The sequence below is a fragment of the Pocillopora damicornis genome, chromosome 9, assembly GCF_964200805.1.
Source record: "Pocillopora damicornis chromosome 9, jaPocDami1.2, whole genome shotgun sequence".
Classification (NCBI taxonomy): Eukaryota; Metazoa; Cnidaria; class Anthozoa; order Scleractinia; family Pocilloporidae; genus Pocillopora; species Pocillopora damicornis.
Genome location: NC_142678.1, coordinates 9,617,716 through 9,906,073, shown reverse-complemented (window position 1 = coordinate 9,906,073; position 288,358 = coordinate 9,617,716). Strand labels below are relative to the sequence as shown.

Genomic DNA, 288,358 nt, shown 5'->3' with positions numbered 1-288,358 from the left:
TTTTAAACGCAAAATGGTCCTCTTTTCGCAACATGAAAGATCCCAATGAAGCCTATAATGATTTTCTTGAAGAATACTCCAGAATCTACAACGCCTGTTTCCCTTAAAAGGTTCTCCAAGGTAAACAGGTGAACAAATTCTCCATGGCTTAGTCCTGGACCTCTGAAATCCGTTGACAAGAAGAACAGACTCTACAGAGAGCTCGTTTCATCACCTTCAACATCTTCTGAGACGAAGTATAAAGCCTACAAAAACAAACTCACCCATCTCGTTCGCATTGACAAACGAAAATACTATAACTATAATATATTATCAATCTATCTCTGCTAAAAGGCATTTTTCCGGACAAACTTAATATCGCTAAAATTATTCCCATCTTCAAAGCAGAGGATCCTAGTTTTTTGGTAAACTACAGACCTATTTTTTCGTGGTCTAATTTTTCCAAATTTTTCGAAAAAGCCATATACAATCGCTTTGTAAGATTTGCCGAAAAACACGATATACTTTACCGCTGTCAGTTTGGATTTCAGAAAAATCACTCGACGTCGCACGCGCTAATTTATTTGGTAAATAATGAAGAAATGTAAAATGGTTTCCTTGTTTACATAGCCTGACGTAAACACGCGGGAGGTTGGGAGAACACGAGATAAGCGTAGGAAACCACGACGCGGAGCTACTTTTCTTGCCGCCAATAATTTGTCCAATTCAATCAAGCCTGCTCTCTGATGCAAACAATCAAGTAAGATGTCCCTCAAGGTTCGATTTTAGGCCCTCTATAGTTTATTCTATACATAAATGACCTCCCTAGTGCCTCTGAATTAACAGACCCTCTGCTTTCCGCTGATGATACCAGCATCTTTTATCCTCACTCAAGCCCAAATTGCTTAGAATTCGAACTTAATGATGAACTCTAAAATATTGATGTTTGGCTAAAATGTAATAAGCTTTCAGTTAATATAAAGAAAACTAACTACGATATTTTTAAACCCAGACAGAATAAATTTAACTCCAAAAATTTTCTCTCCTCTGGAGCTAAACCTCTACAACAATCTAATATGACTAAATTCCTTGGGTTCTATACTGACGATCATCTCACCTGAAAGCACCATATCAGCTGTGTGTAAACAAATCGCTAAATCAGTAGGTATTACATTTAGGTCTCGCTTTTTCCTATCCTCTACAACCAAACTCACTTTGTACTACACCTTAATTTATCCTTATATCGTCTATTGTAACTCCGCCTGGTCGTCCACATACATATCTAACTTGAATAGAATTTACTACTGGCATAAGCGAGCTGTGCAGGCTATCACCAATTCAGACTATCGAGCTCATTCCTCTCGCTTATTCTCCAAACTAGGAATTTTAGATATTTTCCAATACGTTTGAAATCGCCAAATCTATGTTTTATTAAAAAAAATAACTTACTGCCCCAATTGATTCTCAATGTTTTTGTAACGAATAGGCGAATTCACAACTATTGTACCAGAATAGCCAGTAATTATCGAACGCATTTGTGCCGTACAAATCTCGAGCAATTTACAATTCTCTACCAAGGTCCTAGAATTTGGAACTCTCTTCCTGCTTCAGTCACTCGTTCGTCAAATCTTCTTAGCTTTAGGACGAAAATGCAAGAGTTTTTACTTAAATAATCACTGAATTGGCCAAGCCGCATATTCGCAGCACTTTTTTGTTAACTTGATTTATTTTTTAAGTGAGGTGGCTCTCCCATAAGCCCGGTGACTTCCTGTGTCTTCTTGTCTTCTAGCTGTTAACACTGTAAATAAATTTTTGTATTTTTAAAAAAAGTCAAATAAAGATGATAATGATGATGAAAATGGTCAAACTACCTTATATGACAAAATGAAGCTAGCTGCAACGGCTCAACCGGACAAAGCACATAACTAGCTTAATCGGTTGAAATACACCAACTACCTCAGCTCGCTGAAATAGTTGAAATAGTGCAAATCGTAGAAGTAGCTGATAAGGCTCAACTAGGAAAAGAGCAAAACTATCTCAATCGATTTAATTGCAGAACTGAAAAAAATCTAGCTTAATCGGCTCAATTAGTTATGGTAGTCATACTTGTCATTTGGTTCAGCTGGTTATGTAGCCAAATTATAAAATAACAAGTTCAAGAAAAACCCCAAGCTTGGTGAACCAATTTGACTGGTTAAGATGCTTGAACTACCTAGAATGGTAATCCTGCACAAAATGCACAACCAGCTCCAACGGCTAAACTGCACAAAATGCACAAACCACCTTCAACGGTTAAACTGCACAAAATGCACAAACTAGGTAAATTTTTTCAACCGGTGAAAATTATCTCAACTGGTTCAAGTTGTTTCAACTGGTTGAAACGCTCAAGATCACTCACACAGTGATGAAATGTATAAAATGCAGAAACTAGCTCAATTAATCAATAGAATAAGAGAGATAGTAAGTTTTGAGCTCGGTAAAGAAATACAGAAAGATATTTTTCTACCACTGAGCCAAGAAGTTCATACTGAACTCAAAACTTGCTGATCCAAACAGTAAGCAGGACGCGTGTCATATGAACTTTGTGATAGACCTCGCTCACAGTAGAGCCCCTGTGACTCAGTGATAAAGCATCGGAGCGCGGAAATCCGAAGGTATGAGGTTCGATTCCGCGTGAGGACGCTCGTGACAAAACGAGAAACATATTTCAAACTAAACCAGCTTAATCGGTGAAACTCCACAAAAATTACAAACTAGGTGAATTTGCAGAAGGGGTGAAAAATATGACAACTAGCTTAAACGGTTAAACTGTTAAAAATGCGCAAACTGGCTAAATTAATTGAACTGCTCAAAATGCGCAAACTTCCTTAAAGGGTTAAACTAAACAAATGGACTAACTAAACGGATTGCTTAAAATGGTTACATGGTTAAACTGACAACGGTTAAACTGCACACACTGCACAAACTAGGCGAAATTGGTCCAGGGGGTTAAAATGCTCAGCTAAGCTGAAATGGTTAAACTGCGCAAAAAGCTTGTGCTTTTTGCGCAGTTTAACTGCTTAAGATGCTTAAACTACCTGAACAAAATACACAAAATAGGTTAATTGGTTTAACTGGTTAAAATGCTTAATCAAGCTAGAAAGGTTAAACTGTAGAAAACGCACAAACTAAGTGAATTGCTTCAACGGGTTAAAATGGTCAAACTAGCTACGACGATTAAATTTCAAACTGCACAAACTAGCTGAATTAATTCAATGGGTTTAATTGCTCAAACTAGTTACAACTGTTAAATTGCACGAAATGCACAAAGTAGCTAAATTGTTCCAAGTGATGAAAATGCTGAAATTAGCGGCAACGGTTAGATCACACAAAGTACACAAGCTAGCTGAATAAATAATAATAATAATAATAATGACAATAATAAAACATGTCTATGTAGGATGACTATTTCAGTTACAAAGACTGCTATCAAGATGGGTCCTGCGTAAAATGGAAAAATGAGATATTAATAAGATAAAAGATAAAGTAAGCAAAAATTTAGAAAACTATCTAAGGAATCTTAAAATATATAAATAAAAAGAGAAAAAAGATTGGAACTAGATTGATACACAATCATTAAAAAGATCTGCCCCTTTATAAAAGAACGATCTTTTAGTCGATTCTACTTTAACCTTATCAGTAACTAGTTTGTTCTTGTTTCTAATGTCATAATAATGAATATTACGTCTTTTAATTTAAAAATGTTTGGCGAAATAACTTAGGGCCATTCCCTTGAGGTACTTTTCGACCAGTTTAACAATGTGGTTCCTCTTTTTTTAAGAGTGACCCAAACGAGACCTATGACCATTTGTTCGGTGGACAAATGGGCATTATTCAGCACTACTCCACCACCTCATCTTTGTAGGCATTCCAGACCTTCTTCATTGCCTATACAACATCCGCGGAAAACAGTAACCCAATAATCCAAAATTGGAAGAACCATCAATCTTTGAATAAAAAGACTCTATTTTGAAATGTGAGTTTTTAACAAAAGTATTTAACTTTTTTAAATCATGAGTCTCACAGGAGATATTAATTCCCCTAACTCATGATGAAATGAGACAGTAACTTCCGTTTTTCTTTTAGACAGCAAATTTCTGCCTAAACAAGAGCAACATGGTCTCAACAGATATAAGTGGGAGGATATTAAAAGGGCAAACTAAACACACTACGAAACTCTAGCTGAATTGACTCACGCGGTTAAAATGGTCAAACTCACTATAAAGTTAAAACCCAAACGAAAAAAATTGAATGGGTTAAACTGGTGATAATGGTTAAACTAGCTTAAACCTTAAAACTGCCCAAAACGCACAAACTAGCTGAATGAATTCAACTTGTTAGAAAGGTCAAACTAGCTAAAACAGTTAAATTGCACAAGTGTTCAGACTAAATTAGCTTAACTAGGTGAAATGATCAAACTAACCAAAACGGATAAATTGCACAAAATGTGCAAACTACCAGAATTACTTCAACTGGTTAAAATGCTCACACTAACTAAACCAGTTACACTGAATTAAATACTAAAACAGCTCAAATTGGATTGACTAGTTAACATAATCAAATTAGCTGAAATAGTTAAACTGGACAAACTGCACAATTTAGCCGAATTGGTTCATTTGGTTAAGATAGTCATAAATGGTTCACCTGGACGGAATGCACAAATTAGCTCACCATTTCAACCAGTTGAACCAATTATGCTGGTTTGCGCACTTTGTCCAGTTCACCTGTTTTAGCTAGTTTAACCATTTTAAATACTTAATGCAATGTAGCTAGATTTTGAATTTTCTGCAATTTAACTGTTTTCGGTAGTTATACCATTTTAACTCGTTGAACGAAGTCAGGTAGTTTGTCTATTTCTGCACTCACAGTTTATTTTCACCACTGCTTAAGGAGTGTTTATTACTGCAAAGATCGCTACCATATTCATTGCTTTATCCCCAGTTCACATGTACGATTTTCATATATTTACTGTAATCTAAAATAATCAAATCAAACATAATATACAAAAAAGCTGATCTGCTTTAGTAGTCAAGTAGTTAGGGGTGGGAGTGCAGTTTCATAAAAACTGAGTGCCAAACACCTCATAGTACATTTTCTGTCTGAGGTGACCATATTACGCCAAAACAACACGCGCTCATAATTTGGTTTAAGTACATTGAAAAAAGATGTTCGATGTTTCCATTCCACGTCATAACAAAATGGTTATAATATAATAAAAGTATATTTATAGCATGCCAACCGCACAATTACCATTCTACTGGGAAATATGTGTTGTTTCCATGTCACGTCATCATAATATATTGAGGCAAAATGCGCTCATATTGAAAGAATTCCAAGAAAACTAAAGAAAGCTTAATTCTGAGAAATGCGCTTATAATGTGGTTATAGTGTATTGAAAGAGACGGAATTTCGAGAAAATTAAAGACAGTTGGATGCAGAGAAATGCGCCGATAATTTTTTTTTAATATAATATATTACTATACATGGTTCAGAAGAAATATGTTCAGACAGTGATTGATAATGGTAATAGGACCGAGTGGAGTCCAATTTGGCCTGTAATCATACTAGTGATTAACAAAATCTGACGACCGCGAACCAGGAGTCCATTTTGTCGATCACGAGTATGATTACAGACAGAACTGGACTAACTCATGATGATCATAACCATTAGAATTTCTGAAAAAAAAAAACACTTAGGACAAGCATCTCCTGTAGGGACAATGTGTAAAGTAAAAAATTTGGAAATTTCCTAGTTTTTTTTTCAGGGTAAGTGGTTGTTGCTATGGTTGTTGTGATCAGTTCTGTGATTGGCGGATTTAGCTGAGTGAACTTAGTATAATTGACTGCTTCAACTGTCCGATTACAGCTAACTGTTTGATTACAATGTCCGATTACAAATGTACAGAATGAACTTTGGGGAATTGAATGGTTATGATTATTCAGAAAGTAGTTATGAAAGTAGGTTTATAGATGATAGTGAACTAGACGATGACGCCTTTTATTTTGATGATCAAGACAACATGACATTTCAATAATATAATATGGAAGAAGAAAAACAAGAACTTAAAAAATCATAGAATTAAGAAAGCGACGTATTAAAAATATCTCATGTAATATTATTATTATGTATTGTAATAAACTAATTCATCATAAATTGTAGGATGTAATATGTCCCTTCTGTTATAAACAAATAAAGCAACGATCAGTTATGGCTGTAAAATGTTGTGATGATTAAGGCCTAGAGAATAAAGACCTTGTGATTGTTTGCATCAATTGTGGACAAACTGATGGTTATTAGCAACTACAAGAATCATGTAGCTTCCATGACAATAAACAGAAAATAATATCTTGATAAGTTCATCTTCAACTTAACCAAAAAGTATGACATATATATATCCACGAATTATAAAATAAGATAATAGCAATCTTTGAAAAGATAAACAATGCATTACCACAGATCAGTGGTGATAGAAAATGCATGATCAATATCAATTACGTAGTGAAACAGATCTTAAATGATACACAAATAAATACGGATTGCATAGAAATAACCAAAATCAAAGAAAACCCTTGAATACTATCACAACTTTTGGAACAATATATTGAAACTAATTAGTAACGACCACGATACAACAATTAAGCACAAGTAAACTTCTTCCTGTACTGTTGCTCGAAAGCATCAACTAATGGGCGCATGCCTGGGATTATATTATCTACGGTTTTTAATTGGTCCGGATAACTCTCTATCAAATGACACTCCTTTCATAAAGGACCTTACTTCAATGAGTGTCTTTTCATCGTTAGTAAAAGTAAATCGACATAATTCGATCTTCTTTTTAAAATCTATCAATTTACAGTATATTTTTAATATCAACTCATTGTTAGGTACAGACCCAAAATCTCCTTTATCACCTTCGTCACCTTTTGAACCCTGTGACCAGCAAAAATACCCATATAATATATAGTATACCTCTATACTATCTTAAAACATAATTTTAGTAATTTTCGGATAAAAAAATCACTGAAAGTTCCACCATCTAATAAACTTGAACCATGCTGACCGCTAGCAATTTGTGTTAATCTTAAATGAATCATGTCTCCTTTCACTAGATTAACAACATGAAATATATTTATATCCATTCATTTTTAATCTGTCTTTTCAATGTCTATGAAATTATGAAAAGCTCCTTTGATGATCCATTAATTATTAATACGAAAGCATTTGTTCCTCCTTTATAACCATCTTTACAATGCATTTCATAAATACCACCAACTTGAATGACTAATTCTTCTGATGTCGTAGTTATCCCTTTGGTACGCGTCTCCGTTTTTTCAATCGGTTTGTTATGGCTTCTGCTGCTGGAAAACGCCTGAAGAAGCCTCCATCCTTGCCAAGATGCTCTCTTTACGATCTTCCAGCCGTTGAGCGCCCGCCTCTTAGAGCCCCATCCAAAACCTCTGCGCTGCAATAAGAAGACATGCCACTACGTGGATCGCCAATATCAACCGCTCCACACGACAATCAAGAAATTCAATTGCTGGAACGGAATGCTAAAGCCAAGGCCTGTTCTTTTTCATCCCGTGCCAATTCCAAACCCGCATCAACTCCTTCGCTGGATATTGGACAAAAATTTAAGGATCTCTCGACTGATGAATTCGTTATGGCTTCCTGGACATCGCAAATTCCGAAACACCCGACAAACAAGCATTGATGACGTAACCTCTGATGTTTTTAATGTGACTTGCGTTCAACTAACGCTGGAACGCCGTCCTTTCCTTTCATGCCGCCATTCTAGATCGTATTAAAGCCAGTCTTGCTGACTGGAGAGCCGATTTCAGCAAGATAGTGCGATTCAACATCACCGAGTCTCAGCGACTTAGTAACCAACACTCCACCCCCCGCGAACGACACACACACACGCTTACGCCGCACCTGGCCTCAACAACCAGCCACGAAATTATTGCCGCGAATGGAACCGCACCAGCCGGGAGCAGAACACATCTGCGCCTATTGAAAAGTTGCTGATCACACCATTGCCAATTCGTCCACTAGCCTCCTCGATCTGTTCACCACCGTCCGTGCCGCCGCCCAGCTCAGACTGACTAGTCATCTCACCCATCCCCAAAACCCACCAATTACGTCTCCCGTCTCTACTGTCGCACAGCACTCCTCCTCCACTTCGTCGTCCGACACTGTCCTCCCCTTCGGTTTCCGGTCAGCCACTCTCGCTTGCCAGCGCACCACAAACGCCATTTTGTAGATTTTTTGCTCCGCTTATCACCACGAGTGCGTAAACTGCATCGACGACCTTAGCGGCGCTGAGGCGTCCCACGTCAAGATCGTCAAGATCTTGAAGACCTCTTCACCAGCCTGGGTCTGGAATCATCCCCGGTCAAGGATTGTCCTCCTTCCACAAGAATGTCTCTCTTCGGTCTAATTTACGACACTGTAACCATGACTCTTGAGGTTGCGCTTGACAAATTACGTTGAACATGCGAGGTCATTGCATTAGCTCGGGAAGAGTCTTCATGCACCACCTCCTACACCAACTTCGTCAACTTCCCGACAAACCTCATCACTTTTCACCCAACCCAGAACTTCTTGCCGATCTGCGCTGGTGGCAACATTTCCTCTTGGCATACAACGGTGTCTCCTTATTGCGTTCATACCCTCGGATTGATGAAATTTCTCGTTTTTGCACTAACGCAAGCCTTGCTGGTATTGGTGGCTTTTTCGATGGTCGTTTCTTCCACTCCACCTATCCGCCGTTCATTGATGTAGCCTCTCTCACAATCGCTTCGCTCGAAATGCTGACTGTAACTGTCAGCCTCAAATTGTGGTCTCGGGAATTGCAAGGACAGCGAATTTTAGTAAGAAGTGACAATTGGACCACTGAACTCGCCATTAACACTGGTCGTTCTCGCCTTCCATTTATCCTTCAGTCCTGCTTACGTGAAATGTGGTTCTACGCTTCCCTTTGTGACTCAGAGCTACGCGCTCTCCACATCCCAGATCACCAGAACACGTTCGCTGATTCTCTGAGCCGTTGGGAGACTCGACGCCCACATCTTCTATGAGGGAGAATTCCTTCATTACCCCACCTTAACAGAATATTCATGCTCTTTTCATTTGTTCCACTTCGACTGCCAGTGGTAATTCCCTCCTTGTGTCGCCTTTCAGGTTTCCACAAGTGTGATTTACAGTATCATTTCCGACAAATTCAAATCTTCGCATTGTTAGTCGCCACCAAGCGGAACTACCAATCCATTTGGAACACCTACCTGAAGTTCTGCCACTTCTACTGTCTTCCACCATTTCCCGCCGTTCCGGCTACAATCGCCACCTTTGCCACCTTGGTCAGCTTTTCCGTTAAATCTCATCATACCATTAACAATTATCTAAGTGCCTTACGACAGCTAAACGTTTTTTGACATTTTTACACGAAGGCTTTCGACGACATTCACGTCAAACAGACTGTGAAAGGTTTCGTAAAGTCGTTGGTTCACATCACTCATCGCAAAGCTCCACTCACACCATCCATCCCGCTCCAATTCGACGCCCTGGTTATCTTCTTCACATTCTTTCGCACAGCAAATTTGGTTCCTCCTTCACTTATTACCTTCTCCGCCTGGAAAGCGCTTTCCAGAATCAGCATCACACTCAACAGTTCCGGCGCCGTTATTACCATTACAAGAAGAAAACTCGCCAAGCCGGTGATACCACCCTTATTGCTCCCGTCCCACGCATTCCTGGATCCCTACTTTGCTCCACATTCGCTTTCCACTCCTTACTACGGACCGCTCCTGTACCCGACACTAATCCTCTCTTCTCTTTTATTTCCACCTCGAACCAACTTGCCTGCATCACTTCCGAGAGCCTTAACGACAGTATTATACATCTGGCTTCCCTCATCTCTTTGGACCCTTGAGACTACTCAGGGCATAGTCTGCATCGCGGCGGTGCTACATTCGCCTTTCAGCTTGGAATCCTAGCTGAACTCATCAAGCTTCAAGGAGATTGGAGATCGGACGCTTTTTTATTGTATTTATCTTTGCCTTTGGTAGACCGCCTTGTGCTCTCGAACATTACCTGCAAGCATATCCAACTTTTGTAACTAGGCCTACCGGGGCTATTTTAATATACTCCTTTACTTTAGGTCTCTGTTTCACCTTCTAGCACCTCGTCCTCTCTCCTCGCACCTCTCTCCCCTTTACAGCAAATCTTGTTTGGGCCTCTTTGACTTTGCTTGGAGGCTTTCCTCAAGCCCTCAGGGGCTCCTTGTTTCCTCATTAAAGATGCCCAAACAGATTCACCGTCTCTCTTGTTGGTGGTGTTGTGCGAGTGAGGTGTGGCGGGGGGATAATTAAATATTTTAATATCGACCCATTTTTGATCTGTTTTTTCAATGTCTATGAAATTATGAAAAGGCTGTTTTGATGATCCAATAATTATTTTATACGAAATCATCTGGTCTCCCCTTATAACCATCTTTATTATGCATTTCATGAATACCACTAACTTGAATAACTAATGTTTCTGATGCAACATTAAAGTGTGAATTACTAGATACAAATGTATTACCGCTTGAAGTTGTTAGAAATAAAACAACAGTCTCATTATCATGTCCAAGGTTATAGCAGTAATAGAAAACGGATTCTGTCTTCTCAACAAACACTGTCTTAGTAATAGGATTATCATCTTTAACTGCATCTTTTATTTTCAACTCTTTGGTCATTTTAACAGGTGTGATGAAATTAAAGTACAACCAGTCATTTCATATTTTTTATCCCGCACGCTCAATGGAATATCATTGACACCGTGAGATGCCATAAACTGTAACATGTAGGAGCAAGTCCTATGCATAGGCCACACCTGACTTATTTTTCAAAATAATTGGGAGTTGTGTTATTACGTTGCTCTCACTGATAGTTGTATTGACAAAATTAACATTTGCAGCATGTGCACTTTCATGTCATTGCGCCCGTTGGACATTGATTATACTTCTGCTATTCATATTCAAATTACCAGTCATTACTCCTGTACCATCGCTTTTCAAGGAATTGCTTGTTTTTGTATCAAAATACCTTTTATTGCTTCCATCTGTTGCACTTGTTGGGTCTGCTACATTAATGTCCTTACTGCCATTCATATCAGGACCTTTTGTTACACCCAAAGTAAATATTTTACTGTCAACATATTTCTTATTAACCACATCCTTATCACTATCATCACCGCTGTCACTCTGCTGTCATAATCTCGTATTAATAATGTGCTTTTCAATATTTGTGGTAATAAGTTATCGATATCTATTTTCTTATCTGTGATGTCTTTGTCATCATATTGTGCTCTTCTTAGGTCATAAATGGTCTTATCATCGGCATCCCATCTGTTACCACTTCCCAATTTTAACAACTGGTTATCATCACTTTTTTTCTGTATGCTGTCTCTTAAAATGCCTAATTAACAGCATCATTATTGGAACTGGAGTGTCTGCATTTTTAGTCGATGATTATCAAAGTCATCATCACCTTGAAAATCTTCAGATCCATTAAGAACAGCATTTGCAATACAGTAAATTGGTTTTTCAACTATTCTGATATCGACCTCGATGGCTTTCTTGATTTCATTCATACACTCATCTAAAAGCTCATCTAGTCTTCCTTCAACGTCGTTCTTATATAGCATGAGACCATCAAAAACAAGGCGTGCTATCTCGGCGCTCTCTGTCTTTCATTGACGATTGCCAACAATTCTTTTTGCTTGATCTCTTGTAAACTGAAAAGTCTCCATTAGTGACTTCAGCATCTCTTTGCGATTCTCAATGTAATCATTCAACATCGGAGTTTCAGTATTATTTTGTTTGCAATAATGAGCCAACAATCTTGGGTGTGTATTCTCCATGTCAATGTCCATCATTATTTCATTTGCAATTGTCTCACCTTCTTACCGACTGCTTGAAATGAATCTGCCTCAGAAATTACATTCTCGGGCGTGCAAGGGCGAGAAATTAACAGGGTACCGATCCTTGACGTACAAACGCTTTTCAAGGAGAGGGAGACCTTCCAATACACAAATTTTTACTCGCGTCATCCTCCAAGCGTAAAGAGAGGATACGTAAAAGGAGAACGCTACGCTTCCTGAGAACAACTTTCTGACGCTTTACGTTAAATAAAAATGTACAGATTTTTAAATTATGCTTGAAGAAAAGAGGATACCAAGATGAAATTTTTGAAAAATATATCTCTGAAGTTCATTTTGCTGAGAGAGAAACGTCACTGAAAAACAAAGAAAATATCCTACATAAATAAATGGAGCCTTTTGTAGCACTATATCATTCGGGCTTTACCTAACCTTAAGAACACAGTGACAGAGAAGTGGCATGCTTAAGAGTAATATTTAAGACGCAACCGAAATTGAAATATCGAAAGGGCAAGTCATTAGACGATATCCTGGTCAAGGCTAACCTTAATTTTAAGGCAGAAGAATTAAAATCGCTTGCGAATAACAGGAGTCACGCCACAGGTGTCCCAAGCTCACGTCTTGAAAAAAAAGCAAAAGATAAATTCATGAAAGCGCCACAGGCTGTATGACGCCGTATTAAGGTGTGCAAGGAATCGTTGAGAATTTGAACGCGTTGTAAGGAATAGTTCTGGGAAAAAAATAAGGTCGATTTACCACGCTAAGTATTCCAAAATATGAACATTCCACACGTAAGATTAATAGGACTTACTTATTCTCTGTGTCTGTTACGGTTCTGATGTTCTCCGTCGTTTTGGGCTTGCTTTGTCATCACTGTTATAGACGGAGGAATGACAGTGATGACAAGACTATTCCTTACAACCCGTTGAATTCTCAACAGGCCAAAGTTTGCCATCAAAGAAAACTAAGAACATTTGTGAGAGGTGTCCAGTCGCAAATCACTGGTCATCCAGTCCATCCTCTGAATCTACTAGCAACTTTACTCAAGCAGTATAGTTGTTTTTCTTTTCCACAATCTACTAGCAACTTTACTCAAGCTGTATAGTTGTTTTTCTTTTTCACAGAACATTGTTTTTGCTTTTGCTATACGGACTAACAATAGAGCGCTCTATGCTCTCTCAGATTTATCGATGGTCCACTGAAATATTAGCAATCGTCAAAGTTCAATTTTTTTTAAAAGCCGGTGGAAATCGAAGACATCCCCTGAATCTGCAACCGTTTCTCCCCCCGACCCAGACATTGGCTCGTTTTTCTGCTACCGAACATGGATACATTTCATTTGTAGGCAGAAAAAGCGTCGAGTATTTTCTCGGTTGATCGATCACCCGATCGACCGTCATAGAGACACTGCTTGCCTCAAGTAATCCATGTAGACGATTTCAGAGTACAGATTGTGTCCTTAAATTTTTGAAATAGTTTACTCAATGAAAACGCTTCGAAGCATACTTTGACTGATCTTTTATAGCACTGTTCGAAAGTGGAAATGTTTTCCACTCCAAGTTGTCCTTCCTTATGTAACACCCCGATGGTAGTCCACATATCGATAACGCACTTAACAGTTCCATAGCTTTTATTCCTATTCCTTAAAAATGCGCGTATACGTTTAGGAAGTGGAGTAAGCAATCACGGAAACGTCTAACTATAGTCTTATACGGCAACAAATATAATAATAATAATAATATTTAATACTTATATTGCGCTTTTTCTATAAAAATACTCAAAAGCGCATTACAATATTATTAAAAACTAAATTAAAACCAGTAAAATTACTCGGTAAAATTACAATATTAACATTACAATATTAAAAAAATAATAATAAAAATAATAAAAAAAAAATAATAATAATCTAACTAAAAGCCTTTTTAAATAAATATGTTTTAACAGAGCGTTTAAAAGAGTCGATTGATGTTTCCTGTCTAATTGGCAGAGGAAGACTGTTCCATAAAAAGGGGGCAGCCATCGATAACGCGCGATCTCCCAAGGTCTTCTTCGTTCTTAGCTGAGGTCTTTCTAACAATATACCGTTATTGTTACGGCGTAGTTGGTAACGTGAGACCGGTAAGACAGAGACAAGATCCTTAAGATAGCTAGGTGCAACACCGTGAAGAATCTTAAATGTAACAAGGAGAATCTTAAAATCTACGCGCAAGCGCACTGGTAGCCAGTGGAGTTCTCTTAGCAAAGGAGTAACGTGACAATACTTAGGTGCACAGTAAACCAATCGAGCACTGGCATTCATGACTCTTTGAAGTTTCTTAATTAGATACTCAGGAGCACCGTACAATAAACCATTACAGTAGTCAAGCCTGCTTGCGATGAACGCGTGAACAAGCCTCACGGTGGACTCACGAGACAAATACTTCCCAATGTGCCGGATATTGTACAAATAATAAAACGCGCTAGCACAAGTCTTAGTCACATGAGTCGACATGTTCAGATGAGAATCGAACCAGGTGCCCAAATTGCGCACTGAAGAAACAGGCGATACCTCAGCTTGGCCGATCTTGATCTTGTCAACGGACACCTTTGTTAACTGACGTTCCGTGCCAATGATCAGGAACTCAGTTTTATCGTCATTTAGCATTAACTTATCATCTCTCATCCAAGCGCGAACGTCACGAATACAGTTCTCAATCGCAATCAAAGCATCAGCCTCGCTGGTCTTATCAACGGGATTAAACGATATATATAGCTGTGTATCGTCCGCGTAGGTGTGAACGGATGGCAGATGAGATTTCATGATGTCAAACAGCGAACTCGCGTAGATGGTAAATAAGAGGGAGCCCAAACAAGAACCTTGTGGGACCCCGCAAGACAGATTAAATTTATCAGAGAGCGATCCGTTAACTGAGACCTGCTGCGTTCTTCCCGCCAAATAAGATTTAAACCATGATAAAGCCTTATCCCGAAGGCCAAGCTTGGACTGCAGCCTGTGCAGAAGAATACCGTGATCTACGGTGTCAAACGCAGCGCTGAGATCTAACATAACAAGCAATGTGACGTGACCTTTGTCCATATTTAGCAGAAGATCGTTTTTAACTTTTAATAACGCCGTCTCAGTGCTGTGATTCTGCCGATATGTGCTTTGGAGGACAGGAAATAAGTTGTTGGCTGTCATATGATCTTGTAATTGGATAGCCACGGACTTTTCCGTGATCTTTGATGTAACCTGCAAGTTGCTCACCGGTCGAAAATTCTTGTTAATAGGTTTGAGTCCTGCTTTCTTAAGCAAGGGGTGAACCAAAGCATTCTTCCAGTTCTCTGCAAAGACGCCAGACTCAAGAGACAAGTTGATAATTTTCCTGATAACAGGGAGCAGTTCATCCAAACAGAAGGACAGAATAGACGATGGTAGGGGATCAAAGGCGCACGACTTTGCACATGAGGCAGCAATTCTCCGTACACTCTCCTCAGACAGTGGAGAAATTTTAGAAAACTCACTACACGTTGAGGCTGATGTAGCAAGCGAAGTTGCGCCACTGGCATCCGCATCCAGCGCAGACCGAATAGCCGTGATTTTGTGGACAAAATACTCGCCCATCTCATTTGCTAGCATCCGAGCATCCGAATGAGGCGGCAGAGCCCTATCTACATGAAAATTCAAAAGGCGTTTACTGGCCTGAAAAAGCCTTCCCTGGTCAGAGCTATTCTCATCAATATATTGTTTATAATAGGCCCGTCTAGACTCATTCATGACATGCAATGCAAAATTTCGTTTGGCTTTAAATACAGCGAGATCCGAATTAAGCCGACTAGCCCGCCATTTCCTTTCAGCACGCCGCCTTTCACGTCTCGCCTTCACTATTTCATCATTAAACCATGGAGGACGTGACTGAGACTTCAGGTGGCGAGCCCGGACTGGCGCATGTTTGTCCAATACTGATCTTAGAGTATTATTGTAACAATCCACAAGTTCATCAAGAGTATTAGGAGGGTCACGATATAAACTAGAATTACGAATATCTTCCAAAAACTGTTGCTTATTAATTGCTTTGAGTTTCCGGAACTCAGCGTGCGTGACTTTAGAGGCAGACACAGCTGTCCTAAGATCACATAGGACAACGGCATGATCTGAGAAATATCTCTCTATCTCTGGTTCTCTCGCTACTATGACATCAGACTGCCGGGTGATAAGTAAATCAAGGGTGTGACCATGAGTGTGAGTGGGTTGTTTTACATGTTGTTGCAGGCCCATTGAATCCAAGAGATCTCTAAATTGTATGGCATCCATATCCGTAGGCACGTCAACATGTATGTTAAAGTCGCCCAAGAGGACCAGCGGCTCATTGGTCATAACAACAGATTCAAGGTAGTGAGAAAATTCTGCAAAGAACGTACTGATTGAAACTGGATGAGCAGGTGAAGAAGGCGGCCTATAAATGATTACAATGCGTAGCCGAGTAGATCTAACATCAACAAGCCACTCTGACAACTCAAAAGATGACTTCTCGATACAAGATATTTTGCTAGTGACAAAACCTTTCCTCACAAGCAGTGCAGTTCCGCCACCCCTTCTGCCAGATCGTGGACAGTGATAAAGAGTGTTGTACCCCGTCGGGGTAAGTTCATTAAGAACAGCACAGTCGTTGACGGACAACCAGGTCTCACAAATTGTAAACAAATCGGCTTTCAAATCATTCACCACTATTCAACAAAGGCTGCTGATTTATTCCGTAACGATCTAGCATTCAAACTGCATATTTTCAATGACATGTTGTCACTGAGTGACATTCCACTCCGCTCCACAGCATAGTTAGTAGAGGGGACCCAGTCCCCTCAACTAACTATGTCCACAGTAATAAGATTGTTTGGGTTGCGGGTTAACGGACCATTGGGACCAGGGTTCAGTTTGAAAACAATGTCATAAATCATCACAGCGAAACGCCGCACTGCAATTAGAATAGTACAAACAAGGGCGATGACAGCGCTTGATTCTGGTCATCACCTTGAGCATTGTCGAATTCCAGTGTGGAAAGGATAAGAACATGTTATCTGTAATCCCAAGGGCCAGGCAAAACAACGCACTATTCCAATCAGAACCAAAAATGTTCCTTGATAAATCGCCCCATTCTTGCTTTCTAGGAGATATTTTAAAACGAAGACTAGACGAGCAACCACTTAGAGAAACACTGAGCCCACTTTCACAGTTCCAGACCCAGTATGATAGCAGCAGAAGATGTAAAAAGCGAGAGCAAAGCTCACCGTGTCCGCCCATCACTAACATTCTACCGCGATACGAAGAAATACGAAATATCGAAGAAGTGATCACTTTTTATTGGTAAATACAGAATATTACTTTTCGGCTGACTGGTACGACAGTTAAAATTTACACATAAGACACACTGAAATTAGCATCTCCATAAAATATGATAAGCATGTCAAGATCATTAATTTATTCAAACAACACTTTTGTTCCATCTGAAATACACCGTAATTGCTACTGATTATAATTCTCTACAAGCAGTTCATTGAGCTCAGCTTGGTGATCAATTGAAAAGCGGTCATAGTGGTTGCCATGGTGAAAATCATCTTCACCTTCTTCTGAAGGCGCGAGAAATACGCCAAGCATTTGGTTCTTCGTATCTGTAAAAAAAAACCACGGAACGAAACACAACGTTAATAACAAACACACTCCTACTCTGTTAAAAAAAATCTTAATTTCTTTCCCAATGATGTAAAGTTGCATAACAACAACAACAAACATTCATTTGGAAGCTATGCTTCAAATACCGGTATTCTGATTTGACTAATAAATGAGCTTTCATTGCTAACCGGCTGATAGCCCACGTATATTAAAAAACAACGTGAAGTTACTTTAGTTATTTCAAATGTCAGTCCTCACCTGTTGTACAACGGCTCCAATCTCTCCTGTCTTTTACGCTTGCTCAGTTTGGTGGGATCGCCCATCTTAAAGAACGCGGGCGCAAACTCGACCAGCCATTTTGGATCTACAGTAGTGACCTCTCTCATGTACTCCTTAGTTGTTAAAACGAGCTCATGATACACCACCCACTCCGGCTGCCGGTTGAACAGCGCACTGGATGGATGGATGTACACCACCTGGTTATCCGTCACAGTGCGGTAGCCTTCCTGTGGATCTTTTCTGGCGGCGTTACGGAAGAAACCGCTGGTGATGGCTTTTTGCGCCCGGGATGTCGTCTTGCCACAAGACACCACGTCAAGCTTGTGTCTAAAAATGCAATTGATATGATTAGACCCACACCACTAGAGCTTATCTTAGTAATAGTATAAAGGGCGGATGACGGATAAATCGGATAAGTGATTACAAACCGCACTGCGCTATCCACGGAGTAACGATTTATCCCTTGGATAACGTTATCCAACCCTTGAACAACCGAGGCCAGTACGATCACGCCTATGCTGCTCCGTCTCTCGATATTCAACTGACTACTACGACTGGAAACGAGATCGGGTTTAAGCATAAGATTTCGAGAGCTAGGTGGTTCTGATGCTGGGATTGCATGATGATTGAACAACCGATTCATTTATTTATTACAAGACATTTTTGCAGTTTTTTTCTACACTGCAGAGGAAAAAAAATTGGCAGATTCTTTTCGTACATGTAAGGTTCTCCCATGAATCATTCTAGATACGAACCAGTACCTGTCCATAATACCAAGCATTTGTTTTCTGATGTCTTGAGCGCGTCTCAGTGACCTGGCCTGCACAAAGTTCTCAAAGCACCATGGATTCGAGAACTTGTTGTTCTTCCAAGAGTTGTAAACAGCGAGTAATGTAAGGTGGTCTCCTTCAGCTTGGTGAAATTTAGCTTTCTTTTGATCAGCAAGTGCCTGCTTGTCCTATAAAGAATTAAATATTAGCATGCCATGCACGCAAATTAGTTTTTTTTGAATGGGTGGGTAAGATGGAACACTTTGAGTAACTGTTTGTTTCAATTTTGTAAAGAAAACGAGCCTTTAACTTTCAAAGTTTCCAACAAAAAGATACCCTTCCAATTGATATGTTGTAAAATCAGACACTGATATTTTGTGATCTGTTGTCACTATTATCTGAACAGTTCTAAGCAGAAATCAACTGCACTGGTGCTACGCTTACTGTACTTTCTGAACGCGCCCTCTCAGACCAAACAACGGATGCAAAGGAGACTGCGGAAACTCAGTTGTGTGCGAGATACATAACCTAAAGCGGCGATCTTATTGGTGCGAGATACAAACCCTCATGTGGCGATCTGATTAGTGTGAGATACATACCCAATTGCGGCGATCTGATCTGTACGAGCAACATACCACTAGATACGCTAAGATAGTTGTTTCTTTTTAATACATAAAAAATACTCAAAAAGAACACAGCACGTCAGAATCACAACTGAGTTTAAATCGCGTTGTAAACTTTGAAACGCGATACTTCTTTTCTTAGTTTTGTAACCGACACGATCTTTCTCGATGAGGCTACTCAAGGGTGGAGGAGGGGGTTGCATTACTCACCTTAGGCCTGTAAAAGACGTTTTGTACAGAAAGCATGGAAACAATGGTGAGCACCTCGTCACTGCAACCTAGATGTACCGACTGAATTAACATCTTCGACAATTGTGGCTCCAGAGGAAACTCCGCCATTCGTCTTCCAAGTCTAGTTAACAGGCCCTCATCGTCCAAGGCGCTTAGTGAGTGTAACTGTTCCATAGCTGAAATCATGGTCTGACGATAAAATTTTTATTAAATCGACTGCTATAAAGACTTTCGTCAGACATTTAGCTCAATTTCCGCTACCTCTCTCTCGACCCACGGTCTTCGTTTTCGGCGTGGACCACGAGATCATTTCCCGAACACCAGCTGGTCATTGAGCCTAACTATACATGAGCACAAACTTAAAACAGCAAACACTTTACCTGAGCTTTGATTTTATCAACTGAGTTGATGACGAAAATTGGTCACCGTTAAGAGTTTCAAAGCTGACGTTTCGAGCGTAAGCCGTTCGTCATTCGCTCTGACGAAGGGCTAACGCTTGAAACGTCAGCTTTCAAACTCTCAACGGTGGCCAATTTATGTTATCGACTCAGTTGATAATACCAAATAAACTGTTGTACTCTCCCACTGACGCAGCACCACAGTCTCTTAAGAAACTTACTCCCTCTTTATTCATTTTACTCCTGCCTTTGCTTGTTCTTATTCTACAGCAAAACCCAACCGTTGACGCTTCGAAGCTCGGATTTCGAGGTCAAACAACGTTAGAACTAGAACTTAATTTATGAATACCTGAGAATTCGGGTCGCTCTTATTGGTCGATAGGAATGTTTACAAAAGACTACATTAAATAAAGGAAAGAAAAACACGGTTGTGGCCTTTTAGATCCTCGCGTATTTTTGAAATATCTCTATAGAAGCAAAAGAGGACTTCTTTCCGTTTTTACAGAGCCTCGTCTAAACACTCGAAGGGTTAGAGTTATTCTCGGAAAAATAAGTAAACCCTCTACTGCGTCTAAGGCCTTCGCAAATGTTTCGAATTCTCCTAAACCGCCTTGTAAACACAGAAAAAGTCCTTCGTCGTTTAAACATTCGACGCAATACTTCCTTCCAAATTTATTTTTGCCTATGAACTCTTCAGAGAATAATGAGTTGCAACATTATTCTAACACTTTTACAGATCCACGTTGCCTATGTGGTTGAAACTCAAAGACCCACTAAGCCATCAGATTTCAATCGAGAACATTTCAGTTACGTGCCCCAAAACCAAAACCGAAACCAAAACCAAAATTATAATGACTTTTCGGAAAGAAAATATTATTACTCTAACTATTCAATGAGAATTTCAAGTTGAAGAAACAGCTTCACGCGCTAAAAAACGCAAATGACCGGGCCACTATTGTCTTAATTTTGCTTCAGAATCGGTCGAGAGAGCGGCTCGAGTTTCTAAATCATTTAGCCTAAAGAAGCAAACCCTTTGCCTTCCAATTGAGAATTGATCTGACGGGACTCTCACAGTGAGAAGGGGAACACAATACAATACCTCCATGGGCGGTGGATCCATAAAATCAAAGGAGAGCAAATCATTTACTCCCATAGCCTTGAGTGACAGTATAGTGCTTGCCAAGTTAGTTCTCTGGATTTCAGGTACAGCGGTCGGCAGCATCTCATCTCTGTACGCACGCTCCGTGTACAGTCGATAGCATTTACCAGGACCCGTTCTTCCCGCGCGGCCAGAGCGCTGCTTAGCTTGAGCCTAGAATAGTTGTTTCAATATACTTAATATTGAGTGTACAGTTTGAAATGCTTGGGATACCATGTAATTTCAAAGTCTCTTGATACGAAAAACTAGTACCTCTGAAAGCGAAATACGAAACAGCTCTGAAAAAACAGCCGAACAAGAAAAAACAACAACTGGACGTGAAAAAACAACAGCAAGCAAGATATGAACCTGCGAGATAGGAGTCACGACCAAAGCGTCAATTCCTGACTTGGAGTTGTAGACTTTCTGCTTTACAAATCCCGGATCAACCACATAGTAGATACCGTCAATTGTTAACGATGTTTCAGCAATGTTAGTGGCAATTACCACCTGTGATAAAATAACAACAAAATCAATCCAGAAAGTAGATCTTGTGCACGTTATTTTTTATTGTCTGTTAAAGTAAAAGTGGATTGGTTCTGCACATAGATAAACTAACAAAACATTTAATTTACGCTTGGTCAAAAGCACGTATTTATTAAGGGTGTCAACTACAGACTTTGAGATGTTATTGTGGCTGGTTTTGTACCTTTCTGCTGCCAGGTGGGGCGGGGTCAAATATTCTGGTTTGCATCTCCGATGGCAAAGCACTATAAACTGGCAGAATAATCAACTCAGGAACATCCGGTCCTAAGCTTTTCATACGCTCGTACAAAATCTCACATGCTGTGTCAATTTCTTCTTGACCTGGAAGACAGAAAATAAAAACCGGTTCGAGGTCATTGATAGTCTTCCTCTGAACTTACGCTGAGGGAAATCTAGTTGGCTGTGCCCTGACATGAAGTTTCTTTTAGTTAGGAAATTTGAACAATGCAGGAGAAAATCAGCTAATAAAGTCAATGGAAAACTCACCGCCAAGTGACCTAGAACAAAACTCTTCAATAGTAAACAGTAAATAGCTCTGCTATTGTTAATCGGGGCACGTAGATCAGTAGGTAAATCTGATACAATCAGGGAGTAGGTTTCAACCACCGCGACAAATTTTCGAGAGCTCATAACAGGAAGGCGTTCATGCAATTTTCCTTTTCTCTGGAGTCCTTTTTTCGTGAGTGGAAGGTTCTAATCGGAAAAAGGAACGAAATGCGCCTATACAAAGGTAACCGAGTATAATGGAAACAATGCTAACGGAAACAGACAGCAGTTCTTAAAACAAAGTAACGCAACGGCCAATCAGTCAAAAGGCTAAAAAGAACAAGACAGTGAGAGCTCAAAGTTAAAAGATTGCCATAAGAACAAGAAAATTCACTGAGTTACCCGATGGTGATACGTCTACGTTTTTGAATCTATTTGTTTTAGGGGACGTCGCGCTTGTTTATTTGGACTAGTCACTCATCATAGGCATACCAATGAAGTACCGATTTACTTTCGACATTCGAGTGAAAATTGCCCTTAAAACTGAAAAGAAAACAAGAATCTGTCCAATACCAACCTGTCAAAAACACAAGAATATCTCCTGGCGGCTCAGTCAAATGGATCTGCATGACCGTGATAAGGGATGCATCCAGGTAATCTGTCTCTGCTTCTTTTGTATACAAAATCTCCACAGGAAAAGTCCGTCCTGGGATCGTGAAAATGGGAGCCTCAAAGAAATACGTTGAAAATTTGACTGCGTCCAGCGTGGCCGAGGTGACAATCAACTTCAAATCGGATCGCTTTTCTACAGTTTTCTTCATCAATCCGAAGAGTACATCGGTATTTATCCCGCGCTCGTGTGCTTCGTCGAGGATCACGATGGCGTATTGATTTAAATCCGGGTCGAGAAGACACTCCCGAAGCAGCATACCGTCCGTCATATATTTGATCTTTGTCTCCGAACTCGTACAGTCTTCAAATCGTATGGTGTACCCTACTTCCTGTCCAAGTCGACAGCCGTACTCTTCTGACACTCGTTTGGCGACTGACATAGCTGCCACTCGCCTTGGCTGAGTACAAGCAAGTTTTCCGGCGCTTAGAAGGCCTTCCTCTGCCAGATACTGTGTTATTTGTGTAGTTTTCCCACTCCCAGTTTCACCAATGACGATCAAAACATGGTTTTCAATCACGGCCTTTTAAAACAGAAAAAAGAACTTAAAGAGCTACTTTGTTCGAGCAGGTTGAATCTGCCTATTACGAGCATTGCTGTTTCGGTTTTTACCAACAAACCGCAAAATACTTCATAGGTGAGTATTCCCTTAAATTCCCCTTCCCCTCCCAAAAGGTTAACCGGCCAAGGCAGAAAAAAGAATATCCATGTCAGTATAACCAACCTGTATGATGCCGCCAGAACGGTTAATTACTGTTGCCAGAGCTTAGATGCAAATGCTTTAACAAACCTATCTTTACCATCAACATCTTTTATGCCAAAACAAACCTTTAGCAACTCTTCTCGAAGCTTGTAGATTGGTAATCCTTGCCTCTGTTCCAGTATACTCAAATTTGTTTTCTTCCCGTATGAAGCTTTATTCCCACCAAATGTAGCTCGTTTCCATTCAGGCATATCTTCATTTGTCAATCCAACTCCTCGCATATCTTGAGCGAAGATTGGCTTATCACCATCCACTGAACAGCAACAAACAAGACTATTACCAATGGTTTCATGCATACTGAGTATTCTGATTATTTCTATTTCTACTCCAAGTTATAATTTAGCGTTTGCAATCCAAATCTCTCGGTAGATACCATAAAATAGGATAGTCTTGTCATCGAACAGTCCAAAAGGAGGGCATATAATATACTTTACGTTACCAGAACACAATTCGTGGAAAACTACCCACAGCGTTGGGATATTAGTAACATACATGCATAACACTCTAGCCAGAAGTGCCTTTCAGAGCTCCAGTAAGGGGCAAGCGGAACAGTCAAGGGTAGAGTTAGCTAACACTCACCATCGGGTATAGGATCAATCCACAGTTTTCCAAGATCTTTGGGTATACTGTCTGCCTGTGCTTCTCTTTGGGCTTGTTTAAGTTCTCTTCTCTCCTTCGCCAGAGCACTTTGAGTCATAGCTGCTCTTTGAAGGGAACCATCGGGATTCTGTTGAGAGCATGTGAATTGGTAAGTTAATATAAAACACAAATCCTGTTTCAACTTGCAAGCTTTAAACCATCGCCAATCAAAGCTATCAGCCATTAAGCAGTTTGCTAGAAATTTCATAACAGCATCAGTAAAACGAAACAGACTGGTAAAGATAAAGACTGAAATCCTAGCGGTCATGTACATGCTCTAATACTGTACATACCAAGTAGGCAGGGATGCAATAGAAATTCTGAAATGTGAGAAAATAAACCTGGCCTTTGGATTAGTTATTATACCTTCACAATTTTCACAGGGCTCATAGATACACTCAATTTTGTTTGACCTCTCAGAAAAGCTGGTTCCTCGTCTACGATTTCAATCTCAATGTCTTCATCTGTTAGAAAAAGAGTCATTATAATGAGATGTAACCGTAAACGGAAAAAGGGAAGAGTTGATAAGGAGTGCAGCAATGTTATCACATGAGGCTGATAACACTTAATCCATGTCCCCTTCTCTGAGCAATTACAGTAAATAATTTCAAAATGAATGTTGAATCATTTCATAGTAACACAAAGATTAGGAGGGAATGATTTTCACATTTCTCTCACGGTAAATCCATTTACTAAGGAGTAGAATTTTAATTCTTTTAACATGTAGAAACAAATGTGGCCCAGGTGGCTGACTACATTTGTGACCGATATCCTAATAATAAATACAACTTGGCTCAACATTCCTTGTTCTCTATTCCTTTTTTTTCTCAGTTAACCAAGGAAACCCTTAACATTACTGGCAGTGCAAGCCTTGGGGCAAGTCAACAACACTAGCCTGAATCATCATCCTTGGGAAGGATACCAGTCTCATCATCGAAATCTGGGTAGTCTGCTTTGTCCAATACACCAGCTGAGATAAGCTATAATTAAAACAGAATCAGCCCTGCACTGGTTTAAGGCTGATGCCACCCACTTAAATTTTATATTACAATATTAGGATGCATGCACCCAAAATAATAAAAATAAACCAAGTGTTTTTTAATTCCTGAACAATAATGAGAAATGCTATTCATCTTGTTACCAGTGTGGGCCAAAAAACACCTAATCCCCATAAAGACTGAACCCCTAGAGCTTCAGGTGCCCTGGGCCAGGTTGTTCAAGGCTGGATTACAATAACCCAGGGTTAGTGTGAATTCTGATTGCATATCTGAAAGAAATTTCAGAATAATTCTTTTGTCTTAAATTTCATAATTGGGTGCTCTAAAAAGGAGAGAACTATTATCCCAAGAAGGCTTTTGAGGAAAGGAATAAAGGAACCTGGACATAAAATTTAAACTTATGATTTCCCTAATTGGCCTTTAAACAACTGGGCCCTGACCTACAATGAACTTTAAGGTGAGCTAAGCCATTACTGAGTTCACAAGAGACATGTGCACTTTACATTGTAATGTTGATAGCACTGCAATGAACTCACTGAAAGCCTCACCACAGACTTCCCTGTACCTCAGTGGTTCAGTATGAGAGCGCATAGTCCAAAGGTCAGGGGTTGATTCCATGTGGGAAACTTTGATTAGTTTTTTTCTTTGTCCCATGCTTGTGACAGGACATGTAAAATCTTGCTCTATTTGAGGAACAAGGTCTAAATCTACCATCTCCCTTATTCTACCAACTTTTGCAACATTTTGTATATGATATTTGCCTGCTTTATTTCCCATTTCTCTGGCGATGTTATCCTCTGAACTTTTCGCCTAGAGTTTGGTTCATCTTCTTCATAAACTGGGACTACAGGGATGCCAGATGGCCTATGAAAATAACTTTCAATCAGTACAGTTCAAATGACCAAATATAAACTATATGTATTTATATAATAGACTCAGTTATGCATGCATTCTGATTGGTTCTCACTTATGATCTATTGGAGGACAGATGTATAGATGATGTCATCATTAAAACTTTTTTTCTGTATATTTTAATCCTTTTTTATATAAAACAAATAGATTCCAAGTTGCCGTGCATCTGTTCAGTAATAGATCACAGAGGACGTCAAAATGTGGTAAGAACATCAGTGACACACTCAGCTGTGCCTTGTGTGCCACTTTTTTGTTCTTACCACATTTTGACGTCATCTGTGATCTATTACTGAACAGACGCACGGCAACTTGGAATCTATCTGATACACAACAATTGGGGAATGCTAACCATATTACACAACAACTATAAAAATTGTCTGGTATCCATGGAAAAAATGCTTAAAATCTCTCTAGACACAGGTTATTCAAGACTGGCACAGATGTGATATTTTTTGGGACATACCCAGTATGAAAAAATTCCTTTAAAATCTGATGCGAGGAGATTTTTCAATCAATCAATCAAATGATATGTCTTGTTGGTCCTTAAAAATACTGACTTTTCTTCAAATTGGTGCATCTACATGAAGCAAATTTCTCTTAAATATTTAAATATTATATTTAAAAGTATTAGAGAAAATTATGCATGGGAAATTTTCCAGAAAAATATACCACAAATGATTAGAGGCATCTTTGCATATCATGAGTAGCAACTGACCAATAATTATTAGTGTTCTACTTTTGTGTTTAGGTGTGAAAAGATAATATGCCTTTTGATAAAATTACTTTGAAAGTTTCTAACAAGCAATAAATATGCACATGTTCATTTGCTGTTTACCATCAACTATATTATTTTTTGAATACATCCAAATGATCCACCTTATTTGAAATGCAAAATATTAACAAAGATTTACCAATTATTTGATGACAAAAATTTCTCTGAACTGCTTGTTCATGTAATATCTACTTCAAGTCAATACACAATTATGTAGTATGATAACCAAGTTGTACCTATCTGGGTTCCTGGCCATGTCACTGGCCTCACCTCCCATATTTTGTCTAGACTTGGTGGGATTCAGATCTTCTCCTGACTCTTGATCCACATCCTAAAGGGAGTACTCAATAGTATCAAAAATTAAGAATAAAATATATATTTTTTTAATCAAACTAGGCTTTAAGCACAATTGTTTACCTTCATACTCAGACTTATCTTGCTACCAGCCATGGAGAGAACTTTTACCATAACCTTTTGACCTCTATGCACCACATCACTCACATTAGCCACTCGACCTTCACGGCGCAGCTTTGGAAAAAGTTGACAAAGTAAGTAACCATAATATACACCAATTCAAGTGCAACTGTTTTTATGAATCAAAGCAACAACTTCACCATCCAAAAAGTTACCTGTGACACATGCACTAAGCCTTCATGTCGTCCTCGTAATCCTTCCAGCTGAACAAAGCAACCAAACTGCATAACAGTGGTAACTTTTCCACTGTAAATCTGAAAACAGCAAAAGATACCTAATTATTATTACATTCCTCACACAGGCTAAATGATGATTTCCACATATTAACTTAGGCATACCTGGTTCACAACTGGAATTGCAGGTGGGGCTTTTTCCACATGGCTACTGCCATGTCTGTTTCTTGGGTAATTCCTTCCTTTACTTCTAGATCTACTTCTCCTTCTCCTGCTGAGTAAATCAGTGGTCAGTTTCCACTTGGTCAAGGCTGATTATTTTTCTATTAAGGGTATTTTCAGGGATCTGTACTACATGTACAAGTATTAAGACTAATAAAAGGATTTCTCAGAAATAACAAAAGACAAAGAAATGTGTGGTGCATATCATAACCTTCTCTAATTGCAACAGTAATATTAAAGAGATTTCAAGTAATTAAAATTGGAATGAACTTTATCATCAAAGAGCCCTAAGCAAAGCAATTATACACCATACATAACAAGACTCCAGATTACTAGGGTTCTCGCTTTTGTTTGTGTAATGAAGCCTTGACATATAATCTGAAAAATGCTACCAGGTAAATGCAAGCCATCCATTCCACCGCCTTTCACCAATAATTGTAAACAAAGTTTATGGAATAGGGGGCTGTGTTATGGAATAACCTGCCTAATGAGATAACACAATCCATCTCTCTTGATGATTTCAAAATAAAATTGAAAAACCACACTTCCCAAAGCAAGATTATCTATTACTATCTTATATATATACTGCATCCTTGTAGAACTGGTTTATAGATTTTATAACTAGTGGTTAGCCTTTTCTTGGCAAGTGTAGTTAGCAATTTGTGTCCTTTGAAAAATTGTGTTTAAATGGAAACACCATGTTTAAATACAGTTTCTACTTATGTACTTACTTACTACAGTTGTCATATTTCAAACTCCTGATAAAATACTCAATTAATGCCAGAATTTGGCAAATTTTAATACAACAGATCCAGTGAGTTTAAAGAAAATGGCTGACACTCTCACTCATGTACAACAATCAACTGTGGGTCATCCTATTCCACTATTTAGTTCAGTAGAAGGTCATTGTTCCCATTGCTTTCAATACCTATTCCTTCCTTCTTCATGATCTCTGTCCCTATGTCTGTTTCTGTCACGTCTTGGGCTTAGAGACTGTGACCTTGGCCTTCGTCTATGACAACATACCAACAAATAAAAAATAATTTTCATATTATTTAATCAGCATATACCTTGGAAAAAAGGAAAAAAAACAGTACAAGTACAGTGTACCTTTCTTATGATGGAACCACATAACTACTTACATACTGTATGTAATTTAAAAAAAGGCTGAGCATGAAGTTCTCTGAATGATGTCCATAAAAAAACACAACTGAATCTTAAGACAAAAGAATCTGACATCTTGGATGAAGTTGAAAGTATGTACTATACACTAGAAACCACAGGATTAGAATAAATAAGATCATCAAGGAAACTGATCACTACAAAAAAAGAGAAAAAAAAATTAATTCTAACTTTTCATCTCTCCTTGATGGTTGTTCTCTGCTTCTACTTCTGCTTCTACTTCTGCTTCTACTTTGTTTCCTTCCCTTTTTTTTACTACAATTTGATATGCTACAGTTACTAGTCATGGCAAAATACACACTTGGTGCACTGCACTGTATTTATATGTAAAAAAAGTTTAAGATGACATTTGCTATCAACTTCATGATCTACTGGTTATCAATACATGTATTTTATCAAAACATAGAAACACATTGCTTATTGTAATGGCTACTGAATTCAACAGAATCAATCCATGGACATTTAGCTCTTGTTTCATGTTGAGTTAATGATGTATCAGTAGAAGAAAATAAAGTAAGGACATACATGTGATGGAGTAGCTAATCACACACGCACTTGTCACAACTTCTCACAACATCATTGTTGACCACAAAGGATTACTCATTCATGAACAAAGATGCTCTTGGGAAAAAAATTTTCTGGCTTTGAATACCAAACAACAAATTGACATTGTTTAATCAGAAATTTGGTCTAAAAATATCATTTGTTGATTACAAGTCCAACATTCTATCTTTTAGGAATGCACTCTCCCTTGTCAAATAAAATAAATTAAGTTCATCAAAAGGGTGTAATCACTAATTAACTACCCTTAACAAGATAAGATAAATTATAGACTGTTTGTAGACTGTAATTCACCTGTCAGTTTGTGAGGTTGATTGTTTAGCCTTAGACATCAGAGCTTCTAACTGAAAGTGTAAATAACTCATAAATGTACATGTCATGTAGGAGGTAAAATTATGTCAGATACTTATTTAATATTTCATGACAATACCAACAGTCATCTTACAAATATGCATTTCCACACTAAAGCTTCATCAATCTTTTTCAAATACCAAAAATAACTTTTTATGAGACTTAGCTAACACAGCAAAATATGTTCATTAACTGTGCATAACTTTCCCTCTAACTGATGAACTGGAAGCAATTGCAAAGACACATAATTATCTTTAAATAAATAAGACCTGCTTGAAAACTTAAAGAGACAGGCCTTTTCAGCTGCTTCCCACAGCCAATAGAATGTCTTACAATAGACATTAAATTGAGTCTGTCCCTATCCTGTTTTTTAGAAAAGGTTAAAGATGCTTCTTTTCAAAGCTACTGAGAATTTATTGTGTATTTCTTATTTTCATGTATCAGTTGACTCCTTGTTTATTCATCACTTTCATTTATTTCAGATTAATTTGTCTTTTGTACAGTTTTCAATTGTCATGCCATGTAGAGATTTTTGTCTTTATTCCTAAAAAAAAAAAGTTATTATCATTATCATTACTGTTTTAATCATTGGTGGTGTTACTGTTGTTACTGTTTTGGAGGTCAGAAGTCACTTTAACCTTCAGTCATTTTAAAACATTTTAAAGTAAAACTAATTTGAAGTCATTTACCATAATTTCCATCACAGTAAAAAGAAGTGAAGAGTTTTTTAAAATAATTATTCCATTAGCATCTGTTGGATTTGAAATTGGTCATAGCAACAAGTGCTGTTGGCTATTTATCATTTCAAAACCAGAGCAAGTAATAAATCAAATGTACAGCTATTGCTGATAACTCTCTTTATATTTACCACATTTCAATCAGTCATAGTATTTAAGTATATGTACTTAAGTGAGTAATTGGATTTTATAGCAGATAAAAGGTAGGCTTTTAAATTAAGTCATTAACAAATTATACCTACCTCCCCTAAAGCTGATGATGCCACTTGTTCATCATCCTCGAAGCCCTAACCAAAAGATAACCACACAAGGATAATGAAAAAAAGAAAATTTTAAATAGTCAAAAATGCACAAAATAAACACTTAAAGTAATTCTTTAGTATTGCACTGCACATCCTATAATGCACATAAAAGTTACGTAATCTAGCAAATGAGCCACATGCGTTCCTAGAACATGGTATTGTTTTCTGATGACTGGACCAGGTAAAGAAGTAGCTCTTGAATGAGCACGGTGACTTATCTACTTTTGTGCATAATTTTGGTCTACAAATTATCCCCTTTAAATTGTAGAAATTACAACAAAATTCTTAGAAGGGAAATAAAAGATGAAGCTAGAAGGGTGCAAGAAGCTCCTTACTTGAGGATGCAAATTATGACTATGAAAGGAACTACTCAAGGAATGCTTTGAGTCAATGTTGTTTAAATTTGTGAGATTTTCCCACAAACTACACATTAAATTATTTCATATGCTCCAGACTTTCTACCTATCAATTTTTTTTTCAAGTGTTATTTTAAAAACCCTTACTTCCAGCTGCAGCAAAATGCACTGTGAACTGATAAAATGACGTGTGTCAGTAAAGGCATAGATAGGGTATGGTTGGCCCATCATATATCCTACACAAGCACAGCAACCTATCTCCTAATTGTATTTTTTGAAACAAATATTTGTCAGGAACATTATATATTTTAGAATAAAGAGTAGCGATATAAAAACATGACGTTTTGGCAATGACATGTCACCATTATCAAATGCAAATTATAACAAGATAGTGAACGTTATATATACAATAGTAAGTGACAAATTACATTAGAATAAATGAGGCGGGAATAAACAAAAGAATGGAAAAATATTTAAATAAATAGTTTTGCTGGAATGGAGTCATTTTGAGTGTTCAGAGTTGGTCTCTTTTTCCTTATCAAAAGCATCTCATAAATAAGGCACTCAAATTTTCCGTGGCATTTCTTTAAGATGGTAAACTGCTTGTGAAGATTGGTAGGTCTTTGATTGTGTTTATCCTGTAGGTGTTTACCAATGACAGAATACTTATGCTCCTCAATGTGCAGGTGGAGGTGATGGCTCGTGTAGCCTATATAATTCGAATCACACTAATAACACTGAAATTCATACACAACGCATTGTTGGTTTACAAGTTAGGGCTTTGTTTCCGTAACTTTTATTTTTTGAGATTTTCTTACTTGTGAAAACTGGTTGTATTACATGATCCATTTTCTTTCCAAGGTCGTTTAGTTGCTTGCGAACGGAGTCAGCAGATTTCTGATCTTTGAAAGGCAAGGTTATTAATACAGGGCTGTCAATTGGCTTAATACAGCTTTGGTTCACATCTTGGGAGGCGTGAAATCTCATAAAAATGTAATTAATAAGTTTAACAGGATATTTTAATTTCAGAAACATTTTCCTTAGATCATAGCATTCTTTGGAGAAGAGGTCCAGTGAGGATGACAAGCGTTTAGTGCGATCAAGCATAGTTCTTATTAGTGATCGTTTATACCTGTTGTCTACATGGCTCTGATAATGGAGCAAAAGCCCTTTGTTGGTCTTTTTTCTGTAAACAGAGTTGTTAAGGTGGTTGTCGGTCCTAGTGATTACCATACCTATGAAGGGTAAGCTGTTATTGACAACTGTTTCCATTATAAATTGGATTGCTGGGTGCACATCATTCAGAACTGAAGGGAAATCAGTAGCAGCGGTAAGGTAAGGTACTAGAGCAAAGGTGTCATCAACGTATCTTCTTTAGAAATTGAATGCTCAAAATGACTCCATTCCAGCAAAACTGTTTATTTAAAATATTTTTCCATTCTTTTGTTTATTCCCACCTCATTTATTCTAATGTAATTTGTCACTTACTATTGTATATATAACGTTTATTTGCATTTGATAATGGTGACATGTCGTCACTGGAAGGTGATGTTTTTATATTGCTACTCTTTATTCTAAAATGTTTCTCAAAACCTCTCATCATTACATTACATATTGTAAAGAAAATTTACAAAAAAATTGTTGGATAACTTTTTTTTCCTGAGGAACCACCTTAAGTTAATAGAGTATTCAATACTGTCTGTTTGCTAGCACATTTCACTTACTTTTCTTTCATTTTCAGTCATTTGATCTGGAATGCAAAGTCCTGGGAATGCCTTTCTTTTTATCTCCACTGCACCAGCTGTTACTTTGTTTTCATTAACAGACATATCTGGGGATCATAGAACAAGTAAATTTGCTAATTTCAATTAGCTATCTACAAGTACATATCTATAGAATTGCCAATAACACATAGCTATAGAGTGTACTCTAAACCAGGTATAGAGTGCACTGACACATATTTCTTAAAAATATTGTATTAAAGACATGGTAGACCTTCTAGGACCAATTTTTTGCTTTCATGCCAAACAAAGCATTGCTATTTTATCTACAGCTTCTTTTTAGGCCAAACTATAAACCATATAGTTTATGATGGTTACACTTCAAGTAGTACTTTGAAACATTTCTTAATGAAGGACACATGCAAGGGTCTTGATCACACCGAAGAAAAAGGATGGAAAACTTGGAGAGCAACTAGGACCTGTATATCCATGTACAACATTGTATTACTCAGTGTACACATAAACAAGCTTACTGTGAGTAACTTATGGCCCTCACGTGAATAAATTAATATCTATATTGTTAGCAACAAGGCTTGATTCTGTAGCTAGAATTTGTAAGCCCCACTGGAAGAGCTTGAACCTCAAGAAGTACTGTAACATCATAGGCTTTAGGAATACACTAAAGGATCAATAGCTAGAATTTGTAAGCCCCACTGGAAGAGCTTGAACCTCAAGAAGTACTGTAACATCATAGGCTTTAGGAATACACTAAAGGATCAATAAACATGTAACTTCAAACCTGGTTTATCATCATATGTTTCCAACTTAGGTTTCATTTTTTGAATCAGTCTCAACAAGTTTGATGCAAATGAGTCCTAGAACAGTAAACATGCACAAAATGATTTCCAATATCTGATAGTTATTAATATCAATCCTCCATCTGGTCAGTTATATGCATTGTGAAATATTAAACCATGATTAAGAATTTTGTGTGGGGCACATTAAATAATAAAATAATAAAAATAATATTTTAAGAGGAGGCCTCCAATCACCTGAAGATGGTTTTCAGGAGGGTCCTTATAAAATTTTTAAAAATAAATTATATGAAAAAAAAGACTAGGACTACAAGCTAAAGTTTAAAACTAAGAACTAAGATTAAAAATACTAACTAGAGGTTAAAATAGTTCAATAGAAAAACTTTCAGTTTGTGTTTGAAAATCATTTTTGGCATCAGTCTCTTGAGCTCACTTGGCAGTAAGGTCCAATTATTATTACAGTTAATTGCTTTATAATTTTTTGTTTCTTCCCCATTCAGTTCTTAGCCAGCTGACTTTGGGCATGAAACCATTTCAGGTATTATAACTGTGATCTTGGCTCATTGTAGAACTGAACACATGAAGATGTTCAGGGATCTTACCCTTCAATACATCTTGTACAAGACAATATTAATGAGCTAAATGCCTTGCATGCAGTGGGGCCCACTGCAACAATGTCAGGGCCTCAGCTGACTCACTTTTACCTTTACAATCTTTTTTGCAAAGCGATTTTGAAAAGGTTGCAACTGTTTCATCTGTGTTGTAAGACCTGACTGATCTCCCCAAACAATATGTGCATAATAGAGATGTGGTAGGACAGGGCCACTGAAATACGCAGTGAGACTTCTCTTATCTAACATGTGATAGAAGTGATTGAACACTGAAAGGCGACGCCCTAATTCTGGTAAGAGGCTATTGATATGTGTCTTTCATTTCCATTTCTCATTCAGCACTACCCCTAGATACTTAATAAATGAAACACCATTTACTTACCCTACATCAATTCAGAAAAAAATAAAAAGTTATCAAATTGAGACAACATAGTTTTGCTCTCTGCCAGCATCAAATAAGTCTTCTTTACATTAAGTGTTAATTTGTTGTTGATATACCAGCTGGAGATTAGGTTAAAATCATATTGAAGGGGATCATTAAGTTCTTGGGGTGTTGATGCAGCAACCATAAGAACAGTATTGTCTGCTTACAATATCAATTCACTCCTAATTACAGTAGTTGATAAGCTGTTAATGTGCATGCTGAATAGAAGTAGACCTAAGATATGCCCTTGAGGCATGCCAAGGTTGACATGGAGAGTCTCTGTTACTTCACCATTTATATACATGCATTGCTGTCTGTTTGAGAGATATGATTTGAACCGCCTCAGACTTCTCACTGATAGTCCTATGTGTTCAAGCCTTAACCCAGGAGTATCTTGTGGTTTATAGAGTCGAACGCCTTGGATATATCAAGAAATAGCATACCAGTGACTTTTCTTCTGTCCACGGCATCAAGCACAAAAGTATTATTTGCACTGTTTCATTCATAGGGCTTCATGCATTAAAAGATATGTTAGTATGTTATGGGTATTAGAATGGAATTCAAGTTAAAATGAGTCAAACTGACTTGATAACTTTTTTATCATAAAAACTGTGGTGTTTTACCAGAATTTCTAGCCCCAAGGGAAGAGGTGCCTGCCCACATGCAAAATTACAATAATTATGTTCTTCTAAAAAGAACTCTAACTTATAAAACAAACTAAATGTACAAAAATGACTGTTGATTGTGCAAGAATGGCAAAAACAAGATTCCCTAAGTCTAAGGTGCAGTCTTCCATCTTTGATTTTGATTCAGAGACACCCACCATTTCCATTGATTTATTCATTTATTTATTACTCTATTTATATGCTCCACCATCTTAAGTTTTTTCATAGAAAAAAAGTCTTGAAAAGGCCTCAGTTCTACTATTACAAACTAATTGAAAGTTATGGCTACATGTGCATTGTATAGTTCAGGGTTGTGAGCCAGTTCCATTAATCAAGGGACTTCTTGGTCATTAAGTGGAGAGACTACTCATTTCTGCTTTAATCAATTTAAAGCTTCAAAATCCTTGGCAAACCCCTGGGAACTTGAACTTTTGAAGCTTGGGCCAAAATTGTGTTCAAATGTCCCATTCTAAGATGAATGATACTTTGTGTGATCAACAAATGCTTAAGAATTTTGCAAAGTCTTGTATTAGCTTTTGGTGCTGCTGTTGGGCTGCATCATTCTTAAATGTGAAATTGTTTTTCTACTCCATTCGCTCAAAAAAGCAGGGCCGAGTTGTTTAAAGCTGGGTTAAGATAATCTGTGTTTAGTGTGAAATTTGATTTCAGATCTGGAAGCTTGAAGAACAAATTCAGTTTATTTCTTTTTTACTACAATTTGATGATTGAATGCTCTAAAAACAATGGGTAAAATTATTCCAAAACAGCTTTTGAATAGAGAAATGTAGAAACCTGGATTAAAATTTAACCCTGAGTTAGCACTAATTGGTCTTTGAACAACTGGGCCCAGACTCTTAAACTCCTCCATTTAAACATGTGTATTATGCAAGAAGGATGCCTTTTTTGGTTTGAATCAGAGCCTAACCCCACCTAGAAAAGGTTCAGACTCCCCACTCCCAAGGCATGGATGACAGTCAAATGCCCCTGGGTTGCCCAGGGAGGGAAGGATGTTGAAGCTTTGAATTGTTTTGCGCATTACTGACGAAATATTACAGAAGCTTATATCATAAAAGCAACTTACCAACCCATTAAATACTATTTGAAGTAATGTGCAGTAATGTGTTTGTTTGCATTTGCTAGAGTAATTTTTTGGCACATCAAGGCACTTTTAAAGCCATAACCCTTGCTAATTATGACATCCCTGACAGGTTTCAATTCATGTCAAACATTCCTGTCACAGTGCACTGTCACTTACTGGAAATTCAGCACCATTTTCTGCTAGAGCTGCCTGAAACTTGTCAATAGTGGAGTTCCTTTCTCCCAGCATGATTATAAACTCAGCTAAGTGATCAAAAAGAAAAAAAAACAGGTTGAAAAAATACATCGCATCTATAACTGATAAAAATGGAATCTTTAGATGCACATTTACTCAAAAAGTTTGGAAAGTATAACACTGAATTGTCAGTCTTGTCACAGGATCAGCTACAGTGACAACAATGAATTGTGGTAATATGAGGAAATCTTTTCACCACAGGCTGAGTAATGTTTGGCATACATTCATATTACCAAGCCTAGATCTTTATTTTGTAGCAAATTCCTCCTGCGATACATATGATACCCTAAGGTCCAAGAGATTTTTAGTGCATTGGAAGAAATGGTGAAACACTGATATGGTTGTGTCTATTTACAGTAAAATCTTCTTTGTCAGGTGAAATCATGTGGATGTCATTCATGTGTTTTGCCTGTGAAGCTAGCACTGTGACAAAACTAAACAACATTGTCTTGGATTAATGTTACTTTCAGTATCAAGAATCTGTTAGATTTCTCCACCTTTTTAAAGGTCCCCTGGCCAGTAGAAATATCTGGTTCATTTCAGTTTACATGGATACCAAACATTACAATTTTACCATGAAACACCATATTTAAATCTATAAAAAAAATTGATTTCTCATGGTTGCCATAAAAATACCATTTTAAAATTCCCTGATTTAACCCTGAAAAGTGTTTAATTTCCCTGACAAGCTGAATTAACAATCTCATAAATGAATCCTGATAATGGCATCCAATCGCCACTTATAACCATCCATATTACTTTTTGCTGATTCAAACTACAAAATGCTCTCTCTTCAAAGACCTTTGTTTGTATTTTTCATTATGCACCAGTCATACCTTACAATTTTCTTTCTCCAAAGAAAAATTTTTTTAAACCCATTGGGGAGACACTAATGTTACTTCTGTAGCATCACAGGAAGAACTGAGAAAATAATTCCTCCAACTCTATTTGAAACAATTCACTAATTCACTTTATTCTTCTATAACAAAAATTTAAGTTTTTTTTTTAGCATGTGACACAGGGAGAAGGCCATGGTGAAATGAGTTTGACTGTAACTTCTCAACAAACACTGAGAGAAACTCAACATGATCAATGGAGATTCTGATAAACAAGTATTCAAGTATGCTAGATCTGTCATGTGGTTTACATACATGAAAGAAATTAGTTTGTTTGTAACTTATGCACAGAAAAAATTTTCATGCTTTGCAAAAATATTTGGTCTCAAAATGCTTCTGGTTTGTTTTGCCTTGTTGTTTAATCATAGTTTTTGGGTAGAAAAGGATTACCTGGTACACCCAACACAATTGTAATAAACTATTTTTTCATACACAACTTGTGTCTGCATGCTATGTTATTAAATAATTAGTTCACACTTTTAGTTGTGTATATTATAAGTTATGGATGCACTTACAAAGTTTCGAGAGCATGAGAGAAGCTAGAGTTAATGCGCATAATTTGTTCCCCTTCTCTTTGAGCTGCACTCTACATACAAATTTTAGCTAACTTTTCCCTGAGTTTAGAAGAATATATATTTTTCCTTGACTTTCCTGACTGTGGCAACCATTTTCCATATCTTCATATTTCTATAACAATTCTGTAACAGATCACAGATCACATAAAAACATGACGTGGACAAAAAAGTAACAATTTGTGCAGCTGTATGTGTCAGTGTTGTTCACATTTTGAATTATTTTGTGATCAATTATTGAACAGATGCATGGCAACACGTCAGGTATTTGTTCCATAAAAAAAAGAAGCAAAAAGGTTGTTAACGTACAACTGGTATCTTCCACGTCCTTCAGCTGTAATTGAACATAGGTATAAACCAATCATAATGGCGTATACTTCGTCTTAATTAAGCTCGGCATGTCCAAATCTATGCATCTAAACCACGTAAACTCGCCCACATCCTCTGGTTTATTATAGTTTTAATTTTTTTTAACGTTACTTGAAATCGTAAAAGGAAATTAATAACGTATACAGAGTTATAAAGTAGAAGATAAAATAGCCTCACCAAGATCTTTGTCATTAATACCCAAGTGATTGTCCAACTCAGTACAAATCTTAGATACAAGAGATAATTGTTCGAGCTGTTGAAGTTCTTCCATGGTTAGAAGAAAAACTTAGGCTTGAGTTAATTTTTCTTCACTATAGATAGCTTACGGACGTAATTGCTGCGTTCTTTCCATCATGGTGGTGTCAGGTTCAGCTTTATGTATGGCACGTTAAATGTAGCCACCCTATACATAATTCAAATAATATGAAGCACCTATCACAGAGTGTGACTTCTGCTGACTTCCTGTTAACTAGAGATTTCGAATGATGGTGAAACCGTCAACGAGACTTTGATAAAACTATTAGAGAGACTAGGTGGTAGCGGAAACGCCGAAACTTCGTCGAACTTTTGGTTGCCATTCATTAAGACAGGGGCGATCAGTTAAATTGAAACCATGTGATTCACAAGGGAGACATCTACCCTATGATTAACTGTGATAGGAAGGACACGAGAGGTAACGAATTTTATTTTGTATTGGTCAATGTGGTAGGAAACTGTTAATTGTAGTGTTCGGCTCATTAGTAATTAGTAAAGGTGAAGATTGCCAGGAATGGTCTGGCATTTAGTGTGAAACAGAATTCCTTAAAATTCTTTTCGAGGACTATTGCACTTTCTCTCCGCTAGGGAATGCGACTTTTGGTTAATGTTTCCTTCGAAAACCGTTTGTTTCAAGAGACACCATTTTCTCCTTGGAATTCCCAGTGACCTCCCTCAAGCGGTGTTGTCTCAAACTAGGACCTGAACTATCGATGAAAATTGATAACTATCGATGACAATCGGTAACGATCAATCGATTAAAGCACATGTAGATATAAAAGGGGGATTCTGGCGCATTTTGAACACAACCTTGATTTCAAGTCAACTCATGAATTTTAACCTTGATTTCAAGTCAACCTTGAAATCAAGGCTGGTTTCAAGAGAGCAGTTTTTGCACATTTTGAAAACAACCTTGATTTCAAGGCAACTTAAAATTTCACCAGTGAATAATATTCATCATGTCTCACTTGTGAGTTCTGAAGAGGGTGTGAATATTATAATCTTAAGTGATTCTCTGGAACAGTTAGGGTGTTGATTCATTTTTCTTAGTTTTTTCCAAATCAACGAATTACTTCAGGAGGTAACTCAGTTCCAGGAGGAACAGTCTAAAGCTCTTCTCAGACAGGTCCATCCTTCAGATAGTAGAGAAAAGGCTCACCTTTATTCACAAGTGATTTTTTGATATTGAAGACCTTCAGAGACCACACTGAATCTGTGGTTCACTTCTGACCACCTTCCAGCTCACTAGCTGCATAGAAATATCTCACATTAATGATTGCGTCTGATCCCTTATCTACTGAGATTGTCAGAAATAAGCATGCACTGTGAATAATCTGTTAACTTCAGTAACTGTGACATATTTTTTCCTGAAACTTCTTTCAGTCTTTTTTAAAACTTGCCCCTGCACAATTTAACATGTCTCAAAGAAGCTTCTCATAATAAAGTTGCCTTAAAATCAAGGTTGTTTTCAAAATGTACAAAAATTGTTTTTTTTTAGATCAAGCTTGATTTTGAGGTTGACTTGAAATCAAGGCTGTTTTTCAAAATGTGCTAGAATCCCCCTCTTACATCTTCTATTGATATTGAAAATCGATGAACAATCAAATGTGAAAGTTTCTGTGATTTCTTTTCTCATCGATTATCAATAATCATCGAAAATCAATTAAAACAATTGGTTACACCATGAAAACCCAATTTCAAGTGAACTTTAAGCATACACGTATGTATTTGAAGTCTGGTAATAGCATTTTCATCATGAATAAGAAATCCTTTGAATTTGAAACCTTGCCAGGTTTTAAAGTTTGACTTCTGTTACTAACCATTTTAGCGAAACTGACCAATCTTGTCCCATTATTTCAAACCAAGTTTCCCTTCTGAGTTTCAGGTCCCAACCAATAAGTTGGCTAATGGTGGGAGACATATATTAAACCAAAATATGATTTGATACAAAACAATTATTCAGACATGTATATGTAATAACAACCACATGCTTTCAAAGTTAGTCTCAAGTGCTCTAATCTAATTTGTTTTTTCATATTTCTCTGTGCATATTTATTGGAAAACAGGGTTTTACTTATTATGGCAGAGGATGGTTTAGCTAGGAACTTAGATGATGTAACAGTAGGTACTGGAGGTAATGGAGTGATACAAGGCAGAACACCACAGTCAGCAGCAAGCAGCCACAGTAAAGGAAAAACTGCAAGTAGAGGAAGAATTTATAATAACAGGCTTGCATCTGCACATGGTCAGTACTATCCTAGTGCTGGTAGCTCATCAGGATACTGTCATCCACATGGCAATGACTGGAAACTCACATCAAATGAAGATGACAAGGCCCGATATACAGTGAAGCAAATTGATCATGATGAGATAGGGGAATTGTCAAGAGAGCAAGACACTGTCCTGGAATCACAACGAGGGGCATGCTACCAACCTACCAAGATGGAGACAGAGGCAGTCTGCCAAAAGAAAGAAGACATTGCTAATGACTCTCGAAAAGCTAGGGGGAAAACTGCTAAAATTTCAGTGGACCAGCCAAGGGCAAAAGAAAGCAGAAGAAAGAACTCACAAGGTAAAAGGGGACTTCAAAGACATCATGGTGGCAACAATGAATTTACCCCTTTATCTCGCGATAGTCATGAATTCTGTAATGACCTTACAATGCAAGAAAGAGTCATTCATAAATCCAAGATTTCTACTAAAATGGACTCTTTAAGCTCTATATGGCAACCTAATTTTAACTACAGTAAACATGGACACAGATCCAAGAAACTTGATAAACCAGATGGTAGGCAGAAGGGACAAAAGGGAGAAACTTCTGCAATAAAAACAGGAGAGAGAGGCAATATAAGAGATTACAGAAGACAAAAGGAAGAAGTTCTTCGAACACTCAGTTATCTTAATCCACTGCAGTCATCTCAAGCCAGTGTCTTGATAGAACAGCTAAGGAATGAGACATATGAGTGTATGGTTTGCTGTGAACGGATTCGATGTAGTGCTGCTGTGTGGAACTGTTGCAGTTGTTATCATTTGTTTCACATGGGCTGTGTGAGAAAATGGGCAAAATCCTCTGTGGCTATACCTCCAGAAGGTATATCAAAAATTAAATATGATAGGAATATCAGTTATGAAAGTACATTGTACCACCTACACTGATCTTGTGGCCATCTAAACTTTAACCTTCACTATAAACGTGTTGAAAAATATTGATTGACTCTGGATCATACTGAACCAATACTGATTAAATTTATCAAAGTTCAAGCTTAAGGGAATACTGTAAACACCAGCTGATGAGCCATATGCACAGATAACAAGCACCCCAAGATTAGATACTCAAATTTTTGAATAAGGCTTTTGAAAAGAAATCTTAAGAAATCACAAATAGTATGTCAACAGGTGCATACACATCAGATGTGCCTATGGTACCAGTTTGTGAAGTCCCTCTATCGTTGAGCTGTACCATGTATGTGAGTGTTACACCAACTAAATTTTGGCATGCAGTTTTTGTTTGGTTTTGCTTTTTTTTGTGAGCATAGTTTTGGAACCAATTTATGTTTTTATTAGCTTTCTCGGGTCTTTTCTTGAACCATGTACAAAATGTTGAAACAGTTTGCCTTAATTATCCTTTGAACATTACCATGTTACTGCACTTGAAAATACTGCAGTACTACACCATTCATTACCTATTACATTAAGTCCTTTAGAATTGACTCTATTATTCTATTTAACTTAACTTGAGGTGATGAAATTGGTGGTTGGCGATGTCCAGGCTGTCAACATATTACTCAGGGTATTCCAGCTGTCTACAAATGCTTTTGTGGTATGGAGTTTCTGTCATTTTTTGTTTAGTTTTAACACTGCTGAATTATAACAATGGCCTTTAATGGCCCATTTTTTTCATCATGTATTTGTCTGAGGCATAGATAACATTTAGTTTGGATCATGTCTGTCAATGAATAGGGAAAGTTACTGATCCTGAGTGGAGACGTCATGAAGGGTTGACACCTCACAGTAAGTATTAGTTTAGTTAATTAATTTCATTCAATTTTTTGTACATCAGGTGTCCCAAATTGTTTTCATTTTCAGAATGAATTGAACTGAAGGAGTCATTAGGAGGGTGGTGTGGTAATGTGTGCTAAGCAAAAACTGAAAAACATTATGATAGAGCCAAAATGACAAGTTAACTTGAATGTCACTTTTCATGATGAATGGAGTAACACATTTGGAATTTAACTGCTTATTGTCTTTGTGGTGTACACGCATGAGTGTAATGCTGAAGTAATCCAACAGAAAAGTCATTTATGCCATATTGTAAAATTTATCATTATATAATAGTACTCAGCTGGAAGCTGTGGGGAATAAGCTATCGAAGTTCATTGTGTTTATCACCCAGAGACTGGTTTTCATGTCTATTGTTTCATTCTTGGAGTGAGAAACCAGAGTGACTTGTGATAGTTGGTATTCCAACTAACGTGTGTTTTACAGGTTGTGGAGAACTATGTGGAAAACAGAGAGATTCACTTTGCCAACATCACTGTAACCAGTGAGTATTTTGTTTTCAATGAATGTTTTACTGCAGATGTTCAAAAATGTACAGTCAGATGGTGTATGTGTCTAAGTTGTTTATTCTATGGTTATCAAAATAGTTCAAAGAATTGAAGGGGAAGTCATTACATACCATCCAACAAAGCAGAAATTAACCTAAATATGCTTTAATCAATGCAAACTGAACCATGAGGTTGGTAAGATATTTTGTATCCCCACAAGAAAATATGTTTATTTTCAAGAAAAATAATTATCACATTATGAAAAATATTTTAATGGTGTCACAACCTGACAATAGAAATTTTAGGAAATTGTCAAGAATCAATGGCCAAATTTTTAATATACCTATACAGAAAAATTCTTTAAACTGTGCAAATGTGTATGGCTTTTGGGTGAAAAAAGATGCAGATGCTATGGAATGCACTTTTCATGATATTTCTGTCAGTTTTTATCTTTGCTTTCTGCAACTGGGAGATTCAGGAAGGATATGTGATAGCCCATCAAAGATCTAAAACTGGTAAACAGAAATATTGCTGCCAGCAAAAGCTTACTTGTGTGTTCATATGGAGCAGAGGGGGTTAAAATTTTCTAGTTGAATGCACCTTAGATTTACAGGGTGAGTTGATTTTGATTGACTGAAAGTCATTATGCATATTCTCCATACTGTTCTCTTTACATTTCCTGAGGTGCTAGGGAGAATTTGTTTAACTATCAAGCATACAGCAATCATTTCCTTTATACTTGTGATCCTACTGTGTAATTCAAGAGTGATATTGTAAGGAGAAATTAGATGCTAGTTACTCTCTGGGACCAAAGAGTTAAAGCATGTGATTTTGTTAAGCATCCAATTATTCCTATCTACTAGACAATAAAACATACAACACCAACTGAGGGCTTAGGACTTGTAGGAATGGGCAGATTGAAAATTGCAAAGATTTGTGAACAAAGGAATTGTGATTGGATTCTTAATCACCCATCATTTGCTTAAATTTGAGTAAAGTAACCTAAGTAGTGAGTTACATGGAAATGATAGTCCTTGTTCTTAAAAAAAAAAACACTGATCAGAAAACTTATGAGATTCAAAATTCTCAAGGTGCATTCATGTTCTATTGGATCCTACCTCTGCATGAAGACAAAAAAGAATTTTACTCTCTTGAAAGAAAACCAATACACAAAACAAGCTCATATGACACAGTTAAAGTTATGCAACAAACCAATATGTCAAACATGACAAGACTGGTATGTACCATGGCCTTTAAGGCAATGCTTTTAATAAGATTTGAAGTTGGTGGCTACCTTAGTGAAGCACCTGCTGGAGAATAATATGGAAAACAATCTCTCTCTCATTGACCTGCTAGTTCCATTCAGTATAAACTGGCTTCAAACAGTTTCCCATGTTAAACTTTGGTAAATGATCATTACATATTAGACTCCTTTGAAACAATTACTTTGACTGATTGTTTTAACACCAATCAAAATCTTCCATTTGCTGATATGCAACCCTGCCACAAAGGACATGGGGTCACTGATTACCAAAATTTGAGGAAATTTGTTTTTTGAAACTCAAAAATCTATTTTTGCTGGAAATGTGGTATATGAAGAGACAATATCAATCATTCTTATCAAAACTTGTTTATAAACTTTAATGTAGTAGTTGACTGAAAGAATTCTAAAAGATTTTGAGTTGTTCTCTTGAAAGCTTCCAAAAAGTAACAGCTCCAGAATGTTGGTAACCATCCAACATCACATAATATGAAATACTTACAACAGGAAGTTTACAAAAGCAATACAAGATGATATTCCTGTGTGTATCAAATTTCTGTATGCACATGTTGTCAAATTCTGATGCTATGATCCAAACCTTTCTTTGTCTAGCCAAACTAGATTCTATTGTTTCCACTCATACATCACTCTGACTCATAGTTGCTTAAAGTATTTGCTTAGTAATACCATGATCTTTGTTAACAGAGTCGTCTTCTGCTTGTAAGTTGAAACAAACCTCAGTCTCTGGCTGCTGAAAAACACAGAAGGAATTTTTTGTAATTGCAAGTTATGTGGTTTTTTTTTACTGGGTGAAATAAAAGATATGCAGTGCCCAGTGAATTCCATTAGTTTTATCTGTTGGGAAAAGGCCATGAGTGTTCTCATCTGCAGAGGTGTTTAAGCATTTATGCAGTCAGCCACCAAATGTTTGCATAAGATAACTGAATTAAATCAATAAGGCAGTGAACTCTAACTGTTGCAATGAAAAGTCACATACTTTCATGTTCTGGCTTACCAGTAACCATAAGAACATGGTCTTCTCTGTCTTTAACAGGAAATTCAGCTTGGTTTTTGATAAAAGGTTTAAAGCGTAGGGTTCAAAAGCTGTATTTGTTAAGCCTTGCTTAAGTGTTTTTTATGCAAGCGTAACATCTTTACAAAAAAGTTCCAAATTTGAGGTATGTGTGCTATTAACAAGCACACTATTTTTTTAATTAACAACTTTGGTTTCAAGTTTATTTATTAACTAGTTTACTAACTAGCAGTTGAGAGGAAATGCTGTTGTTTTACTAGTCCAGGACTATTTGATAATTTTAGTTTAGCAAAAGTTGTTTAAAAATTATTCTGATATTCTTCAGATTTTAAAAGATGTCCTGTCAAGTTAGTAGGACTCCCAAGAAACAGGCTTTTAGACTAACTTTGTAACTGTTGATTTGATTGCAGGCTCTGTCATCCTGGGCCCTGCCCTTCTTGCCCTGTGATGATAACAAAAGCCTGTTCCTGTGGAAAAACAAAGTATCCTTATGTTCTTGAATGAATTCATTTTATTAAAATCTCTGTATAATAATTTTTCCACACAATTGTAAGAAGGACACCTCTCCAGCAATATACATTTCTGTGCTAAGTGACCTAGAAGTCTAGTCACTTTGTTGGTTCAGTTAGCTCAGACTAATTTATTCATTGGACATCTACTTGCAAACCAGGTGTGCCTTGTTATGCAGCCACATGAAAATTTGATATCCTGGATTGTTGATGTGGTACCAGAATAATTTTAGAATGTTCCTGTAATTCTTTAACAATACAACAGGAAGCGCATTAGGTGTGGTCAGGCAACTGTCATATTGTGTGACCAAGTTTGCAACAAAATTCTCAACTGTCTCACCCACAAGTGTTCAAGAATTTGTCACCAAGGTAACTGGTCATGGTGGTATTTAGTCAGAGTCAATGTCCATTGAAAGCAGCTCAACACAGCCTTTAAGAAAAACTTTCAGAAAGTATTCTTTACATTCATTTTGAAAGTTTCAGTCTCAGCATATTTTTTATGTCCAGTGCTTTTTAAATATATTTCTAGAAAGTTACATGAAAAAGAGGTATTGAAAATGGTAACCGTTTTAGTACATTATGTTTGTCTTATTAATAAGGAATGCCATTAGTTGAAAGAATTCTACCCCACTCCACAGAGGTTCCCAAAATTTTTGGCCCAAATAGGAGCCCTGATAGCAGCAAGGATAGGATGCAAAGCTTTGAGTGGTGTTAAAGAATAGAAACACTGTGAACTAAGATGAGGCAGTCAAGGGCTTTAAGATATTTTTTTGATGGCCTTAAGAATTGTGTGATTTTATCACACTTAAGAATTGTTAGTATAATGGCAGCCTGTCTCAAATGTATGGTATGTTTAATAATCTTTATTGTAGGTCCCTGTGGAGACTGTAAAATCCTTGTACAACAAGGTAAGTAGTAAAGGTAACATTGAGGAAAGTTACAAAATTTATGCTAAAGGGGATTCCTCAGAAAAAAGTTTTAGAATACATTTTTTTAAACTTTCCTTATGGGTATATGCCTACCAATGTCTGTGTTGAAGAAGACATTTTAAAAGGTAGGTCACCAAGCTTTTTTAAGAGATATGATGGGCCAAACTTACACCATTTATGCCTGTACTGGCACTAATTGTTTGCTTTACTTTATTGGTTCACATCTAACATTTTGCCTAAGCAGGAAGCAAGGGTTTTTAAAGTTACATTGAAGAAAATTGATAGATTGAAAGTCTTGAGTTATGGAAAATTTCGTATATAATTTGTGGTAAAATCACACAATTTTCTACAACCTAATTTGCATCATCAAGAAATTGGCTTGGTGAATACTTTTAGCTGTATCCTTTTTTCCCTTTGATGAATTTTTTTTTATTATTTCTCCAATTCAATGGGGATAATTTGTACACTTGAATTATGCCATAAAAATTATAGGTCACCATGCTCATTTAAGAGCTAAAAACCATTGCACCTCTTTCACTGGTCCATAGATTGAAAAAAAGGACCATGGTCTAGCAAAATTGCATTCTAATACCCTCCCATTATTGAATGATTCTTTCTGTGATCAACAAATGTTGTAAAATTTAGCAGAGCTTCTGGTGCTTCTGTTGGATTTTTCTCTTGCAAGCATCATTCTATGATGCTTGCATCTTCATTAAAATATGTGTACTTCACTGGAAAGACTTAGTGCTTCCAGTTCAAATGCCACACTCCATTATAAGATTATTGGTCAAATGACCTGGGAGAGGGAAGTTGTAGCTTCAAATTGATTGGTGCATAAGTTATGGTTATAATTTGATTATTATTATCTATATTGCTATCATTGTTTTTGTTGTTATCAACAGTGATATCACTATTATTATCTATTCCTGCTCTTTCAATGCTTCTGACATTACCAGTTTTTTTTTGTTCTCCCATAAAAGTTTGTTATTGTGGAAAACAACACCGGGAGGTGTTTTGTGGAGCAGGTAAGGATTGTAGTGAAGACTTCTTTGTTATTACTTTTGCATTACTTTAAAGGGTATGTAAGCTCCAGTCTCAGCCAAATAAATCTACATGATTAAAACCATGGATAAAACTTAAAACTTGTGCATTTTGATGAGTACCCTAGATTAACCTAATGTTGGTAACAACATGTTTTGTTAAATGTGCTGAAATGCAACTATGAATGCTGTCATTCAGAAACATCTCAGCAACCTGACTGGCACTTGTCAAACCACAATGTTTGGTCAATAAATGGCTGCAATAGAATAATTTTTTGGGTCAAGAATGCCTCTTGTGAAGCTCCTACATGTAATTGCTTGAACAGATTGCTTAGAGAAGGTAAAAAGAGGAGAGTGACATAAATTTTTTAGATCACTGGTAAGCAGCCAGGTTGTTCAGCATGATTATAAAATGGTGGAATCTCTAGTTGAATTTCAAATGCATTGGAGAACAATTTTCAAAAGGTTTGGTTTCTCCTTAAAATTTCAATTTCATGCTTTTCCTGTAAGGTTATTTTTTTTCAAAGTTTTTTCAAGAATTGTTGGTATTTTCTTGTACTGATATTTTTATCAACTTCTTAGGTGTATACACACGTGTATTAAGATCTTTTTTATGACCACCCCACCTGTATGATCACACTGACTGATCTTTGAACTGGGTTGTAACTGCGTTACAGTGCTAACTATGTCACTAAATTTTGTAAAGTTTAACTAAAAACAAGTGACAGTTAAGTGCAGTTTCTAAAATGTTCTTGCTGTCTGAAAAAAAAGGTCTTTAATTTACAAAATAAGGTAAACCAAGAAAAAAAATAACATGGGACCACTGTGTAGTAAAAGAAGACTTAAAATTACATTAGTTAGCTCATGCAATCTAAAGTTTGAGAATTTTAAAAGCAACCTGTGATATGTCCCTCCCCTAACTTTTAGTGTTGAGCAAATCTTAAAATTGTAGGCTCAAAGGGTTAAGGAGTAAAAAGTGGAGTATTAAGAAGAAGTGGAGGGTCATAGGGTTGTGTGATATTCATTTTGTTTTCCAAATGCTTGTGGCTGTTATTTTTGCATTCTGAGGCACCTCTTGGGTGGCCATAGACTGTTAAAAACTGTTAGCTGTCTATATATTAGATAGGTGTTCACCTTGCCTTACCCTTTTCAGCTTTGTGGGATGCATTTTGATTTGTTTGTTATTATACAATAGTTGTACCTGGCAATGAGGATCTGGAAGCAAAATCAGGATGTTTCTCTTGCCAAGACAAGTGCTTAAGGTGAAAATTAAATCATTCATTTCATTTACAACTTGATAGTTCTTATGAAAAGAAGGGAAAATGAAACCTTAAGAAAGAGATTCAAGGGTTAAGTAATCTTGCATACCATCAGCAGGGAAGAGAGTGTTGAACACAGCCATGCCTACAGAGCAGGAGTATGAAGCCTTGTGCTGCTGTTTATAAAGCATGGAAAATTAAAAAAATGTTGTATTTCCTCATTCCAAGCTAAAATTTAGTTCAAGGAATGCTCAATATCAGCATACACAAATACAACTTTTATAAATTGTCATGATCATTCTTCAACAAAATTTAAAAAAAGAGAAAATACTTCTCCTACTTATAGTATTGATGATTGTCTGGATTTCAACTACATAATGCTGCATATCACCTGAAGAAAACTTACAGTAAACAGTTGAAACAACATGATCCATATCAGAAGTGATAAACTTGTAAGACAAACGATTTTGCTTCATATACAAGCTTATTCCCACAATGAATAATCACATCCTTTTTAATCAAGTTGTCACCAACTGCTATAGAGGGAATAAGAAAGAAAGCTGTTGTTTTGCATAAGTTAATTTTGAAAAATTAAAGATGTATAAATATTTTTCGTATCAATAACAAAATGAATTATTCTCAGCGTAATTTTCTTAAATAGTTTTGTTCATACTATGCTTATACACTCATACTTGTAGGTGGTTGCAGGTAAGTGAATTGTGTGACTCTTCTTTGGACAATGCATTACAGTAACTTGCATTTATTGTCTTCAGAACCTGTAAGATTTAGGCTTTTGTAATAAGCCACAATAACCATGCTGTTTTGTTGCTGTTTTATGAGCATGCTGTATCCCAGATTTTTAACCCCATTTTATTACAAAAATCAATGGTGCAGCTAATGAATGAGTTGCCAGGAAGCAGATCATTGTATTGGCACAAATATTTCTGGGATTGCTTCAGGGCAAACATTGCAACTCACTCACTGTATGGTGAAAGGTTTTCCCAACATCTCAACTATCAGTTTTTTAGGGAGATCGTTGCTTTTTTAGAAGCATAAGTTTTTTTTTAAACAACCTTGAAATATGAAATAAAATCTACTGATTGACTCTTCTCCATCAACAAGGATTATTGTGAAACTGATTGGGTAATAGTCTCAAAATTTAATAAATGAGCTATAAATGACCAAGAAATAACTCAACAAAGCCTTTAAGTTTTTTTAACATGTGTTAAGTCTACGTTCAGAATTTTTCTTGGTTTGGTTATACAAAAGAGCACTATGGTGATACATAAAAGTAATTAAACACCTTCATTGCTTCTTCACAGCTTCTTCATTGTGATCAATAAGAACAAACCAAATTTGATAGGTGGCCTTGGTTGACATGTCGGCCAATATATCGGTCGACTGTCAAGGTACTTATCGACCGACTATTGGTGGACAGTCGACCGACTATTGGTCGATAGTCGACCGATATTTGACCGATACTTGACCGATACTTGACCAATACTTGACGGACACTTGGTGGATACTTGACTGATACTTGACCGATACTTGACCGATACTTGACTGATACTTCACCGGCAGTTTATTGCTACATATCAGCCGATGCATCGGCTGTCAGTCGGTTGATATATCGGTCGACTACCGATCAACTATCGACTGACAATCGATGGACTATCAACCGACTATCAGTTGATAGTCGACCCAAAGTCGACCGATATATCAGTTGACTGTCAGCCGATATGTTGACCAAGGCCACCTATAGTACACATGATCCACCTTTTCTTGTGCAACAATGAGGAGCTTCAAATGGGTTACTTAGGGGTGATGCACAACTGAATATATGTCCATAATTTCTGCTGGAGTTCTTATGATCTTGCTTTTCCTTTCCTAACTCCAAGGAGTAAGAGGAGAAAAAGTTGCTGCTCAAAAACTTCTGGATTTTTCTCAAACAAACTGTCACTTGACCAAGGGATTTCCTTGTGTTTTTCATCACTTATATTATCCTGCCAGAGAGCAACAGCTGGGTGAAAACAATTTACATCTCCACTGACAATGACTTCTCTCTTTTGAGGAAGTATATTTTCAGACATTGTTATTAGTTTATTTGATATGTTAACAAGTATGAAGACAGGCTTTGCATACTCAAGTACAACTGAAAAGACTCCAATGAGTTACTTTGTAGTGATTTGTGGCTGATTTTGTAATATTCAAGACCATTATGTGTTGGTGATTTTACAATGGACCAACCTTATTCAGGAGAGAAGTTTATATGTATAATTTTTAATATATTTTGTGATAACTGTGACAAAAATAAACTTCCCTCTTATCAACATAATCTTACCTATTTATGATAAAACTGTGGCAAGAAAAAGTTCTCCAAAATATTTATTTGGATGTCCAAATAACATCTTGCCATATATCTAGCAACTTGCAGTTTTTGCTCTGTGGCAATCCCAGAAACTTTGTGCAAACGTAAGGATCTGATTACTGGCAACTCATTCACTTATTGGTGATGTAAATTGTTAGTCTCATGATTGTCTTGTATTATTTAAGGACCCTTGATTGTGGTAACCATAACTGTCAAAATGTTTGTCATATTGGAGTTTGTAAAGAATGTCTGCTGAAGCCATCAATTTTAACAAGTTGTCCATGTGGAAAAACTCCTGTTTTTGATTTGCTTGGTGGTCATGATGTCAGAAAATCCTGCTTAGATCCAGTGCCAACCTGCAAATTGATGTGTGGGAAGGTTCTTCCTTGCAGTCCATCCAAAGGTATTTTGGCAAGACCTTGATTCTTGACAAGATCCATGAGGATTTTCATATTGTGTATTTTAACTAGTTTTGAGTAGTGTTTCATGAAAAAATCTTCAATAGAATTCCTTATTATTTTATTATTTATTAAGTGGCTAAGCTCAAAATGTAGTTTATTTCTTAAGGTGAATGGCTCTATACAGAATTCTTAAAAGTTAACTTGTGCTCTTCACAGTCCTACAACTTTCACATGTGTTGGTACATGGTAAACTGTCACTGCAATAGTTAGCTTTTAACAATTACATCATTAAAGGGAAATTACACCATGAAATTGTATGTAATATACAACTTATTATATAACAATGTTGACTGCTTGTCCTGAATCCCAAGGTACTTGAGAAGACAGTGATACAACAAGAACATAGTTTACAATGTTCTGGTAACATATTAAGATCAACTTGTTTAAAAATTGTTTTCAAATACCCAGTGCTATAAAAGTTTTTCTCCTGTTTCACAGATCTGTCATCTGCGGAAGGCAGAGGAGGCAAAACCACCAAAGAGCACTGCTGTAAAATGCAATGTCATCTAGGTGAGTGTGGTCCTTGTGATGGAAGGACAAAAGTCAAGTGTAGATGTGGTACAAATTCCAAGGTAAGTAACAATCAGCAAAGTAGGTCTTACCTAAACAAACTGAATTATTGCAAATGGTCCTTCCTCTAACAATAGCATGGTATGATTTTGTGAGATATGTCTCTACTGTGGCCACAATGATACTACCTTGAATTAAAATAATAATGTCTCAAATATTTGATTTGGAATTCCTGCAGTATGTTGTAATTATCACAGAATTTAAAATGACCTAATTTCTCCCCTTTTCAAATCTACCAAGTTCTGTTTTCACAAGAGGCTTAAAGGCTTACTAAAGTTCTGTTCAAAGTATCCCTAAATGTTTACATAATGACTGGGATCTCGTACAGATCATTTTCTTGTAATCAGGATAATCAGCAATTGGTGAATGGAGTTTCAAAATGCATGACAGCTTGCTGATGCAGATATAACTCTTGTGACGTTCATTTCATTTGCAAGAAATTTGTCCTCTATACTGAAAGAGAATGTTGTAGAAACTGATGTACTCACTGTGTCTTCTTGACTAAATATATTTTTCCAAATATTTCATCATTAAATTTGTTCATAATTTACAACTTTGTAGAACCATGTTGGATATAATTACTTTGTTTCAGGTCATACTGATAGTGACTGCAAGAAAAACCAAAAAATGAATGATTTGAAAAATTTTTAATCGAGAAAATAATCAATCCACATTTGTTTGTATGTTGCAGAAGGCAATTTTTCTGGCCAAAACTGTTCTTACTAAAAAAAAAACAGGAGTATTATTATCCATGTCCCCCTGAAATAACCACCTCACTGCAACAGACAATTCTTTTTGTCCCAGGGTGAGTGTTGTGGTGAGGTGCAAGTGTATTTCCAGTGTAACATTCTGGATGTGTTCTTTTTCCTTCCACAGGAGATCCCTTGCTCAGAGATAAACTTTGAAGGTAATTTTATTATGAAAACTGCACACTGTAGACATGCTCAAAGGTTCTGTTTAAGGTATTGCTTAGTTGTCAATTTTTTTTCAAGTACTTTTCAAAACTGATTGAACAAGGTGTCTGAAGTTTGCAACTTGGACCTGAATAATGTCTTAAGTTTATTACTACCAGATATCACCTAGATCTAAATGAATTTTTAACAAAACTAGGTCTTACAAGACTTACTTTCTCCCCTCATGTCCAAAAAAAAAGAATATACCTGTGACCAACGCTGTAACAAGAAAAGACAATGTGGACGACACAGGTGTAACAAGAAATGCTGTGGGGTAAGTGCTTGGGATTATTCTAAAGGATAGTGGTTCACTATTGTACTCATTTCAGCAACAAATAGTCAATTTTTCTGTGAGATTTTACTAAGCAACCTGACAAGTTTTTCGCAATTTATGTCTCTAATTAAATTGCTAGCTCAACAGTCTCTGTTATGTATAACACATAATACCCAACTTAAACTGTTCCCCTAGAAAAAGTATTTTGCGCTTAGCTGGTAGTGTTTTTGGGAACTTGATGGACTTGAAGGCAAGAAAGGGAAAAAAAAGGTTCAAGTTTGCAGTTTTCAATTCCTATACCTTTTGTGACTCTACCACTTATTTGTGTAGCCCTTTTGATCAAATGTCCCTCAGCTCTGCAGACTATGGTAAGGAGGATCATATCATTCAGTAAAGTGTTTATTTTATCATAATTTTTGTTTTGTCTTATGACAGACAGACATGATTATTTGGAGTGAATCATTAAATGTATTTCAGTATTTTACAAATGAGTACAAGTGAATGCCATGCACTGTCTCATGTAGGTATGTGTTTTCTTAAACACCATTTGCATTAACTTGGCTGTGTTCTTATTCCTTAAGGATGTGGAACACAAGTGTGAGTTTATTTGTGGTAAAAAGCTGCAATGTGGTCTTCATCAATGCCCAGAACCTTGCCACCCTGCTGGTTATTGTCCACCTTGCTTGATGTCAGGTAGCAGTCTTCTTACCTCATGAGTTTGTGTTACCCCAGCCTTGTTACTGTACAAAAAAAAAAACAACAATCATTTTTGTCAACAGAGGACATCAGTTAGAAAAAATTTGCCATATTTGTAAAACTGGCACATCTGCATATTAAAAAAGACAACTCAATAGACCAATGGGGGATAATGTTATCCAATGGAAAAATCACTATCTACCAGCTAGAGATTTATCCAGAGGATAGCATGCTCCACCCTTCGGACAACTATGGCCAATAGGAAATGCTACTTAAGATCTAAACTGTTGATAGTACAAAGCGATTGTCCAATCAATGACTTACCCAATAGTCAGTGATGTTTCAACAACCTTACCAGAATTCACCTTCAGAGGTAGAACAGGATAACCTGCAATTCAGTAATTCAGCTTGAATGTAGAATTTTGTGATTTTAACAGCTCTTCAGGCAGATATTTAAAGAACTCTACCATTCTTGGTGTGTGCAATCATTGAACATTAGACAGGGAAGTGTAAATAAGCAAGGTTTTGGATTGTCTTATGTGTATTACCTCTTTCACCCTTTGTGTGTAGAAATTGGAATCACATTGAGTAAACTTCACTTTGTTCCAGAGCAAGTGGTGTTCCGACATGCTGAAACAGTGGAGGTCTATTTTTTTGCAAGTAGTTTATCCCTGTCGTGCTCTTTGATTCTCTCTTTTCCAATCTTGTCAATGTAGACCTTGCTGCACTCACAGAGCATCCTTTAAACCAAGTATCCTTTGGTCACCTATTTGGTGTGATAGTAGCATGGTCTTTGACTAAAAAACTGCCTGTTGAAAGTGTTTCTTACTATGTGATGTTGCCATCATTCTGGATTTGTGACTTGTTGGAAGCTTTCAAGCAAACAACTCAATATCTTTTAGAGTTCTTTCAGTTGGAAAACGTAGTTGCTGTAGACAGTTCCAAATTTGTTCGGAAAGACCTTTGACATAGGGCAGGACTGGAGTGGATCTCAACTCAGTGGAAGGTTCAATGCTGTGGTAGGTGTCTTGGCTATGTTACCCTCTGCATGAAAGAGGAAGGATAACCGTTGGAAACAACATATGATGACAGATGTTTCTTCTCCATAAAGATAATGGAGGGTTTTGATTGGAGACATTTAGCATGCTCGTAGATACTTGATAATACTGTGCTTTACTGATTGTGGATGGTATGAGTTATGGGCTTAGTAGTAGTAAGTATGTTATCTTCCTGTTTATGCCAGTGGGTAGCCATCCATCAGGTTCTCTTTTAACTGCATTGTGAAGGAAGGTGGCTCTGTTGCTGTTTTCTTTTTCCATAGTGAAGAAAATGGAAGGCTGTCAGTTTAAAATCTGTAGGAAGCTTTCTATGCTCTCACATGCCAAGATGATAAAGGTGTTGTCTATGTAGTGCTTCCAAATCCTGGGGGGATGATGTTACTGCTTGTTCTTCAAACCTCTTCATATAGAGGATAGCAACAACAGTGGAAACCAGACCCCTATGACTGTGCCTTCTGTCTGTTTATAAATTGATCCATTGTACTGGAAGTACATACATATCAATACAAACTTGAGGAGATCCATGATCTAAGTGTTGTTATGCAGTTGGGTAAAATATAATCATTTTCAAGTTCCTGCAGAGCTGCTTGTACAACTGTGTTGATTGGAATATTTGTAAACAATCATTCTATGTCAAAGGCAGTGTTTTCAATGACCCACCACCCACCAGAGCTCTGGAGGGTATTCTATTGGGAATCCTTGGGTGTACTTTGCCACATCCAAGTCAAATTTACAGAACAGAAAAATAACAAAATAATGTAGAAAGTAATAGTCAATTTAGTATTAGAGCATTCATCTGATTTGTTTTTCAATTTCTGTGGTCTTTGACTTTTAGATTTATTCTTGTACTCGCACTTTTCTTTTTCTGTTTATTTGGCATGTTCTACATAAATCCAGATGTACACATCATCAGTTACGTAAGATAATTTTCAAACGACTTTGTGCTGAACTAAAATCATCAAATATTTTTGAACAATAAAACAACGGCAATTCTTCCTCTTTCCATGTTAGTAAATGAACTTGAAACCAAAGTTGTTAAAATAGCGCGCTTGTTGATAGCACACGCAAATCAACTTGTTTGCAAAGATCTTACATTTGCATAAAAATTGCTTAATTAAAAACAGCTATTGATCCCTTATCATCTAGTGAAGAAAACCATGATCTTATGGTTACTGGTTAGCCAGAACATGAGTGAACAAATGACTTTTCATGATTTTTGTGAAGCAGTTAGCAGCTTGACAGAATTCACTGTCATATATCTTTTATTTCACCCAGTAAAAGGAAAAAAAAACAAAGACAAAACTTGCAATCACAAGAAACGTGTTCTGTGTTTCCAGGTGGGTGGGAGACTGGAGGTTTGTTTCAAATTACAAGCAGAAGACTCTGTTATCAAAGGTCATAGCGTAACTATGCAAATACTTTGAGCAACTGCCACTCAGAGTGATGTACAAGTAGAAAAATAGAAAAGAAGCTGGCATGGCTAGGCAAAGGAGGGTCTGGAACATTGGGTAGAAAATGGAGAACAAGTTTGGACAGAAATTTGATGCACACAGGATATCGTCTTGGGTTGTTTTGATCAACTGCCTGTTGAAAGTGTTTTGTATCATGCGATGTTGGAAGGCTACCACCATTCTGGATATGTGACTTTTTGGAACCTTTCAAGCAAACAACCCAAGATCTTTTAGAGTTCTTTTAGTCAACTTCTACCTTATTACATGAGTTTTGATAAAAATGATTGATATTGTCTCATCGTATACCACATTTGCAGCAGAAAAAGATTTTGAGTTTCCAAGATATTTATACTGACTCAGATTTTGGTAACCAGTAACCATATGTCCTCTTAGAGAGGACTTAAGTGTGCAACTCTGGCAGAAAGTTTGCATGTCAACAAAAAGAAGGTTTTGATTGTCCAATGTTTAATGACCATTTACCAAAGTTTAACACAAAAAATGCCATTTGAAGCCAGTTTTTACTGAATGGAGCTAATGGGTTATTGAGAGGGGAATTTTTTCATATTATTCTCTTGCAAGTGCCTTACTGAGGTAGCCACTGACTTCAAATCTTATTGAAAGCACTGCAAAGGACTCTATGATCTTGCTTTCTTGAGTCGTTTCACCACTGATGATAGGCACAAAGTGGGCTGGGTTGAGCACTGAAAAGTCTGAGTTACCTGTTAGCAGAAATAAGAGGTTAGCTGAATGAGCAGACAAACAGTATACTGCCTTGATTTATCTTTGGTAAACCATCTTGGTCTGATAGGTGTGAACATTTAAGACTACATTAGGAAGACTGCATCATTTCCTTCATGATGTATAGGTCACACATACTTATTTGATGTCATCACCTCAAGAAGAGAGGCAGTATGCAGTCAAACATTGCAATCCACTTCCGTAGTGGCCTCATTTATGAGACAAACAATGACATTTCTCTCTTGAAAGTCTTTGGATGTGTACAGAAGCTGTGGGAATTGGGTCCTTGTTGCAGGAAGTGTGTGTCTAAATGCTGAAAATTGACCAATAACAAACGACTCTATCATTGTGAGCGAAGATAAACAAGTTTACAATACCATGAACACTTTCTTACATTTTCATGATAACAAACCTTTCCAACTCTTTATGGTGGCCAATTTACTTAATCAACTCTATTGATAATGTCAAATTACCCTTTCAATAAGATACATAACTAAAAATTTGCTAGCTGACTTTTATTAAGTTTCTGAAACTCTAAGTCCCTTTTTTCAGGCTTTGACGAATTAAAATGTTATTGTGGAGCTACAGTTTTGTACCCACCAATCCCATGTGGAACTACACCTCCTGAGTGTGACAAGCCTTGCTCAAGGATTCATACTTGTCACCATCCAGGTATGATAGCTATTCACATATATAGTTTGCAGGTTGAAGGTTATTTCACCCGAAAGCGTTCTTTATCTCATTGGCAAAGAATTTTATACACACTTTCCCTTTCCCAGTTTATTTTAGAATCACAAAAGGGCTTAAACACAAGCAATAGTTCAGAGTACTACTGTTGTATATACTCTATGGTATGGTAGACCTTTCAAAACAAATTATTTTGAATACATGCAAATAACAGAGAAGGAGGCAAGCACGACAACAGTTGAATTAAACAAGAAGGAGAGTGGTGATGTTAATTGGAAACTGTAAGCAAAAGGCAAGTACCTAAGTTGCCCAAGTATTGTAGTCATAAATGAAATGAAAATCAAGAGTGTTGTCTGTAATATACTTTTATTTTGATCATTAGTGAATCATACATGCCACAGTGAAGAATCGTGCCCTCCTTGCACAATATTGACCAAGAAAAAATGTATGGGAGACCATGAGGTACTGTTGGCCTGTATGTTCACAATACCAAAGCTTCCTGTTGTGGTTTGTTGGCATAATGCTTGAGAATTACTTGTATAAGACCCAATCTTATTGAGGGTTGATTTCAAAATGACGCAAGTTGTCCAGACTTGTAGCCAGGATGCAACAATTAAATAAACAAAAAATTTATTCAGTGATCATGAGAGTGGGTTAAAGAAAATTTTGGAGTCTCCCTCCTGGTTTAAAACCTCAGACCTTCAAATCGGAGTGCTAATGCTCTTCCACTGAGCAACAGAACTCAGACAGTTAAGCCACATACTAGGAATGGGATGTGAGACAAGTGTCTTACATGCTGCTAGGATCAGGAAGTACAACCAATTTAATCAGTTGGGCCATTTTTACAAGGTAAACCATTTTACCCAGTAAGGTCAGTTTATAACCATTTTATTTAGACCTTGTTAAGCAGTTGGATCATTTTAAGGTGGCGCTGGAGGTTAATTTGGGTTAATTTGGCCATCTTTTGCTCCGTTTTGAAAAATTTCAAGGGGTCTAAGACTAACCAAAATAACCCAAGTAAGTCAGTTTTAACCAGTTAGGATCAATTTAATTTGTTTCACCATGTTAACTGGTTGCATCATTTTAACGAGTTGGACCATTTTCTCTGGTTACACCATTTACTACGAGTTGGACCATTTTATCTTGTTAGATCATTTTCTCTAGTTAGACCATTTAAACCAAATTAAACATTTTAACCAGTTAGACCATATCTTCTGGTTAGGTCGTTTTAACAAGTTGAACCTTTTGAATTGCTCTAACTATTTTCACCAGTGGTATCATTTTAACAAGTTAGACTATTTTCTCTAGTTAGACCATTTTATCCAGTTGGACCATTTTAATCAGCTGGATATTTATAACAAGTTGAACCATTTGTTTTGTAAATCAGACCATTTGAATTGGTTGGACCTTTCTATGTAGTTAGACAATTTTCACTGGTATGACCATTTTATTTAGTAAGACCATTTTAAGTGTTTTGAGTATTTTATTAAGTTGTCATTCTATCCGGATGGACCATTTTCTCTAATTAGGCCATTTTTACCAGTTGAACTATTTTCTCTAATTAGACAATTTTCTCTAATATGACCCTTTTCATATGTTCCACCCTTCTATCTTGTTTCACCATTTTATAAAAATACCCCATTTTATCTTATTACCCTACTTTAACCAACTGGACCATTCTAACAAGTTGAATCTTTTTTCCTAGTCCGGCCAGTGTAAATAGTTCAACCAATTACCCTAGTTAGAGCATTTAAGTGGCTGGACCATTCTATCTAGTAAGACCATTTCTATTGTTTGAACTGATTTATTCTGTTCGACCACTTTAACGGGTTTTCCGTTTCCATTTTCCATAATTGGACCATTTGTGCCAGTTGGACCATTTCACTGGTATGACCATTTTTATTAGTAAGACCATTTAAAGCGGTTTGAATACTTATTTAGTTAGGTCATTTTAACCAGCTGGACCATTTTTTCTATTTCGACAATTTCTACCGGTTGAACCACTTTCTCGCCCTAGACTATTTTCACTAGTTCCACTATTTTTCTAGTTTCACCATTTCAACCCCTTGGATCAATCTATTTAGATGGACCATTTTAAGTACTTAGACCATTTTATCTAGTCAGACGATTATCACCAATTGGACTGTCTTAGGCAATACACCCATTTACCTAGTTAAACCATTGTAAACGGTTGGACCATTTTTAATTTTTTTTATAAAAAAGAAAAATAATCCTTTGTTAGCATGAAGAGTGGTATGTTGCTAGCACCAATCAGATCGCCGCATTTGGGTATTTATCTCTCACCAATCAGATTGCCGCATAAGGGTATGTATCTCGCACCAATCATATCACAGTATTTGGATATCTTGCACCAATCACAACGTTTAGGGCGTGTTTCTCGCATCAATCATATCACAGCTTCCTTGTAAAAGATGTCATGGAATCAGGAGGCTGCACACAAAGAATGACATACACCCCAAATTTGGGCTTATTTTGATAAGTGTAATGGTTTGTGGCCTTCGCGAGAGCCTCGTCGATTAAGGTCGATATTTTTCTGGATATGAAAGGTTCGCATTTAACCTGTTTGTATCATTTTTAGTTAAAACGTGTTTTTTTGCTCCTTTAATCACAGCTCGCGCGCCAAACAACCATTTTATCTAGTACGACGATTTTTAGCAGTTTGACCATTTTATTTACTCAGGTCATTTTAACCATAGTAACCAGGTTGACCAATTTCTCTAGATAGACTACTTCTACCCTGCAACCATTTTCTCTACTTCGACCATTTAAACTAAGAAGTTAGTTTCATTTCAACAGTTGGAGTGTTTTGCCTAGTAAAACCATTTTAACCGGTTGGTCCATTTTAATCACATGTCATTAGTTGGAACATTTAGTTGGACTAGTTAGACCTAGTTAGATCATTGGTGTCAGTTGGACCATTTTATCTGGGTACACCATCTTAATCAATTGCACTAATTTGTCTAATTGACCATTTGAAGTGGTTCGGCCATTTTTTCTAGTTCAACCATTTTAACCAGTTGCACCATTTTATCTTGTTAGTTAGTTCACTAATTTGGTCGACAATGTCAAAAGAGATATGCATTTGTTGATAATTAAGGCATGATGGTAGATTTGGGTAGATCATGCAATTGCTAATGCTGAAGGTCTCAGGTTTGAATCCTCATGGGGGACTGATGAATGAATAACATGTTTCTGCCACTGGCAACCAACCTTCTCCCTGGAAGTTTTCTGCACAATTTCAGAACTAAAACAGTTTGCTGTGGATCGTTACTGTCCATGTCCTTATTATAAAAAAGCAGTAAGAATGAGCAAAATGTTAGAACTACCATCCCTACGCGCTGTCAAATATACAACTGGTGTTAATTGAATATCAAAGTAAAGTGATTTCGGTCTTTACACAGTTGCATTAATTTGCTCGACTTATTGAGTGTTTTTCCCTCTCCGAGTTTGGTTTAGGTTTTTTCATAGCAATGGAAAGATAGTGCATTCACTAATGGAAGCAGATAACATGGAGGAAATCCTTTATCATTCGATGTCATGAATTTGATCTGGTTTCTTTAAGGTTCGACACAACATTCCGTGCCATGTAAATGATGTCTCATGTGGAAAGGAGTGTGGAAAACCACTGAATTGTGGACACAAATGTCTTAAAATTTGTCATAGGGTAATTCAATGAAGAATTTATTTGTTTTCGAGATCAAATTTTCCAAACCAACAACATATCGTCTGTTTGTGTATCAATTTTGTGTGGACAGTTGATATACCTGATATACTTGTACCATGGACTACAGAGAATCTTAATCTGATCGCATGTAACTTAGTGAAGAAATTAATAATAATTATAGGGTTTCCATGGGACTTCTGTTTGGCGCCTTACTATTGCAGAGCCAATTGGTAACGTCGTAACGTGTAGAATTGTCTGATACCAGTTTAACAAAATCGTTTTTATGTATAGATCAACTACTTTTTTTCCAAAGAGGGATAACGGAACATCAATCCCAGGTTGCTTGAAGTTTTTAGTTAAAGATTTGTTGTGTTCATTCAGCTTCCATGTCTGAGTGACGATGAGCCATGTTTACAACCCTGCGAGTTTCCACGTAAGAATTGTGGTCACCCATGTGCAGCAACCTGCCATTCTGGCAAGCAATGCCCAGCAATACCATGCAAAGTCAAGGTATGTTTCGTTAAGTTCCTGTTCAAATTAAAAACTACGTTCCAATGAAGGTTCAAGTGTGATAACGAGCTAAATGGCTCATTCTGTTGGTGTATATCTCGGTTTCTGTAACAGAAGTCAGCTGAAAAATTTGTTAGTCAATCAAAAGCCGACTCCCCCCTTTCCCCCTCAATACCAGCACTCTATCAGGTAGACATTATCATGTTGGATTTCCTGTTTTATTGTTGTTTAATGTAGCTTTTTTTTTGTGGAAGCAACTGAGGATGGTGTTCATACAGGGTTTTTAAGAGGAAAGATTCTTTTCAGGTCACAGTAAAATGCAAATGTGGGAGACGTTCAGAAAAGTTACCCTGTCTTCAAGGGGGCGAAAAGACGGCTGTTACTCAAGCATATCAGCGGTAAGGTTAATTACAGTGCTTGAAGCTAGTGTATCATAAGCAACTACAACGTCAGAGGTACTTTGTATGATCCGTGATTTTCTTTCGATTTACTTTTAAATCTAACTCCTTACTTTGAAATCGCAGTTAAAGTGGAATACAATTTCCATGGTGAAATTGAAAGGAACTTAAGTTGCTGTTCCTCATTATTATTTGCTGATTTTTTTTTTTTTTTTTTTTGTATTAGTAGGTAGCCTGGGGATTGAAAAATTGATATGTATCTAATTTGTTTGTAATTTGAAAGAGGAAAGTAATTTTTTTTAAAATTTTCATAACAATAACTAAATCCTACCACAGTGCTAACCAGGAGAGGGTGGGTGTGTTTGTATTGTAGCCTGGCCACGGAGACACTTGCAACCAAGATGAAAGATTTACAAAGTGGCCAGTGTATAGATATCAGCAGCATGATGAAAGTGGATGATAAGAAGTTACGAGAGTAAGCTCAGTTTCAACAAGTTTCTTCATCTTAAAAATTTTAGCAGTTGGGTTCCTTGTACTCGCCACTATATTTTAGTGGCATTTACAGGTCACTCGGCGTATCGTTTTACAGTCGTTTCGCTTCTATTACATGTGATTCGCGTCAATTCAACAGTATTTTTGAAACAAAAAAAATATATGCTTAAAAATATTTCAAAAAAATTATAAATCATAGGTAAATGCGTCGAAACTTTCTGTCGTGTCTGAACGTATCCAACATTCCATGGTCACAGGCCTCCCAATCTCACGTCTCCAAAAAGTGAAAAAGTGTCTTTTCTTGCATGAAGGCTTCACACTTTGTGTGAGTCCCAACGTGACCGCCCAGATGACGCGGTGTTAGGTTACGGAGATATCGTTGATAATTTATATAGCTAGTAAGACGTTGTAAGGGGAATAAGTCATCGTCGGTTTAGAACGCTAAATTATGCAAATATTGACATTATAATTTAAGCTGAACAAAACTAATTCACATCTAGTGTGTCCCATATAGTCTTACCGATCCTTGGCGTGAAGCAGAGGCTACACACCAGAATTTCGAGCCTTATCCGGTCCGAGGTGGTTTGTGTCCAGACATTTCTCTAGGGTCTATTCTTTTCCTCCTCAGAGAAATTACTTTCTTTGAGAGTACGCTCAATTCCTCAACGGTTCTATGCTTATCCTAACACCGCGAGGGTAACGTTCAGACTCGTTTGAAGCCTTCATTAATGAATAGATCATTATTTTTCGCCTTTCTCGAAACGTGATCTTGGGCCGGCAATGCCGCGATAGGATGAACACGAAAGGTACCCAGCCATCCCCACCTGAGTACCTAGCCACCATCACATACAGTTTATTGATCTTAAGTATATGTGACACGTGTAAAATTAAGGGTATCTCAAATAATTCTGTTAAATAACTGCTGCACCCGAGAGAAGTTCACTTTTCACACACTGAACCTGTTGAAAAAATACTCCCAAAAAAGGCTCCCTTGAGAGCCACCAAGACAAAAGAGTCCTGTAGAAGCAACCTTTGCAATATGTCATAACCAGCCTCAACTGTATTTTAGATTACCTAAATGAGTTCATTTGTTATTGTTAATGACGTTGTCCATTTCCACAAGCAATTTGGAAACAACGTCGATGGTTGTTGTGGGAAAAAATTTTTTTGAAGAAAGATTCAGTTTATTCATTAGAAAACTCGTAAGAATAATTAGTCTTCTCCATAAAGAAAAACAGAAAAAACTCAGGAACACCTTTTTACAATTCAGACTTGAATGAAAACGACTGAATGTTTTGGCGGGGTGACTTCTGAACTTGTGATTTGCTTCGAAACAATCTATTATCTGTAGAAAATCTCTTCGGAAATCCTTTTTATTTTATAGTTGTGGTGCATTAGTGGGTACGTTCCTTGGGAATTTTAATTAACTTAAGAGACTGCAATGTTGTGTCAACATATTCTTAACTTCAGCTGAAAAGAAAAGTTCGAGAAAATACTGGGTAAAGTAAGTTGTGTAAAATGTCCTAGTCCAAATCAGTGTTGATTCGTACACACCAAATTAAAATCAGGGAATGGTTGTTGAGTGTATCAGTTGACTCACAACTGCATGAATTTTTATGAAGTAGTAAGGGAATTAATTATAATAGACATTGACAAGGCCAACGATGGAGGGAAGTCTCCACTGGTACCTAATATTTCCTGCAAGGATTCTAGAGAATTAGTTGTAGATCTCAGTATATTGGCTGTCCCGTTTGTATTTTCCTCAGGCTTGAGTGTAACAGTGATTGTCATGTACACGAACGAAACAGGTATTTCATTGTTTTTCAAGACCCCCTTTGGAAAAGAATTTACTCAGACGTCTTGTCTTAAAGTATTTGCGATTTGTACTGTACTGCGTAACTTGGTGTCATGTCTGGGATTCGACAACACACGAAACGTTCGAGATGTTTTGATGGGCTACAGGTTACACTGCAACTTGAAAACAGATCGTTAGCATTGCGTCAGTGCTGAATGATTGCTGATCACAATCTTTTCAAGTTTGAATGTTTTACAGTTTTTGTCAGTTGTATTATTATTATTATTATTATTATTATTATTATTATTATTATTATTATTATTATTATTGTAAGTAGTAGTAGTAGTAGTCGTAGTAGTAGTAGTAGTAGTAGTAGTATCACATGATTTCCGGACGATTTAGATAATCTGTGATGCAACAAAACGCTTTACAGTCACTCGGCTCTGTCACGCTCAGTAATCCAGCAATTACTTGGTATGGCTTTTTTATCTTTTCAACAGACGGTTGGCCGAAGCACTTAACATTGAAAATGCTGATTTGTCCCAAGAGGTCTCATTTCGCTTTTCACCATTCCTTTGGACGGAAGCCAAGTAAGTGACAATGAATCTTGACAGGAGTTTGCCCTGATATGACTAATTTTAGGTCAATGGGAAATTCTTTTAAAAGAAGAAGCTCTCGACACAATCCTTATTTAGTAAGAGAAATTCGTGATAATCAAAATTGACAATGATCCGCCGTTACCACTTTATATTTCGAAACTAAGGTATACCGAACCAAAGGCATACAAACAAGGGTTTGTGCAACTTTTAGTCCGTATTTTCCGTTACTTTGACCAGAATGAACGTTCAGTTCCTCTTACTAGTCTAGGTAGAGGACCAAACCGAATTTTTCCCTTTATTATGCTATGGCCTTGTTAGGATGTGCGTGGCAATCAATCGGGAGAAAAACAAATGCTTTTTTTCCCTTACATTTCTACTGTGTGTATGACTGTTTATTGGAAACGATTTTATGTCACGCAGAGCACTTTCAGCGACTCTTCTACCTGAAAAACATAACGAGTTTGTCGTTTAGTCCTTAGCTCGTTTTAATAGACTATTTCAGAGGAAAGAAGGGGTTTAGAGAATCGTTTGCTCGAACGTTTAAGAACAATTGGCGATGTATAATGGGAGGCTTTGGCGTCAGACCTGTTTTAGATTTATTGTACGAGCCACGAAACTGACCAATCATACTGTGCGTATTTAAGTATTTGAACATACATTTCAACCCACCCTTTCGACGCCCTTGTTTATATGTAACTAGGTTGGTGGGGTTTTCATAGTGTTTGCAGTTCTCTGTTTGGTGTCAGTGTACTCACATACTACCCACATGTTCCCTACTCGTAACGAGTGATTCAAGTTGTTTTCTTTTCTGCAAATAAAAGGCAAAATCTAAAATTTGCCAAGTCTGTGGAGGAGGCACTGGAAAATCTTGTTCAAGCTACTTTGAAGGTAAGAATTAAGATCAGAAATTTATCTTGTTTAACATTTTTTTACGGCGACCGGATCAGTGAGTTGGAAATTATTTTTATAATTGATGAATTAGAAGTGGGATGTGATTATTTAGTAATGCCGCACTTTAAATGATTCAGGCCGAGAGAGTAAATTGACTCTTTACGTCGAACTCGAAAAACCTCGTAAAATCCACGCAGGAGAAGTAGCAAAAAAAAAAAAAAAAAAGTGGGAACTTATATAGTGGCACGAAACTCTTTGAAAATGGATTAACCGAAAAAATAGGACGCTGAATACTATGTTAGATAAACTACTCCAAAAAGAGGCTAATTATGAAAGGATGCAGATTTAAATCACAAAATAGATAATCTACATACCACTGTATGAAGAGTTACATAAAAACTGTAGAGATCTGGAAACGTGCCGTGAGAAAATTTATTTCGGACTCATTTGTTCCTATGTCTCTCAATTGTAAAAATTACATTTTCAAGTTTGCGGAGTACTGCAATGTTATTATTCAACTTCGGTGAATGATCGTTGAATATTACAGGCCTCTAGTGTCACTACATGGGATAAACGTGAACATTAAAGATGACATTTGTACTTATTACCTTTCAGTCAACAACATCTCAAAGGACACATTCCTTTCCACCGATGAACTCAAATCAAAGACGGCTCGTCCATGAACTTGCTGTGTTTTACAACTGTGCATCCAGAAGTTATGATAAAGAACCAAAAAGAAACACAGTAGTAACTGCCACTAAGTGAGTTCCATATGCCGTAGCCTGATCTGGGAAGGGAGGAGGGGGTGCTCATGAGAACGTTGGGTAGGGGTGTGCTGGAGAAGCCTGACCTAATTTAAGACAAATAGCGATCAATTCGCTACTCAGATGTAGTCATCAAACGGTGTGAATTGTGGCCTGATGACTTTAGATCTTTGTCTAACACCGTAGGGTGACCTGCCAGTGTATCTTAGAAGTTTCCCGAGGTCAGCTACCATTTTGAAAACTGGTCGCCATCTTATGAAACCTGATCGAGAAACTCTTGGTGGCGAGGTTGTTTAGCTCGCACGGTAGGCCTTCTCCATCTAGTTTCCTCGGTGAATCGTTTTCAAACATCGTTTCTGGTCTCCACACTGAATGTCGGTGTGGTCCTTTTGACTTAATCAGCCAGCGCTTTCTACTATTTGAATGATACATCGCTAACTATTCAATTAGTTATAGGGTATGTCATTGTCTTTTTCAGGGAGTCTCGTCTTCCTTCTGCAAGATTATCATCACAGATAGAAAGAGAAATCAACCCGCCTCCTCCTCAGCCCATACCATTCCTACCCTCCTCTCAGGAACCTACAAAAAAGTTAGTATATTGATGACGGACCTAATTACACATTAAATTCGTTTAGTTGTGACGAATATGGAAGCGACCCTAGCAGTTATAAACACCACTTCGGCAGTTGTGAAAATAAGGCCTGAAAAAAAAAAAAAAACAGGCCCGTACGAGATCTGAACCCATTACCTTTGCGATACCGGTGCAGCGCTCTACCAACTGAGCTAACAAGCCAGTTGGGAGCTGATCAAAGTTGAGTCGTGATCAAAGTTGCAGATTTATGGTCGTGGCAGCGAAGAAAAAGTTTGTGTCAAAAACCGTGAGTAAAGAAAACGTTATTTGTTGTAGTAAAGGTTCGACCTTAATATGCGAAACAAAACAGTTCCTCAAACAAGAGTTTTGTGAAAAGACGAGCACGGAAATTTGTGCCTCTTTTGCTGATTGGCGCTTTCAAAAATGGGCCTTTGAGTGCTGAAGCGATTTTCTCTAGTTTTCTAACTCTACATTTGAAGAGTGCCACAAAGCTGCTAAACTTACGTTATTTTTAAAACACCTAAAACTGAGTACTTCAACCCTTCCCTTCATATTTTTGTACGAAATTGACCATTTAAAACACAGTAGAAGAGTTGCAGATTTACGTATTCGTTTTTTATGATAAAAAATGAGAGAGGAAAGGAAGCCCAGGTATTGAAAAGTTGCTCTTGTTAGCCTCGTTTCCATGTCTCAGTGGGGCTCCAAATAGCCGTCAGACGTAATTTCCCACGCAAAATAAATTTCAATCTCAAAATATCCATTTCGGGATTAGAACCTTTAACCAAGTTCACATGCAAAATTTGAGCCAAGTCGGTGAACCTGCCTGTCCCGCCTGATCCGACATTTATGGACTATCGCTTTTTAATGCTCGTCAATTTGTACAAATCAGTGTTTGCACGTCACTGTTATTGACATTGAAATCTATTACGATGCAAAGGAACGAAAAATGTCGAGCTAACGAACCTCAAACTCGCTTCTTAATACCACTGAACGTTACTGCTTATGCTTAAATCGTTGACGTTTTCTTTCTTGTTGGTACGGTAAGAAAGTAACTCTGTTGTAAATGTTAGTAGTTTCGCGATCTCACCGCTCGCCATGGAAATTGCTATTTTTTTTTTCGCTTTTGAGCTGTAAAAGGTTTGTCTTCTTATCAACCTTTTCATTTACAGGTTATTGTCTCAGGAAAGGAAAAAAACCGCATGGGCACAACCTCCTGATTACTTTTCCGATGATTTCGAAGACTGATAACAAGATGCCAACTTGATTTAACTAAATTCATAGGAGAAAGAGACAGAAGTTAGAAGAAGAACTGAAGTGTGATCTTCCTGGCTCTTTAATTATAAAATGAATGAAGTGGAAAGACTTAAACGTCAATTAATTTACTCTTCTAACATTTACTCTAAAAGAATTACAAACCCTTACATAATATTTTCTGATACCTTTAAAATAAGGATTCGAATTACCGCTGCATCCTTATGTCAGACTGCGTTTTTCGGGAAGGGAGTCGAGACTAGCAAATAAACTCTATTACCATGAGCGTCATGTTGATTTGGTTTGTATCTGCTTGGGTTACAAAACAACGTTGGGCTACAAAACAGCAGTCATTATTTTTGAAACTACAAGCATGGTTACGCCGATTAGAAATTTGTAGAAATCGTTATTTTGCCCCCTACCCACTCTACAAGGTCTTTCAAAAGTTCGTGCACTTCCTCTACGACCCTATATCTTACTGCGAATGTCTACGATTCTCCCTTTCCCGCCCTCGTTGTTATATTTAGTTTTCCTGTTTTTTTTAAATTATCTCCAAACAATACCTTTTCTCGGAAGGCGTACGCGCTTATTCGCCTGACTTTTATGCTCAATGGAACACTGAGGAATCGCCTTAACGATAACCAGATCAGACCCCGCATTTTTGTAAGGCCATACATTTGATAATCGCGCGTTAAAATAGACGCTCATAAACAAAACCTATTTGACGCAAATTATATTTATATTTAATGTGTGAAACATAACTTTAAACATACGTAACATGGAAGACAAACTATGTAATTATTGGTACGAAAATCCTCTACACATCCGGTAGGCATGACTTCATGCCTACTTCCTGGCAATATTAAATACGCGTTATTGACCAAGCGTGAGGTCATGATGGTTGTATATTGACCGAGCCCTTTTTTTGCGTTTTATGGACTTCGACTTCGTCTCTTTCCATGAAAAATAAATAAACAATAAAAACAGGCTAATATCCAGCCATCTTGACCATACAAGCATGGTCAATAACGAATTTATTGTAAAGAAAAAAGATTTCGTCAATATTACGGTTATTGTGACCTTTTCTGTGATTGGTGGATTAGCTGAGTGGACTTAGTATAATTGGCTGCTTCAGCTGTCCGATTACAGCCAACTGTCCGATTACAACTGTACAGAATGCCTAATGGAAATTGAAGTTGTGGATGCAACCATAATATTAATAAAATCATACTCGTGATTGACAAATCGGACAAATCCGATTTTGTTAATCACTACTATGGCTACAGACCAGATTGGATTCCACTCGCTCCTATTTCTATTATTTATTTTAGTTGCAGATACGAAATCTTAGGAAAAAAACAGAGGAGTATGTGTATAAATGGCAACATAAAGATAATTTATGGCGCACGTCAGAATACTATTCATTTGCTCAAAGTTATCAAATCGATTTCAACTTTAGGAAATTATATTTGGATCGATGAAAGAGATTTAAGTGAATAGCATCGATTTTCCGGATTGAAAGCCTTGAGAACTCTTTAACTAAGATGGGTGGTAACGATTTTTGGTACAATGAAACTTCAAAAAGTCAGTTTGTTCATGTTGAGAGAAGTAAAGTTTGATTTTGTCATAAAACAACAAACACACTTTAACGTCACGCGGATCATGGTCATTTGAGCCCTAACAAGTCAGTCTAACATGTCAGTCGTAAAATCTGTGGCACGTCCGCTGGAAAGTTAGCCTCGTAAGCAAGTGAAATTTTGGTAAGCGAGTGTCCAACATCTTCCAGATAAAAATTAAAGACCATACAAGCGACTAAATACAGGAATGGCTCCGACCTGTGATTGGATGATAAAAATAGTAAAAGTTCATAAGTTATATCTTAACTCCTTGCACGTGAGTATTGTTAACCGCGTGTACCGAAGCGGAACAATGAAATATCGGTGCGAAAACACCGACGTGTCAAACAAGAAATGGCTACTTACATAAGATAAGGCAGAGTCTATCTTCTTCAGCTAGGTCGTTCAGCGATATTCCGGCGATGAAAAAGTCACCCGCTGCCAATTTCCGCTGACAAAACTAATTTAGTCTGTCTAGGCGGACGATCAGAGACTGGAGCCATTCCTGTATTTCACCGCTGACAGGAATGGCTCCAACTCATGCGTATATTAATTTTTTGGTTCTGGCTAAATAATTTATATACAGATAAAAAGTGAAAGAGCTATTTATTAGGTTCTTCTTATGTTGAAGTCTACAGTGCCTGCAAATGAAGCCCTCTTTTATTTCTACAGGGCCATGTAGTTTCTAAGTTTTAAAGTAATGCAGCAACTGCATACCATGTTTGAAAGATCACGCAAGGTTGCGTGACGCTGCCACCGATGTTTTTAATTTACAGTATGCTCTACTGGAGAAGTATGGCTTGCCCGCAATCGAGGGAATTTTTTTCGTGGAACGGATTTTCTAGGTAATTGTTCACATGAAGGACAAACCCATTCATCGGGTTCTTGATTTATTTTTGCATAACACCCAAAGGAAGAAAGTCGCGGATTAATTTTGCTTGGTAAATTCTAACAACTCCACTAGACCTAAAAAAGGAAAAAAACACAAACAAAAAAACAAAAAAAGTGTCTTACCAGTTAAACCAGTGGCAGTAGCCCTCGCACTGAATCATATCGAAGTACCTTGACTGTTTGCAGTAATAGCACAACCAATCTTCGAACAGTTTTTGGCTATAACAAGAAAGAGTAAAATGATTTTATAAAACATGTTCCAAAATTAATGAAGGCTGTTCATCACATGACATAGTATTGGAACGAGTATATCTCATTAGATATCGTATCACACTACTGTTTTAGACAAGGTATTTATACCACTTAAATTTAAGAAAGAATGAGTGGACCATTAACTACATTTTCTGTACGAGCCATCCTAACCTAATTTGCCAACTGCTTTCCAGGCATCATCTGTAAAAAACCTCTTCAATTTTTCAAATTTGAAAATTTTCAGCTAAAACCGCGGCTCCCAAAAAATATTTCTCATCTTGCCTAATAAATTTTCAAAAGAAATTTTCAAATTTTCACAACTTTGCCTATTCCTGCTCGTAGGTCCAGGTAAGCCCTTATGGTCACTGGTCATAGCTGCTAACGATGGTTTATAACTATACGCGTTTAGTGTTACCTCATAAAACTCCCCGAAGAAGTTACGAGTTAGACGAAACGCGTCAGAGAATAAAGAAGTTTTACAACTACTGTTCGTACAGCACTGCTCACCATTTTAGTTTTAAATTTAAAACATTTTTTTTTTTTTAAATTACTAAAAAGTTATTGAAAAAAAATTAATAAACGTTTGAGTCGGAGCTATTCCTGTCAGCGGTGAAATACAGGAATGGCTCCAGTCTCTGGTCGTCCGCCTGAACTGACCAAATGAGTTTTGTCAGCGGAGCTTGTTAGCCGATGACTTTTTCACCGCTGGAATATCGCTGAACGACCTCGCTGAATAAGAAAGGCTGCCTTCCCTTCGCTACGTAAGTAATCATTTCTTTTTTTACAGATCGGTGTTTTCACTCGCATTGATATTTCATTGTTCCGCTTTGAGACACGCGGTTAACAATACTCACGGGCAAAGAGTTAAGATATAACTTATTAACTTTTACTATTTTTATCATCCAATTACAGGTCGGAGCCATTCCTGTATTTAGTCGCTTGTAAGACCATTAAAGCCGCCATCTTTGATTTTTATAGCAGCGGGAGGCTAGTGAGAAAAAGACAAATGAACGAATGGAGTTAAATATGATCAAAAGGAAGGTAAAGGCAGGGGGTTGTACAATTGAAATTTACCCCCCCGCCTTGACCCTCATTCCACTCTAACTCTAAATCAAACATAGCTGCCCGGATAAAGTTGATAAATTGAGATTAACAATCGCGAGTTTGTAACGTTAACTCGCCCTAACAACACGCCTGCAGAGTAGGCAACAGGGAAACAAAATTAAAACCACCTGATTTGCTTTATCTAGTTCAGGACGATACTATGTGCATATGGCGTTAAGCACGCCATCTGAGCTTGTCTTCCCGTGCAAAGGACTCTGTACAAGGGGGTCAGCATTAGATTCCATCCACCAAAACCACCTCGGTCGAGAGGGACTGAGATAGAATATTTAATAACTTGCAAAACTTAACCGAAGATTCTCGGAAATCCGCAAGTGATGTAGCCGAACATCCGAAGCTGTAAATCCCATGATTCTTGAGGAACAAACAGAAACAGCATAGCGAGAATTTTAAGTCGCGAACCATTGATGGTAGACATGCAGATAATTTAGGATACGTAAATTCTGTTGATGAGGCGCATAAACTTATTGCGGAATTTGAAACAGGATTGACGACGAAGTTTTCTTTCTTTAAAGCTGTCAAAGGTTTCGGGAACACCGGTGTGTATATATATATATATATATATATATATATATATATATATATATATATATATATATATATATATATATATATATATATATTGATATAGCTCTTTGACATTACAAAGCTTTGCTATCGCTATTGTGCATTCTCACTAGTTTATCTAGTTCAAGTTCTACCACAATTGTGGAATCATTCAGATTGATTTAATGCTTACACCTCCTTCCTCGGACAGAAGTCACAAAATACTGGAGGAAGATGCATGAGATATTTAAGGAGCAAAAATTCGTTTTTTACTGGTGTGCCTTTCCTAATTTTGGGAAGGAAAGTGCAATTGCCAGCACGGCATAGATAGAACAGCTGGAGAGAAAAAGAAACGAAAAGATGCAGAAGAAGTACTGTATATAATAATTTCTTTATATCCTCAACCTTTGTGTTTCTGTCAACTATGGCTTGCTAATTCAAAAGGTCAAATACATGAATGGGTCATATGACATTGATCTCAGAATACTTTTATGACAAACGTGATAACAGTTCAATCTTGACTAAATTGAAGATGGTTTAGAAGTTAACAATTATAAGAACTTTTCACTAACATATGCTGCTGACAAAGGAGAAAATATATGCAATTCTGCATTTTTTGCTTTCTATCAAGCAATCATATGTTGGCTCCTTATCACACTATGACACTTCCGTTTTGTCACATTCCAAAAAATAACTTGAGAAATACACCGTCACTCATCTTACACTGTTATATTTACCTATTACAGAAGGCTGGAAACAAAGATTTTGTTTTCAAGAAAATAAGATTTCTTGTCCAAGACACAAGGAAGTTTGACTGCAAAGCACAGATAAAAATGCAAGAAATTTTTTTTTTCAGAGAACAAGGTAGTTCTACTCATGTATAAACAGAACAAATCCAATTTAATAAATCAGATATGCGGTATGACTCCTTTTCTTCCATCCCCACTCAAAACAAGCAAACACACCTATAGAGGTTCCAGTCTGGTCTGCAAATGAAAAGGAGGAAGGTGATCACTGCAAAATTAAGCATTAGGGTTCTTATTTATAACATATTGATTATTGTATACTGATATCTAGAAATTAAGGTTGCAAGTAGCAGCCAGCTAAGTTATAGTTTGAGTTTTATCAAGTCCATTACTTTGTTAAATTTAGAGTAACCTTGTCTTGAGAGAGGAAAATTGAGGAGCTGTAATATACTAATCATCAATTAGGGACCACAAAGAAAAATTTATTTATAGAGACTTTTGAAGGAGAGGGGTAAGACTTGTGACAAGCTGGCAGACATATAGATAAACTTTACTGCTAAATGGGTACAATACAAAGTGCTCAGTATTTGGATCAGCTATGGCTCAACTTAAACTTTGCTTTAGCTTCAAGTTTAATCCTTTGTGGTTTCCTTTCTCTGTGTTTATTTTTCAAGTTATGTACACAGAAGAACACAAAAATGACAAGGAATGCTTTTGAATATCAAGAGGCTGGAATAAGCAAGAAACCAAAACTGAATTTTAAACAGTACAAAGTTAATTTGATCTTCCAATGTTATTTAATTTTAACCATAGAATTTGCTATTTAAATTTATCCCCTCCATTTTTCTGGGTATTGTGAGCTAAAACAAACAATTATCACAAAATGCATGGTATACAATGGTTTGATTCACCAATGTGGCAAAGGCCTTTCACTGTCTATCCATAAAAAGGGAAATAGTTTGTAAACTGTAAGACATTCTGCATGTTGAGTGTATACTTATTCATCCATGTGAAATTAAAGGTTACTTGAAATAAATGTGAAAGATTTATAGGATTTTCAGACCCCTGATAACAATTACTAATGTGCTGATTTGTTGTACTTAAAGGTTATGATTTTAGCGGAAATAGTGGAAGAAATTTCTGGACCTGGAATTTTGTTGCAAATGTTTGTTTAAATCAGTTTAAGTCAGTTAAAAACTCTCCTGTTTCAAGATTACATAATTACCACACCAGAACCTTTTGTATTCTATATTATGCACCATGTTATGATTATGGTTTCAATAATAAAAGGTGCTGACTCAAGAACTTTCCAAAATATCTCTACATACAAAGAAATAGATTGTGGTTATGTACTCCAAATAGCAGGTCACATCAGTCTTCTGTAAGGAAGTAGCAGAAATTTCTGTGGTGGTTTTGGTGGATGGAGAGAAACATCCACCAAAACCACTTTATTCTATGTGTTAAGAGTTATGATAATCATTATGAACGTTTGGTCGGTCAGCAATTGTGCACCATAAAAAATAATTAACCAGAGCACTAGCTGCTAATTAGTGATATAAATCTTTTGTCTCCCTGAACATCTAATAATGGCTATAGATAAAATTTAAAAAATACATTGTTGATGGTTTTGGTCAAAGTTTTGGTGGATGTTCCCTAATAACATCCACCAAAACTACGTAACATCTAAGCACCTTTTAAATACGTGAAATATCTGCATAAAATTGCGTAAAATGTTTTATAATACTACAATCGAACAATAAATTAATACTTACCATTTCTTTAGTAAAAAGTTTTGACGCAATTTCCCAAACAAATAATACACTTGAGTCATCGGAATAAGTCGGCATGTTGTCGTAGCTTCGTAATTTTTTTCCATCATTCCATCTCAGTCCCTCTCGACCAAGGTGGTTTTGGTGGTGGATGGAATCTAATGCTGACCGTACAAGGGTGTCTCGTGCAACATGATCTCGAGACCGAAATTACGATTATCGTTATTTCTAAATTGGCACCAAATTTATGGATATAGTAATTTCGTGGCACTCTTTACCAATCCTCTTTACACGTGTTAAATAAAGAGAAGGACTCGGTTCCACTGTCTTACAACATTCAAGATGGCGGAGGAAAGGGGTAAATGTGCGTTCAGTTGTGATCAGCATGATCTCGACACCAAAATAACGATTACCGTTATTTCTAAATTGGCCCTGAAATAACGAATATCATAATTTCAGTGCATGTCTGAGACCTTCGGGCTCGAAGCTTGGGAACTAGTATTCAGGGAAAGATAAAATGGCGGCTTACGGCGGCGAAGGAAATCTCAGTAGTTTAATATTTAGCGTGAAAAGGCTTGGGTGTGGTGATCTGGTTCTCAAGTAAAAAAAAAATCACGGTCTGCAATGGCCCTACCACCTTTTGAACAACAAGAAAACATTGAAACGGTGGTAAAAAGCAGCAAGTTTCGAAGTCTAAACGAAAGATGGGTAAGCTGAGTTTCAGTCAAATATCATGACATTTGGGATGTAATTTCGATACCGAATAAATAGTTCTACATGGTTATACACGCATAGGATTCTGTTGTGTTCACGTGAAGGCCATTTCAGCCATTCCTGCCACTTGTAAGTGGTAGGAAATAAAAGATATGTATAGTTGTTTCGTATTGAAGCCCTGTGAAATCAAAAATTTGATTTATTTCTTCTTTGTTTTAGGTGGTCATTATCCATTACTTTTGGAAGTCGATGCTGATGAGAAAGAAAAAATGTTTATGATTATTTCTTCTCTCGAACATTTTACTATTTAGGTACCAAATAATCTTGATACTGAAGATCATTGCATCCATTATGAAAAAATTACCCTTGATTGCTTTGTCAACTGGAATGTATAATGTAATATACCTTGTGATTTGTGGGATTTTCACAAGTAAACTAGAAATACTTGAAGAGGGTAATGATGTACTTAATGCAGAGCATTTGGTACAAAGTCTGCTTTGCTGTAATCTACCTGAAGGTGCTTTTTATATGCTAGTAAGACTTGCACAGCCCAGTCAAAATGTTTTTGAGTAGTAGAAAAGCTGGCCAAACCTCTTCCTGAAAAGCAGTCTGAAAAATGTGAAGTTAGCGGAAGGTACTTCATTGTAGGCGGCCAAATTGTAAGCTGCCAGCCCATTTTGAGTGAGCAGTAAAACTCAAGATTGGCTATTTTAGCTAATTTTATTGAGAACCAAATTCCCAGCAACGGGCACAATTTTACTGGGCTATTTGTTATTTAACTACTTAGTAATATTCTTATTAAAATTTACTGCATTCCTTTCTAATAATTTGCTGTTGATTGTATGCTGTATATAGCTTATGATTTGTGTGATTTTCACAAGTAAATTAGAAATACCTGAAGATGGTAATGATGTACTAGATAATGTACTTGATGCAAAGCTATTTTGGTGCAAAGTGTGTGCCTTGTCTGTAGGTGATTTTGCATGCTAATAAGACTTGTAATTCAAATAATACACATCAGCTGGAGTGGGAATATTAAAAGAAAAATAATAATATTTAGCCATACCAAGTTCTGGTTTTATGTCCAAAGTGTGTGCCTTGTCCATAGGTGATTTTGCATGCTAATAAGACTTGTAATTCAAATAATACACATCAGCTGGAGTGGGAATATTAAAAGAAAAATAATAATATTTAGCTATACCAAGTTCTGGTTTTATGTCCAAATTAAGCACTTAGTTGAAGATCACTGCACTGCTCAGGTCCAGAAGGCTGAAAGAGTACTGTCTGCTGTTAGTTTGATTTTTGTCATTTCTATTGATTTATTTTATTTATCAATGTTTCTTTGAATTGTAATTCATTGATCTCTTTCAATAGTGCAGGTTCGCTCATGTAACCTAATCTCCCACTTATGTATGTATGTATGGATGAGCTCAGTCAAAATGTTTTTGAGTGGAAGGCAAGCTGGTGATAGTAATAGGCAGCAGAGGCTGAACCTTGTCTTGAATGGAAGTGTGAAAAGTGTGAAGTTGGCGGCAGCTATATTGTGGCAGGCAGCCAAATTGTCAGCTGTGGCACATTTTGACTGGGCTGATTGTGTGTAGTATATATGTGCACTTCTTTTAGGGTGTTAAACAGGTTAAAGTACCAAGAAATCCTCTGTGATAACTTGATAATTCAAGATGTAAAAATTTTAAATAATAAGGTAAAGCTTGATCATTCTTAAGAGTTTCCATTTGTTCTGGAAATTTGGGGGAGGGTCAGGGGAGCATTATTTATACATAAATAATGTACATAAAAAGTAAAAAAAAAGGCCCAAGGTAAAATCCCAATTTGTTTTAAGAGTTAATTTTATTAAGAGAAAACCCTGGATATAGCTTGGGATTTGTGTGATTTTCAAAAATTGTTAGGAAACTTGTTAATTTTCAGCTTCAAGAACACAAGTACATAATCTTTAGTGCAGCCCTCTTTTCTCCCCGCCATTATTCTAATTTTTTTATCAAGTTTCCTTTTTCTTGTGTTCAATTAATTTATTGTCTTTACAGGTGAAATTTTAATATCTGCTAGCACAATTATCTCTGCTAAGAGTGTCTACCATCACTCTTGCCGGTCTCAAGCCCAAAACGCTGCAAACTAGCTGAAACTACATGTATTTCGTACAATTGCAATGAAATCTATCTAAAAACACCAAAATCCGGCAGAACGCACGAGTTTTTTGCCAAATTTTACGCAAAAGTTGACAAAAGCGCTCAATTCGACCTGAAAAACACTTTTTTTTTTTTTTTTTTTTTTGCAAAAATCAGCCTATTTTACATTCAAAAGCACGATGTCTTTAACAAAATAGGGATACAATCCATGTGAAAACACTTATTCCAGCTAAAACGCAGTGTTCTCAGTAAAATTTGGGGAAAAAACACGTAAAAACCGTCAGAAACACGACAAATTGGGCTGATTTTACCCACTCTTTGTGTAAATAGCTGCCAAAACCCTCTAAACTAGCTGGAACTACATGTTTTTCACAAGATCGCCATAAAATCTTGAAACGTTGCTTTAGGGACCTTTATGCCTCCAAAACGAGTTTTTACTTTAAAAAAAATGTAATGAACAAAGATGTTAAAGGGGAAAAAGCTGTGATAAAGGAGAAGTTTAGTGTTGCTGTTTGATATGCCGCCCAGATATATCAATTTATTAATTTAACGCCTTTAGCCATGGGCAAAAGTTTTTCTCTAGACTAAGAGGACCCTCCCTATGTTGACGAACCTCAATAACTCGTTGATTTTACTGTTTTTACACAGATTTGATTTTAACCATATTCGCCAAAATAACTGCCAAAACACGGCAAACCAGTATCTCGGCCAAGAGCGATATTGGCCATTTCACACATCCTTATTAGATATGAATTTTATTAAAGATTGTCATTCTAGCATATGTTGGCTAGTTACCACAGGTTTCTTGATTTTCATGGGAAAGTGGCATTGGTTGGTACCATGACCAATCTCCTCGACTTTCCCATGATTTTCATAGGATGTTAGCGACCCATACTTCGAACCTCAGTTGTTTTTTTTTTTTTTTTACATTGGCGCGAGTTTCACAACTTTCTTGTGGTTTGGCATTGACTCAGAGTTGGGCTTATTTTTATGGCTAATCCATCGGCGACTTTCTCATGATTTTCTTGGGTTCTCAACAGTGACACGCACTTTGGAACCATAATTTTATAAATATGTCAACACTGGCAAATACTGCTAAAATCTACACTACTAAACTCCATGTACCACAATATCCACACAACTGCGTGTGCCTACTTGAAAATCCTAACCCTAACCCTAAAACTATCCAGTTAGCCTAGTATTGTATTGCTGGTTTGAGTGACTAAACTGGCTCAAATGATCCAGCTGCTTAAAAATCTAAGCAAAGAGTAAGTTTAAAAGATTCAATTTTGTAAGGTTTCGAAACAGTTCCAAAATTAACATGCACATAGCTCAGTGTAAAACATCGAAGCTTCTAGGACTTCTTATGATTCCTACGAACGTACACACCTAATGCACGTCAATTTGCCTTTGTTTTCCTCGAACGATCACGTCTTCATGGTAACGTGGTGTAAGAACTGTACAGCACTTTATAAATATATGTTTTACTTGACGGTAAAAGTTTGAATCCGTACAAGGAAACGTAACGGAAACAGGCGATGATAACATTCCGTTGACAGAAATGCAACGGAAACGTGTCGTCATATTTCCGTTCAGGAATCATAACGGAAACATAACAGGTCCAAGGAAGAAGTGAATGATGTGGAAACATAGAGTTTCATTTTTCCGAATTACGGAATCATGCTATTTCGTCCTGTGCTCACTCTAACTCTGTGCTATCCTAAACCTAACCCTAACCCAAACCCCAAACCAATCCTAAGCTATGGTAAAGGGTTTAAGTCAGGGTTGAGGATAGGGTTAAGGCAGGAGCCCATTACCTGGTTAGGGTTAGAGTTTGGGTTGCTTCGGGTCAGAGGGGTTTAGTGTTACAATCAGGGTTAGGGCTAGGGTAAAATTATGCTTAGAGTTAGCGGGGTTTAGTGTTAGAATTAGGGTTAAGGCTAGGATGAGGCTATGCTTAGGGTTGGCGTTAATATTTTTCTACAAGCATTCAATTGCAGGGTTTTTGGTATTGTGTTTGTAAATTTCAGTAACTACTTGAAAGTTTACTGAAAAACAAACGATAGGCCGACTGGTACACTTACAGGATAGATAGAGAAGGTTGGGGTTAGGGTTAGGGTTAGGGTTAGGGTTAGGTCTAGGTTAAGGGCTATAGGTTAGGGTTTAGGGTTTAGGGTTTAGGGTTAGGTTTTAGGGTTATGGTGTGGGGCTAGGGTTAGGGTTAGGGTTTAGGCTTAGTGTTAGGGTTAGAGGGTCTGCGGTTGAGGTTAGGGCTAGGGTGAAGGTTTGGGGTTAGGGTTTGGGGGTAGGGTTAGTGTTTAGGGTAAGGGTGTAAGCCTCTTCAAAAATATTTTTAAGAAGATTTTGTCACCTTTTTCACTTAAATAACCACCTGAAGAATTTTGACCAGTTAGATTATTTGAAGCGGTTGGATTAATTTTGATTGGGGTTTAATAACTTTTAGTAGTTGGATGATTATTTTTACCAGTTGAACCACTGTAATATGCTGGATCTTTTTAACTAATGTTACCATCCTTACCTGAATTATTTGAACCAATTTCACTGGTTACACATGCATTATCCAGTTAGACCATTTCAACTGGTTGGATTATTTAAACCAGTTTGTCCATTTTAGATATTGGCATCATTTTATCAAGTTGGATCATGTTAACCAGTCGCACCATTTTACTAAGTCAGATCGTTTCTTCCGATTGGACCATGTCACGTATTTAAAATCTTTTCACCGTTTAAACCATTTTATCTTGTTTTGGCTGGTTGGACCATGTTAACCAGTTGCATCATTTTGACTGGAGTGAAAAGTTCCGTTCTTAACCCAAGCCCTAACCCTAACCCCGGGTTAGGGTTAGGGTTAGGATAGCTCGCAGCTAGAGTTAGGGCTTGGGTAGGGTGGGATTATGATTAGGCTGAGGGTCAAAATTTTTTCCGAAAACATCCAATTTTTTTTTGGTATTGTGTTTGGCTCTAAACTTTAACAACTACTTGAAAGTTTGCTTGAAATCAAAATATACCATTTTTTGCCAGAATAACTGCCAAAATGCGCAATTCGGGCCTTTTTATCAATTTACACTTGGTTTAAGCTTGGTTTTTGTGTTTTCCCACAGACTCTTAAACTATTTTGCTGAGAACATTTTTTGCAGCGTTTTTAAAACTGAAATAAGCTTATTTTTGCAAAAAAAACAAACGTGTTTTTCAGTCGAATTTAGTGTTTTTGTCAACTTTAGCGAAAAATTTTGCAAAAATCGTACATTTCTGCCGTATTTTGGAGTTTTTAGACAGATTTCGTCGCGATCTTGTGAAAAACATGTAGTTTCAAGCTAGTTTTCAGTGTTTTGGCAGTTATCTTGGCAAAAAATGGGTAAGTCAGCGCAATTGTTTTTTTTTTGGTTTTTTAAGGTTTTGTTTGCCCAAATTTTACTGAGAACACTGTGTGTTAGCTTGTCTCCATTGTTTTTTCGCAGATTCTATCGCTGTTTTGCTGAAAACATAACGTTTCAGCTTGTTTGCATCGTTTTTGGTCGTGAAATAAGCTAATTTTTGCAAAAGGAAAAAAACCTGTTTTTCAGCCCAAATTGACATAAAGGATACAGAGGAACATTTGCTTATTGCCTTTTTTTTTTGTCCTTACTCATGAAGTTGATTTTGGCATTTCAAACAAAAACTCTGCTAGAGCATTAATTGAATGACATATCATGCACTTACTTTGAAGCAAGAACACTTTTTTTTTAATTCAGAAAAATACCTTTTTATTTTTTTTTAAGGACTGCTGGATATAACCTGTACAACCAAGATGAATTTACATTCATTATTTGTCATAACTTACACTAAATTAGAAATTCAAGTATGAAATGAGGGTACTAGCCCTTTAATAGTGTTCAAAATTTCCATATGCAGGGGTACTTGTGGCTACTGGAGAAGAATCAGTCTTTAACCCTTCACCCCCCCCCCCAAGGGAGATAATAAGTACAGATATCCTCTTCCCTAGGGGCAACTAGCTCAAAAGTGAGTGATCTCAAGGGCCCTCCAAAAACGTTTTCTACAGCAATAACTAAGCTCTACAGAAGCACACTATGCAGACAAAAGGTGTAAGGGAATCAATGAATTCTTTAATTCTTGGTCCCTCCCAGGCCAACCTATTGTACAAATCTCATGACATCTGTTCCAGTTTCATCAGTCAATTTTTCAAGCTTCAAGCTTTTCCTGCAATTATGTACTTGTTCTTGAAGCTGAAAACTAACAAGGTTCCTGTAAATTAAGTTTACATAACAACCTAACAATTTGTGAAAATCACACAAATCCCAAGTTATATCCAGAATTATGCTCTTAATAAAATAAACTTTTAAAGCAAATTGGGATTTTGCCCTAGTTCTTTTTATTTTTTTGTTACTTTTTAAATACATTTGTATAAATAATGCTCCCCTAACTCTCCCCAAAACTTTTAGAACAGATGCAAACTCTTAAGAATGATCAAGCTTTACCTTATTATTAAAAATTTTTACATCTTAGACTACCAAGTTATCACAGAGGTTTTTTTTGGTACTTTGACCTGTTTAACACCTAAAAAGAAGAACACATACATAACACACACACAATCAGCCAGGTCAAAATGTGCTGCAGCCAACAATTTGGCCACCTACAATGAAATAGCTGCCAATTTCACACATGTCAGACTTCTATTCAGGACAAGATTTGGCCTCTGCTGCCTATTACTATTGCCAGCTTGCCTGCCACTCAAAATTTCAACTGAGATTGTACATACATACATGTGGGATTAGGTTACACGAGCGAACCTGCACTATTGAAAGAGGTCAATGAATTATAACTCAAAGAAACATTGATAAATAAAATAAATCAATAGAAATGACAAAAATTAAACTAACAGCAGACAGCTCTTTTTAGGCCTTCGGGGCCTGATCAGTGCAGTGATCTTCAACTAAGTGCTTAATTTGGACATAAAACCAAAACTTGTTATGGTTAAATATTATTATTTTTCTTTCAATATTCCCATTCCAGCTGATGTATATTATTTGAATAACAAATCTTATTAGCATGTTAAAATCACCTGAGGACAAGGCATACACTTTGTGCCAAAATTGCTTTGCATCAAGTACGTTATCTAGTACATCATTACCATCTTCAGGTATTTCTAGTTTACTCTTGAAAATCACACAAATCATAAGCTATATACAGCATACAATTGGCAGCAAATTATTAAAAAGGAATGCAGTAATCTTTAATAATAAGAGTAGCTAAATAACAAATAGCCTAGTCAAAATGTGCCGGTAACCAGGGATTTGGCTTTCCACACAGAACATTTGTTAGGCGTCTAGTCTGGACAAGGTTTGGTCTCTACCTTCTGTTACTATAGCCAGCTTGCCTACTTCTAAAAAACGTTTTGACTAAGCTGAAAAAAATGTTTGAGAGAAAAATGGCCACAACAAGCCCACTTACTGCAAAATAAGAAACATAAAAGTAACACTTCAAATTAATACAGAATCTAAGCCTTGCAGGATTTGGCTCTCAATAAAATTAGTTAAAATAGCCGATCTTGAGTTTAACTACTCACTCAAAATGGGCTGACAGCCTGCAATTTGGCCACCTACAATGAAGTATCTTCCACTGACTTCACACCTTTCAGACTGCTTTTCAGGATGAGGTTTGGCCTCTGCTGCCTATAATTACAACAGCCAGCTTGACTACTACTACAGAACATTTTGACTGGGCTGTGCAAGTGTTACTAGCATATAAAAAGCACCTTCAGGTAGATTACAGCAAAGCAGACTTTGTACCAAAACACTTTGCATTAGTACATCATTACCCTCTACAGGTATTTCTAGTTTACATGTGAAAATCCCACAAATCTCAAGGTATATTACATCATACATGTTGACAAAGCAATCAGGGGTACATTTTTCATAATAGGATGCAATGGTCTTCAGTATCAAGATTATTTGGTACCTAAATAGTAAAATGTTCGAGAGAAGAAATAATCATAAACATTTTTTCTTTCTCATCAGCATCGACTTCCAAAAGTAATGGATAATGACCACCTAAAACAAAGAAGAAATAAATCAAATTTTTGATTTCACAGGGCTTCAATACGAAACAACTATACATATCTTTTATTTCCTACCACTTACAAGTGGCAGGAATGGCTGAAATGGCCTTCACGTGAACACAACAGAATCCTATGCGTGTATAACCATGTAGAACTATTTATTCGGTATCGAAATTACATCCCAAATGTCATGATATTTGACTGAAACTCAGCTTACCCATCTTTCGTTTAGACTTCGAAACTTGCTGCTTTTTACCACCGTTTCAATGTTTTCTTGTTGTTCAAAAGGTGGTAGGGCCATTGCAGACCGTGATTTTTTTTTTACTTGAGAACCAGATCACAACACCCAAGCCTTTTCACGCTAAATATTAAACTACTGAGATTTCCTTCGCCGCCGTAAGCCGCCATTTTATCTTTCCCTGAATACTAGTTCCCAAGCTTCGAGCCCGAAGGTCTCAGACATGCACTGAAATTATGATATTCGTTATTTCAGGGCCAATTTAGAAATAACGGTAATCGTTATTTTGGTGTCGAGATCATGCTGATCACAACTGAACGCACATTTACCCCTTTCCTCCGCCATCTTGAATGTTGTAAGACAGTGGAACCGAGTCCTTCTCTTTATTTAACACGTGTAAAGAGGATTGGTAAAGAGTGCCACGAAATTACTATATCCATAAATTTGGTGCCAATTTAGAAATAACGATAATCGTAATTTCGGTCTCGAGATCATGTTGGTCTCGTGAGACCGCCATCTTAGAAGTAAGACCGACAAACCTCTGGGTACGAGGTTGTATATGAAGACTGAGTCTGCGCAGTAGTTGTGGTGCCGGTGACGAGAGTGTTAGATATGGCGAGCGTGAACTCAGCGACGCTGATGAAGAAAGCTGATCTAGGGTTATTGGAAGAAGATGACGAATTTGAAGAGTTTCCTGCAGAAGGTAACACCTATCCTTTTATCGGTCACTTATCGTAACTCCCATTTCTTGTAGCACGATATTTTTGAGTTTTGTCTAGTGTTTAGTGTCTACGACTATCGAGACAAAAAAGACAAGAAGTAATTCATCTTATTTGAATTTAGAGGATCTTCGTTAAGTTGTTTTGAATCTGATCCCCTGGCCATCGATCTTTCATTTTCTGTAATTTGCATCACCTTGTTTAGACTGAATTCAAGTGATCCAGGTAAATATCCCATAAAACCTCTAATAGCTTTACAACGAAACATGTGGAATCGAGTTTTCAAAACTAGGTCTAGTACCCAAAGCTCAAGGCATTCTTTTATACCTCCCATAAAAGTAATGGAAAAGAAAAATCTTCCCGTCGCACACAGCTGTTTAAACAAGTTTCATCTCACAACTGAAAAAAATATTTCTGATAGGAATTGCCAAAGGAAAGAAAAGCAAAGCGGAACAATGCGAATCACGAAAGAATACTTTATAGATTTCTTTTATTAATTTTCAGAGGAAGATTTCCAGTTAGCCTCAACTTCATGAACTCAACCTAGTTTTTGTGGCTACTGTCCAAAGCTATGATGTTTGTGACCTTTGGCTCTTTTTATCACTCAGACCAGAATTAAAGCCCTTTTGATTACTAATAGATACAGACCAACAAGTTCTTTGATGGTCACCTCATAAGAATAAGAGCAAAACACAAAACATCAGGAATTTTGAATTGCAAGAATACTGTGCAAACTATTTATTTTTTGGCTAATAATATACATGGAAAAACTACTCAGTTCTGACTGGTTGAGATAGATGCAGGTTTCAGGTAATTCAGTGCAGAAGAGAGTTAATTCAGTGCAAAGAAAGTAACAAATCAGACATTCTGATTGGTCAATAATCAAAGAAACTCACAGACAACCAATCAAATGCGAGCCTTGGATATTGCAACAAAATTTGAAAATTTGTGAGAGAAACAATGGCCAGTGTTTTAGGTAGGTTTTCTTTTGCCACTGCGGCTGAAAAACGGCTCAAACAATGAAAAACACAGTAAAAGGCACTGCTTTTTGGTTGTTGGTTTGGAAAAAGTGGTGTTTAGGGAAGGGAATTGCCATTCATTATTAGTATAGGTAATCACATGATTTTGAGTGCAATTTGGAATAAATAAGCAGGAGTAAATTTTTTCAGACTAACAAAATTGTACAAGCCTGTAGGGCGAATTTTCGATTTCCTTGCAAATTGACCTAAGGTGACTTGTGTTATTATTTTAGCTATGCAAACTAATTATAAATGGTATGACTGAGCAATATTACATCTGCCTGGTATGATTTCTAATGTGGTCTTTGCTGAGTAATGGAGCTCTACTTTCTAAGGTTTGGTATTACATGTAAAATATCTTATTTACTATGGAGGGTGTCATCTCATCATTTACTCATGGGTTAACCACCATTATGGTAACTCTTTTACTAGAGTGGACAGCTGTGGATGAAGACCAGGCTGACATACATGTTTGGGAGGATAATTGGGATGATGATACTGTAGAGGATGACTTCTCAAATCAGCTAAGGTACAATGTGGGTACTCACAAATTACCATCTATGACTTATTTGTCTTAGATTGTGTAACATATCAAAGCACAAGGGACATCCCAATTTCTTGTCCCTTCAGTGGAGAAATATTTTGACAGTGAAATAAATGGGGCATCATTGTAAAGAAATTTCTAAGAAATGTGACAAACTACTGAAAAGAGGCAAACTCAGAAGACTCAAAGCTGATCAAGGATATACAAATATGAAGTTAGAAATAACCTTTATCATGGTTCTAGTTGCCTTATTAAAGTTGGTGAGTCAAGTTTGTAACCATGCTATATTTCTTCAATTACTAGTTGCACAAATTTGTGTTTTAATCAGCATTAGTAAATGGTCAGAGAAATAGTTTTGTCTCCCCTTGATTTTAAAATGTGATGGTTGTTTTTCAGTTTCTTTTAGAACAGATATGGAATTTTAAAATGAAAAAAATTCAAAATGAATACCTAAGAGTAACCTTTAGTACCAAAGTGTGCTGACCATTTTGAAGACAAGGATTTCAGACCGCTGAACTAGGAGATTGAAAGATTGCACCTGTCCTTCACTATGTTTATGGTCACCAAGTGGCTATTTCCAAAAGAAATAATGCCACTAAGACCACTGCCAGACATTTAGTTGTTTAAGAACTATGACCAAGGCAATTTCTTGAGTTTCAACATCCATGGCTATCTATTCTGAGAAAGGGTAAACTGAGCATTTGACACGACATTTATAAATCCCCTTTATGGCTTTACAGATCTCAACAAAATATAGTGTCACTTTAATCTTAAGTCACAAAATCACCTAAAAGTGCTTTATGTGATACATTTGCTTCCCTTTTGTGCCCATTTCTTTTTTTTTTTTTTTTCAAAAGTTTGTTTTTCCAGTTCAAGGTTGTTTATAATCTCAAATACAAACTCTATATCTTTTGTTGCTGATTCCTATAAACCACAGTCTTTTGAGCGCTGATTTATCAGTGAATAGGCAAGATAAGAAGCAATATCACCAATTAGATGTTGTCTGCAGCATATACTTTAGCAGCCATTTTGAATTCTTGTTTACCCATTTCAAACCACATTACCACATAGCTAAAAATGTCTCTTCCTGAGCAAACTCAGCTATAATATCTCAAAAACAGTGAATGCCAATAGGCACTTGAACTCTTGATCCCACAAAAAAGTTCAGGTCTAGCTGCAAATTGCATCCACAAGAACAGCTGTAAAATGACGAGTTAATCAATGCTAATATAAGTTATATTTATCCATGTTTTTTAGGGCAGAACTGGAAAAGAATGGTCACCAAGTGGAGCAAGCAGAGCCAATGAAAACTTGAGAAAAGTGAAGACAAATTCTGTTTCACTGCTTCAACGTAATTTTTCAATGTAAATATTGACTATTGTATGAAACCGCAGGAGTAAAGGAAACCTTTTGTTTAAGAAACCTCTTTCATTCTAAGTTGTGGTGACGAGTTAGGAAAAGATGAGATTTAAGGCATAGGTACATTTATTCCAATTACACAGCAAATGAAAGTAATTTAAGGAGCTATTAGTACTATGATCAAAGTTTAATCCCTACAAATTATAGGTGTTACGGAAATTCTCGGGAAAGATTGAAAATGGTGTTCTCCAATATTAAGCAACAGGGCCTAACTTGGTCAAATGGTGGCTCTAAATGTGGTGCAGTTACTATTTTCATTGTTCAATACATTGTTCCTATTTCCAGTCCTTCCTAATTTGCATGAAATTGTTACAGTTTGTGCTATTATATAATAAAGGGGGTAAGTTTGGAAAGAAACTGTTGCACTGCATCAGTGGGAGAGTATAGCAGGTAATTTAGTGTTAACATCTGAGTTGAAAACGTCAATTGGCCACTGCTAAGAGTAAAAAAGCAGACGTTTCGAGCGTCAGCCCTTCGTCAGAGCGATTGACGAAGGGCTAACGCTCAAAACGTCAGCTTTTTTACTCTTTGCGGTAGCCAATTGACGTTTTCAACTCAGTTGTTAACACTAAATTACCTGCTATTATATAATAATCTTGTAGAATGCCATTAAACACAGCAGTGAGTAGTATCAAAAGCAAACTTCAGCTTGCTATTTTTCGGTTGAACTTTCCGGAACCAGTACATCAAAAATTCCTTCAGTGTGCTGTTTTGAAATTCTCGGGCCCATCTTGCCTGCTCGGGTAGCCTATCAGAACACAGGATTTGCTTCATCTTACCCACGGGCACTGCTAGTGATATAATTAAGATTGATACATTTATAGATTAGTATAAAGCTTAGACCTTGACTAGCCATTCACTGTCTAAAGGCGTGGAAACGAGTGGCAAGTTATTAATCGATTCAAAATCTTAAGAAATGAGATAAAAAATAGTATAGCTTGCAAATGACAGAACTGCGATACGTCTCCGTCATTCAAGCACTTCATTTCAATTGAGCTTTGTTCGGCTTCGAATGCAGAACATTTAGAACAACTGCAATAAAGTGCCGGTAAAACGTCGCAGTGGTGCGTCTCGTTGGATATAAAATCGAGTGCTGAGCTGAGTCGTATATGAGGCGCTCAGGCCGCACACGGTCAGTGTAACAGCTGCTTCTTACTTAGGCTCGCAGCATCAATCCTCACTGATCACAGTTACATCACCATGCTCTGAACTTATTTACAACGATAATTAGGGCTAAATTTACGCACCTTTTAAGAACACAAAATATTTTTTTGTTATATGAGAAAGCTATTTAGTCCCATGAATCCGAACATGACCAACTGGCCTATTTTGTCTGTCTTCTAGTCAGCCGCTGTCTGATGAATTTACACAACATTTTCAGACTTTGGGGCTTATTTTTGCCAAACCTAAGGGTCCTGTCACGAAAGAACAACTAACCGACGCCATTTATTCTATTCCTGGCAACGACTGTGACAACGAATACATCGGACAAACCAAAGGTCAGTTTGATGCACATTTGAAAGAGCATCAGAAAGCGGTTTTCTTTTGCAAAAAAAAAAAAAAAATTCAGCTTTATCGGTGTACACATGCCTAGCTAACAGTACAATTGGGTGGGATTAGTCTAAAATTATCACCATTAATCGGCGATACCACCAACGCCTTTGTTTGGAAGCTTGGCATATTAACTCCGCCCACGCCCCTTCAAGTCGTGATGACCGCGGCTTACTTCCTGACGCCTATTTACACCTCGCCAGAAAAAGGCAGCCAATTAGTGATCGTATAAAAGGACCTCTTGATGCAGCGTTTAGATCACCCCTGATAAAGGCACTAGACAGGAGTGTCGAAACTTTGGGTCTATGAATTGTAACTTCTTCGGTTACATTCAGTAAATCTGTAAACCAGAGTAGCATCAAACCATGTCTGACTGTCCACCTGGTTGTCATATGAACTTTAATATATCTTACACAAATTATTTTGACGTGAAAATCCAACAGCCTTTTACTTGCTCAAAGAATTAAGAAATGATATGGATCCAGATAAATAACTCATTTCTGCCTTTGAAATGGTCTTTAAAATGCGTCGTCAAGCTCAACAGTGTCAGAACAATCACTTTGCTCCATGCCTCCTAGATCCTCCTACTATCAGGTTCAACCGAAAGAATTCAATGCAGCCTCAACTACCGCGATTGTTAACCAGCTCCTGAGTCAACCATCCAGTACCCAGATTGGAAATCGTTTTTCCACGTTATTACTAACAGAAATACCCCTTCAAGCGACAAGACGTATTATCGGAAGTGCGAGCTTTTCCTTCAGAATTCATCGGAAGGTTACGAACGAGCATGGAACATTTGAATGAGCGTTTTGGACATCCGTTTATTGTATCCAAGGCCAAGTGTACAGAGACAGGTTACAACGATGGGTAAAGATCAACCACAAAGATCATCCAACGCTGACTTCATGGTCAGTGTTGAAACAGCAATGCACACTATCAAGGATTTAAACGGTATCCGGTCGTTTCGCCTACGGGTCGTTTCGCCTACGGTCTGTTCGCCTACGGTTAGAGTCGATTCGCCTACGTCTTATATGTCAGTTCGCCTACGAGTCAGATGTTGAAGCTTTAAATCGGAATTATTAAAAGTCTTTGTTCCTTGTATTATTCCTTCCATTCTATCCTCGATGGCTAGAAAAACAACGCACTAAAACATCTAAGTTCGTTTTTAAAAACTTTATTATTGCGGAACCCGGTCGTCTACGAATGTGTGAAAGATATTTTGCTTAAAATGATTTAAGAAACGTGCGATTGTAAAACTGAGCATTAAGATGTGTATTAAAATGAAATTAACCACCGTTTACGGTCTTTGTGTGGTCGTGTAAAGCGCGAGCAGAGCAGTAAACAAACCACTGTTTACGGTCTTTGTGTAGACTTGTGAAGCGTGAGCGGCGCCTAAACTAAAGAAGGTGAGACTTTTCATTAACATATACGAAATTAGCTTCGGCTTGACTTGACAGTCGGTTCAATTTCTGCGTCGATTTGGCGGGCGACTCGTTGAATCTTTTATCTCTATAAACTAGTTTATGTATGTAATGTGTCCGGGTATTCTGAGTTACTCCGTTTGCGTACTTTCATCTAACAGACAAATAATATAAAAACTTAAAGCGTCCTTTGTGTAGACTTGTGACTTGAGCGGCGCTCATACTAAGGGAGGTGAGAGTTTTCATTAGCATACATAGTACTTACCACAAAATTAGCTTGTTCACACTACACAGCTTGATGTAACTTTTTATTTCGATGTTGCGGCTTGTTAAATCGGTAATCATATTCATATACTTCGGACTAAGTAAGATAAATAAACGTTCGTGTTCACGTTTGGACTTGGTTCAAATAACCAAGGTTTAGATTAAAGTAACAACCTACACAAAAGGTGGGAAAAAAAAACGGAAATTTTCAGGTAAACGAACGCTCCTTATTTACAATTATTTAACTTCGATAGGCTTGACTTTATGAGTCACGCTCTAGGAATTGAATCGACCGACTAGGATCCGAGCGCGATCGCACATAAAGTAGATGAATCAACTGTTGTAACACATGTTTTAACACGTAGGCGAACTGACATATGAGACGTAGGCGAATCGACTCTAACCGTAGGCGAACAGACCGTAGGCGAAACGACCCGTAGGCGAAACGACCGTAATTCATTTAAACGTATTGAACGACTACATGGAAAATCAGAAACTGCTGGGCTCGTCTTGCAATGGAATTGAGAAACTACAGGAAGACTGAGAGAAACAAAGACATATCTAGATTTCGATACTTTCGCTACATTCATCAGAGAAGAGACGGATCTCTTATGTCACCCAATTTCATCCTGTTACGCGATCAAGGAACTAGACGCGGCAGCAAGTAATAGACAAGAAGTCAGTGACAAACCGAAAGATGAAGGGAAAGGAAGCGTACAGTGAACGAAAACAACAGAAAAGTTCAGACGACAACCGCAATACACCTTGTTCTACAAGTAGTCAAGCCACCAATTAGATACCTGTGTAATGTTTAAGACCCAGACGCTACAAAGCAGACTAAAATTTTTCAGCGAAAGTAAGATTTGTTTCGGATTCTTAAGGGGGCATTACGGTTGGTTCATGGTAAGATTTTGGTAGCTTACTTAAAAGATCATAATTAATCAACAATTCAATCAAATCAGCTTAAACTTGGTAAGAAGTACACCCAGGCAACTGCCTACCATATGACATGTTTAGAGTTAACATATTGTTTATTTTTGGTTAATAATTAACAAGTTATTGTGAAGGGCTGTTTTGAGGGTCGAATCGAGGCCCCTCACTGTTTTGTCATTTCCTTTCAAAATAATCACCTAATTTTTGGTAAAATAAAGCATTATCCAATGGATTGCAACCTTATTGAGAGTTATTGCCTTTTACTTGCCCTATGGTATTTGGCGCCGGTTTATTTATTAGCTATTTATCGTTATGGACACAGTACACCAAGTTAAGTCTGATAATTCTCCAACTGCGGAGATTGTTGAAAACAAATCCCCGCTTCGTAATTCGTGGTATAAATATCAGTCCGAGGAAGAGGATGTGGCATTGACCCTTGCCCTTTAGGAGTCCCTCGAAGAGAAGGAGCAGGCAATTCGTAATTGTTCAATCTGCCTTAGATTATCAGCCGAATTAGTGACGCATATACGTTTTCAGAGTGACATTGACATTGGTAAGGATGTGTGTAAGGACAGCCCTGAATTCGACGACAGGCATGGGAAAAAAAGGCTGACATCAACATGGCAAGATATTGTTATGTATCTTCTTCATGAAGATTACACCCGAGGTGCTTTGCTTTATTAAGCATTTTGAATTTTATCTGGATTGACGTTTGTTGCGTTTCATAATGACGCCCATGATTGAAACATGTGAAGTAGAGAACCACTCTCCTGGGAAACCTATTCTGCCTCTAAGAGGTTAGTGGAATAGATAGATTTTATAATTTGAAAGAAAAAAACACTGCTACGCTTGTTTCAAGTTATCATTTCGAGCACGTGGGTAATGTAGATATTTCGTCGAGTAGGCCTTGTTTTCCGTAATCTTTTCACCAGAGGGGGCTCACGCACTGTGATTGGGTAACCGTGTGTAATTTCATGCCTCACCCTTATTTTACAAGGAGTCATTTGTCACCCATGGAGGCAATAAACTTGTAACACGCAAATTATACGTACTCTTTGTATTCGTCAGAGTAATGACGGATGGTCGAAGTTGGAAGAAAGGCAGCAGAACCGAATGAAGTGGGTATGGAAAAGTACGGTATGCCAACTGTAATGGCTCGTACTAACGATCACTGCCTGTACAAGGTGGAATATGGTGTTGTAAACACGGTACAATTCAAGAAGAAAGAGGGCCAGCTGATATGCTCCCTTTGTCAAAAACAACCGTCGTACATTCCCTGTAAGGCACGCAGGTACCTGGTTATCAAGGAAAGCCATGTTCGAGTGTTTCATTACGGAAACCACACATGCGCCGTCAAACGTCCACCACACTCTAGCGGAAAAGGAGGATATGAAAGGATATCTTCGGAAGAATCTAACCGTAAAACCTTCCCATGTGCCATCGGCCTACATCCTATCGATGGTAAGCAAGTGTCTACCACCCTTTGCTTCGACGACAGTGAAAACGTAACTCTAATTTGAGAGTTATTCAATGAAGTTTTTGAAAAAGTCTCGAGCGGCACCACATCAGTGTTCAATCCAATCGACTGGTGCACTGACATGACCGGATCCAATCTTAGTGCGATGCGAAAAGTATTTGGAGATAGTTCTGTTAATCGCATCAAGACATGTGAATTCCACTTCAAGGAGTAGGGGATCTTCGCTGCCGGGAGCTTAGTATGAATAAAGACACACAGTTTAAAGATATGTCAGTTAAACTTTTAGAATGCGAGACTACTGAATATTACGACGCCCTTAAAGAGCAGTAATTGAAACTCATGTCAGGAGAAACGGAGGAAAGCCAACTGAAGTCTTGGTTTAAGTGGTGGAGAGACAGTTCATTTTCAGATCATCAGAAGATATCCTCACGCTATTACATGCGACGTAGAGAAAATTTTTCACCTGTTCATCGTTCGTGATGGTGAGAAAAACTAATTGCGATTTTTCTGGTGGCCTAATTGCAACGTAATTCAACTGCTGAAAGAGTTCAGATTGAAAGCAGGCTTGATGCACCGGAACAATAGATGCTTATTAACAATTTTAGCGCCTCAGGCTCAGGTAATATTGTTGAATAATTCCCGAGACGAAGTCATTTTGAATTCTGGTGTAAATCTGTTTTGCTGATGACACCGTTCTGTTACAATGTTTTGATTACTCGTATCAAGATAAGCAGCCAGTTTCTCCTTTCTTTTGAGAAGTGTCAAAACTTAATGGCATCTTTGGGCTCTTCAGAATTGTATTTTCTTCTAATGCTTTTATCAGTTCCTGCGTAACATCGACAAAACACGAGGCAGTCATTTTGAAATTAAGCGCCCTTCGTCCCCTACTATAATTACCTCGTACGAAGTGATTATAAACCAAGCAAGTAATTAGTATTTTTCGCCCGCGCTGATTGGCTAGTTCGGAGATGAGTCGCAGCCGAAGAAACAACAGCACGCGTCAAGAATTTAATTCCAACTATTCGTCGGTATTTATTTTTTTAAGAATCTGTGCGGTACCTACGAAAACAATTATTCAGCTCAGTGTCATTGAAAGTGGTGGATCTTCGCATGAAGAACAAATGTCTTATTCAAACCTGTCAAGCTTCGTTATTTGTTTCAGTTATGAAGACTGCCTGAAGTCTTAGACATGCAAATGAGTTGCATGTTCTAAACCCAGAAACACCATAACAACTCAGCACACCAAGTTGAAAAACCAAAATGAAGAAGAAAAAAAAGAAAAAAGAAAAAAGAAAGGAAAAGGAAGAGAGAGAGAAATACAACCTGACGCGTACTTGTGAAACAAAAAACAGAGACATGGCTGAGGATTGGGGTGATTTTCCCAGATTTCAACTGAAAACAACATATGTAGTGAAAAGTGCACGGCAACTGCAACGCAAAAAAGCACCAGTACTCCAAAGCCCCTTACAACGAGGTTACTGGTCAACTGAAAAACTTGATAACAGACTCGACACACAAAGGGCGCAAAATCCCTGCAAATCGAGTTTCATTTTCATAAATTCTTGTGTATATATATATGAAGATATTTTTTCTTTTCTTTTTTTCTCTTTCAATATTTTGCGGTGTTCTAGGTTGCTCTAGAGCTGCAGCATGTTTTGGTGTTCCTGTGTGTTCCAGTGTTCCTGGTTTTAATAAACATCTAACTGAGTTCCCTTAGGACAGAGAAATAGTTAAGAATTGTCAAGTGATGAATTGACATATAACTACATCCTGTAATTCTCTTTTTCTCACTCTTTTTTTATTTCAATCTTGCCCCTTGCAAAATAAAGGCTTTTCTTTCCTCTCCCACAGCAAGGAGTTTCCACTTGATTTGGTTTCTGTAATCTACATAACAATTAACTGCTTACTTCCCTATATTGTATCCAATATTGCATAATAATTTGTCTTAAATAGAGTAACGTATTATTTATACAAAGATATATGACTTATTAACTTAAAGATAAATAAATAAATAAGCAGTGCATTATTTATACTAGGATATATGACTTATTAGGATAAATAAATAAATACAAGTATGACTTTTACTGGGTAAACATTAATAAATATTACATTAATAAATTAGCTATTAATATAACTGTCTTGTCTGGCGCCACTTTGATATCCTGATACATGTTTTATATGCAGTTTGGTACAAGGTTGGCCAGGAAAGCTTATAATAGACTCACCGCACTTCACGATAAGACCTCCACTAAGAAACAGGAATTCCCTTTGTGAAATGAAGTACCTGGTTATATTTGAGTGAAACTTTTCTGCCTAATCTGTTACCCTGTTAGAGACGTGGTCATAATTGGGTACACAACTATGTGTATAAATTTTTTTTACATTTGGCATGGCCGCAGCTTCATTGCAGCATGGAATGGTGACAATTTAACTCTCAATTTTTAAATACCACACACAGTTACAATGGACAAGAGCCAAATCCCTCACCAGAATGGTGAAAAAGAATGGAAGTACTATTGCACTCTGCTTATTGACAACAAAAGCACTCAAAGATCGAATGTTTTCATTCAATTCAATTGAAACTGCCACCACTCTAGGTTGCTATGTTCACAAATAATGAGAGAACTTTGATCAAAAGAAATTAGGGGAAGCAAATTCTCACGGTACTACATGATGTACATTTCCTTTCTTTCAAAGTGAAACCCACTACTGTGAAGTCTTGGTAACTACAAGAGCCAAACCATTCTACCAGTACTTTCATTTAGTTGGCTCAGCTAGCATTTGCCTTTCTTGAAGAGGCCAACTTAAGTTTCAAACCACTAACAGTTGCTGGCTTCACGGATATTCCTTCTACTTTTTCCTTGTACACTTTTTGTTTTGTTTCTTCAAAAGCAAGTTTGGCAATCAGCTGCTGCTCCTTTCTCCAGAATAACAGGAAGTCAGAACTAAACTTTGCCCAGATTTCAAGGAATTCTTGAGGTGGACTACATGTAGCCATAGGTTTGGCATTGAAGAATCTCCAAAGGGATGAGTACCTGTAAGAAACCTTTAAAATCAATCTAACAAACTGTGAGATAAATATTATCAATCACCTAATTCATCACACAAAAGTCCCAAGTGGGCACTGCCTTTAACTATGGAGAAAGATAACCCTTGTAGCATACCAGTACATAGAAATGGCTACAAGACCAGACATTCATCATAACACTAATTTAGCAAAGGGACTTGTGTGTGGGACAGTTTCTCCAAATGATGACAGAGGTAACTTTAGTTTGACACTTTTCCTACACTCCGTAACATTTGTTGAAACATTTTCTGCCTTTCCTGTCCCTCTAAAAAATAGAAGATTGTATTAAACATCTTGATGATATTAAATCCCTCACATGGAAAAGAATAGTGAAAGAGTATAAGGAAAAGAGAAAAACTATGATGCAATTAATTATAACTGAGGACCAAAATGTTGAAAACATTGCTCTAGTGATGTCATTTGCTCAATATGCTCCTGGCCTTGAAAAATTGATTTCCAGCTACCTTTTGTGGCACTCTGTAAGTGCTTGTTCCAGCTCTGAAAGCTCTCCTTGACTCTGCTCCAGAAATGAACTCATTATGCTACTGAACGGTTGTTGAAGACTTTCTTCACTTTCCTTCATCACTTTGGAAAGCTTTTTATTACATAGGTCTAACTGCTTCCTTAAACTGTTTATTTCTGCCTCTATGTCCTCAAACTTTATTTGAGATGCCACTTTCAGATCATGTGGTTCTGGTAGTGGAAACTTGGAATTAACAGTCCCTGCATTCTAAGGAAAAACACTTCAAATTGTTGCCAACATGTGTAATATGGGGTAACTGAAGCACATCTTTTGTTTGGTTTGCAATTTTTTTCATCCCAGTGTCCTTTCTGAAAATTTTAACCACAATATCTACATCGAATTGTAGCAGACCCCCCAAAAAATTTATAGAACACATAGAACCTACCAGTTGGTGAAAAAAAGTCTGCCTATTTATAACACCAATTGGGACAAATAACATTTGAAGGAAGTCAGTAATGAAGAAAAAAACATAACAAACTACAAGGAATTATTCCTTAAAATATATATCACAGGTCTGTCCTTAGTGACATCATTTCTTAAAAGCATTACATAGTTTTCCCAGTCAGAAAGATGTGACTTTGGGTGCACCCTAATGCACACTTAATAAAATATTTAAGTAGGTAGCTTCAAGAGCAAACACCAATCAAACTGCAAGACAACCCTACTGTGCAATGGTCCAGAAAACTGATACATACTGATGCCATAATAAAGAATGTACCTTATCAAACTTTTCAATGTACACAGTTACAAGATAATGTAGCAGGTTGGTGGAATTGTCTTTGCATTTCACATCTTTCAGTTTTGGAAGGATGTCCAATTCAAAACCATCTGCCTGTCCACGAGCAATGTTTCCTCCATTCATATAGTTCCCAAAGGCAAGTACTAAACCCAAAATGTTCGGAACTTCTTTGCATGTCTGCAACATCTAGTAGGTCATTACAATAAAAGAAAATTTTATTTAGTCTTAAATTACAATTTATAACACTTCACTCATTTTAATAGTAGGTTTAAACTACTCAGCCAGAAGATGAGCCTATGCATTTAACACTCATCTCAAACAAGAGGTCTAAGAGGAATAACTCAAGGAACATAATTTTAGAGTTGAGAAAAATAAACTCTCTCCCTTTGCAGTCAAACTATTTTCACACACATGTTGACCAAAAACTGAAGTTTGAAATGGTGGGTCTGATATGTTAACCTCATTTGATGTATCTAAGTTTTACTTCAAGAAGAGAAAACACGCAACAATTACATAGAGCCATTTTTGAGATAAGGTAAGTACTCAAGCATGGAACGACCTAAAACTACCTAAAACCACCTAAAACCATCTACAACCACCTCAAAAACATCTACAGCCACTCTCAAACTATCTAAAATCACCTAAATCAAGGCCTAAATGTCTAAAATAAGGTGAGACGACAATATGTCACATACATGAAATGCGAGAATCGAACGAAACCTTCACCTTCCCCTGAAATCTTACTGTCCCTGGTCCCATGTATAATCAACCATCTCACGAAATGAAATGCGATAGCATGCTAAGTATTTTATATTCCCTCAGTAGCAAAAGACTTAAAGAACTTTACAAAATGAACTAACAAGTTACAAAAAAATAATAAATAGGGAATAATACATGGGCGCGCGTAGATATGGAAATTCTCTTCGAGTGTTTAACTCGATAGCTCACAAGTGAGCGCAGCGAACAAGTGAGATGTTGAGTTGAACACGAGAAGGGAAATTCCATATCTACAAGCAACCATGTATTACTTGTTTATCATATAAACACGACAGTCCTTTTCTGGGAAGAAAAGCCGACCTCGTTTATGAATGGAAATAAATGAATCGACAATCCTCGAATAACAATCGTAGAGTGCGTTGGCGCTGACTCTTAAGATGGAAAAATGCGTTGAATCATGATAACAAAAACTTCCATATCTACACGCACCCACGTATTACTCCCCTTTTTTTACTTTTTTTGTACTTGTTAGTTCATTTTGTAAAGTTCTTTAAGTCTTTTACTACTGAGGTAATAAAAAACACAATTGGCATGCTCTCGCATTTTATTTCGTGAGATGGTTGATTTATACATGGGACCAGGGACAGTAAAATTTCAGGGGGAGGTGGAAGTTTCGTTCGATTCTCGTATTTCGTGTACGTGACATGTTGTCGTTTTGCCTTATTTCAGACATTTATGCCTTGTTTAAGATTGTTTTAGATAGTTTGCGAGTGGCTGCAAATGTTTTTGAGGTGGTTGTAGGTGGTTGTTGAAATTTTTGAGGAGGTTGTAGATGGTTGTAGGTGGTTGTAGGTGGTTTTAGGTGGTTTTAGGTCATTCCATGTTTTAGTACTTACCTTTGAGATAAACAGACCTAACCTAAAACTAGCATTCAGGAAATATCATTGTGAAAAATCCTCTAAATTTCCCAAGATTTCTGCCCCATCAAAACCAGGGACTGGTTTCAAATTCAAGATAATACCATTGAACACATTGAAAATTTGTCTTCCAAAAAAACAACTTTAATTTGACAAGTACAACTTAATTATAAGAATCTTTCCATACACAGAATCATTTTGTGGCTGACAAATTATTCATAAACTTTGCAGCATCATAATTTTGAAAAGACTGCATTCAAATGATTGAAATTTACCCAGCAGTAAAGCCTTACTCCAATGATGAAGATCCTGAAGTTCAGAAAAAAATATATTGAGGAGTTTTTGAACATATGTCAAAATCATACAACCAGAGAGGGGGAACATTGGTTTTGAGCCCTCTGAATATAGCTAGTAGAGCAAAGAGAAACTATAACCAACCTCCTTAATACACTCAAATTCGCTGAAAAGAAATTTGCATGAATCAGTCTAAACCAATAAACCCTTTTAGCTTTAGGTTTGAAATGGGTAAACAAGAATTCAAATGGCTGCTCAAGTATGTGATTCAGGCAACATCTTATAGGTGAAACTGCATCTTCTCATGTTGAAATTTTCATATTCACAGATTCACAGATACATCAGCTTTCAAAAGACTGTGATAATGTAGAAATAATAAACACCTTGAGCTGGAAAAACAAACTTTTGAGTGCACCATCTTTATAGCTCGCCTGTCTACTAACTTAAAATCATTGTCCATTTTTCATTCTAAAATTCCATATCCATTTTAAAAGAAACTGAAAAACAAATACAACATATTAAAATCTAGACAAGACGAAATTTTTTTCTGACCATTAACTTTAAAACATTAAGATTAAAACACAAATTTGTGTGACCAGTAGAGGAAGATATACACATGGATGCTTAACTTCCGAAATTTAGGATCCTTAGCATATATAAGAAAATGCAAATCCAAATTTGTGGAAAGATTATTATATGACAGTTACAGGTGTAGCAACAGCTGGCCATTCTTAGCACTTTTCAATTAAATTTGATATGGCCATGACTGTTGTTTACCCATTTTGGACCATGTAACCAATCTATGATGTATGAAGCTAACAGGGTCCATTACTGTGATGGATTAGTTCTCCTATATTAACAATACACATATGTATTGGCTAACTGTCTGAAATAATAAACACCCAGAGATTTTTGACTAATTATTTTCAGTAAAAGCCTGTACTGGGTCACAAAGATCATACAATAGTAACATCTAACTAACTGAGCATTACAAATGTACTAGGGATTATTGACCTGAGATTGTGGCCACACAGACCAAGCACAGCAAAATTAAAATACAGCTGATGGGCAATATTCTCCGGGACAGCTTGAGCAAGAGAGGTTAGTAAGTATTAGGCGCTCAGACCAAACTTGTTTATTTTGAATTGCACAAACACAAATTCAAACTTGTGTAATTTTGAATTTCCTGGCTTTTGCAAACTAAAATATATGGCTCATGACTGTTTCCATGGAAACAATTTATATAGCAAAATATGGACCAATTAAGAACTAATCCGAATGCAAGGATTTACCACAGGACTACCACCCTATTGGTTGAATGGGAGGGCCAAAGTGGAAAATTTTTGGCAACAAAAGTGTAGGCGAAGCTGTGCAAGTCACCCAGCCAATCCAACCGCTAAAACCTCTCTGTTCAGCTTTGAACTATATTGATACTAACACTTGATGTAGCTGTTATGAGCATAATCAAATGATGTTATGACACCTCTAAATTGAACTCATGACCTTTACCTCACAAACCAATCGAAAGTTGGTCAGTTTCTGTCCAATTTCTGAGAGAGAATCTGTCACGCTTGTTCTTAACATCAAACAGTAAAGTCGCTCCTCATAACAGCTGATTTTTGACAAATCCATTAAGAACTGCTCAGGTCTGTCAAGTATCACATCACAATTCTTTTGACAGAATGTAGCTATTGTTTGAAGTTCCTCTTTTGTTGGCCTCTAGGTAAAAATGAAATCAGCACATACTGTAGACACTTTTTACCACTAAATGCGTATTTGAATACAAAATTAGTTTAGGGACACATGTTTGTGTTATGGGTTCCTTGTAAGTCTGATTTAATCTGAAGTAAGATGTTTATGAGCATTGTGCTATGTAGATGTCATGCATTTTTTCTAGAATCTCAGAATATAGTTATAGATCTAAGACAGACAAAAAAATTAGGAAAAAATTAAATCACAACATAATAATTTCTAAGAACTCCAGGGAGCTTTATAAAACACACTGTTGACAAGCTAGATACCTACAATTTCATACAGTGAGCTGAGGCTTTCCTGATCCACAATGGAGGTGTTCACATTGTACAGAGCATCTCTTATCTCATCCATATTAACATGAAGACTGCTCAGAAAGATTCCCACAGATTGCGATCTCTTGTTGTCCAATAAGTGGATAACTTGCTGTTTTATTTTGTGCATCGATCTAGAGGATAAAAGTTTTCCCTCTGTCTTTCTCTCCACCTTGGCAAATGTTTCAGCAAGGCGACTGACATTAATTGTTGGTTCCTTGAGTGTTGCCCAAACTGTTTCACTGGCCTCAGTCTCCAGTCTGACAGGTAGCTGATTGAGTTGTATTCTCTTCCAAAAAAGAGGTTTCATGGGGGATACTGCATCAACAGAAAAAAAGAGGAATTACTACATTTGTCATATCATTTAATCTACATGTGACAAGTCAAGGATGAGTTGAACTTAAAAATCAGGAAGCCATGAACAGACTTTGAAACACTGAGACTACACGAGATGTAATTTCTAGGTTGTACTGTGTAGCCTCAGCACCTCACATTTTCAAGTCTCACACCCCAAAATGTCCATAGCTTAGATCTTTCAAATGACTTAATGTATACATAGTGACAATCTGAACCATCAGGATCTTTAGCATGAAATTAATTTGTACCAAGAATGAAAAAAGACAGGCTATACAGAAAGGACTGGCATTGATTTTTAAACCTAATACACAAAAATTTTTTTATAGCTCCTTTTTAAAACTCAATCCTTAATTAAGAAGCTAATTGGCAACTGGTGAAATGTGCAAACACTACCAAAAATAATTATACATTACAACTGAATCAATTTGTTTCGTTTCTCTATTGATTGTTTTAAACATGTCTGTGCAGATCCATACAGCAACCAGTGATTACATTGAATGAGATTTCTTGCCACAATAATGAAATAAAAAGATTAAGGGCCATTTAGGAGTTTAGCCATTGTTCAACAAAACTGCATCCTAAACAATCCTCAATTTAGCTGGCCCTTTCATCAGAACATCTATTTCTGTAAACAGTGTCATGTGGGCTGAAAGCTAATTGTGGAAGGACATTTATTCATGTCACATTAACCCTCACTAGAGAAAGCTGGAGGCACACTGATTACGTAAAACAATGCTTTGGGTCAGACCTTGTGTGAATAACTGGCCCTAAATGTCTCTTGCATACCTGGTGTGACAGGTTTCTTTCTTATGGTTGAACCTTTCCTTGCTCCAGAAGTACCTGGCAGTGAAGGATTAATTCCAGGAGGAGGGGGAGGAGGAGGAGGAGGAACAGCGGCAGGGGTAATGGGAGGGGGACAAGCAGAGGTAGATACTCCTTGAAGTGCTAGGGGAGGTTTAGGGGGAGGGGGAGGAGGTGGGGGAGGAGGCGGAGGTGGAGAGGGAAATCCTCCAGGACAGAATGATTGCCCTGGTGGTGCTGGAGGAGGGGGAGGTGATAAAGGGAAAGGTAAAAAGGGGGTACAAGAATAATCTGAAGGAGATACACTAACACCTGGTACAGTATATGTAAGTGGAGAAAAGTTTGGATTCAAGTCATTTGTTTGAGTTGAAGGGGGGGGAAATACTGAAGGAAAATCAGTTTTGCATTCATTTGAAAAGGATGATAAAGGGGCTAGGGAAGGCTCTTTTGGAGGACATGGGAGTGGTGGAGGATGGTACATAAATTTTGATGCACGTGGACTTGATGGTGGTGTCCTAGCAGCTGGCAGGCCTGCTCCAGAATACATTTCACAGCTGGCTTTGTTCCCTGATAAATACAGCTAAGAACAACAACATCTTCTGCATTAATCCTGCTTACTTATAGTAAATGAACAACTGCTGAGAGTCACTAAGTCCAAGTTTTAATCTAGTTGAACAAAACACAATATAAAAGGGCAACCTGAGCTACTGAAAAAAATATATTTATTTAATACAAACATATCATTTGACCATGTTTATGGTACCACCCAGTTTACATGATGTTTGGACATTATAGGTGATTGCATGTTACAATAACTTGTGTGGTTTCTGCGAGCCAGTCCATGAGAGACATGTAATTTTTAAACTGCCATAAAACAATTATTGCTTATCTGATAAAAATTAAAATGTATTTTCACACATACTGTAAATTTCTAAGTACACTGTACCTAGTTTTTAGGAGTTTTTGTTTGTGCTTTTATGATCTTCATTTCAATGTCTTGGGATGTTGTTGCTTGTCTTTATTTTCTGGGTATTTGTTTTCTTTACATTTTTCTTTCACTTTACTACAAGTGCGATACCTTCTTGTTTAAGGCACAATAACTGACAGCCTGAGAAAAAATGCTTTCCTCTTACATGAATATTTTCCTCATATTCAAGATCAGAGTGAAAGTAGACCAAACTAGTTATGACAAAAAATTTTGAGCCATATAATCAATAACAAAGCATTTTGCACAAGTATACATTTGATATAATAACTCAAATCATGAAATAAAAGAAACTATTTTCATGAGCTGTTTGCACCACTATATTTTGCTGGTTGAGTAAAAAGTTCTAACACTTCCATCTTTATTTTCTTAGGGGGTACAACAAGCCTCTACCCAGTTCCCCTCTCCCATGATTTTACTGACCATAATACAACAAGAACAACAACTAAATTAAACAGTGGCAATTGATCTTCACACACTAGAAGAAAACTTATGAATCTTAACATCATTAATTTAAGTGCAAACAACTGCCAAGCCTTCCCTTCTTGCACACTTGGGGCTGATGCCAGTTTATTTCAATTTTGTCTTTTGCAATTTATTTCTCTCTTTTGGTCATTTATCAGTTTCATCTGATATATTTTCTCATATCCATTATAATTTTTTCATGCTATAGGATGTTCTCAAATTTTTTTAGATGAATACACTAAGAGATCTTAGTATTGGTCAGCTTTCAACAACAATGCCTATCAACAACTCCAAAAGAGAAGGCCAGGGAAAGCTTGCATTTCTCATTTGTTTTGAGGAAATATACTGTGACAACCCATGGAAATTTTTGGTCATGCTCTCTCCAGATCATTGATATCAAGTGCAACCACTTAAGGTGGAGAGAGTTTAAGTCTTCCGGTGAATAGCCTGTAGAGTGCAAATAATTGTTTTGCATTTTTTAAGCAAGAGGGGGAAGTGGAAGGCATGCATGAGGAGAAAGCAAAGGGAAAGTCACATGGGAAAGGAGGAGGAGGAGGAAAAATATACCACAAGTCCTAACACAGTCACTCATGCTCTTTGTCCTCCAAACACACACCAATAACACCAATCAATTATATAAAACTGCTGCAGTCTTAAATGCTTGTGTTACGAAGTAACCAAGAAATGAATATAATTGCCTTCAAGGTTTTAAAACCAAATCAAGGAGCCTCCTAAGTACATCTAATGTAATTCTGATTTCAAAGTTCAGAATAGATGTTATGCCAAGGGGCTGAAATTGCAAGCTCTGTTTCTGCATTGTATGCTGTGAGGGGCAGTATAGGATAAGATAAAATCCAATAAAATCGCCTTTGAAGATGACTGCTACATGTACAACCACTTTTCACGGTTGAAAAAGTTACTCATCCTCATCAAACTAAAATATTTTTTCCCAATAATACGCGGAAAAATCAACCAACCCAACCAGATAAAATAGTTGATCACAATGGGAGCACGACCTAAGTAAGTCACGACGCAGGCCGATCTACTTGACGTAGATATTGATGACATATGAACCTAGGAATGGCGAAGCTCACCATGAGCCTGATCTCTGTATCTGTGGCTCAATGGTAGACAGTCGAAGTGCGGATTCCGAATTTCTAATTCAACGGTTTTACCGTTCAGTACCACAAATGCTCACGGCTCTAGCCGAGCGAAAATCGAGTGATAGATTGGAAAGTTTGGTAGAAAAGCTAACCTGATGTTGAAGAGCCCCTGCAAAATACTTCGATAAATCCTGTCAAGGCAGCAAATATGACCGCCGTGTGAAAAACCATCGCGAAACCATCATTTTGCTTTATCATACAAAGTGAATTCGTTTAAAGAATAACCTCGTTCCCTCTATCCCTACCGGTTCACAGGTGACAGTAGTATCTCCGTGATTTGGGCATCTCCGTGTTCAGAGTTTCCCGTACCCAGATTTCTAACGTTTCGGCTTACCCACGACATTACACATGAATAACTGACTGGGGCTAGTTTAGGGGTTGTAACCAAGACCCCCTTATTTTCTCAACTTAAATGATCTTGTTACGGTTTTGTTATTTTTGCCCGAAAACGAAGACCCGAAAACCAGCAAAACATAGCTATTCGCCTTGCTTGAATTCTTGGACCGTATGAATTACTTCTGAATCAATGTGAGGTATGTTCTCCATAATCTGTGTTTGACGGTGTTTGTGCGTGGTCGCCAACACAGATTTTAAATTTTCAGTATTTACCTATAAAGATCAGCTCAAGCTCTTTTGAGGCTTGTATGGAAAAAGTTATTGCTGTTTTGAATTGTGTTTGAGTCGTCATTGGCCAGACACAGAGTGCATGAGTTTTACATTATTGAGATGAACGGGCCGGGCCAATCAAATGTTCCGTTCACACTCTCCAAGGGGTGTTAAAGTCGCATTGGAAAAGAAAAAATACCTGTTCACTGCGATAGGGATAAGTCATCTGTTTTTACCGATGGAAAATAAAAGTAGATGATACATACGTCTCTGGACTGTGAAAAGGTCTAGCAAGTTACTTTTACTGCTCCACGTCATAGCGGAAAAACCTTTCTCCATATCATCGATTGATCTTTTATCATGCTTAAACCTTATTAAAATCACATTTACTGGTCTTACTTAATCGTATTAAAATCAAATTTAGACATTTTCCTGGCTTTTTATTATATATTCCACTACCTAAACGTATACAAACAATGACAACCATGTGTATGGAATTGATTTTAATATATGGCAGTTAGTCTTGTTTGTCCAAAATTTATTGATATAACCAATCAAAGCTCGATAAGTATCGAGAATATTTGTTTCAGCAAAGTCAACATTGGTAAGACTCATGGCTGCTTCATTGCCTGCTACTGACAAGGAATAAGATGAAAAGCTATTGAATTGTAAAGCGCGTTATCAGCATTCGGACATAGGACTAATATCGCTGTGTTACTAAATAGAGGACGGCTTTTAGTGGAGAACATTTCCGTTTGCGAACAGTACTATAGAGCATGCTTCAAAGAGGTTTCGTTGAGAAAGCGATTTCAAGAATTTGAGGACACGATCTGTACTCCGAAATCTTCCACATGGATTCCTTCAGGCAAGCAGTTTCTTTATGACAGTTAATCGGGCGGGAAAACGAGCAAATCTCTGGGTCGGGGGGGAAGCGGTCGCAGATCAAGGGATGTCTTCGATTTCCACCGGCTTAAAACAAAATCAAACTTTGACGTTCGCCAAGATTTCAATGGACCATCGATTGACCGAGAAAACAGCGCGCGCTTTACCTTTAGTGCAGAAAAGATAGAGAAAAGAAAAACAGTTATACTGCTTATGTAAAGCGGAAGACGCTAGTAACTTCAGGGATGGACTAAGTCTTCGAGTTAGACTTCGAGTGTGACTTGGAGTTGAACTTCAAGATGAATTTCGTGTTGAATTTCGAGTTCCGTTTCGAGTTTTATGCAGATGGTTTGAATCTATTTACCCATATTACACTGATAAATTTGATGTAGGCAATGAAGGGATAGCTATACCCCTACGTTGTCCATAGAAAAGCAGATATATAAACAGGGCCTATCATTGTTGAAGGAAAACAAAGGCCACAACGAGTGAAGTCTAAATTACGCAGGCAATGCCTGTTGGCGCAGTACGAATTAAAGTTGGCATAGAACGTAAGTGAGGACTGGGGCGTTGGGTTATCTCCTTTGTAACGCTTTATAATGCTGCGTTATGAGCTCAAATATACTAATGGTCAAGTGGATTCGTAGTAACATTTTTTTTTTTAATCATTAGAATTAATTATTTTTTTTTACAAGGTTAAAGCATAAAGAGTAAGGATATAAGTTTTCAACAAAAAGTGGCACAATTTGTCATTGAGTGTGAACAATTAGAAAATGTCCACTTTGGGGGTTTGCCCATATACAGACTAACAGAGGTTTTTCGGGGTCTCATCTTTGAGTTTTCAAGGTCTGAGGTTTCGTAACTCCCTCGTCGGGGTGAAATAGTCATTTCTTCACTTCTAAGGGGTAATTTTTTTTTTTGGCTTAAAACAAGTCAAACTCGAAGTCCAACTCGAACTCGAGCTAGAATCCAAACTCGATGGTTCGCACATCCAGGTAGAAAGTTGGGCCTTATCTTGCGCTAGACTTATATCATTCCCTCTCCTCCTTCATCAGCAAAAGGCATGAATTTGCGTTTTTAGAATGAAAGGCCCGGCGGCTTATGTTGCATATATTTGAGACAACAATGAGACTTTTGATGCAGCCCTCTCATACTGTGTTCCGTGACCGGTTTTACAAACAGGAAAAGGTTATAGGACCAAGTAGCTTACAGTGATAAATCGCTGTGTCTTCAATAAACACTAGACGGGAAGTTTTCTTCGTTCTTTATGGGAATGGTTTCCGTTACTTGAAAAAGGAAATAACCAAAATCACACAAACTAGGACAGATTCCATGGGCTTTTTTAAGACACAAAAAGGTGCAAGTTTCACTGATTACAAGATCTTTTCTGCATCATATGATACTGGATGGAAATCTGCTTAAGATTAAGACTGGTATGGTTGACAAGATTTATTTCGGTGATGACCGGAAATCATGCAGGGTGCGGTAACAAATTACTTGGAGTTTTTTTATCGTTTTGTTTCTTTTAATTTTGATCAAACAAAATACTGAGAAATATGAGCTATTACTCGCCTCAACTGCACGACAAAGGAATACGTTTTTAAGCCGGGCATACAAAATCGCGCAAATTTGATCCTTCGAATAAAGATTTAAAGCGACGAGCTGCTAAAAATATCAGTTTATTTTAGCCACAAATATGTACGAGGTGCTACTGGCGATCACGGTCAACAAATTATAGGTGCAGAGTGATTTTTTTGGCGTTAAGAGCTGAAGAAACTCCCCCTTGAATTGTGCGAGTTAATTCAAATCCCCCATTCCCTCTGGAGAAAGGGAAACGAAGTAAGACCGATCTTTCAAGCGACAATAAATGCTTGAGCTACAGATATGGTGCAAGTAAAGCATATCGTCATCCTCTATTGGACTATAATTAATTAAATATATGGACATTTGAGGCCGGAAAGGCCTGCGGTGAACAAGGAATCTTCAATACCTCTCGGAGAATTTAAGATGATTTCCTTGAAGGAGTCGTTGTTTGCTACAAATGCATAGCTTTCAACTGCTACATATAGCCGTTGAAATTTCTCATGATATTATTGCCAGCAAGACATTTGCTAGTGAACTAACTTGGTTTTACAGGACAATTCTGACTCGCTCCTTAAAAAGCGGAAGTTGCGATCGTCGTTTTATTTCGTCTGAAAACAAAGTAAAAGCTGAATTAAATCCAGGTGTCTGAAAGTTTAGGTAACCGGTAAAAGGTATTGCAAGGAGTCTTCTCATGTTATAACTTGATAAAAAGATCATGAAAGCATCAAAGGACCGACAGCGCTAAATTACAGAGAACAAATACGTTTAATTAGCGTCCCAGAAATTTCTTCTTTCAATAATTTGAGATGAGTGATTTAAAAAGTTTAACTGTGAAACTTGTCTTGTAGATAAAACCAATACTGATAGATATAAGCAAGTATTCAAAGTTTAGGCATGACACTACCGTGGGTGCAGAGCGACGTAGAGACTTCCTCACTACTAAAGCCTTAATGACTATTTATTTGAACACCAATGCAAGTCTTTTTAATCAAAGGTGTGTATTTACACCGCGGATCCCACTAGTATTTCTTTCTTATCGCACATGAGGAGTTGCAACGTAGACTTTTTCCTAAGATCACGAAGTAATCTGAAAGAAAATTACAGAAGATCCCAGAACAGTAAAACGAGAGAATATCTACGCTACTGCCATTCCTGGTGAATTCTTCATCTGGACCTTTCTACTCTTAACAATGTGATTGAAAAGGGTGTTGTTTCTCGCTATGATGGATCTCTCAGACGTCTAATGATTGACAAAGTTAGTCCACAGGACAAAGAGTGAACTTAATCATCGTGCAGTTATGGGTCTTATAACAGTTTTAATCAATTGCTTCAAGCTTTACAGAACCACATCACAAATAGATTTTAGAAGGTGTATTTGTATTTAAAAGCATATTATGTGGTAGCATAATTTCTTTATTGCAGGCTTCTCTATTAGCCTCTCCACCCTCCACTTCATATTAAAGAGAATCAATCGTCAATCTTATTTTGAGGCACATAAGCTTCAACGGTGGATTTTATGTCAGCCTTACCCGGGCTCTCGGTCATTTAAGACATGGGAAAGAGCCGGCGAGTAAAACACGGGAAAGGGTCAGGCAACCGTCTTCCTATCAAATACGAATACCGATTTTGCTCGAATTGCTCGCTCGATCATTCCGCTGACTAAGAGCCTGGAACTACAAGATAGTTAAATCTATGAGAGGTTCACACTCAAGATACTTGACCAAGTCGGGAGTAAAACAAACTGGGCGATTGCATTTCAAACCTATCAATCAACATTTGTTTGATTGACCTTGGGAAACAAGTTTGTCCTGCTTTGTCACATTATCAGTTGACTACTAACGAAAGCTTGTAAAGCCGGTGACCGTTCACCTTCAACGATTTCATTCCTTGTCTCAGCACTCCACTGGGAAAGCTTTCTTTCAGATTGTGTCCTTACACTAATGTTGGGCCATCCGCCATTGTTAACCACTTCGATAAACTTAGAAAGGCAACAGTTGCGCAAGTTAGCGGAGGTTTCTCAGCCTTCCCAAATCAAACACAGATCAATCGCATCAAAACGTTTGTGCGTTAATTTTATGTGGAGTAACTGCTTCCTCGATTCTCTATTTTTTCTTTCATTTTTTTACATTTCAAAGACTTTTTGTCTTGGGAGGCTAAATCCAGGATATCAGGTCATTTTCTTCGTCATCCAGAAATCGCTTCAAATAACAAAAACGGAAAAATATGAAGGATAATGAGTCGAAAAGGTCGATTTAGAATAACATGCTCGCTCAATGTTTCATATTAAAGTAATCAGGAACCCCTTCCTCCTCCTGTTGCAAGCTCGGTTGAAAATTCTAGCAATAGCTTACATATCTGGGAATGCATCTGTTGGTGCTCATGGACAGAACTTTTCATGAAGCTGTCCTAGGGATGAGACCTTAATCTATTTAGTGGTGTGCTCTTCAAAATTCCTCCCAAGGCCCTCCCTCAAGACCCTCCCTTTGCCGCCTTTCTCCACCTTCTTTCACAATATGTGGTTTTCAAAGGACGTCAGCAGTTCTAAAAATAAGCTCGTAATTACCGCTTACCGAGGATAGAAAGGCGTGACTCTGTGAGGAGGAAAGACATTAAAAATGTGGATAGCAAAGTCACTGTAACAATGCGGGGAAACTTCTTGTCTGCTGTTTATTCTGAACTTTTTTACTATCTTTTTTTTTAAATTTTAGCTTCAACTGACAATCCATGATCGTAAAATCGAGAGCGATTAAAGGTCTCTTATGAATAAAATAGGTCTTTATGTCGAACCAAGATAAAAGAAACCGCTAAACGCAAACAACATTTTTGTGCTGGAGCTGGATTTGTTCAATTGACGTAATTCAGTGAAGATTTATAAGCCTTCCTTGCTTGTGTTCCTCATCGGCAGTCCAGCCTGTCTCTTGCGCACTGTCTGTCTCGACTGCACGATAGGCTTGTCTAGGTATCAAAGTGTGGTTTATATTCCATTCACTGGGTTGGTCATATAGTGGGCCACCAGAACTCAGCATGAAGTTGAGACTTTAAAGAAGCAGAGAGATTCATCAAAATAAGATATTTTTTCCTAATTTGAGGAAATATGTTTTTCGTGCCTCGTCAGTTTACAGAAACTATTTGACCGGAAGTAACCGTATTATAGTACTTGGTGTGTTGACGAAAAATCAGACTTAAGGAAATCCTCACGTGTCGTTTTAAAATATGACCAATTAAGGTCGAATTAATGCGATCGCACACCATTATGCTGCAGCATTTTAGTTTCAATTGAGTGCAGCGAAAGATGAATCGATTCTTCTCAACTTGTTATGAATAATTTGGATATTAGCTGCCAAATGAATCAGCTCTCTCAGGTGTACGTGTGAATTTTTTTACAAGCGCTAAAGAGATGTTTATTTCTTCGCTACTTCCGGTCGTTATATTAGATCATAGAGATTTTGCATCTAGCCTCTTCCTACCGGAAATTACGATAACCGGAAGCAAACGGGGACAGACGCTTCCAGCTTTAATTTATCTGAATGGTCAGCAGTTTTCGAAAAGGATATAAAAACTGTGAGTTGATTTGTTGACTTCAATCATTTGAAATTCTCTGAACAGCTTTAAGTCATCACTCAAACCAGTTTAAAAAGAAGATGACAAGCTTCTCTTGGTGCTCTACACAATTATGTTTTCCTGATACTGATTGATATCATTAATTAAGCGCTAGTACGCAGGCGTCAAGTCTGCAACATATTTAGAAGGAGTACATTAGGTCGGGGTGCATAGTATCTCGGACTGCCCGCCAAGTCACCCTTGTTTTGGCAGCTGCGATATGGACTTGACAACCAGAGATGTCTATTTTCAGGCCCCGAGAAGAAGTTCGTTTTCCATAAAGAACATTCTTAACCTCCAAGATGAAAGAGCCTTACCTGCGTTCCCGAGAGTATCAAGAGAAGAAATAGAAGATTCTAAAGTTTCCCTTTTGAGACCCATGGTGACTCCAATCACTCATGCCCTGAATCCACCGCCATTAATGAGGTATCCTCATGCTGGTCTGGTCTCTCCACTGGGTGGCATCAGTTTGAATTGGCCAGTAGATCCCGCTGCACAAGCCAACTATCCTGCGTGGATTTGCAACACAAGTTTTCTGCAAAGTTATGAATATTTCAATGGTAAGTACAATGTTACTGCTTCGCATTAACTTGAATAATTTTCTCACAAACACGAACTGAATTACAGGCTGTAATGAGTTTCCCTTCCCTGGAAATTTGTTGTTATAAACAGAAGCAAGCAAACAAGAAATGAGCCGTGTAAATTTTTGGTTTGATTTTGCGACAGTTCTTTCCGCAGCTTGCATTCTCTACTAATGGTTGATAAGTGCAAGGTTAACTTACCAGTTGAGGGATAGGATACCGACACTTCAGTCTTTTACTTCGATGAAAGCAATGTTAAGCAACAATTGTTTCTAGATGAAAACACCTTGGCCAAAGATTCTTGATTCTTCAAGTGAATCGACAAAAATGAAACAATAGCTACTTGATCAGGAATTATTCTCCAAAGAGTATCAACAACTGTCACTCTTTTAGGATAGAAAGACAAATCCTTTGATTTTTTTTCTTTCATACCGCTTACAAAAGCAAATTTATCTTGTCCATGCATTGTGATTTGAACGCAAAATTTACCCGTGCGAAGCTGGTTTCCTCTTACGATTGACCTCCGAATGAGTGGCCATCAGAGCGGTTTGCTCACAGTTTGGCAAGTTCTCACGTTTGAATAATTGCATGTCAAAATTCCAAGGTGTTGAAACCGTCGATACTCGAACCCAATCGTGTTGTGATTGTATTTGAACTTAGGTATAGAGCACACCTTTGTACAGAAGATCTACGGCACATTATGCTATAGCGTGGCTGCAAATTATGATGAGAGTGTACACTCGCAATATTCTGAGTTGACTAAATCCGGCGCCAAGCACACAGAAGTATTTGACAACCTTTCCTTCTAAGTTTTGTAATACATCCTGACAAATAAATACGTTCCATTCACCGAACTCTTGTAGCATCAGCATTAGCGCTGAACATTGAAACAGAACTAACTTGTTTACAACAGGCACCTTCTCTACGAGTTTATGTTCAAACAACTAAATATATCTAGACCATAGCCAAGGCCCTGTCAAAATACTAAGATTAGTCTTTGTGGTGAATGCAATTAGGCTTTAAGAAAGTACTGACGAACAGATTTCTTTAAAATGGGAAAACCTTTGTTTAATAAATGTTTCCAATTTCGGAGCCGAGTTAAGAAACTTGGTAATTTTATCGCAAATAGAGAACGGAACAGAAAAGAGATTAACACACGAAGACTGCCAAGGATGTAACCTCCAATGCAAAATGTAAACATATTTTTAAGAAGTGTCTGAACTATAGTAACAGACTAAATTAAATTTTGGGATTTAATTCGGTTTTTATTGAGCTCTCAAATAGTCTATGATGTTTCTCCCAACTGAAAAATTAGTGAAGTTGAAAGTCTCGTTACACTTGGTCTAATTAAATATAGATAATTTTGGGAATTACAACATTCAGCCCTCTCTTAAAAGTTCTTTCTTTTGAGTTCTTTCATTTTTCCCCTTGCTACTCACATTAATCAGTTTAAAAAATATATAAATGGAACTTTGCACTATTTCTTTGGCAGGTTTCCCCCAATATTTAAATCTTCCAAGACGCAGAAGGTTCTCTAGAAAGAAGAAGCAGCGTCCACTATTTTCCCAAAACCAAGTACAAACGATGGAAAAGGAGTTTGCAAAGCATCGTTACATCACAGAAACCAAGCGTGCAGAGCTCTCTACAGAGCTGGGTCTTACAGAAACACAAGTGAAAACGTGGTTCCAAAATAGAAGAACAAAATGGAGAAAGGAAATAAAGGATCAAGTGGTCACAACAGTATCTCAAACGAACAAGAACTGTCAGCAAAATTTGTCGGGAACGAGTTCCTATAATGACGAATTGTCAGCGCCTGCGGCAAGTTCTCGTGCTTTCACAGACTTGTTTCAACGGGATATGTTCATAGTGTAATAAACCAAGTTGTGTGGTGGCAGACAGGTATTTCACTTGAACTCTATCAAACTGGTGTTAATTGATTTAGCCATGCTAAGCTAAAAGCCTTTCTTGGACCTCGTGGCTCTAAAGTTAGATGGCTCCTCACTCGAACTGTTATCCAAATTGTTATATCTTGAACTTTCCGGTTCTTACCAGAACGTAAGGGAAATTCTGTGATTTTCAAGCATTGTACTTTGACCTGAAGAGTGCAGAGCAAGATCAGCCTGTTCTGGCTAGCATATCAACGAGATATTTGTGAAGCTATACTAAAATGTAAAATACCTGCCACAAAGCATTATAGGAAAAGCTAAGTATTGATACAGATCGTCCAAATTTCAATAATGAACGAAATAAGACTTTTTTTTCTTAATTTCCTTTCCCGAAATGATTTATAAACGAACACCTGATACGGTTGCGTTAAAAACACTGCAAATATTGGCTTCGATATTACGTATGTACTCATTTGGAAAGACACATATTGGTTAATTCAGTCCTAGAGTGAGCTTCGTACGTTTTTATGCTATATGTTTGTAAATTTAACTCCAGAGGGTTGCAAATAAATAAGGTAATTTAAGTTTAAGCATTGATGTGGATGCGATGAAATTTGTGGTAACTAAATGCTTCTTGTAAACTCCTTGTCGCGGAAGGCAGTACGGACAACTATCTTCTGAAATAATAGGTATAGGCGACTGAAAATGAGATCTTCTTTATAAAGACTTTATCATTGCCGTATCAACTTGCCGATGTGAGTCATAAAGTAACTAAACAAAGTAATTATGGGCTCGGTCAAGCAGCATTGAGCCAAACGAAAAAGGTGCAACTTAAAATGGCGCTCTTCGTGCAGAACAACTGATAGCGCCATCCGTTCTAGGAATTAAGAGCAAAAAACGGTTGAGTCACCTGGCTTTAATTGAAGTCCTTCTGCGGGAATTGAGCGGAAGGATTATGCGATTAACTGAGCTATTATTTCTCGCGGTCTAAATTTACAAAAATATCACAGTTGAGGCGATTAGATTAAATACATCACTCTCTTGGAACTGGACTATAATATGCGTTCTATTGCAAAACAGGGAGTAACTGACTATTTCTTACTTGAATCGCAGAATACTACGGCCCACAAGCGTTTATGTTCAAGAGCTTTCATTATATCATGGCATGCTTCAAGGATTATCCTTCGTTATTGAATTTGTACCTCTTAGGGCGTCGCTGTTGTTGACAATTACATGTCGCGTATTACACAGCTACGGAAACAAAGTCCTGTGATATGCCGTACTTACAAATTACAAATTCATAGACGAAAAGCTATTTCTGCACGCAAAACGACCTTTAAAAATCAAACTTCCCTCAAAAGGCATTCAGTGTCACGGTATTCAACAATACTAAAGAAAATTAAGAGAGGGTGGCTCGATAACAAAGGGCGGAGAACTAAAATTGCAATAAGCGTTAGAAGTTGCATATCATGAACTGCATTCTTGGACTCTAAATCAGCTCTTACATTCCTCGGTTACACTTTTTGAGTCCTCATTTTAAAGTGAATACATAGAACGAGATGTGGAAAACAAAACAGATGACATAAAAAACGTCAGCCAAGGGTAATAGATTGATGAAACTTGTCAGTCTAAGAAATGTTAGAGTACATAAATCGCCTTCTTCTGTCACAAACAGATTCAATTTTATCTGTGTTTTCGACCATAGGACGTTAGCGGTTCTTAGTTTGGGGTTGGTCACCCAGGCGCCATCAGACTTGACATGTGATATTCTCGTTGGCTCCTGATCGGAAAAGGAAAGAAAAACTGATCTCAAATAGTATTAGTGGTCAAGAGTGGTCGTGATTCCTGAACCCGTAATCATTAAGTGATGAAAGAAAACAGCTGTAACAGATGTTACTCGCCAATATTTCCAATGTGCCCAACCTTAACAAGAGACGCGGAAGAAGTAATCACGAAATTGATCTGATTACAGGATTTTAAGGTACACTAAACCTTACACAGCCACAATTGTTCAAGTCGGTGAGCTTGCAGTACTCCTTGAAGTATTGCATGGTCTCGATACTGATTCTCAATTAGCTAAAAAATCATTTTAATTTCCACAAAAACACGAAACAGTATTGTAAAAGTTGTGACTCTATTAATTATTGGTAAGTACTTTTTTTCGAGTCTTTTTCTGCGGTTTCATCGTCTCCATTCTCATTTCTTTCTCCTCTTTCTTCATATCTTCCCATCTTCCCATCGCAGGCAACAAGTTGCCTCATTAGCAAATGTTAGTCCCAGTTTGATTAAATAACTTTTTCTGTACATCCCAAGTAGTTCTGTGATTCTATCAACCCCTGTCTACCAAACAATGTTCGTATCATCATCATCATTATCATATATCATCTATGTTATCAGCACAAAGATCACCGTACAGATGATATTCACCGATAGCTGTCGGCTTAGACTTTCTCTTCAACTTTTCGAGCCAATAATCCTTTTGTTTCACCTGTAGCGTCATCGCACTGACCCCGCCCATTTTGATCATAATTTTGCTACCGTTCTTCGCACTCAACTGTAAAATTATTGAAATCAAAGAAACCTGTTGTAATTGACCGAGGAGTTTGAGTGAAAATCAAATTTGAGCGAAGATTACTAATAACGTAAAGGATTACCCCACGGTCCTGACCTAACCATTCATCATTCTGACATCCAGAACATTTCACGCTGTGCAATGTTGAGTCTTAAAGCTACCCTACCTGTCCTCGACATGGGACACTTTTATAAGAGCAAACAGCAATAAACATAATTAGATAATGTAACCAAGGCAACTAAATGTCATTATCATTAGCGAAATGTCCTATGACATGCTTTTAATAGACTACATCATTATCTTGACTGCATTATTTTCTTAATTACTCTCTCAATGCTGATGCATTGTTACTTTACAAGAACTGATAATTGCAATATTTATCAGCACAAAAGCAATTAGACCTCGGAAATGCTGGAACTCAGATACTTTTATTATAATTTACGAGTGAAAACTTTTTCAATTTACGGGGATTATGGTATCGTGTCTAGCTGAGCATAAAGAGATTTGCCGTGATAAGAGCCAGACTGATCGTTAAACATAAAACGTGACTAAATAAAATGCAGATTAAGAATTTCCAAAAATCAAAGCATATATGAAAGTATTTCACACCGTGCCGATAGCGCGACCTCAGACACTTTGGCGGATCGCCTAGGATTGATAAGGAGTTAGCTGTCAATAACTGATAATTATCAAGAAGGGTTAAAAGTATCCTGTTTCATGATTAATGGAGTTTTTCTGGCGTGCATATTTACACATAGTTACATCTTGTGAACATTAATGCATGGTTATCTCTCGCTATTGGGTGCGCGACATGCAGGTAGCATTTTTCGTTTCTGCGAGGTAAACGACCTACCGCGCACTACCAAGGGCACTGCACGTTCAAAAATGCCTTTGATTCCTTCGCACTCTGTTTTAGCAGTTTCCCGTTGTTTGGTTTCTTTTGTCTTGCTAAACTAACGTTTACCTGCAAAATGCAGGACAATACATCAAAACTAATAAGCTTTGGAAAAAAAATTACGTTTCATCCACAGTCTCTTTTATTAAAACCGCTCTCTTAATGGGAACAAAATCACATTTAAGTGCATTTGGATAAGGGTCAGGTGCACCAATCGGATGATCCTGTACAACTTTTTACACGAACCGGTATTAGAGGTTCGATTTAAGACTTAAAACGATAAAAGAGCCAAAATATAACTCGAAGTAATCTTGAAATATCAAATTATAAGATTTTTAACCGCCAACCGTTGTATAGCCAACCAATTTTAGCTGAGCTGTGTGTCACTCACTGAACAACAAAGAAGTTCTTGACGCGGGGCAGTAAAATTTTCTTCGAGTAGTCTTCTTATTTATTAGTACATGCTAGCGTCACATAACGACTTTCCTATCTAAGCGGTACATAGGAAGTTTGTCACCATGGACCTAGCTGAACGGCCTTACGGCCAAAGCACTAATCAGAAGATCGTAGGTTCGAGTCCTCTTGGCTGCACTCCGAATTTCCCTCGTTTTCGATGATTATCCTTGTGTCATTTACTTAGCAACATCTTAGTTCACTAACACTATAATTTACCATCTTCAACTACATCATTATTACTCATAAGCGCCACATATCGACATTCCTATCCTCGCAGTATGTGAAGATAGGAATGGACCTAGTTCAACGGACTAGCTTGATACAAGTCTCCTATAGCTTACTGGTAGAGCGTCCAAAGTACTTATCGGAACTTGTGAGGTCGTACGTTTGACAACTATGGGTAGCACTCAGACTTTCCCTTTTTTCTCTGAGTACGCCTGTGTCATTTACTGAAGAACGCCTTATTTCACTTGTAAGTCACTAGCAATATAATTTACCATCTTCGTTTACATCATCAGTGCGCACGAGTATTGCATTCCTAAACTTGTAATATGCAGGAAGTTTGTCACCACAAACCTAGCTAATCGGTATAACTTGCCACAAATCTACTCTAACTCAGAAGTTGAACGTCCATCGCGCTAATTAGAAGTTCATAGGTTGGAGTCCTGTTGGGCGCCCTACGTTCGACAACTATGCGGAGCACTCGGATTTTCCTATCTTCACATGAGTATACCTATGTCATTTACTGAAGAACATCTTCCTTCTCTTGAATCATCAGGTTAAAACATATCGACATTCTTATCCTCGCAGTATGCAGCAAGATTGTCACCATGAACATAGTTAAACGGCCTAATCACATGAGTGGTAGCACATCCAAAGTACTAATCAGGTGGTCGTAAGTTCGAGTATTGATGGGCACACTCACACATCTTCCACACACACACTCACACATCTTCCTTTACTGTAGCTTAAAATTTACCACTTTCATTCAAATCATCACTGCCTATATATCGACATTGCTATCCTGGCTATGTGCAGAAATTTTGTCATAATAGACCTGGTTCAACGGCCTAGCTTGATGATAGTCTTTTATAGCCTAGTGGTAGGGCGTCCGAAGTGTGCAGGAAGTTTGTCGCTATAGACGAACAAAGATAACCTGCGATGCGTTAAGGACATTTGAACACAAACTACAGACATCGACTCCGGGAAATACACATGGAATGAATTTTATTTGAGATATTATTAGTTTTATTTGAGAGGTTCTGCTGTAAGTGACCGTTCAATACAGGTGGAGGACAACACAAACAGGCCGTTGGGACTCAGTCAAGGGTGACCACCACCGCTTGATAGAGGGAAATTTACTGTAATCAAAGGGAAAAAATTTTGGGACTTTGACAACCGACCGCTTAATATGGTGTTGCTTAATACAGGTTCGACTGTTGTTGATTTTTGCCAGAATAATATTTTACTCCTCATCATGTACGTTAGTTTTTGCGGATCATATGATTCACGTGTACCAAAGGTGGTGTAGAATCGATATAGCGGTCGATATATCGATCGAGTATTGACCGACTATCGACTGACAATCGACTGACAATCGAACAAGATGTTGACCGCCAGATCGACCCGACACTACCTATAGCGTCCGAGTTATTTCTTCTCTGAGTTTCACCACAGATTGTCGATTCGTTTTATTTCGTATTATACTTGTCTTCATTTGTTTTCAGTTGAATCACACCCACACAGGTACCATTATTCGTTGGGTTACATATCGTGGCGTAGAATCTTTGCAACCTTCATAATTGATAGATCACGAGGATTTAGCATAAATGGATCAAGGAAGGAAAAAATTATTATTAACTTTAGAATAAATTACCTAACCAAGTGGAAAGTAGTGCAAAATTGCTGTACTTGGGTGTGTTGGGACTACTAAACTGAACGAAAATCTTTGGGAAAACTAGGCTCGGAACACTCGCTTCACTAAGGGAGCGCAGAAATCCGTCATTAGTTTCTGGATACTGCAACAGGACCTCGGACTAACCGAGAGAAATCCACAGGACTTGCTTTAAGTCGTCTTTCACGCTTCACGATAACTCGCCACTGTACGACTTTACATAAATCTTGAATGCAAACCTTGAAAATAAATCTTAATTGAAAGTGAATATTGAGTGGGCATCTTAAATGTAAATTGACCTTTCCGTTTTAAAACTAACATTTCATATAGTATGACGACAAACACTGGTTTCATGTCGTGGTGACAAGTTTTGGCTAGAACGGTAGATTTTTACTCTGTTGGCGCAATTAATTGTAATCCGGTTTACTGACCGAACAGTGAGGGGGAACTAAACTCGGCACCTCGCTTGGCTGACGAGAGGGCAGAAATCCGTATCAACATTTGATGTAAATGATTTTGATTGAAAGCTTTTCGTACTCCGTAACTACTGCATAAATCTGAATGAAACCCATTTGTTTTTTGATTAATAGACCTAACAAGGAGCAACAATAGTTGATTCTCAAAAGTGTACTCCTTGGCGTACTTCCTCCAGCCAGACGTACATGTAGGGCTGAAGGATGAATAAATAATTCGCTGATAACTTGCATGAGTGTACAGAGAGACTTATCTTATCTGCATCAAAGGAATAAAGACAAAAAGTTTTTTTTCCCGATATGTTCTACTCCCACATTCAGCCTCCTCCTCCTACAAAAACAAAAACTTCTGGTACTCCCTCACACGCAGTCGGGCAGTTTCAAGGAGACCTCGGACACTGGTTTTAATTTAGCTTAAACTCAGCTAAGTTGAAATACAGTCGAACTTGTCTTAAGACGTCACCTCCATCAAGCGGTCGGTCACTAACTGTGATTTAAACTTCTATTAAGCGGTCACTTCTATGAGCGGTTGCGGTCACCCTTTACTGAGTAGCACCGGCCTTTTTGTGGTGTCCTCCTCCTGTGTTGAACGCTCACTTAGAGCGGAACCACTCAAATAAAAAGACTAGGAGTAATCTTTCAAGTAAAACGTCATCTATTTTTATCTCCCAAAATGAATGGTAGTAGTATTTTTGACCGAGTTTTTGGTCCTTTGATATATATATATGTAAATAGCCCCGGTGTTTCAAAGAACGGATAAATTTATCCACTGGATAGAGATTTATATATATCTGAAGTATAACAAGAAAGCAATATGTAGAAGAGCTATTTGACCAAGACTTTATGCCGATCCGCACAAAGCTAACATGATTCACACATTACACCTCCCTTGTTGATCACATTCACTCGAATACGCCTGGAAAGTTCAAATAATAAGTTGCTCTCCACACTTGTTAATACATTGATTACCCAATTCAAAATAAACTTGCTGCAAACTCTGGAAAAAATATATACCTTTAAGATTTATCAAGCTTTAATTTCAAAATCTCTGTAACTCTCTCTTGCCTCATAAGATATTACAAAAAAATATTGAAAAGCAAATTAGAGTATTGGCTGCTTGGAACAACCAAAGGGGATAGCGGAGCCAGGCAGCGGAGCCAGGCAGCCAGTTGACACCAGAATTGAATGAAAATGAATTAAAGGTCAGTAAGATAGCACAAATGTATACATAAAAAGAAAGAACGAGTAGAGGAAAAACGTTACAACTATAAGGCCGGGCAGTGAAATAGTTCATTTTATAAGTGAGTATCAAATGTACAATAAGAAAAGAACAAAGTAGTAGCTAAGACATCTCATAATTAAGCAATTAACCACACGTTCTATCGGTTTACTGACTGATAAACCACGCGGGATGTTGGGAGAACACGAAAAAGTTTGTAAACCACGAGGCGCGGCGGTTTACAAAATTTGGTATTGTTAGAAATAAATTTCCTAACACTCGTTGTCTTGTTGTCTCGTTCTTTATTCTCTGTTACTTCACAAGTTATTACAACGGGGATTAGCTCGGATCTCTCTAGGAAAGTGTGGGCCACCGCTTATAAAGGTGGCACCTACTGAGATGTCAATCTCTAACCTTCGTCATGCTTTTACACTTAACAAGCGAATCACGCTAAACTACGCAGAGCGGAGTTCGCACACTAAATAGATACCTTCGCGATGTTCACGCTTTACAAATTGACTTTGTATCTTAAATTTCAGTCCAGTTCGGGCAAAACAAAAACAAGATTGACAATATAAAAATTATGATAAACTTACTGACAGAATTAAAATCGTACTAGAAAAGATATCTTGTAAGAAAATAGTCCTTGAAGGCTGTTGCATAACAGCAGAATAGACACAAAATTCGGAGAAGAAAGGGCGTACCCAAGGTACCGCCCCTAAAAGAGCTATGTGCTAGCCGCATAAGTTATCTAATTACAAATTCAGTGCGGAAGATGAAAAGTACTATATGTTTAAACTTTAAGTCACCTCTAAGTAGGAGGTGTCGAGCGCGCTAAATTATACCTGTAAGATAAGACCGCCAAAAGGAATAAGAAATGATCAACTGGCTTATTATAATGTTTACTGAGTAGCTTATGCTAATATATTATATGCATTTATTTTCACGTTCAAATAAGTCAAAAATCACCCATAATGAAAATTCTCGCTAGATGCCAAATTTGTCTTTTATCAGTATACAAGATGGTTTCACAAAATTTTTGACCGAGTTTTTGTTCATTATAGAGTGTAATAAAACTAGGTCTGTGCGGATATTAGAAGCTAATTTAGTTTTACTCATCGTAAACAAATGAAGCTCATGCTTCTAGTGTAAGTCATGTTTGCTCTGCTCGTAAACCGTAGGTAATGTTAGTATTTAAGGTTATAAAGTAACTAAAATGATCATTTTAATTAGTATAGAGAATGTGAATTTATAAAGATACAAAATAAAAATGATTAAGGGATGAACTCGCTTTCAGAATATTTGCAGAAGACACGAATGTTTTTGGTTTAGCACGTGATCACAGGAGCTTCTAAGGACTGATTAACACTGATCTGATAAAGATCAAACTTTGATGAGATGCTGTCGATTAACTTATTAACAAATCGCCCTGAAGTGATTGTGTTTTCTTAGATTTTGAACTACATTTTTTAAGCTGAGACAACAACTAGCCAAATAGAGCATTACAGAAAAAAAAACTAATTTAGTAGACCCTCGTAAAAAAGGGGATCGATAACCAAGGCCTTATCCATCGTCTCTATAGAGACTAAAGAGGACCTGGAAGAATTTAACGTATGAGTTGCCATCATGTTCTGCAGGGTGTACACTGGTCTTTATTTAGAATGCTATTTTCTATGCAAAGACAAATTAACCTCTAATTAGGTTTGTTTCCTGCTAAGATTTATCATTCAAGTTATAGACTGAGGGGCAAGCTTGAGAAATGTTTAGAGATGTATCTAAGACCTACGTCCCAGACAAAGACAAACCATCAAAATACCCGCTATGAAAATCGCGTTGAGTCCAGAGATTGTCCGTATTAAAACATTTTGGTGAACTATTCAAAAAATGTCGTGAACATCGCAAATGGTTTTCGGCGCTACATTCCAACGCACTTAGTCTGTTAGAAATACATTTTTATTACATGATATTTTACTTATAGAATTCAAGGACATCTGAAATCATCTTAGTCTTTTCTGGGACAAAAATCAATTAATTTGTCTTTATTTAGTGAGCGCCTTTTCATTACATGTGTTAGTTCCATAAAAAAAAGCATGAATTTGATTCTTTGCTCAATACAGTTGTTGCTTTAAGAACTAATTAGGTAATCAATTTAGAGCTGTAAGTACCTGTAGGTACTTTCCCTTCTTGCAATACGTACAATGAATCTATGCGTACAATGTACCTACCCTGGATGGGTTTAGCTATCAACTAAGCAACAACAGCTTATTAAGTAAGGAAGTATCCGTAAAGGAAAACTTAGGTGAAACCTTATCACTTTTATCACAGGCAAATGATCTTGAAGACAGTCATCAGTTAGTTTAAGACGATTTATCAGTATGAAAGTGAAGAATACTTCACCGATCTTCACCTTCTGATATGAGGAGACTCCGCCTCTAAAAGAGTATAAACTGAGTAAATTATGACGATTTTAAAACTTTGTTTAAAGTGCACCCCAGAACCTATTTTAGTAAAAACAACAACAACGACGACTCCTTGAGTGAATATCTCGCCCATCTAGAATGCTACATGTGACCACTTTTGAGACACCCCTAAAACAGTGAGTAAGTCAATTCTAAAAAACTAAAGCACACAGATTATCTTAGGCCGTCTTTTTGCAGCAAAAAAAGAAACTACGATAAGAGAAAATTACAAAAAAAGCTTTTTCTGGCTATGAAGAGCAAGATTCTTTGAGAGCTTAAGCTATTTCATGAATTTCCACTGTTGGAAACAAGTGTATGAATTCTGAAGCAGACTGCCCTCATGCAGAGGGAACCTCTTTTAAGAAAAAAATAATAAGACAGATAATGAACGGCCGTCGGAAGTGTCTACTTACGGGACCTATTTTGGTTAAACAGATTTGCCTCAGGGCGTTTAATATGAGCTTGAGAAATAATGTTTGTCAAGCCCTCGCCCTCCGGAAAGATTCATTTATCTAGAAGTGAGATCCACTGCTCTATCCAGTAGTTGTTTTGAAGAAACTGTTTCGTTGGCGTGCCCGGAAACGGCGGAGGTCTGGGTACGGGCTAAACGTATTGCTGGTTTTCACGTGACGTCACTAAATTTCAGACTTCAGAACTATTGATCCTCCTGAGATTTTACTTTCATGATGTATTAGAGCAGCTAAAAACTAATATTCAGACAAATTTTCACTCCAAATGGGTTCTTGGTTTAGTGATAGACTACTCTTGAATTTCTAAGCTTTTGCGTGACGTGGCCTTTACATGACGAGCGAGAGAGCTGTTATGTTGGTTTAAAAGGTGACTTATTTAGGGAAATTCAGCTATCTGAACAGTTCTTGTATTAGAATAAAGTATTATTGTTACGTTTATGAGTTCTTAGAGAGATAAATTCACGCTTTTGTAGCAAAACTCAGTGACAGATGTTTCTGCTGGTTTCCGGCCGCCATGTTGGTGCCCATCTAGGTGGGCACCAGCATGGCGGCTCCATACAAATCTCTATAAATTTGGGAAAAACGTTTCTCCTCATATCTTCCGTAAGAAAAATTGCTGTGACCTGAATCTTGGCGAGAGTCTTTACATATCTAGCTTCTTTCTATTTCCAGATTCTAGACTAAATCGATTAAACGGTTTTTATTTTTTATTTTGATCTATTTTGAATGGCGTGACACTGAAAACCAGCAATACCCCTCTCTTGTTCTTTCATCCTCTCTTCCATAGGTCTTCCCGTTTCACCAATGTAGATTTTGCCGCATTCACAGGGAATCCTTTAAACCACGCTGTCCTGTCTACCTGGATTGACAGTGTCCTTTGGTCGTACTAAATGCGATCCAAGTGTCGTGTCGGACTTGAACACTGCGCGGATGCCTCAAGTTGTTGTTGTGGGCAATAGCAGGAGCGTGATGGGCTCCTGGCAATGGCGAATATCCCTTTATGACCATTTTCACTTAAATCAATTAGGTTTTTTAAGATCATTCATGGTTTGTAATTGCTATCAGATTTGACACCTCAATCAATTCTTGAGGAATTTTTTTGGTATTTAAAACAATATCGCATGCACCAATCAGATCACCGCAATAGGGTATGTGTCTCACACCAATCAGATTGCTGCATTTGTGTATTCTTCTTGCACCAGTCACATATCTGCAGTTGGATATATCGCACGATTCAGAGCGTTTAGGTTCTGCTTTCTCTCCAAAGATGTCATGAAATCAGAAATGACATTAAAAAGAAATTGTGGGCTCAATTGTTAAGCGTGGTGGCTTGTGGCCGTGAGAGCCACGTCGCTTCAGTGCGAGATAAATCGCGATTAGAAAAGTTGGCAGGTAATTTTTTGGGTCATTTTTAACTAAAAACGTGTTTTGTTTACCGCTCCTTCGCTCACAACGCACCAGCCAAACAACTTGAAGTCCATCACGTACTATGACATCGTCTTCATCGTTCGTTGCGCGTCAGTAGGCACATAAAGCCGTCACATTGTCCGCCCAACTCCATCCCCCCTGTCGCGTGCCGCCTTGGCCACATTCCAGCTCTTCCACCCCGCTTTGCCTCTCTTTTGACAGTCCTTCTCCAAGTGGTCTTTGGTCTCTGGTGTCCACCCCAATGCCTTAAAACAGTCGTTCACACCCTCTTTCCTGAGTACGTGTCCTAACTAGTTCCACTTTCTTCTTCGCACCTCGCAGCTAATTTCATTGATCTCTGTCATTTCAGCTACTATTTGTCATTTTTTGCTGCATTCTATTCCTCAGTATCCGTCTTAGGCACTGACATTGGAAACTATTCAGTTTTCTTTCATCGGTCTTTTTGATGATCATCAGTCGGACTAAAGTCTTGAATACGCGTATCTTACTTCTCCTTCCGATTCCTCTGGCTGCTCACATTCTGTTCCCTAATATCTTTACTGCCTCCACCTTCCTTGTCCACAATAGCTCTAACAGTACGCAAACTCTTCGACATCTTCCACTTCCTTACCATTCACCCCAATGCCCTCCCTGTTCCCAGCAAACTCAGTTCTCAGTGTCTTGCACTTTCTCGCATTAAATTTAAGGCTTTCTCTGGCTGCTTCCTTCGTCAATCCCCCAGTCTTCTAACGCAAGTCATTAGATGAAAGTCGTGCCATGTCGTCCGCAAATTCAAGATCCTCCAACACTGTTGTTAAATTCCACCGTATCCCTCCTCTCTTCTCTGCTGTTGTCTTCCTCATGATCCAATCCATGGCCCGTTAGAATAATAATCCTGACATTACACAGCCCTACTTTACTCCCGACTTAATCTTGAACCAGTCTGATATCTCGCATCTGTCGATTACTGCGCATTCAAACTGCTCGTATATCTCTACTATCACTCTCACCATGTATAGAGGGTCTCAATGAGGTGATGGCTTTTACGGCTATCGGTTAAAATTTTGGCCAATTTTCGGCTAACGGTTAACACCTTTCCATTGTTTCCACCAGAGATATTTTTTACGGTTAACTTTTTTTACGACTAACGGTTAAAATTTGTCAATTTTTACGTCTAACGGCTAAATATTTTGGCCGTTTTACGGCTAACGGTTAACCCCATTGGGACCCTCTGTATAGACTCGTCCTCCATTGGTTGCCTGCTCTAAGATGTTTCCTAATATAAACATCTGTAGCCTGCTCTTCTCAAAGCTTCTTGTCTACACGTTCCTTGATCCGTTTTAGCAGCATCTTGCAGAATATTTTACTGATGATGGGTAGCAAAATTCACTCCTCTCTAGTTGTTGCAGCCACGCAAATCATCTTCCTTGAATATCGTGACATTAGTCTCTTCTTCCACACCTCCGGCCACCTTTCAGTTTCCCAAAGCCTATACTTGAGGTGTATTCCATGTCAGCTTTCAGTAGGTCTGAGCCCACTTCATCTACTCCAACCGCTTTCCCTGGCTTTGTCTTCCTCAATGCTTCCTTAACTTCCTGTATTTGCCATCTTCCTACACCCATTTCCTCGATCTCCTCCAGTTCTTCTATTTCATCTTCTTCCACTGGATTTGTTGGGTCGTCTCTATCGAGAGTGCCTGTGACACGAAATTTTTTTTTTTTGCATTCTCTGGTCGATAGCTCTATTTAAAATTAGAGATAATCGATCTTAGCGCCTAGCGGGTTCTCCTTGACCATTTTTCTGTGCATTGACAGTACGATTTGACGGCCAAAAAGTGTCCCCATTAATCTTTTGGACTGCTTTTCCTATCGTATGAAAATCCTACCAATTGTAGTTTCCATCGCTTTTTTCATAACAGAAATAAAGTGCAAGCCCTCTCCTTAGCTGACCGATATTCTTGAACATTGCGAAACCTCTGGCGGATACTGGCATAAACGCAAGCTCCAAGGGGCCGCGTATTCTCCTAACCTAGGTTTCCGATAATCCATCCCACGAGCCATCAGTTCCCCCCTGATCTCAAGAAATTAAGAGTAGCCACAGTAGTAGTGTCATTCTGATAACAGTAATGCAACGAAGCAAATAAAGAAACACAAATTTTATTAAATAAGGTGGTAGCGAATCCAAGGGCTCTCAGCCCATGAGTAAAATCGGTGCATACGAAATATTCATTTACAATACTGATGTCAGTTATTTGCCATTGAGTGAAATGGGTCATACGGCAATGCTGCACTTAAAATTAAAGAAGTTTTTCTCAATTGAAATTCCTATTTGAGATTAACTTGATGACCATAAACTCACTCGTTTTCTGTTTGACTGGCGCGACGACGATAACCTCTGCCTTTGAAATTTTTTGAGAAAACGAGCAACTTGAAGTGAAACTACTCGATGACTTCTCAGCGAAAAATCATCGTGCTTCGTGATACGGCTGATTCTTTCGTCAAAAGTTAGCTTTTGGTTTGCAAAGGAAATTACTCTACAGCAACGAAACTCTACAGAGCACTGACCAAGGGGAATCTTAGCCTCACTTGCTTCGAAGGAATAAAATATTATGGCAACAGAAACGAACACCCATTCTTATCATAGATTTCGTCACAGAAAACAAAACACAAACGCAACAAACTAAACATTCAAACTGAACTCTGCAGGTGAGAAACCGTCTCTGTCAGTCTTCGTGGAAATCTTCGTTTAATGCACCGAGGGTTAAGCCGTACTCGCAACTTCTATTTCTCCCTTACTACTTAAGTACGATGTATCCCAACCCTCTGCAAGCTCGCCCCATGAAGTGTTGCGCGTTCTCCCCCCACCTTCACCAGTTCATCCTCAAATCGTTCAACTCGTTTCTAAAATACGAAAGAATCTCAATTAGGCCTTCCATTGATGGAAGTGCTCTAAAGACCAGGTTAAAAGGCCGTTTAAGTCCACACAAACTGTCAAAGTATTTTATTCGAAGTGCGTGTCTTGATTTCCCTGATCTCAACATAACTCTGCGCGCTTGGCTTTGATAAGGGAAATAGGGCGAGACAAGTACGCAAAGTTTCAACAGTAACTAAGGCCCCTGAAAGCCCACTAGGTCGGTACATTTTATTTCCAATTACACCACCTACTTTACTGGATCGGGTGAAGTTGCTTAAAGTGACGACCAAATGGGTGTTTGGGTTAAGAAACCTCGAGCTTGTTTAAATATTTTCCTATTAGCCGTTCTTGCTTGTGCCAGGTCTCATTATGGTTCGAGATGAACGAAATGTGTTGAGCAATGATCCCTTGACGGCCCTTGACGGCCCCTGACGGCCCCTGACCTCACTGGACAGATGGTCCGGGTGAATAATTATTCTCCACACCACATGATCCAAAAAAATTGTAAAAATTTCAGATAGAGGTTCAAAGCAAGTGGTTTTCTTTAAAGATGTTTTCTATTTTAATATGGTGTCTTCTCTAAATGCAATTAAAAAAGCAGCAGAATTTTATGATCTTAGTTGATTCTAAGATTCTTATTCTACTCCTTGCAGCCATATCCTCTTCCTCTATTTCCTCTCAGGAAATTTTCCTAAAAACAGGTTAATGATTATTGGGTAAGGCTTTCGACAGGAAGGTACTTGATGTTCAGTTGCCCACTTCCCTTGAGAGAAACCTCTGTGAAATTTCAAATGAGCTGTTGTCCGTGGCTTTCCAAATTTTTCTTATTTCCTTCACTTGAAGCCTCATCAGTTTGTTATCTTTAATAGGAATTGACGAAGAGCTCAGTTAGTAAAATTAACGCTTAACGGTTTGCGTACCGCATTTCTTAAAAAGGAGTTCAAATTATGTTTTTTGTGGGGTTTGGTGTGCTAACTTGCCTACCAAGGTGAATGGTAATTGGTTAGAGGTGACCTTGTCTGAAAGGCTAATCAAATGACAGTATTTTCACCTGCAGTCCTACAAAGTGTGAAATGTCCTACTGCATGGCGCCTGCGGGTCTGCTCTAACTAACAAGGTAAGACACCAAGGTGACAAGTCTTTAGAAGAATTCATTACGGATTCCTATTTTCTCTGTGTTCCCAATTCTTTCTCTCGTTTCATCATCAGTAGGCCATATAGAAACCAGAAACACAGTAGTGATTACTTCTAAACCCAAAGTTGCGTCTCTCGTTCGAACTAACGGCCACTCATTCTAACAACCAGCGTGAAATACGACGACGTCGGACATAGATGTCTAGAAATACCTGAGTGAGACGCTTAAATCATTTTGACATTAGTTATCATGCGTGATGCATCGCAGGAATAGAAATTTCATGTATTTGATGGCGCACTGTTGGCTTGGTATCACGTTTAGACGCAAAGTAATTTACATGCACCTAGAGTAGATAACATTACAAGTCCCGCAAAACGACAGAGATTTATAACCTAATCCGTAAATCCACCAATGGCGTGCGGTTTCCCTAAGGATTTCAAGCCAAACAACCTCACTCCAAAAAGGTGCCGCGTAATTAATCAAACTTGACAGCTTTCATTAATTATCGCCAACGATAGGCGACAATCTGATTAAATATCTACGCCAAAGACCCGCCATGACAGTAGAATTTCTAGAGGTGCTGCCTTGTTGCGGTAGATTGCTTTGTTCGTTTCATTACTTTTTTCATATCTAATAACAAGAGAGAATCTTCTATTCAAACGCCTTGTGTTGTAGTGATGAGCACTCGCAAATTAAAATGTTGATGTAGTGTGACTGGAATGGTGATTTAGCATCGAATGGATCAACGGAACGCCAAACTCGGATGACGCACTTGAAGTAACGCTCAAAATAAAGTAAGTACACCGATTTTCTATTTCCCAAGTTCTTGAAATTGACGAGTGAATGCACATTGCACTTCTTATCTGTTGAAGACACCTCGAAATTAGGTGTTACTGTGGGGGTCGTCGATTTCCGGTAACACATTTCCTCGTGGTACGTTTTACGGGAAATGAAAACATCATTATAAGGCACTTCATTTATCTATGGATACTTTCCATAAGAAAAAAACATTTTCCAGTATAATTTTCATGCTTTTTTTACCACATGTAAGTTGCCCTCGCCGCCTTCTACCAAACTATTTGGACTGAACAGTTTAATTTTGATTTGATTCTCCACCTTAAATATGGGGAATCTACGAAGGGTGATTTTTGCACAAATGTTAAATGTTTACTCGTTTCTTGAAGGTTCTATTTTTTGTTTAACTCTGGTATTCGAAAATTTACAGTGGTGACTATTAATCAACCGCACTCGGAATTGTGGTTCTGGTCTATAGAGTTATAGAGCACAGTAGTTCTTCAGTGTTAATTACGTTGGAAAGTAGAGTGTAAAAAACCTTTAATACGCAAACTAACAAAGAAATAGTGGGCTCTTCTTTGATTCAAGAGGGCGAGTATTGAACTTCACTTTGAACTGATTATTTTGTAACAAACGTAACCAGTGTCGATTGACTTCGCAATACAAGAGGTCGAGTTCAGCCACAACCCCAGTGTGTATGTGTCGCTTGAAAATGAAAATTTTGAAGCCCATTAGCTGTCCTGAAATGCAAATTATTCATTATTCCACGATGTTTTATATCTTAAAATGTAGGGGATGTTTCTAACGAGAAGGGTAACCATTAGGGCCCAGATTCAAAGAGGAATTTGAGGAGAAAGCAGGCAATTTAGAAATGACAAACTCAAGTTAATTGGAAACATAAAAAGAGTTGTAAATCACTGTAAACTTTTGCCTTTAGTTTATGTGGACATTGTTAAAAAGCCAAAACGAACAATGAGCACAAAACACTCCTTTTCTCTCCTTGATTAGCTTAAGTGTCATACTCTCATCCTAGATACGATTCAAATGTAACTTCGAAGAAGTGATTTTGGAAAGCAAGCGAGTCTCCGGGAAAGGAAACGATCTCCCTAAAATAAAGAGGTATTATTGACTCCTGCATTTAAAGCACATAACATGGCGATGATTCAGACTTAGACGGTTTGACATATAGATGGCACGTTAAAACTGTCATGAAAAGATTTTAGACTTACTACAGACCAGAACTAGCCACAGTGACCGAGTTTTCACCATTATTGTTGTAGTACATCCGATTAAATTTTTTGGCATATAGCATTCGCTTTTGTCTAGGAACCATTACTCCTCTCTTAAATAGTTCGATACACACGTAATAATATTTCCTTCCTTTAGATGGCTAGCACTGCTGCTTGGGTCGAAAAACAACAGAGAGAACCAAAAAATCATAAACACTCCTCGCAAGTAACCTTCGCGGATATTTTTCCACTCTGTTTAGAACCCCACCGCTTCAGTTTCTTTAAGTGTGAAGTGCAGATTAGTTCTAAATTGAAAAGAATTACTGCCTATTAGAAGATGCCATTTTCACACCCTCAAATGTTGCCGCAAGGTTTCTAGAGCATTAAAAAGTAGACGCGCTGGCGACTGAGGTGCGAAAGAAACCAGTTCAACAATACACAGCCGGGATGAAGCAAAAAATCTCTTGTTTTCGTTTTGAAAACACCACTTTTGTCTGACGTACTTGACTGTCAAGCCTGTCGAAATAGCTTTCGGATTTTCACGTTTCTAGTAAAATTGGAACAGTTTATCATATGTATTAGATGATTAATACGCAGAAGTTTCTGAATTGTTATAAGAAAGTGAGAAGCGAAGGGTTTTTCCTGAATATTCAAAGGTAACAAAACAGGATCAGCAGTGTTCGGTTTTTTCAACATTTAATAACTGAATGTGGATTAAGTCAAATCGTTTGTTGATCCTCGGGCCGTTCCTTGGTTTTGACGCTTACTGTTTGCTAGTTTATCAGAGAATTCGGAGGAACCAAACTGAATGTATGATGGTTATGATACATAAAATCACAGATAAGAACTCCAACAAAACAAATGAGGAGAATGTAGAACGAGCCAGTAGAGGCCAGCATGGCTTCGATACGGATATTAGGGCCACGATTTAAGGTCATCGTCATCTCTAAAGATGAAATGAATGAATGCATATCTCAAGAAATGTAGAGTTGATTTTTTGATCCATATCTGTTCACATGAATGGGAATAGGAACAACAAGTTTAGGAGCGTGAAGCTTTCTGTTTCCATGAGCTTGAGGTCCGCCGAGAGTCCTTACTCTCTTCCATTTCGCTCGTCTGTTCTGAAACCAAATTTTCACTTGAACCTCGCTGAGTTTTAAAGTTCTTGCAATGTGTGATCTCTCTTCCAGTGAAAGGTACTTTTTGGTGTGAAATTCTCGTTCAAGTTCTAATAGTTGTTGGCTTGTAAAAGCCGTTCTTTTCCGTCTGGATTTGGTTCCTCCCTCGGAGTCTGAATTTTGGTCTTCTTGTTCGTCCTCATCACTCCCAGTTGGTGAATTTGGACGAGCTTTGCCACTAAAGCCTAGTAGAGGAAAATGGGCATCAAATAGATAATAAAAGCAATACATTTAACTTAATCAGTAATTGTAAATTTCCTAACACAGAAGCTTTATTGACCACGCAGTAAACGAGGAAAGAACCGGCACATGAACATCATGGGAGGACCAAAACTTCCATAAGGTCTGTAAGAACATAGCTTTTATAATTAGAATAAATGCAGTAAAAAATTTCCTTTAGATAAATGTTGAATAACGCTGGATACCTCTCCTAAAAATAAAGTTGTTAAGAGCAATTCCAGCGTGAAGCAGTTTCTAACACATTCCTCTCTGGATATTGAATCCAATTACTACAGCAACATATAGAACAGAACACTCACTTGTTGGCGAGGAGGGGAAATGATCCATTACGTTCTCTCTACGAAAATGTTTGTCCAATTTTTCTTCCTCCATTTGAAATACAGAGACTGTCCTGTCCGAATAGATCCCATCGCCCCGCGGTGTGAGCTCAACCAAATTCTGCATGGCACTCAGTGGTCCGCGGCTTAAAATTCCTTGGCTGTCATAATTTTCTTCCCCTGTTTGCTTCGGAGGATCTCTTCTGGAAATAATCGATTCAATAGAGAAAGAAATCGAATTTTGCATTGTAAGTCGCCCACGTCTTCTTTGTGTTAATACAAGAGCGAACACACATTAGTGACTGGTGGAGTTCGTATTGTTTCTTATCGGATTACGCGCTCTCTGCTAGCAGACGTTACTAATTACAGGGGCTGAGATTTTTTTACGTCAGCCGGACACGTCCCATTGGTTGTTAAGTTGTCAACTGACAGGCGTGAAGAATAAACCGAGCACAAGGGCAAAAATCCTTAATACTTTCAATTCAGTCAAACTAATCAATGTATAATGAAACTTGATTTTTCTTCATTGTGTTAAAAATTATTAAATACTACAAGATATTTTCATTTCTTAATTGCCCGGGCGGTATTTTTTTTAAAAAGAATTTTGCTGTTTGAACGACACGCTAATTACTCGTAGTGTGAAGACAAACAGATCCTGAGTTTCAGAATAATTCATTCAGATGCTGCGAAGTACACAGCACCCACACAGTTGAGCTTTTCCGCATCTATGACCTGACCTCGGTCTCTGATCACCCTAAATCATCGTTCCTACCATTAAGTGTCGCGTATCAAGACTGAAAAATACTCTTTTTGGTTCTCTATCCTCAAGTTTGAAGCTTCTTTCAACCGGTTTGCCTCAATTTTTTTGCTTGTTATCTACTCGCGGTTGTTACCTAGTAAAAGGTTTACGTAACTGTCGACTTTGACGCCTTAGACTTCTTTCCGTTGACACCTTGTACAAACTTCCGAGGTGGAACAGGCTAAAATAATGATGTATTATTTCATCAGAAGAAGACAGATATGATTTCAATTGCCTCGGTGGTCTTTTTAAGAACAAGTGCAAATCATTAAGAGTCTGTCTTCCCTTTCCTTCCGCAGACAGGTGGCCATTTCTATGTCTTCTATGGTAAATGGATACATAACATCAATAACAATACCAACTTAACATAAGAATGTAACTGGACCGACCGAAGACAGAGCTCGAAATACTGTGGTTCAGTTTAACAAGTCTCGAACTTGCAAGAGGGCCAAGAACGCGTGAAGAGGAAGTTATTTGAAACGACTGCTAATCAAGGTGATATCACCATGTTTGTCTGGAATACAGTGCTGTAATCCAAATATATCTTACTCACTTTCAGAAATCCCATAACTACTTTAATATAATAAAGTTAAACGCAAAGGTAAACAAGATGCAATCGAAACCCTTCAAAACCCGAAACCAAAAGCCTTCAAACTGACCAAACCGACCATCCAAGCCTTTCAGTTGTTGCCACTAAAAGTGTGAAAAGTTATTCAGTGAGAGGCGCCTTCGGGTCTATCAGCCTGTACACAAAGGACTAAATCTGATCAGATTAACTGGTTACGTGCTGATTTTTTTGGTAATTACCACAACTGATGACATTATTCATTAAATTGTCGTGTGTCCTCAACAGACGATGCCGACTTCGTCCTTGTGATAATCTCTTAAGCTGTTCCAGACCAAACAACTATGCATTATGCATTTGCTAGACTATAATGAGTTCTGTTGGTTTGTTCTGTTCAAACATTAATTGTTTGCAATAATGCTAACAATAATATTAATGATCATAGTAGTGATCATAATAAAAATAATAATGATATTGATATAATGATGATGACTGTTGCTAAGCCTGGCACCGACGGAGATAACCTTTGCCTAATGATCCGGTCTAAACCGGTCTAAGGGTGAATGATAATCAAACATCCGTATGTTAGTGCAAGATACTATATATAGCATGCGCGAAAAGCTTCATTGCAGGAACAACATAACACAAACGCGGGTATATGAGTAACAAGCGGACCCAATACGCGTGCGCTATAAACATGTCTGCAAATTTGTTAAACTGAGTTAGTGTGCAGCCTAATGCGGGGCGCCTGCTCCAGTAAGTTGCACCCCACACGTGCGTGATGTGATGTGCAGTTAGCTAAAGAACAAGCTCTTTTCAAGTATCTCGTGGCTCTCTAGAAGTCTAAGGACTCGACTCTCACAGATTTCGCGAGAGGCCCGTGAGGTATACTTTCAGCAGTGACAGGTTAATATGTAGATATAACATAATACACTCTCGTGTATGTTGTATTTGTACCATGGCATTTACAAAGAATCCAAATAGCTTCCTGTTGGTAGGAATTTGTGGAAGCAGTGATGGCATCAGTTGAGTTCATTGTTGAGATTTCAATTTTGTATTTTGACTTTTCCGTAATTAGAATTAACCCAGAGGTCGCACTCTTAGAAGGAAAAAATGTGTTCAATTTTTCCTACTGCCTCTTTTCCTTTTCCTTAAGGGGGAGGCGGAGGTAGGTCAGGCAAGTCTATAACTTGACTGAATTTGTTCAGAATTGGGTGCAAATATCATTGATTAATAACCATGGTTGACTCCTTTTCGTTATTGACGGATTTGCGCATGTGCAAAAAAATAATGTTTTCCCCTTATTCTTGATTTCAGTGTAATATTTGATACGCACTGATCACTTTTTCTCTTTGAAAATAATTTTTAGCTTTATCTCGGAAACAGACGATCTAAAAATTTTCACTGCGCGTTTTGGGCACTTTTCCCGATTCTCAAAGAATGTGGATTGATGCGAAGGCATGTTTGATTCACATGTAGAATATCTTGGATGTAGATGCTTTCCCGTAGAGGGACTATCACAAAGGGCACTAGCCATTCAGAATGGCATCAAGGTGCAGCTAGAGCCTCGAAACGATATAACATCTTCTACTACCGGGACATCCAGTCTGTTCAAAATTCTGTTCCTCACTTTGTCTTCAAAACTAAGAAATTTGATCGCATTACTCCTACCTGGCTTCCCGTCAGGTGTCGTATTGTTTCTTAAGACTTTTCTTTTAGTTTACAAATCTTTTAACGCCGTGATCCCATTGTATTTGTGAGAACTTTTAGCTTATCGCAAGAGTTCGTTTTCACTTCGATCTACTTGCAACAATGACCTCAATGAACCATCTTCGAGAACCCGCACTTATGGTAATCGGTCCTTCGCTGTGTCTGCCTCAAGAATGTGGAACTTGTTGCCGCCTTTTATTCGTAGAAGTTCATCAATTCCATTTTTAAAAGAAACTTTGAAAACTGGCCTTTTTGAAAAGTTTCTCAAAGAACATTTTAAAACTTTTTTTTCTGCCATTATTGTAAAGTGCCACGGACAATTTTTTATGAGTTGTGCGCTCTAGAAGCACTTCATTATTATTATTAATATCATTATTATTCCAAGTTCGTCAGCTGTCAGAGACTTCCACATTCGCCTATTCTCAACGGGATTTTTTTCGTCGGTGTATCTTTTATTTTAACTTGATGTTTAGCAAGAAGGGTGGTACTTCGTTTCTGTTTTCAGCGGATAACAATTTCTGAAAAATCTTTAATGCAGTACGTGGTACGCTGTGCAATTTGGTACAGTCGTCAATTCTGCACGCACGCAGCGTACCGCCATACCCAGAAGAAGCTGGTGAAACATCAAGTGGAGAAACTCTCGTCAACGTCAACTTAAGTCCATCTGTTAGTCCGCAAGTTCATGAGTTGTTGCACTACGTATTTCCATACTTATGGTAGCCCATGAAATAAGATAAGATCTCTTACCTTATTAATTCTGTGAGCACAAGCCGCACACACTATGTGTTCTTGGTTAATAATTGTTGACACGAAACGAACAAAATCAATAAAGCTACTATGAATAAATCTCTGAAAATGAATTAATGAGTTGTCAGAAATCGGATCCCTGTGTTTCCGCAAACAGCTCTGGGGTCGCCACAGGGCAAACATTTCAAGTTCCTAGAAAGAAATGTATGGCGAAAGGTTGTTTGGACGTCCAAAAAAATCGATTTTGGAGAGAGATCAACGTTAGCGTTTGATCGAATGGATTTCGTTTCGAACTGGTTCCACTGTTCAATTGAAAACAAAGTCATATAAACTAATCGTACATACTTGAACTAAACTTGGAAAACGAACGTGCAATTTTGTAACGTTATGATATTGTGGGGTATACATGTGATTAAGGGAAAATACTGCTTTTCGCATGTAAGCTGAGAAAACTGTGTGCACCCTTAAGTTGTTTTCTAATTTGGTCAATCAAATCACGTGACTTACCATTTCACTAAATGACGTCACGGTATCCATATCGATATCGAAGAAAATCGTTAGTATCGTACTTGGTATCGTATCGATTCGGAAAAACTGAGCGTCTGATTGGCTGAAATGTGTGGTGGCCGTTTACATTATCAATATTGTCATCATTCTATTGTCTCGGTAACCAATATGACCGCCGTGAAGTCATGCAACGATTAACTCGATCGATCGAAGAAGCTTGCGGAATGTAAAAATCTTGCCACAATGCTACTGGTACTTTCAATTAGTGAAAGTTAATTAAGATGACTTTCTTAAGCGAAGGGAAGCGAGATAAAATTCTGAAACGAGATCTTCAGACCGTTTAGACTTTCGAAATTTCTAGAAAACTATAGCTAGGGGAACGTAATTGATGTTTATTAAAGGTGAGCTTTAAGAAAAGGAAAATTTTAATAATCAGGTTCGATTTCCGCCATTTTCTTGAATCCGGGGAGGAACGCAAGCCTCGTTAATGGTCAATATTCAGTGCCAGACAATCGTAGAAATAGAGTAAACCAGTTATCCTACGCACCTTATTGTACTACGATCTCGCATTAAGGGTCCAACTTGATGGTCAAATCGAGTCCTTAAACCACTTACAAGTGGACCCTTCACTTATTGATAGGTGACCACTCATTATTTATCACATTTTGGGGGGGGGGGAAGGGAGGTTTCAAAGGATATTCAAAGGGGAATCACGAGAGGCGAGATTAGTCGCCACTTACAGAATAAAAAGTGGGGGAGGGGAGGGTATGGAAATTTGATTGTTTCTTTTTACCCCATTCACAACCTCTCTTCAACTCTATTCCCTCTTTAGGAGCCTGGCTACGCTAGTTACTGTTTTCTGATGGAGTTAGTTATTCCTATTGCATTGACTGAATGTAGAAAACATGCATTTAAAGCTGAAATTTAATTTGAACACGCTCGGTTGTCGTAAAGTTAAAAAGGGAACCGCTTGCTGTTCTGCTTATGTCAAACTTTCATACAATTCCCGGCGAAAACTAGTGACAAAACTAGAACGGAAAACGAGATTGATGAAAATTTTGTTTATACCAATTTGGATTAACAAAGTACAGTTAATTTTGTAGTAGATGATGACACATCTGTAGTAGTTGTTAACATCCGTTAAAAAGCTCTTTTATAGGGCAATAAGTTCTAGGCTGTACTGCCGGCATAGATTTTTGATATTAGTATAAGTATTTTTCGCTTAGACACCATAGGAGAGGGGATATGAAAATTACAACTACTAATGGAGTGGGAGGGCGTTATCGAAATACTGTAGCTATAGCCTTACAGGGGGTGAAACCAATGTCCTCTGACTTCCCAGGCAATCAATAATGACTGGTCTTAAAGAATGCAAATATAACCAAAATAATAATGATTAATTTGGCAAATTAGGAACAGAGAATACAAGCTAAAGTCTTTTAAAAGATTTAACTGAATCGTCAGAAAGTTAGGTTAGATAATGGACTCCTACATAAAAGTTAGTAAAGATGAAGTATAGGCTGATAGAAGGCCATGATTACAAACTGAAAGTTCTTCACTTAATTCCCAATGCGTTAATCGCAAGTCAGATTTGAGAAAGAAGGTCAGGTGTCTTGGTGTGTTAAAAACTTTCTTAGTGAAATGATAAATTCTAAAAATATTTTTAATCAAAGTTAGTTCTCCATTTTAAAGAATCAGAATATAATTTGTTTTAAAGTAGCCATTTGATACTAATCAAATATACGTTGAATATCCCTCCTTCCTTCCTTTACTCTTGGGAATTTCATCGCTAGATTTACTGATGTTCCACACAGAAGAGTAGTTTGAATGTAATAATGGGTTAAGCGTTACTAGAATAGAATGTGTTGCGGTTCACTTCATTTTGGTCAACAATTCGTTGACGCTCTCTCACGTTCACTTTTATGTGGTGAAAAACATAATTGATTATATTAAAAGACCTTAAAATAAAAGATCAAAATAAATTTCAAAAAAAATTTCCTACCTTGGGTGTGGGAAAAAAACTCAACATCGACAGATGAATAGCTGTTTTTCATTTAAGCGAGGAAACCTCTCAAGAGGAGGAGCGGTATTTCTGCAATTGGTCTGGTTCGATTCTAATTCTTCATTTAATCTTAGAACGATTCCTAAGCCGATTGTTTCGTTGATTGTCATCAAAAATAGTAAACAGTGTTACTTTAGTACGCAAGCTTATGTTGGTAATCCAACAATTTCGTATCTTGTTTTCCGCCGTCCAAAGATTGAAAGCATGAATGCACTCAGCAATGATGCAAAAGTTATGTAATGATTTTACAATGCTTTAGACTAGTCAAAAGAAAGAACAGGCAGATTTTCTCTTCTCGACATTGCTGAAGACTTTTTCAATTGTGTCAGTGATGGAAAAAAGGAATCAGCAAATCACGGTACATTACTCCGTTTCCTTTTTTGGCTTTTGTTTGTTTTTATTCCAGTTATTCGGCTTGATACAACGTTTATGTATCGTTGAGCTGCTTGGGCGACATTGTGCGTTAATCTAAAGTAAATAACAGTAGTACACTGTATTATAGAGGAAATTGCATTGAAGTGAGACTCAGTTTAACAATGGACCGGACTCATGTATATCAACTGTGCAATAGGCACATGTTTGACATAAAATATAAATCATATCAGATCATAGATCGTACAGAACGGGGTCACGTCTCACATGTAACGCTAGAAACCGTGCAAAATATTGCTTTCTTTCACGGAGTCACATCTCCTATGGAGCGAGCGAGGAATGTGATCGGTGCGAAGCGGAATTTAGCAAAAACAGATGTATCTGACAAGGATTAATCATTCATTTCCAAGGATGTTTGCAAAGTTCTAGTTTAACAAAAGAATTAGACTGAACATTAGTAAGCACTGATTTCTGAGTACAATAGCTCATAGCCACTTTTATTCTGTCTTTAAGAATTTTTTTAAAACGTTATCTTCATCAATTCGGTCAGTTGTCCATTCACGACCAGCCAAAAGGTTCCCTTGGCTTTCATTTCTAACCTTATTTAGTTATAGTTATCTGCAGGGTGGACTGAAAGGTTACAAATCGGGGACCAAGGATGTCCACTCGTGTTGAGAGTGTAAATCAATAAAGGAAATCCTCCTTACGAGGATATTGATTTCTTGAAGCGTGACAAATGTGAGAAATTATCCTGTGAAGCATCTGATGCAGTTTGGGGTAGAACTGCGTGTCTTGAATTACTCTATTTCTAAATCTTCTACAATCGTGGTTTGCATACAAATCTTCTCGAACTGACTGAAGTTTAACTCTTGGTTTTAGACATAGGTTTTGATCAAGTGTAAACTTAGCCCATGTTTAGTCTTCCTTCCGGATTACTGCAGAAAACACAAGTTCGTGATGGAATGTTTTATTGTTCTTTCCAACAGTTGTTTTCATAGTTGCATGGGTAAAATGACCAAAAGAAAAACAGTAACGCCTGAAGAGCCGTTTGTAATAAGTTGTAAAACGTTGATCTATGTAATTTTAATGTATTTCCTGATAGTTTTAGATTAGAAATCACTAGTTTCATATCAGTTTATGGGATTGACTGCGATTGAAAAGTTAACTCAAGTTGAATACCAAAAATGAAGAAGTCATGTGGCTAAACATGTTTGAACAAATCTGCTGTTATATCAAAATTAAACTGCGAGTTTCGAGCCTTAAGAAGTGGCTTCTTTTGATTGACGAGTCAATGGTTCACATCTAACTTAATTTTTCACCTTTTCATTTTTATTTACTTATTTACTGTAGGGGAAATGTAACTTTTAAGCTACAAATTGTTGGTTTGGAAGAAATAATGAAAGTGATCTTACAAAGCAGTATAATTTCACTCTTCGCCTCGAAGGTTAAATAATAGAAAGACGAATACCGTTTTTGCCAGCCCTAAGTTAGTTTGATTCATAGTTTTACTCGTCATTATTCCTGAAATGAACGACATAATTCAGTCTTTCACAAATAATTGGATAACTGAAAGGAATAATCAAGTGAAAATATGTTAATGCGATCGATCGAAGAGTATCCCATAGTAAGAATGCAATTTTACATTCAGAGAGGGAGGTAAAAGGTACAGTCCCCATGCAACAGAGCCAATTTTCGAGAGCAGTAGAGCTACCTGCCACTTGTGACGCAAATCAGACTCTTACCTCTGGGCCATTTCGGTTTAAGGACAAGGAGGGTAGATATCACAGAACAAAGGTACTTCCTTCCGGCCTTATTTCAAACGAAAACACTCGATCAAAGTTCGTGATGGAATGCTTTTACTTGGCAGAGAGATTTTAAATTCCATTCTATCAACTGCAAACAATTACTAAAACAATAGGAGGTGTGTCACCGCAGGGAAATGTACACAGCACTGGTTCGAGAATAACTAGAAATGAAATACAAACCAGACGTAAGGAACTGGTTTGTTTTTAACCTTACCTTGACAATGATTTAGAAACGTTCGTGCTGATTGTCACAAAGAATGACACGCCCACATGTTCCCGTCATCGGTACGGCAGACACCGCTAGTTGATGTTAAGTCCTTTATACCCTAATATCAGATATCTTTTTTCTCATATCCTGTAGTCTAAAGGGAAGTTGCGCCTGAAGATAATTCAATTTAAGTTATCTTTTCTCAAACATGAGAATAACATTGGATAAGTAGCACAATACTGGAATTTTGCTCTATAGTATTTATAATCAGTTTAATATTTCTAAAAGTTTAAATACTATACATCCAACATTCCTGATTTTCTATAGTTTTGGTTTTCGGTTGAGACAAATTTATCAAATGGTGGCGCGGTGTCACCTTAGACACTCAATCGTGGTGGGTATGGCATGTACCATCTCTTGTTTTTATGTCTGCAAGTCTGAGGCGCCCGTGTATTAGGAAGAACAACGCGTTTTGTATGTGTGGTGTTTTTTTCCGCAGGTTCCTACTCGTTGCAGTTCGATCAAGAGATCATTCGGATCCTGTGCTTACGACAAGGGGCTCCTTAACGTGAACCCGAGAGGAAAATATATCCTCTTGCTTTTTTGAAATTTTGTAAGAGCAAATTGGAATATTAGCAACTAAAAGTGACTCCACTCTGATTTTCAAAGTCATTCTCAACCCCTCCCCAGGCACTTAGTAAAATTTTCTGGAGGATATCGTTCAAATTACTACGATCAAAGGGTGGTCGTGATACTCAGAGTTCATGCTGAGAACTAAACAAGATGCCGCTGCTCCAAAACGGCGGGGAAGCCGTGAGCCGAACGGTGCTTTGCATGACCTTAAGTATTGTCATAAATTTCATTGTGCATTTATCCATCGTAACCCTTCCTGCTTTTTAGCACTTTGTTTTCTTTGGAAAATGATCTTAGTCAAATAAAATAAGGTTGACCTACAATTGTGGACTTAAATGACTGACTATTCGTTTCCGAATTGGATCGCACAATGTTATGTGCGCAATCTAAGATTGAAAAATTACAGATTAATCTGTCTCTGCATCGAATACCTTTTCAAATGCTTTGCAAATTATGATTTCCCGTCCGGAAAGTGGCAGAAATTGAAGTTTAACTGTGCTACTGTTTCCTCGCAAAGATGTGCCCCTCAGCACGAAAGTGTGGCAATGCTAGTTTGTATTTATTTCTGTCTTAAGTCGCACCACTTAACTTATACCACTTTTCTCCCTCTTACTAAAACTAGTCATTTCTCACTGCGCTGTGTGACTTCTAAAGTTTGTCCCAACAAGCGATGAAAGACTTTTCCGACGAAAGCACGGGAGTTCAAAGGGAGTGTAAATGTCTGCTTCCTGACCGCAACCTATTTACAGTATCTCAACGAGCCAATTAAGTTACAGTACTCCAGAGTCATAATTAGCCGGTTATCAAAGCGCGAGACTGGAGTCTCCAAACTAACTTATATTGGTGCCAAGCAGCCGAGAAGTTGACTGCTTGTAAGAAATTTACCTGGGTAGGGACATAATCAGTTGAGGCAATATGTCTTCTAGAGTGAAATATGGCTCGGCTTTTTCCCCTGTCATCCCTTCTAAATCCGTCTTAAATCATCCTTTCTCCATTAAAAACCTGCTCAGTCTCTGCGACGACCGACGAGGTGAAGACAACGAACATAATAAAAGATTCGCCAATCTTTCCCCTGCCAGCGAAAACACGGCAAGGAAAACACGCCCCGTGAAAGAGGGCACAGGTTTGAGTGCAGCACAAGGTAACTTCGATCTAAACAGTGTCTGGCCGGCATGGGTTTATGCTACGAGATATTCGAGGCACGGTATCCCTCCAGGTTAGTTATAATATAAATTAGATTAAAAGATATGACGAAGCCTTGGAGCTACGTTATACATAAGTAAAGCGGTGCAACATTTTCTACCTTAGCAGACTCCCATCGGAACTGCAATAAATCATGTATGACCCGTCTCAACGTGTTACATTAAATAGCACCTTCTTGGAGAGCATAACTTTTCACTTCATAAACAGCTATCCAGCGTGCGATTTCTGAACTTGAATTAAATTTAAAAAAACATATCTGTGAAACGTATTCTTTCCCCAATTTATGTTTCAATCGTGCAAAGGTTAACTTCTTAGGGTAATGCTCTTTTAAATAAATACGCTAAAAAGGGCTTGCACATCTAATACACCAAACAATAATACTCGCAATGAAATATAAATTTATGTGGCTTGCAAACCTTTAGCTTAGGCCGTAACATTTTGTATAATGTTTGCGTCAGAATTTCAAAATACACACCAAAGGAGGTGAACAATCAGAGATGTGTCTTTAAATATAATACTAACATCAGGCCAATATCGTATAATAATTTTTTTGAATGGTGAAGTGTAACATTTATCTATTCGAAGAGAAACTCCGTGAACCACTACATATTCAGTGGGTAATTAGAAGGGGTGTTTACCGACCTTTTAATTGCTCGGAATCAGAACAGGAAAAGACATAAAACGAAGTTTCATCGGATTTTACAGCTGCCGGTTTCCCATGATCTGATTCTTTGGCGTTGTTTCTGTAGATATTGTTTGGAAGCTTTTCAAAGTGGAAAAAACCGTCGACTGCATTAGTCATCACAATTGTTTAGATGTATCAAAGAAGTTGCGAAAACGACCTCAAAGGTGCTAACTAAGTTAGCCAAACATGATTAGCGATGGCTAAAATTATCAATCACTTTCGGAAATATTTGGAAAGTTCAAACTGATTTCCTGAAGCGTAAAATTGAAGCTTAATTGGACCGAATATGAGAGGACGCTAGCGGATGTGCTATATTTATTGGCTAAGAGTAACCTATAAGCATTTCCGCTGGACTCGTGCGTTCCCCACGCACACACATACGAACAAGACGTGCAATGGTAAACATCTCCACTTTAATAAAAATACAATGGAACTTCGGAAGCTGGCATTTTTGGCACAATCTGACGTGCAATTTACTGACGTGCCTGAATAAACGGAATCCTTTCAAAATGCATTCAATTCCTCTGATTCACAGAAACCATTGTGATATTGATAGATTTGTCAGACTGAAAAAATGATCATTTTACCGTGACCTGTGATACAGGTGGAAATTGACATTGTTATATCTCATCAAGAGATTCTGGAAAATTTACGTCGGTAGCCGATGAGGAACACATATTACACTCAAGCACTGATTTAACAGTTCTGGTTCGTTGTCAGGCTTTGGAAAAAACTGCGACGGACATGAAGGTCATGAAGAGCAAAAAAAAATGCAAGGAAAAGTTATGCTGATAACTCCCCAATCATATATCTGATTTCTCAGTAATTGGGTACTTTCAGCTCTGAATGCGTCCTCTCCACGAACTGGAGAAATGCAGAAAATTGAGTTTGCAAACTCCTATGTTCATTTGCAGTAACCTGCACATATTGCAGTCTTTTGGGCTTAGTTGGTTGTTACTTTTATTTTTCTTTTTTAAGCCCAAATATTAACTATTACGGTTAAAGACCTATTATGTTATCAACTGATTTAACTTACAGCAAACTATGCAAACCCACGAAGGCCTCGCAAACCTATCAAGAGACAGAAGCAACGGCCTCTTTTCTCGCCAGAACAGCTCCAAAAACTCGAAGAAGAGTTTGTCAACGAAAAATACATCTCCAAGTCTCGACGGTGTAAACTAGCCGCAGAAATAAGCCTTACTGAAGCGCAAGTCAGAACATGGTTTCAAAACAGACGAACAAGATGGCGTAAAGAAGTACATGAAGAGGACGACGATCCCAGCTGGACCACGCACACTGGAATGGCAAAATATGACGCTAGTGTCTTAACTGCTAACTGTATGATAGTACGAGGATATTGCTCATCTTGAAACTGTGACTTCCACACAGATGCACTTACCCTCATGATTTTAAAGTCCTGTTAGTTACTTTTTCTCCGACAATAACACTCGTGCAGTGCAGTAAACTGAGTAAAAAGAATATTTGTCATCAATAAAATACGTGGCAAACCAAGGATTTCCAGGCAAAATGACAGATTATTCGACAGATTATGCGTGTATTTTCGGAGTTTTTGAGCAAATGAAAAATCAGCTTATAAAATTAACTGTTGCATTTTAGATCGGTAAGGAAATTTCCAGAATGGGAAATTAGATTGGCAGCCGTGATCACCATGGAAAGCTAATTATCCAGGGCTGCTGGTTAAAAATACGAGGCCTTGTACACGTATTTCAAGGAGGCGAGTATATTCACTGTGGCCGTTTTAATGATGAAAGTTACATTTTTTGTCACAGGACTCGGCTATAAAGCTGAAGTGCGGAAAAGCACAATCTTAGGGAGTTCGCATCGCACCATCGAAGATTTGTTTCACTCGAGTTAGTTCTTCTACCACGGTGTTATTTCCAGACCATTTGCTTGTCAGGTTAGAGCGTATCATTTCGGTGAATTTTGTACATTTTAATACCTACAGAAAATTTTTTTGTGAACGCACACTCTTAAAGAGGCGGTGTTGCGTTCCCAAGAAGGCTCTTGTGCAACTTCACCAACTCAAAAATCTTGCTTAACCAACTCTTGTTCTTCTAAAATTTAATTATAAGCAAAAAATTTTGGTTGGCAATTTTAAAATACATTATTTTAAAGGATGTTAATGTGTAAGAGTGTACGTGTTATCAATCGTGTTCTCCACATGATGGTAACCTTGCCTGTGTAGATTATCTATGGACGTTCGAAATTTCAACGTTACAACTAGACCTATTATTTATTTCTTAGTTCATAAAAAAATTATGCGTCAAGCAGATTAATAAAATCAGTCGTTTAACCAACTGAATTGAGTTTTTACTCATTCCCTCAAAGACCACCTGGACTCGATATGCTGATAACCCCCATTATTTACCATTCTAAAGTGTATTCCACTATTATTTTCGGAAGATTATTACCGTGAGCTTTTATTCATCAGATTCGGAAGTTCAAAATCAAATCCTCAGAGAAAGATGAAGCGAGAGAAAGACGTGGTCAATGCTTACTTTCCTTTACAATTTTAAAAAGGCAGTGTATTACACTGATTTCATCATTTCCTTACCATGCAGTGGTATACTTTGTTTCCAAGTATTATGGTCATAACCGTACTCTGTTCCCCTTCCTTACCGAGAAGAAAAGGTACGTACTACTTCGGTTTAACGAGCGAAAGCAATACACTGGCCACGTACACGATTTTTTTTTTGTTTGAAACGATTCATAAATCGTGTAAGCAGCAGCCATGCACAGGTTTCTAGCCAAGAATCGCTGTTGTATGCATCGTGAAATGAGTATGTATCCTTTGTTAGCCTCTGCATGCCGAACTAGCTTTCTAGGAAAATGTGCTTTACTCATTCGCTTGTAAAAAGGAAAAATGTCATTTCATCAGAAAATTTGGTTCATCATATTCTCGACTGGTATATTAATAGGCCGGAGAATATTGTGTAAGTGAAAGTGTTAATCCGTTCCTAACCTACAAACGTTTACAGACACTTGAGTCAACAAAGAGAATACCAAGGGAGTTTAAAGCATGTTGACTCAACAACACTAGAATGTCCTTGGATTATTGCGAGCTTTTTTAGTACGAGGTAGGAAGGCCAAAATATGTCATAAGTGTTAATTGAGGATACTGTGAATAAGAAAATACTAATAGTATGTTCATTCACTTTCTTTCCGCGGCGCGGGTGAGTTCCTGATCGGCTTAAATCTCATCGTCTGGTCGGTAAAGATCTGTTCTTCAACATTCCTACTAGCTCTTCTTGTAGAGAGAACACTGGAGGTGCTACTTTAAAATCAATTGAATTGTGACCTACCATATTTTTGTAAGATCATCGTTCCCTAATGGCGCTAAAAGATTCCTAGTCAGTTGTGAAGGTGCCGGAGTGAAATCCAAATGTCTATTCTACATAGTTTTATTTCCCGCCTTTAACAAGATCTTGTTCAATGTTACCGTGAGTTCACGGTGTTACCGGTTCTTATCAATAGAAAGAAACGTAAAAAGCTTTGAAGTTTCTCCCAAGAGTTCTAGAAGTAAGAAATACCGAAATCGCGTCTATCTAGGACGAACGAGATGGTGTAAAGAAGGAATTGTGGATGATCTCTGCTGAACCTCGCACACGTGGAATGGCAATGTATGACCCTGTGCTAATGCTACTTTTATGATAGTTCGTGACTGAAAACAAAGTGTCTTTGAGGAATATTTTACCTACTATTACATTACGGTACTAGGAATATATGCATGTATTAGTGGTTCGGGGATTTTCGTCTCTCAAATTTGAAAGACTAATGACTGACTAACCTCCGGAGTCTAACCTCCAGACAGATCCAGGTTATCCAAGTTTTAGCGACCCAAAGCTGAGGGAGCCGTACGCACGATTGTTTAGTGGTCTGAGCACAAATAAAAGGACTTCCCAGACATGAGTGATCCCAGCAGAGTGCAGGGTGTTTTAATGCATAGCCTAACATTCCTTACGAGTTCACAGTCGCTTTTTTGGCACAACATATCGGGCTGTGATAACAGCAATCACGAGCCGGGGTAGCCAGAATTCGTTTAGCGTCTGCTTGTGACAAATGTATACCATATTTCCTAGTGCTTTCGATTATGAGTCAACATACCAACCAAAACTAACCCTCAGTTTATATATACACGTTCTGACATTAATTGGTCTGATTACCTTGATCGTATCTAGATCACTTCAACTCATCTTGGACCAGCTTATTAGTTGTGGGTATATAATAAGTAATAAATCTAACTTTGAAACCGTAAGGCCTGTCATTTGAGATCATTCTTTAACTTAAAGCAAGGATATATAATGAAAGTTGCTCAACAAATTATTATAAAGTAAGTTATCCTGGATCGCAGTATTCCTATCTGTAATTGAACATGCAACTGAAACGAATAAAGTGAGCTGAATTAAAACTTGGAGAACCTGACATGGAATCAAGTAACAGACTTTATATTTTGACTTGCTTACAACTAGTATAACAGCTGAGTCATGTAGTGAAAATGAAAATGATGGCCGAACTTCTCCAAGTTTTACTTTCATTCACAACACTTTTGTTATCAGTTTGTTATCAGTTCACTGAGTGCGCGACAAAAAAGATGAAACTATTAGCAGCCGAGGCAAAGGAATCGACTTAATTTCAGCTGCTAAGTTCTGCCTAATTTTTCATGAAAAACGTTGCGCTTCCTTAAATCTCCAATGTCAGGCGAAGTATGACTGTGTTAACCTCACCCCACCCCTCTCAAGCCCCTCCCCCCCCCCCACCTGACGAAAGCATTTGATCATGTTGACCGTGAAAATACGCCACATTCGATGGTGTCGCTTTTCACACATCGCATCCGGCGAAGGTTCAATATTTCTTTATCCATTTAAGATCATTGAAGGTCCATGCTCCGAATCAGTCACAAAACCTATTTCACTATTACTACTTCCTCTCCTTCATTTGCTTACAAACCAGAAGTGTTGCTCTAGAAATAAATTGACAGACATGACAATTACACTTAACTTTTGAGATGCTCTTTTTCGTTTTTTTTTTAATCCCTTTCCTTTATCTGAGTTAAAATTTGTTCTTAAGAGAAACTACAAACGTATGATAAGAACGTGCGGAACATATCCTTCGAAGTCAAAATTGATTAAGTAAACTATATTTAGAATGCAAACGAAACCTATCAAAATAAACCAAACTTTAACAAAAGAACAAATGTCTGTCTCAAATATATCTAATGAGTGTGCCCAACGGGAAACCCGCGGCTTTCAAGGTCAAAATACGGCAGATGGCACGTGCACCACCGAATATAAACGACAGTCCCATTGGAGTTTGTCTCTAAACCAAATAGCACGTTTGTCAAATGGGTGCCAATACATCACCACGTAATTGAAGGGTACGAGATAATCAATCGTTTTCTCATCTGCAATTAATAAAGCGAACTACGTAAGGGTTAAGGTGGCAAGTGAGTTTTTTTTACAAAGAAAACCTTAAAAAAACAGCGGAAAGTTGTAAAATATTTACGTTGGGGTAAAATTAATACGATTCCGGTGCTCGCACTGGTTTCGCAATAGTATCTCCTGTCGATGAACAAGTGGAGATAACGTTGTTTTGTGAGGGAATTTGATCTTGCGGATTTGATCATATCAGAACATATTCTTTTGAGAGGTCATAAAGCTACCCTTTAATCGGTTATGGCGGTGGATATCAGATTGCCTTTAATATAGATTCCCGTTGCTCCCGATCCCTCAGAATTATCATTTTCGGTCCCTCCACTGCCTCACGAGATACATTGTTAACTATATAGATTTCTTGAAGGAAAGCTTTTTGGTACGTACATGAGCCCTTAGTGTTTTTTGTGTTAAGTTTTTCAACGGATCTAAATCGTGGGGCATTTCAGTTTTCACGTACGGCCGAAGTCATCTGATGGGGGGCTAAGTCTAATGGGTATTATGTTAAGCGCATGTGCAAACAAAATGGCCGATGATACTAACTGTAATCCGTGTCCACGTAAATTTAGTGTGATTTAGCTGCATATCTTAGATCGGTTTAAGATCTTCCAAAAACGAGCATTTGAATAATGTCACTTGATCATAATCCCCAATGTTCTGCCTGCAAAATAGCGAATTCTTTGATGTGGAGGAGAGGGTCTAATGGCGAAATCCTTTGTAACAGCTGCCATTTGAAGCGAGTTAATTCTAGCGTTCGTGCTCAGCGACAAAGCTCTAAGGAGAGCAAAAAGCTCATTGCAAGGATTAAGGCAGGAACACGAAAAGGTTGGAATGGAAAGTCAGGGGAAAGATCAAGAGGTCGCCGTTCCTTGCAAAAGATGAAACGAAAGGTAAATTTAAGTAAATGTTATATTTTACCTCAGTACATGCCACATGAACATTAAATTATTTTATTGTAAACTGCCAAATTTATTTCCTGAGGCTTTTTTTTTTCATACAAAATGTTTACTACTCTACTGAGGTCCTGAAAGAGAGAGGTGACCATAAACTACTCGATGAAAAGGGTCTGTATTGATCACTAACAACAAATTAATGAGAAGAAATTTCACGTTGGCCTCGAAGGATAGGAAAAAAATGTACATTAAGACAATAAGTATAATGTAAAACCCAAACGACCACTTTTTCGATTTTTTTTTTTCCAAAATGCGCCCAGACTTCCAACTTCCATGCAATAGACTTACAATTTTTACGTGGCTGTAAGGATAAATATCTAGCGAGTTTTGAAGGGACAGGTTACTCCTGTGAGGAAGTCCAACTCCGTTTTTTTAATTCTTGCGTGAATGTGAGGAACCGATTTATTGACTCAAATTCTTAACTGAAATCCAAATATCTCTGCAATTACTCTTTTAGTCGTTTTTAGACAAAACTATCTTTGCAAACTTTTAGGACTTGTCCAATTTGATGAAATACATGACATTGCACCTTGTGCTTGTAGGAATGCAACTGTTTTCAACAATCATTACTTTAATGCCATTTTCATCTGACTTCAAGATGTAAATGGTCATAAAATGCAAACAATGGCATACCACTCTGCTGAACAAAGATAAAACTTTTCCTAGAGTGAAGCTCAGTCAGCATTTAATTACAAAAAGAGTACTTTAGTCTGTGACCTAAGTCTAATGCTACATTTACACGTATACACTCTTTTAACAGATTGGGTGTTTTACAGTTAAACTAAGTAATTTCTTGTTACTCTTAACATAATAATTAGGAAGTAAAGATTTTACCACACATTAAATTTGAAGTTATCTCTGTATGGTTCGTTTCACCCATTTGAATCAGTGACTTGAGTCAAACATCTTCTTTAAAGATTACCTTAGCACTTGTGAATACCCCAAGCCTAAAGGAGGTGCACTACCTTGTACATTGATAGACACTGATGTTATCTGTTGTCAAATATGGAACTATTTGTCATTTTGATTGCAGCCTTATAAGTCACCAGAGGGTTTTGCTACTGTAGTTGCAGCTGACAGGATTTACTTCAAAGTATGGCTTTGTGGAAATTTATTGTTAAAAATAATATAATATATAATATACTTTATATTTTGACCTGGGGATGATAGTCATAAACTAATTGATCCTCTCATCAGGTGTCATTATTTGACAACTTTTAGTCAAAAAGGCCAAACAGAGAAGGGAGGGAACAATTGAAATATTCTTAGTTGATAACTACTAGTTTAGTCTTTTTAAAAATGAGTAAATTTAAGAAAATAGTTCAAGAGAATTATTGTAAGTGATATCCAAGAAAAATCCTGAACACACAAGAGCTTATTTTAAGGAAACCTCCTCTGGTGGAACAAATAATCTTTAAATTAACAAAAATTATCTCACAAGTTAAAATTTATCTTGAATGGCACTGAAGTAGCTAGAGGGAGAAAAAAATGAAACTGATCTGTGTCATCTTCAAACTGGAATTCTCCATCTCAATATTTAATTGTATGTAATTACCTGTATGATTCCCTTGGGACTCAATTAAATGAAGGAGCTATTGTCTCTTGATAATGACAACTGTATAACATCATGGAAGCCAAAATGGTGTTTTCCAAAATGCAAGCATTGTTTACTGTATTTTGTACATTTCAGTCCTTGTTTCCTAATGTTTTTAAACTAATCTTCATGAAGCATAGCAAGTTGTTTTCCAAATGGTGGTTTATGAGTTGGTTGTTGTTTAGACAGGGAAGGTGGACATTTGTACATTATACCTGACACAGTTAAGTGTTTCATTTATTTGCATTTGTTAAAGGGTATTCTTTACCAGGCTGGTGACATAGTATCCATCGAAGACATAGAGGGTGATCTGTATTATGCCCAGCTTAAAGGCTTTCTTCAAGATCAGTATGCACAGAAAACTGCAGTTATTACGTGGCTTCTACCTATGGTTCCTAAACCATCACACTTTGATCCTGCTCTCTTTTTACCGGGTACAGTATGTGTACTTGTGATGAATATGAAACATGTCAGTTAACATCATGGTTTCTCTTGCTTTGTCTCAAGTTATTTTCAGACTATGTAGAAGACAGGTTTAACTCTAACAGAACTCTGATGTTTCAATTTTTCAGGACCTGAAGAAGACACTCCTAGACCGATGGAATGTATGGAGTTTGTTTGTAGAGCCCCAACAGAACTGTTTAAAGCCAGAAGAGAACATCCTCCATTCGTAACTCCACGACAACCCGACCTTAATGATTTAGCAACAGTTGCAGAACAACTTCTCTCCAATGAAAATCATCAACAGTTATAAGTTGACATTACTCTAGTTGGTGTAGTACCCATATGCCTTGTTTGGGTATTGCACAGCAAATTTTATCTTTGTTGGAGCTCTTTCGAACATTTTCTCTCCATTTAGCAAGAGACATACAGTTCACAACCAAATGACTTTGAAAACTTAGTCATTGAAAAGGATGTTCATGATTTAAAACTGCCTACACATACATATGGGAGTTGTGTGTAGTATATTTAACTCTGTACTTGACCAAAACTTTCTCTTATTTCCTTACTCAGACCTTTATTAATTACTTTTAACCCTTAACACCTAACATCAGTATGCATATTCTCCATACTATTCACTACACATTTCCTAAGGTGCAAACAAGAGCTGCTTTAGTTTAATCTTGTGACCTTCATTAATGTTTGATTCAAGGGTGATATTGTAAGAGGGGAATTAGATGCAAATCACTCTTACAGGTCAAAGGATTAATGATATCATAATTAATTTGAGAATATTCACATTACATTGCTGTTTCTTCAGTTCTGCCTGATCAAATAGAGATAAATTACCAGCTGAATAGGAAACTGGACAGATCAAACTTTTAAGTTTGATAATCCAGGACATAATAGACTATTCAACATAGCAGAATTCATACTATATGGATGAAAACTGCAAAGATTCAACCCATAATGGACTTTCTTAAAACAGTGAACATGGTTTGACAATATTACAAAAGATCCTAGGTTGACAGAGGAAGTAAAAGTTAGTGTCTGATTGCCAACTAAAGCTTGCTGGTAGTGCAGCCAATTCCTGGCTACTGGCTGCCATTTCTGGTCAATCATTTACCACATATAGTAACCAAAGCTTGCTCTTGAACAGCTACATTGCTGTTAAGTTAAGTTAATCCATTCCATCACCTGATTGAAAGTACTGGTCCTTTTTTTCCATGCTGAAACCAAGTAGCGATGTCAAAAATGTCCACCTATTCCATTTCAACAGATTCAGCTAAAAGAACAATAGCTGAGCACTGCCTGAGGTACCTCCTGGTGTTCACTTCAGTGTTTACTTCTGAAGAGCCCCTGAATCAGAACATTTTAGTTACTGTTGCTGATGTAGCCTTCTCCATGTTGTATTGGCGAAAAAAAGACTTGGAATATTCATAAGTGCTGATCATGACAGCACATGCTGGCGCCACTTTTATCAGTCTTGCTGATACACCTTTCAAAGGAAAAAAAAATCAAGCTGACACCTTACAGAGACTTACATTTCTAAAAAGGATTTGAATGAGGATCATGAGGATTTTAGCATTTGGTTTTGGGCTGTATCTTCCTTCAGACACTCCTAGCCATCAAGACCATGTGTGTAAATGAGACCTCTACTAGTAACAGTATCACATACATTAGTTATGCCCTTTAAGGACAGCTTTGTAAAATACTAGGGTAATTTAGTATTATCAACTGAGTTGATAGCGTAAATTGGCCTCCATAAAGAGTTTAAAAGCTGATGAAGGGCTAACACTTAAAAAGTCAGCTTTTAAAACTCTTTACAGCAGCCAATTTATGTTACCAACTCAGTTGATTATACTGCATTACCCAATTACACTCTCCCACTAATGCAGCACCACAGTTTCTTTAGAAACTCACCCCCTTTATTTATTTGTAAAATACTGACAAATAAATAGTGATTATTATTTTACTTTTTGACCAAGGTTGTCCATTCCATATGACTCCACAATCACTTACTATTGTTTGTTAGAAATTCCAAAATTAATAAATAGATAAAATAATAGTAACCCTGACTTCTGTAACTGGTGAGACTGAAAAAATCACGTAACACTGCATGAGTTGTAACTGTTGTATTCTCACCAGCAAAGAGACTTCTCCATCCACTTTCTCTATACAACTGGAAAATCAGTGAGAATGTAAAAGGCAACTTCTTGACAGCACTGGCATTTTCTGTAAAGGTTGTTTTAATATAAATAAATCACTCAAACAGCTTTTCCAATTTTAAATCAAAATAGAGATTACTTATTAAAACAGTGTAAATTATATGTTATTCTTTGACATAGAAGAGCACAATTTACGCATGGTTGATCACTTCAGTGATAACTAAGGGATACAACAACACAAGATAGCTTGACCAGAGAAAACATTACATACTAAACACAAGTTCACCAAGTTCCATCTGTCTGTGTGTTTTAACCACATCAAATGGAGTTGTTATCAATGCAGCCATCTGCAAAACAATGATTTTCAGGAATTGAGAAAAGTTTCAAATTGTTAGTAGGCAATCTATCAAATATCTGCCTGTTTATCTGTCAGTCTGTCTATCCATCAGACCTATTTATCTATCTGTATTTCTATCTACCGGATGAGCTGAACTGTACAAGCTTTTGATTGGTTCTTGCTTATGACGTTGGAGGGCAGACGTAGATGATGTCACCATCCACAACACTTTGTTTTTTAACATTTGAAACAAATAGATTATATCTGGCCATGGATCTGTACAGTAATAGATCACAGAACAGCTTTGTGCTGTGTGTCACTTTTTTTCCTCACCAGACTTTAATGTCATCTGTAATCTATTACTAACCAGAAATGGAAACATGCATATATGTGAAAAAGATGTGATGGTTGATTAGGGCAAATAATTGCTCTGTGCATTCCTGATAACTTGAACCTTTTGAAGGAAATTGAAAAACCTTGCATTATAAATAGTTTGAGTCATTAGAAGGTTGAGAAATGACTGGAAATTAAGGAAAAATATTTTCTCAAACAATAAAAGTTTTGTCAAATTTATCTCTGTCAGTATAAGTGTTGGGTGAAAATGGAACATTTTGAACAAGAAGTTTAAGAAGCAAAGCTTCATGGAAATTCAAGGTACTGTAATTATTAAATGTACTCTTAACCAAGAAAATGTTGAGGGGATTTACACAATTGGTGTAATACATATTTTTTGCATCTTAATGTAGAGGGCAGATTAGTTTATATGAAATTAGGAAAAGTTGGGATGACCTTGGATTCTTCTTAAAATATATACTTCTGTGAAATAGTAACATTTACTTAAACAACCTGCAAAATGATACATGGCTATAAACAAGAACCCTAGTCAAAGAAATTAACTTTTCTGGATTACAGCAGAGTACATCTTGTTTCCATTTGTCAAGCATTGACAAACAAAGTCAGTGCTACAGAGGAAACCCAGATTTTTTGAAAATGCAGGTCCCCTGGTTCAAGTTAGTGAAATGTATCAGTTGTCCAGGGTACATGTTACCAAGGTAGTCTGCAGTGCAGGTGTCTTATTAAGGCAGGTTAATGTTAAGAAGCTTGTAATCATTTATTCAACCAGCCATGTTTGATTTGGAGTTAGAGTCAACGAAGGGGGAGGAGATGGGGCCCAGCAAAAAGAGGCCTGTCTGAGGGGGCTGTTAAGAAGCATAATGACCCCTGATTAGTTATGTGTCATTGCATTTTGGGAAAAGAGCAGTTAATGAGTTTACTCAAAAAACCAGAAGCACTCTTATGTGACAAAAACAAAAACCTAGAGTCAATGAGTGAAAGAGTGAAGAAGTTTTTTCAGCCAGGAGAAAAATGGGTTGAACAAAACCTCCTACCCATTCACAAATATAAGCTGATATTTGCTGCACTTCATAATTTTCCAAATGACAATCCTTGAGTGTAGCTGCCATTAATCCATTTGATGATATTTCTTCCATTATTTCCATTGATGGTAAACAATACTTTAAAACAACTTACACTCAAACATTTACCCGCCATCATTCATTTTATGCACATTGGCATCTGAAATATCAAGCTCTTCCAAAAACTAACTGCTAATGCTGCCAGGAGATCTTTTCCAAAGATCAGTGTGGAAATTATGTCTATTTGCTCTGCTCCCTCTCCTCACTCACCCCTTCAATACAAATTTCATTCTCTCCAGCCTTTTGTGACTGTTAAAATCAAAGGTGACAGCTATAATTTTCACAAAGTTAATATTTGCTCCTGCCAATTACACCTTCTCTGCAGACTAGTTCCCAAGGAGATTTCCACTCATTCCCAGTCAGTGAAATTACAATATATGTGTATGCAAATCCAGGGAAAATAAATTTTCCTTTCAGTTAACACAAGGTTTTATTTGGCAAAGGTTCAACTTATCAAGTGTCTTCCCAGGTATGTAAAATATGGATGTAGGTAAAAAGGAGAATCTGCAAATTTAAGTACAAAAGTGAACTAAGCTTCATGTCTTGTGATATAAAGGGTCTGCTGTACTTCCAGAGTTTTGTTTTTTACACTGTACTACAAAATATAATGTGTATTTCCAGAAAATATCCATACCCCCACCACGGAGGGAATTTCATATAGGACCCCCCCACCCCTTCGGATTTTCCATTTTGGGGTAGCAGTGGTAGCCCCCCCACCCCTCTGGAATTTCCAAAGAATTTTCTACCACCCCCAATACCCCCTGGAAATATATTTTTTTCTCATAGCAAACAACAAACAAGAGGGACGTGTGATTTTTTTGTCGCGTGTATATTCGAGAGATGGCGTACACGCGCAAGGTAAACGTCGCTAACTAGCAAGTTATAAGCAGACCGTATTTTTTTACGAAACAATGTAAGCACAGAAATGCATACAGTAGTGCTAAGTTTTAATTAAAATTATCGTTTGGTTGATGTTTGAGATCTGAGGATTTGTCTTGTTTTGAGAATTTTATGCGACTGTTACGCAGGCTACTCCGCTTCTGCCACTTGCATTAAAATTATACGTCGCATTGACGCTTCTCCGATTTGTTGAGAGTCAAATAAGTACGGTATTTCTAGGTGAGTTATGGATTAGCGCTGTTAAATTTGCTGTTAACATCTATGCGAATTTAAGAACTTGTGAACAGCCGCTTCTTTATTTCACAGAGGCTTATGAGTAAGGCGGTCACAAATTAGTTTAGCGCTGTGGTTACATGCAACCAAACTGAAAAGGTAAATTAGCTGCTAAATGACGGTAAAAGTAGAAGAAATAAAAGCAGTTAAATCTAACAAATAAGCGCTTGTGTTCATCACTTGGCTGATTTCCAAAGCACCTGATATAAAAACAGCATCAGACAGTTATTTGTAAATTTTACGAACGCGAAATGTGTTATGACCGAGGAAAATCCCTAGGTAACCACTCCTGTTGGTTGTAATCTTTGGAGACTGGTAACGAGAAATGGCGGCTCCGTTCGAAAAACAAAGTGATTCTCTTCTTTATTTGATGTTATTTATGTTCCAAAGCGCTATAAGGATAAAAGAAAACTTTCTTTGGCTGCAGAACTGTTAGAAGCATCGTAATTTAACAACTTAAACTTCAGAACGTCCTACTAAAGTAGGCAAGTGGCGCCAATTGACATACGAAGAAAGTCGATCGACTTCCTACCCTCTGGATGAAAATTTCGCCTCTTACCCCCATCCCCTCTGGAATTTCCTGGGACTTTGACCCCCCCCACCCCTCTGGAATTTCCAATTCCCTCCGTGGTGGGGGTATGGATATTTTCTGGAACCACACAATGCGCAAAATATTTAGCCTATGAAATAAAATAATGAGAAATGAGACATGTACTCACAGCTCCAGACAGCACTCCCGATGAAAAACTAGCAATAAATCCTGGCTCAGCAAACTTTGATTTTAGGACTTCATAGCCCATCCAATAAACAGCTTTTAAAAGACAAACAGAAAATCAGCAACAACACTTAGGTCAACAATAAGGTAGAATTTCTACTACAATATGATTAACACCAATATGCTGGTGTTAAATTTGAAATATCCTGTTGATGTTGATAAATCAAAGTGCTCTGTGAGCAAACTCGTGAATTGACACATGATTTTTTAGATTATGTTTAATGTTATCTGGTTTAGGGAATTTTGTGGTTGATTGTCATATCTAGAGTACGAGCAGTAGTTCAGTGTTCGCTAATGTAGCAGAGAAACAAAGTAACGTTGGGATAAGAAGGCATTACAATTGAAATGATCATGCTATTACATTTGACAAGGTGGATGATGTCGTGTTTTAAACGTCTATCATTTTTGTTTCTGGTTCAAAAGAAAAGGTTGGAAGTAAATGTGGGTGAAAAGTGAAATTTACTGTCTTTCGTTGTAAATATTAGAAAATCAAGGCAATACTGTCTTAATGAAAACATTAACGATTCCCTCTTTATCAAATGAGACAAACGGGAACGAGTTTTGAGTGATATAACTAAGCCAAGCCTGCCACCGTCATTTTGGATCTCCGCCTGGGTAGATTTAGGTCACGTGCTAGGCAACGTATGATCAATAACAAGATAGAATTTCATTTCAGGCCTATTTATCAATTTTGTGGTGTGTAACTTTCGCATTTTAGTACGTTGTTTGTATGTTGAATCTTCAAATTGTCTTGAAACTTAAAAGAAAATTGTTCTTTAAAAATTCACTGAAAATCGGTAGCTAAAATTGTTTGTTTAGGTGTTATCTGATTTTCGTGTTAACTTGTTATTTCGTCAGTCGCCGGCATCTTCTGTTGCTTCTCACAGGAAAAACACACGCGACGAAACGTAATGATCAATTTTGTCCTCAATCTCACGCTATAACAGAAAAAGCTTTTGAACATCTGTAAACTCCGAGCGCTTCGCAGTAAGTGATATTTTCAATGAATCTTCGGATTGTTTTCAAGTTCAAGGACTGTAAATTACAATTTTATGAAAAACGAAGGTTGTTCTGTTATTTCAGTGTGAATCCTTGCATGCCTGCCAGTCGCTGGCGCCGCTTGTTGAAACTAAAACGAAAAAAAAAACTCTTTTAAGATTATCATTGGCTTCTTTTTCACCCCACCACTATTCTTAGCAACAAAGGTCGCCATTTCGTCTGTTAATTGCTCGCCAAAAACTATAAAATGCACTCAAAAGCCTAAAATCTAAAAAAAGTTTACAGGAATCGACCAATCGAGCGAATGCTATTCCCCACATCGTATCTATAACTCGCTCTTGCGCATGCGCGCAATTCACGAGTTAAAAAGGACATGATTTGATGTTTTTATTTTAGTTTGATTTAGATGATAGAAAATGACTAAAAAATGGGGTCAATTCCACTGAAAATCAGTTCTTGAGTCAAATAAATACTACAGCTGGAACCAGTGTTACTGATTAATACAGTCCCAACCTGAGAATGGTACATCCCTGAGCAGTGTAGGTCCTAATCCATGCCAGAGTGATAACATTCCCCCTTGCTGAATGGCATTCTTAATAACACTTACAAGCTCTGAAATAAAAACAAAGAAATTCATTAGAATATTGCAAAAAACACCTACAAAGATGATACCTACATTCATGACAATCATCTTAAAATTTCAACTACTGTCATGCATAAAAATGATTCCTACTTGATGCATCTGTCCCATTTACCAGTAACTGGAAACATTCAACAGACAAAGTGCAAAAAAAAAAAAAACAAAAAAAAACACTACACTCAAAATATCACAAAGGTTGGACTTCATGTGTAGTATGTGATGCAACTTAGATGAACAATACCTTTATAACTAAATTCCTTTCTTGACTGCAGTTTGGTTCTGATCATTTCTATTGGTGATATGCATGTGATGGAGGCAGCTGAAGTAAAAAAAATATGATCAGATTAGTCACCAAACCCAATGGATAATCTTGTTGTATTTTAAGTAGAAAGAAGGTAACATTTACATTTAGTCTCACACACACAAGTTGATAAAGAGTGGTCATGTTGACTATTACTTTTACCATACATCAAGTTATTCAGTCATTCAGACTGAAAGCAGGCCCGAGAGGTCATTGAGGTATTGTTTTAAATACCAGTTCATGAATGAGATGTGCATGTAATTTTCAAATGAATTTTGTTGGTTATGTAAAATGACAAAAGAGAAACCAAATATTACTTCGAGCAGTAACTCCAGCACACATTGGTGACCAAAAGTTTTCCTCTCCCTCTTTAAATCCATACACCACTTTAAGCTGGTCATAAAGAGTAAAATAAATCATTGTGTTTGGAACAGCCATAACTCTGCAACACAACCATAAGAAAAGTCAGTCAGCACTCTGAGCAAACTCTTGTTGTCATAGCAAGAAAAAGATTTTTGGAAGTAAATATGTATGAAAAGTTGCAACCTTGGTTTGGTAGTCATTCAACAAGTAATGGTGTGTTTACTACTTTGTGCTTATGTGTGTTTATGGTCTAGAGTTAAAGTGACATGCAGTATATTTTATATGTGGATTGCTGTGATCCACTCATGAAATTGTCATCCATTTTGAAATAAATGGTAATTTTTGTAACCTGATTGGCCCTTGATGATTTGATTTACTCGCAAATCAAACCACTTTGTTGCTCTAAATAGCATTTTTCCCAGCCAATGAGACTGCTTTACTAAAACAGAACAATCAATCAGATTTCAAGGCTTCTAGAAAGGAACAAATCAAATGATAGGAAAATGAAAAACAACTTTTGTAACATTTTACAGACCAGCTCAGTACTGGAAAAATAAAACATTTGTATAGACTAAAAATCCTGTATTTGAGAAACGGAATTTTACAATTTCAAAATAGATATAATGAAGTGATTGAACTTTGTGTCATGCAATTTCGGTCTGAAATCATACTGTAATACAACATAATTTTGGTCTGAAATCACTATTTGTGCAATTTTTAAATCACTCATATGATTTCAGGTTGCACTTCACTCAGTTCAATTACCATTATTTGTCCCCAACATCCATGACACTTCTTTTAAACTTCTACCAAATGTTTACTAAGGTAATCTCCTGGTGCAATGCTTCCAAACTTACCTATTGCTGTTTATCTATTTTCATTCTCTTCAAATTAATTTTATCATCAGTCCAGTGTTCTAGTTGCCCACCAACTCATGCACAACGATAATTTCTTTACAAACTAAAAACTTTCCTTCAGAAACAGACCCAAACCAATTTCAAACAATCCCTCTCAGCAGCAATCATAAACCACATTGTTCTGAATTTCACAAAGAGAGTTAAACAAATGAACTGCTCAAACCATCTACTCACAGGGTTGGTGGTAAGCCTCTCCACAATGCTGAGATGCCTTCATAGCGAGGAATTTTCATCAAAGCATCCTGGAATTTGAATAAACTGTTCTTAAATTAACAATCATTTGAGGTTATTTGAGTACACATTGTTGAACTGTGTACTCAACTGAAACAAAACTGTCATTCAATTCCATTTCAAGAATTATCAATCGAAAGTTCATCTGTATAATAAGAAAGGAGTAAATCACAACATATTCCTGGACACAAAAATCAAATTTAGGTGCTAAATTTACAGCAAATGTTGCCAATTTAGCAACCCATGTTCAACAATTATGAGAGCTCTGGAATTTTCTGTTCATATTCTCAAGTTAAGTGAGATAAAAAATGGTACAAAATGTTGTACCACTAATTTTTAGTGGTAGGAAGTGAGGAAAGTGTCTTTTTGGCAGTAAGAACTGTGGTAACCATTCTAAAGCTGGCATTTCATTAGAGGATTCCAAGGGTTTTCCAGGCACTTTCCTATAGGTTTATTTCCTGACCACTTAATTTTGTTTCTAGAGACCTCTTTATCATTTTAGGTCACTATGTAGCTCATTTGGAAAAGCCTGAACTTAATATCTCGAAGTACCATGATCATGATGGTGACACTACCTCTGACTGCTAGTTTGAAGAAATAATCTTATTATGTAACATTAATAGGAGTACCAGTACATTTTAACGAAATCTTTTCATGCATGTGCCTGGTGTAGTTTCACATAGTTATAATTCCAACCCACACATAATTAGCTGAAAAGGGGAAAAAACCACTGGAAGTGCAGACCTCTTTAGATTTATTATGGACAACATATTTTAATAACAGTAAAGTGCTGACATTCTCAGACTTACCAATGTTGAATCAAAAGGAGGATGAGGAGCATGAGGAAATGGACGGAAAGGGGATCCAAGATTGGCACATAAACACAGATGATCCATGAGACCATTACAGAACAGGTAACATGGAGCTGAAGGATTAAAACATGAAAATAAAACAGTTAGAGAGAAAAGATATGTGTATGTCATAGTTAAAACTGATTTTATACTAGTTTCAACACTTTGTTATTGTTGTTGTTGTTGCTTAACAATCAGGATGATGAATCTGGACTGAGAGGAAATAAAACTTGACCTGCAACCCTGAAGATTACTACCATTTTGACCAGAATTTCATTTTAATCTGCAACATATACATTTACCAACATAGTCATTCAAAAAAAATTATGACATCACAGTTTTATGAAGATGCTGGGATCAATGTCAGTATCTTAGCAAATGTGCACCTACCTCTCCCCTAACCCATTATTAAGTTTAACATGTCACCAGTTGATCATTGAGCCAAAACGAAGATTGATTTTTTTTTTGGTTTTAGAACAGTTTTCCTTCAATGTAAGCACAACATAAACTCTTGTACCACAGATAGCCATTTTCAAGTATGATATCTTGAATCCATACATACATACATATGGTTCCAATTTTTCTTTATATCTTTTAAATGTGTCATCTCTAATCAATCCTATATTTCAGATAATGAAAGAGTCCTGCACAAGGATTGGTTGTTGTTAAAGATATTAATTTCATCTTTCCCTTCTAACCAGCAAGTTAAGCTGTATAACCAAAAAAAGGACAGTCAAAGAATGCATGCGGCTACTAGTGTAGCACAATTTTTATAGCATTGAAAAGGACCAGAGGTTGTACAATGACAACAGAATGTAGTGTTACAGAATATTTGTCCCACTTACAAAACAGAGAACCTGTGGCATTCCACATATTTATGAGTACCCTGTTCCACAAGAGAAATGTGATTCAAGAATATGTTGTGAAACTGACATTAAACAATACCCAAATGGTAGCAAATAATAATATCAACAAAAATAATAATGATAACTTTAGTAAATAATAATAATTTAAGGGGCTAGCTAGAAAACCTTAAGGTTCCCCAATCTTCTGGGCTCTAACGATAAATACCTAATAGTATGCTTACTTTAACTTTCTGTCAACACTGTGTGCAGACAACTAAGTGACCTTGGAAAGAAAATTGACTGTGTACTAGAATCAGTTTTCACAAGTAGGAAAACCTCCAAAATTTTAAAAGTCACAGAAACAAAGCCCTCACTGGTAAACCAACAATGCCTTATGGATGAATTTAAATGTAATTTGTGTGATGTAAATTATAAAGGCTACATGAACCATCACCTCCACCTTCACATTGAGGAGCACAAATATTCCATCATTCATAAACATCTTGAGAACAAACACAATTGAAGACCGAACAATCTTCACGAGCAATTTTTCATCCTAAAGAAATGACGCAGAAAGTTTGAGTGCCTTATTTGTGAGATGCTTTTAATAAGAAAAAGAGACCGACTCTGAACACTCAAAAAGACTCCATTCCAGTGAAACCGTTCATTTAATTATGTGTATTCTTTTGTTTTACTCCACCTCATTTGATTCTAATTTAGTTTCACATTTTCCTTTCTTTGTCACTTAAAATAATTTTACATTTGATAATGGTGACACATTGTTGCTGAAATGTCATGTTTTAATCTCACTACTTTTTATTATGAAATGTTTTCTAAATCTTTCATTATCCTTTAACTTTGCCTATAAGTTGTAAATGACTTTCTTATCCTATAGCAATTCCATTTCTTGAGACTTTTGTTTCATGCAAAAACACATTTCGTGTTTCATGATACTCCTTTATTCTACATCTTAAGATATTCTGCCATTCCATTATTCCTCAGTTCCATCATTCTATTGACTGACTAAAAGTATTACATTTCCTAGCTTGCCCGCTTCACAAATTCAGTAGCTCTCTTCCCCAGAAGTCACTTATTCAAACTGTAAAATGCTCTCTCTTAAAGTAAAAAAAAGACTTCTCAAAGCTTCCTTGATGTGTGGATCTATTGAGATATTTCTGCAAGTAAAAAGTTTTGATTTAAATTACGCATTGCTGAATGCCATTGTGAAATCATTTTGAGATTGTCTTTCACAGTGTCAGGCAGGAACTGAAAAGATTATATCTTCCAATCTACATAATTTGCTGATTTATATGGTTAAATGCTCTCTCTTTAAAGAAAATAAGTGCCCATGTAGGACTACTTAGATATTAGCAGGAGAAGTAGCACCTGGAAACATTGGGTCAAGATTGGAATTTTATTGTTACACTTGCTCATCTCAACAACATAAATGGCTTTCCCTCCTATAGGAGGTGATAACCACTAAAATTGAACCACACAGTAATAGTCCTGCTACAACTTGTGGTCCAGTAATATAATGTCATGATTGGTTCTAAAGGGAAAGTAGAAAAAGAAACAAGGAGGTCTGGCAATTGGTCTTTCCACTCCAAAAGACTCAAATAAGATGGTAATAGTGAACAATGGTTCCCATTTTTGGCTGTTGATAACCTGTCGCTCAACTGTCAGCCAACAGGTTACCTACACATTACCGACAATCAGCCGTCATTGATGTTTGATCTGCGCTTCAAAGAGTAGGGATGTCATCCTGCTCAGAAATGAAAAAAAAACGGCTCCTTTAGGAGCCACCAACTTTGCAAAAGTGAATGAACCAACAGGTCAAATAGTTCTAATAAAGACTTTCTGAAAAGGGTTTTGGAGGCAGTGTATTAAGGGGATTGGGAACTAGAAAAACTTTTCAATATAGCAGATAAATGAAATCAAACCAATTTGGGAAAGTTTCACCAGCCAAAACAAAAAAGTGGGCAAAAGCCATCATAGCTATTGAGAGTACAGTGCAAAGTATCTTTTTGAAATGACTTATCTCCTTTTTATGTATTTTTAGAAGCAATATATAGGTAAATGTTTATGATCATTTCAGTTTACAACCTACAGACATGTTACCAACAGGATACTGACAGGTTGCCAACAGGTTGGTGACTGTTGGCTGACAGTCGGAAAAAACTTTGGCCTGAAACATAATGAAAACTGCTGGCCAACTGTGAGTCGACTGTCAACCAACTGTCAGTTTACAGTTCTTCACTTTTACCAATAAGACATAATGCTGATTTTTTCTCCTTTCAATCTATTCAAAACAAACATACTTTGCAGTTCATTAATTAGGCTTTAATATCTCATCATCATTGAGATTAAACTTTTAAATAATTGTTTCTACTGTTATTATCATTAATGTTCTAGTAACTGGCAAAAGACAAATAGAAAAGAAGGCAAACCACAAGCAACAATAGCAGTCTCTGGCCGTAACCCTAAGTACCCAAGTGCAGGAGAAGAATTGACTGCTGTTAATAACATTTATTAGCATCATCATCATTGTCAGTATCATTAATATAATATTATCATTTTATTAGCATTATCATTGTAAATTAACAAAAGCCATTTCGTAAAGAACAATAAAATCACAAGACAACAAATTCTTACATTTTGGGATAGGCTTGAGCTGAGCTTGCAGTCTTGTTTTTACTACATCAAGAGGGGTCACTTAAAATAAACAACAACAAAAGACATGAAAATGTCGACGAAGTAATTGGGACACTTTGGATTTTAATCGTCTTAGGGAGGAAGGCGCAAGAGAGGCCATAGCAAAATGCAAAAGTCCCCCTTTCAATTACATCACTGGTAACGAGTAAATGAAAGATGTGCACGTGTTAAAATCACCATCGAACAAGAAAGTAGTTAAGTTCAGGCGCAACACATACTTACACAAAACTTACATACCTGCCCTGCCCTGCCCATACCCCTTTCCCACGCTCTTGGCTACTTGCACGTGATAAGTGAAATGCAATGTTACATCATGTCAATGAACTTTTTGAGAAAACGTGAAATTTGCCATGAAACTCTCCTTTTAACCAACCCAAAACTGTTTCAGAAACGAGAAAAAAAAACTAAGAGATTACGAGGTAGTAGCCTCAAGTATCTAAAGGTTACCTTTGAGAACACTCGTTAGAAACTTACCAAAGAGACTGGTTATCAAAGCTCCGGACCCTGAAGATATCATCTGTTGGAATGGTGTTATTTTTCCGGAGCTTTGGGTGGAACTGCTCATAGTGACAGGTTTTTGAAGTGATTTCGTTTTAAAAACTTATATATTATTAATTTGAGTTGAAACAAACATGTCAATGCTAAGGAACGATATGTCGTTTTGCCGCACACCACGGGTATTCTGTGAAATACTGTCGGCCATGTTTATCCGTTACTTCTGAGACGAGGGATTTGGTACGACCGTTCTAGTGCCAGTCTCTTTTCGTGAAATCGGCTCATGGAAAGTTTTTCACTTCATTGCGTGACAGGAAGTCTCTGAATAAACATGAAACGAGACGAAGTAGAGCCCAAGAGCCTTTCAGAATATCGATGAAGCAGGTGTTAAGTTCCTTGTTGAAAAGAAAAGCTAGAAGAAGACTGAAGATGTGGATTGGTAGATTTATTCCCAAGTCTTCGTGATTACTCAGCTTCGCTTATGACCATAAGTGTTGCTATTTAGGATGCCTGAACAGATCCGAAAACTCTATCACTAAGTTTGTTGATCCGAACGGGCTGACCGTTAATAGGCTTTTTTAAGAGAGCAACTAAAAACAGCCACATAAGTTCCAATTTAATACTTAGGGAACAATAGAGTCGATTGTAAAACTGTGCTGTAAAGTTTCTTATATAATTAACTTTGAAAGCACAATTTTGTAAACAACTAATGATAACACAACAACAAGTCTATTATCTATCCGGATACGTTGTGCAGATCCTGTCCAATCTCTAATCGTTCAGTAGAGCTGTAATCAGACGGTTGGCTATAATCAGACACCTGTAAAATCAGACTGTTGAAGTACTCAATCATACTAAGTCCACTCAGCCAAATCCACCAATCACAGAATTAAACACAATAACCATACCAACAGCTACTTATCCTAAATAAAAATTGAGGAATTTCCAACATGAAGAAATTTTTTTACTTTAGACATTGTCTCTACTGGAGATATTTGACCTAAATGAATTTTTTGTTTTTGGAAATTCAAACAGTTATGATTAATTAGTAACAGGATTCTTGTTGTCCAATTGTGTTAGTAATCATACTTGTGATGGACAAATTGGACTCCTGCTTTGTGGTAATCCAATTTTGTGAATCTCTTGTATGATTACAGAGCGAATTGTTCTTCATTCAGTCCTATTACCATTATCAACTAAAAGGCTAGTGGAGAAAGAAACTATTTTTTTATAAACTAATTTATATTACAACTTTCCCTTTTACCATGAAAAGATACATTTGTTCCAGTAGTTACTAATTTCATTAACACTCGAGGATTATAACAAACTTATGCTACATATCGTAACATTATCTTAACAAGTGCATGAAGGACAAAAACGCTTCATACCCAAGAAACACAGTAGCCTAGATGCCAGGAGTAAGGCAGGCAGCCCTGTCAAGCTATGCAGTTTTAAAACATAACACCATTGTGGCTGAAAGACAGTTTTTATGGGCAACATTTTGGAAATTCTTGATACTGAAGAAACAGAAACCAACAATATTGCCTAACTATTTGCGGTACACCACAACCAACTTTTTGTGATAAAAGGAAAGATCAGTGAAGTAGGTGGTACTAAAGAGGTAAACACAGCCAATGATGTGAAGGAGAAAACTGACCACTATATTACTGATCCCACTGGAACAGTAAAAGTGACACTAAGGGAGAATTTCATTATCAGTGTTCAGGATGGCAAACATACATTTTCTCTAATTTCAGAGTTCAAGAAGAGTGTAAGTCAGAGAGATTGATGTTGAGTACACCCCTTGATGACTGCAACATGTCAGAATCATCAGAATTTACCCCACCTATGGCTGAACCCTTTCAACTTCTAGATTGTTTCACAACCCCTAAGGCAAAGGTACACTGTAAATATTATTGGTATCACTCAGTTTGGAAAATACCTCTCCTGTTTCCAGTGTAGCTAGAAAATAGCTGATGGATGGTTTGCTTTCAATATCTTGAAGTGTCATTATTGCAGCCTTACCCAGAAAAGGAAAAATGCAAAGAAAAGTGCTGCGTCCAAGCTTAAGAGTCACATGATGATAGTCAGTTTTATTACAATTTTCCATTAGGAAATTCTGGATATATTGAATATCCCATTTTTTGAAATATCTTCAGATGAGGCAGTTGTCATAGAAATTGTTGAATTTTCCATAATTAAAAAAGTCAGTTTTGAAAACAAACTAAAATAGTAAAAATTACAGAGGTGCCTTTCCATGTTAAGACATGTGATGACCTCACTAGACTTTGAGCAATGTTGGATGAGGGTTGCTCAAGATCGAGGACAAAGTTAAGCAAAACAATGATGTTATGTTTACTTTCTATTATAGTCTACTGTTTAAGGGCCACAATTCTTGTGTCAGTTGTTGTATTGTTATGTCACTTATAATAAGATAATTTGTTTTTATCAACTGAGTTAATGATGTAAATTGGCCACTGTAAAGAGTTTCTAAAGCAGACATTTTAAGCACTCACCCTTTGCAATTAATAAACAGTTCACCTCGAGAGTGAAAAATGTTTGTAATTCTGTTCCTGTTTCCAGGAGACACTTTTATGCACTGCTGAAATTAGATTGTACTCAATTTTAATCAGCACATTCGCTCTACAACCGAAAACCCTCAAAAAAACTTGTAGCTGAATGCAACTTATACACTTCTTGTTCATTTTGAAAATGAAAAAAAAATAGAGACTGCACTTACAACATTGTTGTAACATCTTGCTTCAGATATGGAATAACGTTTTACTTGTTTTACGATCAAGCGTCTGTCATTTACATAAATGTGAGTAGGTGAGACATCATCTCGCGCTGGACACATGTACGCATTGTGGACCTATTTTCTCCTTGTGCCATCTCGTTACTGCGGCTTAGTAGGTCGTGCGGTGCCTCTGAAGTCAGCTTGCAGGCTATCGTTGACGAAAGTGGAAGAGTAAGTGGCTGCCATTTTGGACTCTCAAAATAGAAGATCGGGAAAAAATAAATTTCGGGAGACGTTTGATAGCGAGAAGCTTTCGCTTGTCTTAACGTGGGAAAGGGTTCCACTGGACTTAGAGATGTAGCTGTTTTCTCGCTCCTTTACATCTAAATCCAGTAGGGGGTCTGTATTCATCTTGATGCGTTTTTTTGGCGTTAAGTTGAAAAAAAAAAGTTAAACAACTTCTTTAAACTTTTTATAATAAAACTCCATCGATATTTTGAGTTCTGTAAATTTTTCTTTTCCAAGCCGGGACAGCCTTTGGTTAACCGGTCAAGTCGCCCGAAGTGAAACATGTTTGAGTAACACCAGAAGCGTTGTTCGTTTCTAACAACGAAGTGAAGCGTTGTCTGTTTGGTATCATGCAGTAGATCTTTAAATGACTTAAGCAGAAATCCATGAGTGGGTGTTATGGTCTGCCACTTAATTTCTGGAAAATTGAAGTCGCCAACTAAATAACTGTTATAAAATTTTTTTAGTTCAATTTATTTACACATTATTGCATTCTTGAAATGTAGCATCTGTTTGTCTTTAACAAACTCCAACTAAAATACTTTCTTTGATTCTCTGGCATATTTTTTTCAGTCAATTCTCGTCGAACTACAGAAAGAACCCAATTTAGTATGTCTCTAAGGTGGATAAAGTACTCTTCTAAATAAGTACCCTTCAACACTAGAATCCAATCAGATTCAGTTCAGTAGGTGAAACAACGGGAAACTGACTTTCTAAAAGCAAGATCTGTTGATCAAGGACTTTGTTCCTCGTACTACTAGCTCTTTTAGGGGCAATGCAGAAAGTTTGCCGACTTATCCTCGCTATAGGTCTCGATCTATGCAGAAAGCTCAGAGCCAGTTCAGTCTGCAAGCGGTTTTCTGCTGAACGTTCAAAAAAGTCAGGCAGTTGAGGTAGAGCACAGTCAGAGCAGATCCATTATTCCATAAAAGATGCCTTCTTCGGGAAGAGACTCGCACCCGATTTCAATGCGATAGGCTGATGCCAATGAAGCAGTTCACATACTTATAAGCCAGTTTCCGCCGGACTACCTTAAGCCTTTTGTTTAGTAATACGTTTAGTAGCCTTGGTCACACAGAACCTTTCCCGTAAAGTTCAGCAAGATCTGATGGTCACTTTCGAGGCTTTTCTTTTTCTATTTTGTGTGTTTTAATAGTTCCGTTTTTACTCTATAGTGTTTTTCTATACTTTTTGACGAATGCTATTTCCATAGCAACGATGGTTAAAGCTCGGAATGCCTTCCTTTTTGAAGGGAGAGCGACAGTTCATATCGCACATTTTCCACAAGGGAAGGTCTTGTTCTTCACTTTTTCCCCTCGATCCCTTTGAGTTTCATAACCATCGTATGGAACCAAGTTACCTATTTCCCGGCCCCGAAATAATTTGGGTCGACCAGCTTTATGATTAATTTCATGTCATTGTTTCGTCAACAAATTTCGGGTTATGAAATAAGATTTTTATCTGATATTAAAGCTGAAACTTTCTATTCATTTGTTCCTTGTTGTCTTTGTTTCACCAAAAAGTGCCATGCTCAGGGAATGCAATTTTGTGAAATAAATCTAGCGACTAGCGTTGAGAGATTTTCATTAATTAGTTTCATTCGCTTCCTTCTTGCTGTGACTTTTCACCCTTACCCTCCCCACCCTCAAACAACGAACCCAGCGGCTAAAGTTTTGATTGGCGGAATTAAATGACGTGCCTGTTTTCCACCAATCGATTTCCCGGCGAGAATGAGAAGATTTCTAGAGTCTTGTATTATGGAGAAGTAATGGCGTTTTCCGCCCAGACAGACCATGGGCAAAATGAACATAAAGACGCAGTTTTGTGCGAAATTGGCAAAGAAACATCGAAAGATAACACGAAGGTTTGTGTTAGCATCGTAGTTTTCATGACTGTCCCATTGATGCAGCTGGAAGCTGTTTTTTTATGCAAACTACGAGGGAGCCATTGTGCCACTCTCGCTAAGAGCGTTAGCATACAGAAAATTTGGCTTTTTTTTCTCTTTTTGTGTTTTTCTTTCTTCATGCCCTTTTTAGAATTGCACAATTTCTTGAGTATTAATTCTAGTTCTCACACCTTTTTCGGAATTGTTACCAGTTTGTCCCGAACCCCGCTGCCAAGCCGTTTGTCCCTTCCAACTTGAATTCAACATTGGGTCGCTCAAACAGGACATGGGCAACTATCGAAGGACAACATTCTAGGGTAAGTACAAGGTATTTATTTTATTAGATATTCGGAGTTGAAATTCGTTTTTGCAAGAAAACACAACTGTTCCTAGTTACATGATTTGAGTAGTGAAGCGTCTACTTTCGGGTCACAATGTAAGCTGAGCCAATGCCGCTCGGCTCCGTTCCGGGTCGGTGTTTGTAAAGAAGCAAGTAGCGGCGCATGAACGATCTAATGCTCCCCGAATTTCACGAGATGAAAGATTTTGAAGATTATGGTTTCTTTATGCTATTGCCCACTTCGACATGATCATCAGCTATATTTTCGAAAATGTAGTCCTTGGAGACAGCAGTCAACTGAGTTCTTACAATTTCGAAACTCGGCAAGCGTTTGCTAACACAAGAATTATTGCGCTCAGATCTGTTCGATAGCAGCCTTCAAGTTTTCTTACCCATCGGTTTGCCGTTTTCTCGTTGTAGGGAAATTCTTTTTCACGTAAATAACGACGTTATTACTCTTTGTGATAAAGTTATTTATTTGACGAAAAAAAAATGTATGGTTTACTTGTTTTTGTGGGCTGTTGGTTCAGTGTGGATTTGCCCTGAGACATATTTTTTTCTCCAATTCGATTCACCCGGCGTAACGATATATTTCAAAAACCGAATTTTTGATATTTATGGAAATAAAAATCATACTCATCTTGAAGTTAGTTCCGACCGGATTTTAGCCATAATTTTACGTAATATACGTTCCGTGTTCTGTTGGTCATTGCTATTCTAATTATAGATTCGGTGAATCTGAAGGCGAGAGATCTATTTGTAAAAATAGTTTCGTCTGAATAATTCCTATTTTGGACTACATCGTCAAAGTTTTAAATCGATGATGGAAAATCCCTATTATTTTCTAATCTTTTTTTGTGGTATCTGGAGTTCAGCTGTTATACCTTCGAAGTCTGTCAATTTACTCAAGTGCATCGAAAGGCTGTCGTATATTTCAACGAATTTCTTCTTCTTTAGAGGCTTATTTCCCTTGGTGGGGGAGTTTTCAGAAGTGATCTTGTCCTTCTTGGATTTGTTCTCTTGGACTTGTTTGAGTCAAATGGCAATCACTTTTGTAGATTTACTTATTAAAAGGCTCCCTCATCATAACAACTTTTATGATATTGCTGGTGCTCATGGTTGATGTGAAGTGTGCCCTTATTGGCTTGGTGTTAGGGCATTATTCTCCAGCTATACCCATAGGCCACAAAACCAATGATAAATAATGGTAATAGGACCAAGTGGAGTCCAATTCAGCCTGTAATCATACAAGGGATTAACAAAATTAGACTAGTGTAAAGGGGAAGTCCAATTTGTCAAGCACAAGTATGATTACAGTCAGAATTGGACAAGAAGAAGGCCTCTTACTTATTAATCATAAACATTACAGTTTCCGAAAAATACTAAATACATTTAGGTCAGATATCTTCGGTTGAGACAGTGTCAAAGGAAACTGAATTTCTCCATTTGGGAAATTCCTAAGCTTTTTTTGGTTAGGATAAGTGGTTGTTGCTATGGTTATTGTGGTTAATTCTGTGATTAGTGGATTTGGCTGAGTAGACTTAGTATGATTGGTTACTTCAACTGCCCAATTACAAGTGTCTGATTACAGTCAACTGTCTAATTACTCTATGCTCACTTATGCTTTACTCTGACCTAGGGCTGATGCTTGAAACATCAGCATTACAACTCTTTCTGTGGCCAATACTTAATTACCTTGCCCGATTACACTTTCCAATTACAATTGTACAGAATGAGTTGTGAAAAACAAAGCAGATAATGCACCAATCACATATGAAGAAATTGTAATGGTTAAGGTTATTCAAGAAATAACTTCTTGTGGAAATTCAAACACATGAAGATGATAAGGGCCATTAAACACTACAAAAGAGAAGATTTTTCAACAACTATACCAACAACTAAAATTTTTAGGAATAACAGGAATAATTGAGTCTGAGTCATTTCAAGTTTCTAGCTGCAAGGTTCCAAAGGCAAATCCCATTTCAAAATTCTATTGATTAAGGAATTCACACTTTTCTCTCATGTCTCCCTACTCAACACAAGTTAACATACCCCTTTGCGGTTTTTTTTGTTTGTTTGTTTTTTTTGTGGGTTAATGTAATGGGCTAGGTGCAAAAGCATTCAAAGTTTGTAGTCAGATAAATCACCAAGTAAAAGCATCAGCAAATCTAACAAACACCTCCAACTGAACAACACAGGAAGGTCGTAATTTCTTTGATTCTGAACCAGTTGTCAAGGATTTCATATGACAGTTTGTGTTGGATATCAATAAATTCTCTAGCTATATGATTGATACAAGCAGGTTTAAATCAAGTTAAGAGTGGTAGTGCTATTTGGCTTTGTGTTGTGCCAGGATCAGGAAATTATCAATCAGGAAGAATTTTAGTGGTAGTGTTTCTTTTCCTATCTGTGATCTGGTTGATAAGGATGAAAATTCTAGCCCCTCAAACAGACCACTACCTTTTAAAGGGGTAAGTTTCTAAAGAAACTGTGGTGTTGCGTTGGTGAGAGAGTATAGCAGGTAATTTAGTGTTAACAACTGAGTTGAAAATGTAAATTAGCCATCGTAAAGGGTAAAAAACTGACGTTTTGAGCATTAGCCCTTTGTCTATCGCTCTGACGAAGGGCTAACACTCCTTTACGGTGGCTAATTTACGTTTTGTACGTAGATACAGTACAAGTAGGATTTCACAATTACCATAATTGATTTAAACTAAGGTTGAGAAATCCAATTGTTTTTGCCTCCTATAGGTTTTTAATCTTGGTGGAAATATTACCAGTTTGAAGGCTGCAAGGCATAATGTGATTGTCCCACAGCCCTACATGAATGGTCCACATAGTATAGATCATGCTAACAGCTGTGGAATCCCTCCAGAAGAACCCAGGACACCTACAACCCCTCAATCTAACAACCACATAGCTTTTCACCTTGTTTCTAAAGTTCTTGAGGATGAAAGCATTTTTAATTTTTCAAGCATTGAGGAAGCAAATCCAGGTGTAGAGCCATTCTCACCTCTTTCTCTGATACATCCTGATAGGTATGGTAATCCTTAGAAGTTTTTGTGCGTGATAGTATCCTTAAGTGTGCGTGACCTACATGGATCACAAGTGACTAAATACGGGGTTGCAGAGGAAGCTTTCAACAACAAATCACATGCCTGTTTTTTTCTCAATTCCTTTTTCACATGCACTTTGTAAGTCTTCTCCATGAACATTTTTTTGGTTGCATGGAATGAAAGCAGGCAATCCCCATCTTGCCTGCTTGGGTAGCCAGTTACCATAATTTCCGGTCGTTTACCCGCGGGTAATCTGTTGATTTTGCATTAAACGTGTGCCACTTCAGGTAATAGGGAGGTGTGGGTTATGTGACAATTTTAAAATCTAGTGGTAGTTGAATTTAAAAAAATTATCACCACCATGTGTTTCCACCTCTTAAATGAATTTTATTGTATTAAGAGTGCCGCAAAGCGGCACAAAAACATGATGCTGACTCGAGTTTATTTCATGCATAATTAGTTGCGCGATGAACAAATTGTTATCAGCATGCGTGAAAACAAAACCTTGATGGTGACAAAAATAATCCAAAGATATTTGGCGCATCAGTAACAAATTTCCATTTAACACTAGCTTGAGCTAAAGAGAATTCACCTGTTTTAAGGGACTTGTTAGGCCCAATAGAACCGGATATATTCTTTTTTTTTTCAGAAATTGCCAACAGTACGTTATAATTCAAGTTTTAATACTCACCCAGTTTTTTTTCAACAAATCAACATGATGCTGAACGATCACTCGCACAAAATGTGGCCACAAATTCGCATTCTGTCAAGTATGAAATGTTGAGATTTGGGCATGGGCCACTAGTGTTTTTACTGTATAATCTTATCAATAAAGTACATGCCAATATTGACACAGAATTGTGCACACATCTGAATTTCTTTGACCTTTAAACTCGACAAAGACACTTTCAAGTTTTCGAAAGTTGGATCAGACAACTTTTAAAAGACCGAAATGTATCACCTTAATGTCACGTTTTCACCACCAAAAAGTTGAATAACATAATGTGCGGGTTATCCACCAGTGCAGGCAATCTGTTGACTTTTTTTTTCGCTGTATGCAATAATTGGCTGGTGCGGGTAATCGGCCATGCAGGTAAACGACTGGAAATTACAGTATATCTGTTACAGATTCCCAGGATTCCGTTATCTCAAAATCACACAATATGGGTATGGCTATGGGTTTGAGTATTCCACCTCAAGTTTTGTTTGTTGTCTGTTTCAGTTTTGATGGCACATCTCATTCATGGCCCCTTTCAGCTGTACCCAATGGTACCATTCCAGTTCCTGCATCAACATCTAATCACAGTAATGCAGCAGCTAGAAACTTTGGTTCTTTTCCTGGTCAAACTATCTGGTCATCAGAAGTGATTGCCCATAGCACCCCACCTTTGTCTCCAGTTGATTTGTCCCCACCCTCAAGTTTAACAAATTCTTCACTGGGAACTACCCCTCCATTTCCCTCAACCCCATTAATTCCTGCAAGTTCTCTGACCAATTCATCAGGCAGTACATCACCTACTGTGAATGGTTATAATGATGAACTCTCTCCCTTCCCATCCCCAACTGGGCAGCAGTTTGGTTCACAAGACACCTTGCCAACTATGTTCATGCCAATTAAAGATGCATCTACAGGAGGCAAGGGATGGAACTCTTCAGAATCTGGTTACTATTCAAGTAATGGCTCCAGTCGTCGTTCTCAACCATCCCCAAGCTCAGCCCCTGGACTAGCACAATTTGTTTCTTCTCCTAAGACACGCCCACAGTCTCTAAATTTAACTAATGGCCACCATTACTGTAGTTCACCCAGTATGTCCCCTTCTTCACCGCCAGGACCAGTTCATAGCCATTCAGCTCCAAAGCATTTTAGTTCAAGTTATGATGTGAATGGAGGGTCATGGCTCAAACATACACCAGGCAGAGAGCATATTCCTCCAAGCTCTTTGCCAAGGGATGCAAATGGACATTCTGGAGGTCATGTGATTTTACATCGTACTAAGAGTCCACTGACAAGTGAGCTGCACTATAGACTTGAAGAGTGTTATGAACAATTGCGGTGTCTAGAGAAAGAGCGAAAAAAGGTACTTGTTTGTGTGAGCTTTCACCTAATGGTTCTCCTTTTGGGTATTTTGTGACATGTTAAACGCTGTATTCAGTGTAATTTTTTTAAATGTAAAGTCATGTTTATCACTTCAGTCTGTCACACATCTTTATTTTAGATTATAGTTAGGCATTGCAAGATTTGTGCATGTAAGATAATTATTCATTTTGTTTTAACTGTAACTGAAATGTTCTTTTTGTCTGTGTAGGCTGAGGCTGAAATCTCACACCTATGGTCAGGGCGAAGACTCTCATCTGGAAATGCAACAAATGTTAGACCTCCCCCTAATCCATCTAGAGTGGACAAGCTAATTGTGGATCATTTGCGAGAACATGCAAAGGTATTTGTACATATTTCAGCAGTCGTTTGTTAAAGGGAAAGTGACTGCTGTGTAATTGATTTCCCTAAAAGAACATTGTTCAGATTTACCAGTGTCCAAAAGAGGAGTCCTGAATCTTTTTCTTTATTCCTGTGCTATCAGTCAAGGAACTTCACCCTATTAGAGAGGGCTAGTACCAGGTTGGTGGCATGAAAACCCCTTATGATGGGAACTTTTCACCTTTAAACCTTTGTTTGAAGACATCAGCAATAAAAAATTACATTGAATGGGTGGAAGGCATCTCAAAATTTGGAAAGTATCCCTTCAAGTGTTAAAATAAAGTTTCAGAAGTGTTCTTGCAGCCTATAAGATTAAGGCAAATTTGAGGAATTAGTAATTATGAGTCTCACTTCAGCTTATAACAAACAATTTCTCAAGATAATGACTCTGGTGAGTCAGCTTGCTGAAACAGTCTTTTTTTAAGACTACTCTCAACACAATGATCAGAGTAGATGATCAACTAGTACCAAAGTGGAGATATTATCTCTGTAGACAGTCAAAGTAGGAGATTGAAAGATGACTCCTGTCCATTTTGGTTTATTTTAGTTGACATCATTTGTAGCATGATAATTGTAAAGGGTGTTTTTGCTCTGTTTCTTTCTGTGAATCTCCTTTAGCATGTGACAAGCTTCCCATTACTCCTGTTGGGAACATGTTTACTTCAACCATGTGCTATCTGGTCCGAAGACCAGGAGACTATGTTTTGTTACAACTCACTGAATTTTGCAAATATATTTACAGTACCAATTAACAAAAAAGAAAAAACTTCGCTTTTGGTAAAATATAGCTTTAATCTAAACTAAAATCACTGTATCACCAACACTTTCTAGTTGTGATACATTTGCTTTCTTACCTGTTTGGTTCATGTATGTTTTTGCAATTTTTAAGGTTGAAAGGTTGGGTGGTGTGATATCACTACTAAGTTAATTATTTAAAATGGCAGCATTTTGGTCACTTGGAAGTGGATGTTCATTAGGATTGGAGCAACTTTTTCTTCCACATTCAAAACATGTGGCTGCATACTGAAAAGGTCTCTTGCACAATATGGTGCACAGAAGTATGTTATTAACCATGGCTTACCTTGCAATAGGAGACCATTCGCAACACATAAAAGTCTTAAGATCATACAAATTAATTGACCAATGTCCTCTTAAGTTTACTGATTAAACCTATTTTATCAAGAGTTCACTGCTTAACTGGCTTCTTTAATGCCGTTTGGTGAATATAGCTTGACCCCCTTGACACCCTCTTATATCCTTTCAGCAAGAGGGAAATCCCTCCTTTATAATTACTAAAGCAGATGCTAATTATTTCATTACATACATATTTGTGTACACATGTATATATTTGGGTTATTAAGCAAGAATGATGCCCGTTAGTAAAGAAATATTCTATGCTGTTTAATTGTATTTCTGTAATGTGTGAATTGTTATGTAAATGCTGTTTAGGTTGAAGCCTTAGTTGGACGAATTGAACGCATTCGTCACTCTCCTCTCCATGTCAGCATTAGTGAGGGAGTTGATCTGTGGCACAATAAAATTCGTGAATTGCAGAATCGTAGGAGGGAGGAACTTAGTAGCAGTAATTGCTCAAGAAGTAGGCTGAATGGTTCTCTACGGAATCAAGATATTACAGGTATTGTCAGTTTAATTCCTTCAAGAAAGACTTCAAAACTCTGAAGTTAAACAAGAAAGGGACTGTTAGCCAGGAAGACCCACTGATGAAATTTTTAATGGGAATCTAGTAAATTCTTTATCTAGTATGGAAGTAGACAATATCACTGAGCAGATTGGAGACTGAAGTGTTCCGAACAAGCCACTTAATTAAAAAAAAGCCATTAAAAATTAAAAGCAAAAACACAAACATTGGACTCTGAATAAATAGTATCAGTGAAATCTCTCTAGGAACAGGTTACCGCAAATTTTCCCCAAAAAATGCAATCTTGAAAACTTCAGGGTAGGCAATTGGTAACAACGTCAAGGCTAGTACAACTACAGAATAACTACTTGCAAATAGCCTTTAACTGTGAACAAATAGGATTGGTACTAATGGTATTCCCATCCATTTTTACATAGCTGTATGGAATGAGCCAGTGTGTTAAATCTGTGTACAGTAATTTACATCAACTATTTGTGGATGGAAGATCAGAATTAGCTTGTTTGAGTTTGTTATCTGTTATCCTAGTGTCTTATGCTTAAAAAAAACCTGACTCGCTCATGTTTCTATGATAAGCCATATACAAGCTTGTATCCAAGTTAGCTTTTTTTACTGCAGTTGTTGACCCACATCATAAATATGTAATGATAAGCATCATGATTTTTCTCATTTATTTCTATTTATTTATGTATTTGTTTGTCTGTTTTAATCCTTCACAGAACTCTCAGCCTTAATATCAGCTGTGAAGACACTGACACAAAACACACGTGCAACCCGTACAATCATTTGGTGTGCTAATCAGCTTGTCATTGGTGATACTGCAGTTAATGACAACACTTCAAATGATGTTGACAACACAGTTGTGATATCCAAGGAAGTCATTGTGGATGTGTCTTGACAGATTGCTCATACATTTAGATGGTTTCATCCCCCAACTATACTTGAAGTGCTTCACATAATTGGAAATTAATTCCAGTGGCATAAATTGGTTCAGTGCTACTGAGTATCATCAACCTTCCAACATTGTGGAGAAAATCTGGTAGATCTAACCTCAACACAAGACCCCTGACCTTTGCATTGAAAAAAGGTGACAAGTTTGCAATCAATTATAAATTGAACTGAATCAAGGTGCATTATGGGAACAGTAATCTGGTAATAGAGAAATTCTGCTTGGCAATGGTGCTTCAGGTTTTTTCCTTTGGGTTTCCAAGCAACATGTACTTAGTTGTAAGAATGACTGAAGCAGGAGTCAAAGGAGGAAAGAATTTTTTATATGGCAAAGCAAGTGAACCTTGCAGTGTAAAGTACTGCCTAACTAATTGGATTTTAAGTGTTTTTCCACATTTATGGTTCAAGAAATGCATTGAAGCTAGCAAGATAAAGGCATCAATTATGTCTATCAATCATTTTGAGAAAGAATTGGTAAAGAACACTGAGGGTGTTGGAATGGTTGATATTGAATACAATTATGAATGTAACTTCCCACACTTAGCTTCAGTGTGTCAGTGTTGCTAGGCAACAGACATTTTATAGCAGAAGATTGTACTTACTCAGGCAACCGATATTTTTCTTCTTTCATGCATTCCATTCATGCACCAGAATGTTCCAACAAATAAGTCACAGTTGTGCAATGGGTTGGGGAAGGTGAAAAGGAGTCTTGGCAGGCCAAGTGTTTCTTACTAGTGAATAAATGAAAGGAAACATGGCAGATACAACATTTTCAATAATTAGTGCAACTTTGTGTTGCTCTAAGCAGAGTTCACTTATTTGTGTCCTAAGAAGACTAATGAAATTTTCTCATTAATCACCACCTTCCCAACCTGGTAACTTTACTCATGTCATCCATCATTAATGAAACAAATCAGGTTAATCATTTCTGATAATTATTCTGCACACTTAGTTTCTGGTGATAAATAATTCATCTCATTGAAGATTGGCAAATAAGTGTAGCTTAACATATTGTTACATCCATGACAAGTGTTCATCAATTTGCAGTCCAGCTCTTGAAGCACTTTCTGACTGTAGATAAGTCTGCAACAAGAATAGCATGTGTAACCACCAACGTGACAGGAGGCAGTGCTTGTATGGAGAAAATTCTAAGCTAGTTCTTATTGCTTTACTGCTGAATACATCCAGACATCTTCCAATGGAAATGTTCCAAAAATAAAAGCGCATTATTTCGTTGAGTTGTTTGTTGTTGTTTAGCTATGTTCAAGTATGTTCAAGTCTTGATGCTGTTTGTTTATTTGTTAGGAGTATAAACCTTCAACTTGAACATTTTCCATCTTTTTGCCTTTTCTTTTTAAAGGCCTGTTACATACTATTTGGCAATCTCCATCACTTGGCCTTCAAATTAGATGAAGCCAATTGGACTCTATCTGGGAAAGCTTCAGAAAAACTTAACCTTACCTTCCCAATTTTCTTTTAGTTGCTAATAATGCACAGGAGTCATCCATGTCTGGTTTATGGCTTTAAGCCTGTAACTATAGAAGTAAACTTGTTTCATAGTCAGTTTGACATTGTACATGACTGAACATGATGATGTGGGTAAAAAATAATTTTAAAAAAACCTGGTAATTTGGTACTATCAACTAGTTGATAATGTAAATTGGCCACTGTTGAGAGTTTGAAAGCTGATGTTCCCAAATGTAAGCTTACGATTGGAATTCAGCTTTGAAACTCTCAACACTGGCCAAATCATGCTAGTAACCCAGTTGATAACACCAATTTATCTAGTTATACTCTGCCCCTAACACAGCACCATAGTTTCTTTAGAAACTCACTCCCTTATTAAAAAAAGACCACTCTTGGTCATTGAAAGAGGTATGTTATTTGCGTAAATCAGATTCATTGGGTTATCTTGCTGGCACCAATTAGATCAGTTAGGGCTTGTTGCTTGCATCAATTAGGCCCTGGATGTTTGAAGGGTGGATAATGCTACCCGCTGAACAAATTTGTATCTGGAGAATAGCATAGTACATTTTGCAATTACTTAACTGATGGAGAGCATTATCTGCACTCTTTACAACTGGGCCCAGATTCATAAAGGTATGTTTGTACTAGTTTTCTACAGGGTTTGTTGCTAACACCATTCACAATGCACCCTTGAGGTGTTTTGCAGTTTTCTTGTCATTGGTGTTGGGTAGTTAATCAAGATTCTAAAGTCTTTTTAGAGAAGCATGCTATCACATACAGGATATAGTTTAATTTGCTGTGCAGTTGCTCACTAAGGTTAAAAAAACTTGGTTTGTCACATTTACCTTCTGCTTAAACCTCTTGTGTGTGGCAATATTTTCTTTGATTTTTTAAGTTCTCCACATGTTCACTTGGCTGTATTGGGTAATCCACCATGAAAAGTAGGTCATTACTTGTCATATGCAGTGGTATGCGAAAGCAATTGAAGTAATATTCTCATTCTACATTAAAAGTAATTTCACTAAATCAGAGTTGAGAACCTAAAACATGCTCTTGGTCTGGGTACATCAAGGATAAATTGGACTTATGACTTTTTTGTACATGTGCCAAACCATTTTGTGTGGTGTTAAATCAACTTAGATTAGAGAAGTTTTTCTCCAAAATGCCCTTTTGAACACACCCCATGATTCCATGAAATTCCACAAATTCCATTACACCAAGTGAAATATTTTGTTTTTCCCACATTATTAGTAGAATCATAGAGCACGTGAAAATTTCAAGTCATTGCCATAAATCTGTCATAAGATATTTTATTCCCAAAATTTGCAAAAATTCACCAAATTAGCCTCTAGTACTACCTTAATTCATACGGTTTCTTAACTGCATAGTTCAAGGATAAATTTTTAAGACACCCAGAACTTCTGAATTGTAGGTTTCAAAATTCAAACACTAAACCTGGTAGTTAAAATGTACTTCACTTATTTCTATTACACATGGTCTGTCCATTTACCATCATTTTATTTACCTTGCATTAAAAGTTACATAGAATTGCAAATGAATCAAACTTAGCTTTGTAACAACTGAAAATAGTGCAACATTCAATTTCAGTGAAACTGATTTATTAGTTGAATATTTTAACCCCTTCTCATAATTGTGTTGGGTAATCAAGTTCCTAGTAAGTGGTAAAGCTGGAATTTGGTGATAAAATTAAAATACTACAATGTAAAATAAAAAATTAAGGAAGTAGCACTGGCCGTCAAAAATATGCAAGTATGCTAACTATCTGCCCTGCCATCATGTTCACATTAGAAGCTCCATCACTCTGGTAAAAAGGGAAATGACAAATTTTCCCCATGAGCTTATGTCAGTAACTGTAATGTTCCTAGTCAATGTTTTTTTTTTCATCAGGTTGAACATTTTGGGTAATAAAATCAAGAATTAGGTGCACTGCAATTGTTTATCATAGAACTAAAAGTATAGTTCCAACTAATAAGTAACTGTAGTTCCCACTTTTGTTGCTTAAATCTCTTATTGTAAACAATATAGATGTAAACTTGTCTTTGAACTGTTAAAAAATAAACCACTGACCATGTCTCCTACAGCTTAGATAGGAGGACATCTGAATCAAAAAACACTACAGTAACAGTAATATCATCTCTCCACATACGTCTATATTGCTCTGGAACCAATAACATCTGAGCTACATAGCCATGGTCATTACCACCCAAGGCATGACGAATGAGATGAGTAGCTGCATTTTGTTCCAGAACTTCATCCCCTGCATCTTTGATGTCAGTGGGAGCTACAGCAATCTCTTTATCTTTCCTATCCTGCTGAAGAAAACTGGCAACCAAGCCAACAGCTTGCTCATCGCTAAGGACATCCCACAAGCCATCTGTGGCAAGGATAAGGAATTTATCATGGGGTTGTAAACGGTGATGTGTTACAACAGGTCTTGCTGTGAGGTAAGGTGGAGTTATGTACATATTTGGTGGAACAATAGGACCCCCATACACCTGTGTGAGAACATGGGAATGGGTTACTTTATCCCACTTGTATTGAATGTCACCAAATGATCTTAGTGGCTGTAGTTGTCCAAGGAGACGCTTGTTCTTTATGACAAAGGCTTCACCAGGGTGCTCTAACCTAAGTCTCTCTACTTCATCATCATTCTCAGCTGTTTGATCAACAGAGAGTGGAGTAGCCAGCCAAGAGCCATCCCCTTTTGTACTTCCAAGAACAGCTCTACAATCACCTGGAATACAAATTTTAAAAAATGAATCAATCAGTTATTTTAAAATACAGTGACAGTTTCTCATCCCAACAAGATAAAATTGCATAGTATATATAAACAATCAACACATATAATTGTTTTTTAGACCAACAAATAATCTCTAGGAATTTTGATAGACTACCTTCAGAGTGTCCCATGGCGTTGACTTTTCAAAGAGGATATGTAGCCAGGGAGCAGTCATTATTTACATAGAGTGGGGGAGGGAAAAGTATATTAGAAATATAAAAATTTCTATGAGCTCTCCCCCCTCCAGGCAATGAAAATAGCAAATGACCCCCTTCTTTATTCAATATTTAATTGATGATCCCTTGTCACCTCATATCTCTTCTTATATACCTAGTAATTATCAAAATTCATGTCACAAACAATCATAAGATGATTACTTTGCATAACACCCACCTTGGGCAATGGATCACTCTTAAAGTGTACCTTAAACTGCTGATCCTCCCTAAACTTCTTTATTAAGAGTTTTGTCCCCCTCTTGCCAATCTGAAATAGCCTTGACCACCCTTCCTTTTCTTTCTTCCCTTCCCCCACTTCACATAAACAATGGCCAGTCCCTTTATTTAGTAAAATGACCTTACAACAGATATCCCCATTACCATGTTACTGCTGTAATCCTCCCAGCATTACATAAATATCAGTAAAATGCAATGAAAAGACTGCTTTACTCTACATAGCTGATCATGTGTTACTGTCTACACACATACCTGTGTTTGCCACATAGATGTTTTGTCCCTCAATATAAGATACTAACGCACAAGCCCCTGAAGCTCCAGCAACAAAGGAGTCGTCAAGAACTTTTACTGGTATGGCTTCAGTAGAAATATCGTCATCTAATTGTGTAAAAGCCAAACTAAGGGATTCCTGAGTAGGCATTCGACCTTCAAAAGGCTTCCCTATCAAGCTTTTGATAAAGTACTTTGGTCCTGTTTGAAAAACTTCTTGTTTTTGACTTAAAGTATAACCAAAATTGCTCTGAGATGTGCTTTCCATTGCTGGTAACCTGTCCTGTAAAATTTTAACAAAATCATCCCCTGAGAAACCTTTCGAGAGATTTCTCTCCAAGATGGTCAAATCAGATTTTGCAAGGAAAGATACAGCAAGATAGAGAGGTAAACGATTTTTAACCATTTCTGCACACTGCCAGCCACCGTGCCCATCGAATACACCAAAGGTTGTACCGTTTGTTTTCAATAACAGCCATTCGTTGGCTCGATCTTCACACGGAGAATTGGAAGCGAAACTGTTTGTTTCAAAGTGAGATACTACTCCAATATTCACATTCACGCTTTTTTCATTCTTTCGCAAAATTTCACTGGCCTCTTTAGGACTTATTGGAGGTTTCTCTGAACCTTTAGGGCCCTGTACAAAATTATGGATCCATTTCTGCAAAAGGTCTCGTAATCCAACGGAGCTTGACGCATCTTCTTCTCCGCTGCCAGCACGAACCGTTAGGGAACTGTTGAAACCAAACGTGTACATGGAGCCAAAGAAAGCGGCTGTTGCGCCGAATACTGGCCATTTCCATTTACTCAAGGTTCCAAAAAATTCTGCTCTGTTCATTAGGGTCATGGGACGATATTTAAGATTCTTAGAACAAACTAAACGAGAAAATCAACCACACCATCACGTGTTAGTGGTCGTCCCGTCTGACCGCCATAGTAGTATGTCATGGGTCAGCATTAGATTCCATCCACCAAAACCACCTCGGTCGAGAGGGACTGAGATGGAATATTTAATGACTTGCAAAACATAACCGAAGATTCTCGGAAATCCGCAAGTGATGTAGCCGAACATCCGAAGCTGTAAATCCCATGATTCTTGAGGAACAAACAGAAACAGCATAGCGAGAATTTTAAGTCGCGAACCATTGATGGTAGACATGCAGATAATTTAGGATACGTAAATTCTGTTGATGAGGCGCTTAAACTTATTGCGGAATTTGAAACAGGATTGACGACGAAGTTTTCTTTCTTTAAAGCTGTCAAAAGTTTCGGGAACATATATTTATATATATTTGATATAGCTCTTTAGCATTACAAAGCTTTGCTATCGTTATTGTGCATTCTCACTAGTTTGTCTAGTTCAAGTCCTCTAGCATGGCTTGGATGATACCACAATCGTGGAATCATTCGGGTTAATTTAATGCTTACACCTCCTTCCTCGGACAGAAGTCACAAAATACTGGGGGAAGATGCATGAGATATTTAAGGAGCAAAAATTCGTTTTTTACTGGTGTGCCTTTCCCAATTTTGGGAAGGAAAGTGTTCAATTGCCAGCACGGCATAGAATGAACAGCTGGAGAGAAAAGGAAACGAAAAGATACAGAAGAAGTACTGTATATATTAATTTCTTTTTATCCTCAACCTTTGTGTTTCTGTCAACTATGGCTTGCTAATTTGAAAGGTCAAATACATGAATGGGTCATATGACATTGATCTCAGAATACTTTTATGTCAAACGTGATAACAGTTCAATCTTGGCTAAATTGAAGATGGTTTAGAAGTTAACAATTGTAAGAACTTTTCACTAACATATGCTGCTGACAAAGGAGAAAATATATGCAATTCTGCATTTTTTGCATTCTATCAAGCAATCATATGTTTGCTCCTTATCACACTATGACACTTCCGTTTTGTCACATTCCAAAAAATAACTTGAGAAATACACTGTCACTCATCTTACACTGTTATATTTACCTATTACAGAAGGCTGGAAACAAAGATTTTGTTTTCAAGAAAATAAGATTTCTTGTCCAAGACACAAGGAAGTTTGACTGTGAAGCACAGATAAAAATGCGAGAAATTTTATTTTTTTCAGAGAACAAGGTAGTTCTACTCATGTATAAACAGAACAAATGCGATTTAATAACTCAGATATGCGGCATGACTCCTTTTCTTCCATCCCCACTCAAAACAAGCAAACACACCTATAGAGGTTCCAGTCTGGTCTGCAAATGAAAAGGAGGAAGGTGATCACTGCAAAATTAAGCATTAGGGTTCTTATTTATAACATATTGATTATTGTATACTGATATCTAGAAATTAAGGTTGCAAGTAGCAGCCAGCTGAGTTATAGTTTGAGTTTTATCAAGTCCATTACTTTGTTAAATTTAGAGTAACCTTGACTTGAGAGAGGAAAATTGAGGAGCTGTAATATACTAATCATCAATTAGGGACCACAAAGAAAAATTTATTTATAGAGACTTTTGAAGGAGAGGGGTAAGACTTGTGACAAGCTGGCAGACATATAGATAAACTTTACTGCTAAATGGGTTACAATACAAAGTGCTCAGTATTTGGATCAGCTATGGCTCAACTTAAACTTTGCTTTAGCTTCAAGTTTAATCCTTTGTGGTTTCCTTTCTCTGTGTTTATTTTTCAAGTTATGTACACAGAAGAACACAAAAATGACAAGGAATGCTTTTGAATATCAAGAGGCTGGAATAAGCAAGAAACCAAAACTGAATTTTAAACAGTACAAAGTTAATTTGATCTTCCAATGTTATTTAATTTTAACCATAGAATTTGCTATTTTAATTTATCCCCTCCATTTTTCTGGGTATTGTGAGCAAAAACAAACAATTATCACAAAATGCATGGCATACAATGGTTTGATTCACCAATGTGGCAAAGGCCTTTCACTGTCTATCCATAAAAAGGGAAATAGTTTGTAAACTGTAAGACATTCTGCATGTTGAGTGTATACTTATTCATCCATGTGAAATTAAAGGTTACTTGAAATAAATGTGAAAGATTTATGGGATTTTCAGACCCCTGATAACAATTACTAATGTGCTGATTTGTTGTACTTAAAGGTTATGATTTTGGCGGAAATAGTGGAAGAAATTTCTGGACCTGGAATTTTGTTGCAAATGTTTGTTTAAATCAGTTTAAGTCAGTTAAAAACTCTCCTGTTTCAAGATTACATGATTACCACACCAGAACCTTTTGTATTCTATATTATGCACCATGTTATGATTATGGTTTCAATAATAAAAGGTGCTGACTCAAGAACTTTCCAAAATATCTCTACATACAAAGAAATAGATTGTGGTTATGTACTCCAAATAGCAGGTCACATCAGTCTTCTGTAAGGAAGTAGCAGAAATTTCTGTGGTGGTTTTGGTGGATGGAGAGAAACATCCACCAAAACCACTTTATTCTATGTGTTAAGAGTTATGATAATCATTATGAACGTTTGGTCGGTCAGCAATTGTGCACCATAAAAAATAATTAGCCAGAGCACTAACTGCTAATTAGTGGTATAAATCTTTTGTCTCCCTGAACATCTAACAATGGCTATAGATAAAATTTAAAAAATATATTGTTGATGGTTTTGGTCAAAGTTTTGGTGGATGTTCCCTAATGACATCCACCAAAACTACGTAACATCTGAGCACCTTTTAAATACGTGAAATATCTGCATAAAATTGCGTAAAATGTTTTATAATACTACAATCGAACAATAAATTAATACTTACCATTTCTTTAGTAAAAAGTTTTGACGCAATTTCCCAAACAAATAATACACTTGGGTCATCGGGATAAGTCGGCATGTTGTCGTAGCTTCGTAATTTTTTTCCATCATTCCATCTCAGTCCCTCTCGACCAAGGTGGTTTTGGTGGATGGAATCTAATGCTGACCGATGTAGCGTTGCAGTCGTGTCTTCCGTTGTGGTTATGTCCTCACACATTATAACCAATAGAATGCAGTTTTACTTCTTCCAATCAAAGTGCGTTGTGATCGTGTCTTCTGCGTGTCACTTCCCAACTAGGGGAGGGATGCAAAGCAAAAGTGTAAAAAGATCGTTAAGATTTCCGCGCTCGAAGTTTGAGAATTTCATGGGCTATCCTTGACACCTTTTGGGACGCTTCGGATTGGTGAAAGAGTAAGATTCTGGTTGCGTTTTTAAGTGCGAGGTATTTGGGAAATTTCCTTCCATACGTTGGAAAGCCTAGGAAGACGAGAATTTGACATTGCCTCATGGCTTTCCTTACTTTTCTGTTGGAGCTAGTACAATAAGGTAAGGTTTTCGTTGCACTTCATGCTAGTATTTTTTTAAATTTTAAATATTACAACCATTCTTCAAAGATCGCGTTCAAGTTTTGTGCTAAATTCCAGTAGATTTCATGTAGCTGCATGATACCTGGATTCATCGAATCCTTCTGTGTCGAGGACTGACTTTTTTATTTTGTTTGGGACATGCAACACCAGATATTACACGTCGATTAAAAACTAGGACAGCTATCGCTGTTTCAATGATCAAAAACTTGTGATTTTCTTCCAGCCTCAATAATTTGTATTATGTTGCATGTAGCAGTCTCATAGTGTGTTCACTGGTGGCTATTATGGTTACAGTGGAAGACATGTATTCATTGTAAATGTATGGGGCTACGCAAAAATTCAGCTAGGATGTATGGTCGATGTTAAACTTCACATATCCTGGAAAGTTAACTTACAATCTGCTTACACATATGATGAAGATCTGGTCTCTTATAAAGGATAGGGTGCTGGCTCCTAACGCTCTGCGGCAAGTAGCAGTTGGGTCATCATTCTCTTTGCTCACCCAGAGGGGCACAAATTTGCAGCAATATTACTCATCACCTAATAATTTGTGCTTTTCTATTTAAATCAGTGGCTGATATATGCCACTTTCTTTCTTTTGATCTATTTAGAATAAAGCCCCTTGAACTAAATTATGAGGAATACCACAATGATATGTATTTTGTTACCACATTTTACATACTTTTTCAATTGTGTGTTACAAACATTAAAATGAAATAAATACTAATTCATGCACAAATGAATACTTAATTCAATACAGACTATTGCCCATTGCTACACTTGTTAGCAAGAACTTGGTCTTGTTGGAGTTCATTGTGAGTGTCTGGTAATCCATATATCAATGGAGACACTCTCTGCAACTATCTTTGTGAAGAAAATACCAATCCTTTCACCCTTACTCAATATCATTCATACAGGCATGGATGAGAACCAGCAGCAAAGCAAAGTAAACAAAAGTGCAGATGAAAGGTATCTGTTGTGCTTGTCCTTGGTGTAAAAATCAGTTTCCTTTGGTTTTGTTAATGATATGAATGAAAAATGCATTTTGTGTAGAGAAGGATAAAATTTAGATCCTAGCCTAAGTTATGGTGAGATGATATGTCACTATCAATTTGGCCTCTTTTAAAAGTAAAAGAATAAACTTAGGATAAAACTAAAGCACAGCATACCTATACTAAACCCTCAGCCTATTTGTATCAATATTGTTATTTTTTCTGGTGTTTACCCAATAGATTCAATCCACTTACAGACATAGATGGTGCCTGTAAATTTTACCTTTATTCTTAGGGTAAGACACATATAGAAAGCAATATTTCACAAAACAACAACATTATGTATGCAAATTTTAAATTTTTCCAATTTTTTCTGCTTGACTTTTTGAGTGGTTCCAGGATTTTCTTGTGCAAAGAGTTCTAGGTGAATGTACCAGTCACCATGTTTTTTGCTATGATGGTTTACATTGATTGCTGTGCTCTACATTTATCATTGAAGTACCAATTAATTCCTTTGCCATCAGTAATTACTTTCAATATACTGTGTCAGAAATCACAGCACTGTTCCCCAAATTTAATGTTGTCCAGGGCACAATTTCATATTTTTGAGCAAGGCAAAGGTAAAAATCAAACAAGACCACACAGACAACATCTATGAGACAACATTACTATGTATATAATGTTTATATAGTTCGTTATGTAAAAGCTACTCTATTCATTAAATCAGTGTCAACACTCTCCCTCACTCTCTCTTGTAGCAGATATAATTTTTAGCCAACTTGAGAAATAGTGGCCTAAAATGGACATCCAAACTTTTAAATTTCCAGGGAAAGGTTCCTCAGACTTTGCTATCCAAGTGGGAATAAATGGCTGCCACACTGTCATTTTTGTCCCTCCCAGCTGCTCAAATGTTTTCCCTCCTTTCCACAATCTTACCAAAGCCCCTATATGTGTAGTAATAAAAACATTGAAGTGCAGTGTGCTATCTCAGCAAGAGATGATAATCATGCACACTTTTAAGTGAGTCATCCTAGCAGATGTTTGGTGAGGTATTACATTCTGTGCTCAAAATCTAGTTCACATAGACCTGGGGAAAAAGAATAGGGTGTAATAGTCAGGTCAGTGAATTGCTACAAGCTTTAGTTTGGTACCACTACTCATTTTGTTATCCATTTGGTTATCTATCTTGCTGGTAATCTTTCTGGTTATTTGGGTTTTTTATGGAACCTCTTCCCATCAAGAAGAAGCATGGTATGTGTTTGAAAGTTGATAGAAAAGAAAAGTTAAAAAAAAAAAAAAAAAAAAAAAAAAAACGGAAATAGGGGAGGAACAGGATGGTACCAAAGACAGTGGTACATTTTTTTTTGCAGGGGGTAGTTTTTTTATTTTTGAATTAGGGTTCTAGCCTAAGTATGTCTAAGTTTCTACACTTGTTTATTCTTGTGATTTCTTGCTTTAGGAAGTGAGGTAGAATTGTTTGAATTTGTTTTTTCATTACAGCCACTTCAGTCTGTAAATGGAAAGAAAACACTGAAAAATGGTGGTAAGGAACACATTGCTTGCTCTATAAAGTACTGAAAGTAATTTGTAACTCTCCACATTTGTTATTTACAATTGATATGCTTTGCACAGCTGTTGTGTGATAAGTGAAGAATTAGTTAACTGTATCTCAAAAATTAAACCAATTTAAACTGCAGTGAAAGCTATTACTTTTATAGTTATAAAAGTATTAAAGGTAACCTCTCTAAGAACCTTCCCTAGTGTCTGTGTTATAGAGGTATCCACTAAATATAGGTTAATTTATTAGGAAATGTGGGAAGAATAGTATGCAACTGAATGATGCAAGTTTCAGCCAGTTGAGGATTCTTGCATTTTTTATTGTGGTGCTAATGGTGTCTCAGTCAATTGCTAACTTAGTATTTAAGTACTTAAGTTACTTATTTAAGTTAGAAAATAACAGTCAACTTGAGCAGGAAAACTCCAATCAGCCTAGAGAGGCCAGAAAATAATTGTGCTTAGAAATAACAGTTACCTCCAGCTGGAAAACAAAAATGACAGAACAGCTTGCAGGGGCTGGAAAATACAAGTAAGTACTGTAAAAGAATATTTATTCCTTGCTGGTAATCTCAGAACAGCTGTGTAGGGCTGGAAATTAACAGTACTGGAATACAACAGTTAACTCCTGCTGAGAAACTGAGAACAGCTGAGAGGGGCTGGAAAATAACAGTGCTGGAATACAAGAGTTATCCACTGCTGGAATTCAGAAACAGGAAACTTTTAAATACTATGCTACAATACACTGAGCATGCAATAATGTCTTCCATTGCCTCAACTCCAGTTACTTGTAGAAAGGTCATCTCTGAACCATTAAATAGGATCTGCTTTACTAGTTATGTACAGTTTGCAATACATTAATGAAAGAAAAAATCTTAACCCTTTAACCCTAAGAGTGGCCAGCCTCTAATTTCTCATTACAAAATCACCCCTGATATCACCCCACATCCCACATGAATCAAGGAAATGACCAACAACTTATAAAGCTCTTGATTTTTAAACAAATTCTCCTTGTCAACAGTTCAGGAAATGTATAGAGAACGGTACTGAGAATATGCCTACTGATGTTAGGGTATAAAGGGTTAATCAATGAGTGTATGTTAAAGGTAGCAATCATAGATAGCTAGTACTTATTTACAAATACTATATTTTGTTTAGCAGATTGTAGCTTCAATGGATGCCAGAAATATGTTGATGAAAAACTGGCAGATACTGTTTTGTGCATTATGCTGGTGAAGACAGCAGTGCAAGAATAGGTGAAGATGGAATCAAGAAATGCAAAACAGGAGTGAGTCCATTTAGTACTGGAAAAACCATGGAAGAGGTTTCTGCTAGTTTTGGTGTTGCTTTTCCTGGTGAGTATGAATCAGGAGATTTTGAGGAGGATTATGACGATATTAATGATGATTTATTTGTTCTCCCCCCTCCTCTTTCACCATTAGACATTCAACTACTGGACAAAGACACAGCTGTCAAATGAAAACAATATTCAAGGTAGTTAATAATTATGTTGACCATTTTCACTCTTTGTCTCTTGGTTTTTGTAAGATGAGTTTTTTGCTACATTGTTCCATAATTATTGATCTCTATAAACCTTGTTTGTTTTTTGTTATTTGCTAATGAAAGCATTGTGTGCTTTTTTTTATAGCCAGTGAACCAGATGATGAAGATTTTGTCCTCTTTGAGCTCCTCAAGCCTCCCAAAGATGCTTCTTATGAGGTATGCAGAATTTGTGAGTGATTTATAGATTTCTTCTGTTTAGGTTTTCTCTTACTTTATTATTATTATTATTATTATTATTATAATTATGATTAATTAAAACTATGCATAGATGTTCTTGTAACATGCTAAGTAGTTTAGGGGAATATCATTGTTGTTATTATTTTATACTATGCAGAGATGTTCTTGTAACATGCCAAGTAGTTTAGGGGAATATTATTATTATTACTATTATTACAATTATAATTACTGTTGCTTTTGTTTTATGTGTCCTTCGATGACCAGTTTTGGATGTTTTTTAGTGCCTTATGTCTGCAATAAATTTTAAGGGAAATTATTATAAATACATCTAATGATTGATGTTCCTTCTTTGATTGCTAAATTTGTTTGTTGGGTTAACAGAAGGATGAGGTTGTTTTTATTGTCCTTTGAGTTAATTCATAGCATATTATCATTAACATACTGATACTCAAGGTTAGTGGTACTTCATTAGCAAAGAAGTCTAACCAACCCAATGAAAGTAGGCCAAATGTGCATTTTAATACCAATTTGGTATTTTTTTGACAGTCTTTCATTAGGTGAGTGTCATTAAAGTTTCTTTTCTAATGGAGACTGATTTTCTTCACAGATTCCAACCCTACAGATTCTCTATTTGAAAGAAGGAAGGAAGGAAGGAAGGTATTCCAAGGCCTTAATGCCATCACTGAGCAATATCTTTTCAAACTAAGGAAGGAGAAAGGGATAAATGTTCCAAGAGGGTGTTACCATGCAGTGATGACAACAGAAAAAAAGGTTAATTTTGATTAATGGAGGCAGGTAAGGATGGGTAGGTTGAGACAAAGATTTTTCATTACAAGTGGGATAGAGCCTTGGAATTTTGGACCAAGGAGACCACAGAACTGATGTGGCAAGTATCCTAAAGCAAGTTGATAGTGATGGATGGGTCTTATTGAGCATTACAAAACAGCATCATTATGGAATGTGGAGAGACTGGAAATGGAGGCAACTTGAGGAGAAAGACTTTTTGTAATTTTAAAGAAAATCAATAAAGGAAAGCTATTTGGCACAGTGTAATACTAATAATTAAATACCTAACAGGTCATGTGTTCACTCTAACAGTTTCAATTGGGTTTTGAAGCATGCCTAATTCAAGTTATATCCAAAATTCCACAGCTTCAAATTGTGAATAGTACCTAGACATGGCCAGAGAACATCAATAGAGAATGTGACCTCTTAAGCATGTTCACATCAGACCCATGAATTTGTCCACAAAACCTCCTTTGGAGTTGTTTAGTTCCAGAGTTTCATATCCGGTGCATTTCCAGAGCAGTAAAATTTTAAAAAATGACACAAACATTTAAATTGCAAAGAATTTATTTTAAATCTTTATGTTTCCAGCAACTCATATAAAAAAGAAATCTTACCAACCATTATGAGTGAATGGGTGAATTGTTTGTTAGATGAGCAATTTAAGCCTGAATTTTGAGTTAGATTAATTACGGTTTGCACATGTGGCTAGAAAAAATATTTAGCACCAATCACTCCTGCTTAAATGACACAAAAAAAGTGTTTATTTGTTCCAAACACTTACAGTGTATCCTATTTATCAAGATGATTTTATCAACAAAAGATATCATAGCAGGAAAAAGGTAACCAAAATTTATATGAAACATTAAAAAAGGAACAACTAGAGTGATTTTACTCAACCCATGAAACAGTATGTAAACAAACCTGTATGACACCAGCATGCATGTTTGATTGTTGGTTCTCCCCATGTTGTGTGTGGAAAACATAACATAAACCAAAAATTTTGTAATGCACAGTAGTTTATGACCAATTTCACCGGTTGGATAAAATCACTCTTCATATTCATCTACAATATCTTTTTGAGAAAGAAACTGTGACAAAGCCTTGACTTAGTATTAGCATGAATAATAGTTATTGCTCAATTGTCTTCTTTCGTGATGCATATTAATAGTGACAAGAAAGTAATGCTTGTTAATATTGTCATCTGTTAAAAATTTGATTAAATCTGAATTACTTTAAGTTTTCTTTTCTTTTCTCATATAAGCATACTGCTTTTTGGGCAGATGTCTCTCTGGAATGAGATCCTTTTGGAATGGCTTCCTTTGCACTCGACTCTTTAAATATTCTGTTACAATGTTTTATCTGACAGTGCATAGAACCCGTAGTCCTCTATGTATATGTACACTTTGCTTGTCAAGCAAAGATAAATCAATAGTTTGCCGTCAATATATGCACATGCATCTATGTATACAGCGACTTCTGGGAAAATTTCCATTTGTCTGAAAACTTTTTTTTAACGCTAAATTGACTTAAATTCCAAGGGTGTGAGTAATATACAGACCGGTCTCAACAATAAGAACATCACAGTGGTGAAACATAGCATCAAAACTTGCAGACTGATAAATATTTCATAGGGAAGGCTACATTCTCTTTTCCAGCGATAAAAATCTCCTCAGGCTCGGTGATATTTGTCCAATAATCTCTAGGCTTTGTGCTGGGATTCTACAATGTACCGGTAAAATTATTGACTTCACCCGAGGATAACCTTCCGACACCTACCCCCATCCCAACATTCTTTTACGCGAATAAAGGGTGCAATTCCGGCGATCCAACTTACAAACCATGTTTTAAGCGCATTCGAAAATCAAAACAATCAAATAGCTCGTACCCTGCATATGTAATGTATTCCAACTTGACATATCCAATATTAACCGCTTTTTTCCATTTTTCATTGAATTGTTACAATTTATCCAGCAAGTAGAATATATCCCAACATGCCAAATCCAATGTTCACCCTAATTTTCCATTTTCTGAACCAACCTACGAGTGGATAATATCATAACTTTTCCATATCCAATCTTTATTCTGATTTGTTCAAATAACTCTAGAAAAACGGGGTAAACCGTGACAATTCTTTCCACGAGTGGTTGATATCATAACTTGCAATGTCCAATCTGTCCCTGATTTTCCATTTGTTCAACGAATTCTAGAAAACGGGATAAGTTTTGACAATTCATCATGCAAGTGGAATATAACCTAAGTTGTGATGTCAACTCTTTACCCAGATTTTCCTTTGTTTTAATAGATTAGTTCTAGAAAAAGGGGGTAAACTCTGAGAATTCATAATACCCTTAGCTCACATATGCTATCTTTACTCCGAGTTTCCAATTTTGCCAAATCAAATCTTTAGCCCTAATTTTTTCATTTTTTTCGTTTATTAGAGACAAGTAAGGTAAAATCTGACAATTAATCCCACATGTGGGATACATCCTAGCTTTTCATAATCAATCTTCACCCCGATTTTCCGTTTGTTGAGTCAATTCTGGAAAAACGGGGTAAAATCTGAGTACTCATCCCGTCAATGGAATACATCCTAACTTGTCATATTCAATCGTTGTCCCGGTTTTTTGCATTTTTCCAAGAATTCTGTAAAAATGGGGTAAAATCAGACAATTCATCCTACAAGTGAAACATATCCCAACTTGTGGTTTGTAATCTTTACCCGATTTTCCATTATTTTCAGAGAATTCTAGAAAAAAATTCATCAGTCATAAAAAGAATATATCCCAACATGCCAAATGAATTTTTCAATGAATTCTGAAAACGGGCTAAATTGTGTCCATTTATCTTAAAATTGGAATAAATTATAACTCGGAACATCCCTCATTTTCGGTTTTTTTTCTAATTAATTCCAGAAAATCGGTGTAAATTCTGAGAATTCATCCCGTATGTGGAATGCATTCTAAGTTTCCATATCCAGTCTTCAACCCGATCTTCCATTTTTATTTCAATGAGTTCCAGAAAAACGGGGTAAGTTATGAGAATTCATACCGTAAGTGGAATATATCCTAAGTTGTCATATTCAATCTTTGCGCCGATTTTCCATTTTTTGACGAATTAATTCCAAAAAAACAGGGTAAACTCTGAGAATTCATGATACAAGTGGATATTACCCGAAGTTCCCGAATGCCATCTTTGCTCAGATTTTCCATTTTTTTTCGTGAATTCCAGAGAAGCGGGACAATTTCTTAGAATTCATCCCGCAAGTGGAATATAAGCTACTTTGTCATGTCAAACCTTTAACCTGATTTTCCATTTTTTAGTGAATTAATTCCAGAAAAACAGGGTAAACTCTGAGAATTCATGCTACAAGTGGATAGAACCTGTAGTTCCCATATGCCATCTTTACTCTGATTTTTCAATTTTTTTCAAGGAATTATGGAAAAACGGGGCATATTTTAGTAAATTATCCTCCAACTGGAACATGTCCTATTGACCTGCCACATCTAATCTAGTTTACCCGATTTTCCATTTTTTTCAATGATTATAGAAAAACGGGATTCATTCTGAAAAGTCATCCTCCAAGTGGAATTTATCCTACTGACTTGCCTTCCATTTTTTTTCAATAAATTCTAGCAAAACGGGGTAAATTCTGAGAGAACATGCTACAAGTAGATAACACCTTTAGTTCCCATATGCCATCTTTACCCCAATTTTCCATTTCTTTTTTCAGCGATAAATTCTACGATTAGCACTAATCGTTAGCCCCCAAAATAAAGCAACGCACAATAACTTAATATGTATTTAGACGTTTTCTATAACGCCCGCTTTCAGTTATTATTAACTTCCATGGAAATTAAAAACTTAGGCACACCAACGTGCTGTGTAATATACTGTTCCCCGTTAATTGTAGTCATTCTCTAAAGAAGTCTCAATTAGAGACGAAACGCGTCGGAAATAAACGAGGAGCTTACAATTACAAGAAGAGTTTCTTTGTGTGGCTCGCTAGTCTTACTTAAAAATGAAAAAAAGAGGAAAAATTACAAATTTTATAAAAAAGTTTCTTTTCTCAATGAATTCTAGAAAAGCGGGATGAATTCTGAGAATTCGTCCTTCAAGTGGAATAAATCCTAGGTTGCCAAATCCAATCTTTAATCCGATTTTGCATTTTTTTCCTTTTTTTTCAATGAATTCTAGAATTACGGGGTAAATTTTGAGAATTTGGCCCGCAAGCAGCTAATACCGTAAGTTCCCATATGCCATCTTCACCCCAATTTTCCATTTGATCAGTGAATTTTAGAAAAAAAAGAGGTAAATTGTGGATAATACCCGAAGTTCCCATATGCTATCTTTACCCCGATTTCCCATTTTTTTTTCTGAAAATTCTATAGAATAACGGGGTAAAATCTGAGAATTCATCCTTCAAATGGGATAGATCCTAGATTGTCATATCCAATCTTCAACCTGATTTTCAATGCTTTTTTCTCATCGAATTCTAGATAAACGGGATAAATTCTGCGAGTTCATCCCGCAAGTGATAGCAATATGCTAAGTTCCCATATGCCATCTTTACCCCGATTTTCCATTTGATCAGTGAATTCGAGAAAAACGGGGTAAATTCTAAGCATTCATACTACAAGTGAATAGTACCCTAAGTTCCCACATGCTATCTTCCACCCGATTTTCCATTTTTTTTTTCAATGAATTGTAGAAAAACGAGGCAAATTCTGCGAACTCATCCCGCAAGTGATAGCAATACACTAAGTTCCCATATGCCATCTTTACCCCGATTTTCCATTTGATAAGTGAATTCGAGAAAAACGGGGTAAATTCTGAGCATTCATGCTACAAGTGAATAATACCCGAAGTTCCCATATGCTTTTTTTACTCCGATTTTCTATTTTTTTCAGTGAATATGACAAAAAACAGGGTAAAATCTGAAAAGTTATTCTCCAAATGGAATAGATCTCAAGTTGCCATATCCAATCTTCAACCCGATTTTCCATTTTTTTTCCAATGAATTCTAGAAAAACGGGATAAATTCTGTAAAATTCATCCTTTAGGTGGATTCTATCCTATTGACTTGCCATAGCCACCTTTAGCCCCATTTTCGATTTAATCATTGTGTGAATTTGTCATAAACAGGGTAAAATAGGACAAATCCACCCAAAAGTGCCATAAATCCTACAATAATTTAGAAACAGTACTAAAAAAAAAAACAGCTAAAATCAGCGGAACCGCAATAAAATCACAATCTACTACTTCAATTTTTTTAACGGAGGGCTTAGTGCGATACGGCAAAAACCAACAGTACTCAAAATAAGCAACTGAAGGCCAAACTTCTGTGATTGAAGGAAGACTTCGTGACGCAGACAAATAATCACAACTTAGACTTCTCAGTCGATCTCACCTCCGGCAGATCAGGTGAAGTGTCAAAAATATATATATGTTATTTGCCGGCTGGGAGGTCCGTATGGTGAAAAACTGTGACCGAGGTCTTGAAAATACTGCCCGAGGCCGTAGGCCGAGGGCAGCATTTTCAAGACCGAGGTCACAGTTTTTCACCATACGGACCGACCCCTAGCCGGTAAATAACATATTTATTGTTTTTAAACTTGACGAAATTCTTTCCGAAAGAACCCGAATGATTTATGGCCGTAAATACGGCAAGATCTTCCATAAACTGAACAATTTTTGAGTGAGTAAATGGTAGTTGAAATAGAGGTGATGCAAATTTAAGAGAGATACCTCAGCGAAACATTTTCATTTCCGTAACGATAAAGGTGATTTAAAAGGCTTCCAAACAAACTTTGAAACATTATTTTTACAAGTATCTGTCACAATCTGACACCTGTCAATTAGAGAGCGCACAAGAAAAAAAAAATCGTAGGAACATTTGAAAACCAACAGAACTAGTTTGGCAAGGACTGTCACGACAATGTTTTCTTAAAAATCAGTTAATGATCTAACGGAAAGTATTATTTACTCTCATCGACCATACATTCATGTACGAAGATTTATATTTACCTCAGTTCATTAAGTAAACGGCGAGGAAAGTAATTGTGAGTAAATTCAATTTTTTATTTTGAAGTTGTGAGAGTTTGCTCGTTTGTTTGCTGTAATGGCGTGTTTAACTCTGATCTTTCCTTCACAAAAACTAAATTCGAACGGCACACTCCAACGAGACACAAGGGAATTTGATGCAGCCTTTTCTCAATTCCTTCAATTTCTGTTGTGCAATTTAAGGTACAAATGTCCAAATTGAACGGAATTGGAAAGACTCACCAGGAGCGTATATTTGTTGTAGAACTTAAATTAAAACTTCGCTCGCTTTTTTTTTTACTATGAACAAATTGCTCTAGAAAATTCAGATACTAAATGAATGAAAGTTCCATTTTTCAGTTTAACTGTAACCAAATACCTCACGTTTCAACTTTCTGGGTACTTTTTGTGAACGATGAAAATTAATTGCAGACGGTTTTTAGGCCGCTTGTCAACCAACGTATGACACTATTGTTTATACAAATTCATTCTGAAACCAATATTTTTCTGTCAACCAAAGTGATTTGATAGAGAGAAAAGGGAGGATTTATAAGTTATTTATCGGCTTGAGGTAGTGACCGACGTGTTTGCTTAAAAATACTGCCCAGCCGGAAAACGAGGTATATTTATGAAAAATGACAACGAAAGTTGGGATGTACTCGGCGACTCACCAAAGCGTTACCGTGGCCCGTGGGCAGAGATAGGAAAATACTGACCGGGTAAAGAACCAACCAGATTGCAAGATTCGTTACCGTGCCCTCTAAAAAAACAATAAATAATTTTATTGTTTTTTTTATTGCCGATAAATAACTTATGAATCCTCTTTTTTATCTCTATCAAATCACTTTGGTTGACAGAAAAATATTGGTTTCAGAATGAATTTGTATAAACAATATTGTCATTACGTTGGTTGACAAGCGGCCTAGTAACCGTCTGCAATTATTTTTAAGACCTCGGTCACAGTTTTTCACCATACGGACCTCCCAGCCGGCAAATAACATATATTTATGTCGACGAACCATAATCTATGATCTTCAACTATTAAAGAAAATAAAGCAATTGTGATATGACGCCACATTGTGCTTTTGTCTTAGCTTGTGGCTAAAATGTTGTCATTGAAGTCGCAAGTCGAGCAATGAAGACTGTAAATAAAGCAAGGCTGCAAATAAAACGTGAACAATAACGCATCCTTTGGTCGAAAGTCGCTTTGTTATTCACGCGCAGCAAATTGTTCTTCCAAGTTTAGGTCATAACAATGATGCGATCACTCTGCGTTAACGAACGATTGAACTTCAGGGAAAGCAATATGAGAGGCCAATGATCCGGTTCGCAGTGATCATGCGAACAGTATGTTTTCCTGAGATCAGTTATCAGTTCAAGCAAGGTTGCAAATAAAACGTGAACAATAACGCATCCTTTGGTCGAAAGTCGCTTTGTTATTCACGCGCAGCAAATTGCTCTTCCAAGTTTAGGTTATAACAACGACGCGATCACTCTGCGTTAACGAACGATTGAACTTCAAGGAAAGCAATATGAGAGGCCAATGATCCGGTTCGCAGTGATCATGCGAACAGCATGTTTTCCTGAGATCAGTTACCGGAAAATACTGGTCAAATTTTCCACTTATCCCGACCCCCTTGAATGAGTACTTTTGCTTGAAGACATAACTACAACGGAGTTTCTTAACCAGTCCCAAGCCGCGTGTCGCTCGATAGATCGCAGGATATGATTGGCCACTGTATCACATTACGTCAGAGGACATATCTGCAATAAGAGGACATAAGTGCAACGGTACAGACCTATGTCATGATGGAGCTATGATGGATGTTTCGCAGTTAGGATCCAGACTCTCTGAGGTGTTGCCTCTACACCCTGGAAACGAGGTAAACCCCGCCCTCTACTCCGCCCTGTTTCCCGCCCTCGGACTCAATTGCTTCCGGACCGTCTCGTAACTCAATAGGTCAGGGTCCATGTCAATTTTAAATTCTAAGAGAGCATTTTCCCATGACATCCTGTTTTCAGGCAGGTTTTAAGTGACCCCTTCACATAACTATGACTGAATTCCTGAACCAGTATCTTTGATGAAAGAGTTTCTGCTCCCACTCAACTAAATTCACAAAGCTCCTCAAATCATTGAATTGTTCCCGTACCTGAATCAATACTAAATAGCCCCACAAAGCTTCAGGGGAAAGAGGTCAGGATTTACTCTGACAAGTGCTCGTTACCCTAACTAAAATCGGCGATTTGTAATCCTTAGGTATTCATGTGATTACCACGGAAGAATATAAATGATCACATATTTAATTAGCGGAAACAAGTACGCAGCAAAAGACCTTTAGATGCGACTTAACAAATTTGATATTTAAGTGCTACAAATATTCCTCTGAGTAAGAAAAAGTATTATCAAAGTGTGAATTGTGTAGCATTTATGCACATAGCTGGGTCTCAAATGAACAAGAGAATTCATATAATAATTGGAAATTTTTCCTTTCTCTCGGCCAAGGACGTTGCTTTGCTGAAAGTGGTACCCAGTCAGGGGGCAGTATGGGTTAAGGCCTATGCTTCTCCTGGCTTCTGTTTCTACCATTTCTTCCAACACAATGAGGATCATTTTCTTTTTTGCTCTGCTTGTTTTTTGTCAATTTGGCTCTGATAAAGTGAAACAAACAAAAACAAAAACAAAAACAAAACAAACCTATGCCCTTCAATTTTAATATGCACAACTTCCTACCACATTTACACATGTCCAACCAAATGGAGGTTTAACCCTTCAACTCCCAAGATCTTATTATTAATTCTCCTTACTATCTCCCATACAGTTCTAGTGATGTTAGTTTGGAGAATTTGGTATTGGATCAACTAATAATCCCCAAATTAATATTTTTCTATATTCTCATCACTTTTCTGCTCAATATTGTATTGATATTGTAAGGAGAAATTCTGTCTTGGTCACTGATGGGAGTGAAAGGGTTAACCATTCTCAAAACTGTTTTGAGCAAATTCTTTAAACAGTGCCCTCTACAAAATGAATATGATCTGTTTCCAATTATCAGTTAGTTTCCATGTTGCTGTGTGTCTGTTCAGTAATAGATCACAGATCATCAAAATGTGGTAAGAACAAAAAAGTGGCAAATGGGGAGCAGCCAAGTTTGTCACTGTTGTTCATACCACCTTTTGACGTCTTCTGTGATATATTACTGTTCAGACACATGGCAACAGAAAAGTTGTTTCAAATGATAAAAAAAAACAAAATGTTTAAGGTGATATCATCTATGCATCTGTCCTCCAACAGATCATAAATAAGAAACAATCAAAATGCATTTATAATTCACTTTATCATATAATACCTATCAGATGAATGAAAGCTATCAAAGAGTTAACTAAACAATTCTGAAAAATTTGTTGCATAAAGGAAATTCAAATTGGGTCAAGAGAAGGAGAGAAATTGTGCAAGCATCTTTTAACCAACAATGTAATTTTCAGAATTATATCAGAGGTACACTATAACTTTTGATAGCTCTATGGGAACCACTGGCTTCATGTCAACTGTAAGGAAAAGATTACCAGGATAACTCACATAAATAATATGTTATAGTCCAAAGGTACCATAACTTTGCATTACAATGGTACTAGAATACTGAAAAAAGCTGACAATTTTGTGACCTTCCACTGACAGTGGTTGGTGTTGTTTATACTGTTTGGAAGCCACAAATATACAATTTTCTTAACAAAAATAAAACCAAATGTCACATTATAGCAGGAATAGATACACCTTTGTGACAAGCAATCATGCCAGACTTAGTATCCTGGCCATATTATGTACAAATTTTTAACTACCATGATATAACTTAAAATAATTGCTGGTCCTTAGGAAATGTTCCCATATATTTGCAAATGATTGATAGCATCACTTCATCTGCTCCACCACCAATTGACAAAAGACGGTTGTCTCTATAAGCGCGGCTGACTTCCACTTCTGAAGTAAAACCCATTCCTCCCCAGAACTGCAGGCAGGAGTCAGGTACCTCTCGTGCAAGGCGACCAGCCTTGAGTTTGAGCATTGAGGCTAGCTTGTTGACATCTTTACCTTTCATGTACAGATCTAAAGCATAGAAAAGTAAATTAGTCACCAACTTAGGATAACAATTTGTAATAACAGAGAGACCTAGAGTCCAAACATGGCACCCAAAGTGAAAAAAAGAAAAAACATTTCAATAAAAGAAGCAAGGATAAAACAAAAAAAGAAACACACACACACACTTAATAAGCCTAATAAGAAGCACAAGTTCCTCTTTATGATATGATAACATGTTTCTTATATAATCATTATTAAATTGAAAGAATTGGACCAAAGCATAGCTTTCTCTCCCTCTATGACAGTAGTAAAACTCTAACCAAAATTATTTAAAGCTGCCAAGAACCAACCTGTAGTTCTATATACAAGTGACCTGAGCAGTTCAACTTCAGTTTGAAGCTCAGCAAGGCGGAAGTGAACATACTGATTGTCTAGAATGGATTTGCCGAATGCCTTCCTTTCCCTGCAGTAGGTGGCAGTTTCAAAAATAATTCTCTCCATAGACAACAGAACTAAAACAAAAAATATATCACATAAATAACAAGAAAAGGTATCTATTATTTTGATAAAAACCCTCTGCTAAATTAAATAAAAGTTTTACTTAGTCAGTCCATTCACTTTTGTTCTTATATTTATCAAATCCTTTTCCCACGAAAGGGAAAATTTAGTGTTCATTAAAATAATAACTAAAAATAATTCTATCATTGACTTTTATCATTACTATTTAACTGTAATATCATAATTTTTACCATTATAATTATGAATGTGACTTGTTATTATTACTGACATAATTATAAATAAACTGTGGCCCTGCCTTGGCAAGGGGTAACTCAAGATAATTTGGTTTTATCAACTGAGTTGATAATGTAACCTTGTCTCTGTAAAGAGTTTCTAAAGGTAACCCCTAAGTTTCAGAAACTTGGAAAACCCAAACAAACCTACTCTACGGTTCACACTTCAGTATGTGATGAATATTATAGTGTTCCTGATCTTGAGCCTTAGACTCTCTCAAATGTGAGCAAGAATTCTTTCTAGACTGATAATAAGAGTTTCTTAAGTTGTCTTTGTTTATTGGTCATCCTATAATACCTGAAGCCCCAGCAAAAACTCTTTCCTCAACAAACTGAAACATCTGGTATGGAAACCCCATTCCTTCCTGACCAATCAGGTATGACTGTGGTACTTTCACATCCTCAAAGAACAGCTCTGCAGTGTCTGATGAATGCATCCCAAGCTTGTTAATATTCCTTGCCTTATGGACTCCAGGTAGATTGAGAGGAACACAGATCAAAGACTTGTTTTTATGTGGTGGACCTCCACTTGTATTTGCTAAAAGACAAATCCAATCTGCCTGGAGACCATTTGTAATCCATAACTTGCTTCCATTTATGACAAAGTCATCTGTTGCAAAAAAAATCATTTGAAGCCTTGTGGACACAGACAGTTTAAATAAACTGTTGAAATACTAAATCAAACAAAGTATGGATACACCCATATCAGTTTTCCTTCTGGCCTTCCCTACAAGGGCATACCCTTGTAGATTGACAAATTTATACACCTGCAGTATCTACATGCTGTGGCTATAAAATTACATTCTATAAGTAAAAGGTGTTGCTTCTGTAGTTATCAACAGAAGTAAACTAAAATATAAAACACAATAAAATATAATAACAATGCAAAACCTTGCTTGTTCCTCAAAAAAATGGAATTAGACGGGAAACTTACAGCAGTATTCAGGCCAGTCTATTATACATAGTTCAATTGTAACCCCTCTTGGTCACCTTAACAAGATAAACAATTCCATAATATAGGATTCTTTGTCCCATTTTCAGCTTGCTGACTCAATCAAGATGTTTTGACTGTAAGCAGTCTGATAAATTAGCTGGATCAAAAATTAAGAGGTCTGGATTCAAGCCCTTGCTTGGTCATTGCATCATGTTCATAGGTAAGATACTTCACCATCACAACACAGTGTCTCTCCTCCAAGGGCATAAATGAGTAGTCATGGGAAACTAAACTATGAGCAGTCCTTTCCATCACACAAGCAGAAAAAAATTCAGAGAAAAAAAATTGATGTTAGCACATCACAGGGAGCTCTTGATGCACTGCAGGGGCTTTATGAATGAGGCTCTCAAAAAATAGGGACTACAGATTAAGCCCAAGAGTTTGACCTCCATGTTTGGCTCACAACAACAAAAATATAATTGGCGACTGGATGGATATGTGTCAACACTTCTCAACACTGCAGATTAATCATTGTCTGATGACCTGTAGGAATGTTTGTTGCCACTTCTGACAATTTGTTTGCTAAAACCAGGGCAGACAGAAGTGCTAGAAGCTCTTTTTGTTAGCAAAGAAGTTTTTCTCAATTTTGCTAACCAGCATTGGAAAGATAACCTTATCCACTGGATAAATCATTATCCCATGGATAGCACAATAGGTTATGTTAACACTCACCAGGTGGATAGTGATTTATCCTTTGGATAGCATTATCCATTCTTTGAACAACTGGGTCCAGGGGTTTTGTCCCACAAGACAATCATCAAGCCCTTAAGCATATCCTTGTAATTTTATTGCCCTTCAGTTATCAGACAAGGACAAAGACTGCATGACTTCTTTTTCAGAAGACAAATTACAAGCAAACACATAGCAAAGGTTGTTTTGCAATGGTTCCATGGACTGACCTGCCCTTCAAAGGAGTTTTTTTCATAAGACTCATCTTTACTGAAACATTTCATGGATTTCCAGTTTATTGTGCACATCAAAATTTGAAATGGTTTAATTTTGTGAGATAATCCATGAATTGCGATGATATGAAGATTGAGTGCTAATTCAGATAAGAGATGTCTTTGATTATGTCTAATTGAGATTACATTTTGACACCTCACTATCATTAAGCCATGCATGGTCAAACTCTTGAGTTGAGTCTGTAGTTCCTACTTTATGAGCTCCCCACTCACTAAGCTCCCTTGGTGCACCAACATCACTCCAAGAGCTCCCTGCAGCTGGCTAACATCAATTTTTCTGCAATTATGTTTTTGACTATAGGGCAATGGACAACCATTCCAACAAGAAAGAGTTGCACTCCTAAATGTCAATCCTAATTTTGAAGCCTAATTCCTTTCAATGACAAACCTCCTTTTTTAATAGCTGTAGTTTTAATACTTGCAACATCTGATCCAGCCCCAGGTTCACTCACTCCAAGACAGGCCACAACATCACCAGCAATGGATGGAACTAAAAACTCTTGTTTAAGCTCTTCACTACCAAACCTGATAAGTGCTGGAGTTGCCATGTCTGCCTGAACTCCTATGGCCATGGGTATAGCACCACATTTAATGCTTCCTGTTGAGAAAGTAAACCTCTATACTTCCATGTTTTTAGTGCTTGTTCTCCTTACTGTTTCCCATAATTAAAATAGTTGTAGTTGTTAACAAAATCAAGGTTTTGGACACTTCAATTTAACATACACTCTCCCATTGGCTTGACATACATCACTTTTTTTTCTCACGTAAGCAAAGCACTGCATTTTTCAAAAAGTTTTATCAGTTTGTTCGATAACAGGGTACAGACTTCAGATAATTCGATAGAGACTACTTCAAGAATTTTAAGGAGTCAGTCTGCTTACTTCACTCTGATGACAGGTTTGGAATTGTTTAAATATTCATCACAGCACTAACATTAGAGGAATAGTACTCTGGGCAGGGCTCTCTGATTACAATAAAATATAGTGATCTGTGGATTAGCAGGCTCCACACCATGTTAAATATCCCAGGCAAATCTTAAAGAGAGCACCAAGAACCAAAGGGAGCTCTAGAGGAATACTTTAGGCCCTTACTTCCTTTGCCAATGGGAGCTCTAGAGGAATACTTTAGGCCCTTACTTCCTTTCCCAATGGGAGCTCTAGAGAAATACTTTAGGCCCTTGCTTCCTTGCCCCCCCCCCCCCCCCTCAAAAATGTCTAGCTACAGCCTTGAATTAAGTCAAGAGTTTTGTATAAATACATGAGGGTTGCTTCAAAACTATCTCTGTTTCAAACCACATGCATGTATAACTTCCCCTGTTGAATGTCCAGGCTCCGAGGCTGATGGGAAATAAAGAATCATTGGCTGGAGGATAATTATCAGATACACCACAACATTTTCATCAGCAACCAAAACTGAGATATGCTCACTTGCTGTTGAGAAGACACTAGATCAGAGACCAAACAGTGGAAAGGTAAAAAAAATTGCTGACCTAACTCTTCAGCCATGGCCACACTAAAAGAATAGTCCAATCCTAATCCACCATACTTAGTGGGCTTGTTTACTCCAAAGAATCCGGCCGGTCCCAGCTTTTTAAAAACTTCATGAGCGGGAAACCTCTTCAAATTCTCCCATTCGTCAACGTAGGGGTTTATTTCTTTCTCGATTAATTTCTTGAGAGATTTTCGGAGTTCTGCATGATCCTCCGTAAAAATAGATTCGTGGCTTACTTCGTACGATTCTTTTCGTAAATTTGGCGCTGCTCTATAATACGTGCTTGTTGAAAACAATTTAAAAAGCGAACGAAATTGTGTGCATTTCGTCATCGAAACCCTCGCAGAAACAGCCATGTTGGTTACTCATTCCGTTTAGCAATGGATGCTGCGGAGCCTTGGGAACGAGTCTGGAATATGACAGCAAAAGTCACGAGATTTATCAAGTAAGATTACTTACGCAAGGCAAAGAATTTCACAACAATGGTTTTCCAGGAGGGATGTCACTTCCTCAGTGAATATCTTTTGAGTAAACGCCTTAATCGATATTGTGATTTTTAATTAAAAAAGATGGATAATGGATACATCACCGCTGGATTTGCTTGGAGGCCGGGATCTCAAATAGATGTGAAACGCGTAGAGCTTCTGATCTGCAGAGCGGAGGACATATATCGGGACCACTTTGATAACGACGATGTTACCGTGGAAAACTTAAAATATTCAACTTATAACCTGGAGCAGTGGAATTCAGAGGGCGGGAGCTTTTGTGTCTGTCCAGCTCTTAAACCTGGCGTGTATCATTTCGTTTTTCGCATAGACAATGGGGAACAGAGAGAATTGACAATTTCTGATTATTACGACAGAACTTTTCTTGGTAATGGTCGTGCTGTTAATTACATCGAAGTTTTGGCTAATAACAAGAAAAATTTAGCACGTGGTAAGTATGGATTAAATACATCATATACCAGCAAGGGCCTTGTTCTAGCTTTAAAGTTTATAGTATGAAGTATGTGCACGGTCTGTTGATCAACCTTGGGTATCACTAGGTGTCAAATATTCAGCTGTATCAATTTACTTCGATTCCTCAGTCACTGGAGACCGGACAGCCCTTGCGCAGTATACTATAATTAATTGTTTACAAATATTACTCTTCGAAGTGTCTTGCAAATCATCTTCTGGTTGGATGGGTCAGCTTCAACCGAGACAAGTCGCTCACATTGAGTCGAATCAATTCAAATCAACAACATTTTGAACCCTTGCGGAATATATGTTTTGGTTCAATTTTGTCCTTGGTTCAAATTTTATTTTCTTTTGTTTTCGGGTATTGTAATGTATGATAATGAACCACAACATATATTCCAAGGGTGATAGGTCAAGTTGCCCAAGAGTCATCTTGCCTGAAACTTGAGTCAGGTTGCCTGAAATTTTAGTCATGTCACCTGAAAAAAAGAGTCAAGTCACCCAAAGACACAAATACTAAAAACATCAGAATTTCAGAGTATGTTTGAGTAACAATTCTATTGGTATGTACTCATTTCTTACTCACCGACATTTTGTAGGCTCGAGAAACTCTTTCTTGGTTCTTAACAAATATGTTTGAGCAATGATTCTAAAAGCATTGTTCATTTCTAACAAGAAAGGGAAGCATTGTTCATGTCTAATAACAAAACAAAGCATTGACCCTTTACCAACTTTTCAAACAGGACAATCAACATTTGTTTACCAGGTTTTTTCATCTGTTATTGCTAAGAAAGTCACAAATAGACGCAACAGAACTTTACTTTTATGTTACACTGCATCCATACATTTATTGTTGTAGAAATGAACAACACTTCCCTTCATAGTATTGTTAGAAACCAAGATAAAGTTTCTCAAGCTTACGAAATGTCCGTGAGTAAGAAAGATTATATACCAAATGAACAACGCTTCGTTTTGTTGTTAGAAATGAACAAAGTTTCCCTTTGTTGAAGGGAATGAACAACATTCTTAGAATCTTCCTGGTGTTGTCGGAAACAAAGAGTGCTTAAGTGATAAAAATTTCTCAACTTTATTGCCTATTCACAGTCTGAAATTCTAATGTTTTTAGTACTTGTTTTTTTCGGGCGACTTGACTCTTTTTTTTAGGCGACATAACTAAAATTTCGGGCAACATGACTTGGGTTTCAGGCGACATGACTTCAGGTGAGAGGACTCTTAGGTGACTTGACTGTAAACCATTCCAAGTATCCTGCAAATCTACGTATTTGATGACTCTACCTCAACTAGGATAAGCCGTTCAATTCAAAGCGAATTGTCAACACTTTCAAACCAGTCTTGTAGCAGGTAGAGAATTATTTTTTAGGTGTCTTGAAAATCGACCTCTTGTATGAAATTTCCACCTTAAGAAGGATACTTTATTCAGATTTCCAGTATTAAGAGAGGACTTCACCACAAATTGACTAGCTGTAGGTCAATTCATAAACTGCCCTAGGAAAAGAATTTTTCCATGCTAAGTATGTTTATAGTAAGGTCCATTTCTTATTGTGAATAGCAATATTACCTGTGTTGAATAAGTTTTCTTAAGAAGGTGTCCATTTTGGAAGCGCACCAACCAAGTGTAAGGCTTGGAACCAAAAATGCAGGGTCTGGGAGTTGTGAGACAGACCCAAATAATATTTCCCTCAGAAACATTTATATTTTTATTCCATCCTATTTACCTTTATGACAACCTAATGTTTATATTGTTGAAATGTTAAATTCTTAGAAATTGTAGTACTGAATTGAACAAAAATCTTTTGTTTTCTATTGTATGAAGATGGGCAAATACACTTAAGTAGTGTTCAGTTCACTCAATCACAAGTTTGTTCAAATTTGCACATCCTTTCAATAATTTTTTTAGCAAAGTCTGCTTGTTGTTAAATGCTTCCCATAAGTTTGATAGATGTGTTTAGTATTGCTTAGCTGGGTTACTAGAACCAGGTTATGGTGATTTTGAACAGTGAGTAGTTTTTATCTAACCCTATGACTAGTAGGAGGGTTTGATCTATTAAGCTTTCCCAAAGGTGATTTAAGTGAGTGATAAACAATGAGTGGTAGGATATTTGCAACTGAGTTAAAACTTTGATAATTTCCAGTAGTAGCAGACTTATGGTTTTGATGTATCATTTTGACAGCACATGGGAACTCAGTCAATGTGAATTCAGTCAGTGATGAGAAACACCAGTCCACTAAGATGAGTAACAGCAAAGACTCACACTGCGAGCAAGACCAAAGCAACAGATCATGTGTTTTGTTATGACAAACATTTATAGATCATGAAAAACAATTAATTTATACAATACTAACAGGATGGGTGGTCAACTCTATTATCCTATCAAGCAACACTGCAAGCAGTAGTACTTTTACCTCTTTTACAAAATAGGTGACAGGTAAGTGCAAAAATGATATTTTTAAAACCGTTAAATTATATTTTCTGTGTCAGAAAAAAATAGAATTACATAGTAGTAACTTGTCATGACAAACACAATGAATTACATGAAAAAAAAGCTTTTGTAGCTCAATCAACAAACATTTTTACCTGTCCAAACTATGGTTGTTTGAATCATATATAAATATGTAAGTAATAAAGTAGCTCCATGTTACGAATTGATGTCAATACAACTTGGCAGGATTGTCATACTTTGTTAGTAATCAATTCTGCAATGGTCAAGTTACTTAACCTTTTTAACCTGTATTGCAATATGCACTGCATTTTGGTAAAGAAAACATTAAATTATAGTGTTGCAATCAATGTGTTGGCAGTTTTCTATTATTTGTATTACTGTAATTCCAGTGTAATTTAATATTATTTGTTAGTACTGTGAGCCAAATCCTCTTATCTTTTTTAACAATTATTAAAGGAATAAATGGTTTGAGGCTTATTTTCTGTCGTACCATATGACTTTTTCTATTCAAATTTTACACTCTCTCTTGGTGTAAATTTCCTTTCAAAAAGTTTTTAAGGTGAGCAATAAAATATTTCTGCAAATGACAGTTATAAAAGTTTATTTTTAAGCCCAACTTCATGCACTAGAGCCAGTTTTCCTGCCTTCTATCCAAATATATTGATTATGGGCTGTTAACAAAAGATTCAACATTCATTTATTTGCTACACAACTCCAGAATATTTTAGGAATACGTTTATATTTTTTTAACATTTTAGTATCCCTGTACTTATTTTGTATAAGTAAAAATACATGTTACAATGTTACAGTAATTACTATTTTTTGTTAGGCGTAAGGTTCCTGAATCCGATTTCTTGAAAGTCAAGGTAACTTAGCAGGCCTGAAGCCATATATTAGAAACAAATTTAAAGAATCAAGGAGCAGGTTCTGGCATCCAAATCAATCCATTTTGTTACTTAAGCTGAAAGTTTTATGTTATATTTCCAAACAATTTTAAACCCCTGTCTTGAATGAAAACAGAACAGCTTTACAGGTCTTTAAGTTTCCAGGACCTTCAAGAAATGGGCCTTGGCTTAAATAATCTGATTAAAGAATTTAAAAGTAAATGAAGTGTGGTGTGTGGTTTGGTTTGAACTCAAATCTAACAATTAACTCTGTTGTCTATCTAGTTAGAAACTTGTGTTGATCAAGAGGAAGTGGTGCCTACTGAAGAATGACTCATATCAAGGCCAATGAAAATCTCTACCAACAACCTTATACAGAGCATGATTGTATGGCCTGTAGAATTGTTGAAATAATTTTACAGTCTCGTTTCTAAAAATGACATGTCTTTTTCCTTTTGATCCCTCTAAAGACTCTAAACAGTCTCCCCACTTTTTGCCATCTGATCAAATTTTTTCCTTACAGCAAGGGAATCCTATAGATCCGTTGAAATAGAAGTTCTTTTGGGAATCCTTTAGATCCGTTGAAATAGAAGTTCTTTTGGGAATCCTTTAGATCCGTTGAAATAGAAGTTCTTTTCAGTGATAAATGGCCCTAGATATAACAACTTCTTAACAGGTTTTATCTCATTAGCTGTATTTTGGAAAAGACCTTCTCCACTGACAAAGTGAATCCATGAAAATGGAAAAATACATTAACCATTGATGTAAGTGGTTGATATAAACCTCAATTTTCACTATACCTCTTTCAGTGGCCAAAACACTTACCTCCTTTGTGACAAATTCCTCAAATTTTGGAAGGAAAGAGTTGTTTTTGTTCAATAAAAGTTGTGTATAATCTGATATAGCTCTTACCATAGGATCTTGCACAATCACTTAGAGCTTAACATTTCTTGACCACTTGTACACACTCCTAGGAACAGTCTGGGGTGAAGTAGCCAGGAGATTTTCAGGTAACTGATCTTCCCTTGACTCGGGCATGTGACTCCTGTACCACTCAAGGCCCTGTTTGTAGTTTTCATCACGGTTGAAAAAGTGTACCTCCCACGGGCATGCTCTGATATCAGGATTTATTTATTTTTTTTTTAGAGAGCACGGTAACGAATCCTGCAATGTGATCGGTTCTTTACCCGATCAGTATTTTCCAATCCCTGCCCACGGATAACGGTAACGCTTTCGTGAGTCGCAGAGTGCATACCTTCTTTCGTTGCCAATTTTCATAAGTATATCTCGTTTTTCCGTCTGGGCAGTATTTTTAAGCAAAGGTATGGGTCACTACCTCAAGCCGGTAACTAACTTATTAATCCTCTTTTTCTCTCTCAATCACTTTAGTCGACAGAAAAATATCGGTGTCAGAATGAATTTGTATAAGCAATAGTTTCAATACGTTGGTTGACAAGCGGCCTAAAGACCGTCTGCAATTAATTTTAATCGTTCACAAAAAGTAACTAGAAAGTTAAAACGTGGGGTAATTTTTATGGAGAAAAGACCAGATTTACACACGCCATTGCAGCAAACAAACGAGCAAACTCTCCCAACTTTCAGATAAAAAATTTGAATTTACTTTCAATTACTTTCCTCGCTGTTTACTTAATGAACAGAGGTAAATCTTCGTATATGAATCAATCATCGATGAGAGTGAATAATACTCTCCGTAAGATCATTGACTGTTTTTGAGGAAAACATTGTCGTGACAGTACTTGCCAAACTAGTTTCATTGTGTTTCAAAAGTTTACATGCGCTTTTTCTTTTGTTACGCGCTCTCTAATTGACAGGTGTCAGATTATGACAGAAAGAATAATGTTTCAAAGTTTGTTTGAAAGCCTTTTAAATCACCTTTATAATTATGCAAATAAAAATGTTTCGGTGAAGCATCTCTCTTTAACTTGCATCACCTCTATTTTAACTACCATTTACTCGCTCAAAAATTGTTCAGTTTATGGAAGGTCACAGTTTTTCCACCATACGAACCTCCCAGCCGGCAAATAACATATGTCTATTGCATATGGCTATGAACCTTTTCTTCTCTAACATGTAAGGTATATGAATAAGTAGATTGGAAAGACGTTCATGACGAGCACAGGACTTCCCTGATCTATTGACTAACACAAGATTTGTATTTCAATTGTGGGTGTTCCACTGCACCTGTTGAATTTTTCTTACCGCTGTAGGCACGTTTAGATCATCTCCTATCATGTACTAAGACTGAGCCATGCAATCAACCACAAGCTTCCCTCGGCAATGCAGTCGAATTCTAATGATTACTTACTGACTGTTACTGGTTTGTTTTATTAGCGAGTAAAATTTTCCCACAAATATCGCTTTTCGAATTTTGAGTTCACATTACATACAAGTTTGCCCATCATATCAGATCATACTGGTACTGAGTGTCCAACATGTGCCATGAAATGCTGAAAATCAAAAGAGTTGAGAATTCACTCGATAGTAAAAGTCTTCTCGTTAACTTTCAAAATATTTTTGCTTGTTGGGAAATGACCCTTGGAATTTTTTTGAAATGTCTTACATTTACTAGCAAAAAATACTACTGTGGGACTTCAGGAGAGGTCAGAACTAAGGGATTTAAACACAAAATTACCTGGAAAGACTTTCATAAGAACAAAATTAGTACTGACCTCAATTTAAATGGATATAATTTTCTAAATGTCGGTAAAGTCAGAGTTAGTCGTTTGTTGTGCTATGATGATTACTTTTAATTTAGAGAGAGCATCGCAAGCAGAATTTAATTTTCATAGAAAATGTCGTAAATACTGTATCATGTAGCGGCCGACACAAGTGAAGGAAATTTCAACGACAACTATGAGTTTCGCTAGTGAAGACGCACTATGAGGCGAGAATATATTGTACGGAAAAGACTTGAATCGTTTTATTAGCGTAGTCGAGGTATCCAAGTACTTATCGTAAACTGAAATATGAAATTATAAGGAAGAAGCTAAGCTAAATTCTAAGATACGGAGCAACATTCCAATCATTCCGATATAAAAGCAAGATCTCAAAAGACTAGCTAAAACTCTTAAAACAAACTCACAAAAGACGATCTTCAAGGATAAAGGAGAACTGCTTGAAAACGAATTCTAACAAAACTAATAACCGAGTGGGAAAAACGAGCAGCTTACCAACAAAGCATGAACAACGTAAACCACGTGTTACAAGGTTGCAAAGAAACTGGTATAAAAAAACTGGGCGAAACTACCGAAAGACTAGATGTTTAAACAAGTACGAAGAGAGGGAACATAAGCACTTACATAACAGTCCCGCTTGTAAAAGTTTGACCTAAACAAACTTCGAGATAAGGTGGGCAAAAGGGCGCTTTTCGATAAACACGTCTTATCGTTAGCCCAACGCAAGATAACTAACTAAAAAGCGGTTCTGGGTGGAACTTAAAGATCACGTCCCTAATGGACAAACAGTAACGTCACTATTGCAGTTTAACACGTTTAACACGAAACAAACTTATAACAAATCAATGTCCTGTAGCAAAGGCGTGGCAGCCGTTACATATCACAAGTGCGTAAATAATTAGTTTGCTTAACTTATCTGCCGTAATTAGTGAGTGAGTGGGCGATTGCGAATACGCTTATTTTTTTGTAGCGATAAAGCGAATTTAGATAGAATATAGAAAGTAGAATTCCAGTGTATGTAAAGTGGTGTAAATACTAATGTATTATAGTGATTTGCGTGCCGTAAGAAGTGAGTGGGTTGGCAATTTCTAATATAACTATTTTTTATAGGTTGAGAGCTTAACAATCATGATTCCATTGTATGTAAAGAGGTTTAAGTAATGTATGAGAACCATTTAGTAAGTAATGTAATCGGTTGATATAACTTACAAATTAGAACTTACTCTTTGAAACGAAGAGGACACCTTAACCATACACTCAAGAGAATCTCATCACTACGATAGTAATGTGTATGTTGGTCTATGCTGTAAGAATTTGTTTTTGTCAGTTTCCGTGATGTGCCTAATGCATTCTATTCGGTAACTAGGTAATTTAATACTAATCCCTTAATCCCCTTTATTCTGTAACTACCTTTGCCACTTAAATCATTGTACTGTGCTAGCGGATATTAATAAACAATGTCGCAGAGAGTTATGTTAGTCGTAGTGTTCTTACACATGCATTATCTCGCTTCCCGAAATAAAGACTCTAGCGGACTCTTAACCCAATCCCTAAACAAGAAAGAGTATTTAGAACATTTGACCAACAATCGGTTCGACGACTGTGGTGCGAATCGAAATTAAAAGAGGAGAAACGCGGTAGAGGAACAGAAGGATTTGAGGTCTCTTTGACCAAAGACCAGTTCTTTCCCTTTTTCCTCACTCCTTCACTTCTTAATGATTGAATTGACTCATCACCTGGAAAATAATATTATGCAAGTTCACATTTTAAGATAACCCTCAACTGCTACTAATTTTTTAAATAGTAAGGGACAGATGACAAGCTAGACCAGTTAGCCTTTCGGAGGTTATTCTCGATGATACCTTAAAGTTAATGTTAAAAACAAATACATAAACAAACTCATGAGTCCATAATGTAGACCAGGAATACAACACTTACTTCAGACTGGTTACAAAACGCAGGCCAGCTGAAAACAAAAACAGTTCTCTTATCTAGATATACCTTAATTTAAATAGGTTTTAAAGGTTCTTATTGTATTATCAAAAGTACCCCAGCCTTTGCCCACAACAGTGACATTTGATAAGAACATCTTTACGGAAATAGATGTAGCAAAAAGTTTAAACCGAGTTTGGCTTTGCGTTTTGTGGTTCCCTGGGCTCAAAATATCTCTGTATTCATCACCTCTTTTATCCTGGCCTTAACGGATAAACAGCGGGAGCAGTTATCACGAGACGGCTACGTAACCCTCGCCACACTTTGACTGACCCCCGCATTTTCGCTCGTTTTATTAACCGAAATTGGCGCAGACTACTTTGTCAATTTAGATTACCTGTGTTGTGCAATGTGCATGGCCACGCCTCCACGTAGAAATTCAATATTTTTCCCCTCGTTTGTTTCCGTTTACATATTTCTATTCACTTTTCAATTACCTTTCGCGTATTTGGCAAGACAGCGCTTGTCTCTTACGTTCTCCTTTGTAATAAAATGTAAACAAAAATTTCAGTTTGCTGATCGGCTGGGAACACGTCAATTAATCTCAAGCATGCAGAAAGATAGGATTAAGAGTAAAAAGTTTTAATTGAGGGCAGAAAATGGAAATTAAATTGATTGACTGGTAACCCGCGAAAGCAAAACAAGACAAGATGGCGGAGAAATCGGAAGAAAGTTCAGAGTCTGAAAGACAGTGCTAAGAATGAAAACAACCAACAAAGCACAAACAACTGGCTAAACATGTGGAAGTTCTGTGCTTCCAAAAACGGCTGAAATGAAAGTATTGAAGGCCCCGAAAACTGACTCGCGAGAAGTTAATATGACAGTTGGTAAGAAAGACGGGGGAAGATTGCGAGCGAGATGGCCTCGGTGTACTGGTTACTGCTATTAAGCGTTACCTACCTGAGAAAGGAAGCAAACTCTCGATTTTTCGTGGCAGAAGGAAGCTCGAAGGAAATCCTTACGGGCAAACCCCGATTACCCTTGCGCCAACGCAAAGGCAGGCGGCCGAACCAGTTAGCCATAACACGAAATAAACATGACTAAAAGGAAAACAGAGAAAAAAACTCACAAGAGTACATCTCATACAAGAGCCCATTTTACAGTTGTGTTCTTAGTTGCCAAGCCTTTGATTTGGAGTGAGGCTGAAGGTGACCTCGTTGTGATAGAGACCAGTTTTAGTACAAACCATTTAATTTCAACTTTATACACTAAATTTCAACTTTTTGCATTGTTTGGGATAAATTGACGTGTTCTCAACCAATGAACATGCAGAAATTTGTGCATGCTTATTATTTACATTTCGCCGTATTTGAGAGAGAGCCTTTCAACTTTGTATTATTAACAAAATACAGGATATAAGCTTTCCTATGATGTAAGGTTTCATCAGATTCGGTTTCATATTGCGGCCATAAAAGCGCTGGGTGGACTCGCTCAAAGGTTACTTCGGTAAGGACTCAAAAGGACGCCAAGACCCTTTTTGCAAACTTTCACCATTTATTACGCGCCTAATTTCGCAATACAATAAATTTTAGCTTGTAAGTTTCATTCAATTTCATAAACGTCGGCAAAGATCACTCGGCGAAAAATGTACTCTGGTTTCGCCGCACGCAAACTGATCAAAATTTTCCTGATATCAAAATGTTTTATTCCATTTCATGTATCACTGAACCTCACCCCTCACCATTCTTCTTAATTACTTTTAATGGCTAACGTTCCGTGATTGAGAAACTACACATAGCGTCTGAAGTCAATGATCCCCGTGGTGGTGGCGTGTTGACCGGATACCAATTAAATTGATTGACAGGAGGGTGGCGAAAGCACATCAAGACAAAATTACAGACGGGTTAGGAGAAAGTAACGTTTTAATTCAGAAAAAAATACACCCAAGAAAGCGAATAACTGGCTAAAAGTCGGCCTCCAAATACATGGCAAAAGTATTGAAACGTAGAAACCGGATGCCCAGAACAAAATCCTCTGGGAGTTCTTACGAAACACGGGATAACCTTCGTGTACTGGTTACTGCTATTGAGAGAATTCTAACTAAGAGAGAGTGCAAAATATCGATTATTTCCGACAGAAAGTTTAGCTAAAAACAAATTCTTACAATAAAACCCCGACGACGGCGGCAACAACACGAAGGCATGCGGCCTCACCAGTGAACCATAAACACGGGTAAGTGGAAAAGAGAGTCAAATTTTTGCATGTATATAATTAACGAGTAATCACATGGATTTTTCTCGTGGAATTTGGGATAAATCAGCACTTGTAAATTCGCAAGCTTTTGACAAATTTATGTGATTTTGCGCGGAATTCAAGGCGGGAGATTGAAAGTGATCGTCTTGCGCATGCCCCACGATTGACCGCTGTGCTCGCTGTGCTTATGTTAATTAGAGATTCCCAGGTTTGTTGAAGTCAGTTGCAAACATTACAGCAAGCTTGGAGTGCGTGTGTCGTAATTTCCTGCACTAGCCGAGCAAAGCGTCGAAAGTTAAACCTGGAGAGTTCTACGTCAAGGGAAACTCTGGTAAGTTTTATATTTCTGAGACTTCGGAGCTGATTCACCCGGGCAATTTTGGGTCCATGTTGTTTTCTCCTTCCATTGTGTCTAAATTTGGGAAAGGAACAGTCTTAAAATAAAAACTAGTCAAGTTTCAGATTTTTTTGTTAAGTTCAGTCTATGCAGGAGTTGGTTGGTTTGTCAATGGCAGTAGAAGCATATAAGATTACCGAGACTGACTCAGCAAAAATTATCAATTATCGAAGTATGAATGCGCGCGGGAAGCTTGGAGAGTACGGGAGAAACACATGAGTTTCTCGAGGCGAGGCTGTCGATCTCCAATTAGGCCTAGCGAAGACCGTGATTAAATTCCTTGAAAACACGGCAGGATTTTTGGTTTTGGCCCACCGTTGGATCGGATTTTCACTGAAAATCCTTGGTTTTTCATTTATGATGTCTATCGCAGTTAGTGGTTTTTCCTCTTGATAATTTGGTACTTTGTTTTCGGATAAATATACAAGCGGTTTCTCACATTTGGTTTGCCTCGTAGTTTTCTGCTTTTCCTATTTGGTTTCGGGTTCCCTTGATCAAGTGTGCGGTACAACTGCGGGAACGAGCAGAGACTTCTCTAATAATCTCCTGAAGCAGGTAAAATGTGTGACAAAATATAGGCAGTCCATGACTGCATGTGGTCACTGCTTTGGTCAGATTGGTACTGCAGAACGTAATACATATACCTGAGGGTCTTTTTTCTTAAATAATAGAATGAAGTTATAAACAGATATACAACAGTAGAAACATGCAATGCAAGTCCGTTTTTTCGGGGGAATAGAAATGAAAATACGGGGATGAAAACAAGAATCTATGAGAATATAACAGTATAACTTTAATTTCCCTAGAACCTAAGAAAAATACTTATTAAACCAGAACCTTAAAATTGTCTGCAGACTTGATGATAGTTTTAAAGTTTTTGTTTTGAGCTAGTATACCATACTAGTTTCTTACATGTATGGTGCAAACAATATATCTGTCACACATTAATTACTTAATAGTAAAAAATAGTGTTACTTAGATAATAGAAAACGGTAATTGTGAAGAAGAGCTCCCCAAAAAACCCGTCGGCCGACAGTTGGCCGACAGGTTTTTTGGGGAGCTCTTCTTCACAATTACCTAGAAAACAATTAGAGTAATATTACTTTATTTTGTATCATGTATAGTTCATGGATATATTATTTGTACCCCACCTTCAGATGAATAAATATAAGAAAATATTTGTCTTGATTGATAGGAGACATTTAAGGGAAATATAAAATGCCTTTTTTTGGCCAGCTTAATTGATCTACTTGAATAATCAATTTACACTCTAATTTGGATTTAACCATTGATGTCAGGAAAGTATTATTGCAGTTATTACAAGTGATTATTGGATTATAAGTTGGTGTTGGTATATTTGCATCACAGAGAAGGCAACAATCTTTTCAAGTGACATCTTCACCTATAATTTTTTATGATAACAGTGCATTCAAGAAGATTTGAAGTAGATGGCTAACATTGAAAAGCACCTGTGGGAGATTAAAATAGAAAACAATTTCCCTCTTGTTAGCCCATTAGTTCTATTCAGAACAAACTGGCTTCAAATGAAGTTTTCTTTGGTAAATAATCATTAAATATTATTTTTCTCAATTTGTAACAATTGTTGATGATGATGATAATGATGACTTTATTTGTGTGTCATGAAAAAATAGTGGTCAATAATCACTAAGTAAGGACACCTAAAATTAGTATTAAATATATAAAATGGGAATGTAATATGAATCTTGAAGGTTTATCTAAACTGTAGCTACTTGTATGTGTTACCATATCTGTTTACAAATTGAACAATAACAATCACTTCTAATTATATCTTTGAGGTTAAGCTTTCTTACAGATCTCTTAAAAGATGATAATGATAGTGAATTCCTAAGGTCTTCAGGGAGCCTTGCCCACAACACTAGTCCAATGTATCTTACAGAGTTCTTGCCATAATTAATGTTGTTGAAGTGCGGGATTTCAAATTCTTTAATTCTGAGATTGTATTTGGATTGACTTTTGACAAATAGATCAGAAATATTTGTGGGGCAAATGTCAGACTTTACTTTGTACATTATTATGGTTATGTCTAGCAGTCTTCTATTTCTAAGGGTTGGTAGATTCGCCCATTTTAACAACTGTTTGTATGATATGTACCAATCACGATAGATGGCTCTTAAAGTGTGTTCTTGAATGTGCTTAAGTTTACAGGTGTCAGTACATTTACAGAAATGCCAAATAGTGCTGCAGTATGTCATGTGTGGTAGTGGATTGTTTTATTTTTGATTTAAATCTTCCATTTTCTGACATGCAAACCTGCTCCCTGAGTTTCACACATAGGTCCCTGAAAGGACATATGGTCATTGGTTACCAGAATTTGAGTCCATATGTTCTTGATTCCTTTTTTTTCTGGAAATGTTGTGTATGAGACAATATCAATAATTTTTGTCAAACCTTTTTTTTCTTTTTTTTAGGGTAAAACTCTAAAAGATCTTGAGATGTTTTAGGTCTCAATTCAAGAGTTTTCTTAAAAGCTTCCTTTTTCATATCAGATGGTACAATTGTTGAGCCTCTGATTGCTTCACAAAAAGTAAGGAAGTCACTTACATTTATATTTACATATATCATCTTGCAACATCTATAACAGACATATTTGCAAGCTCCTAACTAATAACTAAAGCACTACAACTAGGAAGTATGAAATAGGAAAAAAATATGTATATATGTAAATAAATTAATTAATTGAAAAAGGTAAACATCACACTGAAAAAATGTAGTCAGAGATGGTGGCTTTAAATTTTGCAACTGAATCCAATGTTGAATAATCAGGTGGCAGGCTATTCCAGTCAGTGATAGTTCTTGGCCAAAAGCTGTATTTGTACGTGTCACAGGATGGCTGAAGTGGGATAAATTTCAGTGGATGAGATGATCTGGTTTTTAGGGAAGACTGATGTACATAGCTGGGGATATTTATAGCGGTCTGGTCGGTAACACATTTGTACATCAGTGTAGCTACTTGTCTTCTTTTTTCAAGAGTTGGCCAATTAATTTGCCTTAGGTTTGACATAATCTTCATTTCATTGAACAAAAGTACTATATACCTTTGGACATCAAAGTAGCTATTTGTCAGCTCATTCAACTCTTCTAAAACTTCTTCTTGGAATCCTGCCTTTGGGCAAATACAGTTCCTATAGTCTTTGAGAGTTCTCTGACTTAGAAGCACAAGGATCCCACTCCTGCGCAGTTCCTCATAACATGCTGGTGATTTTGTAGCAAGCGATAAACAGTAACGTATAATCATTGGATGGTACCTTACACCATTAGAGCTACAAGTTAACAGCTTTTTCTGTTGCTGCCAAGACAGCTCCATAACTGGTGTAATGTTTTTTGTAGAACTACCAAGAATACTTGTAGTGTCCTCACTCAACTGATGGTCTACCTAAACACTTGATTTCTGTATTTCAAGCTTCATTTCTTCAAGTTTTTGCTTGAGTTCAGCACATTTGAGCCTCTGCATCTGCAATGTGAGTTTGATTCGTTGCGGTGCTGTCTGTGATACTGGTGAAAATAAATGTGCAGGATCGTTCAGTTTCTGTTTAGCCTTGTGAATGAGTTCAGATCTATGTGAATACTGGTAACAACTTGAACACTATTCACCATGTTCAAACAAAACTGTACAACTACAAGTTCTCCAATATTCTTTATGTGGAAATGAATTGACATCACCATCACTGTCAATGAACAAAGGATCAATAGATAATAAATGATGGACTATATTGCTGGATAATTCAAATGGGTCTACCCCAGGACAGATATATAGGCTGTTGATATTTCTTGAAAGTTCAGACAATGTAATGTTACAAACAGATCTTAAGTTTGTAGTATATATCTCATGGTCTTCTGGATGGAGCCATCCATAGACATAAATTGTAAACCCCAGACTATCATCAATCATCAACTCAAATTCTGGAAGCATTACCGCACTTTTCTTTTGTAATAGAAGTCTATCCTCTAGTTCCTGGAATGTCCATTCCTACAATGTTTTAAAAGTTTTTACTCGTTTACAGAGGTCACTGAAGCTACTAATAATAGTATTACTGGTGGCTCTCTGTAACAGGTTTGTCTTGTACCACAGATCTCAATGGATGTGCAACAGGTTTCACCATGTCATGACTTCTCTTAGGCATATTGAAAGTTGGCAAGGCTCCAAACTTGGGTCTTTTTTTTTTTGCCATCTTTTCCAATTGAACTGAAATAAAAATAAAAGAAAGCGATCTGCTACAATCTGTATAAGAATGTAAAGTTCAAACACAAACGAGACATCATTTATGTGGTCGGTTGTGTTTACATGGATACCAGATATGTTTATTACAGACAACTCGAGTACTTACATGTCTCTATATCGTCAGGATTAAAATGTTTCTCACATGTAAACACCTTGCCATTATTGAGCTGATTTTGGAAGTCGTTGTCAATGACTCTTGTCTTCGTCAGCTCATTTAACCACTCTTCCCACCACTTCTTGTATTCTGCATTTCATGGTGAGGGCAGTTTAAAGATACCTATCCCTTTAGTTCTAAGGCACGTACCGCAACCAAACACTGAACAGTTGTCACCAGGCAGTCTATTTTCAATACAACAAACTCAGAAAATGATTCCAGTCGAAAGAACTACATTGCAAAGCTTTAAAAACAGCTCAGTTCAAGTCTAACTCTTTGAACAACGCCATATTGGATTTGTGTGTGCACGGTCATTGTCATGTGACTTCAAATAAAGAAGAAAATAACCGTTTCTTTGAAGTTTACTGCGTTTCATAACCAGTTTGCTTTATTAACTATGATTTGGTAGTGTAAGTTAAGAGTCAGGCTACCGTAGCTGATGTGGACCTGCCTAATACTTATTTATAAAAAATGTTTCAACGATATTTTGATAAATATGCAATATTAATTTAAATATCTATACACAAGTTTAGACTCCTTAAGTGTCTAAGAATAGAAATAACTATGTATGTCTGTGGTATATTGGTTGTGATTCAAATGGAAATAATTATAAATTCATGTTGAAGTTAGTGTATTGAGAATAAACCAGCCTCAGAGTGGGATGTGTTCAGATTGATTACCAATCTGTTTCCATTAGCTTGGTGCAAACTGATTGCAAACCACACATATATGATTAAATTTAGATCTAATGCAGGGATCTTTGAAGATGAAAATCAAAAAAATAAAGCAGAAAGCAATATATACAAACAATGTAAATTTATAGCAAATAACCTAGTCTTAATTGATAAGGTTTTAGATATATAAAGGATTAAGAAATTCAGTGATATCAAATGTTGTGCCCTAATATCACTAAATTCCTCAATGCTCCAACAATTCTAATCACAAAGAAAGATGATAGATAAATGAATAATGAAATATATACCAAAGTATTACGAATATTATGAAGTATGTGTGACCAACACTTAATAATAATGAAAACATTTGTCCTCATTCAAAATAGATAAGCTTTCCTTCTCAAAGGTAAAGTTATTGATGGCCTTATGATTATATTTCAGATAGCTTTTAAATGAGTTGATGTTCTAATAATTTTAACTCAGGTTGGCATAGTGTTCCATAACATTGTCAATCTATGCTTGAAGGAGAGTCTCGCAATTTTTTTGTAAAGTCTTTCCATCTTAAATTGCTCACTTTGTCTGGTCTTGTGCTGCTTCTTGTGCTCTCTTTCAATGTAAATGAGTCTTGGATCTGTGTGAGAGCTGTTTGGTAATACACTTGGTGAATGTGCTTCAGGAGTGAGTTTATGTAGATTTATTAAAAAGGGTGACAATTTGTCTGTTTAAGGACTTTGAAGTTGCCAGCTGCACAATGTATTCTGTGAATATATCTGGCTGCTTTGGCATGGATTTCTTCTAATTTATTGAAGAGTGGTGTGGTACAACCACCCTGGACAGAGATACGGTATGTGATTTGTGGTAGAACTGTTTTAAAATGAATATCTCCAAGTGTTCTAGATGGAAGGTGAAACATTCTTTCCAAGGTTCCAAGTTTCTTTTGAGCAGTTCTTACGTAAGCTATCAATGTGACATGACTAAGACAATATACCGTCTATTTCAACACCAAGGCAGCACATTGACATTTCATACTATTGGAGTTGTAACTAAGGCCCGGTTCAGGCACCAATCTTTTCATGAGCTGAACCTAATTCCTTGAATTAAGTACATGAAAAGATTGGTGTCTGAATCAATTTGGAATGGCTATTTCAATTTGGAATGGCTCACTCATTCTTCCCCCCTGGCTTGGCTTAGAATTTCGCCCTTGGAATGGCTTTGATCCATATTCCATACTTTCCATGTGCTGATCTTAATGCATAAATGATTATAATGTATTTTGCAAGAAGTTTACCTCGGAGAGCATGCGTACTTGAGCAGGTATATGTCACATGCTCAAAATGGTGACGTGGAGAGAAGATTATGCTTGTCAAAGCAGCAGCAGCGAAGATGATATGTGTAGTTTGTTTTTCTAACATAAAGTGTACTTGCCTTAAATGTCAAATACCAATTTGCAATTAGTGCTCAACATTTAATGATAATGAAGCAAGCGAGGGATGGGCCGTAGAAAAATGCATGGCGTACCTGCAAATCCTGTTTGAAAGAAAAGACATTGGAGCACAGTGATGGCAGGAAAATAGAACAGCATGAGAGGGTAGATGGTTAAATATGGTCAAATTTTATGTAACCAAAGAACCAGAAAAGTATGTCTTGAAATTGTTATTTTAAAGCTGTAGACCTGTAACACTGTAAGGTTTTTATTACTGCCCAATAGGTAGGCAATATTTTGGTAATTCAAATTAAAAAAGAATTACTTCGCATCTGTTTAGCTAATATTTATTTATAAGCCAAAAGTAAAATAGGAAAATATTTTTCTGGCTGTATTTTGTGGAACTTACAATGTTGCATTGCGATGATATATAATATTCAAATATAAATTTAAAGCACTAACCTGGTAGCTGTTGGTGTGACCCTAGTTGCCATATAAATCAGCGCCTATTGCAAGGTCATTTTATGATAATTGAGAGAAATTTCTCATTTCTCTCGAAGTCCTTTTTACTAGAAAATTCTTGAAGATTATGTGAGTGTGGATGGCAAGATACATTTGAAGACTAACATAAAGTAAAAGATTTTTTATCAAGTTTTTCATAAATGTAGTACATTGTTGCTTAAATGTGGTGGCTGTCCCCTGTTTTGGCACTTGTATATCCTTCAGTAAGTAGTTAATAGGCCCATTTATTCCCTCTGTGACCATCCCTACCCACCACTCAAACCACTCCAAAGGGCAATTTGGCTTATATTTTGTTGAGAAATCTTGTTTAAGGGAGTTAAGGTTAAAAAAAGAATTTAGTTCTAGTTTGTAATTTGGGACAAGGAGTTGGAAAGTAATAGGGTGGTTGTTATAGCAAGAACTAAAGGGTTTTACCACCTTTAATTCAACACATTTTCTGTGTGGTCATCATCTAATTATGGTCCAAGTCAGTTTCTAGTTATCTTCTGGTTAGATTAAAACTGGATTACAGAATGTGACTAAATTAAAAGCTATCACACATTTGGTCTTCTTGCTGTAACAGAGTTTGAAAGCCACACTGATTGTTGGGAAAATAACTTATTTTTCTCCAAGAATTCAACTAATTGTTGTTGGACTGCTTTCTCTCTTTCTCTCTTTCTCTCTTTCTCTCCATGCGTTAGAGAGAACAGAAATCAGATGGTAGTTGTCCATGTCCTCTCTACTGCCTTCTTTATACTAAGGAACTATTTTTGTCTGTTTCCAATCTTGTGGAACCTGCCATGTTGTGATTGACAGAAAAATGATATATGTCAAAGGAGCATTAATATAGACAGCACCATCTTTAGGTAGTCTTGCAGGAATACAGTCTAATCCAGTGGCTTTAGATACCTTCAATTGCTTTAGATGCTTACAAACAAAGCCATTTGATACAGCAGTAATTGAAAATTGAAATCTTTGCTTGGTGAAGCTGGACATGACCTGTACAATTGGGGCCTTAATGACTATTATGTAGGTATAGCTAGTGCACTTTGAATCTCTGACAAGTGTTGCCTTTGATATTATATGCAGCTTCACCAGTTGGTGAAGCTGCATATATCTACTGAGAAAGCAGTAGCATGGTTCATCAGGAGTTTTATGAAATGTAACACATGGTAGAAGAATTCCTTTCGCTCTTCATTCAACATTTGCACCAGATTTCTGTATTCATTATCTTGTAAATCACTCATTATTGATGGTTCAGTATTCAAATCAACAGCAGATATTCCTAAATCATCTGATAAGTTATAGTTTTCTTTGAAGGCAGGATTTAAGTCCTGATCACCTCTAGCCTGGTCTTGTCGCTCAAGCCTTTCTGTATAAGGTGGTGCAAGCTGGTTTCATTAAAGTCTTTACTGCATACATCATATTGCTTCATTTGGTCATTGATTAAATTAGAGAGCAACATATACTGTTCTTGATAAGAAGAACACATTCCAAGTTAGTCAGTTTCTTCATTTTTCCATGAAGAGAATAGTGTTATTAAGTCACTGTAATGTTTTCCTGGCTCAGCTTCTTTGTTGAACCACACGTTACTTATTGTTCTAGCTTTGGTCCTTTTTTAGTTTTATCAAGTGGTGTTGTTTAATTCAAGATCATCATCATTCTGATTACCATAAATGAAATTTTCCATTGGAAGACCATTAACATCCACCTCATTTGTTTGTTTTTTAGATGTTTTTCCACTCCAATCATACCATGTGGCCCAGTCAGCAAGGGTCAAATTTTCCATTTACACTGGACCTTTACAATCTCTCCTAAGTGAACCACTAAGGTAGATTTCTTCACAGACCATCTCCATAATACCATCCATTATTTTTAAAAGCTTTGCCCTGCCTTCTGGTGGTGAAGTGTTTATAAATATAATTTACCTAGATGCCTTTCTTATGGACAGTCATAATACAATATACACTACTTCTTGTGCACTTATATCAACATTTGACAAATTTACTAACAACATCTCTAAATTGCTGTTTAATGCTAGAATTTCCTGTAATATTTAGGCTTTAAAGTAAAGATTTATTCCGCATACCGATGAAGTACATACAAGATGGCTGAACCTCAAAGCACATGGCCCCCAACATGCAACAGGGCCTTGCTAACTAGAACACCGGAAGTCTAATGTAATAAACAACTAATCCAACATCTCCCCCCAAAGTTTGAGTGTAACCTTGTGTACACAGTTCAGTAAACTCAACAAGAATGTAACAATACTAATACAAAAAGTTAATGCAAGTTTGCATAGCTAAATGTTCACAGGTCTAGCCGTTGTGGTGGTTTCACTATTCGTCCTGAGCGTGTCACACACTCGGTTGTAGAGCAGTCACCATTTGGAGGGCCTCCTTGGGTTAACACGGCTGTTGTTGATCTACAAGTAGTAGGCGTTGTAGGTTCAGCTGGTTCGTTCTCTGAGACGGGGGTAGAAACCCTTGGAGGCGTGTGGTTCACGGGCAGTGCTTTATCCTGAGGTACCATAGTTGGCCCGTCAGTGGGAAAGGCTGGTTGTGAACTGGTTGGGACTAGAGCGGACCGGTTACGTTGCAGAGTGCTCATCTCAGTCTTCACTAAGTAGGACCTTGGTTGTTTTGTGGCTCCCAAGATCTGACCTTCCCAGTTCTGGTCTCGCACCCAAACTTGCTGGCCAGTGGTCAATGATGGGAGAGCACGGGCTTGGTGTCGTTTGTCATGGAAGATCTGTTGCTTTGACCTGTATTCGTCCTCTCTCAGTTGCACTCTTTGCCGGTCTGTTTCTTGCACATTAGGTTTGAGGATGCTGGGCATGGCAGGAACTTTAGTTCATAGGCGGCGCCCCATGAGCAACTCGCTGGGTGAAAAACGATTCTGCAATGGTGTAGATCGGTAAGCAAGTAGGGCTGGATACGGGTCTTCATTCTTGTGGAGCAGTGCTTTGACCGTGCGGACCGCCCTTTCGATTTCCCCATTGGCTCTTGGGTATTTTGGTGAGCTTGTCACATGAATAAAGTCGTACTCAGTGGTAAACAGGCGAAATGCATCGGAGCTGAATTGCGGGCCATGATCTGATACAATAATGTCAGGTATGCCTTGTGTAGAAAATAGTTCTTTTAGGACTGAAATGACTCTGGAAGATGATTGGTCGTTTAGTCTACTGATCTCGAACCACCTTGAGTAGTAATCAACAACAATCAAATAGACCTTTCCCGCAAGTTCAAAGAGGTCAGCAGCTAATCTCTCCCATGGTTGGGAGGGGAGAGAGCTTGACATGGGTGGTTCTGTGGGCTCAGGGCGATCTTTGGCGCAGGTGCTACAATTTGTCAGCATGTTTTCAATCTGCATAGGAGCCCCGGCCACCATACCGATGCTCATGCTCTAGCTCGGCATTTGGATATGCCAAGATGACCAGTATGAATGCATTCGAGTATCTCCGGTCTCATTGACTTAGGAATCACTAAGCACTCCTCACAGAGAAGCGGGTCATCAACAATGCTGAAATGGGTTCTGTTTTCCCAGTAGGGGCATAGCAAGGGTTGGTTTGGCATATACGCTGGCCATCCTTGGCTGCAGTAGTTCCTGATTTGCGCGCATTCTTCATCTGTGATTTGGGCCTCTCGTATCTGTGACAGGCGCTGTGTAGTTGCTGGAAGTGTGAATACTTTTTGGGCTGCGAAGCTTTCCACCTCCTCTACAAAGTGCTCATCCTTTTCTGTGGAGCTTCCTACGGGCGCACGGGAGAGGGCATCCGCTGTAAAGTTGTGTTTCCCCTTTACATGGTTGACAGTGACTCTGAATCTCATCAACCAAAGGCAAAACTGCTGGATACGTGGTGGGGTCTTGGACAGTTCAGTGGTGTTGAATAGAGCTTGAAGGGGCTTGTGGTCAGTCTCTAGGACAAAACTCATGCCCACAACATATTCAATGAACTTCTCACATGCCCAGACTCCTGCTAGTGCCTCTTTCTCTATAACAGCATAGCATTTTTCAGCATCACTGAGTGATCGCGATGCATAGCTAATGGGTCTACGGGTCCCATCATCTTGTACCTGAAGGAGGACTGCACCGATACCATTTAGGGAGGCATCAGCTGCGATGATGGTTGGTCGACTGGGATCATAACATGCTAAGACTTCGGCTGATGCAAGGGTTGTTTTAATCTGGTCAAAGGCTCTCTGCTGGGGGTCTGTCCATAGCCATGTAGTGTCTTTGCATTACAGCTGTTGCAGGGGCTCGCTCTTCTCAGCCAGCTGGGGGACAAACTTCCCCAAATGGTTAGCCATCCCCATAAAGCGTTGCAAGTCCTTTACATTTTGGGGAGGTGGAAACTCTGATATGGCTCTCGTCTTTGTTGGGTCAGCATGTATTCCCTGTTCATCAATGATGGAACCTAGGAATTTCACCGAGGTTTTGAAAAACTGGCATTTTTCAATGTTGAGGTTATGCCAGCCTCTTGTAGACGATGCAATGTGGCTCTCACTCATCTGTCATGTTCTTCTTGGTTGGCTCCATTTAACAGAGAATATTTTAGTGTGGTTCTAAACAACATCACTTTGTTCTACAAATCATATGCCTTACCAGTTTTGTTGGGGTACAGGGATATCTACCAGTGTCCAAAGTGTGACAAAGTTATACTGGAGGAACCAGAAATCACTGACATGTCAGTTGAAAACAGTATTTGTTGTGATACCTGTAGCACATGGTGGCACTTACTATGTGCCAATCTCTCACAGGATGTTGCAGAATCACTGGAATCATGGATGTGTTATAGCTGTCTGGTTGATGTTGCAGACAGTGACTCTGACAGTGATAGTGATTTTGATGATGTGCCCACCACTTGTACTTCTTGTGACATTGAAATGGATTCTACAGACAGTGTAACTGCAACCGTGGATAATGCTGTACAAACTAATAGTCGTTTTCATGTACCGGCTGACCCTGTTGTGTCATGCAGTGTATGTTCATCTCAGAGTATCCCTGTTGGTGAAGGACACATTTGTACCATTTGTTACAAACCTGTTCATGCATGGTGCAGCAACCATGAAGTCATAACCAGATCATTGGACTTAGTATGTAAACGGTGTCAACCATGAGATGATAGAAAAATACTCCTTTGTGATGAATAAATAACAGTCTTGTCTTGTCTTTCAGAGTGGAGACACCCACAAATTAATAGATTTTGACAAATACACTTTAATTTTGTTTTTCTGTATCATAGTATTACACATGGCTGTTGGTGGGTTAACTGTACTTATTCTATAAGAAGAACCTAGCTACTTTAACTTACTCACAAAGAGGTGGAAGTAAGTTACACAATGCACAGCATACTCTAACGATATCATCCACAAGAGGTAGTAGAGTTATAGGCAGTTCATTTTTCAAAATATGAAACCTTTTTACTCTTCCATTAGCTTGTTCAAGATATATTGTAACATTTGTAATATTTGATGTCTTTCTGACATCTGAGGGTAACATCCGCATAGAGGCAGTGCAGCTAGGTGGGATACATAATTTAGCCATAGACATCATTAGGTTTTCTTTTATTTTAAATCCCCTGTCCGCCATTACTTCATCATATGGTTCAATGATGTTCAGAAAACCACAGTCTCTGACAATAAAGGCATCTGATGCCCTCCCCCCATAGCTTTAAGAAACATAGGAAATTGCCCCTGTTGGAGTGATGGCTACTAGTACTTTACATGTGTAATGGTGCTTTTACTCACTCCACAAAGCAGCAGCAAGGTTCAAACCACTAGGGGTTTCAGTAAAACATTCGAAACAATCTATTATGCATCTCACTTTTGGGTATAATTTCTTGAAACAAGCTGGCAAAGTGTTATTTACTTGTTGTTTGCTTGGCCAGATGATTAAGACTGACAGCTCTTTGGACATCAATTTAATCCATGTAGTAAATACACTGCTGACAGTAGTTGAAGAAACCATAAATCTGAATGCAAGATCTTTGTTAATGAGACCCAATTTCAACTTCATCATTGTCAAAAGGAATTCTTGTTCTAAGTCTAGCTTTCTTCCCGGTCCTGGGCGACATTTTGGCAAGCCTATGCCAGGGTCACAATGGTCTTAAGGTGCTTCTCTTGTGGTCTGTTTTGGTCTTCTCCAGTACTGCATATGTTGGGCTTTGGGGAAGAGGTGATCAAAAATACTGTAACACCACAAATCACAGTAAACATGGCATTAAAACTGCTTTTTATACTACTATATTAGCACATGGTCTACCGATGAGTCACATGACCCCAAAGGTAAGGTCACTCAGGGGGACCCCTGGGGAATAGCTTGCGCTTCACTACTCCCCCTTTATGAGCACTGTCCCAGTGCTGGTCCACTTTGCAAGTCACTTCTGGATGAACTTAAACAACTTATACTTGACATAACAACTAATTCTTAACGACTGTTCATGTCCATAACTCTCAGGAAACAATGACATTACAATGTGCAAACTTATCTAGTTGCCTAGAATGTTCCATAATGTTAACAGTCCTCGAACGTTTCACGATAACATCACTGGAGCAATTGGTTAACCAGACACCTAAGCCCTGTACCGACTTGGAGGCTTCTGCTGCCTTGAAGGTCTCCCATGAGCGTTTGAATCTGTTTCAGGCACAACTTGTTTAGTTGACTCTTCCATTTTATGGCTCAAAGCCTCTGGGATTAGATTATCTGCACTAGAAGTTGGCAATTCCACATGAGGTTCACGTTCTCTCACATCATCAGGCTGGTCACTGCTATCAACAACAATGCAATCAGCATTCTGAGGTCTCGGGGTGACATCATCCTCTTCTCCTCCCACTGTCGACTTGACTAGATCAACTCCCTCTCTCTCAACTGGGGTTGACTGTCCTTCTTCGACAAAAACTGGAGAATCAACATCTGATGCCTCTCTCCCCTCCTCTCCTTCTTTCGACAACTGTACCAGCCTTTTTGGAATCCACTTCTCTAGTGGGGGTCCCAGGTATGGCTTCAATCGGTCGGAGTGAACCACCTTTGGTTTGGCGTTCTTGCTCTTCTGGATGCGGTAAACTACATCTGAAAGCACAGATATGACCAGATAAGGTCCCTGCCACAGGCAGTCCAGTTTTGCATTTTGCCCCTTCTTTCTCCGAACAAGGTGCAATCAAACCGAATCTCCAACAGTGAATGACCTGCCAGCAAGCCGCTTATCGTAGTTCCGCTTCTGGCATATGGCTGCCTTGTTCAAATGGCGTCTTGCCAAATCATCTGCACTGGCCAATCTCTTTTGAACTGCTTGGGCATAGTCTGTCTTGAGTGGCGGTGCATCAGGTGTTTCAGTCATGACATCCAAAGGAACTTCCACTTCTCTACCCAGCATTAAGAGATTAGGTGAAACATCTGTCGACTCGTGAACAGCACTTCGATATGCCATCATGCAAGCTGGAAGCTGAAGATCCCAGTCTTTTTGGTCTTCCTTAATCTTCCCACACAGCATTTCGACGAGTGTCCTGTTGAAACGTTCAACTTTTCTGTCAGATTTGGGGTTCAGTGGAGTAGTGCGAGTCTTCTCAATGTCTAACAACTTGCAAATTTCAGCAAACACCTTAGATTCAAAGTTTCTTCCTTGGTCGCTATGAAGTTCACGGGGTACACCGAAGCAGCAAATGAACTCATTCACTAACTTCTCAGCAACAGTAGTGGCCTCTTGATCGGGTAATGGGTAACTCTCAGTCCATTTAGTGAAATAATCACTAACCACCAGTATAAACTTGTTCTTCCGTGGAGTTTCTGACAAAGGCCCAAGAATGTCAATTGTGATCTGTTCCATAGGAGCGCCTACCACGTACTGTTTTAAGGGAGAACAACATTTCTTTCCCCATGTTTTCTTTGATCTGCAGACGTGACACCTGGCGACCAATTTGTGAACTGCTGATGTAAGTCCTGGCCAATAATAATGAGACTGAAGAGCACTTAAGGTCTTCTTTACACCATGATGGCTTGCTGTTGTGTGACTATGATGAGCTTCAAAGGCAGTCTGTTGAAGGTCTTCTGGAAGAACAATCTGATCTGTTGTTTGATCTCCCATATCACTTTCCCATTTGCAACAAAGTACACCATTTCTGAAGACGAGCCGGTCCCACTGTGACCACTAGGCCTTTACTGCACGGCTCTGAGGGGAAACCTCTTCCCATGAAGGTTTTCTTTCACCAGCTTTCTTCCATCCAATGATGACCTTGAGATCAGAATCTGCCACCTGCTGCTCCCTCAAGAAGGTAGACATCCATGTTGATTCTAACTTAACTGTGGCATAACGATCACCTACGGTTCCTTCACAGTTATCAGGTTGCTCATTGTCCTTTACCTCGGTCTGGACACCCACATGAACAACTGACACTTGTTTCTGAGATTTCCAACCCTGACACCACTTACAACAGTCATTGCAGGGTCGGCGAGAAAGTGCATCAGCATTCTGGTGTCGTTGTCCTGCTCAATATTGGATTTCAAAGTCAAAAGTACTTAAGAATTCAATCCAACACGCGAGCTGTCCTTCTGGATCCTTGGCATTAACAACAGAGCGCAAGGGGGCATGACCAGTTTGAATGGAGAATCTGGCACCTTGCAGGTAATGCCGGTGCTGCTTAACAAACTCAACAATTACCAAAAGTTCACGATGAGTCACACAATAGTTCCTTTCTGACTTAGACAATGTTTGACTTGCAAATGCAATAGGTCTCTCCACCCCGTCCTGAAGCTGTGACAACACTGCACCGATTCCATGGTCTGACGCATCAGTATCTAGTACAAACTTTCCCTCCCTGGTTGGATAGGCCAGGACTCTAGAGGAGGTAAGTAACCCTTTCAGGCCGTCAAAAGCCTGTTGGCACTGCCCTGTCCAAACAAATTTGGTCTTTGCTTCTGTTAGCTTGTACAGTGGTTGCGCTACAGTTGAGAAAGCGGGGATGAACCTGCGATAATAAGAGGCAAGTCTGAGGAAGCTTTTGACCTCCATGCTGCTTTCTGGAACGGGCCATGTACGAATTTGTTCCACCTTTCCAGGGTCGGCAGTGATGCCTTCTTCTGTGACCACATGTCCAAGATACGAAACCCTTTTCCGAAAGAGAAAACACTTCTTCGGCTTAAGCTTCAGTCCTGCATGGGCAAGTCGCTCAAACACCTGTCTCAGCTGCTCCAATTCTTCCTCAAATGTGGGCGCCATGACAATCACATCATCAAGGTAAATCAAGCAGATTTTCCAATGAAGACCCTTCAAGACAAGTTCCATCAATCTGGCAAATGTACTTGGCGCATTGCAGAGCCTGAAAGGCATGACATTCCATTCATACAAGCCGCTAGAAGTTACAAATGCTGCTTTTTCCTTGGTGCTTGCATCCATGGCCACTTGCCAGTAACCAGAGGCAATTCCAGTGTGGAAAACCATCTTGAACCGCTTAAAGCAGAGAGTGAATCATCGACTCTTGGCAAGGGGAAGGCATCTTTAACAGTTGCTGCATTCAATTGACGATAGTCAAAGCACAGCCTCTGGCCTCAGTCCTTTTTAGTCACCAAGACAACTGGAGATGACCAAGGGCTTGACGATTCTGTCACCCTCCCTTGATGCAGGAGGTCTGCTACCTGCTGTTCTATTTCGTCATGTTTCCATAGAGAGGTGCGTTGGGGTTGTTGCCTGATTGGAAGCACATTGCCTGTTTCAATTCGGTGCTTGACCATTTGTGTGGTACCCAGGTCCCCCTCTGTAAGGGAGAAGACATGTTGGTAATCATACAGCAACATCATAATAATAATAATAATAATAATAATAATAATAATAATAATAATAATAACTTTATTTAAGTGTCAGTGTATTTTAGCACTGCTGTGCTAATTGGCGACACTGGAAATAAGGTAACAAGCATCGTAAATGAACAGAAACTCGTTAAAAACCCCAACTGGTAGGAGGCAGACCAGTTGGCTATTTACAAAGCGTGCAGGAGTTGAATTCGGGGCCACCGAAGACAAATCCATCCAGTGGCAGGGAGGAGGACTTGAACCCGGGACCTCCGGCTTACAAGTGCAGCGCCCTAACCACTAGGCCACGCTCGCCTCCATACCCAAAATGCCCTTATCCTCAACCTCAGCCACAATCACATGCATTTCAAACTCTTTAGTACCCAGGTGCACAACAACATGCCCCAGTCCGTGTGTTTTCGCTTGCTAACCATCAGCAAGAGCAATGGCAGAATTGGCTGAACTCAAACTGAACTTGGCACTGGCAGGTAAAGAATTATAAATCTTAAACGACAAAATTGAACGAGCAGCACCAGTGTCTATCAACCACATAACACGAGTTCCTCCAACAAAGCCAGGCAAATAAAGAACTCTTTATTTATTACTAACTTGTGACCTTTCCATGAGCACATCAGAAGTTAGTTCCTGCTGTGATGGCTGTTGAACAGCATTGTTCATGTCATGTCTGGTTGTAGGGCCAACATCACTCTCATTCAGGCATCCCCCTGGCCTGTGGGCGACACCCTGCTGGCGTTTCCTGAACCCAATTTGGCTCGTTCATGTGACTTATGTGTTGGGCAGTTACGACAATAATGACCAAATTCTTTACAATCCCAGCATGGACCATTTTGGTTGGAATAACGTGAAGAGGGTTGGCGTTGCTGGTTTTCAGAAGTGTTCAAAGACATTGACTGGGAGAGCTACTGAATTTGCTGAACTAATTCCTGGAGAGCAACTTGCTGGGTCTCCTGACGTTGTTGTTGCGCGTGAAGGTCAGAACGTAACAGTTCCATCTGAGCTTTAAACAAATCAGGCTCCCTTTCAACTTCATCCATAGAAACGAACCTTTGAAGAGCTTCTTCACATATCACTATCAAGGAGACGAAACAAGGCTTCGTCCATAGTGCATGGTTTATCTCTTCGTAGGCGAAGCCTGTCCTCTTGATCTTTGATAGCATCGATGAAATGCTGAACGGCAAATCTTTCTTGAGTGTCAGGTGATAAATACTGATAAGCTAGACTGGACATAGACCTGATATCTGCAGCAAGAGCTTGAACACTTTTGTTTTCTTGTTGGCGACGATTATGCAGATGCGCTTGATGTAACTCACGCTGTTTTTCAACACCAAACCGAAGCTCCAGTTTGTCAACAATCTTCGTGTAATTTCAACAGTCGCTATCAGACATGCCATTTAACACTTTTTTGAGCTTCGCCGCGAAGGCTTGCGGCCAGAAATACGGCAGCTTCATCTTTGCTCCAACCATTAACAACTGAGCAACGCTCAGTGTCTCAAATAGTCTCGAAGCGACTGACTACCATCATAATCTGCTGGATTTTTAACAGGTTTGTTAAACTTTCGGCATTGTATAAACAAATCGGCTGAATTATGATCTGTATTGCTTTTGGGTGCGAATGGGTTTGCAGAGTGAAATCGGCGACTTGGGCTTCCAAAATAATTCATTGATGAATCAGACGCTGGTGTAAACGGGTTGGTTGGTTTAAAAGGGTTGACTGGCGTCGAACAACTCATACCTTTGACTCCTGAATCCACGATTGAGTTTTCCGCCATTGCAAATGGACGAGACCACGCGAGCAAACACACAATCAAAATTTCCACACGGAACCACACAAGACGTCGAAATTCGGTCACACAAACCATCAATATAACTCCATTGATCCCAGGTAGCTGTTAAGTTTGAGGTTTTTCACCGCTGCCACCAATGTAACGCCACAAATCACAGTAAACATGGCGTCAAAACTGCTTTTTAATAAACACAACACTACTATGTTAGCACATGGTCTACCGATGAGTCACGTGACCCCAAAGGTAAGGTCACTTAGGGGGGACCCTTGGGGAATAGCTTGCGTTACAATACATTTGAAGCACTTTGTTGAAGGAATATTGTGATGGGGTGGATGCTGACATAAATAAAATCATACTTGAACAACACCGTGTTGGGGAAATGTCATATTAACAGAACCTCCAAGTGTCTGTCAATCTCAACGGGTTAATTAATCACTGGAAAGCTTGTAAAAACTGAAATACAAACTCGAACAGGTGGGGCATTAATATAGATAAATCAAAACAACACAAATATCTTAAGCGCAACAAAGCTACAACGCCGGGCTGGCAGCTTGCCAAATCGTGCCATTTCAATAACAGTGAGCCCGTAAGAAACTGGTCAGCGATCTCTGTACAAATGGTACTTTCAATATGGCAGCCCTTTTAGTAAAACTCCATGAAGCTGTGAATGATTACAAGAATTCTAGTGAAGACAAAGCTTTAGCAACAGAAATTGGGGGCGAGCTTTTAGTGTTGAGTAGAGCAGTCATCAAGAAACACATGTTCGACAGTGAAAGGGCTTTCAAATTTCATTTAGCTCAGCCCACAAGAATGTTGGCAAGGATTGTTGCTTTTTGGCACATCAGAATGCTGAGAAAAATGAAGCGAAAAACGCATGCTTCCCAGCCATGGACTGTCAATTTCTCATGGAATTTACCATTGGAGGTGTGTGATTGTTTCAAGGTTGTTGCTTTAGCTCCTGTTGCTGGTGGTGTGGTTGTCAGGAACGCATGTGCTGTCCATGAGATACACATCACGGATGTGGGAAAGATGAAGGGTCTCTTTCTCTCACTGGCAAATAAATATCGAAAAGGAACAATCCATGAGAGCGATGTCCTCCTCAAAAAGGAAAAAGATGGTTCCTTTAGCCAGGTGATTGTCACTGGTGACTATCCAGCTAAGTTTACATATTGAAAAAACTCTGAAATTATGAAAATCAGCCTCGGGTATGGACATTACAATAGACTGGGAGTTCCTCAGCACTCTCTGGCATAAAGAATAACGGTACCGTTTGCTGAGATCAGCAAAAAACAGTGCTAGAAATAATTGGCATAATTTCCATAATTATGTCAGCTAAATGCAAGAAACTGTTGGCTGTTTATTTAGGTATTCAATCCTTGTCATCAATCATTTTGTTCAGTTTAATTAACTAATTAACTCAAACCATGAAAAGTACAGTTCATGAACACATGGTTGAAATTGTTTTATTCAAATAACTCTTAAAGACCATGTAAAATACAGCACATGAATACACATTTAAAAGTATTTTATTCAAATAACTTTTTGAAACCATGTTAAGTACAGCACATAAGCATAATCAGCTGTTTGATAAGTTTCAGTATGTAAAATTTCAAGATGAATGAATCAGATAGAATATTGTTACTAGGAGTTAGGGGGGGAAGGACTTTCCCCAAATATCCAACAGGGATATGTGACATCAATGGTTTTTGACCCTTTCCCCTTATATAGAACATGTATTTGTTTTTGAGACTTTTCCTAAAGCTTGTCAATTTCACAGAAATTGTTTAGCCTCCCTCCCTTGCATAGTATTAATTCCTAACCCTAAGCCAAGTTTCCTATACAGGAGGTCTGTGGTCTTTGACTTCCTGCAAGACACCCTCAGCTATTGTGACACGACTAAACCGGCTGATAGCGTCTCTTAGCTGAAGGCCAATGAATGCAAATGTGCAAATTTGGAGCTGTTGCTGAGGACTGTCGTCCTCACGCAAAATTGCCTTTAGGATAGACATAAAATTGTGGCAGAACTTTTTCATCTCTTTCCCTGTGAAGCAATAGGAGAGGGATCCCTTCTGTCCCTGGGAGCACCACTTTTTAACCTTCTTGTACAATCTACTAGCCCCAATTCCTTTCAGAGTGGTAAGACGGGAGGCTAAAGCACATCCCGGCACATCCCTAACTGGATTAGTACAATTGGGTGCGAGCTTGCTATTGTCATTGGCATGGACAAGCATAAGCTCATGTAATTGCTGACATGCATTGTGTGAATTATGCAGAGGCTCAGCAAAAATCTTGTCAACCAGGGGACCCAAAAGGGGAGTAATTTCTTGACAGGAATTTAGACTTCTTATATAATCCAACAACTTAGTTCTTTTTGTAGACTTGGCAACTCTTGTTTGACCCAACTCTTTCCTTTTTGCTTCAACCTTTGTTGCTACCTGAAGCCTCTCTTCGTACACCCATGGCTTCCATAGGCATTGTTCAGATGGACCCAAACTAGCATTGACTATGGACTTGTTGTCATTGTTAACATTGCCAAATGGAGAAAAGTAAAATGCTGAGTTTGCTAGTTCTCCACTAAATGTGGAGGCCCACTTCATGTCAGAGGGAATTAACTCAAGTAAACTTAGCTGAAGTTTTGCTAACTGGCAGGTAAAAAGTCTTACAATCTATGACAGTCTATGTCACCCACATCAGAAACAAGCTTTCGTGCACAGTGCTGCATTGAGAGGTGAGATTCACTACAATTTGCTCCTGCAAGAATAAAGTTGTCAGTTTCACTTGCAATTTGCTGACCTTCATTAAGGAATGATACAAGCCAAGAAGTGGCCTCGTCATCTTTGCCGAAGGGGGCACCATCAGCACCTAGAGCTACTCTTAAGTGATACGGTTCGGATCCAAAATGACACAAGGATTGACTAGTCTTATCTAAGCAAATATACATATCAACAAGCTGCGACAGAAATGGTTGTAGCTCTCTATATGACCATTCCACAACTTCATCTGCATCTAAATCATAGCAAAAATGTTTGAAATCATTAACATTTCCAACATCAATGCTTTTGACAAAAGTTATCAATTCCTCATAGGGCAAGATCTTTGGCAAGCAAACACTTGACATGAACCTAAAGATAACCCTAAGATAAATAGAATAGCAAAATCCTGAAAAGAACTTGAGTCAGAAAATTCATACATCAATGTATGAGACTGGGCTAAAATTTAAACAATTTGCAACTTGAGAAAAATCACATAAGATACTGAACTCAGTAAAGCTGAGGCACATTTTGGATCACAACTTTTGTTGTTTATATTTGCAGTTCCTAGTTTAATATCTTTAGTAAAAATTAATAAACACCTATATAAATATTATCAACACCATTTATCAAAAAAATGAACAAAAATCAGTAGTTATTTATCAAAATAATACATATGAGCAAAGTTACTTTTCCTTACCTTTCTTTTCAGCTTTTTCAGCTTTGAACTTTCCATTGAGTAGACTTTGCAGTTTGAAATAAATTCCTCTTTGAGCACTTTCCACCTACGGGCAAGTTCCCTGATTGGAAACTTTTCCTTTGCTATTGTCTTAGAGCTTCTTGCTCTCTTCCTACCCTTCCTCTGCATTTTCAAAAGCAACGAGCAAGCTCACTCCCAGTTGTACTAATCCAGCTAGGGATGAATCTGGTTCTGCTTCAACACTGGTCAACATGGCCAGATTCCAGCTTTCAGCTCGCACTGTACCAATTTACAGAAGCTGAAAAGGATGAATCTACATGCAGCAAACACAATGTGCAAATACAATGTCTATCATAGGAATCCATCGTTTTTATCCATCGTCGTCTTCGTCCTTTCGTTGGTAGGATCTTTGTTGGTGGCTTGTAATTTGGTTTTAGTATCCTTCAGCATTTGAATTTCATTTAGGAAGGCTTCATTCTGTATTATCTTGATAATTTGTAGCTCAGCATGTTCTAGTTCCTGGACATCAACTGGCTTGCATCTAGCCATCCCTTCATTTCTCTCCAATATGTTCTGTCCCCTAACTTGTGGTTCACTAACAGCTGTCTTCTGGAACCTTTCTTGAAATTGGAGACAGACGGCAATTGCTCTCTTTACTTGATGCCAGTTGGAGAACTAGATCAGGCACTCCAATAGAGAGTATAGCTTTGGTTCTTGGATCTGGGTTGCTCTTACAGAAACGTTCTTGACTTCCAGATCCCTAGGAGGGATTGAGGGGATGTTGTCTACAGAATCCTAGTCCTTAAGTGAGTTCCAGAGAAAACCTGGCCCATTCCACCACAAAGGGTTGTTGGTTAGCTTTTGGGCCCCAGCACCACAGTAGGTGATATCTGCAGGATTAGATTTTGTTCCAACATAGTGCCACTGTTTAGAGAATGTTTGCTCTTGTATTTCCTAGACACTGAAGAAATACACTCCTTGTTGCTTGACACGGTTTTAATTATACAACGATGTAGGAGTCCTACAATACAAATAACAACCGGACTATACTAAAATACAGTCTCTATATGCAATGTAAGATGGCTAACCTACAATAATAAAGTGGTAAGTAGAGTTCAGATCCGACGTAAATAGAGAAATACATATTTCCTTGAATGTAACAGGAATGTTAACACAAAGTGGCGGACTCCCTTGAGCCGGTCAGTGGTTATGATAGTTCCTAGGCCCTGGCAGCCAGGTCAAGTCTCTTCATCCCCCCTAGTCCAGGAACCTGATGGGGGTTGCTGGACTCAGTGTTCTATCCATTGGCCTGGGTTCATAGAGTTTCAGTGGTCGCCATTCACGGTGCGGGTGGCCGTGTTGAGGCGAAAAGAGAGGGGCTGTGGTTCTTGCATTGTTGCTCCAGAATCTGCCCTGTCAAGTGGCGGGTCAAGTATGGGTATCTGTGTGGGGTGTAGCTCTATGGTTGTAGGCGGCAGGGGAGAGATGTTGCGTGTGCAGTCTTCACAGGGTGCTGGTGCTGCCTTCACAGGTCCCAGCGCGCTGTAGAGAGGTGGTGATGTCATGGCAGGTTGTAGTTCGTTGGCAATCAGCGTGTACACTTGCAAGAAGCGGCGGTTTCTTAGTGTCAGTCGTTGTGATCTGTCTACTTTCACCCTGTACTGCCCTGTACTGGTTGTTGCCCATTGACTCTACAACCAGTCCTGACCTATCCCACTTGTTGGAGTGGAGGCCCTGTTGGTTCTGCAGGAACACCCGGTCGCTAGTGGCCAATGGTCGAAGCGGACACGAGTGAGGTCATAAACTCTTGGTGGTTTAGGAGATCCTGGTCTGTAGAGCTTCTTCCTTTGCAGTCCATGTGTTGTGCCAAAGTGGTCGGACATGTAGGTTTGAGAATTTCTGCAAGTGGTTAACGAATGAGAGTGAGACCCATTGGGGGCATCCAAAGATGATTTCAGCAGGTGAGAGGTTGCAGTTGCGGCTGGGGGTGTTACGAAGCTGCAGGATTGTTTGGAGGAAGCGGTCCTGGTCTAGGCTTCCCATTGGGCCAGTATTAGATATCAAGAGCCTCTTAGCAGCTTTAACGGCTACTTTGGCTCTACCATTGGATAAGGGTGAGGCTGCGGATGACACACGATGTTGCACATGACACACGATGTTGCACATTCCAAGACTGGAGGAAGTTCTCTGTGATTGATGTTGTGAATTATGGGCCACTATCGCTCCAGAGTTCTTCTAGTACACTGAAGGTGGTGAAAAACTTGGGTAAGTGACCGACCAGGCCAGGGGATCCTCCTAGGTTAGTTCCTGAGGTAGAGCTTAGCACTTCTACCCATCCTGAGAGGTGATCTCCCACAATTAGGTAATGGGGGCCACTGTAATCAAAGAAGTCGGCAAAGATTTTGTCAAATGGAGTGGATGGGGGTGTGGAGGGTTTTGGTGGTGTGGCTGCTTGTGATGGCGCATTGCAGTTGCATTTGGCATATCTGTTTCTTGTCTCTTGAATGTCCTTCGACATACCAGGCCAGTAGACAATAGCCCTTGTGCGTTGTTCCATTGAGTGAAGATGCTGTAGGACATTGTGGCAGAGGGATTCTGGTACCACAACACGGTCGTTGTACATCAGTACACCGTCTTGTGAATAGATTGATGTACAGACATGGGTCACTGCTGGCTATGTTACCCTGAGTCTCGAGCAGAGTGAGGATGTGGCTTAAAGATTTATCTCGGGCAGTCGCATCAGCAATCAGGGACCAGTGGATATTAGTGGCTTCTTCAGCATGGCTGCAAATGGTAGCCATCAGTGCTAACTCAGCCATGTTGGGGTTGCTTGGAGTCCCAAGTGTGAAATCTTTTACAGAGCCTGATGGAGAAGGGTGTCTGGAGGTGGCATCAGTGGTTTGATTGCATTGTCTGTGGCGGTGTACGATGTAGAAGTGCCATGGTAGGGTCTTCTGCTTTAGTCTGAAGAATCCTGAATTTGAAATCTCATCAAGAGTCCGATCGCCAGAGATTTTCACCAGCAGTTTGTGGTCAGTAATGACAATGAGATTGTCACATCCTTGGGTGAAATATAATGTTTGCTCAAGAGCCCACACCACTGCAAGGGCTTCTCCTTCGATAGCTGTGTATTGCTTCTCTTCAGAGGAGAGGAACCATGAGCCCGCAAGGGTGATCTTCCATCCACCCTGGCAACAATTGGGTACTCCAGAGGGGCAGTGCAATGTTGTTGAAGCAGGAAGTACCCTATGCCTCGGCTGGACAAATTGGGGCAGAGGCAAGTACATCTTTTCAAGTTGAAGATCTCCACACCCTCACGAATAGCTTCAAGAGGGTCTGGATGGGGGTATCTCGAAAACACTAAACACTAAAATTTTACCTTCTATAACATCAAACATTAAAATTTTGGGCTGTTTAACATCTAACACTAAAAAATCCTCTGAAACACTAAAATTGATACAAATGTAACGAGAAACGGCTAAAAAATGCGCCAGATACTGATAACGATAAACGCGGGCATTCAATATGGAATCAGCTACAATTGATTTACATACTGTGTCATTTTGATTGCAATTTTGTGTTGTTCATTGTTTATGTCTCTATCATGGAAAATCATTGGAGACTATTTCTCTGCAGAAGGGTACATTATGCTTAACAATTAAAATTTTCCTCTGTCGTTATCACACTTTCGCAAACTTTCATTTGAACAATTTGTTTATTTAATCATCATCATGCTCCTCTTACTTACCAGGAAAAGGCTGTTGCATCCTCACTGGCCATCCTCTTGTTTCTTACCACATGTATTAGCAGCAAGCAAGCCTTGAATCTAAACTCCCCCTTTCCTTCTTTACGGTTTGTCTCCAAGTCTCTTTAGGTCTACCTCTTCATCGTTTGCTTTCCAGGGTCCAAGGTGGCGCTATTTACGGGTTGTTATGCAATTAACTCTTGATCACAGATTCATCACAAGGTAATGTATATGCGCAGACCCAAAAGTGCAAACTCTACAAGTCAAGGCGAAAATGAGCGCGAATGGCGCGCCCGGACCTGGTGAGTGTTGTTGTGTGGGGGTAGGAGTCATGATCGTCATCATCCACGTCGGTGCCTGAGTCAGTGTCGTATTCATCCTCTTGATCTGGCACTTCAACAACAGCAACTATTTCAATAGTGCTATCATCCACAAACGTGATACTGGGTGCGTGCGAGTCCCCATCGTCATCTATGATATGCGGAGTAATTTGTTCCATTACTTCTCCTTCAACAGTTGGGTCGTTGTGGAACATTACTTTGGTATGAGGAGGTTGAGTGTAATACACTGCTGGTGGGAGAGCTCCGGCTTTGTCTTTTGTGGTTTCACTGCGCACTGTTCTCTGCCTCACGGGACGAAATTTATCCACCAACTCCTTCATCGCTACTTCAATTAGAGGATCTATCCTTGCAGCTGTTGGAGACTTCATCACTTCAACATCTGCCAACTCCATACTAGATGTTGGAACTGGATAAAACGATTTGTCATGTGTAATGTATTTGGCACTCCATTTTGTTGTTCTTTTTAATGATTCTTTTGCAATTGTTCCAAAGTCTCGAGCATACTGTAAAGCTGTAAAAGTCTCGTTTTTGAAGTGGGAGACTGCATGAAAGTTTTCAACTATAGTGGTCAGTAATGTACGGAGGTCAACGTCACCAACATAATCCTCATTTATGTTCTTCAAGTTATTTTGCAGTCATGCCATACCTTGTTCAAGGAGTTCTAACGAGACTTGAGATTTCTTTGACACAGTTCCTTGGGGACCATTTGTTGCTGCTGCTTCTTTCATGTTGTAGTGCTGTTTAACTGTAGCAACTGTGCTTTTAACATATTCGTTCACTGATGAAACATTGTTCACAGCATCTTGAAGGGATAGTGATACTGCGTCTATGGTATGAGCACCAATTCCAAAACTGTCGTACAGCTTCCCAAGGGCTTGAAGAAAGGACAGTCCCAGTAAGCGGTGAAACTATTTTTACCGTTCCAGCAGCTACGTCCGACACCAATATAGTATTCTGGAAACTGCATATTCCGTGGACTTGCGCAAAGGTACAGGTTTCACCAGTTCCATCATTAGTTCCTTCTTTTCCAGTGCCCATCAATGTTTTAACAGTTGAGGTTTTCGGATCGAAGGTCTTGACTTTCCTATCCACGATGTCAGTGAACACAATTACGTCGCCATAATGACACAGCCTCTTGATTTCACTGCATGAATCAGACGAATTCTGCAGGAGCTGTTTGACGTTTGAATTTGCCAGGTCACAATCGTATAACCCACCTGCATTACCAGATGCAGCCAAGTATGCAGACCCTCTCCACACACAAAGAGATTCAATACTGGAAACGCCATCGGGATAATGTATTTCTCGCATGCTAGTACCAACGACAGCAACTCCATTGCAGCTTACTTCCAACTGAATAATCCTTTGGTGCTCGTCATCCGCACACAAAAGGATGTCTGTACTCGCCACACAAATTGACGTTGGTTTTACTAAAGGCGTGTTAAGCTGGATGATTTCTGGGTTCTTAACTTGTGCAGCTAAAGCTTTTAAATGTGTTGCGAGTCGCTTCCGAAGAATTGGCACTGTGCCATCCTGTGATAAACTAAAACGACTCAGCTGTGAAAGTAGTTCTGCTCGCGATTTCAGGCCCTCCGGCTTTAAACGTACTTTGCCTTCCAAGTCAATAACACGGATTGCCCCAGATCCTCTTTCAGAAACGAAAACTATACCACTGCTAAAACAAAGGTCCCTTGCATCCTTGAATGTCTCTTTCTGAACGTGAACATCAACTGGTTGATGCAAACGTAATTCCACGAGACGAGCCTCTTGAGATTCGAAGTCATAGTCTAACACAAGCACTTTTCCTTGAGCCCCACTTTCAATCGCAATGGGTCTTTTGCATATCCCACTCTGATTGGATTTCCAAAAGCGATACTTTTCTGGAACTATTGTGTGGACGACCAAACTTATTCCTCTCAGTACCTCTAGTACCGAGGTTCTAGTAAGGCGCACGATAGGTTCTACAGCCATCCGATCTTTATTCCTTACGCAGTCCAGGGTCAGCATTTTTCGTAACTTCTTATGTACATCAGGGCCAGCAGAATCGCGGAGTGTTCGAATTAGAACTAGACTACTCTTCGCGCCCTCAAGATCAATGAACCAGTTGGCCCAGCTGCATTTCATACTCTTGCCAAGATGAACCACATCTGGCAGGGCGACAAGAAGCGAAAGTTCAATAGGTAATGTACCATCTTCGGCCATAGAGTGTAGATTTGACAACGCCTTCTTGTTACACTCTTCACAATCGGTAATTACCGTTGCAGCAAGAAACCTGTTACACTTTAGTCCTTTTTCTAAACACCGGTTACAAGCCCTTAAGGAAGGAATGTGTGAGACCTGGCCATTTTGTTTACAGGCTGAGCAAACAGATTTGAGCTTAAGACACTCATCACAGCTGCTAAAGCAAGAGGGCATGTCATTTGATACAATTTGACTTACAGACGCCTGGAGCTTCAAACACATTTGGCAAGTTTGCAAGGTCTAAGCTGTGTCTTGTATAGATTTGAGGATTTCTTCACCAGTTACTGATTTGGGGCGATAGTACACACCAACTGGAATTGATGAGCCGTTGTCCAGTGATGTACCTACGACCACTTCGGCGCTTGTTAAGAGCTTTTTTTTTATTTCCTCAGGATCAGAAATGGAGTTGCTGCTGAAATTATTTTGGTCTATTTGAGTTGTTAGCCCAACCACCATTTTCTGAAGTGAATCATATTCCAGGCCAGGTTTTAATGCAGTTCCATCAATAGCTTGTGACAATGGTATAATGTTTAACTTGTCTGTAGAAACAAGCGCTGGCAAATCAGCTTGTCGATTGAAGGCAAAGGAATACAAGGACAATAGATGCGGTTTTATCACCCCACTGGCTGTAGTATAACCAGCTTGAAAGCGTTTTGACGAATTTGTTGACGGACCGCAAAGATTGAAATCAGAAAATGTGTTGAATTCTTTCAGTCCCCCTCTCCCAGTTCCAAAGAAACCAGGCCCTCTCACAAAATTTCGTGTCCGACTACCTCCGAGATACTTGATAGTGTCAAAAAACTCGCACACATCTCGGTCCCATGTGAAATCTGAAGCAGACTTAGGATCAACTGGAGCGAAAGATGTAGTGTTGTCAATAAATTTGTAGTAGAGACAGTCTTCCGGGATCTTTCCTTTCTCAAGAAGTTGGTTGAGTTTAATAGCAACTGAATGGGCATTCTCCACACACCTAGAAGAATAAACGTACACAAACGTCTAAATGCGCAAAGACCACACACAGACCAATGCTAACAATTTGTCAATTCTCATAAATTATAGTGCAACAACATTTCCCCATTACGTAAGCAACCTCAACAAAACTCGCAAGCTTAGAGTTGGAGCCAATAGAAACTACAAGATCAAACACAAATGGACCATCTGTCCTCCATCTTTCTAGTTACATAAACACTCACAAGTTAAACATGTCAAGTCATCATCCACGTTCGCATCGCTTATCACATGACCCTCCGGATCCTGTGTTGAATCTTTCTGGTCAACATAGCCAGCTTCATCAAAAGCACAATGTGTTTCTTCATCCCATGATTCAATACATGAACTGACAGTCTCATCATGGCTTTGAGACAAGTCTGCGGATTCTTCCAAATCTTCGTTTAGGTAAACACTATCACTGTATAAGGAAATTATCACATACATGTATTATAGTTTTCGCAACATATAGATTCATTTCTGGTCATTGTTCATTGTGTTCACAGTATCAGCCAGTATCAGGAATTTCAAAAGGGGAACAAAGAAGAACATATATAACATTGGGACACTACAAGCAATGGAGAATACTCCAGATATTAAACTTTGTAATGGATTTTTGGTATCATGATACAAATGCCAATTGTTTTTAGTAGTTCCACCATTTGCTAACTGCCATGCAATTATATTTTGGCAAAATATGATTTTCTTCTTACACATGAAACACACGTGCAAACATCAATTTGAAAAACATAAACTGCTTTATTTCATTAAGTTCAAAATATCAACAAAAACTATGCATTAAGACTCTATCAGCAGTACTACAAATGCTGGTCAAAGACATTGGTTTTGAGATCTAAGGAAAAAGCTAAACAATCTTTGTGTGTACAACAAATATTATCTATTGGTACATGGTAATGACATGTCTATGCATGAGTTCTATAATAATCTAGATTTTCATCTAAAAAAAAGTTCTTTTATACAACAATAAATTCTTCAGTAAGGTTTTTACTTGTCAGAGCCTGTTTCTATGGCATCAGCACCAGTAAAGTCCTCCTGCTCATCTTTTGACATGGAATTGCTGCTTGATGCTGAAGAAAGTCGTTCACAATTTCCTTTTTTCCAAAGGCTGTCCAGGGTGTGGTTGTTTTTCACTAAACGCTGTGCTTTCTCGTAATTTCTTTGGCACTTATTGAAATGTGCTACAAAGGACAAATTTTTAGCAAAGGTGAACAGTGTATTCCTAGGTTTACATTTCTCCACGATGGGGATTATTGAAAAAGTGATAAGGGAAGTTCAACTTAATTATAAACATTCATTAGTCTTTTAAAAGATCAGCTGAATACAAAAGACCAGAGTTACTATCACCTAAATACACTCGGAATTATTATTTTTTCTTATTCTGAGTACTGAAACATGTGATCTGCCGTAATGATATTGGTAAATTAAAAATATTTGTTTAAACTTACTGATTTTGAAGTAATTGACCTTCCCTTGGGTGGTTCTGCTGGACTTAGTACTGATAAAATACGGTTTCTTGCAGACTCCACAAGTAAATTTCACCTCATTAAGAGCTGAGCTTCCAGCACGCTTCCCTAAGTCTAAGCGAGATAAAAGTAAACACATAAGTAAAGGTAAAAGTACAAGTAAAAGTAGAAATTCAAAAACCACCTATTTCATTAAAATTTACCTGCTTGAAGCTCATCTAATTCATGCCTCTGACGCACATTTCTCACAACTTTATTGTCTTGCAAAATATTTTGAACTAGTTCTTTATCTTCCAGACATTCTTGTCTTCTTTTCCTACTTCTATTTCTTGCAGAATCTGATGCTCCAGGCTCATTGTCTATGATGGCAATTTCTGGATCTTTATCTTCTGAAGAACTTGTTGAAGTACCAAGAGGTTCTTTAGGAGTTTGCTTCACACCCGGTACAAGCACCATTTTCTTGTCTGACCAATTAATTATTTTCTGTACCACATGTACTTAAAAAAGATGAAAAAGAGGAAATTTTACTTTAGTATTTCATACTTATAACCTTCAAAGTAATTATCCTTTTCTAAGATCGAATAAGGATAATTTGTAACCCCCAATTTTCTAATACATATGTTGTGGTTATATTTATCATTAGTTCAAAACTTTTTCCTGCACTTTATGAATTCGACAGATCAGTTGTCTACTTGCTGTTGAGTTCACTTTGGGTTTTGTCAGAAACAAGGAGTGGCACTTCCATCTCCCACTGTTGTTGCGTAAGGATACGTAAATTCTTCGTTTTCCCGTGAGCACTCCTGGCCAGCCGGTACAGTTTCAGCTCGAAATTTCCCATACCCAGCGACGTAGCCATTTGCGAAATACCAAGAAAGTTGATCATATGCTTCCTGGCATCCGTTAGATTTCTTTGGTCTATACCGACTGGAATTCTACTGCGATGTCTCTCAAAAGCATCTTCCTCGCCACATCTATAAAAGCTGATCAATACTTCCGCAATTCCTGCCGATGCGGACGAGGCGGCCATTTTGCATGCAGAAGTCTGCTGAAAAACCGCTGACCACAGAATGTCTACAGAACTTATGCGCATGAGTACAAAGTATGCATGCTGACCAGTTCGGTTAGTTCTGCGCAGACTCTTCTCCTTTTGTTTCTAGTTTGCACGCCTTTATCATAAGAGCTAAGTTTGAACAAATCTTAGTCCTTTTTTCTAATATTATTGCTTTCTCTGTAAAACTTTTATTGACCTTTATTGAGTGAAATCGCTGTTCTAATACCTTTTAACACTTAACACTAAACTTTTTTTAAACGCTTAACATTAAAATTTTACCCATTTCAACACTAAACATTAAAAAAAACGGCCAAATAACACTTGACACTAAACCCCATCCAGACCCTCCTTCGATGATGCTCTTTTTGGATGTTTGGAAGGCCACTTCCAACTCAGGGGACCATGCGAACTTGTGGTGTGGGCTCAAGAACGGCTTGAAAGGTGCCATAGTATCATGCAGTTGTGTGTAGTTTGTCACTTGGTTGACAAGGCCAACTAGCTTCTGATGTCTGTTTTGGATGCTGGGGTGGGGAAGTCCCTGATGGCATCAAAGTACTTTGGGAGGGGTTTGATTGTTGTGTCCGATAGCCTGAAGCCTGCAAAGTTGACTTTTGGGCTAATTGGAACTTATCTGTGTTTAATACAATGCCAGACTGTCCTACCCAAGTGAGAAAGTCGATGGTCCTCCACCAATGATGTTTTAAATCTGTGTCGTAGTGGATGGTGTCTTCTATGCAATGCTCCTTTCGTTCAAACTCTGAAAGGATGGCATCGAATTGCCGATTGTAGCCATCAGTGCTATTATAGCGCCAGCAACCAAAAGGTGTGATGAATGTTTTCAGATGATGAGCAGATGTGCCCAGCGGGACGTTGTTATAGCCATTCCAGGTGTCAGTCACTGTCTTCCAAGTGTCCTTTGGTACTTGACGGGCTAGGTAAAAAGCCAATTCCATGGCAAACATTTCATGTTGGTAGAACTTATTGAGAGAGGAGAGGTCCACTGTCCAACGGGGAGAACTGTTGTGTTTCCTGTTGACCACCAGACGGTGGCACCATGTCACTGGTTCTCTGTATGGAATGCATTCAACTACTCCAAGTGCTTCGTCGCAGAGGAGGTCCTCATACACTTTCTTTTGCTAGTAGATGGGTATGGTTGCTGGAGTATGCAATGCCTTTGGTGTGGCAGTGGGGTTCACATGTTTTTCAATAGGTGGGCCATCCATGTATGGCAATGCCCGGTGAGGGCAGGTATTGAAGGTTGATGATGTGTATCTCTCGAGGAGCCAGGTTTTCATCCGTTTGTTGTTTTCTGGGATGCAAGGAAATGGCAGCTCAGCAGGACGTAATGGTGGGGCTGTTCACTGGGGACATGAGCACGTGGCATGACTGGAAGTTTGTAGTCCTTCACGGCCATTGTTGATGAACCGATTGGCATTGGTTGACAGGGGTGCGGGTGTCGCATTGAGGCGGTTCGTCCCACTATTGTTCTGTGTGCCTTCAGGTGTTGGGTGGTCTTTGAGTTGGGCCTGCCACCATTCACCTTTAGTGGCGTGGTTCTGTTCGTCATGCAGCTTGCACTTTCATTGTTTCTGTGGCGTGCAGATGCTCATGAATGGTGTATCACTGTCACTTGAGAAATAGGCTCTGACTTGATGGCCTGAACAGTGGCAAGTTGTGGGCGTATCTTGCATCGTCGCACCCTGTAGCAATTTATGCATATCTGGTGCAGTTTCGTATTCCACCCACATGTTCATTATGTAAAGACCTTGAAGGAGCCCATACATTCAGGGCATGTGGCTTCTCTATTCTGATCCACTTGGGATGGGGTAAGGGTAGGACTGGTCTGGGTCTTCTCGTAGCATTGGAAGGCTGACAGTGCTGAAAGGTTTGACGTGAGTAGGGCATTTTGCACATACTTGTGTGGAAAAGGTGCAGAACGCTTCATCCCATTCTTGGTGCATCTGAAGAAGTTTGGTGCATAAGACATAGGTGGCTACCGGGATCACCGCTGGTGAACGCATGGCAAGGAGAAGGTCTTTGAGTGGCTGCGAGGTGACGTGTGAGTTGGCCTTTAGTAGGCTGTCGCCAAGTGTAGGTCCTACACATTGGAACAATTGGGACGGGGTAGATGGGCCGTCCATGTCAGATCCTGATTGGAATACTTCCCACCTGCAAACAAAGATGTTCTACTCCTCTATGGAAATGCCAACATCAATTGTTGGCTGTTCGAGTTTTGAGCCTTGTGATGCCTGGGCCTGGGGCAGTGCAGGAGGTGTGGGAAATGTAAGAATTTTGTGAGCTAGTCCGTGATTGTTGAGCAGAGCGATGGCAAGCACCTCTGAGACACCCCTGTTGCAAACATGCAGTCGAATACGGTACATTGAACAATGACTATGACTCCTTCATGAAGAAATACACTCCTCATTGCTTGACATGGTTTTAATCAAACAATGAAGGAGTCCTATGATATAAATAACAACCGGACTATACTAAAATACAGTCCTTATAAGCTCACAATAAAAACGATGCATATACCTAGAGATGATATGCAATGTAAGATGGCTAACTTACAATAATAAATCAGTAAGTAGAGTTCCGATCCAATGTAGATAGAGAAATACATATTTCCTTGAATGTAACAAGAGGGTAAACACGAAATGGCTGACTCCGTTGAGCTGGTCAGCAGTCATGATAGTTCCTAGGCCCTAGCAGCCAGGTCAGGTCTCTTCAGACACAATTGCCAATGAAGACCTGGAATCTTCTGGTGTCATCATCAATGTAGCCCAACACCATCTTACTGTTGGTCTAGAAAATTTCTTGTATCTTTGTGTACTCCTTCTGCAGCATGTGACTGATCTTCGATGAGACGATGGCAGCAGTCTGTTTTAGTCTGGGTGCAGTCACTGGCTTAAGGGGCATTACCCATGACTTTCCCATCACCATAGAGCAATGGATGCAGTTCATGTCATCAACCAATGACATGTAGGAACACTGCCCATTGCCATTCTGACAGGTGTCCAGGAAATGGTGCAGCTCTACGTTCTTAACTTCATCAAACTCTTGAGGCTTGTAACATCTTGGTACTCTGAGTCTTTCTAAAATGGGAAGTTCTGCTCTCCACTTCTCCCATTTGGGTCGCAAGTCATCAGGAACTGCATCATCCCAGCCTACACTATCACAGCACAGCTCTTGCAGGATCTGCTTCCCTACCAAAATGAATGGAGCAACGAAGCCAAGGGGGTCAAATACTGAACTGACAGTTTACAGGATTCCCCTTCTTGATAGAGGTCTATCTGGTAAGGTGATCCTGAACTGGAGTGTGTCAGATTCTATGCACCAACAAACACCCAGGGCACATTCAATAGCTCTGGACCAATAGACAATAGGTCAATAGACTGAGCCCTGGAATAGTTCTTGATTCAGAAATTGACAATCGCATAGTGCACTGCAGTCAAACACAACTCTTTTCTTTCCCAGTATCTTCTTATGATAACCTCCATGATGTGGAATGTACCACACTTGTTTGGTAGTTGTCAATATTTCATCAATGGGAACTCTCTCTGCATAACCATTAGATATGATGTCCTTCATGAAGCTGCAGTAGTCCTTTCTGAACTGGTCGTCACTTCACAACCTTCATCTTAACTTTTTAAGGCAACTTAGGGCTAGCTCCTTGTTATTTGGCAGCTCCAAATTTTCATTTTACAAAGGCAGTGGCATGTCATAATAGTCGTCTGACAATTGATGGATTCCTTCATGCACTATTCTCAGAAAGCTCTGTCTTCAACGGACAGGGTTTCTTGTGAGCTTGAAGTTTGTTAAAGTTGAGAGTAAACATCTTGGACACATCGCTAGGGCTGATCATTTCTTTAACTTGTGTTTTGAATGGAAAGTGGCACATCTCTCTGTTTGGTGTTGCTTGAACCTCACAGGTAATGATGCGGTTTCATGCAATGTCAATCTCAATTTCAGAATCCTATTCCCTCAATGATCTTATAGCACCAATGATTCCCCATCCAAGGGCTGTTCTCTTAGCATGTGGATCATCTCCCTTTCCTGGCATACCTCCAGTGCCGTAATTGCTCAAGAGCAGTTGAGGTCAATCAGAAGTCCAACTCCCACGTCTTTGTTTAAGGGCATGATCTCTGAAATATTCTGAAGATGAGGCCAGATCAGAGCAGATTCAGGTCTTGGGATGATTCTTCCTAGCTGGTATAGAGGATCTTGAGTAGCTTTTGGGCAGACGAATTTCTACATCTTTGTTATAGCCATGTACAACAAAGCCTCTGATCCTCTGGCTTTTGATAACCTTCTCTGAAAGGACTGTTGATAGCTTCAGTTTGACTTTGGGTCCGTTCACACCTGATCCTATTAGAAGATTTTCCTTCACAAAACAAGCATCAAACTGCTCGTCCAAAAGGGTACAGATAAGCAACTGCTTGCTGATATCCTTTCTATGATGTATCCATACGGGAACTATGAGGGAATGCATGCAGGATAGCTTTACATTCTTCATATTGCAAAGGTTAACATGGTGTGAGGTTGCCTCTGGGGTATTTCTTGGATGAATATTTCACTTGGTCTCAATGGGAACAGGATCGCTGTGAAGGGAAGTTGGGTGGAAGCCATTGCAAGTTTTGCAAACTAATCTTCTACAAACTCTTTTCATGTGTCCCCATTTCAGAAAGCCTAAGCATAGTGCATTCATCTTTATAAAATCTCTTCTTTCGGCCAGAGACTTCTTGAGGAACTGGAAAAACATTACATTGGGCACCAGTGTCCAATTTCATGTTCAGCTGGAGATAATTGATGACCACATTTTGTATCCAGTCTTTCTGTTTACATGAATTAGTTCCTAACACACTAATGAAGAATTTACCCTTTTCTGAATCATCCAACTTGCATTCGTCTACTAGTTTAGAGCTGTCCCTTGGCTTTGAAAGGCACATTTATGCACAATGGTTTCTTTTCTGACATTTGTGGCAAATCTGATTACATGCTGGACATTTCTGGGGCTCACGATTTTGTCCACAATTTTTACAGTTGAACCGTTTCTTTGTTTGCTTGGGCTTTCTTTTTCCCCTATCAGGTTTCCCGGGTGGCTTTAGTAGTAATAGTGTGGTTATATAGCGTGTAACCAATCAGAATCGAGTATTTTGATCACTTGGTACAAATGGACCAATCAGAATCGCGTATTTTTGCATTCATTCTGATGACGTCACAAAAACCGCGTGGGCGCCTGAGCACTAGTTCAATGGGACAAAAGCGGTTTGCAAGCGCGTCGGCCATTTACCATTTACTCCTTATTATTTTACTGACCGACAACCGCGGGATTTTTTCCGAGGATTTCACACTATCAGTTTGTTGTGAGCGCGGCCAATTCATCACTGTCTCCTCCTCAGAAAAACAAAATTTTTTATAGTACTGGCACACGGCCAGTAAAATAATAAATGAAATAAACGGAAAAAGTAAGCAAGTAAGAATGAAATATTTGGGCATGACTGTTGAGTAAATGGCCGGGAGCTGGGGAGCTGGGGAGCTGGGATTGTGAGGGTAAGATGAGATTATATTTTTACACGTGTGTGTTTGCGATAAGATGACATGAAACGTGTATATTTTTGTTTTTTTAGCGAGTGAAATGGATGTGTTCGATGACGACATGTTAAACGAAGTCGTCATACCGCAAGATGAATCATTACTTGCATGCTCTTTCAAAGTAAAGAGAAATAAGGTAAAATTTTATTTTTATGATAAGATGACAACCAAAAAAAATTTCTATTGTGCGAATTTTTTTTTTTTAGTGAATAAAAATTTTTTTTAATGTGCGAATTTGTTTTTTTTAGTAAATGAAGTTGATGTCAAAGCGCTGTTCAAAGCGTTGTTTTACATACGGAGGCGTTGTTATTTATTTCGTTTTATTATTTTAAAATTCATTGTAAAAAAAAATGTTATTTTGTATTAAAAGAAGTTTTGTTTGATTGAAGAAAATTGTTTTTGATGAGTCCTTTTATGAGTTTTTGTTGTTGTTGATTCAGTTTTTTTCTTGCACGTGGTTGCTTCTGTTCTTGCGGGCGGGAAGGTTGTGCAATGTCTTATCTGATTTGAGGTTGTTTTTTTTATTCATTTGATGGTTTTTTTTCAATGATTTGATGAAATACAATCACGGTTTTTTTCCCCCGTTGTTTTTTGTGAGATTTTCTGTGTCTTGTTTCTTTAAGAAGAGGAAGGTTTTTTCCTGTTGATTTGTAAAAAAGGTTTTTGTTGAATGAATTGGATTGTTTGTCGAATGAGTTGTAGGAGAATTTGTTTTTTTTTTTTAATGGGATTTAAAAAATTTTTTAGTATGAAAGAAGTTTTTTTTATGAGTCCTTTTTTCATTCATCATAATCACGAATGAAAAAAATAAGTAGACAAAATAAACGAGTTTGGAAAAAAAAGGAATGATGTTTATTTACAATTGGTTATGATATTCCTAAAACATTTTTTCTTATTTTTTCTGAGGAGCTGATAGCTCTTCCTAAAATGGGTCTGGTTTTTCTCAGAAATTGTAATTGTTTAGGTGTTAAAGCAGGGGGTCGCTTTATTTGGGTGGTTTTTTCGTCCTTTTTCTGGTGGCAGCTTCTAGAGCTTTTTTAGCACCAAATGAAGCACCTCCTCCAAGAGCACCTAATCTGATGGCTTTACCTGCGGCGATGAATGCTGGAACAAGTACTGCTAAGGTTAGGAGACTTCCTTTTTGTCTGTTCGATTTTCTTCTTCTTCTTGTTCCTCTCCATCTGTTTTTTCTTCTTCGAACCATGATGTCTTCTTGTAGGTTACGCGAGTATACTCTGGTATAATGATGATGGATGGTGCGCGTTGTTTTTATAGCTAGGTGAGGAGGGTTTACAATTTGAATTTTCTTTTAGGGGTAATAATATTTCGCGACAATTTTTCCATGGGTGATTTTTTACCAGGAAGTGCATCAATGGCATGGACCATTTTTAGGTCAGTTTTCCATTTGTCTTGTATGTTTTTGCCAGTTTTGCTTTGGAGATACGTAATCCAAACAAAAAAACGCGTTGCAGTTAGTTGAGTGAAACAGACAGAGAAATATTTGAGTCACGGCTAAATTTCTCCATGCTGCCGGACTCTTTCCAAAACTAGTGTGTTTCCAAAGTGGGTTTTTCGAGGGCAATAGAAGTGCAAAAACCTTTTTCGATTTTTTTTGTGAAAACGTATTTTAGAGTTTGCAATGTCACGCCGACTCGGTAAGATGTTTATTTGGTGATGGCGTTATTTATTTAACAACAAAATGTAATCATTTTTACCCGAAACCAATAGCAGGCAACAACAAAAACGGCTTCTCTTCATTTCTTTCAAAAAATAGCTGCTACACTCTTTCATTCAAAAAATTTCAAACCTGATAAAAACATCTGACGACAGTGCGTGACTGTCGACTCATTTCATCGATGCTTTGTTTTGATACGAATTATTTAGATCTAAGCACATAATGGGTTTTCATGATTTCCGAAACTTCTTTCGTTCGATTAGTATATTCCTGAGAGGTAAACTAAAGAAATGTACAAGAACAAATATGGGTTCTCATTGAAAGTGTTTCTGATCCGTGGTCAAAATTCAATATGCAGGAATTCGAAGCCTACGTCACGCACCACTCCGATAAAAAAAATCTGTTGGGAATAAAAATAATAAGTTTTCTCTCTCTTTCAGCCTTAACATTTTTCACAGAGATTTTGAGAGTATTCTTTTATTTATTTGCCATGGCCTAAAAAAGAAATTCTTCGACTTCCTCTTTCCTACCGCGAAAATCCGATTTTCGCGGGAAAAAAGCTTTTCAGCTGGCAATTGTTTGCGAAGACAAGCTTTATTTTTATGGTCGATTTCTTATTATCATCTGTAACTTTGCACACCGCTTGAAGAGATGTGATTATTATTCTACAGAGCATTTTAGCAACCATCATCCATCGTGGCTCTTTCAGTTAATTTTTTTTTGTAGCTCTCTCAGTTTCAGAGGAGTTTGAGTCCGGCTGCAATTACTGGAAAACAGACTAAGTGGAATTATCCCTACTAGTTATATCATATAGTTTCATACCTTTGTTTTACGGTGGTCTCTCATGGAGCAGTTATGAGCACTACGGGTAGATTTCACCAGCAATCTCGCGCAACGCTTCTTCTTCCGATTTTTGTCAAACAAACCCACTTTCAGTTAATAGCCTCGGTAATAACCAGTAATCTGCCAACTGATGAATCGCCAATATCCCATTTCTATGTTTAAATTGTCCTTCGTGCACACTTTTACGTCCCTACAATCCTACGTCCTCTGCAATCGTTAGTGTGGATGGGAGACCTTGCAGATCGAACACATCGCCAGAACAGAGAGCGTCCATGGTGACCAATAGCAATGCTTGCTGTCAAAGCTTGACCAATTACAGAAAAGTAAGCAAAACTTTTTAAAGACCAACAAGTGTCCAACCTTCCCCTACATGTTCTAAAGACATGTAGGGGAAAGTTGGAATTAAATTGTTTAACAATTCAACCCTTTAAAGACAAAGTTGATTATATTACAGTAACCCAATTAAAATATTCGGCTTCATCTATGATCAGAATACTGATCGACACTTACTTCCATACACCAATCCACTACACGTCACGTGGAGTGACTTACGGGTAATAAGCGTGAACGAAGAGTATCGTCCATTGCCCCTCATACTTTAGACACAATTAAGGTAGGAAGCAAAATGCACTCTGTGATTGGTCAAGGTTTGACAGCAAGTTTTTCAATTGATCACCATAGAAGCTCTTTCTTTTGGCAATGTGTTCGATCTCTAAGGTGTCTTTACCACATTCATGATTACAGAGACAGTAGGGACGTAAAATTGTGGTCGAAGATAATTGAAATGGTGATGGGGATACATGAGTTGACGGATTGCTGATTTTTATCGAGGCGATCGACGGAAAACGGAAGGGGCATTGCAGATTTAATACGCGAGATAGCTGGTGAAATCTACACGTGGTTGTTCATAGGTACTGCTCTAGAGACTAGTGAAAAACAAAGGAATGAAGTTATACAATAATATTTAAGATAAATCTGACCCTTACAGACAATTGTCAGCTGAAAAGCTTTTTAACTTTTTCCCGCGAAAACATGATTTTCGCGCGGTTAGGAAAGAGCCAACTTGAAGAGTCAATTTGGTTATTGTGATGAACTGAAAGAATACTCTCAAAATCTCTGTGACTGTTTCTAGTATGTGTAGTCTCAAATTCATCAATTAAAGAAGTTTCGAAAACATGATAACCCATGCAACATTATGTGCTCTGATCTAAATAATTCATATCTAAACAATCGTAGCGATGAATTGAGTCGACAGTCACGCACTATTGTCAGATATTTTTATTAATTTTTAACTTTATTGAATGAAAGAGTATAGCTATTTTTTTAAAGAAATGAAGGAAAGCCGTTCTTGTTGTTGCCTGCAATCAGTTGCGGGTAAAAAACGACTATATTTTTCCGTTAAATAAATATCGCCATCACAAAACAAACATCTCACCGAATTGGCGTGACATTGCAAACTCTAAAATACGTTTTCACAAAAAAAATCGCGAATGGTTTTTCCATTCCGTTAGATTATTCTCCCTATTGCCCTTGAAGAATCCATTTCGGAAACGCACTAGTTTTGGAAAGAGTCTGGCAGCGTAGAGAAATTTGGCCGCGACTCAAATATTTCTCTCTCCTTCGCCAACATAAATGCAATGCATTTTTTGCTAGGATTACGTATCTTCAAAACAAAACGGGGAAAGGATATCAATTAAACATTGCCTTTTTCTTCCTTTCAAAGGATTAAGCCTGGCAATTTCCAATTCTGCATTTCCAAGACTACTAGTGGAAGGGAATGCAAGTTATCCAAGCATGAAAAATTTTTACCATATTCCATCTTTGGCACTCTTCACCGCTGCCGTTTTCATCTGTCGCTTGCTCGTAAACTTACGTCCAGCTTCACAAGAAGCTGTAATTGGGAAGAATTTGACGTACTTCGACTTACTTGGCTGTTTGTTTGTATTTTTTCTCGGTTAAACTTCAATTTAATCGAACCTGTCGAAAATTAACGTATTTGTGTACATTATCATCGAGAAGAAATGCTAATTATGTCTCTCACAACACCGTAAGCCAGCGCTGTACTTCGTGGAAGAGTGAAAAACAAAGAAAACTTTGTTGGTAAACGCATTTTTTGAACAGAAATGAAGTTCACTGAGAACTTGAACCCGAGAAAACTTCAAATATGTGATATTTATTGCCTAAAAAGCCATGTGCAAAGAAATACTGAATTCTGAATTTTTGGTCGTAATGGCGGCCGTTCAAAAAAGGTTGAGCTTGAACTTTCTTTGGAGAAGAGTACGTTTCCTCGCGATAAATAAGGACATTTGCTGTCAGATGCGATTATTAACCGTGCGATGTACGACTATTAAGTCTAAAAGCCAGTCAAACACGACTATTAATGAGTTTGTGCGCGATTAATAGTTGTACTTGCCACGATTATTATTCGTGATAGAAGATGCTTTCAGACTATTGATCGCTAGAAATGCCATTTTTAACTCGTGAATTGCGCGCATGCGCAAGAGCGAGTTATAGATACGATGTGGGAAATGCCATTCGCTCGCTCGCTCGCTCGCTTGCTCGATTGGTCGATTCCTGTAAACTTTTTTTTAGATTTTAGGCTTTTGAGTGCATTTTATAGATTTTGGCGAGCAATAAACAGACGAAATGGCGACCTTTGTTGCTAAGAATAGTGGTGGGGTAAAAAAGAAGCCAATGATAATCTTAAAAGAGTTTTTTTTTTTTCGTTTTAGTTTCAACAAGCGGCGCCAGCGACTGGCAGGCATGCAAGGATTCACACTGAAATAACAGAACAACCTTCGTTTTTCATAAAATTGATATTTACAATCCTTGAACTTGAAAACAATCCGAAGATTCATTGAAAATATCACTTTCTGCGAAGCGCTCGGAGTTTACAGATGTTCAAAAGCTTTTTCTGTTATGGCGTGAGATTGAGGACAAAATTGATCATTACGTTTCGTCGCGTGTTTTTCCTGTGTGAAGCAACAAAAGTGCCGGCGACTGACGAAATAACAAGTTAACACGAAAATCAAATAACACCTAAACAAACAATTTTAGCTACCAATTTTCAGTGAATTTTTAAAGAACAATTTTCTTTTCAGTTTCAAGACAATTTGAAGATTCAACATACATACAACGTACTAAAATGCGAAAGTTACACACCACAAAATAGATAAATAGGCCTGAAATGAAATTCTATCTTGTTATTGATTATACGTTGCCTAGCACGTGACTTAAATCTACCCAGGCGGAGATCCAAAATGACGGTGGCAGGCTTGGCTCAGTTATATCACTCAAAACTCGTTCCCGTTTGTCTCATTTGATAAAGAGGGAATCGTTAATGTTTTCATTAAGACCGTAATGCCTTGATTTTCTAATATTTACAACGAAAGACAGTAAATTTCACTTTTCACCCACATTTACTTCCAACCTTTTCTTTTGAACCAGAAACAAAAATGATAGACGTTTAAAACACATGACATCATCCACCTTGTCAAATGTACTAGCATGATCATTTCAATTGTAATGCCTTTTTATCCCAACGTTACTTTGTTTCTTTGCTACATTAGCGAACACTGAACTACTGCTCGTACTCTAGATATGACAATCAACCACAAAATTACCTAAACCAGATAACATTAAACATAGTCTAAAAAAATCACGTGTCAATTCACGAGTTTGCTCACAGAGCACTTTGATTGGTATCTTGACGGGAATTCTCGATGGTTTTAGAGGTGTCGTCGTCGTCGGTTCTCTTTTGGGTGCTCTTCCGGGTGTGACCGGTTCTCATTTGGGGGTGACTTCACTCAAAATTCTTTTGAGCAATTTCTGTTGTATGGGAGTCACCAAATCTCCTTCTTCGTCTTTTAAGGATTTTACCAACTTGGTAGGATCGGCATCGACTGATAACGGTGCTGGTAGTTGTCTCATTTTTTTAATGTAGAGTTCTATATCAGGATCGATCTGTTTGATGGCTTGCTTTTTGAAACCATGACTTGTATTGGAATTCTTTAAAATTTCCATTTTACGAGTCAGGAGTTTGGCTTCTGTATCCAATGAAGGATCGGTGGTCAATCGTCCTTTGAAAAGATTCATCATGGCCGGATCTTCGGCTGGAACCATGTACATTTTTTGATAAGCCATATTTCTCTCTGTCTAACGGCAACAAGTCTTGACGACAGTGGTTAGTCCATTCCACAATTTTCCACCTTTCTGATTTACCGTATTTACCCGCGGATAGGCCGCACTTTTTTCCCGGAAAAATGGGACCGAAATTGGGGTTGCGGCTTATACGCGGGTACAAGCGTTATGACACCTCATTAATATGCACGAGAACTCACGGTAGTACAGTAAATTGGCGTTTTAATGTTCGCTTTAAATTGTTCCTAACTTACAACACATACAACTAAACGCGAAGTCCATATCTTCGAAGAATCTTGATTTTCTCTGCAGCAATGAGCGCATCAAGTTTTTTAACGTGTCTCTTGTTTGAAGATGTCCAAAACAGCTTGCACGGAATAGCCATTCCTCCTCGTGAGCCTTTCGAGTGCTTCCTTTTTCCAGTCACTTTGCAGGAAATTTCACCACCGTTCTCTATAAAATAGGATCGTTTCACAGTGATGCTAGCCTGCCTAGGAGATGGAACGAAGCTTCCCCCCCCTATGTGGTGTTTAAACGAAAAACTCTGCCAAAAGACTTGGTGCTGCCACGAGGTATCCATGTTCGTGCTCAAGCCAAAGGGTGGATGGACGAATCGCTTGTAAAAGACTGGCTGAACTCCGTCTGGACCAAAGTTGGCGGGCTTCTACGAAAAAGAAATCTCCTTGTGTGGGACTCGTTTAGAGCTCACTTAAGTGACAATGTTAAGCGGGTTTTGAAAAATTCACGCACAGATGTGGCCGTAATACCGGGTGGGATGACAAGTCTTTTACAACCTTTGGACGTCGGTGTCAACAAGCCCTTCAAAGACAATTTAAGACAATACTGGAACGAGTGGATGCTTGCTGGAAACCACACATTCACACCAGCAGGCCGCATTCGAAAACCTGACCTCCGCCAGATTTGCCAGTGGATTCTAGACAGCTGGAATGCCATTTCCACAGACACCATCAAACGATCATTTCTCAAATGCTGCATCACGAACGCACTTGATGGCTCCGAAGACGACATTCTCTGGGAAGATATGGATGAAAGTGATCCGTTTGCCGACAATGATGGAGCGGAGTCAATTGTAGACGAAGAAGGTGAACTTTTCTATGCTGGTGAAGAGGAAGTTTCCGTCCTGGATGTGAACGAACAAGAATCCCGTGACATTTTTGGTGAAAGTGACGTTGATGAAGGTGATTTCAATGGATTTTAATTTTGATCGGACAACAATGAAACTTTGTTGTGTAGCTTTTATCGATTGAAAAGTTCATCACGGAATGTATATTAGTTTCATGTAAATATTTTAATAGTTGTTAACAGATTACAACTTGTTTATGATTTTGGCGAACGTGTTTACAACACGTGTTTACGTGTTTGCTTCACTTTACTCGTGTTTGTACATATAAGGACAGAAACTTGTTCGAAAAAATTATCTTTAATTAAGATTATTTTGTATATAAAATGTTAGCGAATAGACGTTTCAGTTTCTAGTTTGAACATTTTCACGTTTGTTTAGGAACTATTGCAAAAATAAACTTGACTTGATACACATCAGCTGTTGTTGATTTCAAACTTTGCTTTATTTATCCCGGTACTCGACCTCAACAATTTTTTTTTTCCCATGAAAACCATTGAAAGTTTGGGGTGCGGCCAATACGCGGGTGCGGCCTATCTGCGGGTAAATACGGTATTAAGGCTTGTCTTCTCTTTTTAAGCGATACGGCTCGATTTCCAATTTGTCTCAGGATTTGTTTGTAAGGTCTTAAACTGGCCATGGTGACGGGTGTGATGGGCACGTTTTTGAGTAAATTCGTCACAATTTCGCTTACATCGTTGACTTGATCTGTGTTGGCGTGTTTGATCAGAGCTTTTCTCGCGTTTCTATTAGCTGCTGAAGTAATGGCTTTTAAAAACATTTTCTGTCTACGAATTCTATCCATCTCGATTTTTTTTGCTTACTCAACTAGAGGATCTATTCCCTGCGGATGTATTACTGTCTTTTTATTTGTGTTAGTCTTCTGTGACTCTTTTTGATCATCTCCTCCTCCTCCTCCTCCGCCGCCGCCCGCCGCCCGCCGCCCGCCACCCGCCACCCATCTGCTAGCAGACGGTGATCCTATGACTGGGGTTACTACTCATTTTTTTCTCAGTCTGTTCTTTTTTGATACACGGTTGTGTATCCTTCACTTCTCAATAGATGAATTATGGTCAACTCGCCGACGGTCCAACTCACCGACGCCAACTTGCCGACGTATAAAATCAAGTAGAGACGTCAGCGAGTTGGTCCTCAATCCAATACAACTTATTAAAAGTTAAACATACAGAAAAGTAAACGATATTTAGTAAAAAAAACACTGGTGAACATTGGTGAACATCAAACAGAAGCTTAAACATTGGTGAACATTGGTGAACATCACCAATGACTATAACAGCTTAAGACGCGAACAAGTTATTGTGCGACAACAACACCATAAAGACTCATCATGTCAATCGCTCAGATTTTTTAACGAAAACTTGGCTTTCTTGACAAGATCTTTAGTAAAAAGCAATTCTTTCTATTTGCAACAAAGTTCATAAGGATCTCAAGGCGAATAAAGTGAAGTAAACATCACCAATGACTCTAACTGCTTCAGACACGAACGAGTTATTGTGTGACAACAACACTGTAAAGACTCACCATGATCGGTCAGATTTTTTAAGAAAACGTGGCTTTCTAGACAAGATCTTTAGTAAAAAGCAATTCTTTTTATTTGCAACAAAGTTTATAAGGATCTCAAAGCGAATAAAGTAAAGTAAACATCGCCAATGACTATCCGCTTTAGACGCGAACAAGTTATTGTGTGACAACAACACTGTAAAGACTAATCATGTCAATCGCTCAGATTTTTTAAAGAAAACTTGGCTTTCTAGACAAAAACTTTAGTAAAAAGCAATTCTTTTTATTTGTAACAAAGTTTATAAGGATCTCAATACGAATAAAGTAAGATAAACATCGCCATGTCAATCGGTCTTACTGTATTTACCCGCAGATAGGCTGCACCCGCGTATTGGCCGCACCCCAAACTTTCAATGGTTTTCATGGGAAAAAAAAAATTGTTGAGGTCGAGTACCGGGATAAATAAAGCAAAGTTTGAAATCAACAACAGCTGATGTGTATCAAGTCAAGTTTATTTTTGCAATAATTCCTACACGAACGTGAAAATATTCAAACTAGAAACTGAAACGTCTATTCGCTAACATTTTATATAAAAAATAATCTTAATTAAAGATAATTTTTTCGAACAAGTTTCTGTCCTTATATGTACAAACACGAGTAAAGTGAAGCATTACCCTTGTAAACATGTTCGCCAAAATCATAAACAAGTTGTAATCTGTTAACAACTATTAAAATATTTACATGAAACTAATATACATTGCGTGATGAACTTTTCAATCGATAAAAGCTACACCACAAAGTTTCATTGTTGTCCGATCAAAATTAAAATCCATTGAAATCACCTTCATCAATGTCACTTTCACCAAAAATGTCACGGTATTCTTGTTCATTCACATCCAGGACGGAAACTTCCTCTTCACCAGCATAGAAAAGTTCACCTTCTTCGTCTACAATTGACTCCGCTCCATCATTGTCGGCAAACGGATCACTTTCATATCATCCATACCTTCCCAGAGAATGTCGTCTTCAGTGCCATCAAGTGCATTCGTGATGCAGCATTTGAGAAATGATCGTTTGATGGTGTCTGTGGAAATGGCATTCCAGGTGTCTAGAATCCACTGGCAAATCTGGCGGAGGTCAGGTTTTCGAATGCGGCCTGCTGGTGTGAATGTGTGGTTTCCAAAAAGCATCCACTCGTTCCAGTATAGTCTTAAATTGTCTTTGAAGGGCTTGTTGACACCGACGTCCAAAGGTTGTAAAAGACTTGTCATCCCACCCGGTATTACGGCCACATCTGTGCGTGAATTTTTCAAAACACGCTCAATACCAGCCTTTCTCTTCTCGTCAATCCATTCCTTCATTTCTTTCTCCAATTCAGGAAATTTAGCTGGGCAATACTGTGCCGCTCTCTGATCGCGACGAAGACTGGAGCTACTATCAATGAGAGGTGGTAAAAAGTTTGTAAGTGCCCCTATGATTATAAACATGTCACTAGCAATAGGAGCCAATGTTAAAGGAATTCTGCTGTCAAAAATATGCCGGTTTTTTATCCTTTCAATACATCTCTCAACATGAATTCTCAGGCTAGCAATTTTTTTGTTGTGTGCCATTTCTTCTCTGCTGAACTGAGTTTTTCCTTTAAGAAAAGAAGGTATGTTTACAGTGACCCCTTTTGCAGCAAAGTCATCTTGTATGTCAAAGCCTTTGTCTGCCATGACATCGTCCCCAGGATGCAAGTAGTCAATCACATGAGACATTTTGGTAAGCTCCTTGTCACTTATGCTACCAGTGTAAAGCTCGCTTAAAAATCCCAGGGCTCCAGTGGGCGAAAGACCAACTAGTCCTTTCATAGTTGTTGTTCCTTTATACGAGGAATAACACACTGACTGCATGTCAAGTGATGAGGGGCTCTCTGCTCGAATTTCAACAGCATCAATAATTAGAACTGTCCTTGGATAAAGTTCCTTGAAAATGTTTGGCATGAACTGATGTAGAAGCTCTCTCCTGGGGAGGCAAATTAAAGGCTCCAGTTCAATCCTCATAAACCGAATCCAAATGTTAAACACAACAGAAACAGTAGTTTCAGAAACATTAAATCTGTGTGCAAGATCCTTTTGAAACAAGCCAAGCCTAAGTCTCATTAAAGTCAAAACAAACTCTTCAAATAAAGTCAATGCTCTGGGCCTTCCAAGCTTTTGCTCTGAACCACTGTCTTTCTTTTCGTAACTGCCATAGTTCAGGTTCTGAGCCTTCTGACTGACCAGGTCATAAAGGAGCGTAAGTGCATCCCAGTGGGGAAGGCCTGTGTAAAATTCGACATCTTCAGGGCTGTCCTTAAATTTTACAATGTCAAATTTCTGATTTTTCGTTACATGCTGAAGTCTCTTTAACTCCCTTGATAACTCGTCTCTCTCCCTTGCCAACCTTTCCTTTTCCTCTCTTATCTCTTTAAGTTCGGCTTCCATTCGATCCAGCATTTCTACAGTCATTTCAGTTTGTGTCGCTGCATCGCAAAAAGAGGCCGGAATGGACTCCTCGTGATCAATTTCAATAAGAGTCCCTTCGTCAATTTCGGTAGAAGATCCCACGTCCACTTTTCTTTTCTTGCTTGCTGTATTTGCAGTCGCTTCCGTTCTGGACAAAATCCGTCGCTCCTTTTCCTTCTTGCTCCAAGGAAATATCGATGGAAGGTGAGTTCTGCTGAGCTTACTACCTCCAGTCCAATGCGCAGAGCAAACGCGTGTACTGTCGGACTCTATCTTCAAATTATCATTTCTTAGTAAATGGACATATTCTCTGCGAATACTTTCATCTTTTGGAATTCGATAAAACGTCAATCCGAAGGAGTTTCTGAAATTATTGGTGCACAAAGGCACACAACAACTTACGTGCTTGGGCATAATTCAAGATGGCCGACTTGAGCGTCCCCCCAAACAATCCCATAAGCACTTGCGTGGCGACTTCGGTTCCAGGCTACCGCTCTTTTCCAAAGTGGGCTATGGAGAGTGAAATCAGAGGTTATCATGTTTATGGAAGCAGTTGGAAACCCAAAATCGGCGATTTCTTATTGACTGATCGAGAAGTGTCAAACGAAGACGACAAGTTTGCAGTGGCTGTTTATGAAGAACTTGGCATCGATGGGAAGAAAATTGTTGGACATTTACCAATGGAATTCAGTAGAATTGCATCCTAATTTATAGAGAACGGTGGTGAAATTTCCTGCAAAGTGACTGGAAAAAGGAAGCACTCGAAAGGCCCACAAGGAGGAATGGCTATTCCGTGCAAGCTGTTTTGGACATCTTCAAACAAGAGACACGTTAAAAAACTTGATGAGCTTATTGCTGCAGAGAAAATCAAGATTCTTCGAAGGTATGGACTTCGCGTTAATGAGAGTTTTCCACTCGTCCGGGTTAGAGTATCGTCCAGGGACCCGCCTTACGTGTCCCCCCTGGTAAAGCATCTCTGCAAAGTCAGAAACAAAACAGCGCATCGGGGTAACCAAGCAGAGAACATAATGCGTTAATAGAAAATCAACGCACTCATTCGCACCAACCAAGTAAACACTGTGAACAATGAGCAATTAAAACATAATCGAGGCTCCAAAGGATGGTGTGACACAGCAGCTTAGAGATGGGGTCAGGCGGATGGAAAACACTGGCAGCGAAAAATTCGGAATTTGGAGTTGTTATTTTGCACCAAAGAGTCTCAAACTCAAACTGTCCATTGGCGTTGATTGCTTTTATTTTCCAGTCCTTCCTACAGATGACAGCAACCCCTCCACCGGCACGTATTCCATTCTGGTCTTTTCTAACCATCACATAGCCGTCAGGGCAGATCAAGTGGGACAGGATTTTCTTGTTTAGCCAAGATTCCGAGACAAAACAAAAATCAATATTATTACTGCTCAGTTCAGCATACAAGGCTGGGGTAGCACCAGCTTTCACTAGAGAGCGAGCATGAAGAACCATGAAGTTCCTCCTCCTCTCTGATTTCTTCGTTGACGATGACGACCGCTAATACGACATCCTAGCATACCACCACCTCTTTGTCTGGCTAATCTCATCATGTAACCTTGATTTTTAAAGGGATTAGAAGCTCTGTTTATTGGAAGATCATCCATACCTTTTTTTTCCTTCATGAAAAAATGATCCAGCTCTTGTATATCTTTTTTAATCAACTCTATAAAAAAAATATTCTCTGTTGTAATATTCCTACTTCTTCTTCTTATTTATGCATTTCTGGCTAAAGAATTTTCCTATTTTATATGCTGGTCCTACAGCTCCAAGGATCGGTCCCATTTTTTCTACATCGGTCCCATTTTTTCTAGAATCTGTCTTATCGGTAGTCCTCTTCCTTTCTGTGTCTTTTTCTTCTTCTTCTTCTTCTTCTTCTTCTTCTTCTTCTTCTTCTTCTTCTTCTTCTTCTTCTTCTTCTTCTTCTTCTTCTTCTTCTTCTTCCACATATTCAGGTATGCGCCTGGCATCATGGTAGAAGATCCAAGAAACGGTACTATGGATGAAGGGCGTATGATTCCTCCTTTCTGTCTTTTCCTTTTTCTTCCACGTGTCATATTTTTTTTCAGTAGGTAAACATTACTCAAACAGTACTCAAACATTTTGCTGTTTTTTTTTCTGCTTTTTATACCTTTCATTTTGAACTTTCTTTTTACATTTCACACCCGTTAATTTACAAAAAACAAAATCCTTGGCGTTGCTCTTTCCGTAATTTATGAGGGTTTTTCGAACCATGGATTTGAGTACAGGTCCCACATCTCCTCTTAGAGCTGCACTGGCTATTTTTCCCATTCTGCGCAATACTCCACCCAATCCACGTCCAGATTGAATTCCCGGTCTATAATATTGTAGTTTTCAACCTTGCATGCTTAGGGCCCCTAAGGATACCAGATTTGCAGCTGACTGGGCTACCCTGGTAAAATAAAGTTGTCTTGTCTTGTCTTAGGGTTTAGGGTTTCTCTCTCTCTCTCTCTAGACGAAAAGTGTGGCACTTTAGTCACCTTTTTTCTCCCTTGTTAGAACTTCTTCAAAATCGTGCCCTTTTCAATGAAACTCTAGGAGTTACAATAGCAGAGTACTGTGCATGTTTGTCCAGAGTTTTACGTCCACAACTTAAAATGCTTTTATCTTAGATGGCTTTTTACATCAAAAAAGGTACAAAAGTGTCAGTGATTGGGGTTTCGCAAACAAAAGAAGGGAACAATCCAATTTTATGTTGAATAAATAGATAGATGAGAGACTAATAAACGCTGGTATATTCCCCCGACCACCCCGCCAATTTTAAACAGGGTATTGAAGAGATTGGCTGAAAGTCGGGTGTAATAGTGTAAACTTTCATCTACATTCAAGTTTACCGTTTCGAAAAAGGCCTAAAGTTTACTCTTTGAACTTGAATGTTTTACTGCGGTCAAGGCATTTGAGGAAAAAGTCTGAAACGTTATTATGTTTGACCTTGTCTACTTAGCATTATGTTCACCAAGTTACAGCTTTTCAGCTTGCGTTGTTTTGCAATTACAGCCACTTTTTTGGAACCATGTCTTGTTGCGAAGCCGCGTTGCAAAAGTGCCACATTTGGTAACATTGAGCTAGGAATTGCGACAAAGGGAGAAATGACCTTGCACAGCGCCTGATTTCAAATCCTTTTGTACATAAACTCTCTTTGTATATATCTTGTTCTGCTAGTAATTCCAAGCTAGCAGCTTATAACCCATTCCTGCAGTTAGAGGTAAAACCTGCTCATCCTCCATACACATGCTTTTGGTGTTTCGACTGATTTTGTTGTCAAGGGGAAGTTTTAAACACCATGTTTTGTACTTGATAATATTAGAATTCTACTGACTTTATAGCATAATAAAATACCCAGTCATTCAATTTCCATGAGCTGGTATAAAACTCCGGGAAATCGGCCGCTTATTTTTAGCGCCAAATATGCATATAAAGAAAGATGAGGGGGGGAAGTAAGGGGTTCAAACTTCAGTTAAGTTTGCTTGTTATAATAAAACAGGCAGTTATTCGGTTTTTAGCGAATGTTAAATAGTTAATGACCTCTAGGCATCTCTACTGCAGAAAAGCTCCGTTCCGCGATAAAATTCCTCACTTAAGAGAAAAATGCACGAATTAGTCAGCACACTCACATGAATGTGCCGTAGTTAAAATGTTTGAGGTAATCTCACTGAATTTTTATTCCTTTGAAGACTGAAAATAATACAACTTGCGTCAGAGAGGCGAGGGCAGCAAGGAATTTTTCATCAAGCATAGAAAATTGCACAATGTCGTCAGAATTAAAAGAAGTCAGATGTTTTCAGCTTACCTATTGGTCTATTTATTTTGGCTGTTGCTTTTGCTCGTTTTTTGTTTCTTTTTACCGACAAAGTGATGACGTCGAGCTTAAAAAAAGAAGTTCAATTTTCTAATAACCATTTTTTTTTTGCGTGGATTTAAAACCTCAAATAATTCATTGGAGGCACCGTGGAATGTCTTGCACAACATCGCAAGAGCACAGTAATTCCCAAGGTGAATCAGTCGCTGTTGGATGATGGATTAATATCAGGGTTGAACACCATTTCCAGATTATCTGAGTATGCTAGCCCATAAATAATAATAAAAATGATGGCTGCTTCCAAGACAACTAATGCTGCAGCTACAGCCACACACTGAAGCAATTTTTTTTTACACCATGAGCAATTTTTGAAACATTTTAAGTACTGCATTGTAAGGGTAAGTGTTCTGCACGAAGGGGACACGCAATAGACACTATACAACTTGAAGGGGCTTTGTCAGGGATTTTAACAAATTTTTAAACAGCCAAATTATGTATTGGTGTCGTAGGAAACCTGAAAATAACTGCCATTTTTATTAACAATTGCTATATCAGAGCACTGAAACAGCTTACAACCGTCTTTGGCTGCGAATGGCTTGGATGGAAATGAATTACGACGTGAAAAATTTCGACTAAACTTTTCAAGTTGTTTCCTCGGGCCATCAACTGGGAACCTCAAACTGATAAATTGGTCATTTGTTGTCCATGGAGGAATTGATGGTTATAGCTGTATGGTAGTGTACCTGAACTGTGCAGATAAAAATAGAGCAGACACAGTGTTACGACTTTTCCAAGGAGAAGTAGAGGCATTTGGCTTGCCTTCAAGGGTCTGCTCAGACCATGGAGTTAAAAATGTTCACGTGGCGAGATACCTACCAAGGGCTTATAATTATGAAAATGGGAGGATGCTCACTGGAATATCTATACATAGTCAGACTCTAGTATTAAAAAAGGTATATTACTGGGGGTGGTGTGTGCTGAAACCATGATTGTGGTGACTTTTTATGTAACTTGTTTGAATTGTACCCAAAATGCCACCATTCAAAAATGATTCAGCAAGTACTAGATAACTTTAGTCTTTATTCAGGCATCCCACCAAAACAAGACAAATTGCTTTCAAACAAGATAAAGGCTAGCTTTTAATATATAAAAACTTCTTGCCTAATAATAGGTATGAAATGCTGTTTCTTTTTTTCTACATGATTGCATTTTTCAACAACCGTTTCATAAGGCAAAATATCTTGTATAGCAAAATATCAAAAACTGTAACTTAGTAATGATTATGTTAATGTTAGTATTAAAATCTCCTAATTAAACTTTATCCTTGGTTATAACCTTGGTGCTTACAGATGATTGCAATGTTCATTGAGGTCATAAATGACTGATAGTCGTTATTTAAGAGAAGTTGGTTCACTGTTAAAAAATAGGACTTAGGGTCAGGAAGTGAAGAATTGCAAAAGCTGATCTTAATAAGTCCATGGCTTGGGAGGTATGGACTGCCACAACTGAACTGTAAAAGGTCTTGCAACCTTGGTAGCTGTACAAAAAGCTCTGTGGCAGCTTCTGCTGGTCCATTATGTTTGCCTGCTGAAACAAATGACAGGATTCAACTCCATCTATGTTACAAGATAGCAACCCTAGCAGTGGGGAGAAGAGAATGGGCTTTTTACTACTTTAGTTGACATGGTATTGTTTTCTGTTCATATATATTTTTGTTCTTTTGGTATTAGGAAGCTTGACAAATTGTTTTTAAGGGGTGGGGCACCCCTCTATCCAATCATAACTGCTATGTATAGCATCCCATTCTTAACTTTTATGGATCCTCCCCTGAAAAATGTATTAACACTAATGATAAACAGAAATTCCCAAGAGAATGCTCTTAACAAGCTGTAATAGATCAAGATCATGATCAAAATAAAAAACACCTGGCTTTAAGCTGAGACCCATTAATTATTACAAGAATGAATTGTTAACTATGGGAACACCTAACATTTTACAAAAAAATCAGATTGTTGCAAAGGAGGCTTAGACGCTGGTGATTTATGGTGATTTAATATGCAAAGGACAAGAAACCTAACTATTCAATTAAAAAGCAACGAATCATAACTCAGATGAATTAATGTGATCCAGAAAATCAATTTCAAACAAACTGTGTTGTTAGGTGGCATCACTAGTAGCTACACATCCGTAGTGTCTATCAAACAATCTCATGTGTGCAATTGTTTATTTCAAGTCAAGTTGTCGTCATGCCCAAGGCCTGTTGCACATCATACAACCTCGCATCTAAACTAAAAATAGTTGCCAAAGCAGAAGCTGTTGAAAATAACTCTGAAATGGCATCAGTGAGTTGATGGTCTGCCACTGCAGGAAAGATCAAGGGAACCTTTTTAATGGCAAGATTAAATTGTCAGTGAAATGGAAGACAATGGAATGCTTCATGCCAAAGTATCTGGAGCTTGATAAAAGAATACTGGAATGGTTAACAGAGCAGAGAAGCCAAGGTAAGTTTTTTGTCAAACATTGATTTTGTATTTTAAAACAACAGAAACATGATCACGAAGTGAATCAATCAACTGATTGCAAAGTGAATGTGAGTTGAATGTATGACTCTCCAAACTATTGTAGTATCATGTGACAACATTGTGTAAGGAAGATTCTCATTGGCCAATTTTCACAAGTGTCCAAACAAAATTAAGATGTGTTCAATTTTATCCTTTTGATTGTTTGGTAACCTTCTCACTTCATTTTGCATTGGAATAGCTGTTAATGGATTGATGCTATGGCTAAAGGCAAAAGAATTCAGCGGGGATCCTGAGTTTAAAGTGCCCTTCCTCTGGTACCAGAAGTGAAAGTGCTGCGATTCCGTCAGCCTTTAGACCAAACCAACTCTCGTTCAGCATCTCCTAGAAGATTTGGAGCAGCAAACAGTCAAGTTCCATTGATTTGTAATCACATCCCATCAGCGTCACAGTTATTCCCTATCAAGAATTCTCTATTCTCATAACCTTAATGTTTGACTTAGGGGTGATATTGAAAGGAGAAATAAGATGCTAGTCCCTCTCAGGGATTAAAGGGTTAAAGGAAACAGGTTATTGTGAAAGTTATAACTCTTGATTAAGCCAATTATTTGAATTATTTGAATATGTGAGTAACATTTGATGTTTTCACATGTAACAGGATGATCAAGCTGAAGATGGCCTCAAAAAGAAGTGAACTCCACTGTAACAATTAGGTGTCTACTTTGAAAACTTGAGCATTTGTTAAATACACCTTGACTTGCAACTTTGATGATCTCAGTTTGCTGTGGTAATTGAAAGGTCAGTCCCCGAGCAGGAACCTTCCACGTAACCTGTGCAGTCATAAGTTATGAGATAACTTTAGAAAAATGCATTTTTGTCTGTAGAACTATTGTAAGTACAGTACTACCTAGTGACAAAAGTTAACGATTTCCTGTTATCAGTATGAATGTTTGAGAGAAGTTATGGTGACAATTGACCCTTTTTGCAAGGATGCATAGGATTTGATGATTGTAATGCATATCTCTGAGCTTTCAAACGTTCTACTTTGTGTTAATTGTAACTGTTTACCATGTTTATTTCTTTGTACCTTAAGGCCAAAAAAGTTGAAGCAGGTGAGTAATTAACCTTACATCATCTGTTTGGAATTGTGTGATTATATATGTTTGCTGTGCAAGTTTCCACATTGTAACATGTAATATTATTTGGATTATAATAATGATGACTTTACTGGATTACACAATTACTGGTAGAACTGGTAGTTCTCATTGTGGTCCTCAAAAACTTCAAATTCAAATAGCAAAAATACAAAGAAAAAATACAATTAAAAATTGAAAATTAATTTAAAATTTCTACTTATAGTAAAATTATCAACTCTGGAGTTCCGTTCTATATATTTCTTGTATAGTTGATTTTTAAATTTACAAAGGGAAGTGAGACCCCTAGTAGTACTGTCTTGGTTGTTCCATAATCTAGTGCTACTTGCAAGAAACGACCATTTACTGGTCATGGTGCTAAAAAAAGGTGTGGATAAGTCCATATTAGCTGGTGCCCGGGTTGTGTAATGATGTCTATATTTAACATAACGAATATAATGATTAAAGTAATCAGAACATTTCCCATGGGTAATGTTATGCATAATACACAATTTCCTTTGCTCTATTATGTCACTAGTGGGGCTCCAACCTAATCTCTTAAAAAGGCCAACTGCTCTTTCAGTGGCCGCATTAAAATTACTCTGGCACACCTTTTTGAATTCTGAGGAGCCTTTGTAAATTATCAATCCTAAGCTTTGATTTAGTGTATGGTGTTTCTTTCCAATGCTCATACTCGAACTAACCATTGACATAAGAAATTGGTTGCAAGATATGTGAGTTTATATTTGAGGGTGGGAAACTGAAAAAGCGAGGATCTTCCGTCAGTTAGGACTGAAATTAACGTGGGTCCTCCATTTTAATTCATGTGTTTACTTTGACCTGCCTCCTCCCCTTTAATGCTAGGGCACTCAGACGATGAGAACATTTTTTGCACTTTGATGGATGAAAGTTAAGTTAATTGGCATCCACATAATGTACAGAGCAAGAACATAGATGTCTTTGCTTAAGAAGCTATAAAATTAAACGAAGAGAGTAGTGCAAACAATATCTTACCTTTTATCCTTTTCTAGATATTTACTCAAATAACACAGTCACTATCAGTCTCGCTCACTCTCAGTTTCCACTGAGCTTGTGAGTTCTAATTTTTTTAACAAATTTTACATTCTTTTGAATATTCTTAGATCTGATGGTACCAGTTAATATTCATGTATACTACCATATTTGTTCGACTATAAGTTGAGTGATTTTTACACAAATTAAAACTGAAGTGAGTTAAAATTTGGGATCTAGAAGGGGTCTCGGCTTAAAGCAGAAAGTTTTTGAAAAAAATATTTTCCAGTGCTTGGAAACTCTACCAAATTGGGATGTATTTACTTATAAGCCAAGCTTATAAATAAATAGGAATAGGAAAAAGCTCAATGTGTTTTTCCTGCTTCTGTCATTTTAAATATCACTAATCAATCATGCCGCCACTGTGTAAGATGTTTACTTTTTCTTGTGGTCATCTATTTTTAGTATCCATCTTTTACCAGCTGACATCTGAGATGAATCAACTCCACACTGGTAATATGACACATTGTAAGCAAACCCTACAAATGATTAAATTTTATTTGATCAAAATAAAAAAAATAGAGGAAATTGACTGGCACAATTCAAGTTTCCCTTCTTAGGTATTCTATGATCATTTCTTCTACTATATGGTAAAGTTTGTAGTTTCCCTCACTTCACTGACTTCTGTTCATCTGTTTGCTTTCCTAACAATCTTAACTATGGTTGCCAACAAATGCAAGGAGCATATAAAATGTGTACAGTTATTAAAGACATCATGTAATCAGTTTTATAAATGTAGAGTATTCCTTGAATATATGATTGCGGTAAGTGCAGGTGCTTAGTAAACATCACTCTATTGTCTTCTACTCTTCCACCTTGGAGGGTGCCTTGTGTACAAAAAAATTCAAGTTCAGTGCCTTTAGTGGCTTTAAATTTTTCCCCAAAGAACAAAGAACAACAACCACACCGAAAAATATTTTTAAAGACACCAAAAATGGTAGGTACTAGCAACTGACATGTGAGTGAAGCATATCAAGCATTAAGGTACGATTGTCAATTTGCTTTTTATTACTTACAAACAGCTTATTTCTAGCAGATTTGAAAACTTCTGTATCCCCACTTTCAAAGGAAAGCATTTCCCATGAAAATTTAAACATTAAAGACATAAGCTACCAGCAACAGGTTTTTCCATGGCAAGTGTTTCATAACATCACATTCTCGTTGCAACTTTTTGTTACATGTGAAAGCATAAGAACATTTTAATTATTACAGTGTAATGAAATCCCCCATTTAACCCTTTAATTCCCAGCAGTGACCTGGAAAGAATTTTCCCCAACAATATCAGTACAATTACAAGCAGACCAGTCATGAGAATAAAGAAAAATATCAGTAAGGGAACTATTAGTTTATCTAATTCCAAATTCTCCAAACTAACATGACATGAATTTTAGGGCCGACAGTAAGGAGAATTACCAATGAAATCTTGGTTGTTAAAGGGCTAACACATATGGTAATCATGTGTATGAGAAAGACAGTTAATAAATATAGCATTATACTCCAGTAAAGTGTTCTTATGTAGAGTGAAGTTTCAAACTCATTGAAATTAAGTTGACTTCATGATTCAGATTTTAGTCAAAATGTGTAATATCTCTTTACAAGGATGAAAATGGAATGCCATTTATGAATTTTAAAGTAGTAAAGGCCAAAAAGGGTTAGCTGGAAAACTCAGAAAGCAATAAGCTCTTCCGAAAGAGACAGGCCTCCCTTCATTACAGAATCACGCCCATTGAAAAGCATCACCCGGGAAAAGTAGGGTACCCTTGAAGTTTTGTGGGCATAATGACCTGGGAATGAGGTTGCAAAAGCTCACTGCCAGCTTCGTTCTCTTAAGATCTGAAATGACGAATTCCCCAATGGGAGTTGTAAAATTTCGCTTTGCATCTGTTTAGAGACGACGGAGATACAAATAGTATTGTTTTAAAGTGATGAAATGCTCTTTTCGTCAGTAAAGAGCAAGGGCTGCATTTGCGTATCAAAAGAACATGAAGTGTTTATCCGTAAGCTTATACTAACCACTCGATCGTGAGCAATTCTGTCGGAAATTGATGGTCAAACCTCATAAATCTGCCGCATTTCAGTCTTAACACAAATTAAAAACCTGACTACTAATTATGTTTATTCTTTCTCGATGAATAGCACTACATTTCGGTTGTCTGAGCAAGAAATAATACTTGGGAACTCGGTGTACACAGGGAATTACATGATTACAGGCCTGCGTGAAGTTACATATGCTCTCTTTCTCTTTTCTAGCTCATTTCCATTTTCCCGTGCAACGTTTTTCAATGGGGGCAATTACGTAATGCAGTCCTCTTCAACAGACCTCGCAAGTTGCCTGCATGGAACCAGTGACATGTGCACAGACATGCTATGTTAATATGGTAGTATCATCTTTGCGCTCTTCCTAACTTCCATCGTTTGGTGCCATCTAAATATAGATTTGGATACCAGTCTACCTTTGAACGTCCAATAACTGCCATGCTATCATCAGACTGAGAGTCTTTTTGAAAGAAAGGACTAGAAGATTCAGGAATGACGGGTTTCAGAACTAAAGGAAAACCTTGGGGCACAGATGATTTGAGTGGATGCATACCGCTCAACGAATGCTGCTGCTTAATCATCTCTAGGGACAGCCTTTGGCTAAACATGGATGTCGTAAAAGACTATAGTAATGACCCTGGGTGTCTAAAAGGACGATTTTGGCCACCCCCCATTGTCGTGGTCACGTGAGACACCTTGCTGGTCAGGGGAAAAGCCTGATGCTGTGACTGTAGATGTGCCATAATACAGTAATTGACTGGTTGATGAGTGGGAAGCAAGATCATTTAACTGCAATTGTGTTTGCGGCTGCCATGATGAGAATGAAGCATTCCAAGCCAAAATGGTGTTGAATCAAATGACTGCTGGATAGCTGTTTGTGAAATGGGTACAGTGGCACTTGAGGTCGCACCTCAAGTAGCAACTGAAGTCAAACTTGAAGTCACACTTGTTGTTGCCATGTCTAGAAACGAGGAAGACATAGGTAGGACAAAGTCAACATTTTCTCTTGTTTTTCTTTGCTTCTTTGGACCTTGCTTTTGACCAGATGCTCTTGTGTCAATGTTAATAGCCACCGCTGATGAGAGTCCACCCTTGATCTTCTGCCCCTTGTACCATGTGACGAACTTATCAAGGGTACCTTCAACATATTTGTTTTGGTTTGAAATTTGTGCATGTACAGGTGGCTTTAAAGTTTGTGTTCACTTGAACAAAGTGTGGAATACTCCCTCTTTCAGACATAATGGAGAATGTCCTTATTTTGGAGTCCCTCAAGGGTGCTGGGAAGATGGTGTTTGATTGGGGGAGTATTCTACCAGCTTTCTTCCAGATCCACTCAGGGATGTGGAGATCTAGACTTCCTGTTATGCAATTATGTGGACGCAATAATTGTAGGGATGTATCTGCTCCAGACAATAGTTGCATTTTTGTTGACAAGAGGTTGGCATGAGGGGAATTTCCAGCGTAGATATTGTCTATGGATAGGTCATATCTTCTGGACATAATCCTTTCTTTGGCATTTGTTCATAACTCATCCACAGGCACAGGCATTTGTTCAAACTCATCCACAGGTAATTGAAATCTTTTAAATTGCACTTGGAGTTTGTATCTCTCAGAGGCTCCAAATAGGGTTAATATAAGTCTCTTGGTCATCCTCAATCATTTCTTTCACTGCTTTGGCGAATGCTGTTTCACCCACTTCTTTGCCCTGTGTTTTATGTCGAAGTCTGGCACTCATGTTTTTGCTGTCATTTGTATAAAATTTGTGTGGTTGAGAACTAAGGCCTGCCTTTGTTTGCACATCCGCAGTCATGCAAATTCTTCATCATGGAGGCCCTTTCCATCATCCAGTCTTAGAATTTAGAATTACTGTGTAAGCCTGTCCCTTTCTGCCCAAGGCTGTTTCAATGAGAGAACAATTGTATCAAATTCATCTCGAGTAGTCACATCTAGGAGACCTGGTTGGTAGGTTTGTCCTTCCTGCTTCCTAAATACTTCCAACAGGTATTGTCTGAAGTCTGTTACATGCAAATGGTTTAATTTTAACGTTACCTTCGAAGTGAGAGGGAGCAGAGATAAGTTGCCTTTGTAAAGCAGGTGGATTGTGCCTCGCTAAGGCTGTACTCGCCATCTGTTCCAAACGCTACTAGATCTTCCAGTGCCATTACAATGCTCTTCAACTTGTTGAAGCACTATAAGTAAGTTTGCTTAAATTTGTTTGGTGGATGAAAATAGGCCCTATGAAAACAGGACACTTTCTAGTCTTTACAGATTTTGAAAGGACGTCTCTATAAGAGGTCGGTGTTATGCTAAAATTTCCAAAATTAAATGTTGGATCAACTGACAAGTGGCTCAAGTCCAGAACTTGTGTGCAGAATTGCGATAGGCCAGGAAGTTGATTATCAGTTGCCAACAAAAGAGAAGGTTCAAGTCATCTTTGTTGCAATCTCCCGTGTGCAATTGGTTCAATAAATCTCTAAATGTAGCTTGTTCTGGGGTGAAGCCTTTACTCTCTGATTCAGTGTTAGTTTAACAACAGTGTTAAACATGAAACAGGCTAAATGACCTTGTTCTTGTAGAGTGCTGGAGGGCTTAGAGTAATTGAGAGGCTTTTCTACTACTGGAGGTAATTGCATAGGATCACCAACTAATATAATTGACTTTCCACTAAAGAATTGATCGGTTAAATCAGTAGCTTGCCTGCACTTTTTGTCAACCCAGGCAATAATTTTTTGGCCTAACATTGAGTATTCATCAATTATAATGGAACTTGCTTCTTGTAGAGTATTATGTAGTCTGAGGCTTTGCCCAGTTAAGTCTTTGTTGCCATTTGCATTGACAGGAAGTGTTAATGCTGAATAGATAGTACAACCATGTATGCTAAATGCAGCTTTGGCAGTTGTGGCAGTCACTGCACATGATAGTTGAAGTAGGTTTTTAAGAACATTAATAAGGTAGCTTTTTCCTGTTCCACTACCACCAAAAATTATAAGCAGTGGTGGACCCTTGGATAATGCTGCTCTGAATGCCCCTTAATAATATCATAAGCACATTCCTGCATATCACCAAAAGTAGACATATCTATATTTTGTTCTGTCCTAGTTGTTTAAGTGAATGAATCTTTGTTAGTTTTAATCCATGAAGACATTTCTCTTATTTGATTTTTTTAATATGTAAGTGTGTCTGATTACTAGTTATGATGCGAGTTAACAATTTGCTGTGGTTGATCAGTTGTAGCAAATGATCCACGAAGGAGATCTGATAAGAGCATCCATTCTTAATGTGCAGGAAGTTCTTGTGTGGTTTCTTTAGCAATTGTGTCATCATCACTGTAATTTTGAACACTTTGTAACTTGTCATGCCAGTCAGGAACATTTTTTTTTAGCACAAGGAGTTTCCAGAAATTATTTTCATTTTGTGACATATATTTCATCATTACCTGGCTGATCACCCCAAGCGTTGTGTTGTGTTGTCTACCAGGGTTTATATGTAAGCAGTTGATATTTACAGTTTTTTTTCTTATTCCAAGAATAAATCGGGAAAACTCTAGGTTCAGTATTTTCTGGCTGAGGTGTTAGTTTGTTGTTAGCAGTTTTGTATTTGGGGGCAAAATTAAGAAAATTTAAAGTCATAATATCAGGAATACTTTCAACATACATGGCACGCTTAGCATAAACATCTAGAAGTGAATTGTCTGTTCCGACATTTCCCTCGGCAGAATTTGTTTTAATTTTGCAAGAACCATCCAAACTAATGGTAACTACATTAAATGATGAGCTGATTAGTTTTTGTTTAGTTGCAAAGGAATCGTTTTAATATCTGCCATCAAGTGTTACATCAACTGGCTTGTTATTACAAACGTCCGTCCTTTTAGTTTAAATACTGAAACAAGGCTACTACTAAGCAATGCCTATTGTTACAGTTTCAATGACAACAAGTGGTGCATAGTCTCTTGTGCAGAAAAGTCCTTTTGACCAAGTGACTTCATTATCACTTTCTTTATAAGTTTTGTGGGTCTGCTGGAATTATTACAATTACGAACAAACGAATTGAAGGCAGTTTTTAAAACAGAGAAGCATGGCTCTCCTTTTGAAGTATATTTTTTGAGGTATTCAACACATGCACGATAATCAATGACTACTTGAATGTCACAGTTAGCTCTCCATCCTTGCAGTTGAAGGTGCTGGTGATTATTTAGCCTTAGATCATTCCTCTTGGTTATCACCTTCACTTTGTATCGAGAAATTGTAGTTTAGAGTTAATGGGTTCAAATTTTAGCTTTGCACTCATGGAAGGTTGAAATGGAAAATGAAATCCACATGTAAGGTCTGATTCATTTTCCTGTTTTCTAAAACAGTAAGTTAAACTACAGGATGTGTGTCATTGTACAGTGTTCAGTAAATCTATATAATCAGTATCAGAGTTTTGAATGTCCTTGTGATGCTGTTGACAAAAATGAACTATTGGTTTTATCCAAGTTCCATTATCAGGTGGATCTGGGTTGTATGTGGATAGCAACCAATCCAAATACTTGCAAATATCATATAAAGCCTTTCTACCATCCTATATTTGTTTATTGAGTTAAGCTAAATTTGCTGGCTCTGCACTGTCAGAGATTTCTCAGCTTAATAGCCTTTCAGTGCTCTTTCTCACAGTTTGCTTAATTCTGGATTATTGTTCAGCTTGGCAACACCAGGGCAATGAATACTTCCCCCAGCTTGGTTTC

At 37.8% G+C, this 288,358-nt stretch overlaps 15 protein-coding genes, 11 long non-coding RNA genes and 6 pseudogenes across 44 annotated transcripts; 14 read left to right on the top strand and 18 right to left on the bottom strand.

Moving 5' to 3' along the window:
* The first annotated feature begins 8,511 nt into the window (after positions 1-8,511).
* Positions 8,512-10,133, top strand: LOC149040039 (uncharacterized; annotated as a pseudogene).
* A 3,534-nt stretch (positions 10,134-13,667) lies between these two features.
* Positions 13,668-16,631, bottom strand: LOC149040038 (uncharacterized). The gene has a single exon (XM_089183058.1). It carries the CDS (start codon positions 16,290-16,292, stop codon positions 13,845-13,847), a length of 2,448 nt encoding a protein of 815 aa, XP_089039184.1. The 5' UTR covers positions 16,293-16,631; the 3' UTR covers positions 13,668-13,844.
* Positions 16,632-17,251: 620 nt separating this feature from the next.
* LOC113675958 (ATP-dependent RNA helicase DHX8) lies at positions 17,252-38,953 on the bottom strand. Of its 4 annotated transcripts, none has more exons than XM_027192561.2 (25): positions 38,749-38,953; positions 36,657-36,742; positions 33,686-33,761; positions 32,890-32,996; positions 30,750-30,794; positions 29,714-29,763; positions 29,030-29,113; positions 28,605-28,688; positions 27,620-27,728; positions 27,437-27,535; positions 27,225-27,335; positions 27,044-27,138; positions 25,885-25,987; positions 25,021-25,105; positions 24,492-24,589; positions 24,066-24,213; positions 23,552-23,739; positions 22,631-23,246; positions 21,731-21,888; positions 21,391-21,531; positions 20,983-21,195; positions 19,465-19,674; positions 18,623-18,819; positions 17,841-18,188; positions 17,252-17,581 (listed from the first exon to the last, which is right to left on the bottom strand). In XM_027192561.2, exons 1-25 carry the CDS (start codon positions 38,840-38,842, stop codon positions 17,530-17,532), a joined length of 3,597 nt encoding a protein of 1,198 aa, XP_027048362.2. In that variant the 5' UTR covers positions 38,843-38,953; the 3' UTR covers positions 17,252-17,529. The 4 variants fall into 4 exon arrangements, with proteins under 4 accessions (XP_027048362.2, XP_027048363.2, XP_089039183.1 ...); XM_027192562.2 differs by having other exon boundaries at positions 27,620-27,725; XM_089183057.1 differs by lacking the exons at positions 32,890-32,996; positions 33,686-33,761; positions 36,657-36,742; positions 38,749-38,953 and adding an exon at positions 31,313-31,522.
* On the bottom strand, positions 31,505-32,568 carry LOC149040037 (uncharacterized; annotated as a pseudogene).
* Positions 38,954-39,017: 64 nt separating the features above from the next.
* LOC113675954 (transcriptional repressor NF-X1) lies at positions 39,018-69,923 on the top strand. The gene is made up of 27 exons (XM_027192556.2): positions 39,018-39,244; positions 40,893-41,917; positions 42,566-42,646; positions 42,787-42,837; positions 43,312-43,369; positions 46,078-46,149; positions 46,442-46,545; positions 47,049-47,084; positions 48,086-48,130; positions 49,341-49,407; positions 51,958-52,175; positions 52,672-52,805; positions 53,680-53,710; positions 53,957-54,030; positions 54,612-54,723; positions 58,526-58,645; positions 59,043-59,122; positions 62,244-62,345; positions 62,727-62,855; positions 63,162-63,253; positions 63,627-63,728; positions 65,512-65,553; positions 66,041-66,130; positions 66,961-67,027; positions 67,646-67,791; positions 68,273-68,383; positions 69,556-69,923. The coding sequence occupies exons 2-27, from the start codon at positions 40,906-40,908 to the stop codon at positions 69,629-69,631; spliced, it is 3,252 nt and encodes a 1,083-aa protein (XP_027048357.2). The 5' UTR covers positions 39,018-39,244; positions 40,893-40,905; the 3' UTR covers positions 69,632-69,923.
* A 249-nt stretch (positions 69,924-70,172) lies between these two features.
* On the bottom strand, positions 70,173-73,765 carry LOC149040036 (uncharacterized). The gene is made up of 3 exons (XR_016179729.1): positions 73,629-73,765; positions 72,268-72,363; positions 70,173-71,472 (listed from the first exon to the last, which is right to left on the bottom strand). It is a non-coding gene; the product is annotated as an uncharacterized LOC149040036 (long non-coding RNA).
* A 127-nt stretch (positions 73,766-73,892) lies between these two features.
* On the top strand, positions 73,893-75,864 carry LOC149040035 (uncharacterized). Its single transcript, XR_016179727.1, has 2 exons — positions 73,893-74,057; positions 74,811-75,864. It is a non-coding gene; the product is annotated as an uncharacterized LOC149040035 (long non-coding RNA).
* LOC149040034 (uncharacterized) lies at positions 74,437-76,848 on the bottom strand. The gene is made up of 2 exons (XR_016179723.1): positions 76,583-76,848; positions 74,437-75,050 (listed from the first exon to the last, which is right to left on the bottom strand). It is a non-coding gene; the product is annotated as an uncharacterized LOC149040034 (long non-coding RNA).
* Positions 76,849-76,895: 47 nt separating this feature from the next.
* LOC149040033 (uncharacterized) lies at positions 76,896-79,016 on the top strand. Its single transcript, XR_016179722.1, has 2 exons — positions 76,896-77,287; positions 77,513-79,016. It is a non-coding gene; the product is annotated as an uncharacterized LOC149040033 (long non-coding RNA).
* Positions 79,017-83,173: 4,157 nt separating this feature from the next.
* On the bottom strand, positions 83,174-86,115 carry LOC149040032 (uncharacterized). Its single transcript, XR_016179721.1, has 2 exons — positions 85,731-86,115; positions 83,174-85,505 (listed from the first exon to the last, which is right to left on the bottom strand). It is a non-coding gene; the product is annotated as an uncharacterized LOC149040032 (long non-coding RNA).
* A 221-nt stretch (positions 86,116-86,336) lies between these two features.
* On the top strand, positions 86,337-89,809 carry LOC113675956 (26S proteasome complex subunit SEM1). Its single transcript, XM_027192559.2, has 3 exons — positions 86,337-86,454; positions 87,922-88,018; positions 89,291-89,809. The coding sequence occupies exons 1-3, from the start codon at positions 86,364-86,366 to the stop codon at positions 89,346-89,348; spliced, it is 246 nt and encodes an 81-aa protein (XP_027048360.1). The 5' UTR covers positions 86,337-86,363; the 3' UTR covers positions 89,349-89,809.
* A 987-nt stretch (positions 89,810-90,796) lies between these two features.
* LOC149040031 (uncharacterized) lies at positions 90,797-92,298 on the top strand. Its single transcript, XR_016179728.1, has 2 exons — positions 90,797-90,951; positions 91,582-92,298. It is a non-coding gene; the product is annotated as an uncharacterized LOC149040031 (long non-coding RNA).
* A 4,576-nt stretch (positions 92,299-96,874) lies between these two features.
* Positions 96,875-107,533, bottom strand: LOC113675947 (formin-2). 2 transcript variants are annotated; one of them, XM_027192549.2, is made up of 7 exons: positions 107,438-107,533; positions 104,565-105,159; positions 103,381-103,739; positions 102,865-103,074; positions 99,407-99,613; positions 98,630-98,895; positions 96,875-98,133 (listed from the first exon to the last, which is right to left on the bottom strand). In XM_027192549.2, the coding sequence occupies exons 2-7, from the start codon at positions 105,124-105,126 to the stop codon at positions 97,869-97,871; spliced, it is 1,869 nt and encodes a 622-aa protein (XP_027048350.2). In that variant the 5' UTR covers positions 105,127-105,159; positions 107,438-107,533; the 3' UTR covers positions 96,875-97,868. The 2 variants fall into 2 exon arrangements, with proteins under 2 accessions (XP_027048350.2, XP_027048349.2); XM_027192548.2 differs by having other exon boundaries at positions 107,285-107,511.
* A 6,418-nt stretch (positions 107,534-113,951) lies between these two features.
* Positions 113,952-116,921, top strand: LOC113675953 (T-cell leukemia homeobox protein 3). The gene is made up of 2 exons (XM_027192554.2): positions 113,952-114,424; positions 115,938-116,921. The coding sequence occupies exons 1-2, from the start codon at positions 114,085-114,087 to the stop codon at positions 116,315-116,317; spliced, it is 720 nt and encodes a 239-aa protein (XP_027048355.1). The 5' UTR covers positions 113,952-114,084; the 3' UTR covers positions 116,318-116,921.
* Positions 116,922-132,132: 15,211 nt separating this feature from the next.
* On the top strand, positions 132,133-137,825 carry LOC113675952 (uncharacterized). 3 transcript variants are annotated; one of them, XR_016180049.1, is made up of 5 exons: positions 132,133-132,206; positions 132,900-133,018; positions 134,053-134,138; positions 135,694-135,769; positions 137,082-137,825. It is a non-coding gene; the product is annotated as an uncharacterized LOC113675952 (long non-coding RNA). The 3 variants fall into 3 exon arrangements; XR_016180048.1 differs by lacking the exon at positions 132,133-132,206 and adding an exon at positions 132,725-132,801; XR_003446658.2 differs by lacking the exon at positions 132,133-132,206 and having other exon boundaries at positions 132,859-133,018.
* LOC113675951 (homeobox protein vent1) lies at positions 134,928-136,374 on the bottom strand. Its single transcript, XM_027192553.2, has 2 exons — positions 135,966-136,374; positions 134,928-135,611 (listed from the first exon to the last, which is right to left on the bottom strand). The coding sequence occupies exons 1-2, from the start codon at positions 136,228-136,230 to the stop codon at positions 135,223-135,225; spliced, it is 654 nt and encodes a 217-aa protein (XP_027048354.2). The 5' UTR covers positions 136,231-136,374; the 3' UTR covers positions 134,928-135,222.
* Positions 137,826-146,163: 8,338 nt separating the features above from the next.
* Positions 146,164-149,602, top strand: LOC113675941 (segmentation polarity homeobox protein engrailed). Its single transcript, XM_027192542.2, has 2 exons — positions 146,164-146,607; positions 148,318-149,602. The coding sequence occupies exons 1-2, from the start codon at positions 146,307-146,309 to the stop codon at positions 148,647-148,649; spliced, it is 633 nt and encodes a 210-aa protein (XP_027048343.1). The 5' UTR covers positions 146,164-146,306; the 3' UTR covers positions 148,650-149,602.
* Positions 149,603-152,966: 3,364 nt separating this feature from the next.
* Positions 152,967-158,008, top strand: LOC113675946 (GATA zinc finger domain-containing protein 1). The gene is made up of 4 exons (XM_027192547.2): positions 152,967-153,619; positions 154,716-154,775; positions 155,533-155,710; positions 155,849-158,008. The coding sequence occupies exons 1-4, from the start codon at positions 153,359-153,361 to the stop codon at positions 156,028-156,030; spliced, it is 681 nt and encodes a 226-aa protein (XP_027048348.1). The 5' UTR covers positions 152,967-153,358; the 3' UTR covers positions 156,031-158,008.
* Positions 156,278-170,258, bottom strand: LOC113675945 (mitochondrial glutathione transporter SLC25A40). Of its 2 annotated transcripts, none has more exons than XM_089182257.1 (11): positions 169,979-170,258; positions 169,445-169,504; positions 165,906-166,021; positions 165,040-165,107; positions 163,903-164,027; positions 163,526-163,603; positions 163,158-163,256; positions 161,590-161,681; positions 158,157-158,232; positions 157,863-157,952; positions 156,278-157,215 (listed from the first exon to the last, which is right to left on the bottom strand). In XM_089182257.1, exons 1-11 carry the CDS (start codon positions 170,067-170,069, stop codon positions 157,082-157,084), a joined length of 1,029 nt encoding a protein of 342 aa, XP_089038383.1. In that variant the 5' UTR covers positions 170,070-170,258; the 3' UTR covers positions 156,278-157,081. The 2 variants fall into 2 exon arrangements, with proteins under 2 accessions (XP_089038383.1, XP_089038384.1); XM_089182258.1 differs by having other exon boundaries at positions 165,040-165,123; positions 169,979-170,247.
* A 4,495-nt stretch (positions 170,259-174,753) lies between these two features.
* Positions 174,754-184,624, top strand: LOC113675942 (uncharacterized). The gene is made up of 7 exons (XM_027192543.2): positions 174,754-174,888; positions 175,122-175,226; positions 178,001-178,287; positions 179,528-180,383; positions 180,612-180,743; positions 182,231-182,417; positions 183,158-184,624. Exons 1-7 carry the CDS (start codon positions 174,793-174,795, stop codon positions 183,334-183,336), a joined length of 1,842 nt encoding a protein of 613 aa, XP_027048344.2. The 5' UTR covers positions 174,754-174,792; the 3' UTR covers positions 183,337-184,624.
* A 1,525-nt stretch (positions 184,625-186,149) lies between these two features.
* LOC113675943 (pyruvate dehydrogenase [acetyl-transferring]-phosphatase 2, mitochondrial) lies at positions 186,150-189,343 on the bottom strand. 2 transcript variants are annotated; one of them, XM_089182256.1, is made up of 3 exons: positions 188,358-189,343; positions 187,769-187,792; positions 186,150-187,608 (listed from the first exon to the last, which is right to left on the bottom strand). In XM_089182256.1, the coding sequence occupies exons 1-3, from the start codon at positions 189,220-189,222 to the stop codon at positions 186,950-186,952; spliced, it is 1,548 nt and encodes a 515-aa protein (XP_089038382.1). In that variant the 5' UTR covers positions 189,223-189,343; the 3' UTR covers positions 186,150-186,949. The 2 variants fall into 2 exon arrangements, with proteins under 2 accessions (XP_089038382.1, XP_027048345.2); XM_027192544.2 differs by lacking the exon at positions 187,769-187,792.
* A 1,091-nt stretch (positions 189,344-190,434) lies between these two features.
* LOC149040030 (uncharacterized) lies at positions 190,435-192,670 on the bottom strand. Its single transcript, XR_016179710.1, has 2 exons — positions 192,134-192,670; positions 190,435-190,600 (listed from the first exon to the last, which is right to left on the bottom strand). It is a non-coding gene; the product is annotated as an uncharacterized LOC149040030 (long non-coding RNA).
* On the top strand, positions 192,264-199,028 carry LOC113665671 (uncharacterized). 9 transcript variants are annotated; one of them, XR_016179719.1, is made up of 9 exons: positions 192,274-192,676; positions 193,635-193,686; positions 193,950-194,005; positions 195,210-195,252; positions 195,660-195,795; positions 196,425-196,618; positions 196,706-196,757; positions 196,912-196,982; positions 197,611-199,028. It is a non-coding gene; the product is annotated as an uncharacterized LOC113665671 (long non-coding RNA). The 9 variants fall into 9 exon arrangements; XR_016179715.1 differs by having other exon boundaries at positions 196,422-196,618; XR_016179714.1 differs by lacking the exon at positions 193,950-194,005 and having other exon boundaries at positions 192,264-192,676; positions 196,422-196,618.
* Positions 199,029-206,527: 7,499 nt separating this feature from the next.
* Positions 206,528-212,551, bottom strand: LOC113675948 (putative acyl-CoA dehydrogenase 6). The gene is made up of 5 exons (XM_027192550.2): positions 212,143-212,551; positions 211,042-211,251; positions 208,996-209,307; positions 208,257-208,418; positions 206,528-207,933 (listed from the first exon to the last, which is right to left on the bottom strand). The coding sequence occupies exons 1-5, from the start codon at positions 212,498-212,500 to the stop codon at positions 207,680-207,682; spliced, it is 1,296 nt and encodes a 431-aa protein (XP_027048351.2). The 5' UTR covers positions 212,501-212,551; the 3' UTR covers positions 206,528-207,679.
* A 14-nt stretch (positions 212,552-212,565) lies between these two features.
* Positions 212,566-216,671, top strand: LOC113675957 (uncharacterized). Its single transcript, XM_027192560.2, has 2 exons — positions 212,566-213,080; positions 215,296-216,671. The coding sequence occupies exons 1-2, from the start codon at positions 212,714-212,716 to the stop codon at positions 215,418-215,420; spliced, it is 492 nt and encodes a 163-aa protein (XP_027048361.2). The 5' UTR covers positions 212,566-212,713; the 3' UTR covers positions 215,421-216,671.
* A 212-nt stretch (positions 216,672-216,883) lies between these two features.
* On the bottom strand, positions 216,884-217,577 carry LOC113675944 (heparan sulfate glucosamine 3-O-sulfotransferase 2 pseudogene; annotated as a pseudogene).
* Positions 217,578-223,502: 5,925 nt separating this feature from the next.
* LOC149040027 (uncharacterized) lies at positions 223,503-261,615 on the top strand. 3 transcript variants are annotated; one of them, XR_016179725.1, is made up of 5 exons: positions 223,503-223,661; positions 224,185-224,282; positions 229,544-229,660; positions 261,258-261,358; positions 261,471-261,615. It is a non-coding gene; the product is annotated as an uncharacterized LOC149040027 (long non-coding RNA). The 3 variants fall into 3 exon arrangements; XR_016179726.1 differs by lacking the exon at positions 229,544-229,660 and adding an exon at positions 232,472-232,571 and having other exon boundaries at positions 223,524-223,661; XR_016179724.1 differs by lacking the exon at positions 229,544-229,660 and having other exon boundaries at positions 223,512-223,661.
* Positions 226,312-228,056, bottom strand: LOC113675955 (uncharacterized; annotated as a pseudogene).
* LOC149040029 (uncharacterized) lies at positions 240,259-241,329 on the bottom strand. The gene is made up of 2 exons (XR_016179711.1): positions 241,133-241,329; positions 240,259-240,489 (listed from the first exon to the last, which is right to left on the bottom strand). It is a non-coding gene; the product is annotated as an uncharacterized LOC149040029 (long non-coding RNA).
* On the bottom strand, positions 244,037-245,573 carry LOC149040028 (uncharacterized; annotated as a pseudogene).
* Positions 261,616-271,034: 9,419 nt separating the features above from the next.
* On the bottom strand, positions 271,035-273,466 carry LOC149040026 (uncharacterized). The gene has a single exon (XM_089181803.1). It carries the CDS (start codon positions 273,440-273,442, stop codon positions 271,490-271,492), a length of 1,953 nt encoding a protein of 650 aa, XP_089037929.1. The 5' UTR covers positions 273,443-273,466; the 3' UTR covers positions 271,035-271,489.
* Positions 273,467-285,984: 12,518 nt separating this feature from the next.
* Positions 285,985-288,358, bottom strand: part of LOC113682266 (uncharacterized) — a 5,539-nt pseudogene continuing 3,165 nt past the window's right edge.

Bases quoted from the DNA above. Each gene is read 5' to 3' on its own strand.
- LOC113675953 (XM_027192554.2), top strand. From the start codon at position 114,085: ATGGACTTGACAACCAGAGATGTCTATTTTCAGGCCCCGAGAAGAAGT. The intron at 114,425-115,937 runs GTAAGTACAATG...TTTCTTTGGCAG, and splicing joins AAGTTATGAATATTTCAATG to GTTTCCCCCAATATTTAAAT.
- LOC113675947 (XM_027192549.2), bottom strand. From the start codon at position 105,126: ATGTATTCTGGAGCAGGCCTGCCAGCTGCTAGGACACCACCATCAAGT. The intron at 103,740-104,564 runs GTATGCAAGAGA...CTGTTGATGCAG, and splicing joins AAAGAAACCTGTCACACCAG to TATCCCCCATGAAACCTCTT. The intron at 98,134-98,629 runs GTAGCTGGAAAT...GGTTTCTTACAG, and splicing joins CTTACAGAGTGCCACAAAAG to GTACTCATCCCTTTGGAGAT.
- LOC113675943 (XM_089182256.1), bottom strand. From the start codon at position 189,222: ATGACCCTAATGAACAGAGCAGAATTTTTTGGAACCTTGAGTAAATGG. The intron at 187,793-188,357 runs GTATGTGTGTAG...CTCTTTGAAAAG, and splicing joins CATCTATGTGGCAAACACAG to TCAACGCCATGGGACACTCT. The intron at 187,609-187,768 runs GTAGTCTATCAA...TTTGTATTCCAG, and splicing joins CGCCATGGGACACTCTGAAG to GTGATTGTAGAGCTGTTCTT.
- LOC113675942 (XM_027192543.2), top strand. From the start codon at position 174,793: ATGGCGTTTTCCGCCCAGACAGACCATGGGCAAAATGAACATAAAGAC. The intron at 174,889-175,121 runs GTTTGTGTTAGC...AATTGTTACCAG, and splicing joins CATCGAAAGATAACACGAAG to TTTGTCCCGAACCCCGCTGC. The intron at 175,227-178,000 runs GTAAGTACAAGG...TGCCTCCTATAG, and splicing joins TCGAAGGACAACATTCTAGG to GTTTTTAATCTTGGTGGAAA.
- LOC113675948 (XM_027192550.2), bottom strand. From the start codon at position 212,500: ATGGCTGTTTCTGCGAGGGTTTCGATGACGAAATGCACACAATTTCGT. The intron at 211,252-212,142 runs GTCAGCAATTTT...CTTTCTCAACAG, and splicing joins GGCCATGGCTGAAGAGTTAG to GAAGCATTAAATGTGGTGCT. The intron at 208,419-208,995 runs GTATTATAGGAT...TTTTTGTTTTAG, and splicing joins AGTTTTTGCTGGGGCTTCAG to TTCTGTTGTCTATGGAGAGA.
- LOC113675956 (XM_027192559.2), top strand. From the start codon at position 86,364: ATGGCGAGCGTGAACTCAGCGACGCTGATGAAGAAAGCTGATCTAGGG. The intron at 86,455-87,921 runs GTAACACCTATC...CTCTTTTACTAG, and splicing joins TGAAGAGTTTCCTGCAGAAG to AGTGGACAGCTGTGGATGAA. The intron at 88,019-89,290 runs GTACAATGTGGG...CATGTTTTTTAG, and splicing joins GACTTCTCAAATCAGCTAAG to GGCAGAACTGGAAAAGAATG.
- LOC113675951 (XM_027192553.2), bottom strand. From the start codon at position 136,230: ATGCAAAATTCGATTTCTTTCTCTATTGAATCGATTATTTCCAGAAGA. The intron at 135,612-135,965 runs GTGAGTGTTCTG...TTCCTCTACTAG, and splicing joins TTTCCCCTCCTCGCCAACAA to GCTTTAGTGGCAAAGCTCGT.
- LOC113675957 (XM_027192560.2), top strand. From the start codon at position 212,714: ATGGATAATGGATACATCACCGCTGGATTTGCTTGGAGGCCGGGATCT. The intron at 213,081-215,295 runs GTAAGTATGGAT...TCATTTTGACAG, and splicing joins CAAGAAAAATTTAGCACGTG to CACATGGGAACTCAGTCAAT.
- LOC113675941 (XM_027192542.2), top strand. From the start codon at position 146,307: ATGTCTTCTAGAGTGAAATATGGCTCGGCTTTTTCCCCTGTCATCCCT. The intron at 146,608-148,317 runs GTTAGTTATAAT...TTTAACTTACAG, and splicing joins GAGGCACGGTATCCCTCCAG to CAAACTATGCAAACCCACGA.
- LOC113675954 (XM_027192556.2), top strand. From the start codon at position 40,906: ATGGCAGAGGATGGTTTAGCTAGGAACTTAGATGATGTAACAGTAGGT. The intron at 65,554-66,040 runs GTATTTCATTGT...TCTTTTCAACAG, and splicing joins CATGTACACGAACGAAACAG to ACGGTTGGCCGAAGCACTTA. The intron at 67,028-67,645 runs GTAAGAATTAAG...ATTACCTTTCAG, and splicing joins TTGTTCAAGCTACTTTGAAG to TCAACAACATCTCAAAGGAC.
- LOC113675945 (XM_089182257.1), bottom strand. From the start codon at position 170,069: ATGAGCAGTTCCACCCAAAGCTCCGGAAAAATAACACCATTCCAACAG. The intron at 163,257-163,525 runs GTATTGTTCATC...TTTTTATTTCAG, and splicing joins AAAGGAATTTAGTTATAAAG to AGCTTGTAAGTGTTATTAAG. The intron at 158,233-161,589 runs GTGAGTACATGT...ATTGTTTTGCAG, and splicing joins CGGGAGTGCTGTCTGGAGCT to ATGGCTGCATTGATAACAAC.
- LOC113675958 (XM_027192561.2), bottom strand. From the start codon at position 38,842: ATGGAAGAACTTCAACAGCTCGAACAATTATCTCTTGTATCTAAGATT. The intron at 27,536-27,619 runs GTATGCCTAAGT...TGCTGTTTTCAG, and splicing joins CAATTCCAGTTGTGAACCAG to ATTTACAGTGGAAAAGTTAC. The intron at 25,988-27,043 runs GTACAACTTGGT...TTATTTTCATAG, and splicing joins ATGGCCAGGAACCCAGATAG to GCCATCTGGCATCCCTGTAG.
- LOC149040038 (XM_089183058.1), bottom strand. From the start codon at position 16,292: ATGACCAATGAGCCGCTGGTCCTCTTGGGCGACTTTAACATACATGTT.
- LOC149040026 (XM_089181803.1), bottom strand. From the start codon at position 273,442: ATGCCCAAGCACGTAAGTTGTTGTGTGCCTTTGTGCACCAATAATTTC.
- LOC113675946 (XM_027192547.2), top strand. From the start codon at position 153,359: ATGTCACTTGATCATAATCCCCAATGTTCTGCCTGCAAAATAGCGAAT. The intron at 153,620-154,715 runs GTAAATTTAAGT...TTTTGATTGCAG, and splicing joins TGCAAAAGATGAAACGAAAG to CCTTATAAGTCACCAGAGGG. The intron at 154,776-155,532 runs GTATGGCTTTGT...CATTTGTTAAAG, and splicing joins CTGACAGGATTTACTTCAAA to GGTATTCTTTACCAGGCTGG.